Here is a 232,537-nt window from a genome sequence, read left to right on the forward strand (position 1 = left end):
CATGAAGCCTCTCTCCCTGTTGTGAGCTGACAACATGCAGGGATCAGGCAAAGCGACCTGGTCCTTGTTCCAGGAGAGCACGACCCAGAATGTCAGACTGAGAACCAACCAGAGCAGCTTGCTCCAAGGACCCGCCCCGAGACACTTACTCGCTGTGCCCACCAACACAGACGGAAGACGCCCTGCAACCCCGAGCTCTCACTGCTTCTGCCCCTACAGTCCTGCAGTCGTGCAGCCCCAGGGGGCCCCTCCTCTAGTCCCAGCCTGCCAAGAGCACTCACGTCACCAGCGATAAGAGTTCAAGTCCTTAGAACGGCTGCCAAGGCTCTACATGGTCTGCGCCCACCTCTGCCTCCCTCCTCTCTCCACTCCCGCCACGCTGGCCTCCCGCTCGTCCTCCATGCCTGACTCACTCCTGCCCCAGGGCCTTTGCACTGGCTGTCCCGCACCCTGGAGCCCTCTCCCCTCCACCCAGAGCCCCAAGGCTCCGTCCGCACCGCCCTGGCTTTGTTCAGACGCCCCTTGGGGAGGCCTCCATGCCCACCATGTTTAAAGCAGTGACATTATCCCGAGCACTCTCCCTTCCCACCTTAGTCTGTCTCTGCACTGTTACTGCCTCTAGAACATTTCCTATTTCTTTACCATCTGTGTCCCCCACTAGAGAGCGCGCTCCAGGAGGGTGGGAACGTTCATCTGCTGAGCCCACTGCCTACAATACCACAGGCGCACGTGGCCGTGGCAATAAATGTGGAATGAATGAATACCTGAATGGATGAATGGATGAACTTAGAGGGAGAAAGCCCCAAGCGCAGGCCCGGAGGGCCTTCATCCCACTTCCCACCTGTCTGCCAGCAGCCTCCATCCACAGCCCCAGAAACCCCCCCTGAGCCCCAGGCCCGTGCCCATGAGTGGCCTCTGCCCCCGAATGCAGCTCCGGGGCCAGGCCACCAGGAGCCCGATCTCGTGGTGCAGGGCCACGTTTCTGGAAGAATCAGAATTTCCCCACCTCGCCCACCTCGCCCGGCCCTCTGTCTGGCTGTCCTTCCAGGTGAGGTAGGTGACCCCGACTCCACCCAGCTGAACGGCCTCCACCCGAGACCATCCTCCCGTCGGTGGCCAGGAGGGTTTTACAAGAAAGCATTACATTTTATTTTTCAGCTAAACGGCTACATCAGTGGGAGCACGACTTTCCCGGCTGGGGAGGAGTCCTGAGGTTGATCAGATGCAGCTTTTCTCTGAGAAGCTCAAGAACCTCCCGGGGCCAGGCCACGGGGGAGCCTCGGGCACGTGGCCCTCCATGTGGGGACAGGGCACCTTCCGGTCTCGGCTGGAAAGGAAGTTTCATGAAGGAGGAGGAACAGCCGGAGGTCTGCGTCCTGTCCCCTCGCCAGCCCCCGGAGGCAGGCCGGGCCCTCTGCGCCCCGTCTGCGAGCCAGGTCGCCGGCTGACCTCCCCTCGCCGGATGCCTGATGGGAGGACCCCTCTGAACAGCAAGCTTGCTTGGGGCTCCCTGTGGCCAGGCCGACGCCCCCCGTCCAGTCCTGCGCCCTCTTCCTTCAGGGGGAAACTGTGCTCCTAACTCTCAGCACCTGCCTCCCGAAGGGCTTACCCGGGGCCGTCACAGAGACCGTGGGCAGGAGCTGTTTCTGACCCGTTCTACACGGGGGCCGAGGCTCAGAGCGATTACACGACAAGCGAGAAGCCGGGGTGCAAAGCCCACGCCCTCCTCACCACCTCTGCCACACGGCCCCCCTGTCAGGCTGCCTACAGGGGACCGTGCAGCAAGGCTCCTGAGGCCTGGAATGGACGGTGACGATGGTCCGATGCTCGCTGGCCCCACCACGGCCAGACCAGCCCTGAGGATGGGGCCTACCCACCCCCAGGGCCCAGCCTGACCACACCCTCTCACCAGTGGCTCAACAGGGGACGGAGGTCAAGCCTCCACTGCCTGTGGGTTCCTACCTGTGGGACCCCCAATGGTGGGACCCGAGCCAGTCAGCCACTCTTGGTGGGAAGTGTGACAAAGAACTTGTGGCAGGTTTAGACAACACTCACTCAGAAATTGCATAACTTTGGGCTCTAGGAACATATTGATCAAGACAGAAACCCTCCTCACACTGACTTAAATGATAAAGGGAATTTTTAGTTCAGTAACTAAGACAACACAGGGCATTGGCTTCAGGCATGGCTTGATCTAGGGGCTGGACTGATTCAGCGGTGCGCTTGAGCTTGTTGAGGGCTCCTGGGTGTGCGCTCCTGCCCCATTTGTCCTGTGACGGTGGGGAGAAGATCCTGTGCAGTGAAAGACTGTCACGCCCAAAGAGGAGGCTGGCCCTTGACTGGCTCCTGGGGAATGACCTCCAGGCCCGCAGAAGTCCTGCTGGTCAGTGTCTGTGTATCTGGGACCTCGTGCCACACAGAGTCGACGCTGCACCGTGGTTTACTGGGGTCATGGCCGCACGGCATCAGCTTGACCTCTGGGGGCTGGAGACCGAGGCCAGCCATGGGGATGGTCAGCCATGTCTACCTGACTGAGCTCCAGTTAAACCCTGGAGCCCAGGGCTTGGGGGAGCCCCCGGTTGGCAACACTCCACACGTTGTCACGTCACTGCTGGGAGAGCTCAGCACTGCCCAGATGACCCCCTGGGAGGGAACAACTGGAGTCGAGGCTGGTATCTGCTGGACTTCCACCCCACACACCACTTCCCAATGCTGATTTTAGTCTGTGCCCTTTTGTTGCAATAAATTGTAACCATGAGGATACCGGCTTCACCGAGCAGTATGAGTCCTTCTAGCGAATCACTCACTAAAATCACGATTTCCTGGAAGGAGTCTGGCTTCAGGCACAGCTGGATCCAGAAGCATGAATGAACTATCAGGGCATGGTTTCTCCCCATGCACTGCCTCCCATCTGCCCTGTGCCCCATCTGAGACCCTCACACTGAAAAGGCATATTTGTCACTCGGTCAACAGCTGCTCCCTTTGCTCATTGCCGGTGGCCAGAGCCTTGGGGGCGGGCACAGACACCCCAGTCCTCCCACACCTGCCATCCCGAGACGCTCGTCTGGGTCCTGTGGGGCAGAGACAGGCTTCGCAGGACTAGAGAGGGCACAATCCAGGGCTAAGCATGCCAAGTGGGCTTGGGGGGCTGCTCCGGGGGCATCAGTGGGCGTCCTGGAGGTGGGGCACGGCCGCGGTGCCACCTGGGCAGCCGGGACAGAGGGATCCGCCCTCGATGGGGTTAGTGCAGCAAGCCCCTGTCCGTTTATCCATCAGAGACGGGACATAAATTCCAGAGGTCGTGCTGCCTGTGTGGGCGGCCTCGGCAGATTCCCGGCTTCGTGAGTGACGCTGTGGGCACGCTGAGCCATCAGGGCAACGTCTTCCCGGAGACGAACGAGACGACCCGCTTGGGGACCAGCTTCCGTGGGTGGTTCTGCACAGCACCCCCTTTTCATTAGTGAGTGGCTGGCATTTAAACTCGGGCAAGTGTCCAAGTGTGTGTGGAGGGAGATGAGCTGCAGGGGCAGGTGTGACTGCAGCGCAGGCGGCGAGGGCACCAGGCTCCTAACGATGCCCCCCCATGTGGGCCCTTCCTGCAGGGGGCTGGGGTCTTCCTACAACCCCTGCCCCTCTCCACCCAAGCAGCAGATGTCCCCTGCCACCCGCTGGGGCACCCCGCCATCTCCACGGGCAGCCCGAGCCCATTAACACCCCTTGCCCCGCCCAAGTTAATTAAGAAAGTTTCCAGGAAAAGGAAATTTAAAGGCATTTAAGTGCTTCCCATCTGCCAGGAGGTGAATCTGCCAGCACAGCACCATTAGGAGGCCCCTCGCTGGGTGCTGGGCGGGTGACTCCTGGAGCCAGGCCACAGCGGAGCCGGCTGGTGACAGAGAGGGAGGAGGGAACGGGGGGGGGGGGGGAGAGGGAGGAGGGGACAGGGGGACAGAGAGGGAGGAGGGGATGGGGGACAGAGAGAGGGGAGGGGACGGGGGAGAGGGAGGAGGGGACACGGGGACAGAGAGGGAGGAGGGGAGGGGGGAGAGGAAGGAGGGGACACGGGGACAGAGAGGGAGGAGGGGACGGGGGGAGAGGGAGGAGGGGACACGGGGACAGAGAGGGAGGAGGGGAGGGGGGAGAGGAAGGAGGGGACACGGGGACAGAGAGGGAGGAGGGGACGGGGGGAGAGGGAGGAGGGGACACGGGGACAGAGAGGGAGGAAGGGTCGGGGGACAGAGAGAGGGGAGGGGACGGGGGAGAGGGAGGAGGGGACACGGGGACAGAGAGGGAGGAGGGGAGGGGGGGAGAGGAAGGAGGGGATGGGGGACAGAGAGGGAGGAGGGGATGGGGGACAGAGAGGGAGGAGGGGACGGGGGAGAGGGAGCAGGGGACACGGGGACAGAGAGGGAGGAGGGGAGGGGGGGAGAGGAAGGAGGGGATGGGGGACAGAGAGGGAGGAGGGGACGGGGGACAGAGAGGGAGGAGGGGACGGGGGGAGAGGGAGGAGGGGACACGGGGACAGAGAGGGAGGAGGGGACGGGGGAGAGGGAGCAGGGGACACGGGGACAGAGAGGGAGGAGGGGACGGGGGAGAGGGAGGAGGGGACGGGGGACAGAGAGGGAGGAGGGGATGGGGGACAGAGAGAGGGGAGGGGACGGGGGAGAGGGAGCAGGGGACACGGGGACAGAGAGGGAGGAGGGGAGGGGGGGAGAGGAAGGAGGGGACGGGGGACAGAGAGGGAGGAGGGGACGGGGGACAGAGAGGGAGGAGGGGACGGGGGGAGAGGGAGGAGGGGACACGGGGACAGAGAGGGAGGAGGGGACGGGGGACAGAGAGGGAGGAGGGAGAACATGCAGAGAAACAGAGACTCAGAGAGAGAGACAGAGACAGAGAAACAGAGAAAAGAGAGAAACAGAGAGAACAGAGCTGCGGGAGGGACAGAGCAGGCCGAGCTGGCAGCCGCTCAGAGGTCCCCGGGCGTCACACTTCGACCAGAAGAGACGAGGAGCTGCGCTGAGTCCAGAAGGATCAAGAGCAAATTCAGAGACAGCTCCAGCTCTTCTTTGAAAAATTACCAGCCACCCCCACTGCCCACGGGTGAGGGGATCGGGGGAGGGAGATGGGGAGCCCTGGCGGGGCCGCTCACAGGTGGGGCCGGACCCCCGCGCAGGGAGAAGGGGCCAGGCGGCTGGGGGACAGAAGCTGGCCCATTTCCAGCCCCAAGGGCAGTCACACCACCACGGGCAGAGGGCCAGGCCGTCGTGGACTTGTAAATGAAGCCCGAATGGACTGGGGGCAGGGAGACTGCTCCACTGCACAGCGATCCTTCCTCCGGTGCACTCGCTACATCCAATAAAAAACCAGCCCAGGAAGTGGCGGGGGTGTGGGGTGGCCCGGAGGACCCCACTCCCGGTTCCTGACCCGAGGCGCCGGCCGAGCCCGCCCTCCTGCCCCACGGACCCCCGACACCTCTAGGCCTCCTGCGTGCAGGGCCACCTGGCCTCCTCCCGCAGTCCCTCCACCTGGCTCCCCCGGGACAAGGCAGCCGGGGACCAGGAGCGAGTGACAGAGGGATAGCACCCAAGACAGAAGCCACGGCCCCGACACACCTCACTCCCCCGTAGGCTGCTGGGGACACAGCCCAACCCTGGAGCCAGGCGGGAGGGGGACCCGGGCGTGAGCGCAGGAGGCAGGGAGGTGACGAGGCGGGAACTGTGACCAGCAAGAGGAACACGTCGTCCTAACTGTTGGTAACAAGGGGCGGGCTTGCTCAGCCGGCTACCGTCCCCGTATCCACGGCTGTCGAGTCTCGGGGCACCCCAAGTCGAGGAGACAGAACAGCTGTATTCTTACGCTCATCGATTCTGTGGGCCAGGACCAGACGGGACAGCAGGGGTGCTGCCTCTGCTCCACAAAACAGGAGCTTCTGCTGGGAAGAGCCTCGATGTCTGGACGTAGAATCATCTAGATGCTCAGACACTGGGGCACCCGCCCAGGGCCCCCCTCCCAGTTCCCAGGAGCCGGCAGAGCCCCAGGAGGTGGCCCCTCCACCCCCGTCATCACGGCCACGTCAGGCCGGGAGCTCTGCGGATCTGGAGATGAGAGCCGCCCCATGGCGGACCCCTTATCTCTTAACTACCTGCCGTGCTTACCTGCCGCGGAGTTTTCATTCTCTTCTGGAGCTGAACAGAATGACAAGGGATCAGCCAACACTCCCGCCGCCTCCTCAGCCGCCAGCCAGTGCCGGTCTCCCCCAGCAGCCCAGCCAGCAATGTCCATCTGGGCCGCCGTGACCTGTGTTTGCGGTGGCCACCCGATCTCCCAGCATCAGACCCGACACCATGAGGCCCAGGCCTGCCCAGTGGGGGTCCCTGTCCCCAGGCGGTGCGACAGGAGCAGGGCAGACACTGGGCAGAGGTGACCCCGCAGAGCCCTCCTCAGCTGGGTCTTGGCCCTGGGATTGCGGGGTCTCTGGATGCCCACGTGGACGATGCCCAGACTCGAGGAGAGGGGGAAGGGGAAGGGCTGAGACAAGGAGAGGCCGAGGGACCCATCACCTGGGCCCACGAGCTTGCCACCAGCCCCAGCCCCAACTGTCCAGAGCCCGACCCCGGAACCTGAGCACATGTCACTTCACAGGGCAAAAGGGGCTTTGCAGACATGATTAAGGTTCTTGAGAGGGGGCCTGTCCTGAATGATCCGGGGGGCACAGTGTCATCACAGGGTCCTTGTAAGAGGAGGACAGAGACTCAGAGTCAGAGGAGACGTGATGGCAGCAGCAGAAGTTAAGATGGATGAGGAAGTCTTTTTCTTTTTTTTTATTGTGAAATTTTTGTTGTACATTATTATCAGTCACCATATAAGTGCATCCCTCCACCCCTTGTGCCCACCCTCCACCCCCCTAGCCCCTGGTAACCACCAAACAGTTCTATCTGTGCGTGTGTTGGTTTATCCTCCACATGAGTGAAATCATGCCCTGTTTGTCTTTCTCTTTCTGGCTTATTTCACTTAACGTAATACCCTCCAGGTCCATCCATGTTGTTGCAAATGGGACGATTTTGTCTTTCTTTATGGCTGAGTAGTATTCCATTGTATATATATACCACATCTTCTTGATCCAATCATCAGTCGAGGGACACTTGGGTTGCTTCCACTTCTTGGCTATAGTGAATAATGCTGCAATGAACATAGGGGTGCATAAGCCTCTTTGGATTGTTGATTTCAGGTTCGTTGGGTAGATTCCCAATAGTGGGATAGCTGGATCATAGGGTATTTCTATTTTTGATTTTTTGAGGACTCTCCATACTGTTTTCCATAGAGGCTGCACCAGTTTGCACTCCCACCAGCTGTGTATGAGGGTTCCTGTTTCTCCACATCCTCTCCAGCAGTTGTTGCTTTTTGTCTTGGTGATTATAGCCATTCTAATGGGTGTAAGGTGATATCTTAGTGTGGTTTTGATTTGCATTTCCCTGATGACTAGTGATGTTGAACATCTTTTCATGTGCCTATTGGCCATCTGTATATCTTCTTTGGAGAAGTGTCTGTTCATTTTCTCTGCCCATTTTTTGATTGGGTTGTTTGTTTTTTTGTTATTCAGTTGTGTGAGTTCTTTATATATTATGGAGATTAATCCCATGTCAGATATACAGTTTGCAAATATTTTTTCCCAGCTGGTGGGTTCCCTATTCATTTTGATCCTGGTTTCATTTGCCTTGTAGAAGCTCTTTAATCTGATGAAGTCCCACTTGTTTATTTTTTTCTTTTTTTCCCTTATCTGAGTAGACATGGGATTCAAGAAGATCTCTTTATGGCTGATGGTGAGTAGTGTACTACCTATATTTTCCTCCAGGAGTTTTATAGTTTCAGGTCTCACCTTCAGATCTTGGATCCATTTTGAGTTAATTTTTGCATATGGTGAAAGAAGGTGGTCTACTTTCATTCTTTTGCATGTGGCTGTCCAGTTTTCCCAGCACCATTTATTGAAGAGACTTTCCTTTCTCCACTGTATGTTCTTAGCCCCTTTGTCAAAGATTAGCTGCCCACAGATATGAGGTTTTATTTCTGGACTTTCACTTCTTTTCCATTGATCTGTCTGTCTGTTTTTGTACCAGTACCATGCTGTTTTAATTACTATCACGTTGTAGTATCTTTTGAAGTCAGGGATTGTGATACCTCCAGCCTTGTTCTTCTTTTTCAGGATTGCTTAAGCTATACGGGGTCTTTTGTTGCCCCATATGAATGTTAGTATTTGTTCTATTTCTGTGAAGAATGTCCTTGGGATTCTGATTGGGATTGCATTGAATCTGTAGATTGCTTTAGGTAGTATGGACATTTTAACTATGTTTATTCTTCCAACCCAAGTGCATGGAATATTTTTCCATTTCTTTATGTCATCATTGATTTCACTCAGTAATGTCTTATAGTTTTCATTGTATGGGTCTTTCACTTCCTTGGTTAAATTTACTCCTAGATATTGTATTCTTTTTGTTGCAATTGTCAATGGGATTTTCTTCTTGAGTTCTCTTTCTGTTAGTTCATTGTTTGTATATAGAAATGCAACTGATTTCTGTAAGTTGATTTTGTACCCTGCCACTTGGCTGTAGTTGTTGATTATTTCTAGTAGTTTTCCGATGGATTCTTTAGGCTTTTCTATATATAAGATCATGTCATCTGCAAACAGCGAGAGTTTCACTTCTTCGTTGCCTATTTGGATTCCTTTTATTCCTTTTTCTTGTCTAATTGCTCTGGTCAGAACCTCCAGTACTGTGTTGAATAAGAGTGGCTAGAGTGGGCACCCTTGTCTTGTCCCTGTTTTCAGAGGGATGGCTTTCAGTTTTCCCCCGTTGAGTATGAGGTTGGCTGTGGGTTTGTCATATATGGCCTTTATTAAGTTAAGGTACTTTCCTTCTATACCCATTTTGTTGAGAGCTTTTATCATAAATGGATGTTGGATCTTGTCAAATGCCTTCTCTGCCTCTATTGAGATGATCGTATGGTTTTTATTCCTCGTTTTGTTAATGTGGCGTATCACATTGATTGATTTGCAGATGTTGAACCATCCCTGTGTCCCTGGTATAAATCCCACTTGATCATGGTGTATGATCTATTTAATGTATTGCTGTATTCTGTTTGCCAATCTTTTGTTGAGGATTTTTGCATCTATGTTCATCAGGGATATTGGTCTGTAGTTTTCCTTCTTAGTATTGTCTTTGCCTGGCTTTGGTATCAGGGTGATGTTGGCCTCGTAGAACGTGTTGGGAAGTGTTCCATCTTCCTCTATTTTTTGGAATAGTTTGAGAAGGATAGGTATTAAGTCCTCTTTGAATGTTTGGTAAAATTCTCCAGAGAAGCCATCTGGTCCTGGACTTTTATTTTTGGGGAGGTTTTTGATTACTGTTTTGATCTCCTTACTTGTGATTGGTCTATTCAGGTTCTCTATTTCTTCTTCGTTCAGTTTTGGGAGGTTGTATGAGTCTAGGAATTTATCCATTTCTTCCAGATTGTCCAATTTGTTGGAATATAGTTTTTCATAGGATGAGGAAGTCTTGTATCATCCCTCCCAGGAGCACCTGCTCATGAGTAGATCTCGGTCCTTCTCTCTGATGACACCAACCGCAGGCTGGGAGGACACTGGGGGTAGCAGTACTCTGGGGCCCACAAGTCCCGCCTGCAGGGGTGCCTGGAGGGGTGCTGTGGCCTCAGGGAGAAAGCCTCACTGCAGCCCCACTGCCCACCCCACTGCAACCTCAGTGGCTACCACCCCCCCCCCACCCCGCAATCCCAAGTCACAGCTGACATCACTTCTGCCTAAAATGAAGGTCCCGCTTGTTCTCCTCTCGGCCAACAAGCTCAGAGCAGAGCAGCCAGGGGTGAGGCAGCCTGGCCAGTCTCACCCCACCCGCTGAAGTCGGGGCCCCTTCCGGATCACTGGCCCCTCTGGGGAGGCCCACAGCTCCCCGCCACCAGAGCTGCTATCCCCAAACGCAGCCCCCACTCTCCTCCCCTGCAGGGCCCCAGGCACACCTGTCACCTTGCAGAGGCTCCCCACCCCCCGGAGCTCTGGGAGCACACAGCCTGGGCGGCCTGGGCAGCCCGCAGAGGAGCAGGAGGGGCCCGGCACCCCACAGACCCCAGGACCCCGTGGAGAGGCCTGGCCCTGCCCACGACCTGTGCTGCCTGGGAAGCTGATTGAGCAGGAGCTGTGTGAAAGTCTAGCTAACCCACAGCCCGAGAACACTTTTCTGATGTCCGGAGCCTGGGAAGTCAGAGGAAACGTAACTCAACCGCACGTCTCCAGGGGCTCAAGTTGACAAGTCCAGGCAGATGTGAGGCTGCCCTGAAGGCAGCCGGCGGGGCCAGCCGGGCACAGAGAGAGGCCAGGCCCAGCCTCTCTGCTCGCCCCATGTGGCTACCTCCAGGTCACCCCTGACGGGCCCCACCAACCCCGGCCAGACCAGGCAGGGCTCTTCGCCCACCACAGCTCCCCTCCCCACCCCCGGGCTCAGCGCTGGTTACAGTCCAGCAAACGCTGGCTGAGGTCAGGGTCTGCTCGACATGTTTGCACTGTAGTGGGGAAATAGTGTCCCCAAAAGTCACATCCACCCAGAAACTGTGAGTGCAACCTCATTGGAAATAGGGCCTCTGCAGATGTAAGCAGTTAAGACGAGGTCACCCTGGAGGAGGTGGGCCCCAAATCCAATGACAGTGTCTTACAAGCAGAGACACAGACCACACGCAGGGAGGAGGCCACATAAAGAGGGACACGGAGGCTGGAGGGCTGCGACCACAAGCAAGGCTTGCCGGCCACCACCAGAGGCTTCAGGAGGCAGGAAGGACCCTCCCCCCGAGCCTCCGGAGGGAGCGTGGCCCCCGGACACCTGGGTTTCAAACTCTGGCCTCCAGAAGGCGAGAGAATAGATTCCTGTTGTTTTAAGCTTCCCAGTTGGTGATGCTTTGTTACAGCGGCCCCAGGATACTAACTCGCCTGCATTTCCTCATTTCCTCCTCGTTAACACCCTGGGAGGAGATGCGCCCACTTTACAGATGGGGCCACTGAGGCACAGCAAGGCCAGGCCGCCTGCCCATAGCAGTAGAGCCTTTCCCTCCGCCCACAGCCCTTCTCGCTGCATCTCCAGGAGGAAGAGACCCTTCCTCTCCCGCCGCCTGGGGCAGGGGAGTGCGGCAGTTCACAAAAAAAGCTGCAAAATTCGCTGAGATTCTTCCAACTCAGGGATGAGGCCCCTGTCCCCTCCCCTTGAATCTGGGAGCACAGCTAGTGACCGCGGGTGACTTCTGAAGCTGGGTTGTCAAAGGCCACCCAGCTCCCGCCTGTCCACGAGCATCCAGCTGCTCTCAGAGCTCTGGGCCACCGCGTGGGGGAGGCCCAGGCCTCACGGGGAGGCCTCTGTGGCTGAGCCCAGGCTCTCCATCACTCCTGACCTGGAACCAACCGTGGGGTCCATACACCTCCACATGACCCCGGCCTTGCCATCGAATCACCACCAACCTGCAACTGCCCCCGCTGGGGCCCTAGATGTTGCAGAGCTAAATGAGCCATCCCCGTTCCCGCTGGAGCCCCGTCTGAGTTCCCGACCCCCAGGACTCAGGAACATAATAAATGCTGTCTTATGCCACCAAGTTTGGGGTGGGTTGTTACAGAGTAATAGTAACGGAAACAGGAGGGGTGGAGTCCTGCCTAAGCAGCGAATCTACGGTCCCAGAGATCCCTCAGGTCTGCACCTGCTCAGGGCAGGCTCGGCGGGCTGGGACCTGGCACAGCACAGCACGCTGCTGTGCGCCGAGGTGCAGAACGCAGCTGGGGATTATGCGGGGAAGCAGGAGCACTGAGCTGCTCCCTAAGAGACAAACCAGACAGAGAGCGGCCCTGCGGTGGAGGTGGAGAAGGGAGCCGTGCCGAGGCTGCAGGGAAACCCTGCGGGCGGCGTGTTCCCAGGGGGAGCCAGTCTCCCCACAGGCCTGTGCTGGGCGTCCCAACCCCCGCAAGCCCTCCAGCCCGTGGTCGAGGAAGTGAGACGCAGATCGGCCACAGGACGCGGCAGTCTATTCCCAAAGGAAGAGGAGACAGGCCTCCAAGCAACACTGCACACCAGTGTCCACTGCGTTGCGACCCACTGGGCCAGAAGGCGGAACCAGCCCAAAGGCCCCAAGCTGACCTGGGAGTGGACCTGATGTGGCCTGTCCACACGACGGGATATTACTCAGCCACGGAAGGACGAAGCACTGACGTGTGCCGTGGCGTGGGTGAACCCTGAGAACATCACGCTCAGTGAGAGAAGCCCGACACGAAAGGCCACACAGTGTGTCCCCGAGGACGGGGTCGGGACATCTGCTTGCACTGCCTGCTCTGCATCCAGCCCCCTTCTTGTGTAAGAAATCTGAATTTCCAGAGGGAACCGCTCACCTCTCTGCATTCACACAACTGGGGGGATCGAGGCCTCGGCCCAGCCACGCGGGACCTCCCTCCCCTCCCCCACCGTGCTGGAGGTGTCACAGCGGACAACTGGCAGGACGGGGCCCTGCCTTCAGCATCCCAGACACTGTCACGTTCTCCTGATAGCAAACACCCCGTCACATGTCTAATATTTCATCTACTTTCCAAGAATCCGCTGCATCCAATACTACTAGAAATTAATAACAGCCTCTTGGAAATACAAACAAATGTTCTCCACGAGTCAAAAAAAAAGGAGATCAATACTGCAATGACAGACACTCGACGTCCCTACTTGGGGGACAGGCGGGGCGGCAGACGCTCCAGTCGGCAAGAAGAGAACACGAGGGGCACGTGCAGTATCCCAGCGGTTCCCGGCAGAGGGAGGCAGGGCCGCACGAGACGCACGATGTGAATCTGGGGTGTTTAATTACAAGGACTGTTGGGGGCAGACAGGCACCAGCCTGGTGATCATGGTCGTGTCTGGGGTTGAGATCGTGGGGACCACTGGAGGACAAATCTATGAAAAGGTGAAATCATAACTCTCATACAGACATGAAATGAACACTTGTCAAAGAGTCGATTTAACCCATTAATTTATGAAGGGACCAGCAGGAACTTCAAATGGTTCCTAGGAGAACTCCAGTGGGGGCCGGCCCGGTGGCTTAGCGGTTAAGTGCTCGCGCTCCACTACTGGCAGCCCGGGTTCGGATCCCGGGCGCGCACCGACGCACCGCTTCTCCGGCCATGCTGAGGCCGCGTCCCACATACAGCAACTAGAAGGATGTGCAGCTATGACATACAACTACCTACTGGGGCTTTGGAGAAAAAAAGGAGGAGGACTGGCAACAAATGTTAGCTCAGAGCCGGTCTTCCTCAGCAAAAAGAGGAGGATTAGCACGGATGTTAGCTCAGGGCTGATCTTCCTCACAAAAAAAAAAAAGTAGAACCCCAGTGAACTCCCCAAATGGATGCAAAGCTGGCTCCTTCCACCTGCGGGGGGGACATCAACTGTCCATTTGCAGAGCTCTGGGGCATCCACAGCTTGAAGTCAGAGAAGACCCAGAGACACAGGCTGCCCTGAGGGCCGCCAGACAGAGAGTTGGAGAGCCACAGCCCACAGCCAGGTCTGACCCTCCAGCTTCCACCTCCACGGGCAGAGGCGAGCAGTCGCACCAGGGCCACGTAGCCAACAACAGCCTCTCTGGCCCTTGGCGGAGGCCTTGTCAACGGCCCAGGCTGGATGGCACCGTGTTATGAGAGGTTCGGGGATTCAATCGGAGACGTGAAAGAAACTTTCCATTCCAAACAAATGGACTGAAGGTATATTTTATTATATAGAGGATAGTAAAGGCGATAGTCCGCAAACAGATCCGAATAGGTCAAATAATAAGAGGGAAAAAACACCAGCTCGACTGGAAAGGGAAAACATCCACATCGGCTGAGATAGCAGCAGATCCGAATAGGTCATATAATAAGAGAGAAAAACATCAGACCGATCGGAAAGGGAAACACCAGATCGACTGAAGGGAAATGACACAAATCAACCGGAAAGAGAAACACCAGGTTGACCGAAAAGAGAACACATCAGATCAATTACTTCACAATAAATCAGTTACTCACAACCTTTACGCCCCACTGCCGGGAGAGGCCTGTCGAGCGACGCGGCTGGGCAAGGATCACACGTCCTGGGCAAGGTGTCCCTTCCACAGGTGGAACTCTCACCAGGTCTCAGTTTCCAGCAGTTTATATACCATCAGTAATTTTCAGAGCAAGCAGTTACAGATTTTGCAGAGCAAGCATTTAGTGTTCCCGTGCACAAATGGTTATCAGTGGCGTACGTGCACTGAGCCCCACCCCCAGCTGTCGTCCCAGCCCAGTAGTTGTGTACGTGTATTGTTTACCCTGCTTATCATCCCAGCCCGGCCCAGATGGCCAGTCTGCCCCAGGCTGCGGCGCCCAAAGGGCCTTGAAATTTTTACACATTGCAACTATCTCCATGGGAGAAGGACCAATTCCCACCACGCAGAAAGCAGCTTTTATATTTTTTTTTGTGCTGATGGCTGTAGGTCAATGGAGCGGCCAAACATGGCTGTACTCATGTCAAGACACACCGTTTCCCAGAGAAGCTCCTGGAATCTTTTTGATCATTTCGAAGTCTCACATGTTTTCCCTGCAGGCCTTTCCCATCCCATCCGTGAATTTCTGTGATGCCTGAAGTTTTAGCATGAGTGTGAATTAATCGTGTAGTGAAAAGATATCCCGACGTATCTTGGCACATCTGTGTTGACAATCTTCATGTTTTGATACACTGGGAACCTCAAACAAGGGCGGTGGTCCAGGCCTCTCCTGACCTCTGTCGGGCCCACCTCAAGAGCTCAGTCCCTCCCGCTCTGTCCCCGGGACAGCCCAGCGCCCTCTGGCCAGCAGCCCCTCCCAGACCTCAGATGAGCTCCACCGACATTGCAGCCGCAGATCCTGCCAAGTGAAGCGGAGACCAGCTGTTCTCACCAAGCTCTGCCCAAATGGCAGATTCACGAGCAAAATCACTGCTGTGGTAGCTCCACACCAAGTTTCTGAGTAACTTCCATGCGGCCACAGCACCTGTGACAGCCCACTTTGTGGATGAGACAACAGAGGGCTGGAGGGGCCACGCGACTTTCCCAGACTCAGGGCGGAAGCCCCAAGCTGTTGGTCACCGAGGCCACCACCTTCACCAGCCAGCTGTGAAATTGGGTGGGTGGGGCCCGGGGACGCTCGCTTAAGTCAATGGACGACCGCCGGACTGGACGAATGGGTGGGCGGCCTGTGCTCACAGCCCAGCGGGAAGGTGCGTCCTCGTGGGGGCACTTGCCAAGCTCAACACGCTGACTGAGAGTTCGGGAAATATGCCTTCTGACATCGAATTTTCTGCAGCTAATTTGCTAAACGCCAATTAAATGCTTGAGCATTCCTTATCACTGGAATGTATTCTCCACATCTCCTCATTCTTCATTACTTATGTAACCATGACTTAATTGCCCGGCAGCCCCATTCATCTTCTAGAAGGAGACATGGCATGAGAGACTCACAGACACACAGAAAGACAGACAGAGAGAGAGAGGGAGACAGAGACAGAGAGGGAGAGAGACAGAGAGAGAGGGAGAGAGTCTCCCTAGAGAGGATCTGCCCTGAGGGCACCAGGAGGCCTCCCGGAGAGCTGCTCCTGGCACACAGTAGGAGAGCAATAAATACTGGCCTTAATGATGATTGAACAGATCACTTAAGTTTTTCTAAAACTCTGGACCTGAGGACACTGGATCCTGCACCATGAGGAGAAGGCAGTCAGGGGGAGACGCTGGCGGGCACAGGAACGGTCCCCGTGTCCCTGGTTCACTGAGTGTCGCTAACCTAGCAGAGAGGCAGCTGGACGTGTGGTGGGCTTGGCGCTCAGAGCACTTCCTCCCGTGGCCGGAGATGCCACGTTCCAGGGTTTCTGCATCGGGATGTGATTCTATTTTAAGCTCACGTCTGGACACGGCAGAAGTGGGGTCTCTGTCGGTCAGGGTCCCTTCCCCGGGTTGGGTGGTGTCGGGAAAGGGGGTGTACACATCAGGGTTAAGCCGGGAAGAGAGAAGTGGTATCTGACGTGGGGGCTGCTACACGGTGACAAGGAACCAAACAGGAGGGGAGGCCGCCCAGAGACTGGCAACAGCAGGAAGCCACCACCCACCCAAGTAGAGGGATGGAGGGAGGGATGGAGGGAGGGAGGGACCAGGCTGCCCGAGGGAGCTGCCCCGACAGTGAGGCTGCCTGGGAGGAGCCTGGAGTCAGTGTCAGGCAGTCAGCTCCGGGGACACGCCCACAGCACACGGGAAGGACGCACCTTGGCCCCCCGTCCCTACGCACTCTCTGTCCTCGCTGGCACCCACCGTCCTGTCCCAAGACCTGGAGGAGGCCACCAGTCCTCTCTTACCTGTCGCCCCCGGGGGGCCAGGCACAGTTCTGGATGCTCACCCAAGGCCCCTCGGTCAACACTTTCCACTCCAGAGGCGCCTCTCCCCTGCCCTGCCTGACGCCCTGAGAGCCCCAATTGTGAAGGGTCTCCCCCTCTGAATGCCTGGCAGGGGGCAGGCGCAGGGACCCCTTTCCCAGGACCTCCAATGTCAGGCACGCCCACTCCCCCGAGACCACTCCCCACCTCTGACCCAGGTGCAAGCCCGGGGTCCCCGAGACCCCCTTCGGGTTGGGCCAGCCCCGGGGAGGACCCCGAGAGCTCCCTGAGAGCGGCTGTCCTCAGGTCGCAGTTTACTACAGGGAAGAGCCCAGGTTAACGTCAGCTAACAGAGGGACACAGGGAGGCCCAGGAGACCCGCAAACACGAGCCTCCAGTGTCCTCCCTGTGGGCACTGCCTCAGCGTCCTGTCTTTATCGGGGCTGCAGGTCCTGCGCGGCCACCCCCAGCGTCCAGCCCTCCAGAGGTGGAGCAGGTGCCACAGTCCAGAGCTCCACCGTGACCCACAGTGTGGACTCCAAGTGGCCCCAGCCCCGCAGGCAGCACTCCCATTAGACAGGACTCCCAGGGCCAAGGGCCCTACCCGGGCGCCGGACAAAGGCCAGCCCTGGATTTGATGAGGTTAACTCTCCCTCAGACCCCGGACAACCTGGGTGGGCACAGCAGGCAAGCAGCCCAGGGTGAGCAGACCTCCTTCCTAGAGTCACAGCCCAGGCACCCGGCCCAAGGGCCCCGCCTCTGTTTGTCCGCTCAGGCATCTGATTCCTGCCCGAAGACTGGGGCTGAGCCAGCTCTGAGAAGCCGCCTGTCCTCGGGGAGTACGACAGAGACCCCACCAGCAGGGCTCCCAGCTGGCCTGTCAGGGCTTGTGTGTCTCAGCTGCTGTCTTCCTGTGGGCTTAATTATGAAGCAAGAGGGGTCAAGATACACATCAACCAGGGGCAATGGAAAGTTCTGGAACTAGATACAGGCAGTGGTTGCACATCGTGAATGCACCAAATGCCATTGAATTATGTGTTTTAAAACGCTTAATTTTATTTTATGTGGGTTTCACCTCAACTTTATAAATTTAGCATAATTATATCCCAAATATTGCATTGTGCATACTGACACTAAAAACGTATTCATTGTGTATCTGGAATTTAAAAAAATTGTTTTAGAAAACTAACACAGGGGGCCGGCCTGGTGGTGCAGCGGTTAACTGCGCACGCTCCGCTTCAGCAGCCCAGCTTTCGCAGATTCGGATCCTGGGCGCAGACCCACGCACCATTTGTCAAGCCATGCTGTGGCGGGGGTCCCATATAAAATAGAGGAAAATGGGCACGGATGTTAGCCCAGGGCCAGTCTTCCTCAACAAAAAGAGGAGGATTGGCAACAGATGTTAGCTCAGGGCTAATCTTCCTTACAAAAACAAAAAAACTAACTCAAGCTAAGAAGTGACAGCGTCCCCAGTGCTACAAAGAAACTCATCCTGACTCTACGAAGTGGAGGGAGGGCTGGGCAGGCCTGGGGAGTGAGGTGCACCTGCTGGGTTTCCTGGAGTGAAGGTGGCCTGTCGGTTTATGGCCGCGGAGAAGGCGAGCGAGGTCCCCCTAGGAGAGCAGGGCAAGGGCCAGAGAGCCCACAACACAGCGCGCTCGGTCTGCCCACCAGACTCCACTCTGAGGAGACGGAACAATCCTTCCTGAGAGCCAGGCTGCCCCATCCCGCAGATCCTGGTGACAAGAACGCCGGTGCTCAGAAAGAACAAACAGTTCACACATTAAAAGAGAAAGACAGACAGGCACTGAAGCTGGGCCGCGTGGATCAGGTTGGGGAGGGGGCTTACAGGGAAGGGAGACCCAAGGGAGTTTCCACAGCTCCCCACATGCCAGGCTCTCACTTGAGTTTTTGTAATATGCTCATGTTGCTTTTGTAACTTAAAAACAATAAATGAATAAAACCAGAGCTGGGCTTTAATTAGGGAGAAGGCAGCTGGTTTATGTGAAAGGAAATTACTGTTTCGCTCCCTCCTCAGGGAGCTGTAAAGGGCGAGGCTGCAGGCAGGGGGAACCCGGAATCCGTCCCCCGGGCTCCCTGCAACTCTGACCTCCGGGCCCGGCCTGGCTCCCTCGTCGCTAAACGTTCAGTCAATGTTACACGAGTCCCAGGACATTCTACTGACCTCGGGATGACCCCCAGCACCGTGGGAGCCCACCGCACCTTTGAGGCCAGACCCCAGAGGCCACTTCCATGGAGGTTTGATGAAGGAGACTGACACACACAGAAGCCCAACAGGTGCCGCCCACTGTTCTGGGTGCCGGTCACCCATGAACAAGGCGCACACGTTGCCGCCCTCACAGAGCTGACAATGTCCTGACGGAGACGGTGGTGCCCGGACCATGTCAGATCACTTAGGTCCACCACGACATTGGGAGGAAACGTCACAGGGGGAGACCGGCTGGGACCCTGCTCCTGAGAAGGAAGGTGACATCCGAGACCAATCCGAGGGAAAAGGAACCCCCATGGGAAGGTCTGGGCGCAGACCGCTCCAGGCAGAGGGAGCAGCAGGTGCTAAGGCCTGGGGTCAGAGGCTGTGAGCAGTGAGTGGAGAAGAGGGGGCGGGGAGGCAGCATATCAGCCACGCGGCAGAGACATTTACAGCTCCCTGGGGTCACCGAGTGCAGACCCTCCCTCCAGAGACCATGACAACCCGGCCTAGGAGCCTTTAGAAATGCAGAACCCCAGGCCCCACCTGGACCCGCTGTACCAGAATCCGCATTTTCACTGAGATCCGGGTGGTTCCAGAGCCCCGGGCAGTGGGAACTCTACCCTCCCCTCGGCTCCTCCTCCTCCCTGTCCTGCTCTAACTCCCCCCCACCGCATCCACTCAGCCAACCTCATGGTCCCCAGGAGGGGTGACCAGGGCCAGAGGTCAGAAAATGTAACCTGCCTGAGGTCAAACGTGGCTGCGTGCAGCCGCCCGGCCACAGGGGCGCCAGGAATAGGAACACTGCGTGGAGAACACGAGATGCTGAACTCGGAAAAACCCAAAGAAAACCATTTAGGTGTTTTGTAACTTATAACCTTAGAGATTATCAAACACGTGACATTCCTCGAGAAGCGTGAGGCCTCAGCCCCATCCCGCGCTGCCCCCTGGCGGCCCCACACTGAAGCTCAGGCAGGGCCCTGGTGGCTTCTGGGAGCTGCCTGAGCCCAGGACACCGACCCTCCTTCTGCCAGGGTTCCTGGGACCCAGGCCACTGTGCTCCACAACCATGCACAAACAAAGCCCTCTGCACCAGGGGAGTCCTGGGCCTGGGGCCACAGTGATCACCAGGCGGGTAACAAGCCTCCCTTGGGGGCGGGTGGCGACAGTCCAGACAACTGAAGGGCAGCAGGGCCACGAAAACGAAGCGGGTACCACGTGGCATGCATGGGGTGCTGGTACAAATGGGGTGCTCAGGGGAGGCCTCCCCAAGGCCTCACTCAGCCTGGGGTCTGAATAGTGGGGGCAACTGAGGGGAAAGCTGTGGCTGGCCGACTGAGCAGTGTGAAGGCCCCGGGGCAGGAACCAGTGTGGTGGGAAGAGCGAGGGCAGGCCCGCTGGTGTCCCCGACTCACACAGGGTTGGGTGTGTGTGAAGGAAGACTGTGCCTTCAGCCCCACCGCCTGCCCCCTGAGGCCACGCTGGGCACAGTGGGGCCCTGGCTGGTGGAGCAGCTCCCCGGAGATCAAAGAGCTGGTCTAGTCCCCAGTGACTCCCAGGGCACCTGCAGCTGCTGTGAGCTCAGGCCCGGCTCCCCTGGGGTGGGGGTGCCGGAAGGAGAGGGTGTCCCGGGAACACGACAGGGACGCCTGGTGGGGGGTGCCAGGCACAGTTCTCTCCCTCCCCCCACCCCTGCCCCGCGTTTGACAGTCCCTGCCACACCCACGTGAGCCAGCACCCCTCATCTGACCAATCCTCCGACAAATGGGTTCTCAAAAGGAAAGCTGGGGTCGCTGCCGCAGATGGAGAACCAGATCCGCCTGGTAGAAGGGGGGCCTTATGGAAACAGCCCTACTGGAAGCAAAACCAGGCCGTGGGCCTGGAGCTGTGGGCGCCCACTGCGCTGGGGGACAGGAGGGAAGCACTGGCCCCCAATCGTAACTGCCTCCCATGGGGCCACTCACTCCCAGGACTCACGTCGCTCAAGACCCACCCATATGCCTAGGACCGCGAGTGGTTCTGGGGAACAAAGTGTCCTCCGCAGGGCCTGGCTGGGGTGGCTTGTGCCCCTCTGTGCTTCCTGCCACAACCAACCCAGGCAAAGAGCCTCTCCAGTCACTCCAGGTCACAGAGGCTAACTGCAGCGGGGAAGGTCCAGGGCTGCACCAGCAGGGCTGTGGCCCAGCCCACCCCCAGCACTCTAGGGATGCAAGGACCCAGGGGACTTCTAGGGGGGCCAGCAGAAGGCGTTGCCCAGCACACCTGTGGCCCTCCCCCCACACGAGCCCCCACTGCGGCTACAGAGAAGGAAGGGGCCCCTGGGCAGCACCTTCCCGGGAGCCAGGTGCACGGTGGCACGGTGGGCTGCAGGTGGACGAGAGGGCACCCTCTGACCGTGGCCAGCACTGCTGACCCCAGCCCTGTCAGCACTGCCCCCAGAGAGAAGCCAAGCGAGGGATCAGCGTCCCTCTCAGGCCCCTGCCCACCCGCAGCCCACCTGAGTCGCTCTCCTACAAAACCATTTATTGGGGGGAAAGAGGCACCCAGGGTCAGCTGAGCGTGAAGTGCTGGGCGCAGAGGTCGTCCCGCCGGCCCAGCAGGCCCTGGGCCGGGATGAACTCCAGCGGCACCGCCTCGGGCCCCTTCCTCTTCAGGTCCCGCTCGAACACCTGCAGGGGTAGGACGGATGGACGGATGCTCTCTCGCACGAGTCCCCCCGCGCCAGCCCCACAGCCCCCACAGCCTCACCTCGAAGGCAGTGAGCTCCAGGAGCGGTGCGATGCTGGCCTCGGGCACGGACAGCGCCTGGTTGATGACGCTGGCAGCCTTGGACACCTCAGGGTGGTAATGCCGCTGGAGGGCCTAGAGGGCACGTGGACGTCACCACCCCCTCTGGGCCCAACCCCCACAGGCGAAGTCCCACCCTCGTGAAGGACAGAGCTGCCACTCGAGACTCAGGCATGGGCTCCCCCCGATGACCAGAGTGAGCAGGTGAGACGGGGTTCCCTGGGGATTCGGCAGAGCTTCTGGGAGAGGCAGGGGGCAGAAAGAGCTTTGGCTCGTCAGAGAAACGGGCACACAGGTGCAGCTGGGCGGGTGGGCAGGAGCGCCCAGGCAAGGCGGCTCAAGGGGGCAGGCATCGCCCCTCACCTGCAGCTCCCACAGGGAGCTCTCCAGAGCTCGGCTCTTGGCTGGGTCCTCCTCCCCAGGGTCATAGGGGTCAGCGTCCAACTCTAGAAACGAGACCCAGACCCTGGTCTGCCACCTACCGCAGTGCACCGGCCTCTGCAGCCAGGCCTCCCCAGGGGCCCCAGCTGGCCACTCACCAGGGCCCCCTGGGCGGTGCACCAGCACGCGGCAGGCCGGGTGTCTGCGCAGCAGGTTGCAGATGAAGGGCAGGACCATGAGCAGGGCCTCGGGGGGCGCCGTCAGGGCCAGGCGGGACAGGCGCTTGGCAAAGGCAGCCACGAGGTAGGCAGGCAGATGGCTGAGCAGGGTGGCGGCCGTGAGCCCCCACTGCCCTGCACAGCAGTCCCCAGCCCTCTCCTGACCCAAGGCTGTAGCACACGGGGCCAGGCCGGGCTCAGCTCCGGGTGGGGCACAGGTGGCTCTGACGCTCCGAGGTCAAGCCAGACGCACCCCCCTCCCCCCTCCCCGGATACTCACGAGGACGACAAGAAGAGATCAGCCAGGTGGAAGAAGCGGGCCCGGTACTTGACGTGGAAAACTGATGGGTCCAGGAGGCCGTAGAGCTTCTGATAGAAGTCAGGGTACTCCCTAGGGGTGTGGGGACACGCACGAATGTAGAAGCACAGACGAGAGAACAGGTCAGGAACCCAAGGAACCACAGACAACAGGGGCTCTGCTCCACCTCCCGGGGAGACCCAGCAGGCTCTCTAAAGCCACTTGACTCCTGGGCAGAGCAGGGACCCCAGCCTTGGGTGGGGAAGGGACGGGAAGGACAGACAGGATGGACTGAAATGTCTGCACACCCCCACGTTGGCACTCACAGGTTGTGCTTATGAATCAGGATAAAAAGTCCGTTCAAGGCCAAGAGGCTGATGGCCCCCCCTGCAAACAAACACACAGTCGTGGACCCCAACCCACCGCACCCACCTGGGATGAATCCAGCAAAGCTAGAGGCCACGTGCTGGGCAGGGCTGGCAGAGCCAACTGTCCACAGGCCTGCCCACCTCAGTCTAGCCACGAGAGAGAAAGAAGCCTCCGGCACACCTGTCACTGGCTGGTTGGGCCCCCTGGTCATGGCCCTGCCGGCTGCGCGAGTGTAGGGCCCCACCCGCCGGGCACTTCCGACTCACCGATGTCGTAGGCACGGGTGAGGAAGTCGATCATGAGGCTGGGCTGGGCCAGATGCGGCAGGATGGAGTCGTGCATGATCACCAGCACCTTCTTGCAGAGGCTGAGGGGCAGCTGGGAGGGGCGGGGCGGGTCAGGTTGCAGCCGACACCCACCCCCACAACCACACGGGGCCCTGTCCCAGGCCTACCTCGTGTTTGAGGAAACCGAGCCACATCAGCTGGAAGGCTCTCCTGTGCTCCTGTGGGGAGGGGGATGGAGGCTGCACACGCTGCCCCAACCCCCACTCTAGCCACCACCCCGAGATGGGGAACACCACGTGTCCCCACCCCCCTGTTCCAGACACTGCCCCACCCCCCTCCTGCCATGTGTGGGTAGAAATAGCCGGAACCTGAGGCATCCCGGCCAGCTCCTCTGCATCTCTCGCAGCCACAGAAGAGTAGGCAGGCGCTGCATTCACAGCCACCTGGGCACTGACACTGAGCACCGACCCCTCCTGAGGGGTCCGGGCGGGCCACCTCTGACCTCTGGGAACAGGGTGCCTGCTGGCCTCCTCCTCCCCTTGGGGCCTCACGAGTGGCCCTGGTGGGTATCTAAACTGGGAAGAAAGCAGCTGCCCCACTCCTCGTGTCCCACACAGGCTGCCTACGTCCGGGGGGTTGATGGCACCCCAGAATCGGCCTGTTCCCAGGGAGGCCCCCGCCCTCCAGAGCATCTCACCTTCAGATGAACGACCTTCCACTTGTCCGACAGCTCTGCAAGGAAGGTGAGAGGTCATTTGACACACAGGACGGGAGCAGGGGCTCGTCAGGGTGCCAGTGTGTGAGGCTCAGGCGCCCCTGCTGGCCCACCTGCCCCAAGTGCTCACCCGTGTGCCCCACGTAGAAGTTGGAAATGTCACTCTCCTGGCGGGGCAGGCTCACGGCAGACAGCAGCGTGAAGGCATTGTTCCAGAAAACAAGGGGCACCTGCCGGAGGTGCGGTGTGAACACCTAGACGCCGCACACCCACCGTCCACTGCCCACACCCAGAGATGGGACCCAGCCAGCTCACCTCAGGGTGCCCAGTGGCGACCTGGGCCACGGTGTCTGAGGCCGCCTGCATCGTGTGGTAGCGGATGTCGTCGTGTTCCAGATACTCCTGGAACTGGGAGAGGAGCAGCGAGCGGTCCTCCTCGGGTGAAAGCAGGCCTTCCACCACCAACTGGGTGCAAGACCGGGAGGTGAGCCTCTCCCACCCCTCAGGATGGGGCAGCCCAGGGATGGGACTCACCGAGCAGAGTCCAGGCGGGCTGCCAGGGTCCCTGCTGAACCCCACAACCAGTGGACTGCCCCAGGAGACCCCTGAGGCGGTAGCCTCCCTGCCTCCCACAGGGGAGGAAGCACCACGTACAACAGCCACCTGTGCCAGAGACCCATTCCAGCTCTAGCAGCTAAGGCCTGTGGGGAGCCCAGCACCCCCTCACCTTGAAGAGCTGGCGGGGGAACAGATAGTTCCCTTCCCACTTGGGCTTCTCCAGGGGGTGTGCTCCTTCCAGCTGCACAAACTTCATGAGCGTTCCGAGAGCCAGCTCCTGGGAAGAGCGGGTGGTGAAGTGGCTGCGGTGACCCCAACCACACGTCATCTCCGCTGCAGAAAGCCCACAGAGCTGCCCCCGGCATTCAGGCCTAAATGCCCATGAGACGTCACCCCTGTAAGACTCAGGAAACACGACAACACCACCCACCAAAATCCTAATCAAGAAAAAGAAGAAAAAAGCTTCCCTGCCCAGACAGGTAAACGGGGGAAGACTCGTGCCTGCAGCCACAGCCCCCGGTTGCTGCCGTGTGCGGAGAGTCTGGGGGCTGGGGGTGCGGAGGACGCACAAGGACGGGCAAGGCCAGCGACCCCAAGACTCACCTTGACCTGAAAGGAAGGGTGGGCCAGGAGCTCCCCCAGGCGGTTGCAGCAGCTGTGGTAACGGTGCCTCATCCACACCTTGTACTTCCGCGTGGCCCCCTGAGACCCTGCAGGAGGGGCAGGGTGGTCAGCCCACAGGGATGCCCACACACACCAGGCTGGGCCCAGCCCCACCCTCCCGCTGTCCGCTCCTCTACCCAACCAGGGAAGTGAGTGCAGACAGACCACCGAGACCCATTCCCCCAACCAGGGAGAGCCACTCCTACAAGGGCCGGGTCCCCACCTCCTCATTTTACCCCAAGATCTGGACGCCCAAGAACCACAACATGTAGCCCCAACTTTACACAGGATCACAACTCATGTTAAACAGCATCAAATCCCACAAACGGCACAAAACACACACAAAGAATCACGCCTTGCTCAACCTTCTCTAAGCTTAGTTATAAAGTCACCAACCTTCACCACCCACCCACCCCCAGCAGAATCACCCGCTCCCACTTCCCGCGGGCTTGGGGTGTCCTCTCACCAACCTGGACGCTCTGTGATGATGGGGTTTGGGGGGCTCACCTCATGCTGGCAAGGTTCCCTCCAACCTCGTGACAGGAGGCCCAGGGCCCTCCGGACGCTCACCTGCCATGACCGTCTCCTCAGGGGGCAGCTGGCCCACAAACAGCTCTCCCCGCTCCAGCAAGGCCCCGAAGAGGCGGCTGCACGCGCGCACGGCTTCCTGGATCTCCTCCTGGTCCTCGGACTGCGGGGAGAGGCCGGTCGCAGGGTGCCCCGCCGGGAACCGTGGCCCCTGCCCCTGTCCCCGCCGGACTCCAGCCCCACCGCACCTCACCCGTGACCCTGGCGTGACCCCGACCCCGCCTCTGCCAACCCTCCCGCTGGACCCTCCAATCAGGGAGGCCTGCGAGACTGGGCAAGGCCCCAGGCAGAGTCCGAAGCCGCTCTGCGACTGTCTGCCCGCACCCGAGCCGGAGGGGGGCCCCGGTCTGGCCTCCGGCCCCGGGACCGCGGCCGCGACCCCGCCGCCCCCGCGGTCCCACCTGCAGCACGGCCAGGATGTCGAACACGGCGTTGGCCTCGCCGCGGCTCGCCAGCACCGCCTCCAGCAGGCGGCCCAGCGCCCGGCGCGCGCCCGCGGGGCCGGGGTCCCGCGCCATGCCGCCGCCCCACGCGGAAGACACGGGGCCGCCGCGCCGCCGCCCGGCGCGCCTCTGACGTCACCGCCCGGCGCCTCCGCGTCATCGCGCCGCGCGGGGCCGGGGCGGCGTGCGGCCGGCATGGCGCTCTTCCACGTCGCGCGGTACGCGGGCCCCGAGGCGGCCGGGGCGGAGGCCGGGGCGGACGGCCGGGCGCGCGCGCTGCTGGAGCGGCTGCAGTGCCGGGCCCGGGAGCGGCAGCGGCAGCAGGAGCCCGCGGAGGCCGCGCAGCCCGCGGGGGCGGCGGGGAAGCGGCGGCGGCGACCGCGCAGACCGCGGAGGCGCGAGGGCGGCGGGGCGCCGGGGAGCAAGCGGCGGAGAGCGGACGGCGCGGCCGCGAGCGCAGGTGGGCCCGGCGGGGCGGGCGCGGCGCGGCCCTGGAGCCGGGTCCGCGTGGGGCTGACGCGCCGCCCGCCCCGCTTCTGCCGCGCAGGGAGCGGCGAGGAGGCGCCGGGGGACAGCGGCGAGGGCGCCGAGGCCGCGGGGCCGCCGGAGGACCAGGACGGACGGCCCCCCGCGGAGGCCTCTGGGCCCCCGGCCCACGCCCTGCTGCTCGGGGGCTTCGAGAGGAGCAGGGCGCCCAAGGTGAGCGGCGCGGGGGCGGGAGGCTGCAGGGGCGCGGGCCGCTGTGGCTAATGCACGCCTGTGTGTGGGGTCGCTCGGAGGGTGGTGCCTGCGCCTGGCGGCCGTCAGTGTTCCTTGAGTAACTTCACAGGTTAACGCGCGGCACGTCGGCTGTTTATTCTGCCGTGTTTATTTTGATGGTTTGAATTCTGCACCAACTCAGTATGTTTAGTTTTAGTTGTAAAAGTATTATTTTTTTATTGTCTAAATCAACATTATCAAGTTGGTTTCTGTGCTGCTGTCAAAGAGGTCTTTGTAAACAGCTTTGGTCGTTTGGGGTACACCCTTGAACTTCTGCTGTGCTCTCACGAACCTAGGGAACAAAACAGAAGATTCCACTAGGTTGCTGGACTGGCCAGGTCTCTGTTTTAGTGAGGGAGGTTTTCAGTAAACAAGTCGGTGAACCAAGAGTTCTTGGAGGACGACGATTACCGTGAGGAAGAGAGGTTTGGCAGGGTGCGCAGGGGCACCGTCATATCAGGGCACGTGTGGAGGTCCACTTCGAATTGTGATCAGAAGACAGGAATCAGTCTGGTTAAGATGGGGGTGGGAGGTTTGTGCCACGCAGAGGGCAGGGTTGGGGCAAAGGCCCTCGGGCAACAATGAGCTTACTGTGTAAGAACAGAGGTATGTATAGCTAGGGGACGTCCAGTGATAGGAAAGGAGGTCAGGGGCAGGTGAGTGCCAGTTCACAGGGGGCCTTGCCTTGCGACTCAGAGGCTGGATGTTGTTGTGGGTGAGAGGGGACACCCCCAGGGAGCGTTTTCCGGAGACTGGCACCTTCTGGTGTCTCTTAATTACTGTAAAGTCTGCGTGGAAAGTGGGTAGTGAGGGATCAAGGAAGAGCTGGGAGACTAGTTAGATGGTTCGTTGGGGCCTCTTTCCTGCAGCCCCTCAGCCCTAGTGTCTTGAGTCCTTGGTTTCTGCAGCCTTGCTCCCCCAGCCAGGCAGGCTTAGCGAGTATTCACCTGGCCTCTTTCTCACCCTTTGTGATAGGTCCAGCCTTTCCTGCCAGCGTGGCTGGCTGAGCCAAGTTGTGTTGGAAAGAACGTCACCAAAGACCTGGTGCCTATCGAGGATATTCCTGAGGTCCACCCTGACCTGCAGAAGAAGTTGCGGGCACATGGCATCTCATCCTACTTTCCAGGTGCCCCAGCCCTGGGACAGGGGACTTCCTCATAGAGCATCGTCACTCAGAGTCACACAAGGCCATAGCTTAGCAGCTGCCAGGGCCAACAGCCCCTGCATGCCCCCACCATCAAGTGTGGTCTTGGTCTCGGCATCTTCGGCCACCGGAGCCTGACACTCCTTGAGGCTCTGATGCCGCCCTGGAGTGAGAGCAGCGCCGCCCAGAGATCACAGATGGGGGAAGGCTGCTTCTAGCCGTGAAACCTGTGTTTGTTCTGGGTGTCCCTGCACAAACACGACTTGCCTTTTGCTCTCCCTTGTCCAGTCCAGGCGGCAGTGATCCCTGCTCTCCTGGAGAGCGCGGCCAATGGGTTTCTGGTGGGCAGAGCTGGCTACCGACCCAGCGATCTTTGTGTTTCTGCCCCGACGGGCAGTGGGAAGACCCTGGCCTTCGTCATCCCCGTGGTGCAGGTGAGTGTAAGGACCCTCCCACCCTCCAAGTGGTCCTGACCAGCAGGGAGCTGGCCCTGCTGACGCAGCTGGCTATCTCTCCCTCTGCAGGCCCTGCTGCATCGAGCCGTGTGCCAGGTCCGAGCCCTGGTTGTGTTGCCCACCAAGGAGCTGGCCCAGCAGGTAGGTGGACCCCACACCTGGAAGTCAGACTCTGAGTCCCTGTCACTGTGGTGTGGGGCCTCAAGCCAGTGCAGTGACGGCTGCTCCTCCTCCAGGTCAGCAAGGTGTTCAACATCTACACAGATGCCACTTCTCTGCGGGTCGCCCTGGTCACCGGGCAGAAGTCACTAGCCAAGGAGCAGGAAAGCCTTGTCCAGAAGACGTAGGTCCTGCTGGGCCGTGGGCTTAGCTTGTGCAGCAGGAGCAGGCGGCAGCTGCATTGTAGCCACCTGGTCCCCGGGGGAGCAGAGCGCGCTGCCATCGCAGGTTCCCCACGCTGGGGGGCTCAGTGTGGGGGCCCCCGCTAGGCAGCTCTCTGCTCCACAGAGTGGACGGCTTCCGCTGCATGGCTGACATCGTGGTGGCCACCCCTGGCCGCTTGGTGGACCACATCGACCAGACCCCAGGATTCAGCCTCCAGCACCTCCGCTTCCTGGTAGGTTGCCAGCCCTGAGGGAGGCGCAGTCCTGAGCTGAGGCTGACCTCAGCCACCAGATCCCTGGCCTCCCGTCTCCCGCAGGTCATCGATGAAGCTGACAGGATGATAGACAGCATGCACCAGTCCTGGCTGCCACGGGTGGTGGCAGCAGCCTTCCCGAGCGAGGGCGCCAAGGACCCCTTTGCTCTGGTCCAGAGAAGGCAGCCCCAGACCGTGACTGCTGCCAGGTACCCGGCACCAAGCTTGCTCTGCCCTCAGGGCTCCCTTCCTTGGTCTCTCCAGTCTCTGAGACCCACTCCTCCTGGTCTGGTCTGGTCTGATCTGGGGCGCCCAGCCTTGAGGAAAACCCTCCCGGGACTTAGGTAGGGCAGGCTGGTCGGGCCTCAACTGCTCTCCCAGCACCCACTCCTCTTTCAGTACCTGCTGGCCCCAGATGCCGCTACAGAAGCTCCTTTTCTCGGCCACTCTGACCCAGAACCCAGAGAAGCTGCAGCGGCTCGGCCTCCACCAACCCCGGCTCTTCTCCACGGGGCTGGCACAGGGGGGTTCCAGAGATGCTGACACGGAGGTGGACGGGGACTCGGGTGGGAAGTATACCTTCCCTGCAGGGCTCACGGTAAGCGGGGCACACGGGTACAGGGAGGGGGCACGCCCCGGTGCTCAAGGGCCCGCCAACCCCGTGCCATCCCCACAGCACCACTACGTGCCCTGCAGCCTCCGCTCCAAGCCAATGGCCGTCCTGCACCTCCTCCTGGAGACGAGCTTCTCAAGAGTCCTCTGCTTCACCAACTCCCGAGAGAACTCCCACAGGTGAGGCCGGGCAGGCCGGGGCGGGGCAGGGGGCATTGAGGCAGAGGCAGTGGCGGTCCTGGCCCCGGCCCACTTGGCTCTGGCGTCTCCCCCCAGGCTCTTCCTGCTAGTCCAGGCTTTCGGTGGGGTGACCGTGGCTGAGTTCTCTTCCCGCTATGGGCCTGGCCAGAGGAAGACGATCTTGAAGCAGTTCGAGCAGGGGAAGATACAGCTGTGAGTCCTTGGAGAGTGGGCCTGGTCTCACTCTGGGGAGCAGTGGCGTTCACTCCTCATGTCAGCTTGGGCCCCCTGAAGGGTGCCTTCTACGGGAAATTCGCCTCCTGACTCCGTGGCGGTGTCCCCAGCAGGGCTGGAGGAGGGGGGTGGTCCCGGCTCCTGGCCTTGGGCAGGCCCACAGCCCCTCGTGTCCCACCAGCCTCATCAGCACAGACGCCACGGCCCGTGGCATCGATGTGCAGGGCGTGCAGCTGGTGGTCAACTATGACGCCCCCCAATACCTGCGGACCTACGTGCACCGGTGAGGGCCGGTCTGGGGATGCGTGTGCAGGGCTGCTCCACAGTTTGGGTGGTGGGTGGCCTGGAGAGAACCCACTGTCCGTCAGACCCCGGAAGGGTTGGGGGCCACCACTCTGGAGACAGCTGTGCTTGGTTTCAGGGTTGGGAGAACAGCGCGTGCCGGAAAAACTGGACAGGCCTTCACGCTGCTCCTCAAAGTGCAGGTCAGTCCGTGTGGGTCTTGGCGGGAGGCCGGGGAGGCAGGGGCCTCTGCTCTTGGCACTACCTGGGGAGGACGGGGCCCCCTTCCCAATCATGTGCTTCTCTCCAGGAGAGGAGATTCCTCCGGATGCTGGCTGAAGGCGGGGTGCCTGAACTGGAGCGGCACGACATCCCTGGAGAGCTCCTGCAGCCACTGGTCCCTCAGTACGAGGAGGCCTTGTCCCAGCTGGAGAGGGCCATCAAGGTAAGGGGCCATGGTGATCTCGTGTCTCTAGGGAGGACGTGAGGTTGCTCACATAGTTAGAACACGTGGGAAAGGGACATGAGGCCCTGGGTTTGCCCTCGAGCTTCCTGGCGGGAAGAGACCTGGGTTCCAGTGATGGAGGCGCATGGCCCTGGGAGGGGTGCTGGGACTAGAACTGTGCTTTCTGAGCGAGCACCCAGTGTCTCTTCCTGTTAGGGAGCGAGGGGCCGGGCCAGCAGACTAGTGGGGGTGTGGGAATGGAACAGTGCTGAGTCCCCTCTCCTCCTCCCACAGGAAGAGCGAAAGCAGAAGGCGGCCTAGCCAGGGGCCGAGGACAGATGAGACCAAGCCTGGGGCAGCGCAGGCCCTTTCCACCCTGGCAGGTGTCTGTTTTCTGTTGGAGTCGGCTACCTTTTTTCTAGAAAAATCCTGAGCGCTGGATGCTAACTTGTGAGGAAAAGACGGATTCCTCGAGTTTTCCTGGGGACAGACCCTGGAAAGGGCATTTGTCCCCAAGCATGCTGCCCGCTTCTGCCAGGCCCCTGGACACGAGGCCCTTTCAGTCACCACACCAGGCCTGGCCTTGGGGACACTTGGACCCAGGCCTGAGACTGTCAAGGATGCACAAGATCAGCCTCTGAGCAGGGTGGTCTTTCTGAAAACAGGACTGTAGTAAACCGCCCAGAATTCACGGGATGGCATCTGTTGTGTTTTTGGCTGAGTGTCGGGGGTTAGGCTTGAGCTAACTTTGGAAATTTAGCTCTTCTAACATGATGCTGAGCGTGTTTACCGTCCTGCGTTGGAAAGGTCCCCCTGGGTCCCTTCGGGGGGGGGGGTGCAGTGGCTGTGCCGGGCCTGGGGGCTGCTGAGCAACATCTGTGAACCCTTCCTGGCCGCTTCACAGCAGACCCGGGAAGGAGAGTGTGACCTGGGAGGTGTCTCCATCGGCACAGGTGTCACCAGAGGCAGAGGACACAGCCGTGTGGTCAGCAACGCTTTACTTTACAATTAGTCACCAACCGGGTATAAAAATAAACTAGGCACAAGATAGTCTTTGTCACGAACGTAACAGAAAACAAGCTTCAGAGCAGACTGCTGTTTACAAGAAGGCTTTGTTTTCAAAATTTATATGCTAACGTTACAACAAACTCTAAAAAAATAGGGATGAACTGTGGTTCTTTATTTTTGTCTGAAAGTATGTTATTCACTTCAGCAAAATCATCTGAAACAAACCCTTGCATTCTGTGATTGCTGCCGCCCGAGTAGACGCTTGGAGCAAGTACCCGTCTCAAGGGCGAGGGACATGTTCACAGACAGCACAGACACCTGAGGGCTGGGAACCAATAGGCTCGGTGCAAAATGAGCACCTGGCACGTGCCAGAAACGTGAGGCCCAGGACCTGAAGGGGCGCGAGAGGGACGGTGCAGGGACGGGACGGACCGCGCCTTCTGACGAGAGGCATCTCTCCATCACACGGCCTCCAGGCTGGGCCTGGCATCCAGCTGTGGGACCTTCCTACCTGTGAAACGGAGCAGCGACAGTCAGGCAGCAGCGCCCTTGCCCTGGTCCAGCCCGGGGTGTCCTGCTCTCACATCTGGACAACTTGCGCTTCTACAGGACTCGCCGTGCTCGCTGTTGGGCCACCGCCCGCTCCCTCAGCTGGGTTTGCTGGGGGCCTTGAACCTGACGGGGGGCCCCTGTCTGGACTTTGGGCTGCTGACGGGGGGTCTTGCTGGCGGCCGGAGCCTGCTCTGGGCTCAGCGTCTGTGGGGAGGCGGTGGTCACGACCTGCAGTTGCACTGCTCTCTGCTGGGCCGCCACTGTCACGGGAGGCACCTGAGCTTGCGTCAACTGTGGTCTGAGCCTATACGTTGGAGGGAATGTGACAGGTATACGGTTCTGTAAAAGGAGGACTTCACATTGCTGTCACCTTGGGGACAGATTAGCCCCCCAAGGGGCTGAAACCTGTCTCAGTGAGTGGGGAGAGTGCAGTTGGTGCCAAAATAGGAGCCCCTCTGAGGCCCTTGACAGTGAGCTCTGACATGAGAATCACCACCCCCACGCACCCTGCGCTCTGAACAGGACTTGTACCCACGCGGGGTTCGTAATGTCATGCAGGGATCAGTTGGTAAATACTGATTCAGGGAGTTAGGTAGACCTTCCATTCTGCAACGTTGTCACACATCAAGGACCCTCTAAAAGCCACTGTCCCCTCAGGAGAGGGAGCAGCGGAAAGCAAACAGCATCTTACAACATTGTGGGGGCAGCTTTGAGCTTGCAGACCTCCGGGGACCCCCAGATCGCACTTGGAGAACCACTGGTCTAAAGCAAAACACCATGTGGCTAAGAATCGTTTCCCTCTGGCCTCTATGTTCTGTCAAAGGCCCACTGACAAGAATCAAAACCGTGCAGGAAATAAAAGATATTTAGTGATTTAAAAAGGAGACCTTCATAGAGGCTCAGGAGATCATATGATTAGAAAACACACAAACCAGCTTTGAAGTCACATGAGCTGATCTCCTGAAAATGCAGGTGCTTACATAATTAAAAGGAAATAACACCCACTCGACTTAACGGGGTTTAACTGGCGGCTCCTCTTTCCTGCGATCACTGTCATCACCTCAGTGGCTGGAGTGCCCTGCGTCGGGGCGGCGCCCTCGTCCTGGGCATAGAGCTGGTGGGTGCAAGGGGAGAGCACAGCACAGCGTGCGCCTGGCGTGCGTGCGGGATCCGCTCACGCCCGTTCACAGGCAGCTCAGCCACCCGGGCGCTGCACTTGCTACAGCCCAGAGAGCCAGGCCCTGGTGTTCCCAGTGCTCGGCCTGGACCCAAGAGGCTGATTCACATCAATACATACTTGCTGGGCACCTGGATTCCAGGCAGGTGGTGTTTTTGCCCTGAAAGACCTTATAAATCAGTGAGAGAACAAAACACGTGTACAAAACCTGATCTTACAGGGCACCTGTAAGTGCCATAGGATGCAACAGGCAGAATCCCCGAGGACTCCAGGGAGGGCGAGAGCACACCAGGCGCCTTTCCACGGTGGGGAGGGCAGGAGAGGTGGCAGCGTCAAGATGCCGAATTCTGCGCTGCCCCCACTGAGGGCTGGTCCACGTCCAGCCTGGAGAGCGGCTGTGCCAGCTTCTGTCTCCCGGACACTGGTTCCGAGGGCCCTGAGCACACCCTGCAGGCCAGGCTGCACGTGGGTGCTCCAGCCTCAGTCCTGCTGCCACCCCACGGGCCAGACGAGCCCATCTGCCAGCTGGTTCCACCTGAGGCCCCCCCAGTGCACCCTAATTCCTGACTCACAAGCCTGGGAGGTGGGGTGGCATTGTAAGCACTATGTTTTGGGGTTGTAGCTGACCCGGCAATAGGTAACTGGGGCAGAACATTCCAGCTACAGGAATCAGCACCAGGCTTAGAGGCCGGGGCAGGTGCCAGCATGAAGGGACAGACTGAGAGCGGGGAGTCGAAGGGCGGCCTGACCGTCCAGGACCCGACCGCTGCACGAGAAGGCCTCTGAGCAGAGCGGTGGGATCAGAAACATGCAGGCGCTGCTGGGGGGTGAGCCGGAGGGTGAGCCCAAGGGTGACTCGGAGGGCGGCGGGCTGACCTGGGAGCAGGAAGAAGACGCTGCTGGGGGGAGCAGTGGGGACCAGGGCTCCATGGACGGGAGGGCCACCGTTCACAGTGAACAGGCCCTGCAGCCTCAGGGCAAGGAGACGGGGAAATGGGTTCCCTCTCACAAAAGCAGGGAAACGAGGGCGAGGCGCTTGTTTTGGGCTTGAGTTGGGCAGCCAGGCGAGGAAGAGAGGGTGGGGGGCAGTGAGGTGGGACCATGCTCAATCGTGGTCAGTGCCTGTGGCGCTCACGTGTCCGTCAGGCCACCTAGAGGTCAGCACGTCTCTCGTGTGTATTCTGGTCTGAAAGGAATCTCCGTGCTTGCAACCTGGCCGTCTCCTGCCTGAACGTCCTGACACCTGTGAGGACACAGGAACCACCCCGCTGCCCCCATGCCGCCGGCCCACATCCTGTCTGCCTCCGCGCCCAGAGCCACCACCACCTGCGTCCCTCGCTGCACCACCACCTGCGTGAAGCCTGCTGCCCCTCCAGCACCCATTCTTGCCTCCGATCTCTTCCCATTTGTGGCCAAAATGATCTTTTCAGAACACGATCTTGTCACCTCCTCCTCCTGCTGGCACCCAGTGAACAGCTTCCCGCTGCACGGCTGGTGCCCTGCCCACCCAGTCTGTCCGCCTTGCACTCCCCACAGCCCAGCCACAGCTTCGCTCACGTCCTCGATGGTCAGCGCCCTCCTTTGTGCTACTCTGTTGGACGCCTGCTCCTCTCCATCCACCCCTGGGGGCAGCCAGGGGACTCACCACTCTCCAGAGCTTGGCTCCCACCAGCCTCCCCAGGTCACAGCTAATGTGCCCCCACCTGCCCGAGGCCCATATTCGACCTTTCTCTCTCTGAGGAGGGGTGGAGAGAGAAGCGTCAGAAAGCACAAGTCGTGAACCTGCCCGTCCCTGGAGACCAGACCTGGGAGGTGGTGTGACAGTGCCGTCCTTACAGCCCTGCACAGAGGGCCTCCCGCTGCGGGCCGAAGGGCCCCTCACAGAACAGCACGCGGGGTTCAGAAACGGCTCACTAGCGGGGTGGGGGCTCCGGGCCCTGCTGCGCCCACGGGGACATCACGACCCCCAGGAGGTGGCGAGGCCCTGGGCCTCGGGCTGGGAGCTGGGCTGACGGGCAGCGGGGTGCTCCAGGCGCACCCTAGGAAGCCTGCTCCATCCTCAGCTCCTTCCTCAGGCCCTAACTGTGAGCGTGCGGGCGCTGAGTCAACAGAGGAGCGGCTCCCACACCTGTGAGCCCCAGAGGCCGCAAGCGCCTGCAGCTCTTGCCCACGTCCCCCGCATATCCCGGCGTGTCAGCTCCCACAGGCGGCACTGGCAGAGCCGTGGGATGAGGGAGCCTCTCCCAAGGCAGATTTCCAAACCTCAGAGTAGTCTCCAGTCCACAGAACAGAACGTGAAAACGAAATGTGAGTATTAAAAACAAACCACACACCTCTCATATCCAAACATGGATAAAATGTCAGAAAAGAGTTATTCCAAAATATTTCCAGGGGCTCTCTCTCCTGCTGGAGGACTAATGGTGACTTTTTTTCTTTATGTTTAACTCTCTTTTCTAAATATTCTATGATGAACAGTAACTTTGTCTTAAAAAAAATGTAATGTTAAAAGTGACCATTAAGAACTAAAGACTTTTAGAAACCATTAAAACATCAATTAAAAAAAACAAAAAATTAAAATAAATAAATTTTGAAAATGAAAAAAAAAAAAAAGAACTAAAGACTTGCCCTGTGCACAGATTTCATGACACCCCTTGGGCGTCTATCTTGACACAGCGGGGTGGCTATCACAGGTATTTCTATTACAAACATGTGACCCGAGCACCTCAAATAAAGGACGCTGGGGTCCTAGAGAGCTGCCAGTCTTGAGTGCTAGGCTCCATCAGATGAGCACACATGGCAGAAAATTCCATGTAAGAATCTACATTTGGGCTATTTTTCAGGATCCTATACCCAGCAAATACACCGGGTTAATTTTCTGCCTGTCATCTCTCACCACTGATTCTGCCCAGCCCAGATCAATCTGTCTAATACAAGACTTCATGTCACTGCGGCCCAGGTGGAGGAACACGGATGGATTTAGCTTTCCACCTTAAAAAACTAAAACAACAGACAAAACACATGAAACAATGGTTTTTAGTCCCTGGATAACAGGCAGCACAGGAAGTGATCCCTGAGAGAGGGCAAGCTGGGGGTGGGGAGCCCCACACACACCCAGCTGACCACCTGGGGAGGTTTCGAGGCCTCAGGGCAGGGGAGGAAACCCAACAGTCTCCAAACTGGGGAGACGGAGTTGGGGGTGCAGGGAGGCCAAGGCAGCTTCAGCGTGAAGGGCAGAGTTCTGGAGAGCAGAGAGCTCCATGGGGGCAAGAGGAGGGTTCCCCTCACATCTTTGCCTGGAAATGAATAGCACATGCACAGGATGAAACCACCTGGCCTCAAGGGAAGAAGAGCCAGGACAGAGCGGGTAGAACAAGTCTCAGATCTCACCAGGGCTGGGAACTAATTCTCATTCTCTAAGCCAGAGTGGAGAAACCTCATGAGATATGGGTATCAGGGACACTGGCTCATCAGGGGGACTCTCATTAGCCCCAGACCAGACTGCTCTGACCCTGCCAAACAGAGCTTAAGCCAGGCCTCAAAAGGAACAGGCTCCCAGGTGACTTGACTGCGTCCTAGAACAAAGCTTGAAAATACCAAGGAAGGAATACCTTGAATCCAGCACCCAACAAGGTAAAGCCCACAATGCCTGGCATCCACTCAAAAGCTACCAGGTATGCAAAGAGGCAGGAAATACAGTGAACAGCAATGGACCCACAAATAACAGAGGTGATAGAACCAGTAGACAGGACATGAACAGCCATTATATGTTCAAGAAGGCAGAGGGATGCTGAGCTAGGAGGCAGGGGAGATCTAAGGAGATTGAAAACAAGCGTCGCAGGTAAAAAACATCCAGGATGGAAATAACAGCTGACTTGACACTACAGAATAAAATAGTGAGCTGGAAGGCAAAGCAATAGAAACTATCCCAAATGAAACAGAGAGAGAAGAGACTGGGAGAATGAGCGGAATATCAGTGGGCTGTGAATGGAATCCCAGAAGGAAAGGAGAGAAGGGGGAACTGAAAAAGGTGTGAAGACATCATGGCTGACATTTCTCCAGACATGAGGAACACCATTCACCCACAGACCCACGGGGCTCAGCAAACCCCAACAGAGAAACAGGAAGAAGAGGATGCCAAGGCCCAATGTAGATAAATATGTTTGGAGTAGTAATAAGGAGAGAACCTTTAAAGCAGCTTTAAAAATTAGATACACAGACTAAAGGTAAGGACGACAAGAGACTTGTGACCTGAAACAATGCAGGCAAGAAGACAATGGAACAACATCATCAAAGTTTGGGAAGAAAAAATCAAGTCAGAATTCTATATCCAGTGAAAATATTTTTCCAAAACAAAAGTGAAACAGGCTTTTCAGAGAGATAAAAGCTGAAAAAAAATCATCACCAGCAGACCAGCACTTAGCTTGTTGGGTGCTGGATTCAAGGTATTCCTTCCTTGGTATTTTCAAGCTTTGTTCTAGGACGCCGTCAAGTCACCTGGGAGCCCTAAGAATGTTAGAGAAAGTTCTTCAGGCAGAAGGAAAATGACACCAGGTAGAAATCTGGATTTACACAAGTATAGAGCACATGGGAAATGGTAAATTTATGAGTAAATATACGATGATATCTCGAATACAGGATTCTCATGCTCTAAAACCCCTGGGGCTTACCACTGTCTACAGAATGAAGCTGATTCCTCAGCATGGGCACCAAGCCAACACTCATCCCCATGTTACCCCCCAAACACACCTCACGACCTCTGCTGCTGCACCTCCAACCCCCCATCTGGCACCCCTGGAACAGAGGGCATGGAGTCCAGTTTCACCCTCACGCCCTCCAGGGAAACGTCCTGGCACTCTCCCTGCAGAGATCCCTGAAGGCCCTGTGGGTCCCGCCTCGCCACCACCTTGGCCCAAGCACAGGCCGCCCTGCGTCGTCAGTCATTCCTGATGTGAATAGGCACCATCCATACAGCCAGATGACGCACATCTCCCTTCTTCTCAAGGACAACAACCACGTCTGACACTTACTCCTTCTTCCCCCATCCCTCATGCCAACCCAGTGAGCACACTGCCTTCATGTAACTATTCGACGAATAAAACATAAAAAAGAAATGCCATCCAGAAAGAGTCACCAAAAAGGAAATGAATTATATGTCAAAAAGGAAAAAAAAAAATAAAGAAATCAAACTTAAAGAAAAAATGATAAAAGCAGAGTTTCACGAAGAGAGAAAATAAAAACTAGGTCATATTAAATGGGAAATTTTAATAATTAAAATTTTTTTCCACTATAAGCATTATGAATAACTCATCTGAGACGACTTTTAAAAAGTACATGTTAATACCTTATAGATGCTTTTGGTTTTCTTTTTAGGATTAGCATCAAACATTAACTATGAAATAGGAAAAAAGTTTTTATTACAAAAAAGAACTAGACTTTATCTGCATCTTACTCAGCAAAAGAAAAGCTGTGTCTCCAGGGTTATAAAAGTCTTGAGTGTGATTTGGAAGTAAACGAAGCTATTGCAGCTTCCATACAGCCACGACCACTCTGCGAGCTCCGTCACCAGTCACATTTCATGTGACAGAACCAAACCATAAATGTGATCCTGCGTCCAGACACTGCTCCTTAAAAACAAAAGCCAAAGTACATTATCTAAGAATTCAACCAACGAACCAAACAACAGGAAACGTGGAGAGTCTAGGAGTGGAAAAAGATCTAAGTCCAAACTTGCAAACAGTTTAGAAAAGCAACTAACTAACTCTCAGGGGCTGCGTTCATTTCCACAAGCTGCCGCATGACAGTGACGCTGCAGGGCGCCTGCAATCACGTGACAGCTCCCTAGACCCGGAGCTGGCCAAGCAGGGGCACCTTACTCTTCTCTCGCCAAGATCGCAGAGACAAACTCAGTTGGCCGTTGGGACTCTCTCTCTGGAACAGGAGACGTGACGTGGGAAACGGTAGCTCACATTTTACAACGTTTCGTTCTGTATGCAATTTCTGTTCTGTATGCCAGGTTCTCTCAATATTTCTCTTTTCAAAATGTATTATGGAAAACAATATATTGCATGTTTATATCTGAGCAAACTGTTTTCTGCAACAATTTTATTTGATGTAAAATGTGCATTATGCGTGAGAGAGGAGACAGAGTCTGGCGCTCACTGGGATTTTATAACGAGCTCACCTCTGCTTCCTCTCTCGGGACAAAAACGCTCTGGTCCCCGTGTGGCACCGCTGAGGACAGTGGCAGACCCGGCTGCAGGAGCCGCTGCTGCCGCTCACAAGATCCCGGTTGGGTGTGTGGGCAGGGGACACGGCAGCCAGAGTTAAAGGAAGCCCCAGTAACTGTTTCACAGCCTAGGAAGAAAAAACTTTTATTCACACTTGAGATTTCACACTTGAGATTTCAAATCTAACTACGCAGCATGGCAAGACTGGAAAATCTACCCGCATAAGAACCACGGCGTGCTTGCCCTGCGGCTGACCCCTTGATGCCGTGGGAGCAGTGACGGCGGGCGCTCTCCCACAGCAGCGCCCAGTCCTCACCACCAGCCACGTGGGGTGCCCTGCAACAGACTCGCCCGCCGACTTGACAGAAGTGGGCAAAGCCTGGGCAAACCGCACCTCCTGCTTCAACAGAATGTTCTTCTGCTCCTTCCCTTCTCGTCGAATCGTCAACATGCCCGGTGTCGCCGGGTCCAACAGCGACCGAGGAGGAACGACGGCCTCCCCGTGACGCTGCTGCTTCCCGCCTGCAGCTGAGACAGGACTGTCGTCTCAGTGAGGCAGGAAGACGACGAGAGGAATCTTCAGAGACAAGCAGAAGGAAAGCAGGGTGTGGAGGACGGCCACGGGCTGGGAGGTGGGAGAGGCAACCGGGTGGGCGTGCCGAGGGCGGTCGCCCCACCCTGTGCAGCCCCTCCAGGTCTGGGGGGGAGGAGAGGATGCCGCAGGATGTGGTGAGGGTGAGGGATTCTGTCTCACTGTGGAGCACCCTGCACTGGTCCTTGGTTCCCATAAACACTCAACACAGGGAAGCCATGCTCTTTTTAAAAATTACTGCATTACCAGTTGGTGGCTGCACATCACCTCAAAATCCTAAAGACAGGCATATCCAAGAAGATAACGACAGAGAATAATCACCACTGCCTTCCATGAGTATCAAATAGCCCCAGGTTTCAGTCATATTAATTGGGACCAAAGTGCTAACGGATAAACGCAGACACACAGCGTCAGCTAGGCCAACACCCCAGGGAAAAGGCTACGAGAGCGAGTCCATGCGGGTCCTGGTCTCCTGTGGGTCCGCGCCAGAAGCTCACAGCTGAAAACGCACGGCCCCACCGCACCTTCCAGAGCTGCTGACCCGCACTGGGGGCCTGTGCTAAGCATGGCTCACAGGCCAATCGGTCACCCTGTGGTCACAGCCAGGAGAGGGATCATATTTGTCAGAAAATTAATTCCATTTTTAGAGACAAGACTGAAAGAAAGGGATCAGCAATGCTGCCTGCATCCCGAAAAAGAGAAGTAAACGAGGGGTGGGAAAATGTCTAGATGTAGGAAGGGCTTGGCCAGCTCTGGTCGAGTAAGGTCATCCCCAGAGAGGTCTGGCCGGTGTCGCCTGTGCCCCTTCCTCACGTGCACAGGAGGCAGCCTGGACTCGGGATGGCCATGGCCTCGTATAGCAGACACAAGACTGAGTCCCTGTGGACATCGTCGTCATCCTGGGGGCATGGGGGGGGGGTCCAGAGCTGCAACGTTGAAACATATTACACGTGACACTGGTTATCGTGGAAACACAAGTGCAAACTTCTCCATACCCGTCAGAATGGCTAAAATTAAAGACACCACCACGTGCAGACAAGCGCTGAGCAATGGGACCCTCGCCTGGGGGGTGAGCACAGGCAGTGGCAGCCTCCCAGAAGCTGCCAGGCAAGTCCTCAGAAGTGAAACCTGTATCTCCATGCCACCAGCCTCTCCACTCCCAGGTTTGCACCTGAGAGATAAAAACATGGGTTCACACCAAGACGTAGACACACACGCTCACAGCAGCTTCAGTCACGCCGGCAAAGAAGTGGAAACCACCCGTCTCCATCAGTGCTGAGTGCAGAGGCGCCCGGCCCAGTGCCTGTGTGGGATCCCTCACGTGCAAACCAGTCTCTAGGGACAGAGGTGGACGGGGCACGTAGGGCCACAAAGAGGCAGAGGCACCTTAAGACACGTCTGCAGTGATGGTGGGGGCTTCTGTCAAACCTCATCGCAGCACCTCAGATCAGGCGCTGGAAGGCGCCCGACCCACCCACATCTGCCGGCGGAGCACAAGGCTGAGCCCAACAGCCAGTCAACAAACGCTGAAAAAGGGCGAAGGGAGAGAACTGAGTTTACACAAAAGATGTTGCTAACTCACCGGCATCACTTCAGTCTGTCCGTCTGCACCTTCACAAACATATTCCTGTGGGAGAGTCAAACACAGCTCCTTCCACAGGTGTCTCGAGCACACGCGCTCACTGCTGTGGCTTCAGCTCTGTCCACGCAGCTGTTCCCCCAGCAGGTCCGCCAGAACCCAAGCCACCACCCTCGGCCGGGCATGCAGTGGGCCTGAGACACTGCCTCACAAACAACACACCTGAGCGGTTCATCTGCAGTTCTGGGACTTTCCTAAGGAGACCCCATAGCATTTTCTAGGCCTTATAACAGATATGAATAAGAATCATTTTCCTTAGGTTCATAAAGTGTGTAACTGGATTCCCCTTCATAATGCTTTGCAATAAAAGATTATTTTCTTCAAGTGGTGCTTTCTTGAGTTGTTGTTACAAAGTAGTCACTCAAGACAGCAGTAAAAACTGGAGTAGAAATTCAATTTCCTGCCAGTCCCTTGGGGGCTCATGCCCCCGACTTGGACCGAGCCATGCTGCCTGCTCTGGGCTCTCACAGCTTCTCCCACCTCGGGCTTGGGGGACCACCGAGCCCCTGGCTACTGCAGATCACCTGTTCGAGGACATGTGAGCGCCAGACTTCAGCCCCTCACACTGCCACTTGGTCCCGGGTCCCACCTGCTGGTCGCAGTCTCCCCCTGTAGGTGACCAAGTCCTCCTCCTCTGGCCGCAGGGCACTCGCCTGCCCTTCCCTCCAGGCCTGCGCGTGATGGAGTTCCCACACGACCTTCACGGTGTCCGTTTCCCCCTTTCAAGTACAAACACATAGAAGATTTCTAAGCATCCATCCATTACAAGTTTTAATTAATGAACTCGGAAGTAACTGTTCATCCAATCAGCTAAAACTCATAGAATTTAGAGCCCAGGAGGGGCCTTTGCAAGGGTCTTCTCGGTGCCCTCGCTTTAGAGTTGACAGCTTCACGGCAGAGGGGAAGGCACCTGCCCCATCCGTTGTTGGGAGTGGCAGGACAAGACTGAGTCCTGCTCTCCTAACGGCTACTCTGCTGCCCATCCATAACTTCCTCCAGGTCAACGGCAAGCTACTCAAGATAGGACCACAAAGTAGTGAGATGGACAAACTGTATGTTGTCACTACTTCTTCCTAAAACCCAGACATGTGAAACAGGGAGTGTATTCCTGACACAGCTGAGAACCTACTAAAAACCCCCAACAATGTTCATCCTGTTATCTCAGGTCCAGTAGGCCTGGCGAGATGAATTCAGGCCAGATGAATTCAGTTTTGTAATACAGAGTTTAGAAAAAGCAAGCTCCTGGTTTCAGAGATTTCAGGATTTGTGAATCATAGATAATAGATGGCAGATCTGATCATGGACTAGACAAGACAGAATTGCAGGCAAAAATCAGTGAGAGAGACACAGAGAGCACTTTATCATAACAGAGAGTACAATTCTTAATGTAGATCTAAGCTTCACGCACCAAATCACAAGGAAGGAAAATTCTGCTTTGGCCAACTTCATAACCCACTTCCTGATCCAAAGGGGAGCGCGAGAGTTTGTGTGTCCCGGGAGTTGGGACATGGAGGGGAATCCCACAGAGACAGAGATGCGGAAACGTCAGGTCCGTAGTGTCTTGCCTGCAAGCTCACTGCCCAGGCGCCCAGCTGTCCTTCCTCAGATCTGCTGTCCAACCAGTGCTGCGACTTGAGGAGATGTCTAGTGTATTCCTTTGTTCACTTCTGTCCTCAGTATCGACCTCTGTTTGCAAAGAACCCTAACTGACGCAGTTTAGAAAAAGAGATGTAAAGCAGGTAAGGAGGGGGAGAGGAGGAGGGACCGGAGCAGGCAGGGCGGTGAAAACAGCTTCCTCCGGGGAGCACGCGTGAGTCTACAAGCTGGATTTCTGAAGACTGAATAAAACCTTCCAGGTGGAGAGACAGACTGAAGGGAAACCACTTGCACCAGGAGACGGAGAGGCCCCCGCCGGGGAGGAAAGCTTTCTCCCGGCACGGACGTCGCCCACCCGGGGAAGCTGGGCACCTCGTCAATACATCCCCTCTCCAGAGGAATCCTTCATCCGTTACTGAGTCAGGACAGAGGACGCCCGGTGTGCCGTCTGCCTCCCACCCTCGCCTGCAGGTCACGACAGGGTCATCGCGTCTGTTTGCAAGAAGGAAAAGCCAGATGACGACGTCAGAGCCCCACGTTTCACAGGGTGCAGTGACGGCAGACTTGGTGACGACATCGGATGTTTCCAGATTCAAGTCCCGAGTGCACTGCAAGGGCACCGCCCCACTCCCGCCTGGGTCCCCGGCCCAACGACACAACAAGAAACCTCCCACAGGCAAGCCTGCACGTTTCAATTAAACTGCCCACATTTCATCAGATCAGAACTGAACATTCAGCAGGTAATGCACCTTTTTCCTTCCGTGTGGCATACCTGTGTGGTTTGATTTTTACTGGGTTAGGTCTTGACTGGGGAAGGGGTGAGCTGTAGATTCCTTCACTTAGCACCTTCTCTACCTTCCGTCTGGGCAGCACCTGTGCTTCACGATGTGTCATTTTATTTCCTACCCCAATCAGACCAAACACTGACGTGTCGGGATCCTGGTTTTAAAAGAATTCAATATGTCACACATTCCAGCTTTCCCAGAATGTCCTCCCATAACCCAGAGGCTACACCCCACACAGCACCAACCCACGGCACCAGGACTCAGTGCTTCGACTCCCCGGCAGCAGGAAAAGATAGCGCAAGTCCAAACAAGATGCCCCGTGCACTCCCGCCTCTTCCTCCTGACAGCTTCAGAGAGCAAGACTTCTGGAGTCAGGCCCCACCCGGGAAGCCCACTGAAAACCTGAGAACCCCCTGGAATCTATTGCAACCAAATAGGGTTCAGTGACAGAGTGACGGCTTGAGCCGGACACTGAGGCTCCTGAGGAGAGTCGCTCATTCAACATGACAGACGGAGGCCGAGCAGGAGGTTGGTAACCAGATATGTAACCAAAGATGAAAACACACATGTCAGGAGGGAAGGAAGGAAGCACAGCCAGACAAAAGGAAGGGAGGAAGCAGGAAAAGAGGAAGAAAAAGAACGGATACAGCGGGCAGGCAGGCGGCAGGGATGGCAGGAGAGCCGCATCAGAGAACCGAGTGCGACAGGGGAAGCTGTTCCTTTCATCCCACTCTGTCTTTAAAAGAAGACCCTCACCCCCTTTTAAAAATATACCCTTAATAGGGGCCGGCCTGGTGGCGTAACAGTTAAGTTTGTGCACTCCGCTTCAGTGGCCCGGGTTCACAGGTTCGGATCCCAGGCACAGACCTACGCACCACTTATCAAGCTATGCTGTGGCGTCATCCCATATAAATGGAGGAAGATGGGCACAGATGTTAGCCCAGGGCCAATCTTCCTCAGCAAAATGAGGAGGATTGGCCACAGATGTTAGCTCAGGGCTAATCTTCTTCATGAAAAAAAAAAAAATATATATATATATATATATATACCCTTAATATTGGGAAGATGCTCAGATGACAAGAGCAATCAGACACTGCTTTAAACAGCGTGAGGTTCATGTTATTCCTCAGCTATCACTTAATATCTAATTGCTGAGAAAAAAGAACAATTCAATCATTCTCCTGAACTCTACCAGGTTTTGCGGCTCCCCCTTCTCTCACCTTCCACAGTTCAGGCTCCAGGGCCTGAAGTATCCAGGAAGCTGTTCTAAATTCCAAGGCCTCCGACACGCAGGAAGAGCCTGACAGTCTGGGGCTGATGAGATCAGCATGGTGACAAATTCTCTGCAGTTTCACCACAACGTGAAGGACACTGACCAACTTCCTGAGTTCTGTAGGGATTATGAGAAAAACATACAATAGTTTTAGGCTCATTTGAAAACTTTAAAAGATTTTCATTCTCTATGTCATTTGTTTAGCAAATGACCGGGTTACAGTGACACATGAGCACAGGCACCAACATCACTCCTTCCCCCAAACTCCACGAAAACTGCAGCAGAGGGTTTTAAACACATAATCCTGCAAAGGCAGGGAAAGGAGTGTGGAAGGTGTAACAGGATTTTGGCAGCTGCAGAGCAGAGAGATATGTGGTCCTGGATGCGGCAGTCCCCAAACAGCCAAATGCTAAAACGGTGGTGAGGAAGCAAGCGCTGCCTGACCCTCCCCGCTGACTCCACAGATGGGTCGGGAACCGACAGGAGGAGGGGAGAATGGGCATGCCGAGATAAGAGACCTCGCTGGAGCCGGTGGAGGAGCACTTGTTCCCCAAACCCCCACGTCCCTGCACTGAGGGGCTTTCCACCACCCTGGCAGAACTCTGGAGGGGCTGTGGGGCGATATTCTGTGATTACAGGGCACTCAGTGAGCTATGCGTAACAAATGCTGAGAACTCCCAATCTCTTTCCTGACTTGTGCGGAATGTGGGCACCCCAACCTTCTCTAGGAAAATGAATGGGCTCCTCTTCGGAGAACCTCACAGGCCCAAGAGAAAAGCCTTACAATTCTGCCATCAGGGGTCTTCCCACAAATATCCCAGCCAAGTCACCTTTTTTTGAGCTCACAGTTGATAAGTCCTGCCCAGATTCACAGAATTTCAAATTGGTGTTTTAGTCCTTCATTTTAAACATGAGCAGACAATCGAAGACTATCAGATATCTGAGAAAAACCTCTAAAATAAAAGATAGAGACCATAACAAACAAACAAAAACAATTTAAGGGAAAAAAGAGACTATGCCAGGAGAAAAAAAAATTTTTAACTCTCATTAATGTCCTCAGGGAGAAGAAAGAAAATACATCCAGGAAACAAATGCAGAATACCATTTAAAAAAAAAAATCTAGAAATTTTATTTAAAAGTCATGATGGAAGAGTTCAAAAATAAAATTGAAGAAGTCTCCCAAAGGTAAATCAAAATAATAAACAGATGAAGAATCAAAGAGAGAAGCTAGGAACATAAGAGAACTAACCCCAGAGATTATGCAACATCTGAATGACTGGAGTTGCAGAGAGAGAGAGGAGGGTGGGGAGGAGGGGGACGGGGAGCGGGAGAACTAAGGGAAGAAAACCATCAAAGAAAGTAATTCAACACAATTTGCCAGAACTGAATACCTTTCTAGATTGCAGTAGTCCACTGAGTGCCCAGTCCAAGAGCTGCAAACAGACATGAACCAAGATACATCACTGCAATACTTCAAACACCAGGGAAACGAGAAAATTCTACAAGCTTCCAAAGAAAAACAACAGGTCACAGACGTGAGATCAGAAATAGAATTCTACAGACTTTTCAATAGCGACTACGGAAGCTAGAAGACAATGGAGCAAAGCCTTAAAATTCAAAAGGAAAATGATTTCCAAACTAGAATTCTATAGCCAGGCAGACTATGCATCTAGCATGAGGCTAGAATAAAGACTTCTTAAAGATGCATAGTCAAAAAATTTACTTCTCCTGTCCTCTTTCTCAAGAAGCTGCTGTTATTAAGAAAATAAACAAAAACAACAACAAAGGAAGACATGGGACTCAGAAAAGCAGATCTAACACAGAGAGAAGCAAAAGGAGTCCCCAGGACAATGGTCAAAGGAGATTCCAGGATAAGAGCTTTCCACCAGACACAGAGGACAGCCAGTCCTCCCTAGAGCCAAGTGCGAGCTGTGGTCATCACGGTGCCTCCTTCCAGGAAGCTGTCTTTCTCACCTGAGGGCAGAGTGTCCACGCGGACTGGCCCAGGCTACTCCCTGTATGTGGCTCCCCAGCCGTATGCTGAGGAGTCGAAGATCTGTAAGAGCTCCCAACTCTTCCTTGTGTCCTACCGCTTGGATCACCTGCAGGCTTCATTTCTCCCCTTGGAAGGGCTCTGCTGTGACCTGCACCTGAGAGCTTGAGGGAGTCTCAGAAGCAGAAAGCACAGAGTAGCTCGCTTCCCCTGACTGTTTTCCTCTCAGAGGCTCTAAATACGGGAGCCCAATGTCTCTCAGGACTTCTTGGATATGCCCAGTGGCTTCCCCAGAAAGAGGTCCCATAACTTCTCAGGGAAACTGAGGCCAGGCCATGACTTGGACTCTATTCAACTCTCCTCTCCCAGGAGCCTTTATCTAGCACCAGCAATACTTCCCTTTCTGTACACAGCGAGGTCAGTGCTTACTACTCATTGTTATATTAATCATTTTTACATTCATTTATATATAATAACTGTTGATGGAATATTAAGATATTAGATAATGGGAAAAGATAAATAAAACATACTCTTGGCTCAATGAACTCACAAATAATTATTAGATAATGATATATGTGCATTGATAGAGTTAAGCTTATAACGCCTAAAATTAATACTCTATAAAAGAGATTTTGAATTAGATAGCTAATCTAGAACTATTTTATGTTCTTTCATTTTTTTAAATAACCTACTTACCAAATGATAAAAATCACTTATATTTCATCTTTAAAAAGGCAGTCTGCAAATGCAATCTAAATAAATACTATTTAAGGGTCATGAATACGAATGAATATACTAGAACTGAGAAAGAAAGGGGTCACATTCCACTGTTTCAGTGTACTATTCTCAAGCCCTACTGTGGTTGCAGGATAACATCTTCAAATAAGGCCTTCTGACGATTAGAAGGATGGCATTTTAACGTATGTTCATGTTTCTTAGCTGCTTTTCAACATCTCGTTTGGATCTCCATAAAATAAATGCTTGTATCATCTAAAGGCAGCATAAGGTTCATTATAATCAATCTGGCACCTGTTATTTTTCAGGTACTATGATAATAAAGATTTGTTGATTTCTTCTTTCTTTCTTTTTTTTACTAAATGTGATCTAAGAAAAAGCGTGAGTCCTTCCATCAATCACGACATACCAGGGGTTACAAACACTGAGTGACTTCTGCAGAAAATACAGATATTGTTATCATCTCCTAATGTCACTTCACTGTAGTCTTCACAACTTTCCCCGGATAACCTCTTGTTTCTACGTCCATGGTCACTTATTGGCTACAGAGGAACCAACGTTCTCCTGAGGAGGAATCTCCTCGTGGACCCCTCCTCCTAGTCTACGCTGAGGCTTGTTACGAGCTGTTTCCTACACCAGAAAAACCACCCAACCAGTGTCTACACACGAGCTCTCTTTGTCTTCTTGAAGCCACATGTCTTGCCATCAAATTTTCCCTGAAGGAAATGAGGTAAAGATCTGCAACTATGAGAATTGAAGTTTTCTTCACACAAACGTGCTGCCTGGGTGGGGTAAACCTGTAGGTTTCTCAGATATGCGGACACTGCAGGCCCTTGTGCCCCACCAGTGGACCACAGTCCCAGCGAGGGAGGTAAAAACAAAGAGGGAGAGACCTTCTTTTCTCCTCTACTTTACTCATCTACAACTAGATATTTAGTAACAGGGAAGAAGGCAGAGAAGTACTAGTGAACTTTCGGGAAATCAGCATATATCTCCAAGCGCACAGTGTGTGCAACCTGGCGACCTTGGGTAGCCTGAAGTCTTAGCGAGACCTCCGGGAACAGTGACGCAGGCGGTCCACAATGACGCACTCTGTGCAGTCGTATCACGGGTCTGTGGCAGGAATCCTGGTTCCCCTCGTTGGCTGCTTTCATGGGGAGGTCCAAACAGGGCCTCGAAATACCCAGGATTAGAAAGTGCACCATGGTTCACAGCCTCACGAGCCTGTTGTGCAAAAGACTGTCCGTCAGGAGCAAACGGTGCTAACTGTGAAAGAGAAGAAGTGTATGGCTCAGTTTCTCCTTATCACACATGACAGTTCTCAACAAACCCACACTACTCTGTCCCGGTAGATTGTGTGTGGCAAAGGCTAATGATCCACACTGGGTTTGCATTTGCAGGAACTACTATAACACTGAACAATGGCGTGTTCTAATACTATTTGATTGTTCTTAGGAAACACTCGCAACTTCTTGCACTCAGGTACTCTGTACAAGGATTTCCTCTGATCAACCTTCAGTACTAATATTGCAGACAAACACTAAATGCTCAGAAAGAAAGATTTCCTAAAACGATGTCTGCTAAAACAATTTCAAAGCATCTCTCTAAAAACACACATTTCTTCCCCTTAGCATCAATGTCTTTAACCATAAATTCACCAAAGTAGAAATATTTTTATCATGCAGCCTACTGGATTTTTTTTAACATTGAGTCTTTCAATAATTTCCTTAGGGTTTAACCAAATCTGTTAGTCACTCAAAGGATATTTTTATTTTATGTACTTTCTTACTTGTACCTTCTTTAACTCCAAATATATGGAAAATTTCCTCCTATTAAACATTTTCACAAATTTGTTTCTTCAATTAAATTTAAAATCTTTTATTTATAAAGCATATCAAATCTTGTGACAACAAACACTGCTAGGTTACAGTCTGCATGATGCCAGCACATCTGACCTTCCGGCCCTGGCTCACATTTTAGACAATAACGACATGACCAGTTCTAATGTAACCTCATCCCCCGGAAAGTTCCTTGGCTTTGAACCAGGACTGGTCCAAAATCCACTTTGTGTTACTGACTCCATGTTCATGAGTGCTCTCTCTGGGCAGGTGCTCCCAGGAAGCGCCTAAACTAACCTCTTTTAATAATTTCATACATTCTTCAGATGAGTTTAACTTCTTTTAACTACCAAATGACATTTAATGAATAATTGTCTGGCACATCCTGAAGGATGAACTGAGAATTAAATACAAATTATGGGCCCAATTTTCTTTCAAAAAGGTGATATTCACTGCACTAGAGTAATCTTCTAATGCATTCTTTATTTTTGCTTGAGGTTACAAATTCTTAAAATAGATGTGAGCCAATTTTTAGACAATTAATTATGACAGAAAGCTCTCAAGAAACACCAAAGACCTAATGGAACAATGAAGAATGCTCGTAGTATATGACCCTACATACTCAGCTGCCGAGTTTACAATCCGCCTGGTAGATTTTACACACACACACTCACAAATGTGTACATGACAATGACCCTCCACCTTAGTTTTCCTATGGTTTTTGTTGCTGCTACTGAGCAGTGACAACAGTATAGGGAGGTCTCAAGTGTCGGGGGAACAGACTGTGTGCTGTGGACCTTTGGAGAAGCAAGAGCGCCTCTGAGTGCTTTTCTGTCCTGTTCTTATTTGCCGCATCTGGTCCGCGACCAGGCAGTTCCACCAGACTCCAGTGAAGGCGTGGCGGCCTCTAAAGAACAGTGTGTAGGTGGTGACGCAGACATTGAAGCTGCCGCGTTCCATCCATTCCTTTCAAACAGAAACAACCCTGTACTCAACTGTCAGTGACGAGATCAATCACTCCTGTGCTCATCGATTCTACACGTTTGCTGATATTCAATACGTGCCATGCACAGTCCCCAGTTCTAGGGCAGCTCAGGGGACAAGGCAGCGGGGTCCCCACCTGTTCCCTGCAGGAAGGAAAGACAGTCGCAGTGAATTACAGGAAGCCTGGGACTTGTCGGGGAGGAAACAGGTGGCTGGGGCTCGCTGTGGCTGCGGGTTCAGGACAGATGGAGATGGAGGGGAGGTACACGAGAAAGCCCTGCGGGGACGAAAAGAAACAGTGATGGCAAGAGAGCGGGGACGAGCTAGAAGGAAGGAGGGCCCCTGGCAGTGCAGAGCAAGGAAGAGCTTTGAGTGGGGGCCCGATCTGCACCTCTAGGTGCGAGGACAACACAAGCAGGGCCATGGCCTCCTGGAGCTCCTGGTCTGATGTGCGAGCAGCGGGTACGTACGTGACCACAGAGCCTGACACACACTGCACAGAAAAGCTGGAGCAGCTAGGAAGCACGCTGGGGACCCCACTTAGACTGGGGTTGGGAAGCCTCTCTGAGGAAGGGATTTTTAAGCTAAGACCGAAGTATGGAGTCAGCCAGGCGAGAAGCTGGGGCCAGAGGTCTTGCCGCTCAAGAAAACACTTGAAAGGCCCCAGAGCAGGAAATCATGTGCTCCTTCCAGGTGCCAGAGAGGGCGGTGTGGCTGGGGTGACAGGGCCGGATGGGCAGGGCTTTGGGAATCAGGAGGAGCTTTTTATTGTCCCCACTGGAGCAGTGGTGACCCTTCTGGCCATCAGCCCAGAAGGGACTCACAGTGGCAGGAAGAGGACGGAGGTCCATGAGGAAGATTCCGGGGCATCCCAGGTGAGGGGCTGGGAGCTGCACTGAGGAGCGACAGGCAGACCACGAGCCGTCTCGCACGCTCAGGAGGTAGAGTCAGCTGGGCTTGGGGACCGACTCAGCTGGCTCAGAGGGTGACGGAAGGAGACGGGGTCAAAGGGGACTCCCTCAAAGGTTTCTGGCTTGAGAAATTGGGTGGACGCTGGCCTGGCCATTACTGAGAATGAGCTATGCTGCGTCTGAGGAGCCTTCAGTATGGAGGAGGCGGTGGATGAACACACCAAGGAGCAAACAGGAAGGAAGAGGCCTGAGACACGCCTGGGGGCCCTGAGAGGCCTGGAGGAGACGAGAGATAGGACAGGTGTCAGCCAGCCACGGAACCGGCTTCCTCCAGGAGCCCCGAGCAGGTCTGCAGGACTGTCCCGAGTGCCCCCGTGCCCTCCCTACCTCCTCCGCCCTGCTCGGGGGCCTCAGGGACACACCAGGCCTCCTGCTGGCTCTGGGGGGCAGCCAGTGGACACAGGCAGGGGGCTGGTCCCCAGCCCCCACTGCAGGGGCGCATGCAGGCCCTCCCCAGCCTGGCATGCCGCACCCCCCTGGGCTTCCGCGCACCCTGCACCCTGTGGGGAGCCCTCTACCCGTTTCTCCAGCGCGTGTGCAGGTGAGTGTCCTTCGTGACAACAGAAGCACACCCCACACCCTGCCCAGCTCTCCTTGGTCCCCGAGATGACCCGTGTTGGCCTGTCCACACCCACCGAGTAAATGCTGGGAAAGTCATGGGACCACTTCTTTCCTGAACACACATTCAGGCCACGTCCCCTTTGCTGCCGGCACAAATCAGTGCTGTAACTACCGCCTCTGTGCCCTGGCACTCTTCTGTGACCGTACTTATAAAGGATGCTCCTAGCGGTGGATGTGCTGGGGCCGGGGGCTCGTGCACCTGAACTCTGGCAGGCGTTTCCACACCACCCTCAGAATGGCAGTCCGCCCGCCCCAGCCGTGTCCGAGAGGCCAGCTCCACACCTTTACCAGCTCGGAGTTGCGCTGGGTTCTGACCTGCGTTCCTCACGCAGCAGCCACACCTTTTCTTGGATGCATTCTTTCTCTGTGCAATGCTTGCTTGTATCTTTCACCCATTTCCCTTTGGGTTACTCAGTATTTTCTTACTGATTTGTAAGAACTTTTCATACATTTAGAAAACTAAAGCTGTTGTTTTATACGTTGCAATATTTTTTCCATCTTGCCATTTGTAAAATAAGAAACTTGAGCGCACTTAAACAAGATAGGAAAGAGTCGGTGGGAAGAGAAGTGCTGATCAGGAAAGAAAGGTTCCTGAGAAGACTGGGTGAGACAGGCGCCCAGAAAGAGGGCGCGATCTCAGATGCTCAGGGGCCCCTCTTGCACCAAAGCCTTGAGCTCGCCGTGGCTCCGGCCTAGCGCAGGGATGTCACATTATGCCAGGCTGGTATTGAGAAAGAGTAAAGTAAGAGCTTATTTTTAAGACGAATAACATAAATCATGCAGAAAAATATACCTGCAGGAAAGATTTCAATCTTTATATACCAAAAAAATTTTAAGTACATTCTTAGGTTCTGTGGGAAACACCTAATGAGGACATTGATTCAACTCATCAATACTATCCTATTTTTTCTAAAATTACGCTTTCCCGGCTCTTTACATCACTATTGTTCTATTTGTACATGTCCACAGAAGGATAGCTAGACTGACCATACTCGAAATAAACAGGATTTCCAAGAACAGGAAACAAATCCAAGAAAATCTGTCAGGCGCACTCACAGTAACATCACTGCGAGTTACACACGGCACATTTTATATAAAACAGTGCATCTTACGAAGCTCTGCGGTCCTTACTCTCTGTATCGATGCCATCCACGCCCACGGGTCTCCCTGTTCCGGGGTCTCTTGGGAAGAAGACCCCACAATCTCCTGGGAAACTCTCCAACACTTACTTCTTAAGAACATTTGCTTTTCCCGTTGTTAATCTAAACACTTGGTGCTTCAACTAGACCCACTTTTCTCCATCTGTCCTTCCCTCTGCGAGGGAGCAGACAGCAGGTCACAACAGCAGCAGAAAGCAGGAGAAGGAGGGAAATGATAACTACCAACCCCCCAAAACACGGACGGAAAGAAACACGGAAGGAATGTCTCAGAAATATGAGTGAGGACACAATACCTGTCTCTTCCCTCTCAGCTCCCTTCAGCGACCAAAATACAAAAGAATTTTCAAAGCAGGACACCAGCCTTTTAATTCAAGTTCCCACTTCATTGTGTCACAACTTCTGACCACGGTGAGGGGGCACCCCAATCGCCTGCAGCAAAGAGAGAAAGGTGACCGAGGAAGCGTACCCTCAGGAAGTTAATCTGGAAAACACCACCGTAAAATGAAAACTGTCAGCACTGATGTGGTCACTGGTATAGGTGACACTACCTTATTGTAGAGGACATGCCCATATTTGAAAGTGAATGTTCGGATATCAACAAATGTAAATAACATGCCTTATTTATATTGTAGGTACACAATCCCTTACCCAAAATTCTTAGGGTCACATAAGGTTTGGAATTCTGACTATTTCAGATTTTAGTAAGGTAACAAAATAAGCATTTTAAAAATATTCATAAGAGCCCCAGTGGAGCCTGGAAGCACCTCCAGCCAACACCCAAACACACACTGAGCAGGATGAGAGAACCAGCTGGCCTCGGCCAGATTTTGCTGTAGGAGACCATGCCACACCAGGGAAAACAGTCCTGCTTTTACGAGCTTTGGGGATTTTTGAATTGCAGATACGCTGTGAACCTATATGACGCCCTTACACTGATCAGACCACAGCCTCCACACTTCACTGTCACTGGTTGGCACAAATTCTAGGAAGTACAAACCAAGGGCAAGGCCACACATTTTGTTTTGATTTTAAGTAATCCTAAGAAAATCTATTTTTAAAATCGACTCTTTCTGGGTAGTTTCAGAGATCACAGCTGGATGGGCCAGCCCCGTGGCTTAGCGGTTAAGTGCGTGCGCTCCGCTGCTGGCAGCCCGGGATCCCGGGCGCGCACCGACATACCGCTTGTCAGGTCACGCTGAGGCCGCGTCCCACGTACAGCAACTAGAAGGATGTGCAACTATGACATGCAACTATCTACTGGGGCTTTGGGGGGAAAAATAAATAAATAAAATTATTTAAAAAAAAGAAAAGATCGGGGCTGGCCCGGTGGCACAAGCGGTTAAGTGCACACGTTCCGCTGTGGTGGCCCGGGGTTCGCCGGTTCGGATCCCGGGTGTGCACCGACGCACCGCTTGTTAAGCCATGCTGTGGCGGCGTCCCATATAAAGTGGAGGAAGATAGGCATGGATGTTAGCCCAGGGCCAGTCTTCCTCAGCAAAAAAAAAAAAAAGAGGAGGGTTGGCATTGGATGTTAGCGCAGGGCTGGTCCTCCTCACAAAAAAAAAAAAAAAAAAAAGAAAAGATCACAGCTGGATCTGCCCTCTCTGGAGGGCAAACCAGAAGACTAAGTGATTGGAGTTGTCCCACAAAGGATAATATCGCTGTGAAACCTCTGTCACTAAAAGCAAAGACTATAATTCTAACATCACAATTAAAACACTTACCACATCACTCCTGTTTTCAAGCTGAGCACTCACTTCAAACACCCTCGAATCTTTTCCTACAAAGGTATAGTCCATAATGTTTACAAGGTTTCAATCTCACAAAGCCGCACCCCAGGCGTATAACAGTTCTTTACACTCAGCACAATGACGGACTCTAACAACTCACCTTGAAAGTGGGTTGCCACTGACAACATAAAAACCACAGAATAGTTTTCTGAATAAGTACACAATATTTCAATTAACTTAATTGGGTACCTCTTTTTGAATATTTTATTCAAACTTAATGCCTTTTTTTGTTTCTCTTGAAATTCAATTTGCATTTTAACGTCTACTACCTAAAAGAAGAAAACTATGAATTAAAACATAAAATCATTAGTTTCCAAGTTAAAATGTGAGAGCAAATTTTAGAGGAAAAGAGTGTTTACCTGTCCAACATTAGACCAGAAATATTCTATTTCTCTGGCAATTGAGGCAGAGATTCACCTCAACTTGTTCTGCTCCTCCTTCTGGGCTCTCTCTTCAGGGTACCGAGCTACAGTCCTGCCTGTCTGAAATCATCACCACATGAGCAATGAGGCTCTCTAAACACACACGGTAATATGAAAACTTCTCCTTTTTTACTAGATACGCATATTTAGTTAGGCAGAATTCCAGAGAGTCTGTTCCTTCCATTTTTAGTATTCATTTCTTCTACTGCTCATCGATAATTCTAATGATAATCAATATTAAAAAGTGAAGTGGATATTCTCCTAGAAAAAAAAATATCCCTTTATTATCAGCTGAAGACCCTTATGTTAATGACCAGTAAAGTGGGGAAGAAATACGAACCGCCATTATCACAGAGCCTTCTATTCAACAATCATTCAAAGATAACCCTTCTTGGGGCCAGCCCCATGGCTTAGCGGTTAAGTGCGCGAACTCCGGGGTTCAGATCCCGGGCGCGCACGGACGCACCGCTTCTCCGGCCATGCTGAGGCCGCGTCCCACATACAGCAACTAGAAGGATGTGCAACTATGACATACAACCATCTACTGGGGCTTTGGGGAAAAAAAAAGGAGGAGGATTGGCAATAGATGTTAGCTCAGAGCCGGTCTTCCTCCGCAAAAAGAGGAGGATTAGCGTGGATGTTAGCTCAGGGCTGATCTTCCTCACAAAAAAAAAAAAAAAAGGATAATCCTTCTCAAGTTAGACCAGTGAAATGCAGGTTGGTATGAAAGAGTCCCAGTAGAAAAGCTCGATGAGATACCAGGCTGTAATAGAAGACACGCTGGGGAAGGCTGCTCCGGCTTGTGAAGGCCCAAGAGTCTCCTCCTCACTCGGTTGTGGGTCTCACCCGCTCCTCAGCCTCACCAGACACACCCAGGTGGAGGGGTCTCAAGCCTCTCCCCAGCTCCGCCCACTTCCCAAGTCGACCTGCATTTACGACGACCTCCTGGACATGCACTACCTACTAGCAATGCACCCATTGCTCTGTCAGCCTTTCAAGCTACAAACACATAGCACTGAACCCCTCTTACTCAACCTGCCCCAACAAAATCCTTCCAAAGGCTCACCCTTCAACCCTGCTGCCTTACCCCCACGCTGTCTCTGAGGAGTGCTCCGCTCCTGCAGTTCTGCCGTCACTCAACCCAGTCACCAGGCCTTCTAGGAAGTCCCCTCTCTTAATGCTCCAGTCCTGCTGCACCTCAGCCCAGCTCCTCATGACACTCTCGCCCTGGACTGTCATCTCCTGGACTGTCTCTGCTCAAGTGCTCCCTGGGAAATACCAAACAGTCTGCATTCCTGTCCCTCCGTCCCAGGCCCTCCACGTCCTGACCCAGTCTGCCTGTCTAGCCTCACCTACACATGCTCCGTGACCCTGCCAAAACGAGTCCTTTCCATTCCTCAAGCATACTCGGGGCCTTTGGGGAACTAGTCTTCATTTATACCATACAGAATGTTCTACTGCTTCTTCTCCTAGAAGTTCTTTAAACTCCTGGTCAAAAGTCATCCTTGTAGCCCTCCCAGGCAGAAGTGATCTCTCCTCCTCTGGCCTCTCACACACTCTATTCCTACCACTTCCGTGGCTTCTGTTTGTGTCCAGTGTGCACCCTGGTCATCTGTGTATTTCTAGACACCTTGTCTTCCCTGAGACACCCTGAGCAACCTGAGAGGCGAGGACTGGAGCTCATCCATGCTGGCTGCTCCTTACACACCTCTAGGCAAAGCGCCTCACACCAAGCAGGCACCTAATAGATGTTATTGAGTAAATAAAAAGGTACAAAAACTATAGAGTCAGGTAAAGTCTTAGAGTTAGTAATGAAAAATCAAACATTAAATAACCTATAGTTAATGTAGAAATCTTCTATTACCTAATGTAATGAATTCTTCAGTTCTCTTAAATATTACGATTTCCACAAAGTTTACTATTCAAACTTACCTTCTTGGCAACAGCCACCTTCCACCTCCTCTCCTGGGCAAAGTCCGTGGCCATCCACTGCACCTCCTCCAGCAGGTAGTCCCAGTGCGACCTGGGCGCGGGGCCTCCTGCAGTTTCGGCAGCCGCCTCACTGACCACAGGCCTTCTTTCCTTAAATCTGCTATTCGCTGATGGATCTGGTTCTCCTGCAAGACAGGAGCAGGACCAACTGCGTAAAATGGAGTCACAGATCAGATTAGAGTCCTATCCTTGCATTGCTCATTTAGACTAAGAAACTGAACAGACACAGGCGAGCGGTCTTGCACTTCCCCAAAGCCATCACCGTGGAGATTCCTCCTTGCGGCTCTGCTGTATCTGTCAGCGCTAATTGCACAGAACCTGGATCTATGGTGTTCAGTGTACCCCCAGTGTGTCTTGCCGCACTGATATTCCACCTTCATGAGGATTTAAAACGTAAATGAGGAAGTTACTATTGTCCCTTTCTTACAGAGAAGAAAACAGCATCACAGAGAAAAGCTATAACTTAGGCAATATCTCATGGCTAGTTAGTAAAAAGTTTTAAAAAATATTTGGCTATTCTGAGTCCTAACCCAGCACATGTTCTGTCAAAACCTGTTATCTCTAGTGAGGCCGGCCCAGTGGCGCAGCAGTTAAATGTGCGCACTCCGCTTCAGCGGCCCGGGGTTCACAGGTTCGGATCCCGGGCGCGCACCGACGCACTGCTTGTCAAGCCATGCTGTGGCGGTGTCCCATATAAAGTAGAGGAAGATGGGCACGGATGTTAGCCCAGGGCCAGTCTTCCTCACACACACAAAAACCCTGTTATCTAGCATTGATAACTAAACACAATTATTGTTAACCTATCTTGACTTCAGAATAGAATCCATTTCCAATTCTTTCCATTTCCAACTATTCTTAGAATTACAGTAAAATAAAATATACTCTAATATTCAACACAAAACAGGGCCAAGATGGAATTAGCCCATTATAGCCTATCTTTCCCACCAATTACAACTAAAAACTTTAGTTAAACTACAAAAAGCAAATACTCTGAAAAGTAAACAAAAGCAAGAGGATTGTGGAGAAGATTTAAAACTTAGAGAAGTAAACTACATGGAGGTGAGTTTCCAGGTTTTCTTTCCTATTTTCTCTCATGGCTTTGCCCCAAGGGTGGACCCTAGATGAGAAGCTGGGCAGCGGCCATGGTACACGCAGCTAAAACGGGAACCCTGACTTAGAGCTGGTCAGTCAGAAGTGCTGGGGCCAACCTGGGACTTGCAATTAGTGTATGAAGTGCTGGGGGCAGTCTTGTGGGACTGAGCCCTTAACCTGTGGGATCTGACGCTGACTCCAGGCAGATAGTGTTGGAATTGAACTGAATTGTAGGACACCCAGCTGGTGTCGGAGAATTGGTCAGTGTGGGAAAACTCCACATATTTGGTGGCTAGAAGTGAAGTGTGAGAGCAAAGGAAAACAGCGAGTTTTATCCTAAACATTACCCATAATAATAAAAGGGTCAACTCATGAGAAGACATAACAATCCTGAACATGTATGTACTTAACAACAGAGCTACAATATACATCAAGCAAAACCAAGAGAACTGAAAGGAGAAACAGGCAAGTCTGTGATTGCAGCTGGAGATGTCCACATTCCTCTCACCATTCAACAGAAGAGGTAGATACAAAATCAGAGAACATCCAGACCCTACAGCATAATCAACCACTAGACCTACTTGGTATTTATAGAACACTCCACCCAACAACAGCAGAATACACATCCTTTTAAAGGACACATGGAATATTCACTAAGACAGACTATACTTCAAGCCATAAAATAAACTTAAGCAAATTTTTAAAGATTGAAATCATACAAAGTATGTTTTTATCATAATAAAAGATGTCCAGAAAACCTCAAATATTGGGATTTTATTTAATATTTAAATATTAAATAAAACATTTAAAGCACATAAAACTTTTGACAATAATTAACATATTACACATATTTAATCTCTATACCAAAAATGATAAAAGATCACATCTAAAATATCATTACAGGGCCGGCCCCGTGGCTTAGTGGTTAAGTGCGTGCGCTCCGCTGCTGGCGGCCTGGGTTCGGATCCCAGGTGCGCATCGACGCGCCACTTCTCCGGCCATGCTGAGGCCACGTCCCACATACAGCAACTAGAGGGATGTGCAGCTATGACATCAACTATCTACTGGGGCTTTGGGGGGAAAAATAAATAAACAAATAAAATCTTTAAAAAAATAAATAAATAAAATAAAATAAAATATCATTACAGGGACCAGCCCGGTGGCACAAGCGGTTAAGTGCACGCGCTCTGCTGTGGAGGCCCAGGTTCGCAGGTTCAGATCCCGGGCACGCATCGACACACTGCTTGTCCAGCCCTGCTGTGGCGGTGTCCCATATAAAGTAGAGGAAGATGGGCATGCTTGTTAGCTCAAGGCCAATCTCCCTCAGAAAAAAAGAGGAGGATTGGCATCAGATGTTAGCTCAGGGCTGATCTTCCTCACAAAAGAAAATAAATAAATAAAATAAAATATCATTACAAATGTATGACAAGGTTATACTTCAACGCCTTTAAGAAATACACAAAGCCTCTTAGAATGTAAAATCTCAGATTATTCTGCCAAATATATTTTTTCTTAGATTGAAATGTTAATAAAGGAAACTTCTATTCACAGTATCCCACCAAGCTAATAAATATAAAGTTATATCACACATATGTAACAGTAGTATGGTAATATTTCTTCAGAAGTATTATAAAATCTTTTCTTTTAGATTTGTTTAGATTATTATAAAAGTTATGTGCAGGTATTTCAAACTTTTAAAAATATATAAAAGGGCACATAAATTTATCCAGATAGTCCAATAAGATTTAAACTTTGTTTAGCATAGAATTCCTTAAAAACATACAAACACACATTTACATAACCAGCTCCCTTAGCTGCCAAAGGAAAATAAGGCTATTATACACACCTATAAAACCAGATGGTAGGTGATATTTAGGGTCACACCCTGACTGGGGTGATTGTTAGGTCATGCCCTGACTGGGTTGATGTTTAGGGTCACACTTTGACTGGAGTGATATTTAGGTTCAGATCCTGACTGGAGTGATACTTAGGTTCAAGTCCTAACTATGGTGATATTGAGGGTTTCACCCTGTCTGGAGTGCTTTTTTAGGTCATACCATGAATGGGGTGATATTTAGGGTCACATCCTGACTAGGGTGATTTTTAGGGTCACATTTATTTTGTGTGTGAGGAAGATTAGCCCTGAGCTAACATCTGTTGCCAATCCTCCTCTTTTTGCTGAGGAAGATTGGCCCTAGGCTAACATCTGTAACCATCTTCCTCTATTTTATATGGGACAGCACTTCAGCATGGCTTGATAAGTGGTGCGTTGGTCCACGCCCAGGATCCAAACCTGCGAACCCCAGGCCACCAAAGTGGAGCATGCGAACTCAACCACTAAACCACTACGCCAGACCCTAGGGTCACATTTTGACTGGAGTGATACTTAAGTTCAGATCCTGACTAGAGTGAAATATAGGGTTACATTCTGATTGGAGTGATATTTAGAGTCACACCACGAATAAGGTGATTTTTAGGGTCAGATCCTGACTGAGGTGATATTTAGGTTGAAACCCTGAGGGGAGTGATATTCAGGTTCACACCCTAACTTGAGTGATACTTACGGTCACACCCTGAATGGGGGGATTTTTAGGTTCACATCCTAACTGTGGTAATATTTAGGGTCACACCCTGCCTGAAGCGATTTTTAGGGTTGACAGCCTGACCAATGCGATGTTTAGGGTCTGATTCTGACTGAGGTGATTTTTAGGTTTATATCTGAACTTGGTGATACTTTGGGTCACTCTCTGCCTGGGGTGGTATTTAGGTTAGAGTGGTTCACACCCTAACTGGGGTGAAATTTAGGGTCACACCCTCACTGGGGTGATATTTAGGTTCACATTCTGATTGCAGAGATATTTAACTTCACACCTGCCTTAGATGATTTTTAGGTTCACACCTTGACTGAGGTGATAGTTAGCGTCATATCCTGACAAGGCAATATTGAGGTTTGGATACTGATGGGAGTGATATTGAGGTTCACACCCTAACTGGGGTGATATTTAGAGTCCCTCCTCTACTGGACTGATATTTAGATTCACATTCTGACTGGGGTGACATTTAGGTTTACACCTAGACTGAAATGATTTTTAGGTTCACACCTTTTTTGTGTGTGTGAGGAAGATCAGCCCTGAACTAACATCCATGCCCATCCGCCTCTTTTTGCTGAGGAAGACCGGCCCTGGGCTAACATTCGTGCCCATCTTCCTCTATTTTACATGGGATGCTGCCACAACATGGCCTGACAAGCAGTGCGTCAGTGCGCGCCCGGGATTGAACCTGGGCCGCCAGCAGCGGAGCGTGTGCACTTAACCACTATGCCATGGGGCTGGCCCCTAGGTTCACACCTTGACTGAGGTGATATTTAGGGCCAGATCATGACTAGGCGATATTTAGTTTTAGAATCTGCTGGGAGCGATATTTAGGTTCTATCCTAACTGGGGTGATAGTCAAGGTTACAGCGTGACTGTGGTCTTATTTAGACTCACACCCTGACAGGCGTGATTTTTATGGTCACACCCTGACTGGAGTGATTTTTAGGGTCAACATCCTGATTGGGGTGACACTTAGGGTCACCCCTGACCAGGTGATATTTAGAGTCCCACACTGACTGGAGTGATATTTAGATTCACATTCTGACTGGAGTGATATTTAAGTTCACACCCTGCCTAAGGTGATTTTTAGGTTTACATCATGCCTGAGGTGATATCTAGGGTCAGATCCTGACTATGATGATACTTAAGGTAACACCTCGACCAGATTGATATTTAGGTTCTCAGTTAGACTGGAATGATATTTAGGTTAAGATCCTGACTGGAGTGATATTTAAGAGTCACACCTTGAATGAAATGATTTTTAGGGTTAACAGCCAGATTGAGGTGATATTTAGGGTCAGATCCTGACTAGACGATATTGAGGTTTAGATCCAGATGGGAGTGATATTTAGGTTCACACTCTAACTGGGGTAGTATTTAGCATCATACCCTCACTGGAATGATTTTTTGGCCTCATCCACACTAGGGTGATATTTAGAGTCCCCCTGACTGGGGTGATATTAAGGTATACATTCTGACTGAAGTGATACTTATGTTCACATTCTGACTGGAATGATATTTAGCTTCTTACCCTGACTGAGGTGATCTTTAGATTCACACCTTAACGCCATGTGATATTTAGGTACAGATCTTGACTGAGGTGATATTTAGGTTTACATCCTGACTGGGGTTATCTTAAGGGTCACTCCCTGACTGGTGTAATATTTATGGGTACACCCTGACTGGAGTAATATATAAGTCCACACCCTGATTGAAGTTATTTTTAGGTTCACACAGTGACTGAAGTGATATTTAGGGTCAAATATTGACTGGGGTGACATTATATTGAAGTCCTGAATGGAGTGATATTTGGGTTCACACCCCGACTAAAGTGATTTTTAAGGTTAACATCATGACTGGGGTGAAATTAGGGTCACATCCTGACTGGAATGATATTTAGGCTCAGATCTTGACTGTAATGGTATTTATGTTCACACTTTAACTGGAATGCTATTTAGGTTCACATCCTGACTGAGGTGATTTTTAGGTTCATACCCTGACTGAGGTGATATTTAGCATCAGATCCTGACTGAGGTAATTTTAGGTTCAGATCCTGACAAGAGTAATATTTAGGTTCAGATCTTGACTAGAGTGATATTTAGATTAACACCCTAGCAGGGGTATTATTTAGTGTTACCCCCTGACTAGGTGATATTTTGAGTCCCACCTTGACTGGAGTGATAATTAGGTCACACTCTGACTGAGGTGATTTAGAGTCAAACCTTGATTGAGGTAATATTTAGAGTCAGATTCTGACTGAGGCAATATTTAAGGGGAGTGATATTCAGGTTCACACTCTAATTGGGGTGATATTAGAGTCACATCCTGACTGAAGTGCTATTTACAGTTAACAGCCTGACTGAGGTGATATTTAGGGTCAGATCTTCACTGAGGTGACTTTTAGGTTTACACTTTAACTGAGGTGATATTTAGGGTCACTCCCTGCCTGGGGTGATATTTAGGTTTAGCATGGTTCACACCCTAACTGGGGTGCAATATAGGGTCACATTCTCACTGGGGTGATACTTAGGTTCACATTCTGACTGAAGTGAGATTTAGGTTCAACCCCAACTAAGGTGATTTTTAGGTTTACACCTTCACTGAGGTGATACTAATTGTCACATTCTGACTGGGGTGATATTTAAGGAAACACTTTGACTGGATTTAAACTTAGGATCACTTCTTGACTGGAATGATAATTAGGTTCAGATCCTGACTGGAAGACATTTAGGTTCACACCCAGACTGAGGTTATTTTTAGATTCACACATTGACTGAGGTGATATTTAGGTTTAGATACTGACTGAGGGTATATTTAGGGTCACATCTTGACTGGAATGATATTTAGGTTCAGATCCTGACTGGAATGGTATTTAGGTTCATATACTGACTCAGGCAATTTTTACGTTCACATCTTAAGGGAGGTGATATTTAGGGTCAGATGCTGACTGAGGTGATATTTAGGGTCACACCCTGGCTGGGGTGATATTTAGAGTCACATACTTACTGGGGTGTTTTCTAGGGTCACATTGGGCCTGCAGTGATTTTTAGGGTTAACATCTTGACAGGGGTGATTGATATCACATCCTGAGTAGGGTGATATTTAGGGTCAAAACCTGATTGGCATGACATTTAGCTTCACTTCTTGACCAGAATGATATTTAAGTTTAGCTTCTGACTGGGGTGACATTTAGGTTCACATTCTGAGTGAAGACATATTTAGGTTCAGAACCTAACTGGGTTTATATTTAGGGTCATATCCTGACTGAGATGATATTTAGGGTCACATCCAGACTGGGATTATATTTAGGGTCACACTCTGACTGGAGGGATATTTAGGTTCACATCTTGAGTGAAATGATAATTAGGTTCAGATCCTGACCAGAGTGATATTTAGGTTCACACCCTGACTGAGGTTATTTTAGGTTCACACATTGACTGAGGCGATATTTAGGGCCACATCCTGACTGAAGTGATATTTAGGTTTAGATCCTGAATGAGGTTATATTTAGGGTTAGAGATAATTTGGGTGACATTTAGGGTCATGCCCTGACTGAGGTGATACTTAAGGTCACACTTTCACTAGAATCATATTTAGATTGACATCTTGACTGGAATGATATTTAGGTTCAGATCCTGACTCAGGAGATTTTTAGATTCACACCTTGACTAAGGTGATATTTAGGGTCAGATCCTGACTGAGGTAATATTTAGGTTAAGAATCAGATGGGAGTGCTATTTAGGTTCACATCCTAACTGTGGTAATATTTAGGGTCAAACCATGAATGAAGCGATTTTTAGGGTTAATAGCCTGACTGAGGCAATATTTAGGGTCTGATTCTGACTGAGGTGATTTTTAGGTTTACACTTTAACTTAGGTGATATTTAGGGTCACTCCCTGCCTGGATGATATTTAGGTTTAGAGTGGTTCACACTCTTAACTGGAGTGAAATTTAGGGACACTCCCTGACTGGGTTCATATTAGGGTCAGACCCTGACTAGGTGATACTTCGAGGTCTACCTTGACTGGGGTGATATTTAGGTTCACATTGTAATTGAAGTGTAATTTAGGTACACATTGTGACTGGAGTGATATCTGGGTTCACACCCTGACTGGGGTGATATTTAGGGTCACACCCTGACTGGGGTGATATTTAGTTCAGTTCCTGACTGGAGTGATATTAGGTTCATCCCTTGACTGAAGTGATTTTTAGGGTTAACATCCTGCCTGAGGAGCTATTTAGGGAAAGATCCTGACTGGAGTGATATTTAGGTTCACACCTTGACTGAAATAATATTTAGGTTCACATCTTGACTGAAATGATATTTAGGTTCACATCTTGACTGAAATGATATTTAGGTTCACATCTTGACTGAAATGATATTTAGGTTTAGATCCTGAGTGGAAAATTTAGGTGCACACACTGACTGAGGTGATATTTAGGTTTACATCTAACAGAGGTGATATTTAGGGTCAGATCATGACTGAGGTTATATTTAGGTTTAGATTCTCACTGGGGTGAAACTTACATTCACACCTTGACTGGAGTGATTTTTATGGTCACATCCAGACTATGGTGATATTTTGGGTCTTACTCTGACTGAGGAGATTTTTAGCGTCACACCTTGACTGTAGTGATTTTTAGGGTCACATACTGATTGGGGTGATATTTAGGGTCACACCTTGACTGCAATGATATTTAGGGTTATCCTGACCGGGATGGTATTTAAGTTCAGGTCCTGACTGGAATGTTATTTAAGTTCACATGCTAACCAGAGTGATATTTAGGTTCACATCCAGACTGAGGTGATTTTTAGGTTCATACCTTGACTGAGGTAATATTTAGGGTCAGATCCTGACTGAGGTAATATTTAGGTTAAGATCCTGACTGGGGTGATAATTAGATTCACACTCTACCTAGGGTGATATTTAAGGTCATCCCCTGACTTGGTGATATTCAGCATCCCACCTTAACTGGAGTGATATTTAAGTACACATTATGACGGGAGTGATATTTAGGGTCTCACACTAACTGAAGTGACTTTTAGGGTTAACAGCCTGACTGAAGTGATATTTAGTGCCAGATCCTGACTGAGGTGATTTTCAGGTTTACACGTTAACTGAAGATGTTTAGGGTCACTCCCTGCAGGGGGTTATATTTAGATTTAGGGTGGTTCACATCCTAACTGGAGTGAATTTTAGGGTCACTCACTGACTGGGGTGATTAGGATCACACCCTGACTAGGTGATATTTAGAGTTCCACCTTGACTGGAGTGATATTTAGGTTCCACCCTGACTGGGGTGATATTTAGGGTCACACCCTGACTGCAGTGATATAGGTTCACATTCTTTTATTTTTTTATTTTTTATTTATTTATTTTTTTGTGAGGAAGATCAGTCCTAAACCAACATCTGATGCCAATCCTCCTCTTTTTGTGCACATCTTCCTCCACTTTATATGGGACGCCGCCACAGCATGGCTTGACAAGTGGTGTGTTGGTGCGTGCCTGGGATCTGATCCTGCGAACCCTGGGCTGCCAAAGCAGAGCGCTCGCACTTAACCGCTACGCCACTGGGCCGGCCCCCAGGTTCACATTCTGACTGAGGTGATATTTAGGGTCATTCCTGACTGGAGTGATATTTAGGTTCACATATTGACTAGAGTGACATTTAGGTTCTTACCGTGACTGAGGTGCTTTTTAGGTTCACACCTGGACTGAAATGATATTTAGGTTTATATCTTGACTGAGGTGATATTTAAGATCACACCCCGACTAGGGTGATTCTTAGGTTTAAATCCTGGCTTTTCCTCCAACTATCCATTTGTCCTTGGATAAATCACTTAAAACTCTGTATTAAGTTTTCAATTTGTTCAGTAAGGGGATCATAAAGACAATCTTAATTTTTAACATTATTTTAAAATTTCCAATATTCTAACCACCTAATTTTTATTTTCTCATTAAATCCACTAGGTGATTCCACTCTGTCTTTGAACTTGTAATACTGCTGCAGGGCCCTATATTTCCATGCAACATCCGGGGTTACCCATTCATTTTACATAATGTTGTGTTTGTGCCTGCTGTGTTTTTATATAATTTCCCTTAAGGACTAAATTAATCTTTATCTCTCTCCCAATCATCTAGCATGCTCCCCATCTAAAGTGTACTGAATAAGTACTCCAATTTTGTGATCAAGCTTTTTCTAACCAGCCAGATGTAACTCTACAATTAGTATTTATTCTAAGGGTAGGGTCATACTGAAGAAATAAATCTCAAAAGTAAAACTAATACCATCTTTTCTGGCCAATCACCAAAAAATCATCCCGAGCCCCTGAAGCCTGTGTGTCCCCCTCCCTATCTCACCCCTGCTCCCAGGCTTAAATATGACAACATGTGCAGCGGGGCCTGGCACTGAGCAGAAATAAAGACTGACAAGAAAAGGAGCAGGAAGGGGAGGAAAGGCAGGCTAACAGAACAAGGGAGGGTCAGAAAGGTCGGGAAGAGGGAGAGATGTGGACCACTCAGGTAGGATGCTCAAGGGTGCCCTGCAATACTTCCCACGCTGTTCACACCTTTAGATCCCTCCCTGCTCTTGACTCTGAGTGGGATGGCTAGTGTAAAAGAAGCACCAGACACACAGATAGGACTAATTTTCAAAAGATCTCTTCAATTACACTCTGCCATATTGAAAAATATATGCAGACTCTTCAATTTCCAAATTTCTCTAAGCAGCTTAATAACAAACTACTGGTCCCACTGAGAACTAAACTCTCTTACCAGCTCTATCTGCTCTGCACTTTTGTCCTCGGAGCTGTCCGGTGGCTGGACCTCTGCACTGTGGGCTGTGTTCTGAGCTCTGGGGACTGAGGTCACAGCTGGGCCCGACATCTCTGGATGCTACAGGAGACGTCGATTTGTTGCTTGCTGGGAGGGTGCCATCTGTCTGCACAGGACAGATGGACAGGGGCACTGAGGGTGGAGGAGACCAAGCAGGTAGCACGCTGGCTGGAAGGCGCTGAGCAGCCTGGCCAGTATCCAGCGATAGCGGTGTCAGTGCCACAGTCTGTCCAGGAAACAGCCAGTTATTCACCAGGTCGCACACTCTACAGCTCAAGAGCTCATTACATTTTCTACTCCACTAGAACTTTCAGCAAAACGTTGCTCTATGGCCCTAACCATTTAATTTTAAGTACCTAAGAGGTAAAAAACATTTAACAATAAAAACTACTCCTTCAAATTTACTGGGAATGCACATATGCACAAATCCTTAGACAGCACAACCAGGGTCACCCTGGCCTGATTGCACGTGGGGTCTGGTGAGCACTGGCGTGTGCCAGGCTGTAGGGAGAGCTCCACTGAATACCTGGGGTGCTGCCTGCCTGTGGGCCAGGACACGGGGTGCTGGCTGCAGAATGCTGGGGCAGCAAGAGCTGGCCTGGCAGCAGGGGCACAAGCGGCGAAGCTGGTAGCTGGGTCTTTTCTGGACCCTGGGGCTGTGCCTGCAGCTCTGGCAGGGGCTGCTGTGGCAGCTGCAGAGACATGGCAGCGGGGAGGCCAGCCCGGGGCAGCCTGCCGGGGAGCTGCAGAGGAGGAGTGTGCAAGTGGCCTTCTGCACTGGAGATCCTGTGGAGGGGTCGTACTGCTGCTGGCTTTGTTTCTGTCCTGTGAGCGAGCAGCCTGAGGGGTGGGAGGCATTTGTCCTGTAAGTGTGAGAAACCAAACCCAGACTCTCAATATTTCAAAGCATGATGGAAACTGACCTGGAGACACTGATGGACTTCACTGCTCCCCAAAACTGAATTACTTTCCCAAATGTCCACGGTCAGATGAATGGATGGACAAAATATGGCATACACAAACAATGGAATATTATTCAGCCTTAAACAGGAAGGAAATTCTGACACATGCTAGAACATGAAGGGACCTTGAGAACATTATGCTGAGTGAAATAAGCCAGTCACAAAAAGACGAACGCTGTGCGATTTCACACACATGAAGTTCCCAGAGGAGTCAAAGTCATAGAGACAGAAAGTAGAAGGGTGAGAGCCAGAGGTTGGGGGAGGGGGATGGGAGTTAGTGCTTAATGGGGACAGAGTTTCAGTTTGGGAAGATGAAAAGTTCTGGACATGGACGTTGGGGATGGTCGCACAATGAGAATGTACTTTAATGCCACCAAGCTGTACACTTAAAAATGGTAAAAAAACAAAAAACAAAAAAACTTCAAACTGTTCTAAGACAAGATCACATTTAAAAAAAAAAAATCATTTTTACAGCAGTTGTGCCTGTTGTAAAAGTTCTCAAAGCAGCCAATTTAAAAGATTTTATTTTACCTTATGCAAGCAAAAAAAAAAAAAAAAAAAAAAAGTAATTTCTAGAATCCAGTGGTGACTAACCTCTGCCTATGGCCATGAACCTAGCCCCTGTCACCACCCGTTGGGGTCGGCCCCAAAGCTGCCCCCACTCCCCAGCCACCTCCCTCCCTCCCGTCAGTCCTTCACCCTCCACAGGGCGGTCTTCCTCACGCTCAGTGACTCACTCGGACTGTTCTCAGATCCACAGCAGCCTTGGCTCAGCGCTTCTTTTCTCTGCCACCATGCTGTCCTTCTTCAGTCCCCCTTCACGTGCTACTCAAACCAGACAAGCAAACCTGCCTACACCTCGCCTTCTCTTCCCCGCTGTGCCTTTGCCTATAGGATCCCCAGTCCTGGAGGGTGCCCCCTTTGCCTCCCATCGCCCAAACCCCACTCTTCCAAGGCCCAGCTCAATCACCGCTTCCTCCAAGAAGCTTTCCCTGTTCCTCTTCACCAGAACTCATCTCTCCTCTGTCTCCGTTGCAGGGACGGACAAACTGCAGCCCGCGGGCCAAATCCACTCTGCCGTCTGTTTTGATAAATAGTTTCATTGGGACACAGCCTATCCATTCACTTGTCCACTGTCTGTGGCCACACGGCCTGCAAAGCCTGAAAGACCACAGATGGCTCTAGAATTAAAAGTAAAATTTGAAAGTCCCTTTGACTGCACGCAGGTGCATTGAGTGTCCAGCACATTTAAGGATAATCTCTAAGCCTGCACAAACACCATTAGCTTGCACACATGGCTGAGTAAACAAAACAGGCACAATCTGCCAAAAAACAATTTACACGTGGCAGAGCCTGCAATGGCCCCCAAATGCTAGCTGGATCCCCAGTCCCACCCCGGCACTCCAGGACCAGCACCCGCCAGCTGCCTCGACACAGATACCTTGTGCTGCCGGCACCAGCTGCTGGAGACGGCCTCCTGAAGTCGCCCCCGCATGCTGGAGGCCCAGCCCGGGGCGGCACACCTCCAGTCAAGGTCTCTTAGGAGAATCTGCGACATCACACTCCAGTCACAGCACAAGACGCTGAGCCAGCCTCTGTCTCAGAGTCCCTGCTGCACTACGCCTGCTTCTATCAGAAGTGCAGGCTACTGCGATGCTGCGGAATTACAGCTCAAGCGAGCAGCACACATCCGTCTACATGACGATCACCACAGGGGTAACCTCAATCACGCCAGACTTTTCGCGGATTGGATAAACTGCATCTTTTGAGATTATCCATCTCACTTTGCTCTGATTCCAAACCTGCTGTGGAATAATTCGCTCCCCAGGTATCTTGACATTCAAGTGGGTGACCTGGTCTTTCACGTGTTTGGTTCGTGAGTGTATTGATAAACCCAGAGCTGAGGGCCAGGTCCCAGGGCCCCTGGTCCGCCCCAGGTCCTGCCACTCCCTGTGTGCTGGGACGGCCTCCTATTCGAGAAGACGTCTTCACCACATCTCCCACTGCAACGCACTAACTGGCCAAACTGATAACAGCATGTTGAATTAGTTCGTTCTGAGTAAGAACAAACGAGTTCTGATTATCAGTGAAATAAGGCACAATCACTTTCCCGAGCCCATAGAACCCATTTATGACATACTTGTGGATTTTCCATTAAAAGGATAAAAAGTTGTGAAATAAAAGGCCAAAGGTATCAGGCAAGTGTCGTTTGTTTGTTTGTTGAACGCTGGTTAATTGCTACATACCTGCTAGTGTCAGTGTTTGCTGTCTCTTAAATGTTTCCATTTCCATGGTATTCATACTCCCAGGGACTGGAGTCCTCATGTGTATATGCTATCAGAAGACAAACATTTCAGAAGGTAAATGTACACTGACTTACATCACTTTGATTTTCAAAGAAGTACCTCCTCACTATCTCTCCAGTCTCTATAGCAAAGAACAAGATTTCACAGCTTAGAGCTACCAGCTGACGATTATAAATTCCAAAATACTCCATATTAGCCTTTGAACTTGACAGAAAAGAAAAAAAACTACTATCATTTGTTTCATACTTTTCTGTTTAACATCTACTAAACATAGTACAATAGAATTAGGCTTCAGAAGCAGGATCTGGGTAAGAAATGTAGTTATCACACTAACAAAAAGTCTAAGTTAGAATTAAAACATCAAAGATGTTAGTGTTAAAACTATCTAAGGCTTAAAAAAACAGTTGTATAAACTAGAGTAAAAAGTTATAATGTCAATAACTTTTTTGGAAAAAAATTAAACTCTAGTCCATAACATACCTTAACAAAAAACTTAAAAAAAAGTGGGGGTGGATCTGATGGCAAAGGCAAGCACTTCTTCATATGCAAACGAAATCTAAGTAATTAGGGAATAATACAAAAGGAAAATTCAGAAGTCTAAACATTTACTGAGCAGAGAGATCTGGGTTTCATAAAGTCTACCAAACATGAAAATATGTTTTGTAAGACCAACTCTTAACGGAAATAAGGACAAAATCATACAGACCACCACCAGGGGGGTATGGCACAGGCAAATCTGAAATGGACTAAAGGTATTTACTGCATTTTTATATTTTTATACTTGGGATAAGGCACAATAACCCTTTCCTCTTTGAAGAGCACACACTCAGTCTTTGCCTCGTCTGAGGGCAGGCTGCCTGCTGTATGCTGCCATAATCACTTCTGGCACACATCCTGAATCCTTATACAGAGATTTCTTCACCATCAACTGCATCAAAGTGACCTAGGGTGCTTTCATAAATATACGGACGACTACTTCTGAGACATGAAACCTATATGTATTGATCCTCGGGCATTATTCTTATATAAAACAACATTTTTTTTCCATATCCTAATATGTGAGATCCTTTCTCAAGCAGAATGTTCAGTTTCAGAGAGCTATCTAGAAGGGAGATTCATGATGAAAACCAGCATGCAGGACCATTTCAAAGATATATCAGAATGCTGCAGCCAGCTGAGTTTCAGAAATACTGAAAAAGCTGGAAAAGATACTTTAAAAAAAGAAAACTTTGCCTATAAAATTAGATAATCGCATTTCTTTGACTCAAAGTGTTAAAAAAATTTTGTTTTTATGTGAGTCCAAAGAGAATCTTAGGGTGTCAATGTATCTTTTAGCTACTTTGCTGCGTAAGGCAAGCTGGATAGGCCAAATTCCCCCTGACAAAGAACAGAAGGACAGGTCACAGCCCAAGGCCACAGCCCACAGGTGACCAGGCAGGTATCCCAGCCCATCAAGGCTTTGCTCTGCTCACATGTGGCCTCTTCAGAAAGCTCAATGCTTGGTGTACAATTCCTACCACTGGCTTCCTCCAGGAGAGGGCTCTGATGTGGGTCAACAGCGAGACAGAGGACCCTAGAAAGAGGAATTCTGAATAGAAGGAGCAAGGAGTTATAAAGAAATAGACAACCGCCCAGCCTCAGGATTTGGGCCAAGCCCTAGCTAACGACAGAGAGCGTGCCTCCTCAGCGTATTCCAGCAGACAGCATGAGGAGAGGGACCAAGTGGCCGGACTGGCCGTCCCGAGCCCAAACCCCAGCGGCACTCCAGCACCACCCAGCCGGCCAGCTGCATCTCCGGGGGCCCACATATCCGCCTCTCCCTAACAATCCACCAGACTGCAGATTAAAATAATGTTTGCACAACATCACCTATACAATATTCTTGCCAAAAATGTTTAAACTGAATCTAATATTGAGGAAACTCAGAAAAACCCAAGTTGTGGCAACTCTAAGAGCAACTGCCCTGGGCCCTTCAAAAACATCAGTGTCGTGAGAGAGAAGGAAGGAACAAATGCTGTTCTAGATGAAGGTAGGCGAGGCAGACATGGCAGCTAAAAGCACCGCAGGGCCCTCGTCTGAATCCTGGGTTGAAAACAACCCAGGTACAGAGGATATTCTGAGACAGGGGGGAAGTTTTAAATATTACTGCATCAAAGTTAATGGGTATGATATAGTATTATGGCCATGCAGGCAAACATCCTTGTTAGGAGATACATGACAAGTATTCAGAAATGAAACATCTGATCTAAAACTTGAACATGATTTGGAGAAAAAATGTGATGATAGACTGATAGACAGACAGATAAATTAGATATATTAGATAGAGACAGATAGACAGACACAGACAGAGATCACATAAATGTGAGAAATGTGAGTCTGGGTGAAGGGCTATTAGTATTCACTGCACTATTCTTTCTACATTTTCTGTAAGTTTGAATAACAATTTGGGGAAAACTCATAATGCTCTAGTATATGAAATGAAAACAGTTATAGAAAGTTTGACTTCACAATAATACAATATCAATTTAAAGTTGAAATAAAAATTTTAAAAGTGATTTTTGTAAAAATTCTGTATGTAAATAAATCAAATTGTTTCACACAAGCCCATAATATTTTAGCCACATTCCATAAAGACGCCATCACAAACGTGAGTTATAGTTCACACTCCCGGCCAACTGAAGCACCTAATGAGTATCCCACACATTTTGGCACGTTGCTGAAAGCAGTTTCACGCTTTATTATGCAATGTCCTGTACTCCTTCCAATATTTTCTAAACTATGTTCCAAGAAGACTCAAGGGCAGAAACTTGGAATGTTATTTCTTTTGTATCTGCTACAACGTAGATCACTAATGAGTTGGTGACAAAATATTTGTTAAGGTGAAAACCAAGGCTTCCTAAATGCTTCCATAGATAATGATCAATTTACAAAAATTAAAGAATTCACATTCCTCACGGCCAGTGGGTTTGAGACGCACACTGAACTCAATTTCAGTTGTTAAGAACACAGATGTGAGAAGGGAACTGAGCAGGCTTTGGTCTGTGTGTGGGTCCCAGTGCCCCCCAGGGCACAAATGGAGAGCGCCTTTCCACTCAGACAGCCCCACCTCTGCTCACAAGAGCCCCCTGTCCTTCTTCCACTTTCTCCAGGAGGACCCTTCCTCTGGGATTCTGCATGTGCTGCCAATGTCACATCTGTCACTCTGAAGTAAAGCTGTGTTGTAAATACTCCCTCCCTCACTAGTCAATTCTGTACCATCAACGGTGCCAGCTGATTGAACATTAAAACTGTGAGTGTCTTCAGCTATATGCACATATATATTCAGTGCATATTTTTCTATAAAAGTATACAGCACACCATTAGGATGGTTGCTATTATAATTTAAAAAACAGAAAATAAAGTGTTGGTGAGGAAGTAAAGAAACTGGAGCCCTTGTGCACTGCTGGTGGGAATGTAAAATGGTGCAGCCGCTATGGAAGACAGTATGGCAGTTACTCAAAAAATTAAACAACAAATCACCATGTGATCCAGCAATTCCACTTCTGGGGATAAACCCAAAAGAACTGAAAGCCGGGTCTCGAGATGTTTGCACACCCATGTCCACTGCAGCAGTATTCACAACAGCTAAATGTGGAAGCAACTCAAGCGTCCACTGACTGCTGAACAGACAAGGGAATACTACTCCATGCCTTAAAAAAGAAGGAAATTCTGACACATGCTACATCGTGAATCATTCTGCAAGTGAAATAAGCCAGTCACAAAAGGACAAACACTGTATGATCCCACTTACATGAGGACCTAGAGGAGTCAAATTCATAGGGACAGAAAGTAGAAGGGCAGGTGCCAGGGGCTGGGGGAGGGGGGATCGGGACTTGTTGTCTAATGGGGACAGAGTTTCAATTTGGAAAGTTCTGGAAACGGATGCTGGTGATGACTGCACAACAATGTGAACGTACCTAATGTCACTGAACTGTATGCTTACAAACGGCTAAAATGGTACATTTTATGTTCTGTGCAGTTTTTTCTCAGTTTACAGAAACAAAGTAACTGAGTTGTGGTTTCCAGGTACTTCCTTGTATTCTGAAACCTAGACTCATTGTTCTTTGCTACTCATCCCCTAAAACATGTCCAAAGAACAAAATAAACTCACTCCAGCAAGGAAATAATTTAGAAAATTTACTTCTTTTTTAAAAAGCACACAAAAAAAGAAAGGGGGAATGAGAGGCGAGCCCTGGCGGCCTAGTGGTTAAGTTAGGCGTGCTCCACTTTAGCCACCAGGGCTCGGTTCTCGGGCATGGACCTACACCACTCGTGTGTCAGCAGCCGCGCTGTGGTGGTGGTTAACAAACAAAAAGAGGAAGATTGGCAACAGATGTTAGCTTAGGGTGACTCTTCCTCAGGAAAAAAAAAAGGGGGGGGGATGAGGAGAAAAATCTGTCACAAAGAGGCCACAAGCATACAAAAAGTATAAAAAAGCAAATGTATCAGAAAAACAAATAAAACTGAAAAACATTCCAGCTGAAAAGTTAACAGATGTAAGCCAATGAACCAGAGACGAACACTTCTTAATTTCAATAGTAGGAAAAAAATAATAACATAATTCATGTATTAAAACTTTGAGACTTCATAAAGTCCTCTCAATATGTATTTTTAACTACAAAGGATGAGCTCTTAGAAAATATCTGCATTCTTCCAGAGAACACCAAACCCCCAAATCCGAGTGAGGAAAATCTGGGATGAGGCTACATTTGAGAACCTTGAAAAGCACCTGAAATGGTTGCTGCTGGGATGAAAAAGCAGCAGAAACATTTGGAGGAAGCTGGGTTGCTATAGCAACAGGAGTACCAGTCTGCCCATCCTTTCCTGTCACAACCTTTACCTGAGAGGAAATACTTGAAGACAAAGGAGGAAAAAGGGAAAATCATTTTTAAACTTTTCAAAGTTGACCAATACCTGCATTTCACACTCAGATGGTGAGTCTGCACCTGTTGGGACAGCGGTGAGGTAACCTGGATGTATGATGGAGATCCATGCTCAAACCGCCTCTGCTGGGCACTGAACTGAAAACCTGGAGAAGTGGGGCCGGGGAGCGGCAGAGGGGCGAGCGTGATCTGTGGGCTTCCTCCCACCACTGGTCCAACATTCTGAAGGGCGATGCTCACGTTCTGCCCAGCCACGGGACTCCTATTCACGAGCTGCTGAACTTGGTAACCGGGTGACTGGGGTGCAGACGGGCTCGCCGACGGCGCGAAGGGTGTGGCGGGGGACCGGGGTGGATTTGGATGGGCCTGCTGCTCCTCTCCTTCGCTGCCGGCGAAGGCCCTGGACCTCTGCAGCTGGTGCTGGACATTCTGAGGCCCGCTGCCATGGTGCATTATCACTTCTTTATGAAATAATTCCTAAAAAAATGCAGAAAAGATAAGATTCAGTGAGGCAAATTTTATTTCTAGTCATCTTTCTGAGTGCCCTACATGGGCATTTAGAAAGTCTGGCACCGTGTCAAAAGGCGTACCCTAATGACTTGCTTTAGAAGTAGGCAAGCCAGCTGCCGTGGTTAATAACAATTAGGCACAAAATGATTACTTCAGGGGGGCAAAACCTTTACAGGGGAGCAATTTCAGATTAAAATAACTGCTCAGCAAGACATGTTCAGTAACACTTTTCTACATCAAATTTTTCCTGAACTAAAGAAGGGGCTTAATTCAATTCTACTGGCTAGTGGCTTCTGAGCTGATTGACGGTAATGAGGACAGGGCAAGGAGGAGCAAGAGGAGACTAAAGACACTGGCTAACATTTACTGAGGCCAGTCCTCTGTGCTCCAGGCACGGCGCTCAAGGTTTTCCATCCCTCACCTCGCTGGCTGTTCATGAGAAAGCCATGAGGCCAATTCACATTCTACACAGAAGGAACTGAGGCCATGAGAGGGGAAGACCCCACTGAGCTATGAGGCAGTAGCCGTCTTCAGCCCCAGGCTCTCCAGCTCCAAGGCCGTGTGCCCACCATTGAGCCTAGCACCTGGATAAGTCCTAGCCAGACACAGCCTTGCCCTGAATCTGGATTTGGGTAGTGTTGACCCAACTCAGTGCTGGAGCACCAGGTCCCTGGATTTGAGCCTGTGTGAAGACTGAACACTCTGTTGACAGTTTTTAGCATCTACCCTGGAAACTAAGGGTGGAAACTAAATCCTAGAGGGACTCAGTGATTAGCACTTAGGGGCTAGCTGTCTGGTGGAAAACAGTGAGTGGAACTAGACAGGTTCTGAAGTAGTCACTCCAGAGACAGACCAGACACCTGGTGCACAGTGGGCCTGAAGCTCCTGCTGTGCCGACTTTCACCACCATGACTTCGAACTAAAGCCCAGGACACAGAAGATTCCCTACTGCCAAATATTTTTTAATAAAGTACATGTATTATAGACAAATGCATTTTATAAGACAGCTCAGATATCATTTTTCTCCATCACAATACATCATATAAATTCAGGGGAAACATTTAAAAGTTGCAATAACACCACCAACTACTGCAGCTGCCTTTGCCAAAGCTTGATGCTCAGAGATGTTCATGACAGTGTTTCATACGAAAATTGCATGTAAATTCAACACCAAATAGAAGGGAACAGTGGGTCAGTCCTGAGATGACATAGTTTACAGTCAAGGAAATTACTACAAAGAGTGTTTAAGTAAAATGTTTGTATTAGATTTCAAATGGAAAAATTCAAGACACAAAATTATGTAGTTTTTAAAGATTTAATAAAAAGACTCAAAATGTGTCAATAGATGGTTGTTGCTGGGTTAGGTGGATTATAATGATTTTTCTCCCTTTTTACACTTTTGCACTTTCTAAATGTTCTATAATTGGTATGTGGGTTTTTTTATATTCAGGAAAGAAAAAGTGTCTTTTTAAAAATTGCTTTTCCTTAGTAAGTAAGGCCAGGTAGGGAAATTTTGCACCTCTCTGAACTTGGTAAAACAATAATTTCTTAAAAGATGCAGAGAACCTGCCAGTGGGGCGTGATGGAATAAGACCGATATGTCCTCGCTACGGACTGCTGTGCAGCGATCAAGAGAATCAACTGTTGATCTGTCTCCCGTCTTGAACAGATGCTGGAGACACATCGCTAAGTGAAGAGAAAGGAAAGAGGAGAGAAGGAGTAAAGAAGACTAAGGAGGACAGACAGAAAGGAATTCTTACCTTTTCTACATTGTTCGAATTCTTATGAGGATGTATTTTGTAGTATTTAAAACTAACTTAAAAACATGGCTCATTCCAAGGTACAAGAAACATGACTTTGGCAAATCACAGTTTTCCGAAGTATCTTGAGATTCAAGGTCAGAAACTGGAACTTGCATTTCTCGCGCCGGTTTCCGTGAGGCGCGTCCACGCTGGGCAGTTCCTCCCACAGCCGCCGCAGGGGTCCGCGCGGGGCTGCTGCCGGGACCCCTGACCACGTGCCCTTCTGGGGGCAAAGCCGGCTCACCCCGACCACGGCCACAGCCGCCACACGCGCCGGCGGGTCAGCACCGCGGACAGCGGCCTCCCGGGGCGGGGTTCCCGGGGCGGGGGGGTCACAGAAATGGGCGTCACCGGGACGGGGTCACGGGAGAGAGGGGCGACTCCATCGTGGGCGGGGGTCACCGAGGCAGGGGTCACGGGGGGCGACTCCACCGTGAGGGGGGGCGGGGCGGCAGCGGGGGCCGAGGGGAAGGCTGCCCCGCCCCTCACGCCCGTCCCCTCCCGGCGCGGACACGCGGGCGTCACTCAGGCCGGCTCTGGCCCTTCGCACGCGGCGGCGGCCCAGGGGGCAGCCCGACCCACCGACCCAGACAAAACCGGCCGGCCCCAGTGCGCAGGCGCAGCGCAGACGCTCGGAGCTGGCGGGCGGGGCGGGACGGAGGACCCGGAGGAAGGGGGCGGGGCCTACACGCGGCCCTCCGTCGGCGCCTGCGCACTCCTCCGCCTCCCTTCCGCGGTCACCCGTGTGTACGCCTTCATTCCTCCAAGCGTGCTTGCGTCCAAGCTGAAGTCCGTTTTTCCGTCCGCCCGCCCACCCATCCATCGACCACTTACTGCCTGTTGCATTGACCAACCACATCTAGTACTTGCGCTCCTAGAACCTAGTGTCCCCGCGGAGAGGCGTGTATTAGTAAATACACGCCCCGATGGAAGGAAGGGCAGAGCAGCTGGTGCAGTGAGGTGCTGGTGGAGTGCCTATCTCAGACCGCGGGGAGGAGTCGGCGGATAGACGCTCGACAGGCTGAAAGCGAGGACCTGAGGATCCACAAGGATGGTTCTTTCTCTGGCCTGTGACCAGGGAAATGGGCTAGTGTGTCCTGGTTTCACTCTTGCTGCCTTTAATCACATCTCCACTGCAGACAGGGAGAGCTTTCAAAATTGTAAATCAAGTTGTCTTCCCAGCTTCAACCTTGCCCATATACTTAGAATGAAATCCTGATGGGTGTCATGACCTTGGCCGTTTCTTCTCAAGTATTTTATCCTCGAGCTGGCTGCTGGAATGGAACCTCCTTTTCTATTTTGCTCACAGCTATAGCTCCAGGGCCTAGACAAACTGCCACATAGTACACACTCAATAAACATCAGTTGAATAAACCAATAATTTATCCAGTCAAGTGGGACCTTTGGAAGATTAGTTTACTTTGAGGTGTGCAGCTGAGGGCAGAGCAGGGAAGAACTGCTGCCCAGAACCTATGGCAGAAGGGTTCCCTTCTCTCCCAAGGGCCCCTGAATCACAGTCCCCAGTCTGGAAAGTGGAGAGGGCACTGACACGGGATCTGAACACCTGATAGAGGTTAGAGTCAGTGAGAGATCTAAGTGAGACCTCTAAAGCTGGCATAGTCAGGTGGCCTGCTGGCAAGCCTACAGGGCGTGTTTTATGTTAATCTGAATTTAGATGCCCTATGTATTGGAGGTGGTGGCAAAGGACTCATGGGTTCAGAAGTGCTATCCACTGTGGCCAGACAGCAGAATCACTTCACCTGAGTGACCCCAGCCCCCACTAGAATGCACACAGAAAGACAGCCTGGTGGCCAGGTAAGCGTGCTTTAGCCCTGCTGCCACGTGTACAGCTGGCAAAGACGTGATCATAGAGTTTGTGATGGAATGACAGCTCTGAAAACAGCCTTCTCCACTGAGAATAATCACAATGAAATAATCAGTGAGTGCAGGCACCAGAGGCTGAGTGCTTTCTGAATGTCACAACCGCCTCGGGAAAGGGGTTACATATGAGGAAACCGAGGCACTGAGGGGTGAAGTCACTAGCCCCCATCACATGGCTAGGCGGGCACCTGAGTCCAGACCCACAGGGCCATGGAGCATTGGGATCTCAAGCACCCCATCCTCCCGGCACCCGGCAGGCACTTGGCAAAGGGTGCTAAGTAAGGTTCTCCACAACTCCCACCCAGCCAGGTCTCCACATGCAGGTGACACACACAAGGGCATGAGCACCTGGCTCTGGGTGGGGAGGGTGTGAAATGGGAGCCCAAAGCTGCAGGCTCATGTAGCCCCTCTGCCCCCATTTCTGCAGTGGAAAAGAAGATACCAAAACTAACCACGGATTTCTTGGGGCACTTCTTAACTTTGTATAAACTGTGCATTTTTTAGAAAAACTAGGTATTTTTTTTTGTAAATCATAAACTTTTTTTTTTTTTACAAAAGGAAGAAAAGTCTAAAAGCGAAAGAGAAGATAAAGAAAAGCAACTCCTGCAGGCTGCCTGGTTGGAAGTGTTGAGTAGAGCATCTGAGAGCACGAGGGTCCATGTCCTCTGGGAAACTGGGTGCAATGCACAGCAGGTCATGGGGGGACAGGACAGCAGCAGTGTCTTCCCTCCATGTGTGGCTTTGGAATGCAGTGGCCAGGTGGACTCTCTGCAGAGATGAATGGTGATTTTCGCTGACAACCTCACACACACTCCATTCCTTCTAGTTCCTTCTACAGCGTGGGGGTGTGAGTGAAAAGAAAACCTCTGCCTCTGACACTGCTTGTTTCCCTTTTGTTTTGTTTAGTTTTTTCTTCAGACAAATGAAATAAACACAACTAGCATCTTATTTTAACTTGAATACCAGTTTTCTATGAAAGAGAAAACAAAAAAGCATATAAAAAGGTTATTTTATTATACTTTTTGTTTGGTGGGTATCAGTGCCCTTTAAAACCCTAGTATTCAAGTACAAATGATTATGTTTACAAAGTATTTACAATTTCAGTCTTCTTCCTTTATATTTTAAAACACAACAGCTATCTGGTTACAACAGTTAAAAAAATCATAAAGACTGCAAAAAAGAAAGCCTCTGCCTCATTAGGCAACAAATCTGAATGAGTGCTGGATCCAACCTCCTGCTTCCCAAGCGATGCTTTAACAACAGCCTGGCCTTAGTCAGAACCGACGTCTCTGATTTAAAGAACAAGTGCTTTCCACGGTGCCCAGTTCGAGTCTGACAGTGCTCTGGCTACTATCTTAATTTATGTTCTGAAGACTTCTCTCAATCACTACATACTGTCTTGATAAGACCCCGGGTTCACAAGGTCACGCAGGATTCTGCTAACAATGATGATCTGAGGCCTAGATGACTTCCTACACTCACTTTAATTCTTAAACATGGAAAGTTTAACCTTTAAAACAGAAGGCCAAGGAAACACTACACCTGGAGGATTTTTACTTAAATTACTCTATTAAAGACTGTAGGTCAGTGGTGACATCTAGATGTTACTAAGTCAAGTGATAACGAGTAAAATTCTTTTCTGTTCCATATTGTGCATTAGGGACTTGCTGAAGAAAGCACACTTCGGAGACGAGAGACTCGATCACTCACAAAGTAAGATAGGGCAGGAGTTCCACACTGCAAATATTCAGAACCCCAGTTCTGTTCTCTTAAGAAGCTTTTGAGAGATGTTTCTAAATTCTCTTCTAGTGTCCAGATTAATAAGAACTTCTATCCAGGCAGCTATGTCTAGAACAGTCTAAAGTACGTGCACTCAACATGTTATCATCATCTAAAGAGACTGCTAACACCCTATGAAGAACAAGAGGAAATAGAACAGGGTGTACAAATTAAAACAGGCTGAAAAAAGAGGATTCCTATATATGTTAGTTCTGCACATTCAAGGATAAACAAGAGCAGGAACTTTCCTCAGCAACCAGACTTGAAGCATGCACAGAGAGCCTCCCTGCATGCCGTATTCTCTCCTGACAGCATATGCCAAACCAGAATGAACTAGTTACAAGAAAATAGATTATAGTACTGTTTTGATATGTTCAATTAACTAAAATGTTAAATCTCTCCCATTTTTTCAACACTTAAATTTTACTTTTTTCGAAATTTCTCACCAAGAGCTCAAAAATCAGCTGCCCAGTTGGCTTCACTAAGTATCGCCATATTATTGTCCACATAACTTGATGGGAAACAAAATACTACAAGACAAAATACTTCATGTCATTTGAAGCGATACAGTGGGGAGGGAACAGGTTAAATAAAACTAAGAATGAAAATGAAAAACCTCTCAGTACAGTGTAACTGATTTTTAGTACACACAGACCTAATTCAGCCTGATTTCCTGAACCAAGTAATGTAAAAGAGGCACAGTGCCAGAGTGGAGAGGGTGCCATGGGACATGCACCTTCTGCTTGGGTGGAAACTTCCAGGTAAGCAGACATCATCAGCCAATCAAACCACCGCAACTGCTTCTATTACCTTGCTAGAGTAAGAAAATAAAAACAATAGCAAACACGCCGCCTCATCTTTGCCCCTCAACTATGCCCCCTCCCCCAAACAGCATGGACAGTTCTCTGCTTCACCAAGAACCACAAGCAAGTGCATCTGCTCATGTATGAGACCCTGGCTCAGAAATCCAATGTAACAAGTCTATGATGAAGAGTTGACTATGCCCATTTCTGTGGGTAATGCTTGTAGGTTTCATAAATAAACCACACTGTATGAGGAGGTTTCTCACCTCTGCAGGTCATACCTGGGCTGAACATGAAAGCAAAGCGCTCTAAGCTGAACATGACAAGCGCCCGCTCTAAGCACTCCAGTTGCCATGTCACCACGCACTCAGCAGTGACTACTGCAACGTAACACCTGAGCAGTGCTCTGGGCCCCAAGTCAGTTCGACACAGGAGCCTCACAAAATTCACTGGAGCTGCTTCCATTCACTAAGTCCAAACATAAGCTTGATCCAAAAGCTGGGAAAATATCATGGATATGCTGGGATGGGAAGCAGTCCCAAAGGCTGGGTTTACACACACGCTGTGGGGAGGGTCTGGGAGAAGCCACACTGGCTGCTCTTTGGAATGAAAATTCAATCACAGGTTGTTTCCCTTCACCACAAGCCGGGAACATGTCAAGAATGTGCTTCGATGGGTGTCAGTACTAAATATTTCCTTTAAAAGTTCAAACAAGTCACATTTCAGAAGGGAAGGAAGAAACCACACTGGCCTTCTCTGATCTGAAATGATCTACCTTAGCCAGTCTCCTTCCTCTCTAAGGACTGTGGTCATTTCCAGTTAGGTATAAAGAGCCAAGCAGAGGCAGGTGCTGTCAAAGACCACATTTAGGCTTCATAAAGTTTGTTTTCTGACTCACTGCACATTCCAAATGGCTACTGTGACGTGCAGAACACTGGACACTTAACAGGGAAATTCTAAATGGCTTAAGACCCAGCACTACTGCCCTGGAGGATAAACCAAAAGGTAAAATGATTTACAAAAAATTGCCACTGTTACTTTTTCAATTAGTCACATAATACAGAAAAGGGATGTTTAATGAGGATTGCTGCTCCCGCAGGGTAGGACACATTGTAATAAAATTACACGACTTTGTTTCAATTAGAGCTTTCCAGGTACTACATTTCACATGACATTGTCCCAAGGTTCAATAAATAAAATCTACTCGATTTTGGCTAGATGGTGGAATGCAAGGGTGGCCCACCCTGAGGCCGCCCTGCTTTCCTGACTAGGGGCACGGAGGTTTGGTGGGTGTCTTTAACCTGACGGCAGGGACTCTCATTTGTAATTTGGGCTGCTGGTTTGGGCTATCAGAGTTGGCTGGCACCTGTCCCGGGTTGGGAACACCAGGGGTCTGCAGCTGGGCCGCTGCTGTCGTTACAACTTGCTGCTGCATGAGTTTCTGCTGGACCACCTGCGCTGTCGCAGTCACTGCCGGGATCATCTGGACCTGCTGCCCGGCTGCTGTCGCTTGGGTGAGGGTCACAGTCTGTGGGGAAGCCTGAACCGAAGACAGTTAGAAAATACGCATGGCCTAGAAAATGCATATCAAGTTATATGACAAATTAAACATTCTTCAGGGTCAGGAGGGGGGTTTTAGAAACTTAATTAGCAGGAATGCTTTTGTGAAATGTGAAAACTACCTGACATATCAAAATATGACCTCTGGTTTCTAATAAAACAAAAGTAGAAAACTAAACTAGTTTTGATTTTAGGATAAAACTGGATGACTCTGGGAAAAAGGCCAGGGTTGACGACCAGGGATGGGGGGTGGTGGTGATGGTGTTCAGCTTTTAATGCTATTTGGTTTCTTGAAATCTACATGCCAGTGTGATTTTGAACAAAATAAAATGTTTTTAAAGCACTCTTTGTTTCTTCGTTAGGAAGATTAGCCCTGAGTGAACATCGGTTGCCAATCCTCCTCTTTTTGCTGAAGAAGATTGGCCCTGGGCTAACATCTGTGCCCATCCTCCTTTACTTTATATGTGGGACACCTGCCACAGCATGGCTTGATAAGTGGTACATAGGTCTGCACCCCAAATCCGAACCTGCGAACCTCGGGCCGCCGAACCAGAGTGTGCAAACTTAACCACTACACCACCAGTCCAGCCCCTAAAGCACTCTTTTATATGGCCACATTTTGTAGCAGTAAATAAAACGGTAAGAGCCTAACGGTTCCTCTGTTAGGAAGGTAAGTCATACTTATCCCCAGAAGGTCACTACAACCAGATTCTATTTTCTTTCTGCGTTTCCCTAAAACTACTGTGTGGTGGCTTCAGCTTGTAGGACACACCTAAGGTTATGCTAAAGGAATGATCCTAGAAATAGGCTCCTTCAGTACAGTTGACACTGAGTTTGAACACGTCTGTTCAGTTTTTTTCCTGCTAGTCTAAGGATATCAAAAGTTTTCCCCAAAGCTAATTTTTTCCTGTATTATGAAAATCAAAAGTAATTCTCTAAGAACTAAAATTCTACTTCCTCAGGATGAAACCAAAAGCTCTCTTAGCCTGGGAAATGTGAAGTTCACTGAAAAGCCCACGTGGGAACTTCCCAGACAGCTGCATGTCTCCAGATCCTACCTGCTGCGAAGCAGAGGCGACCTGCTGGATACTGGCCACGGGTGTTTGCTGCTGGACAACTTGAGGGAGTTTTGCAACCTTTGACAAAACAAAAAAAGCCAAATGTAGAATTTAAAAGAATGTGCACACAAGAAGAGATTTGTGTCCCTTTCTTTCCTTCTTAGTTCTTAATGCCAAAAAAACCCAAAAAAACAGTGGCCGACGACACAAAAGAGCAATTCTCAAAGTGTGCTCACCTGGACCCCTGAGAGAATCAGTTATTTCACCTTCACGCTAAATAATGACTGCCTTCTTAATCTGCAATCACGTGTAATTTTTTGATCTCATATTTCAGACAAATTTTTTCTTTTACTAAAAACTGCTCCAAGTTTATACGGGAGAATTAAATCGAGGATGGAATGAAATATTTTAGCATTTCATCAGTTCTCAAGAGATCCCTTCTTCAATTCTCGGTGGCATTCCAGGAAGGCACCCCCATTGTCAAGTGATTCAGACCAACACCAAGGTTCAGCCCTAGCCCAGAGATGTACGAAAATTTTAAAGTGGCTATTTTGTCATTTTTCTACATTTTTCTTAATCATGATTGAGATCTCCCTCGTTATAAAACAAAACTTTCCACCCTGTGGTCACTTTCTGTAATTATTTCATCACATTTATATCTTGCTGTCTCAATGTAATAAAACAGTTCGGGCCACGTGTGTCTACTCAGGGTTGTTGGGACGCTGGCTCAAAGAAGCAGATGGGCTTCCCAGTGGGCAGCTGCTGGAGGTCGTGATGCCCCTTACTTGGGCCTCTAACTTATAGAACAGGGATGAAAATAAGTCTTGCCCAAGATAATTCTGGAGAAAATGTGAAATTATATGATGTTTTGTAAATGACAGAGCTCCAAGTCCTCATTATGAAAACTAAAATTAGTTGGAAGGCATTTACTAGTTTATTGTAACTTTAAAAAACTGTAAACAGGATTCCCTAAGATAAAAAGAGCCCTTGATCAAGCCCTCTGCAGTACTGATGGGAAACAAAGACTCAGCCAGCCACCAAGTCTTGAGCACAGTGGGGCAGGACTTAGATTGGCACACTACTGAAAATACCGAGACAACATGGAAAAAACTAAGATGACACCATAAATGCATTGATGAACTTGCAGAAAATAAGGAACTCCTTGGGGTCAGCCCCGTGGTGTAGTGGTTAAGTTTGGCACATTCCGCTTTGGCGGCCCGGGTTCCCAGGTTTGGATCCCAGGCACAGACCTATACCATCGTCAGCCACGCTGTGGCAGTGACCCACATATGAAATAGAGGAAGAATGGCATAGATGTTAGCTCAGGGCTAATCTTCCTCAAGCAAAAAAAGAGGAAGACTGGCAATAGATGTTAGCTCAGGGCTAATCTTCCTTACCAAAAAAAAAAAAAAAAAAAAAAACAGAAAGAAAAGAAAGTAAGGAACTCCTAGCCCCAAAACCTAAGCCAAGGCAGGAACCTCGAGCAATGAGCAGAGGCACCACACAGCTTTCACCTCGAGAGCACATGGTAGACGGGGAGGCCTCACACTGGCTAGGTCTGCGTGTCTCCCAGGATGTGGCAGACAAGAGACCAAATCCAAATCCACTCTCAGCGAGGAGCTAACAGCAGGACCATATGCCGCCCCCCACAGCTGCAATCATGTCTCCCAAAGGGGTTGTGAGGAAGTCACCAGCCTTAGGCCTCGCTACTGGGGGAGGGGGAGACACAGGTTTAGAGACCAAACTGACATTACCTGAGAGACAGTGAACCCTCAGGCCACAAGCTGACGTGGTTCTGAGGGTTCCCACAAAAGCAGAAGCAAGAATCCACCTCCAACCCAGACCTCAAAGCATTCCCACAAACAAAAATGGGCTCACGAGAAAACAATTACTATCAAGACAAAGAAACACAGCTCCTGAAGCCAGAAGAGCAGAAACAAGTAAAATCAGATGCACCATGACTTCAAGTGGAGGAATTCTCAGACACACACAAAACTGTGTTCACCCGTGCAGCCTGAAAACGTGTAGGACCTAGAAACTACAAACAAAGACCAAGCAGATTTCAGATAAAAACAAACATAACTTGTAAGAATAAAAAATATATAACAGCCAAAACGAAAATTCCATGGACAAGGTGAACACCAGATTAGACCTAACCAAGGGAAAATGAGCGAGGTAGAGAAAGGTCAGAGGATTGTACTCAGAGTGCAGCACAGACATACAAAGGACTGGAGGTACCTGGAAGGCAGGAAAGGGGCAGAGGCGACGTCTAAAGAAACATCAGCTGATCATTTCCTAAATTGACGAGCGAGATCAATGTCGATTCCAGAAGATCAACAAATCCAAAGCTAGAGCATCATAGTGATTACAAAACACCAAAGACAGAGAAAAGATCTCAAAAGAAAACGGAGGGAAAAAAGATAGAAGACCGTCAAAGCAGCGACATGCTAGACAGACACCTGACTTTTCATTAATAACAAAAAAACCAGGAACCAGGGAATACTGTTAATGTACTGAGAAAATAAATGTCAATCTAGAATTCCATACCAAGCAACAATATCCTTCAGGAACAAGAGTGAAATACAGGCATGTTCAAACACTACACAAAATGCCAAAGGATGCACTTCAAGCAGAAGAATAGTAATTTTACATGAAAAGTCAAAATAAAAAAGGACAGAGTGGAAATGCATGATGACAGCAGCTTTCAAGTTGAGAGGTCAGTGGGGCTACGGGGGACAGACCAGTGCTCAAGAGCAGAGCAGAGACAGGCCTCTGCCCTGTGCTTTGAAAAGGTGAATGTGTCTGTGGAGATTTTAGGGTAACCACGTAAAGAACAAAAAGAGAATCTATAATATATATAATATATTTTCAAACTAGTAGAGAATAAAAAACAGATGACAAAAAATAAATAAACAATATAAAACCAGGCAAGAAAAGATGGAAAGAGAAAATGGAACAACCAGGACAAACCCAAATGAAATGAAACCAAACCCCACCCACATCAGTCCTCATCGTAAAGGCGAGTGAACACGGTTCAGGTAAATGACCGAAACCCAGACACCAGATAACGACAGTAACAGCAGCAGCAGCAGCATTGGCCCAACTATTTCCGGGAAGTAAGTGCAAAGCAGACAGAGAATGTGGAAGGTAAAGGGGGGAAGATACACCAGAGATTCTAACACAAGACGGAGGAGTTCTCAGTACGAGGCAAAACAGGCTTCAAGACCAAAAAATAGTACCAAAGATAATGAGGGACACTTTAAGATAATAAACTTTTACATTTATATGTAGCTAATAATAAAGTATCAAATATAAAAAGCAAAAATAGAAAAAAATAGGGGCCAGCCTTGGTGGCATAGTGGTTAAGTTGACGCACTCCGCTTCAGCGGCCCGGGGTTCCCAGGTTCAGATCCCAGGTGTGCACCGACACACCACTTGTCAAGCCATGCTGTGGCGGGTGGCGTCCCACATAAAGTAGAGGAAGATGGGCATGGATGTTAGCCCAGGGTCAATCTTGGTCAGCAAAAAAAAGAGGAGGATTGGCAACAGATGTTAGCTCAGGGCTAACCTGCCTCACAAAATAAACAGAAAAATATAAGGATAAACAGATAAATCCATAACCAGAATGGGAGATTTTAACATACCTCTCCCAGTAATTGATAGAACAAACAAATTGGTGAGGAAAGAGAAGACTGAAACCACACAAATAATAAACTTGACTTAGCAATAACAAAATGACCCAACGACTGTACCCAACACCGCCATAAAGCAAGTTTCAGCAAATTTCACTGCAGAATCTGATGGACTGGATCTGGAGTATGAGACAGAGAAATGAGAAATGACCATGGGTTTGGCCCAGGTAAGGCTGAAGGTCAGGGAAGACAGAACTGCTGTTCCTGAGCTGGAGAAGGAGGAGCTCAGGTGTGCACGGGTGAGGTCAGAGGGACCTGTGAGACCACACACCTCGGGGGACTGCAGTTCAGGTGTGCAAAGGTAAGGTCTGAAGTACCTGTGTGGTCACACATCTCCAAGGAACTGTTCAAAGGCAGCTAGGATTAAGAACCCAGAATGGGGAGGGTGATCAGCTGTAGACATGAATGTGGAGTCATCGGCACTGGGACGGACTCAAAGCCTCAAGACTGGGGGAGATCACCAGGGAGGGCATGCAGACACAACAAAAAGGAACACACACTCCTGGCAAACTAGACAAAGAAGGGCACTTTCTTACACTAACGAAGGGTGATTTGAAAATCAAACCCTGCAGAACCATGAACAGTGACGTGGTTGAGCTTTTGTCTGCACACCTCGATCACGCTGCCCCGTGGGCCTTGCCAGCACAACAAGGCAAGAAGGAGGGCAACAAAGGAGGAAGAAGACATGGCCGCCATGGCTTGCAGTGATGCAACCGAGACAAAGGAAATGCAGAAGAACCTGTAGATGGGCTGTCCTAGGAGCAAGAATTGGTCAAGGCTGCCAGGTTCAAAAGTCAAGGTTCAAAGTGCATGAAACACAGACAGAAAATGGAGGCTTAGAAACATAAGATTACAGAAGCATCAAAAAATACTAATTATTTAACAATAAATCCAACACAGTGATAAGATTTTTATGGAAAAAAAATCAGAAAACTTAATTAAAAGGCATTAAAGAAGAGTTAAACAACAAAGATGCATCACACATTGGTGATTCTCAAGTCAAGACGGCGGAGATGTCACCTCTCCCTCAATCAGATCTACAGAGTCAATGCAATTCTAACGAAAATGCTGACAGTTTTGATTGTGGTGTGTAAACTGAATAAGCTGACTCAAAATTAATAGAGAAGCGCAAAGAGCCACAGCAGGATGTTCCAGCTAGGCGCAGTGAAAGGATCTGCCTTCCAAACGCCAAGTCTCATTATGCAGCCAAAGAGATGAAGATAGAGCAGTGTGGGCACAGAGACCACGCACTGAAGAAAAGCCCCACACAGAACTATGCATGACACACAGAGGTCTCACTGTGGATGAGAGGGAAAGAACACACTCCCTAATAAGTGGTGCTGAAGATAACAGGGTATTCACATGGAAAAATTAAACTGAACTCCTATTTTTATATCATCTGGAAAAACCAATTCCAGGAAGGTTAAAGACCTAAATGTGAACAAAAAATTATGAAGTTTTTAGGAGACAATACAGGAAAATAACATCACGACCTTTGAGAAGGATTTCTTAAGCAAGACACAAAAAGCACTATTCAGAACCTTAAAGACTTAAAGATAAATTCCAATACATTAAAACTAAGAACTTCTGTTTGTCCAAAGACACCATAAAGTGAGAAGACAGTGTGACACACAGAACTCAAGGCTAATATCCAGAAAGTTAAACAACGTTGGGAGACACTTGAACAGGCACTTCAGAAAAGAGACCCGATGGTCAACAGATCCGTGTAAGTCGCCAGCGGCCGAGGTCAAGGAGAGTACGAGTGTTGCTGGGGCTGCTGCGGCAGCTCAATGATGTGTGCACACCGCAGCCCTGCACACCTGTCCCAGGCAGCCACTCTCAGCACTTACACACCTCAACCAGATTTCAAAATACAGTGTATTCTAGCTCATCTAAGATCCATGCTGAGTTTTAATGCACAAGAATTAGGTATAAACAAACTCTTGAGCTGGAACCCTCAGCCAACTAGAGTATATATTGTTCAGTATTTCTTTGGAAATGTTTCATTAATGTACTTGTCTTACAGAAATTCTGGACTTTAGTTAAAAAAAAAAAAAAGGAAGGACCGGCCCTGTGGCTTAGTGATTAAGTGCGCGTGCTACGCTGCTGGTGGCCCGGGTTCGGATCCAGGGCGCGCACCGACCCACCGCTTGTCGGGCCATGCTGGGGCGGCGTCGCACATACAGCAACTAGCACGATGTGCAACTATAACATACAACTATCTACCGGAGATTTGGGAAGAAAAAGGGCAAAAAAAAGGAGGAGGATTGGCATGGATGTTAGCTCAGGGCTGATCTTCCTTACAAAGAAAAAAAAAAAGCACACACCTTTAAAGAAAAAAAAAAAACACTTCTCTGGGCAGCCACAGCCAGAAGCAAAGCCAGCAGCAGCCCACGCAGCCACCAGCAGCAAAGTGACAGTGTGTGTCAATTCGGGAGGCAGGAGAATGACTCCTGGAGGAGTCTCACAAACATAAAGGACACCACCACAGCATGACCTCAGCTGGGCCCCCGAGCCACTCAGAGGCGATCACACAGGTGGCGGTACCAGCAAGGAACATGAGGGATCAGCCACCTTGAGAGGCAGCAGAGGGCCCATGATGCTCTCTTAACAGGGCTCTGGCTCCGTGGGCACCCACCCGTTTTTATTCTCTGAACCCTGTGCGTTCAATTACTCCCTCTCCTCTGCACCCATGTTTTGCAATCCAACCCTAGCACTCACTCATGCTCACCTGGATCTGGGTCTGCACCTGCTGAGTCCCCGCGAGTTTCTGAGCCTGGGAGATGGGCGTGGTAAGAAACTGGGTTTTAAGGGCTGGCTGGGTGGCATAGGTGACCTTCTGTGGTTGGCCCTGAGCAGCAATCTGCTGTGCAGTGATCTGAGGAGAGAGAGAACGCCCAGGGTTAGGGCCAGGTATGGCTCTGCGGCCCCTTCTCATAGCCTGGGCCTTCTCTGTGGGCCCCGAGTGGCCAGACACCGCAACATGACCACTCCATGTCCCCGGCACAGCCTGCCCTCTGCCCTGTTCCTGCAGCTGCCCCTTCCAAAGAGCCTGGCCCACATATCACCTGCCTCCTCTCCCGGGAAGTCCCCTCATAGCTCAGTCTGGGGTTCATCTTTACATCCTCCATAGTACCTGGTGCAATGCCTGCTCATCGTGTGAGTGAGTGAACTTGACCACAACAGAGAAAACATACTCGTACAATTTCTCAAATATAATTTTAAGAATTTGGAAGATACCCAAAAATATTTAGCACAAGGGGTAACAAACCTGCATGCACAATCTTTGCATATTTAATCTAATTTCTAGTTTTCTCTGTCAGGGGAATTTAAACACCATTCAGAAGGCCGGGCATATATGTGGTCTATATATTTGGTTTACAAAGCCATGGCTACATAAAAATATTTTTTTGTATCTCAGAAGTTTTCTTTCAAATTATACTAAGCAGACCAGCACTTGAGCTAAAGCGCTTCTATTTCTATGTTTCAGTTGTAAACTAAGCCTCTGCCAATTACCCCGGCCCCCCGCCGGTGTCTTCGTCCTTCTGTAGCCAGTGTCCCCCCTTGCCCATGCCCTGGTCCTGTCCAGCCGAGCCCAGAGGACTAGTGGAAAGGCCTGGGGGGTGACTCTGAGTGGTGTTTCCTTTCAGAAACTGTCCACCCCAGGGAGAAGGCAATCCCCAGAGGTAGGTGCGAGGACTGTCTTTAGTCAGGAGACACACCCTTCCTCCAGGCCCCGCTCCACTTGGTAAGACAGGGACATGACCAGTGTGATGGGCTGGTGCAGCCAGGAGAGCTCTTTCCTGAAGGCCAGATCTACACTTCTCCATCGATGTCCCAAACACCTGCGTCCTTGTGTGCCCTGACCATCTCCCTCATCAGTGCTGCCCCTTCCCAGCGTCCTGCCCTCTTGGCGCCCATCATCCCACCCAAAGCTGCCAAAGACAGCTCTCCTTCCAGTTTTCTGTTCTGCTGTCCCCACAAAGCACAACGGTGTCAGGATCGGCACTATCTCAGCCCCACCAGACCCCTAGCTGGGCTCCTTCCTGCAAGAGGGGCAGCGACACTCAAGGAAGAGCTGTCTGTCCAATGCCTGGCGAGCATGGGACCCTGGGGCCCGACCGTCAGCTCTGTGACTCCAGGCGAGTCTCTTCATTTCCTTGAGCCTCAGTTTCCTCAAAGGAAAACGAGCTCTGCCCTAAGAATTGGCATCAGGTACCCACAGAGCTCTCAGCACACAGGGAGAGGGCAATGTGCGCCAGCTTGCTCCGCAGCCACAGCTGTCCCACCATCAGAATGTTTGTTCCAGCTCCAGTTCAGAAAATAGCACAGACGCAACCCGCAGGGCAAGCCCCAAACGTCACCACCTGTACATTGGGCTCTATGCTGCCAGTATGTGGGCAAAGAGGAAGCCCCAGAAGATGGGACGCCTCACACACTGCTCCTGTCCGTCAGCACACGCCCCAACATGGGCTTACTGAGCACTCAGCTTTGGGACCCGAATCAGCTCAGAGCCGCCTCCCAAACTTCTCCAAGTCAGCGAGATGCTGACGGTACTCCTTCACATCAAGCCCCTCTCCCCTTGCCCTCCCCTCCCTCCACTCTCTGAGCACACACGTGCAAGGACACGTCCCTGCCTGACTCCTCGCCTGATTACAAGCTTGGCGGTGGCCCTGGCCTGGCTCCATCTGTTCTGTATACTAGGAGCCCAGGTGGGTCATACGGGACAAGCTACATCTGCTTCCCTGAATCCTCTGGCCCCTTCCCAGCCATGTAATTCCACAGCCTGCATCCTTCACAGTCCCCCACAGGCCCTTGGTGCATCGGGCTCCCCACCAAGGAACCACCCCTTCCCCTCCAGGGCCTCAGAGCAGCTCCAACCCCAAGGCCACCCTCTGCACAGGCCCAGCGCATGACCATGGGGTCCCCTGTGCGTGGGTGCCAGGCAGCGAGGCAGGGCCCATTCAGGACCCTCTTGTCCTCTGTCTACCCACGCCTGGCAGGAGGACCCGACTCCTGCCATAAAGCATAAAGATGGGACAACACGAGAATTCTGCAGAAATCCAGTACCTTCTGCTGAACGGCCGCTGGGCCTGGGGCGGCCTGCGGCTGGATGGCTTTCTGCTGCTGCACAGCTTGCTGTTTGAGCTTCAGCAGCTGCTGGACATGCACGGGCTGGGCCACGACAGTCTGTCCTGCAAACACCAATCAAGTCATTTAGTCACAAGCACTAAGTAGGGAAGAGGGTCTCAGGGCTCACATTAAGCTCAGAGTGACTGATTCCTGTACAGAAAACTATACACTGAAACTATGTGGAGACGACTACAGCCATCCCTTACATACATTTAAAATGTTCTGGGTTCACAATGACATTCAGATAAAAGGATGGGAACTTCAGAATGTTAATGGTTAAATCAAGGGCCAAAACTGGTATTTGGGAAGCTCTGAGAGACACTTCTGCTAAAATACACCGCGACACACCGGAGATGGGTGTCCAGCAAAGGAGCCAGCAGGGCTGGCAGCCACTTCTGCTAGAAAAAGACTCCCTAGCCCTGCTCAAGGCTCTAACTAGAGCAGCAGTGGGGGGTGAGGGTGGCACACAACAGGCACCTGTGGCTTTCTGTGGCTGCCCAATGGCCACACTGATCCCGGCAACGTTCATGGGCAGGGTCGTGACGCCTGGTGAGGAGACCACGGCTGCGGGCACGGACACCACTGGAGGCTTCGCCAAGGCCACCTGAGCCGGCTGGGTCGCCTGGGCCTGCATCTGCCCTTGTGCCTGCAGCTGCGATGTGGGAACCCGGGTCTAAACAGCGGAAACAATGTGGAAGTACAGAGAAATTCAGCACACTGTGTGTCTTTGCAAACATGCCCCGCCCCCACACACACACGAGTTCAAGTGGTGAGAAATTTACAAGGATTGACAAAGGTGGAAGGTAGCAGTGAACTAAAGGAAAACCACTCACTGGAGGTGACCCAGGCTTCTTAACCCGCCATCACCAAACGCAGGGAACCGGGTTTAGCAGAACCTACAGCTAATCCGTCACGCTGACGTTCAGATGCTGATCCCACACCCAGTGCTCATCTCTGCTTCTCCCTCCGTCCTGTACCTCAGGGTAACCCAATCATGCCAGGTGTCCTCTTCCTTTGGCCACAACTAAACTCAGCCCCCTGCCCCTCTCCCCGAGATGACTGCCAACCTCACTTTCTCCTGCAGACGCCACCTCCTGCTACTTAGTCATCGCACTGCTACCAAGCAGGTTTTTTCTTAAGTTACATTTTTAAAAAGGAAAATGGAAATAGATCTATTTTTGTATGTTCAATAATTCAGACTACCGGTGAAAATATGACAAACTAAAAATCACCCATAACCCTGAAAGCACCCACATATGAATGTGAAAACGGGCCTTCAGCCCACAGACCTCGTTCTGATCTGTGTGGCTCCCTGCAAAGGTATGTAAAATGAGATGAATTACAGCTACTGTGTAATCTGTTTCTCTTCCTTTCACAACAATCACTTTTCAAAGCTGCTTCCTACCCCACTGTGTGGATGCTCTACAACCTACTTCGTAAACTTCTTAGTCGTGGAGATTTACGTTTCCTCTAACGTTCCTGAAACAAACAAGTTTGCACATTCATCACTTTGTACTTGTTCTGTTACTTCTTCAGGGTATAGCAGAAACAGGATTGTTGGGTAAACTGGTGTGCACATTTTTTAGTTCAGTTACTAGAATCCCCTCTTGGGGCAGCTGGTTCCCGTCAGACAAAACCCTCATGCAGAATACGCCTTCCCCACGCCCTGACCATCACACGGGATTACCACCCTTCTCATTTGAATTTGCATTTTTTGTGAACACAGGTGAAACCAAACTTGCTTCTGCAGCTTTTATCTACTTCTATCCCCTCTTGCAGACTTAAGGTGGGAGTGAAGTGCATGCGAAGCAGAGCCTGAGCACCCAGACCCCCAATCCCTGCCTGAGTTGTAGGTGACTAGCTGAGTTGTAGTTACTTAAGCTGTGTGCCTCAGTTTCTGCACCTGCAAAATGCAATTAACATTAAAACCCCCACTCCTGCCTCGGTGACGGTCCACGAGCACCGATCAGGTGACAGGCATAGAGCCTAGGGCAGTGCCTGGCCAGGAGCAGGACCCCTGAAATTAGCCGTCATCAGGGCCAGAGTGGGGGCTCCCTGAGCTGGGCGCTGGCTTGCCTGATGTGACAGTGTCTGGCCCACAGGACATTTGATCAACGCTTGTTGAATGTTAACTGATCTTCCCAGACACTGTTTTCATCCTATTATTCCCTTCTTCAGAAACCTCCGAAGTCTCTCCATGCCTACAAAGCACTGTAATACCAGAGCCTGGTTTTTGGGTTCCTGTGGCTCCTTCACCACACCCCCTACTCCAACCACATGAACCTCATCCCTGAATCTCCACCCTAGCAGCACTGGACATCTTCGGCGTTCCATGTCTCACCCTCCTGTCATTCCCAACATAAATCCTGCCCTCCTTCCATGGTCTAGCTCGCTCCCCACTTCCCCTAACTACTAACTGAAGGGTTAAGCTTTGTAACCGTTCAGTTCTGGGAAGTATGATTATTTAAATAATGTTTCCCATGTGTTGTATTTCATCCTCTCCAAGGAAAACTTAACTTCTTGGGGGAAAGATCATGTCTTCTACTTTACTTGTAAGCCCGCCACAATACCTAACATGGTTCTGAGCAAGCAGTAACAGTTCAATTAGAACGTGAAAAGATTTGCTTTGGAAAAACAAATGTTATCAACCGGAACTTACAAGCCGGGCCACCTGGAGGTTGGCCACGGTGGTGCCCGTGAGCAGGGCTCCGGGCCGCGGGGCTGTGACCGTGGTGAGCTGGGGGCTCTGCTGCTGTGCGGGTGGCTGGGGCTGCACCTGCACCTGTGTCGTCGGCTGCGGGGGCCCCGGCGGGGCCTGTGGTGTGGGGGCCTGCTGGGGCAGCTGCAGTTTCTGCTTCTGCATTTTGATCAGGTGCTCCTAAAACCCAGAGAAAGCATCTTCTCATCAACATTAACTGTATTCCACTTTTTATGCATCTTGGTTTTAAGTTACCATTATATTCTCCATTGAATACTGAAGGAAACAGATGCTAACGTGCACTATGTAAACCATCCTCCAGGGCTTTCCCAACATTTCTTAAATGTTCCTTTATTAAAAATTAGCATATCACTGATGAAAACTGCAAACAGTGATGCTGACAGGTCAGTAAATTCATAGCAAAATTTCTAGGTTCTTACTGCTTACCAACAAGTCAATTTAAATCTGCAGTACAGAGCCAGCACTAATGGCCTAGTGGTCCAAGTTCTGTGTGCTCCGCTCCAGCGGCTCGGGTTCAGTTCCCGGGCACAGTACCACACCACCCAGCTGTCAGTAGCCATGCTGTGTGGTGGCTCACACAGAAGAACCAGAAGAGCTTACGACTATACACAACTGTGTACTGGGGCTTTGGGAGGAACAAAAGAAAAGAAAAAAAAAAAAAGGAGGAAGATTAGCAACAGATGTTAGCTTAGGGTGAATCTCCCCCTCCCAAAAAAAAAGAAATCTGCATGCAGTACCATCAAAACTTTTTTTTGGTGAGGAAAATTAGTCCTGAGCTAACATCTGTGCTAATCCTCCTCTTTTTGCTGAGGAAGATTGGCCCTGGGCTAACATCCGTGCCCATCTTCCTCTACTTTATACGTGAGATGCCTGCCACAGCATGGCTTGACGAGCAGCGTGTAAGTCCGTGCCCGGGATCCAAACCTGCAAACTCTGGGCCACCAAAGCAGAGTGCCTAAACTTAACCATTATGCCACTGAGCCAGCCCCCATCAAAATTTTCAAAAGTCTTAAAATCTTGGTCCCTCTTGAAATTTTAAAATTTATTACAAGATTTAATTGAAGATATAATTGAAATTAAAATTTATTATAAGTGCATCAACTCTCAATTTTTACTCTGTCTCCAAGTGAAGATTTAATCATAAATAAATCTCAAGTCTTTAAAAGAAATCAAGATAGTTCTAAAAATAGTTTAAGAAATAAACGTATTTTTTTTTTTTCTTTTTTGTGAGGAGATCAGCCCTGTGCTAACATCTGCCAGTCCTCCTCTTTTTTTGCTGAGGAAGACTGGCCCTGGGCTAACATCCGTGCCCATCTTCCTCCACTTTATATGGGACGCCGCCACAGCATGGCTTGCCAAGCCGTGCGTCATTGCGCACCCAGGATCTGAACTGGTGAACCCCAGGCCGCCGCAGCGGAGCGCGCGCACTTAACCGCTTGCGCCACTGGGCCGCCCCCAAATGTATTTTTTTTTAGAAAATTTATACTGAGTAGTTCATGACCATCAGATGATCTCTTTCAACATGCTAAAATGAAAATGACTTTGAAATTGATTTAGGAGAGGGGAGAGTGGAGAGTAAAGGAACTAGGTCATGAGGGGTAGGTGGGGCTTGGGGCAGCTGAAAGGGGGTGAGGAGGGGCATGTGAAGGCCCTGCATCCTAGAGAGGGAAGAGCAGGAAGGTGAGAAAGGAAGGCAACCCTGGTGGGGCGACCAGCTATGACAACTCACCTCTGAGGGGCTCAGGAACTCTCTAATTTAGCACTGTTCTCTAATTTCATGCTGTCCAACAGACCTTTCTGCAGTAATGGATATGTTCTAAATCTGGGCTGTCCAATATGGTAGCCACCTCCACTACGGCCACTGAGCCCTTGAAATGTGGCTGGTGCGACTGAGGAACCGAATGCTTTATTTGGTTGCATTTTGTTTCTCTGGCATGAGTTCGGTGCTTCAAGGATGAAGCCTCGGCTCGGTGCCAGTACATCCTCCAACACGCCCTCTTGTCCCCTCTGTAACCAAGAAGGGGCAGGGCCAAGGTCAGGTACTTATTGTGGGAGGCCCGACAGCTAGCTGCAATTCTAAGATACTGTCTTGTTTATATTACTATGTTTTCCTGGTTATTTTCTATGCCAAGAATGAATACTTCTCCATTTATGGCAGGAATACGGTATTTCCTTTTAAAATGAATGCATTACATACGTAACAGTACAAGTAGTGCACAGATTGCCAAAAAGCAGAAGCATCAGTACTCAAATGACCGACTTTGGAAAGCAACACTGCAATGAACTGTTCCTGAAGAGACCACGTCTTCACACCTGGTCCCCAGAGTTGCCGAGGAATGCTTTTCAGCAGCATTTTCTCTGGTTGGGCATGGGGCCAAGTGGCCTTCTGGTCCTCTCTGGAGCTGAACTGCTGCATGCAGCACAGGAAAACAAGTGGGAAGATACGTCTGGAAATGGGAATTGAGGCCCCCAGAGCACTGCAAACAAGCGTTGACAGTACTACTGTACAAAAAGTTGTTTTTAAAGACAACACAAACACACTTCCCACATAAAGACAACGGTATATTTGTGCAAAATACACTGTGAATTACATGATGCAACAAGGCCTTGTCCCACAGATAGTATAAGCTTACAGTTTTCTGGAAGATGCTTACCGGTGTCAACTTGCCCACAGCTTTGATTTGTGCAGGCGACTGGGCCTGGCCCTGAATCTGCGGAACCTGCACCTGAGAGGTTTGCTGCTGCTGCTGCTGCTGCTGCTGCTGCTGCTGCTGCTGCTGCTGCTGCTGTTGCTGTTGCTGCTGCTGCTGCCTGAGAAGCTGGAAATGTGCAGGCGTGATAGTTTTCCCAGGAAGCTGAACCCCTGTGGCTGGAAGAAGTTGTTTCATTAGACCACACTCACACGGCCCTCCTCTCCTCCCACAACAAACGGGAGCTCAAGTCCCAACCAGCTTTAACAGTGGGATGGGTCACACAGGAATCCAACCTGCCTTTACCTTGGGACACCTGTGTCACCAAAGAGCGGGTCGGGGTCTGCACTGGGGTCAGACTGGTAGTGACCACAGCCGAGGCTGTCACAGAGGTCACCGCTCGAACACCCTGAGTTGGAGCCAGGGACACCAAGTCAGATGTGGCCGTAGCTGGGGAGCCAACTGCTCGAGGCTGAGTGTGGACCACCTGGGCAGGAGCAGAGCCTCCAGAGGTCTGGAAAAGGCAAACAGAGGAAACTATCAGGTTACTTTGACTACTGGCCAAGGGTTTTACAATCATCAGATGAAGAGAGAAGAGCACCAAACTTTAAACCCAAAGAAGTGAAGCACATTCTAGATCGCGGTCATTTGACAAACTGAAAGTGCTGAGAGAATAAGTTTCACCTGTAAATTCAAAGCATGTGCCTTGAGCTACAGAGATCATCAGCTAACCAGACACAGCAAGAACACGGTTTCAGATGACAACATTCCCATTCCCATCCCCATCGTAAAAAGGCCCAGTCCCGCTGTCCTCACTCAAAAGACCTTTTGGGGGCTGGCACAGTGGTGTAGTGGTTAAGTTTGCACACTCCACTTCAGGGGCCCGGGGTTTGCAGGTCCGGATCCCAGGCAAAGACCTGTGCACCACTCATCAAGCCATGCTGTGGAGGCATACCACACACAAAATAGAGGAAGATGGGCACAGACAATAGCTCAGGGCTGATCTTCCTCAGCAAAAAGTGGAAAGGATTGGCAACGGATATTAGCTAAGGGCCAATCTTCCTCACCAAAACAAACAAAGAAAAAACCTTTTGGTCCCAAGAAACATGAGATTCTTGACTATCCTCTAGATACCTGTGATTATCCCCAAAATATACAGGCCAAGGTCCTAATTCTCCACCATTATCGCCAATCAGGTAAGGATGTTACAGCCCCCGACCTTCTCCCATATGCTTAGGGTCTTGTAGCATCTCAACTTCACCTTGCCCAAAACTTGGAGCAGCCTCCCTGCCTCTTGCATCCTACACTCTAGTCTGTGGGTGAGAGCAGCTGCTTGAGTGGCCACACTCCAACCCGCAGAGTCACAGCTGCCTAGTCCCACAATAAATTGATGGACAAATCCTACCAATTCTACCTCTGAAACTGCCCTTAAACGTGTCCCTTGCCCCTGCTGCCCCTTGGTGCAGACAGTCATTATGTTTCCCTGGACTGTTGTTTGCTTCTGATCGTTTTCATCTCATTACCTGTATATTTAGATCTAAGTCCAGAATCTTATTCTGTGCTTTCTATCAACCCATCTATTCCATGCTTCTCTCTTTTTTTGTGTGTGAGGAAGATCAGCCCTGAGCTAACATCCATGCCAATCCTCCTCTTTTTGCTGAGGAAGACTGGCCCTGAGCTAACATCCGTGCCCATCTTCCTCCACTCTGTGTGGGACACTGCCACAGCATGGCCCAACAAGCGGCGCATCAGTGCGTGCCGGGATCCGAATCTGGGTCACCAGCAGCAGAGTGCACGCACTTAACCGCTGTGCTACGGGGCCAGCTCCTCCATGCTTCTCTTAATCTTCCTTGTTTCTTTCAGATTATTTTTCCTCATCCCATTTTCCCTCCCAAAATTTGGAAGTCATACTCTATTTTTATTCTTTAGGTGACTCATCTTAAAATTACATCATGAGGGGCTGGCCCCATGGCATAGCAGTTAAGTGTACGCGCTCCGCTGCTGGCAGCCCGGGTTCAGATCCCAGGTGTGCAGTGACGCACCGTTTCTCAGGCCACGCTGTGGCGGCGTCCCACATAAAGCGGAGGAAAATGGGCACAGATGTTAGCTCAGGGCCAGTCTTCCTCAGGAAAAAGAGGAGGATTGGCATGGATGTTAGCTCAGGGCTGATCTTCCTCACACACACACAAAAAAATTACATCATGCGTACTTACCAAAGTTTAATCAATAATTTCCCACTTTTTCTGAACAACAGAGATTCTAGAACACTCCAACACCTTTAGCCCTTTCCCTACTCATATGTCATTGTTATTGTGTACGTCATGTCTATCTTTGTTGATCCCACAACAAGCTACCGCTGTTTGCAAGGTCAATGTTCTCCTCAATTAGCCCACATGCTCACTTCCTTTGCTCTTCTTTCTCAGACCTTCCTTCTGCCTAAAGTACCTCACTTAGTAAAGGTCCATCAGTAATTTCCTCAGTGTTTGTTTGAAAACGTTTTTATTTTACCCTTGTCTTCAAGGTATTTTCACAAGATACAAAATCCTGGGGCTGGTAGTTATGTTTGTCTTTAGAGTAAAGCTGTCATCCCACCTGCGCCTGGCTCCATTTCCACCATTGAGAAGTAAGCTTGTTGGATCTCTGAAGCCAACCCGCCTTTGTTCTGGCTGCTTTTAAGACCATTTTGTCATCGTCATCATGTAGGTGTGGATTCCTTTTCATGATCCTGTTGGGACTAGTTGGGATTTTTGTATATATGGATTAGTGTCATTAATCAGTTCTGGAAAACTCTCTCATCTTCAAATACTGTCTCTGCCCAAATTTCTCCGTCTGGATTAACCACGTGCTACATCCTCTCACTCTATCTTCCATGGCTCTTAAGTCTCTTCCATACGTCCATCTGTTGTCACCCCATGCTGCGTTTAGGATAACTTCTTCTGATTTATCTTCCAGTTCACTAATTCTCTCTTCAACTGTGTGTAAACTGATATTAAGCCCAATTATCAGGTTTTCTCCCCCAATTTTGGTAACCATATTTTTCATCTCTAATGTACTCTATATTGTTTTTAAATATAGTTTCTTGGTTTTAACAGACATTCTCAAGCTTCTCTTTATTTCTTTAAAATAGAAAGTACAATTGTTTTATAATCTATGCCTGATAATCCTGCTGTCTCAAGTCTTTAAGGGTCTGCCCATTGTCTGTTGTTTTCACTGGTTTTCTCTCATGGTGCCTTCTCTCCTTGTGTGCTGGATTGTTTTCTATCATATGCTGCTCATTATACTTGAACATCATTTGTGGAGATTCTAAGAAGTCCAGGCTGAAGGATCTTCTTCTAGAGAATCTGCATTTGCTTCTGGTCACCTACCCAGGAACACGCCCATCCAGGTCTACTTCACTTGATTTGAGGGTGTTTGAGGGCCCTTTTGAGACCATATGAACTCGAGCTACAAACTGACAGAGAGCTGACTTGTGGCTACAACTTCACAGAAAGAGTCCCCACCCCTGGCTCAGCCTGACGGTGGAGGCAGATGAACTTTACTTCTGGGTCACCCCTGCCTTAAGGGCTTAGTTGTCTGAGGTCCGAGCTCAGGGTGTCAATGCCTCCTTTTACACTCTCCACCGAGGAGAGCCAAGCCTTGGACTTGAACTGGAGTCCCCTTGTCCAACAAGATGAAATGTACTCCAAAGTAGACACAGCTCCAGTGCACCCTGTTTCTCTCTCTGGGTTTCTTCTTCCCTTAGATTTTGGCCTAATAATTACTTATTCTTTCCTCAGTTCTTTGAAGCTTTTAAGGAGATTTTTGAAAGTTTTATCCAATAATTTTAGTTCTTTTCATTAACAGAATGGTGTAAACAAAACAACTCACTTTATTACCAGAAACAGAAGTCCTTTTCTGGACTACCAAAATAGTTTTCTCTCTAGCCTTTTCTGCTCTAATCCACTCTACACATACATATCACATGAATTTTCCTAGAACACACCTCTGCTCAAAGACATTCAAGGTCTTCCCATTGTCTGGTGAATGAAATCCATACTCTTTAACTCAATATCCAAACCTCAAGACAAGCCAGCCTCCACATCACACAATGCCAAGCACTACAGCCACTCAAGAGCCCCTAACAGCTTGGGGGAACCACCACTTCTCTGCTAATACGTTTTGTGCTCCAACCAAACAGAATTCCCTCCTGCTCCCTGTACACAACATCCAGTTTCCCACCACTGAACCTTTGCTCATACTATCTGCCCCATCTTCCAAAGAGCCATTTTTGTGGATGACCTCTTCCTACCCATGGAAGCTCAAGGCTGCCTTCTCCAGAAAGCCTGTACCTCTTTCACGTTCCAGCTACAGCACTAGAGGAGCCCTGTGGAAGCATGCCATGTGTGTGACTACTATTTCTACCCCCACATCACCAGGAAGAGTATCTCATCCATAAAAGCTGCTCAACAAAATACGTTGTGGATAAATTACTTTATCTTTTAAAAATATCACACATAGACATGGGTCTTTTTCAAAATAAAACATCAGATGCAATGATTTGGGCTTCCTATCCTCAGAGAAGTAGTAGTACTGGTCACACAGAATCTTCCTAATGCCACAAGCCTAACTAATAACTTCTGTTGTTTATTGAAATGGCCGAGTCTAAAGCAGTTTATTGCACAGCAGAAAGAAAAATAAATGAAATAATCCTGTCACATACTAGAAAAACTACTTTTATATATACTCTCTTGCTCAGAGAGCATTTTAATTTTTTAAGCCAGATTTATTGAGGTATAACTCACATACAGTAAAATTCACCCCTTTCAAGTATACCGCTCTGTGAATTTTTATAAATGCATATGGCTGAGTAGCCACCACCACATCCAGATACAGAACATATTCTGTTTTCTGTATCCACAGTTTTGCCTTTTCCATGTTATTTAAATGGAATCATACAGCACATGAAGCCTTTTGAAACTCCAATCACCTAGCAAAATGTATTTGAGGGGCTGGCCCAGTAGTGCAGTGGTTAAGTGCGCGTGCTCCACTTTGGCAGCCCGGGGTTCACAGGTTCAGATCCCAGGTGTGCACTGACGCACTGCTGATCAAGCCATGCTGTGGCAGCATCCCATATAAAATAGAGGAAGATGGGCACAGATGTTAGCTCAGGGCCAATCTTCCTCAGCAAAAAAAGAGGAGAACTGGCATTGGATGTTAGCTCAGGGCTGATCTTCCTCACCAAAAAAATTAAAAAATAAAATAAAATTTTAAAAAATGTATTTGAGATCCATCTACACTGCTGCATGTATCAGCAGTTCACTCCTGTGTTTCCCCGGGTGGCACCAGGTGGTACAGACGTACCAGTTTACCCTTCCATTCACCGGCTGAAGGCCATTCAGGCTGTTCCCTTTTTTAGCAATTCTGAATAAAGCCACTATAGGCATTCATGTTCAGGCTTTTGTGTAGACGTATGTTTTGATCTCTCTTGAAAGAAAACTTAGGAGTGGAATTACTAGGTTGTATGGAAAGAATATGTTTAATTTCATAAGAAATAACCAAACTGTTTTCCAAAGGCACTCTAAGATTTTGCATTCCCATCAGCAACGAGATTCCAGTTGCTCTGCATCCTCACCAGCATAGGATACTGTCAGGTTTCCATTTGTTTTTAAAGCCCTTCTCATAGGCATACAAATAGTATCTCATTGTGGTTTTAATTTGCATTTCCCTAACACTGAACACCTTTTCACATTTATTTACTATCCATTTATATTCTCTGGTAAATGCTCAAATCTTTTGTCCATTTTTTAATTAATTAATTTATTTTTTTATAATTTTATTTATTTATTTTTTTCTCCCCAAAGCCCCAGTAGACAGTTGTATGTCATAGCTGCACATCCTTCTAGTTGCTGTATGTGGGACGCGGCCTCAGCGTGGCCGGACAAGCGGTGCGTCGGTGCACGCCCGGGATCCGAACCCAGGCCGCCAGCAGCAGAGCACACGCACTTAACTGCTAAGCCACGGGGCCGGCCCCTGTCCATTTTTTTAAAGTTGTTTGTTTTCCTATGACAGATGGAACAATCTTTATATGATCTGAGTACCAGTCCTTTATCAGATACGTTCTACAAATGTTTTTTTTTTTTTCGTTTTTTTTTTGGTGAGGAAGATCAGCTCTGAGCTAACATCTGTGCCAATCCTCCTCTTTTTGCTGAGGAAGACTGCACTTGGGCTAACATCCGTGCCCACCTTTCTCCACTTTATATGGGATGCCGCCACAGCATGGCCTGACAGGGTGCATCAGTGCACAGCCGGGATCTGAACCTGGGGCTCCAGCAGCGCAGCATGCGCACTTAACCGCTATGCCACAGCGCCAGCCCCCTGCAAATATTTTACATGCTTTCCTTTTCATTTTCTTAATATTTTTCAAAGAGCAGAAGTTCTTGATTTTGATGAAGTCTAATTTATTAATTTTTCTTTCATAATTCACAGGCTTTGGTATCCTAAGAAATCTTTTCCTAAACCAAGGTAGCAAAGATGTTCTCGTATGTTTTCTTTTAGAAGTTTTATAGTTTTGGGTTTTACATTTAGGTCTACGATCTGTTTTGTATGACTTTATACAGTGTAAGCTATGGGTCACAGTCATTGGTGTGCACATGGCCACCCAATTCTTTCCAGCACCGTGTGTTGAAAAGACCATCCTTTCTCCATTGAAGTCCCCCAGCACTCTTAATGACAATCCACTGATGACGTCTGTGTGGGTCTATTTCTGGACTCTCCATCCTACTCCACGGGTCTATGCGTCTATTCTTTGCCAAGACCACACCGTCTAGATTACCACAGCAACATCTTTGTAGAAAAGGTGCTTTTCCACACCCAAGAAGGACATCGTTCTACTTGCCAAAGCACTGCTAACTCTGAAGCAGCTTTTTCTCATTCTGGGCATCTGTTGCTTTTGGGTCTGTGACCAAACTGGAAAGCAGAATATAAATTTAAACTCCTCAATCTCAGTTGTTTATTTGTTTTTTATGGTGAAACACCAAAGACAAGCAGATGGCTTGACGTGGGGTGTGTTTTGATGAGCACCCCAGTCTCCTTCTGGTTAGTGCCCCATCTCCTTTTGGTTAGGCACTCAGGGGGCCTTGTGGCTCTGAGGTTTTCCCTCTGCTTAGGTGTGGCCCCCACCTGTTTCCCACATCTGGCTCACAACACCCCAGAAACACACCGCCTGCCTCCCGTGCCCTGTTTGGCCCTTCCACACGCCAGCAACGCACGTGACAGCACATCCCGCCCCTGTGAGATGCTGCGCCTCCTCCCCCAGGGCAATCCCCCCAAGAGCAGCCATCTCTGTGTCCCCATGTCCCCCCACACAGGCAAATCTGTCACCACTGCACGTGGGGTACCCCGTCAGCGGAGTCAGTGACGAGCCTTCACACCCAGCTTCCTCTTCTCTGAAATTGCTGGGGGTTTCAACACACATTTCCTCAGAAAACCCCGAAGTGGAAGCCAACCCTTGAACACCTGACTGTTCACATTGTTTTATGAAATTCAAACTAAATCAGCACTTGTTGTACCAATAGAATATTTTTTTATAAAGCAAACAACTACTGCAAAGTCCTAGGGTCACGCTTGTCACCAAAAGCGCCCAGGAGCAGGGACAACTCACAGTCAAGGCTCCAGGCGCTGCGGGTGAAGCAAGGCGCTTGTTAATCGACTGGAAGGTGGCAGCGGGGACGCCCGCGATGGTGTTCACTATCACATTCCCACTCACTGTGCCTGCAGAGGGAGAGGTCTGTGAGGCAAGAGGAGGATGGGAAGAAATGACTTTTTATCGCAGCATCTCTGACTTCTTACCCGTTGGCATGCTTGTCCCTGTAACGGACGTTTTAATGGCTCCTGCCTGCTGAAGAAAGAAAAGAATTTCAGGTCAAGATCTCCCCTGGGTAAACCCTCCAATGGCTTCCATTTCATTAGAATCAAATCCAAACTCCTGAGCACGGTTACACACCACACGGGCCAACTCCAGCCCCTCCCTCCCCACCTCCTCCCACACAGCTGTGTCCATCCCTCAGTCACCGGGCTCTGGCCATGCTGACCCTTCTGATCCCACATGTGCCAAGCTCACGGCCTATGCACTTGCTGACTTCCTCTTTTCTGACTGACTCCTGTCACTCCAGGTGCAGCCCAGGAGCCAGCTCCCCAGAAAGTCTCCTCCCGACCACCCAACACTGTCCTCCCTGGGGTCTGGCATGGCTGGGCTGCCTGCCCCAGTGGGACGTGGCTCCACGGGAGCGGGGGGCAGCCCTCACACCAGGTAGGTGCTTAGTGAGTACGTTTTCTGAATGGATGAAGAATAAAGCTGCTCAGGCGCAGAAACCCCACCGCAGCAAATATAATTAGAAGCAAAGGGAGGAAGTGATTCTGCATAACAGGGCTACTCCCATGCCCAGCTGACGTGCAAAGCAGCAGCGCCGGCCCATCCAGTCCCTGGCGTTCTCCCCATGTGGGATCTCAGTGTCTGTGTCCCACAGTCACACATAACGGAAGAACACACCAGGGCATGAGGCGACGGCGCAGGGGGCGTGAGATCGCAGTCTGCCTTTCTTTCCTTTTTGTGCCACTTTTCTCTAATGGGTACTGAAGATTTATGCGCGTGTGTGAGCCCGTGTGCACGTGCTCTGAGGGACAGCAGGGTGGGGTCAGGGGAAGGTTAGTTTGCAGACGAGCACCGACAGCGCCTGCTCCGCAAGTTTGTGGAGAGCAAGTAGGCGACTTCTTCACAGTCACGGTTCACAGAACCCTGTCTAATTCCAGACTTCCCAGCACCTCCCCCATCCTGCTGAGCTACGCCAGCCCACAAGAGCCCTGGAGGATGAAGTTGGCAGAGCACAGGGAACACACGCGCCCCCTCTAGACCAGGACCCCCCAGACACGCTCCCTCTAGACACAAACTCCCTCTAGGGAAAGGCTGGGCCTTCACTGCGCCCTCCGAGAGGCAGGTTTGCAGGCTGGAATGTGCAGAACTTCAACAAGGGTTCGTTTGAACAGACAGTTCCTCGCCAAATGTGAGTCGTCACAGGCGCCCGTGCCAGGGAGGGGCGTCTTCTCACCAGCACGGCGGCACTGCCCACCGTCGTGATCACAGGCGGCACCTTGGCTGGGGGCTGCGCGGGCTGTGCCTGGGGCTGCACCGGGGCCTGGGGCGGGACGGCTGGTGGCCCCGTGGGCTGCTGGCTGCCCGCCGCCTGGGGCTGGGGCAGAGGTGGAGGCGGTTGCTGGGGCGGCGGCGGCTGCGGCTGTGGCTGCGGCGGTGGTGGCGGTGGTGGGGGCTGCGCCACCTGCGGCTGCTGAGCCTTCTGCTGATCCGCCAGAGCCTAGAGGGTGGGGAAGGAAAGGAGCCGTGGGGAGGAGCCACGGCCTGCAGCCCCTCACCTGTCTGTCAACCATTCCTGGCTCCGCCCTCCCACTGGAGCAACAGGCCCGGCCCAGGCTCCCACACCTTTTTCTCTTTGGCAATTCGCTCTGCACGGAGAGATGCAACCTGAATAGGAGGCAGTGGTTTATCGTAGTTGATTCCACTGGAAGACAAAAGAAAAAATTAAAAATAAACCAGCAAGTCCTAAAGTAGACAAATATACTAGGAATCCCAAGTTCTCATTTCCCAAGCTGCCAGGTGCCAGGAGGCAGCTCCAGCCAAGCCCCAAAGCGGATCAGCCTGGGAAGGGAGAAAGGCTGCCATGGCCACCCAAGACCACGTCTCCCATTCCCTTCCAACACAGAGTCTTCCAGAAGGCAGGCCTGGGCCTGGTCCACTGCAGCAGCGCTCAGTACAGTGTCCGGGACATCAGGTGCCCTGAAATGTGTGTGGGCAAGAAAGCTATTCAGCACTTGATGTTGAAACACCGCCCGTGCACTCAGCCCACCAAACTGCCCACCTGCTCAAAGCCGGGCCTCCCTTCCCTCCCCAGCTGAGCATCAGCCCTCCTCCAAGGAGCCTTCAGCAGCAGTCAGTCGGTCACCTGCCCCTCCCCCACCCCATGACCCCAGGCCCCACGCCAGCCTACTAGATGCCTCTGTGTCCCTGAGAACTGATGTTCCAGGACCCAGGCAACACAAACACTCCCAGCCTTCCATGGCGTTGGGTCCCCAAGCACAGAGCCTGGCCAGCAAACCCCCACAGGGTGGGTCCCCCACAGCCCAGGTCCCCACAGGTCTCTCCGCCATTTCATGGAACTCCTGCTCCCAGAGGCTCCCACGTCCTCCCCATCATTGTCACCTACAGACTTCTTGATTCCTCCGGTCACAGAGAGGCTGGCTTTGCTTAAAACCTTACGCACTTCCTCCCAACATCAGGACCCCCACCACACGCCCAGACCACGTGCCGCACCATCTGGCGGCCCTGGACGTCGACCCTCCCATGTCACGCTCCTCCCAGCTTGCTAAATCAGTACCTTCTTGCCTGTTCTCTGACCTCACCCACGTCAGTCCACTCAGCCCTCCACGTGAGCACTGCCCACCTCCCTGCCGCCCTCGAGGTAACATCAGGGCCTTCTCTCACCCCCTTGTCTCTCCACCACACATAGTGGTGAGGCACAACCACAGCAGACTCCTCCCACCAGCCCGCTCCAGGCCAGGCCCAAGTGCCTCCACTGCTGGAGGGAAAAATCCATTCTGCACACCCTAAGGCACCACAACCCAGCCACCCTGGAGACTCCTGCTCCACAAGGAGTTCCCTCCTGCCCCCTCCCTCAGCACACAGCCTCCAATGCCCTCCACCTTTGGCTGTCATGTCAAGACTCTCCTGTAGCACACCTGGACTACAGAAAGCTGAGCCCCGACCCAGGCTGCAGACCAGCCTCTGCTGTCCATCCTGGGCTCTCCTCTCACCCCCATCCTCCTACCTCCTTTTCCTGTCCACCAGCATTTAAACAGGATCCATGTCTCCGACCTGAACCAAACGCACAAAAACAAAACTGAGCCACAGAGATGCCCCTCCAGATCTTCACTCACTTTGCAGCCTCTCTCCAATTTAATCCAATTGGGCTTCACACCAAACACGCTTCCACTGAGACCCTCAGTCACCTCCGCACTGATGCTCCTGATATCCCCTATGGCAGCGGCACATCCGAAATGGAGGCCAAGGCCTCTCTGCTTGCCTGCTCCCCTCACCTTGGTGGTGCCACCCCTGGACCTCCCTCCTCCCCATGCTGCAGACCTGTCTTCTAATTCCCCTCCCTCAGCTCCACGAACTTCTCACCCACGGCTACCACACTGACAGCCCCTACAGATGCCTGATGTCGATCTGTCCCCTCACTCGGAGAGGAACAATCCCCCCTAGTCTTCTCCACCCCAGCCAAGCCAGCCCAGCCAAGCCCCTTCGCTGAAGGCCTCAGCAAGCCTGGAACCCACCTGACATCAGCTCTGCCAGGCTAAGTTCTATTCACCTCTAGGATGAATCCTCATCCTCTGTGAGGATTACTCAGTTTTTGTCTCTTGCATAAGATAAAAAGAAGGGCAGGACTGTGCCTAGCTTGTTCACCGCTGAGCCCCCAGCAGAGTGCAAGGCATGCAGGTCATCAATAAACACCAGCTGAATGAAATAATTCATTAATTTAATCAACAAACGCCATACTGAACGTCTGCTCTGTGCCTCTAGGCTCTAGAATTCCTATATCCACAGAGCTCAGACAGATGCGAAACAAGTCAAGTAAAAATGCAAAGATGATGCCCACCACGAAGAAAAACAGAGAGGGGCCAGGGTGCAATTTCAACAAGGTCAAGAGGTGGCGTGTGCGAGAGGGCGTGGAGGAGGGGCACAAGCCGCAAGACGCCTGGGGAGACCTGCCCACGGTGACCAGCAAGGCCAAGCTGTGAGGCGAGGGCTGCAGGCACGCCCAAAGAGCATCCTGTGGAGGGAGGCCAGGCACACGGGGCAGCAGGCAGCGCAGGCCTGGGCCGCCTCCCGCTGACAAGGACGCCCGGGGTTGTGTGGAGAGCAGAGCACAGAGACCACGAGACAGCAGGGCATCAGGTGGTGCCTGCAAAACCTCACTTGGGTGACAACGAAGGCTTGAACAGAGGGGGAACTGGGTTTCATGAACATATATATTCCCAATGTTTTATTACAAAGGGTCAAACATACAGAAAGCTGCAGGGACCTTGCAGCAAATGCAGTGTCCCCAGCACTCGAATCCACAATTCCCTCTGACTCTACTTGCTTTCTCACACCTACTCACCTCTACCTATCCACTGATTCAGTTCTTTTCCTTTGCAGAAATTCAAAGCAAGTACACTCACCCCAAACTGGGTATATTTTTAAGGTGGAGCCAACAACATTTGCCAGATGAGAGGTGGGGCATGACGAAGAAAGGAGGAAGCCCCTCCGCCTCTCCGCAGCACCCAGCACGTCTGTCAGCATGTCCCCCACCAGACCTCAGGCAGGGAGGCACTCTCGCTATGTAAACGAAGAACACGTGAACACTCAGTGGATGTGAGCCCGTGCTGGGCCGGCCCCACACAGGAGGCCGCGCTCCAGGCTCGGCTGCTCAGGCCACTTCACCATCCCCAGCTGATGCCTGATCACACCCCATTTGCACAATAATTCACTAAACTTACTGGGTTAAGAGAACACTAAAATGAAATCATTTCAAATAGTGAAACCCATGTCACAAATACAGAAATACCTTTCTGCCAACACGGAGGCATGCTTGGGGTTTTTCTGAAAGGGATTCATGCCAAGCCTGCAGCACAGAAAAGGAGACAGCAATTACTAAACATAAGAAAACATACTGAAGAAAGAAAAGTAACGACCAATGATAAAAATCAAGCTTCCCACCACTGACTCGGTCACAACTAACGGAACTAAGGGATCGGGAAGCATACAGAGGTTTGATGGGGGGGCTCCTCTTCCCAGCAGTCATCTTCATGAGGTCGAAGTGGCTGGTGTACAGCTGGGTGTGCGTGGCATTTTCATCCTGGGCGTACATCTGCCCTGTGCGCAGAGGGCGGTTGTTCTTACTCTGAAACAAGATTGACCACAGCTCATCAGACGGTGACCCCGGAAACAGGCTTCACTGATTCGGAGGCCTAACGTTAACCACCCCATGATTAAACAAAGTTCCTTTTTCCCACCCCTTCTTCTGAGACTCCACACAGACGTAACAGCAGGGACACCAGCACCCATCGTCCACCAACTAACACTATTCCTCAACCTGTGCTAGGCCTTTCTGCACGTTACCTCGTGCGAGCCTCGAAATTACCCAGAGAGTGAGAACTCCCCACCTTCAGCTGGGGACAGAGAACACTCAGGCAAAGTGCCCAAGGTCACACAGCAAGTGAGGCAGAGCCAGCACACCTTCATCGGTGATCCAACCCCCATGTGAACCAAGAGGCAGCTGCCCTCCCTGCAGGCCTCTGCCCACAGACGACGGTGCAGGGGACAGACGTGTGATGACATCTGTGTCTGTCCTTGGGGGCTGGGGGCTTTAGCATTATTTGTGCCTGGTAATCAATCTCTCCTTCATACAACCTACGGCTAAACCAAGCACCTGCTTGCTCCCAAGACATCATAGCATCCCGCAGAACTTCAGAGAAACCCTGTGTGCCATGGAGAAAATTCCAGTCCTGTGACACAGCATGTGCAAGGCCAGAAGGCTAACTAGTGACAAGTGAAGGCCAGGCCACAGAGCTCCTCAGTCTTCGCCCAGGACTCTCCTCTGTATCTCTAAGCTCTGATCATTCCCATAACTGGGAGTCAAATCCAGTGTGCAGGATAGAAACCAAGACTCCTAGACGAACAGAGTAAGAGGCACACGTGTGGGAGGGGGTGTGCGTGTACATGCACACACGTGTGTTGTCTGTGCTTTAATTCAGCACAGAATGCTTTAATTCAGTGGCCGGCCCAGTGGCATAAGTGGTTAAGTTTGTGCGTCCCACTTGGGCAGCCCGGGATTCGTGGGTTTGGATCCCGGGCATGGACCAACACCACCTCCCATCAAGCCAGGCTGTGGCGGCATCCCACATACAAAACAGGAAGACTGACACAGATGTTAGCTTAGGGACAATCTTCCTCAAGCAAAAAGAGGAACATTGGCAACAGATGTTAGCTCAGGATGAATCTTGCTTACCAAACAAACAAAAAAAGCCTTAATTCAAAGTGTGCAATGTGCGAGGAAAATGAGAACTAGAAAACCAACATGTGAGGCTACGCTGTGCCACTTCCTGCATGCTGGACTGTAAACGCAAGCGTTCCCATGTCATAATCAGTTAATTAGGAAAACAGGGAGAAAGAGAGAGTGAGAACAAGATCAGGTATGTGACACCCAATACCAGACAGTGACAATGTCAAGGCAGGCAGACTATTTGCACGTAAAGGAACTCCTGTTTCGGTCTTGTCTGAGTGAGAACTGCTCCACTTGATGCTGGGGAGCCAGCAGGCCACGAGGGGCAGTGAGGGGGCCGTGAGGGGGTGGAAAGGGGCCTCACGTGTCTCCCGTTTACAGGCACCTCTGACCACTGCCACCATCACAGGCTTCAATGGGGTGTGAGAAGGCTGGAGCCTCAGGACATCCCCACGGGGTGGTGGCCCTCTAATGCAAAGAAGCAAATCCTCTCCTCATAGGAGTGAGAGGCACTTAAGAACATTCTGGATTTCACATTTCTGTTGATTACTAAAATACAGGTTAATTCTGAATCTCATCATATGCTCCCCTGTACAGGTGCTTAAATAAGGTTTTCCAATTTATTCAGAACAGCACCCTCATACCTTATAAATATTTCTTGCCTTTTTCTTTAGCTTTATACGTGAGCTATAACAGAAGATAAAATTTTAGCTTTACATTTTTTCATATGAAGGTTATGGCGATTGTTAGAAATGCTTCCAAAATATAACAGACTCAACACAAGACTTGGGCAAGTCTTGCTGGTGAAGGCACACAAAACGGGGTTCTAAAGAAAGCTTGCTCCTTTTTGTTTTTAAACAAAAAAGCAAATAAATGCCTTATTCTGAGACAACTGTTTTTAGAAAAATGAAAACTGAGATGCTTCAAAGAGTGGTCATAAAAGTAACTTTCCCAAATTAGAAGCACAACAGCAAATTCCATCAAAGCAGGGGAGGGGTGCCTCTGCACTGGCCCCGTCCCGTCATGTGCAGCAGATGTGACAGGACATCTACCACTGGAAGCAACGGTCACCAACGGGCGAGGACACTCGCAAATGCTGGCATGACGCAGCACGCAGACACTTTCTGTACGGAGGCCTGGGACCTACTCCTGGGGAGAGGAAGGCAAGCAACAAGAAGGGGGAGCTGATGAGGAGAGTGGAGGAAGACCCGGGAAGAGACAAATCTGGCTCCAGAGGGACGAGAAAAGGCCCTTGAATGGAGACCTGCTTATCGACAGTGCTGACTCTTCAGGGTCGGGCCACCCAACACAGCTGGCTTCTTGATGACAGATACCAATCATTCGGCTGCTCTGTAGTCAGTGAACATCTGCAGTGCTCAGAGTTGGCTGGGACCAGTGTCTACTGTCCGTCAAACCACTGCCACAGCCGAGTTGCCCAGTGAAAGCACAGTGCACACAGTGGAGGAGGTGCTAACAGACTTGACTTCAAATAAGCTAACACAATTAGCATGAAGCAAATGCTCTTTTCTCCTATTCACCCAACTCTTTCTTAAAAAAAAGAAAGGAAGGAAGAAAGGAAATGAAAATAGGACCACACCCTTGGATGGTGCCCAGAGCCGCCAAAGAGCACACAGGACTTTCCAATTGACAAAGGAGCACGGACGCCCCATATCAGCTGAAATCTCAGGCACTGGGACTACTGCCTGCACTAACGGTGACCATGCCAGCCGCACCCCGAGTCTCGTGCCAGGCACAGTGCAGGTCCTTCACCTCACTGAACCCTCAACAACCCTGTGAGCTGATCTTCCCCTGGACCCACGAGGACTTCCACCAGCACTGCACGCCATGGAAGGAGGCAGTCTGCTCTCACCTTCCCTTCCTCTCTCGGAATGAGCACGTTCTCATAGCGGTTCCGGCACTGTTTGGAAGAGCGGTAGATCCGACTGCAGGAGTTGACGACGTCGCTGACGAGGTCCCAGTTAGGTGTGTGAGCCGGGGACACAATCGTGAGGTTCAGAGGCAGCTCGAGTAGCTGCTTCACGGCCTAGAAGACCAAGTTTCAGGTACAACAGGTCAGTAAGCTGTGCATTCATAGGCTTTCTCACTTTCCAAAGTGATCATGATGTGGACACGTAAGAGGGGAGGAGGGGGTGACCCCACTGAATCAGTGCTCACACCAGCAGGACACAGCACGTGCTCACCTGCAGCAGCGCCCAGTCTTCACTGATGAGCCACTCGGGGTTGTCTGGACCCGACTCAGCTGTTGGTTTGGCAAAAGTTGGCAAAGGCTTGGCAAACTGTGTTTGCTGCTTCAAAAGAATATTCTTCTTCTGCTCCTTCCCTTCTCGTCGAATCTTCAACATGCCCGGTGTTGCTCGGTCAAACAGCGACCGAGGAGGAACGACCGCCTCCCCGTGACGCTGCTTCTTCTTCCTGCCTGCAGCTGAGCAGAGAGGCTGTCTTCAGCAAGACAGTCAGCAAGAGAGCTCCGCCTTAGCAAGCGAAGGAAAGGGAACCAGAGGGGCAACTTCGGAGGCTGTCACCAAGGAGCCCTGGTAAGCATTTGGTAAAGACAAACCCACTCTCTGGCTCTTACTACTAATTAGGGCTGTAAACACAAAGGTTCCTCACTGCTCACAAAAACAAAGCAACAGAACACGTGAGCGTGGCCATGGGACAGGGTGCACACCTGAGGGGTCTGTCTTGTGTCGCCTACGCTCCTTCCTCACGTACACGGGAGGCAGCTTAGACTCTGGGATGGGCGTGGTTTCGTACATGAGACACATGACCGAGTCGATGTAGATGTCGTTGTCATCCTGCGGGGGCGTGGGCGGGGTCCAGAGCTGCGGGGAGAAGGGAGAGCCTGTGAGCTGAGGGACTCACAGAAGGCAGCTAACCCAACAGAGGGAGACAGGCACTCACCGGCATGACTTCCGTCTGCCCGTCGGCACCTTCACAGACATATTCCTGTGGGAAAAGGAAAGTTTTTCAATTTGACACAGTTTTAGTTTCATGCTGTAAGCCATCAATTATTTACCTTCATACTTACTAAGTCTTCAAAATAAGTATGATGGACATCACTCTTTATAAGACTTATAATGCATTTTAATCACAGCTGGCAACACCATTCAGGAAAAAGCCAATATGTAACCGAAAATCTCTAACCAAGTGTCAATTACCATAAAATGGTCCTTTTAGAACTTGAGTTGACATCAGGAGTACAAATGACTAGGGTTTCTTCTCCCAGAAAGGCCCCAGACTCTGGCCGCTGGACGCGAGCCACACGTACCGCGCTGTAGGCATCCTCCCGCGTATAGGTGAGAAGCTGCTCCTGCTCCTGCTCCCGCAGCGCCCTGGCCTCCCTCTCCCGTAGGGCCCTCACGTTCTGGGCCTCCCAGGCCCTCACAGCAGTGAGCACAGCATCCTGACGGGAGGATCACAGGACAGGGGCTCTCAAACTCATCACAGCAGTTCCCAACACCGTCCTCACACTCTGGAAACTCCTACTTGTTTCTGTCCCCTCCTGCCTCCCCCTCACGCCCTGATGGTCAAACTCAGATGAAGAAATCTCTGTTCTCTGTCACAAGGAGTCCCCCTCCTATCTACGGTTACGCAGTTTCCAGACCCCTCTTTTGTTCCCCACATATAACTCTCTATCGAGCACCAAGCTGCTTCAAAAAATAAAAATTTCCTACACAAGGTTTTCCAAGACTTTTCATTTTCAATTAGCTCCTATATTGGTGGGTTTTGGTTTTTCTGTTAATCCTAAGCAAGTCACATTTACTTCAAATTTAACACTGAAGCATTTGACATTCTCACACGTTCAGATGATCAAAAGTTCATTCTCTTACCTCACTATTTCTCTCTTTTTCTTGATCAATAGAAGTATGGAATAATTCCAGGTAATTCAAAGCATATTTTTCAATTGGTGTGAGCTGTTTCAAAAATATATTTTTTGAATACAGTTACAAGCAAGTTAATAAGGGTTAAGTTCCTTACACAACCCCCCACCCATATCTGAATCAGAAAAGTGATTGTTCTTGGCCAAAGTGAGCAAGAAATACTTCATAAAAGGGTCAGATGTTTACAATATTTAGGTGGAAAGAAAAAAATTCAGTTGAAGCACAAAAGAGAAAATGCCCCACCTGTTCCATGAAGTCAGCAAACTCTTCCAGCTGCGACGGCTCTTCGCTCCGCCGTGAGCCGTCGGAGTCTGGTGACCCAGGCACTGCTTCCTCCACGGGTTTCTGCGCATCCTCATCCAGATACTCAATACTCTTGAGGGCCTAAAGATTTTACATATTTAGATTATTCTGATATATTATTAAGTTTCAAATTAAGGGTTTTTTAAAAAAAGCCACGCTACATAAAGCTAACTAGATGTCTACATCGTACACTGAGCCTCCCTAAGATAAAGTGTTCATTCCTCGAGATTCCCTCAGACGCTGAGGGGCTATAGAAAAAGAAGATAAGAAACTCACTCCACGTTGGACAGGCAAGACCCAGGGAAGAGCCGCAGGCAAGTACACTGACACGCAGAGCAAAGCTCCCAGACTCGGAGAACAGAGCAAGACAGTCTTGTCTCCAGTCAATCTCACATCCGATACCCACCACTCGGCCACAGTTCTGACTAACAACAACAATTCTTTGTGGTGCATGAGACACAGGCCACCGTCCATGGCATTAACAGGGGATGAATCACCCAACATCATGGCAGCCAAAACCAAGCCCACAGAAGATGTGATGCAGATGATAGCCATGTGAGAGAGTCAGTGTCACCACAGTCCAAGAAATGCAAATTAAAGAAGACACCACTGTACCTATACCAACAGCCAGGAGCGCACACCTGACAGGTGCTGGCGGATGTGGAGACACACTCTCACACTGGGGAAGATAATACCGTTTTTCGTTAGTGGATATCAATTAAGAACTGGTACAACCTCTTTTTAGGGCAATGTGGCAAAATCCACAAAGTTTAAAATATCTTCCTAACCCACACTATATACAGAGATGATTTTCAGACTGATTACACATCTAAATATGAAGAATCAAACACTGAAACATCTAGAAGAAAATAAAGGTTAACGTATGACAACCTCAGGGTGAGAACTTCTCTTAAGCAGAACACAAAAGCACCAACCATAAAACAGATGGTCTCCTGGGTGGCACTGGGACCAAGAACCTCTGCTCAGCAAAAGACAGCATTAAACAAAGCAAACCACAGAATGGGACAAAATATTTCACATGTATCCAACAAAGACCTTGCATCCAGAATATATAAAGAACACCAACAAGCCATTAAGAAAAAGAAACCCAATTAAAAAAAAAATAGGAAAAAGACATGAGCAGGCACTTCATAAAAAAAGTATTCACACCATCCATGAACATATGAATAGGTGACCAAATTCATCAGCCAAGAGCAAAATGCAAATTAAACCCCAGAGATACTACCACATTTCTAGCAGGACACCAGTAAGAATGTCGCTCCACATCTCGGTGATGATGCGCAGCGAATGCCAACGCTCCTGTGCTGCTGACAGGAGGGTAGATTGGTACAGTCACTTCAGAAAACTGTCTTGGAGCATCTGCTAAAGTCAAACATGCTCACCTGATGACCTAGGGACTCCACTCCAAAGCATACACTTAGCAGAAACGCACACGTGTTGTCTACCAAAAGACGTGCAGACACGTTCACAGAAGCATGACTCAAACAGGATCCTGTCACATCCACAACAGCAGATCGGATAAAGAAATCACGACAATCCACACAGCAGAACGTCATATAGCAATGAGAACAAGCTATCACCACACAGAACGAGAAGCCAGATCCAAAGGAACAGATTCCATTCACATGAAGTTCAGAAACAGCCAACACTGCTGTCAGTCAGAAGAGTGGTGACCACTGGGAGCCGGTGGTGGAGCAGGGCAGGTGGTTTCTGCAGTGCTGGCAATATTCTCCTCCTTTACCTGGGGGCTGGTTACGGAGGAGCGTCCACTTGTGGAAATCTATCAAGCTGAAGCTTTATGATGTATATACTTTTATGTCTGTTCTCATACTTCAACAAAACTTTTACCTAAAAGCATTTTCTTGCACAAACCCTCTGACGAGCATCGTCACTGCAGGAAACTCCTACAGCTACGCCAGCATCCTGCCAGCCAAAAGGAGAGGATGCCTGGTGCAGAACAGCTCCTAACAGCAGCACTGCTGGTGCCCCCGCCACCCATCCGGAGGGGCTGCTGAGCAGAGGAGGAGCTGCCCTCTGACTCTCACACCCACGTACATCAACAAAGCATATCCACTCACCTTCAAAAGATCCCTCAGCGTCCCTGCTCCCCCTGTCTATGCCACCGCTGCACACCCGTGTTACTGCTATTGGCCTCTGAACTGGCCCCCACAATGTAGTCTCAACACAGAGCCAGAGGATCGTTTTAAAGAACACGTCCATGGTCAGGCCTCACCTCCCTCACCCCCTAGACCCCTCGGCCACACTGACCCCATGCTGTCCAGACACGGAGGCAGGCCTGGAACGTGCTGTCCCTCTGCCCACAGTGCTCCTCCCTGGACATCACCCTCCCTCCCCAGAGTCTGCTTCTCAGCACTTCACACCAACTCAGCGAGGACAGTACATATGTGACTCACTTGTTGCTTTGTTATCCCTTCCCTTACTATAATATAAGCTTCATGAAGGGCGAGGTGTCTCTGTTTTTTTCCAATGCTATATCCCTCCCGCCTAGAACAGTGCCTGACACACCGTAAGACATTCAACCAATACATTTCAAAAGAATCTCTCTGCTGAAATACTATGCTGCTTTGAAGACAACAAAGTAGATATCTATGTGCCAACGTGCAAACATCTCCAGGATATATTAAGAAAAACAGCAAGGGTGTATAACACGCTCACAGTTCTCACACACACGCATGTGCACACATGTTCATGCCTCACATGTTTCTTCCAGGATACGTGTACGATTTTAACCATGGTTAAATGGTTATCTCTGGGAGAAAATCTATCTTCACTACTATCCTTCTGGGTTGTTGGAGTTTCTTTTTTAACCTCCTGCAATTATCAACTATTTTTAAAAGAACAGGGTAGATCTATTCTCCCTGATACAGAAAAAGCTGTAAGATATTTCTGTGCGAGGGACAATATACACAGGAAACCCCTGGAAGGAATGTGAGACACCACAGACAGAGGCTGTCTCTGAGCAGGGAAGCGAGGCTCTGATGCAGAAGACTTACATTTCATTATAAATTCCTTAAAGTTTTACCATATGCACTTATTACTTCTCAACAACCAGTTGACTTTTTTAAAAATGGAAGAGGAGATGGCAAGTCCTCCTCACCAAGGGCCCCAGCCACTTGAGAAGGAGGGGAGGGCCTGGGAAGGGGAAGCCAGTGCAGCCTCACACTGTGGGCAAGGATGTGGGAAAAGGACCAGGACACAGTGTCCCTCTGAGTAAGAGCCTGGACACCAGTGCCCAGGAAGGAGGGTAAAGGAGGAGACAACCTCCCCACTAGATGGGCCAAGGGGAAGACGGTAGTCCTGAGGCAAGGAAGACAGGCTGACACCTGCAGCAGAGGGCCCCTCCAAGAGGCAGGACTGGAAGTGAGGTGGCCCCAACAGCGAGTTTGTGATGTGTCTACACAGCAGCACCACCCAAAAGCAGTATTATGTGAGCCATGTGTGCAATCTAAAATCTCTACTACCTGTGTTAAAAGGTAAAAACCAATTTATTTAACCTGATATATCCAAAATATTATCATTTCAACACCTAACCAATATAAAAAGGTATTAACAAGGGAGTCTACGTTCTCTTATCGGACGTGTTTTTTACACACACACACGGGGCTCCCATTCAGAGTGTGGCTCTTCTCTAGCAACGCTCTGAGACAGAGGAGGAGCTGAGGCCGCTGACCAGGGGGTGGGTGGGGCCGGAGGGGACAAAACAGAACGTCATGGACAGGACAGGCGAGTGGCAGCTCAGGACTGACGACCCTCAAGCTACGGCTGGGGGCGGTCAGGCGTGGCTCCAGAAGAGCGGATGAAGACACCACGGCTGCTGACCTGGGCAGCAGGGACCTGGAGCCCACACGACTCAAGAGCAGAAGAGGTCAGGACTCAAAGCAGGCTCAGCTCCTCATCAAACAACTCTTCAGGGCAGGCTGGACGTGTTCTTACCTCTATGAAAGGTCTGGCAATCTTGGGTGCAATGGTTTCTGTGATGGAAGGTTCCTGAGAAAGGACAACAAACTCCTCAGCTTTTACTGGAAAGCCAGCATCATCCATGGGAGAATAGACCTCAAACAGCTCCTGGATAGTCCGCTGAACACAAAAATGCATATTACTCGCCAGCAACAAAGAAACGGTTTCATTCCCCTGAGCTCGAGACCTCGGTACCAGGGAAACCGTCAGACAACTCCTCATCGACTGCATGGAACCCACACAATTGCCCTCCCTGTGCGGTAACCCTCCCGAGGACTCACAAATGAAGGATACCTGTGTTAAGAACGCCATGGAGTAATCATTTCCCTGAGCAGCTACTTCCCGGATCAAATCTTTGGTTCCATTTTTCAACAATTTCTCTTCAATGGAATTGCCACTCACAAGCCTACAAACAAAACAGAGAGACATACACACAAATGACAGCTAAGGCACCTGGAAGAAGACCCGGGGCAGAGACGGCCTGTGAAGAGCACCCCTCGCTGCTCAGGTGGGTGCAGTATGGCTTTCAAAGCACTTGTCGTATGCAATGCTCTGCTGGGTATGTTCCTTCCTTCATGTGGCAGCCAAAGGCCTCCGTGGTCCACTGTCCCCGCTCCCATCTCCGCCCAGCTGTGCCCCCACTTCCCACACAGCACGAAGGCAGGCCCCAGAAGCCCTGCACACTGTCCCATACCCCCATGCCCCGTGTCCTCCTGCCTGTCACCCTCACTCTCCCCATCCCACAGCCTCCACCTAGAAACATCCTACTTGGGCCTCCCGGACTCATCTTGAGTAGCTGTCTTCTTCAGTGCTGACAACCTGGCACACAGACTTCCACAACACGCCCTGCACCTTCACATGATCACACTGATGATGTGGGGCAAGAGCTGCCTCATTACACACTTATCTGCACTTTGCTTCTCACTGAACAGTGTCCTTCAGAAATCCCCGAAATGAACTCATGTTTCTAGTGGCTGCTCGATACTCAGGGTATGGCTGTACCCTAAAGATGGCGTTCACTGGTGCCTGCTTCATGCCACATGAACAAGCTGCAGTAACCACTCTTACACCACAGGATCAACCCTCTTGAGGGTAATGCTGGGGGCAAAGGGCACATGCAATTTTCATATCAATGGACCTTGCTTTCAAAACAGTGAAACGACCCTCAGTTCCCAGTAAAATGAGGAGGTTCCCTTACTGGGCACTGCCAGCAGACATGCCCCTTTACAGTCCCACTTGTCGGGGCATTCGAGCAGAAAGGCCACTGCACATTCAACTTACATTTCTTTCTACCTTTGGGCATCTTGTCACATGTTTTTGTTCACCTAGAACTGCCTGTTCTGTTCTTAGGTTCCCTCTCCACCCTTCTTAAAAAAAGGGGTCATTTACCTTTCTTCTCAACTTATAAGAGCGATTTAACCCTCTGATAAGAGAATTGCAAACAATTTTCCCAATTTATTATTTGCCTATTAACTTTGCTTATGGAAATCTTTTTGCAATACAGTCATGTGTCACTTAACGACAGGGATATGTCCTGAGAAATGCGTTGTTAGGCAATTTCATCGTTGTGCAAGCATCATAGAGTGTACTTACACAAACCTAGACACAACAGCCTACTTCACATCTACGTTGTGTGGCGCTAATCTCATGGGACCACCGTCATATACGCGGTCCACCATTGAGCGAAATGTCGTTATGCAGCGTGTGACTGTACTTAACTTTTTATTTTACTATACTCAAATATGTCTTATCCTTCCTTCCTTCCAAGTTTTCTGTTTGATTAAAGCGATCCCTTCAAGCTCTAGGCTACAGGTATTATCTCTTAAATACCACTTTAAGATTGTTGCTTTATTTTTACATTTATTTCCTTAATTCACAGGGACTGTATTCTAGTCATAAAGCAGGAAACAGTGCTCCAACCCCATTCCCTTCCTCGAAGACACACAATGTGTCAGCAACACTTATTAAATAAACTATGTTTCAATTAAACTGAAATCCTGCCTTGGTGACATTCCCACCCAGGCTGGGCTGTTTTCCCCCTGCACTGTCCATCTGCTCCGATTCCAGCAGCACTGAGATAAGGCCACGTGTCTGTCCTCGGACACCCCAGCACCACTCTCTCCCTGCAACCCTTGTCATCATTTTTGCTGGCCATCATATCTTTCACCCAAATACACTTTAAAAACCATTTTAGCCAACTGTGTGTATAGGTGCACGTGCACACATACACTAACACCAATAATCAGGGCTTCCATTGAAATTAACTTAAATTTTAATAACGCTTTGGGGAAACTTTACAGTTTTATGAACCAGGTCTTCCGGTCCAAGGACACACCATATCCTCCCCCACGTGACAGCTTATCTAACACCCTTTCACACAATTTTATACTTTTCTTATATATCCTGCATCTTTACTGCTAAGATTATTCCTGAGTGTTTACAGATTTTGTGGCTACTGAGAATAAAATATTTTACCATTTCTAGCTAGTAACTGCTAAAGGGCCAACAATAAGGAAGAAATTACACAATGAAACATTATTTGTTCAATACAAATGACGTACCAAATTTATATTTATTAGCATGGAAATACACTCATAATATATTGTTACAAGAAAAAGGATTACAAAATAAGACTGATGACATGAGCTATCTAAAAACAATTTTTAAATGTCTGGAAGGACACACACCAAAATGTGAATGACTGCCATCCCTATGGGAGACTTATTCTTCTCTACGTGATTTTCTTCTTTTTTTTCCAATGAACAAGTAATACATTTATAATCAGAAAAATAATAATATAAAGCTCTTTAAATACATTAGGAGTACTATGTCACACAAGCTGGGGATTCAGTCCCGTACGAGCTGCCACCTGTGAGACTTCACGCTGACATCTCACAGAAGTGGCGGGGCACATGACAGGGGCACATCAAGTGCTCAATGCACACTGGGCACAAAATAAACAAGCAAAAAAATGCAGACCTACTACTATTACACCATTATGTAAATACTTCTAGAAATTTAGAAACACAGAGTAGAGCCTTCTCCATTTCCCTCAATTACACGTTTGACCAGTTCTAAGATTTCAATTCTTTCAACAGCCAATTTACTAACAGATAATTCATATTTGAATATTTAACAATAGTTGAAACAACCTAAAATATACATCATCCTTGAAGGTTCAGGTACTCCAGAAGAGAGACAACAATCACACGCTGAAAAGACAGCAGGGCGCGTCTAAGCAACCTAACTCAGTCACACCTCAGGCAAACTAAATTACGCCTCCAGCAAATGTTACACATAAAGAAAGGATGAATCAGACAGCAGGAATACAAGTCTGCCTAAAGGAAAAATAAACAAAACTTAGTGGAAACTTCCAAAGCGAACTGCAACTGCAGTGTGTTATCCCAGATCCACACGGCACTTCTGACCCAGGGAGTCTGGCACCGACACCTGCACAGAGCTCCTCGCACGCAGGCCCACCCCAGACTCAGCCCACTCCTCACCTGTATATGTGCACGTCCTTGCGCCTCCCAATCCTGTCACACCACTCCTGGGCCTTGGCGTCCATCACAGGGTTCAGGTCATTGTCATAGAACACCACCGCGTCTGCCTCTACCAGGCTCACGCCAGTGGCACGGCTATGAGTGGAGAGAATGGCACAGAAAATCCGCCTGTCTCTGTTGAAACTCCTCATCAGTTCCTAGGATGAAATAAAACCCTCCAGTTAGTATTCTTAGTAAATGCTGGGAAACCTGTGACGCTTTCTGATATTTATCACAAATTATTCCATAACAAAACTACTTGGTTTGTGTTTCCTTTGACGTGCGGCCCCTGTTCAAATTACACCAGATTTTGGCATTTTATTCTGGCTGTTTTGTGCATCTGCGTCATCTCTCACTTAAGGATCACAAACATCTCTACACTGTTTAAATAACGTGAGTCATCACTTACAAAAAAGGAAAACGTCAGACTCCATCTGACATGTACTGTCAGCTCAATCTGTAGGCCCCACAAGAACACAGAGTCTTACTGGGGAGGGATATGTGCTTTTTCATGTGCCCTCAGGCAATGCCAGGGCACTTTACAGCAAAAAGCCCCTGGAGTAAGGCTGAGGGAGCAGGAAACCACCCAGGAAGAGAGGCTCCTCCATCTCACTCAAGGCCATGAGCTGAAAGGGGCTCATTTGAACACTTCTCTCTGCAAGGATCTCAGTGCCAAAAAAAGACCATAACAGTCGACCAACCCTTCTCCTTCAAGAAAATCTCTATACACTTTGTTACATTGCTACCAAGAAAGCCTGTTGCAGGGCTTCTCGTGTGTGTGCAGGTGTGTGAGAAGCCCTGAGTGTGCTTCTGGTGTAACAGGAAGGGGGTAATACAAGAGGGTAAAAAAGTAGCTTGCTTTTGGAACTTGGGAACGTTTTGCAATGCTACTCAAAGCTGTTCTGAAACACCGTTGATGATGGCTGCTTAGTCCATGCCCTGGACTGCTCGGGACAGTGTGTGTTCACCATGCTGCCAGGCCTACAGCACACGGACAACTTACCTACTCATTCTTCTACTACTGGACAGTCACTTCGCTCCTGACTGAGGGTTATTATGCACATTTCTACAGTGAACAATTGTATATAAATCTTTAAGAGGTGTGGTGGTGGTGCTGAAGGAGAGAGTCCCAGACACAGAATTACCAGAGGCAAGTCAAAATAGATCCATTTTTAAGATTCACAACCAATACTGTCAACTTGTCTTCTAGAAAGTGATATTAATTTGTGCTCCCACCAGCCGTGTAAGAGAATGCATGTCTCATTGTGCCTGAGGGAATCAAGATACCCTTAGAGGATCTGACAGGTAAAAAATGGGCATATTATTTTAACTGAAATTTCTTTACTGCAAATTCATCTGGATGGTTTTTGTATTTTCACCCCATGCTACCTCCTGAGGCACACCAATCTTGTCCTGACATGACCATACGGCACCAATTCGGATTCTGAGACATCTAACCAACCGTGTGTTTCCCAAATAAAGTGACTTATGAAATCATATCAAAGGATGGAGCTAAAAACCTACTAAAGTCCAAAGACATTCAAAAGCTCTTTCCTTTGTTCAGAAGGGTTACGATAGCACTGAATTTACACAGCTCTGAGAAACCAGGTTAGAAACTTGTGATGAAAGTTCACACAACTGAACTGTAAACAACAAAGTAAACAATTTCTTTCTTACCTGCCTCTGTTCACTGTTGGCATTTTCATCAATTCTTATATAGGTGAGATAATGGAAGTTCAAGAACATTTCTAAAATGTCTAACATAAGAACCATCTGGGATAAAATCAGCACTCGACGTCCCTCAGATTTCAATTTCTGCAGTAAAATAGCTAAGGCTTCCAGCTTTCCTATGAAATGAGTAACATTAAGAGTATCTCATAATCCAAAGCAAGTGAATCGGACATGGTAAACATTGCAAATGGGATCTCCTCTCATACCTGAGTCAAACTGGACCAATCTCAGCTCTGGAAACTGCAGTGAGCGCAGAGCTGTCATCTGCTGCAGCTGCTGGGCGTAGGGAGCCGTGTGCTCTTTCAGGCAGTGCCTGAAGATCCGCATCCTGTGGCTGTACAGGGAAGGTGGCCTCGCCACCCACAAGGAGGGGGGCGCGGCCACCACTGGAGGGATCACACACACCACCCTGAGAAGCAGAAAGCATGCTCGTCACACAGAATCTCTACCAGACAGCACCTCTGTCTCAGGCAGTTAAGGCTCCAGAAGGAAGAGGACAGAACCTTCTGATAGTGGGAGTCACCAGAGAAACCAGCGTGCCTAATTCTAGTCACCACAGAGGTGACATGGCTGCTGGCCCACACTATCCCATCACAGCAACCATGGGAGCAGGTCTCAACCAGTCCTGGCCAATGAGGACCGCCCAGATCAAAAGAACCAGTGTAGCGCATCCGCCATACCGCAACAACGGGTGCAGAGACAGCCCATTCCATATGAAGGGCATTTCTTCTGACGGGAATTTCTGGGACACAGGCGTTCCATCTCCCAGATGGTCTGGGGGAGAATGGGAACCCTAGAGCTGCTATAGCCACTGTGCCACCAAGAGGGGAGCCAGACCCGGGATGAAGAGGCCCTGCAGAGAGCAGCACAATGACAACTCAGATGAGTCATTACAGCCAACCTGACACCCATCTCCCAACCTCCAGTTGCCACCTGCACAGAGAAGCCCTTACTCTGGATGTCAGCTGAAGTTGGGTTTCCATGACTTGCTACCAACTGCATGCAGCAAAATGCTGATCAACAAAATCAAATAACTAAATAAATGGAGAGAGAGTCCCTGTTTATGGATAAGAAGACTCAATATTGTCAAGACGTCAGTTCTTCCCAACTTGATCAGAGATTCAACACAATCCCAATCAAAATCCCAGAAAGTTATTTTGCAGATATCGACAAAATGAATCTAAAGTTTATATGGAAGAAGCAAAAGATCCAGAATAGCTAACACAAAATTGAAGGAAAAGAACAAAGCTGAAGGACTGGTGCTATCTGACTTCAAGACTTAATATAAAGCTACAGTAATCAAGACAGTGTAGCACTGCCACATAATTCAATGGAACCGAATAAAGAACCTAGAAATAGACCTACATAAATATAATCAGCTGATCTTTGACAAAGGAGCAAAGGCAACAATACGATAGAGAAAGATAGTTTTTAAACAAACGGTGCTGGAACAACTAGACATCCACATGGATAAAAATAAATCTAAGAGTGACATCAGCATCATGGTGGAGTAAGTTGTTTCCTTTCTTTCTCTCCTCTAAGCTACAATCAGTCAGACAGCCATTACCCAATGGAAGATTCCCCGCACAGCCCAACAAGACACATAAGACATCCAAGCACCTACATAGCTGAAGCTGGGAGGACTGGACCCCTAGGAGGCAGTGGAACTAGGGGAGTAGCCCACCCCACCCCCCAGCAGCAGTGATCCAGAGCACAAATCGCCATGCTGGCCTGAATGCCTGCAAGAAAATAGGTGCACCTTGCTCAAGCGGTCCTGGAGGGGGCAGAGAAAGCAGGCTGGTTTGCTCCCTACCCATGTCCCAGTAGACTTAGCCTGTGTGCCCAAAAGTGGTGCTGGCAGGGCCAGAGAAGATGGGCTGGCATGGTACCTGCCTGTCTCCCAGAAGACATAGCCTGCTCGCCAGTGGGCAGGCCTGGCAGGAGCGGAGAGGGCGGATCAGATTGCTCCCTGCCTGTCTACCAGCAGATCCAGCACGCGTGTCTCCTCCCCATTCCCCGGCAGTGGCCAGGTCTTTCCAGCACTCAGAATAGTATACAAACCTCGGATTTTCTTGGCTGGGGTGAGATGCTCTGACCTGAATTTTCAAAACACACCAGCTAGCACCAGAGACCAGTGGCTGCACAGTGTGCAACAACAAAAACCTCTCCCTGCTTAGCCCCTACTCCCCACTAGTGGTAGCAGGTGGAACCTGTGACCAGAGGCTTCAGGAACCACAGCAGAACCAGTGACCCAGCCCCCAGTGGCGGCATCCCTGATACCAGCTCCATTAGCAGCAGGGGCTGCATACAAGTCCTCAGGACCCTGGGCCCCCAGCAACGACAGCAACACCCATGAACCCAGCACCCCTGGCAGTGGTGCAACTAGCACCCTCATCCAAGCCCGTGCAGAGCCCGCAGAGAGCCAGTGGAGGAACACAAGACCCAGATAACCCCAGAAGCAGAAAAAGTGCTCGCAGCCTGGTGACCCTGGTGGCAACACTTGAGACTAAAGCAAAGGAAGGCACAAGCGGCATGAGGGGGGCACTGACGACACCCTGGCAGAGGCAGAGGAAAGTGGAAAGTGTAGGCTCTCAAATATAACCAAAAGAAGCTCACAACCAAAGTAACCAAAGCTGTACCCAAATAAGAAAGGTGGTTACTACTACAAATGTGCAGCACAGGATCAAGTCATCAAATACCATGAAGAGCTACAGTACCACAGCAGAACAGAATTACAAAATTACAACTGTAATTACAAAATTACAACTCTCCAAAAACCAAACTTGAAATCACAGAAGAGTACAACCTGACTGACACAAAATTCAAAATCGCTGTCATAAAGAAACTCAACAAGTTACAAGAAAACTCAGAAAGAAGTTCAGTGAGCTCAGGAATAAAATAAATGAACAGGAGTACTTCACCAAAGAGACTGAAACTCCAAAAAAAAAAAAACAAAAAAAACCAAACAGAAGTTCTGAGGTTAAAAACACAATAAATGAGATGGAAACTAATGCAGAAAGCATTACAAACAGAGCAGACCATATGGAGGGAAAAATTAATGAGCTTACGGATAGAAACCTAGAAATGAGTCAGGTGGAGGAGAAGAGGGAACTTAGATTTAAGAAAAAAGAAGAAATTCTTCAAGAAACATCCAACTCAATTAGACAAAGTAACATAAGCATTACAGGTATCCCATAAGGAGAAGGGAGAGAAAAAGGTGTGGAGAGCTAATTCAAAGAAATAAGAGCTGAGAACTTCCCAAACCTGAGGAAAGAACTGGACGTGCAAGTACAAGAAGCTAAGAAAACTCCTAATTGCATCAATGCAAAAAGACCTTCCCCAAGGCATATAGTGTTAAAACTGTCGAGGGGCCAGCCCAGTGGCACAGCGGTTAAGTTCACGCGCTCTGCTTTGGCAGCCCGAGGTTTGCAGATTCAGATCCCGGGCGCAGACCTACACACTGCTCATCAAGCCACGCTGTGGTGGCATCCTATATACAAAACAGAGGAAGATGGGCACAGATGTTAGCTCAGGGCTGATCTTCCTCAGCAAAAAAGAAAGAAAGAAAGAAAAAAGACACAGAATGGCAGGATGGATTAAAAAACAATACCCAACAATATGCTGCCTTCAGGAAACACATCTCACCTCTAAAGGCAAACACAGGCTCAGTGTGAAGGGATAGAAGATGATACTCCAAGCAAATGGCAAGCAAAAGAAAGCAGATGTAGCTATACTTACATCAGACAAAACAGACTTCAAAGTAAAAAAAGATAACAAGAGACAAAGATGGGCATCATATGATGATAAAAGGGACATTCCAATAGGAAGACATAATACTTATTAACACATATGCACCTAACACAAGAACATCAAAGTATATAAAACAACTATTAATAGACCTAAAGAAATTGACAACAATACAATAATAGTACGGGAACTTAACATCTCACTTACGTCAATGGATAGATCATCCAGACAGAAAGTTAACAAAGAACTAGTGGACTTAAATGAAACACTAGACCAGATGAACTTAACAGCTATATACAGAACATTCCACCCAAAAACAGTAGAATACATATTTTTCTCAAGTACACATGGAACATTCTCAAAGATAGACCATACGTTGGGAAACCAAGCAAGCCTCAATAAATTTAAGAAAATTGAAATCATATCAAGCATATTTTCCAACCACAATGCTATGAAACTAGAAATCAACTACAAGAAAAAAGCTCAGATAGTCACAAATATGTAGAAACTAAACAACATGCTACTGAACAACTACTGGATTAATGAAGAAATCAAAGGAGAAATCAAAAAAATACCTAGAGACAAATGAAAATGAAAATACAACATACCAAAACATGAGATGCAGCAAAAGCAGTACTAAGAGGGAAATTTATAGCAATACAGGCCTACCTCAACAAACAAGATAAATTTTAAATAAACAAGCTTACCCTACACCTAAAAGAACTAGAAAAAGAAGAACAAAGCCCAAAGTCAGCAGAAGGAAGGAAATAATAAAAATCAGAGCAGAAATAAATGAAATAGAGACTAAAAAAAACAAAAGAAAGGATCAATGAAACTAAGAGCTGGTTCTTTGAGAAGATAAACAAAATTGACAAACCCGTAGACAGACTCAAAGAAAAAAAGAGAAGGCTCAAATAAATAAAATCAGAAATGAAAGAGCAGAAATTACAACGGACACCACAGAAATACAAAAGCTTATAAGAGATTATTATGAAAAACTATATGCCAACAAATTTGTTAACCTAGCAGAAATGGATAAATTCTTAGAATCATACAACCTCTCAGAACCAAATCAAGAAGAAATAGAGGGGCTGGCCCCACGGCTTAGCGCACACCAATGCACCATTTGTCCGGCCATGCTGAGGTGGCGTCCCACACACAGCAAGTAGGAGCATGTGCAACTATGACATACAACTATCTACTGGGGCTTTGAGGAGAAAAAGGGAAAAAAAGGAGGAGGATTGGCAATAGATGTTAGCTCAGGGCCGGTATTCCTCAGCAAAAACAGGAGGACTGGCATGGATGTTAGCTCAGGGCTGATCTTCCTCACACACAAAAAAGAAGAAATAAAGAATCTGAATAGACCAATCACAAGTAAAGAAACTGAAACAGTAATCAAAAACCTCCCAAAAAACAAAAGTCCAGGAGCAGATGGCTTCTCTGGTGAATTCTACCAAACATTCAAAGAAGATTTAATACCTATCCCTCTCAAACTATTCCAAAATACTGAAGAGTACAGAATGCTTCCCAACTCATTCTATGAGGCCAACATTACCCTGATACCAAACCAGACAAGGACAACACAAAAAAAGGAAAATTACAGGGCGATATCGCTGATGAAAACAGATGCAAAAATCCTCAACAAAATATTAGCAAATCAAATACAATAATACATTAAAAGGATAAACACCACAATCAAGTGGGATTTATTCCAGGGATGCAGATATGGTTCAAAATCCACAAATCAATCAATGCAATATATCACATTAACGAAATAAAAAATAAAAATCACGTGATAATCTCAATAAATGCAAAGAAAGCATGTGACAAGATCCAACATCCATTTATGATGGAAACCCTCAAAAAAATGAGTCAAGGAAAATACCTCAACATAATAAAGGCCATATATGACAAACCCACAGCCAACATCATACTCAACAGTGAAAAACTGAAAGCTATTCCTCTGAGAGCAGGAACAAGACAAGGATGCCCACTCTCACCACTCTTATGCAACAAAGTACTGAAAATTTTGGCCAGAGTAATTAGGCAGTAAAAAGAAATAAAAGGGATCAAAATAGAAAGAACTAAAATTGCCACTATTTGCAGATGACATGATTCTATATGTAGAAAACCCTAAGAATCCACCAAAAAACTATTAGCAGTAACCAATGAATACAGTCAAGTTGCAGGGTACAAAATCGACTTACAAAAATCAGTTGCATTTCTATACACTAACAACAAACTGGATGGAAAGAGAAATCAAGAATATAATCTCATTTATAACTGCAACAAAAAGAATAAAATACCTAGGAATAAATTCGACCAAGGAGGTGAAAGACCTATGAAAACTGTAAGACATTATTGAAAGAAATCAAAGAAGACAAAGAAATGGAAAGATATGCCATGCTCATGGACTGGAAGAATAAACACAGTTAAAATGTCCACACTACCTAAAACAATCTACAGATTCAATGCAATCCCAAGCAGAATCCCACTGACGTTCTTCATAGAAATAGAACAAAGAATCCTAAAATTTATATGGAACAAAAAAAGACACCAAATAGCCAAAGCAATCTTGAGAAAAAAGAATAAACCTGGAGGTATCACACTCCCTGACTTCAAAACATACTACAAAGCTATAGTAATCAAAACAACATGGTACTGGCACAAAAAAAGACACACAGGTCAATGGAACAGAATTGCAAGCCCAGAAATAAAACCACACATCTACCGACAGCTAATCTTTGACAAAGGAGCCAAGAATGTACAATGGAGAAAAGAAAGTCCCTTCAATAAATGGTGTTGGGAAAACTGGACAGCCACATGCAAAAGTATAAAAGTAGGACATTATCTTACACCATACCCAAAAATTAACTCAAAATGGATTAAAGACTTGAAGGTCAAATGTGAAAACATAAAACTTCTAGAAGAAAATACTGGCAGCGCACTCTTTGACATAGGTTTTAGCAGTATCTTTCTGAGTAACATGTCTACTCAGGCAAGGGAAACAAAAGAAAAAATAAACAAAAGGGACTACATCAGACTAAAAAGCTTCTGCAAGGCAAAGGACACCATCAACAAAACAAAAAGACAACTCACCAACTGGGAGAAAATATCTGCAAATCACATATTTGACAAGGGGTTAATTTCCAAACTATATAAAGAATTCATACAAGTCAACGACAAAAAAAAAACCCGATCAAAAAATGGGCAGAGGATATGAACAGACATTTTCCCGAAGAAGATATAGAGATGACCAACAGGCACATGAAAAGATGATCAACATCACTAATTATTCAGGAAATGGAAATCAAAACTAAAATGAGATATCACCTCACACCCATCAGAATGGCTATAATTTACAAGACAAGAAATAAGTGTTGGAGAGGATGTGGAGAAAAGGGAACCCTCAGACACTGCTGGTGGGAATGCAAACTGGTGCAGCCACTATTGAAAACAGTATGGACAATTCTCAAAAAATTAAAAATAGAAAAACCATATGATCCAGGTATTCCACTACTGGGTATTTATCCAAAGAACTTGAAATCAACAATTCAAAGAGATTTATGCATCCCTATGCTCACTGCAGCATTATTCACAATAACCAAGATGTGGACGCAACCCAAGTGCCCATCAACGAATGAACGGATAAAGATGTGGTGTATATATAAACAATGGAATACCACTCAGGCATAAACAAAGACAAAACCACGCCACTGGCAACAACATGGATGGACCCTGAGGGTATTATGCTGAGTGAAATAAGTCAGACAGAGAAAGACAAATACCGTACGATTTCACTCATATGTGGAAGATAAACAAACACATAGAAAAGAACATATTAGTGGTTACCACAGAAGGGGGTGGGGGGAGGGCGAAAGGGGTACAGGGACACATATGTATGGTGACAGATAAAAACTGGACTGTTTGGGGCCAGCCAATATGATCCAAAAAAAATAATTAAAAAAAAAATGAATCTAGACACAGACTTTACATGCTTCACAAAAATTAACTTAAAATGGATCACAGACCTAAATGTAAAATGTGAAACTCTAAAACGTCTAGAAGATAACAGGAGAAAATCTTAGGCATGGTGATGACTTTTTAAATACAACAGCGAAGGCATGATCCATGAAAGAATTAATCAGCTAGACTTCATTAGAATTAAAAACTTCTGCTCTGTGAAGGACGCTGTCAAGAGAAGACGACGACAAGCCACTGACTGGGAGAAAATATTTGCAAAAGACACATCTGATAAAGGACTGTTATCCAGAATATACAAAGAACTCTTGAAACTCAACAATAACAAAATAACCTAATTTAAAAAATGGGCAAAAGACCATAACAGTCACTTCACCAAAGAAGTTATACAGACGGCAAATAAGCATAGGGAAAGATGCTCCACGTTACATGCCAGTGGGGAATTATAAATTAGAGCAACAACAAGACACCACTAGACACCTATTAGAACGGTCAAAATCTAGAACACAGACAACAACAAATGCCACAAGGATGTGGAACAGCAGGAACTCTTCATCCATTGCTGGTGGGAATACAAAATGGTACAGCCACTTCAGAAGACAGTTTGGCAGTTTCTTACAAAACTCAACATACTCTTATCACACAATCCAACAATCATGCTCCTTGGTATTTACCCAAAAGAACTGAAAAGTTATGTCCACACAAAAACATGCACACAGATGTTTACTGCAGCTCTATTCATAATTGCCAACACTTAGAAGCAACCAAGATGTCCTTCAGTAGGTGAATGGATAAAAAACTGTGGCACATCCTGACAATGGAATATTATTCAGCACTAAAAGGAAATGAGCTATCAAGCCACGAAAAGACATAGAGGAATCTTAAATGCACATTGCTAAGTGAAAGAAGCCAATCTGAAAAGACTACATACCATAAGACATTCTGGAAAAGGCACAACTATGGAGACAGTAAAAAGATGAGTGATTGCCAGGGGTTAGGGAGGAAGGAGAAATGAATAGGTGGACTATAGCAGATTTTTAGGGCAGTGAAACTACTCTGTAAGACACCATAACAATGGACACACGTCATACCTTTGTCCAAATCCAAAGAACGTACAACACCAAGAGTGACCCTTAATGTAAACTATGGACTCTGGGTGATTACTATGTGCCAATGTAGGTTCGTCAATTATAACGAATGTACAACTCTAATGTAAGATGTTGACAACAGGGGAAACCGCATGTGTGGGGGCAGGGGATAGATGGGAAATCTCTGTACCTTCCTCTCAATTTTGTTGTGATCCTAAAACTGCTCTAAAAAATAAAGTTTGTTTATTTATTTTTTTGCTGACGAAGATTCGCCCTGAGGTAACATCTGCTGCCAATCTTCCTCTTTTTGCATGTGAGCCGCCATCACAGCATGGCCACTGACAGCTGAGTTGTGTAGGTCCATGTGCGGGAACTGAACCCAGGCCTCTGAAGCGGACCAAGCCAAACTTAACTACTAAACCACCGGGGCTGGCCCTAAAGTTTATTTTTTAAAAAGTTATCTATCATGTTAGAGAAAGAAGGATGAAAGAAAGACAAATCAGCATCTACAAGAAAGAAGAGTGCATGAGTGCAGGCAGTTACTAACCTAACTACATGGAGACAGGAGGAAAGAGTCCAGAGTTAGAGGCTGACTCGCTCACATGTGGAGAACCACTTCCAGTTTTATTTTTCTCCATTATTTCTGTTTCTGATCTGAGAGACCTACAGTAGATACATCCTGAAAGCTGAGCCAGGGCACAGGAGCAGTGCTGGGTTTCCTACTGTAAATACAAGTAACCATGGGAACTGCTGCCGAACAACACAAAACAGAGAAGGGAGAGAAAACACGTTCTCAGGCTGAATCTAGAAACTAGGTCAAAGCAGTGAATGAAATCGCAAACAGGACTGATACAGTACATAAGGCAAAGAGGAAGCAAAGACATGGCTTGGCAGAAGAGGGATCGGTGCAGCCACTGTGCCCCAACAGCATCTGGAGTTTTATTTTCTCTCTTAAGAGCCTGTTTTCTTAGTTTAACTCTTAAATATACATTTCTCATCACGCAATTTTAAGTCATTCATGTGGTTTTTAATAAACTATTATTTTAAAAAAACAAAATGGAGAAAATCGTCAAGAACATGTTCCCCACACCCAGAATTAGCTGTGGCTCTTCACATAGGCCAGCCAACGTTCATCCCAAGGCCGTCCCCAGGACAGGCCCAATGCCTCCGCAGAAAGAAATCAACCTGCAGGCGTCGACAAGCTTCATGGAAAGACCATCTGACAGCAAAGCTGAAGACCCCCAAAGTGATTTCAAAACAGACTTCCAAGCGACAACTCAGGGAGAAACTTATGGGAATAAGGTGAACATCCAGAAAACAACACCGAAAGTTGCTGAGGTGCAACATAGTGAGTAAAAAACCTTTAAAACACATCTATACATACAGGCCACCCTACCTGTCGATAACATCCTGGAGGGATTCTTGACGTTGAGTCAGTGTCAGAATCAGGTCCCTCTGACTTTTGGAAGGTGACGTGAAACAGCTCGCTGGCCCAGCCCCCTTCCTGTGACTGCTATCGAAAGAGCCGTGCCATGGTATCTGCTCTCTGTTGGCCAGGGAACAGATCCCCAACAAATCTCTGCCATATACGGGAGCACGGGAGCAGCGCCGTTCATTGACAAAATAAATCTGGTCCAGCCGCTCTTTCAAAAGTCTGGTCTTCTCCTCCTTTATCAAAAGCAAGGAAGTAAATGGTTAGTGCAAAACAACAGGCCCAGTTACTGGTCTCCCCCGGCCCTGTGGGATCCCTCATCTACGGCGACTGCTACACAGAGCACACCTAGACCCAGAGGTCCTGGTTCTACAGGAAACAGCAACAGCAAGGAGGCAAAGAAAACGGACACTCTTCTCCTCACCAAAGTGAAAGCATTTCTCGAAACACTATGAGCATTTCTAATGCCTGGAAGACAGGTATGAGAATATAAAAAAATGTGAAAGGGGATTTTTGCAATTATAAAGCCCAGTTTCATTTCCTTTATTTGGAAATGTATTTTTAAAATCAAAATTCTATAATTCAGAGAGACAATGTATTTTTGAAGGCATGTAAATTGATGATGCCTCACAGAAGCTGTTAAATATCACAACCATCCCTGGTAACAAGCAGCTTCTGAAAACTAGCTTCCACGCGTGGAGGTGTTGCCCATCGGCACCACGTGGCATTCGGGTGTACTGCACCGTACCTGGGTTGGTACTCCGATGGGAGAGGCTGGCTTGGAGGCCATTCCAGGTTCTCCTGCAGCCAGGGGATTGACTGCCACTCGACCAGGCACACCCACTACAAATGCAAAAATGAAGAGCTGGAAACCAAGGCTACTGGCACACTCTTCAGACCTTCATCCTCCACCAGCACGCTCTCTAAAATGCTCTCATCATCTTTCACTAGCACATTTCTGGAATGTGTAAGTTATTCAGAACTGCCAGCAAAGCATTCTTGCTCTCTGGTGATGACTGAGCGTCATGGGTCTGTCTCTCCTGTGGTGAGTGCCCCATGTGCTCAGAGGAGTCCACCACACACCTCAGACCCTGGTCACTTTCACTGCAATCACAGCAGTGCAGCAGCCACATGGGCCCCAGCACTCCACTGCCCTCGGTGCTTCACCATCAACTCCACCTGCCTGCGGGCAGGGAGTCAGCACTGCCCTCTAGACCAGGACAGAGCGACCCCAGGATCCCACACGGCCTGCTCCCACCAGCACGGCCATGCTGCTTATCCTGACAGACACTTGCACACAGGGGACTGCTGAAAGAGGTATTCGAGGACTGAAAAGGGCCCTGGGGTCAGAAAGCCACTTTAGGTGAGCAAAGGGAAGGGTCGAGGTGATTAGAACCTAGTGGATGGGGCTGGTGCCAGGCACAGGAGCTTGAGGCCCACAAAACAGGATTTATTAAGCTCTGGGGAGGGTGCCAGCAGCTGGTTCTGGGAGGGTAGGAGAAAACCTGGAAAACAGAACCGACTGCAAGTGGAACCATATGTCACGGCTGGGATGCAGAACTGCAGCCGGGGCAACACCAACAGCCCTGCAGCCTCCTCCAGCACCCCACTGGCACAGCCCAATGGGAAGGGGTACACAGGCCCTGCCCCAGCTTTACTGCAGACCATCCAGGGACTGGGGCTCAGTGGTGACAAGGGATTCAGGTCGGGAGTGGTCCCTGCTGCTTCCATACGTCAACTCAACCCAAGCACCTCCCAAGTCTGCAGGCTCCTCAGCAGGCACCCTAGGCAGAAGGGGTGCGCCCAGAAGAGCAGGACCCTGGCGGGAAGCAGGCTGTAGGATGAGCAAGGGGTAGCACAGGCTGGGCCAGACAGAGAAGGCTCCAAACTCTGCTCCACTACCTGTCCCAGGGGAGATTCTCGCACGTTCCCTAAGTGTATTTGACATTAACAAGCAAAATTTCTCATGATTCCAAGTCTCTTGTTAGAGCAAAAAAACCCCAAAATCTAAGGTAAAGTGGAGGCTGGTTATATTCAACCAATATCATTGAGAGCAAAAGAGAAAGAAACACCACGCTGACACTAGCCCATCTGTGGAAATCAGAGACGGCCACAAACGGGACTTACAGGTTCTGAGGCACACAGTCGGACATCACAAACGCCCTGCAGTTACCTTAGAAGCACAGAAAATCAAAAAGAAGCTTCAAAGCCAAGTCTTCTTCCTGTTCAGAGCACTCACCTGATGGGGTCAGGGGTGCAGGGCCTGGGCCACTGGTTGGGGGTTTGCTTCCCAGGGCGTTGAGGGCTCCTGCCTGGGACACGGTCTGCATCACCACGGGGCCTGGAGGTCGCAGGTAGGACTGCCCAGGCGCAGACACGATCTGAAGAACACTGCCTGCAATCACACGTGTGCGCCTTTTACCTACAGGCTACACTCACTTCCAAATGTACAGAAACAAACACAGCAATAAACCAAAAATCCAAAATCAAATTTACTCTGAGGCAATGCAAAGTTCAGTTACTTGGAGAAAAATGAAAATACTTCATTCACAGTGAATGAAAACTCTAAGGAACAAAGTCATTTTGCTTAATATCAAGAAAAAGCTCATCTCTTCCTTGCCATTCCTATTGTGGGTGACACGATGGGCACCTGGCTAAGGGTCTGTCGTGTGTGCTTGAGGCCCTGAGCTCCCAAGCTGGTCACAGGTGGAAGGTCCTAGCTTCCAGATCACGCATTGGTGCTTGCCAACCAATTGGATGCTGGATGAAGAAATACCTAAAGACTTGTTTTTTAGCCCAAACTCTGCAGCTCTGTCACTGTTTAAGGAGCTTGTCATTTTCAACCTTTTGTGTGATGAAGTCTTTCCAACATCTTTTCCTCTAGAGGAAAGCTCACATGTGCTGTAACACAACTAGAGCCCACCAGTAACAGACAGCCTCGCCTCTTGGTCAAAAAACGGAAGCAATGTGGAATTAAACCAATCAAATGGTTTCTCTGCTGCAGGCTTCTTGGGTGCCTCTGCTCTGCTAAGCTGTTTGTGACTCCAGCGTTGGCGTGGAGCATCGCAGACCTGGCTGACAACAGAGCCTTTCACCCCTGACAAGAGCCATGAACAACATATCCTGAGAAGGCTGCTCAGGCAGGGCACCAGCCAAGGCTGCTATGGACACCACCTCTGAATCCTAATCTACAGCCGAGAGGAACTGAGATGACTCAAGTGCTGCCATGTCGTCACTAGGGATTCATATTAACGTGCCACTCACATTGCATCCCCCCATTTTCTTCAAAAAGCAATTACTACTTGAACACATCGCTCTCAGCCACAGGCCGGGGGGGCTTTGGTCTGGGAGTTAAAATTGTAAAACCTGTATATAAAAGAACATAACTTCTACAGAAACTGCTAGTCCTTTGGCATCTTCAGGACAATTCATCTCACACTAAAATTAGAAAGTAGCAAATCTTTGTATTCTGATTTTAAAAATAAGAAACTTGTTTCCAAAAGGCAGATTCTATTAAAAAATGAGTATCACCTATTTCGTATGTATCGCATACAGGCAACCACAGGGGTGACGTGTGTTATCCCATTAGTCCTCCAGACGCCCCACCAGGTAAGGCTCACTGAGGCCATTTCCCAGTGAAGCAGCGGAGCTCACAGGGGCTGCCCAACAGGCCCAAGTCACAGCTGCAGGGGAGGAGGCGGGCTCGGATGGCTCCACCTGCAAAGTGTCCGCAGTTCAGTTCTTCACCTGTCACAATGAGTTAGCCACCTTTTACCTTGTAGCTGCAGGGGCTGGCCAGCGGTGAGCTGTCGGAGCTGGCTGTGTGACAAGGTGAATTTGTTTCCTTGGAACTGCAGCGTCACAGGGGTCTCAGGCTGGGCGACTCGACTTGGCGGTCCTGCGAGTGAAGCCAGCTGGGCTATTTTGACTACCTCCCCACCTGCAGAAACGCAGAAAAACCAATTAAAACTTCGGAGGAAAGTTTGCGATTGTTATACTGACGATCATTTGTCACACACAGAACGACCGTCTATAGTAAACCCAAGTGTCATAGAAACATTTATTACGTATTGCTTTCTAACGTTTTCAGAAAATAATTATTTTAACAGAAAAATCAATTAAAATTAACATTGAATTTTAATGTTTAACTTATTTAATCCTAACTGGTAGAGATTTTAGATATCAGATATTAATATAACTATAGAAACTATTAAAGAACATTTTACTTTTCTTTCCAACCAATAAAAAAGTAGCAAACATCAAAAATCGCAGAAATCAGGGGCTGGCCTGGTGGCATAGTGGTTAAGTTCGGCACGCTCTGCTTGGGCAGCCCAGCGTTCGCGGGTTCAGAACTTGGGCATGGACCTATACCACTCATCAAGCCATGCTGTGGCAGCGACCCGCACACAAAATAGAGGAGGACTGGCAGAGATGTTAGCTCAGAGCCAATCTTCCTCACCAAGTAAAAAAAAAAAATAGCAGAAATCTGTTTGTAATATACTTTGAAACTCTCATATCAAACTCTTGAGAGAATTTTCAAGATGTGAAAAAAGTAAACGTCCAATTTAGCTCACAGAGGTAAACAAGATTTTCTCACTACAGATATAAAATAATAGATAACTAGCTTCAATTAAACCCATGACCTTTTCAAAACTTGGAAATGTATTTAAGTACATAAATATATCACACAAATGTAGCTTTCAGGTATAAAGTTTCACACTAATTTGAACTAGGTCGTAGGATTCCATCTATGTTTACTGTGAAGAAACGGGAAACTTAACATTGCTTAAAACATTTTTTTTAAAACATAACTCAGATGGAGTCATACACACCTAACCCAAAAAGGCACTACCTTCCAGCTATAACTGACCAACGGGCTTCAAGGTTTAAACCCAATAGTCGATATTCGAGTCTCAATGTTCCTCCCAAGAAAACCCACGCCAGAATTATTAGTGATAACAGAACAGTTAGCAAAAGACCAGAAAAACACCCAAAAATATCTTGCCCACAGAAACCATGAATAAGGAAGGGAAAATGCAGAGATTTGTGCATGGAAGTTTGAATGTCCCATCAGCCCTCAGTGAAGGCGTCAGAGTGAAGGGCGGCCTGGCTGACTTTATGCCCCCCAAGCACAGCTCCTGGGGCACAGCCCACATAGTTCCTACCCTAGGCAAAAAGAACTGGAACATATACAAGTGCTTCCTCCCTTGCGCAATTCACTAGGATAATTACTCTCTATTTGCTGGTAATGGAAGAGAGAGGCTTGTCGTGAGAGAAAACTAGCCTGAATTCAGTGTCTCCTCGTGACACTACCTCTCTCTCTCACCATTCCAGAAAGGCCTCCACACAACTGCTACCCCAACAAATACAGTGCTTGAGGCGGCGTCTGAGAAATGATGTAGCCCCTAATAGTTTCAGTACGGATACTTTCTACAGCAGAATGAACAGGGGTACATGTAAGATTTAGAAATATGTTAACTTCACTGGTCTCAATAAAAAGCTCTATTAAAAAAATTTAGTAAGATTGCAATGTTTTGTCACTGATTTATTACAAAATGTCTTGGTCGAGCAATAATTCATTCCAGGTTTAAATTTGGTGATAAGCGAGAGACTAAAAGAAGTCATGGTTTTTAGAAACCAAACACTAGTTCACATGGCTGGCAAGGAAGTTACTGGCTTCTGTTTTATTCCTATTTGCTCCCTGAGGTGACCCTGGTGACTGACGGAAGGAAATCTTGGCTGACACTAGGAGAAGTGCAACGATCAGCACAGTGAGGCAGGGCACGCGCAGGAAGAAAGCAGAGTGGCGTGCAGGCATCAGGAGAAAGGACAGAGAGAGGACAATGCCCCGGACACTGGCCCTGGAGAGGAGCCCTCCCTCTGCAGATTTAGGGCCAGAAACAACAGCGTGGCGAAAGGCAGCACTAGGCATGGGTTTAGGGGAGACAAAGGGAGTGGAGAGCAAGGCCCCTCACACACCACTGCTCTGAACAGAGCTGCCTTGTGGTAAAGAGGGGGCAGACCCGGGAGAGGCGAGGCCACTTACTCGGCAGGCGCGCCTGGGCCTGCGAGGTGAGCACCAACCCCTGAGGCAGCGCGCTCTGCCCCGCCGGGTGCGAGGGGGCCTGGGGCTGGGGCTGGGGCGGGCCTGGGGCGGAGGCCTGGGCAGTGGTCTGGGCCCGCAGTTTCGCAGGATGGGCTGGGCTAGGTGCTGTGCTGAAGGTCGAGGCGGGCTGGTGTCTCGGAGCACCGGTGGAAGCCTGAGAGGTCTGAAACGGGGCTGCTGCCGCTGCAATCAATAAGGTTTGTTTGTGCAAAGCTGTTAGAGGTTCTCAATAATTTTAAAGAAATAAAACAAACATTATTTCATACCATGTCTCAAATGAGAAGCCCTCTCTAAAGAAAGGGAGGGGGGTGTCTCTAGAGTGAGAGAAATATAATTTTTTATCTGTTGTTAATTCATTTCACTTTGAGTTCATCAGCAGGCTACCCAGTACATTTCTGGAGTAAATGGAATGTTACAAGTCAGCCCATTCAAACATGAGTGTCAATTAGAAACCACCTCCTAACCACTCAGAGCACAGGCCCCGCCTGCACCCCAAGCTGTACAAAGATCTCTTGCAGCAAAGCAGTACTGTCTGGACATTTATGTAGATCTTAAAGAACCAAGTGGACTGACATCAAGGACCCTGTGGATTAGGGGTAGAGCACTATCTTCATTACTTTTGCTGCCATGCAACCCTATCCTCCTTCACAGTAATGATCAGGTTATGTCGAAGTGGTGGCGCAAAACACAAGAGCAGACTTCCTCACAAGTTTCATAAACGACTTTGACGTGCATTTCCCTACACGAAAGAGAACATTTCTGCCAAAGGTACATCTTCATCGTCACATCAACAATGGCTCGACTAAGAGTAGAATGTCTTGTATAGGGAAAACATCCAGTTTAAAGAAATAGAAGAGCCCAACACTCACGGGCGAACTACACATGGTCTCTTCAGCAGAGCCAGAGCAGACAGTCCCACTCCTGCTCCTGCTCAGAGGAATGGTCACACGTCCAGAGGGGCAAGGAAAAGTGCGAGGAACTTCTTCCACAGAAACCCTTCATGACACCGAGAACACCCCACCACAGGAGGCATACCTTTTGCATCCGGATTTGCAGAGAACGTGGCGATCGGTGGCCGTCCTCGAACGTGGCCCTGTGGAGTGGCAGTGGCTGCGGCAGAGGTCGCTGTCCGGGGCGGGTGTGTGCTGGGGAAAGCCACAGTGCGACCCTCGGGCTTCTGGCCATACTGCACAGGCTGAAATAACCTAGACGCCATTTGTGCAGACAAAGACACGAGCACGGCTGAGACTCGGGGTGCGGGTGCCTTGATGGGGCCCAGGGGGTGCGGGACCACTCAAGAGCAGTGAGGGGGTCCCATTCCCAGGGCAGTTTAAAGAGGGGTGGGGGAGTTTCTAACCACTGTGCAGAAGCTCACCATGTGTTCTGGGGAGGGGCTGACAACACTTAGGACACAAGAGTGGTACGTCTACTCTGATGCCTGGGTGATATGGGGGGAATATGATTTTAATTTTTAAGTTCCCATCAATGTGGATTAGAAACAATGCATCTAACACATAAGTCCAGGACACCACTGTTCAGATCGAGAGTAAAATGGGTGAGAAGTCAGCTTGCACGGTGAGGTCACAGGCAGCACAGGTAACAACAGCTGGTAAACCTGCAGAAGGGGAGCCACACCCGGCTGCCATTTCGGATTTTATCACAGTGCAACATGCTCTTTATATTCATTTTACTTGGAAAACTGTAATGGCAGGAATTCTATATTTTCAAAACCCCTGGGCAACGCAACAGGTGGAGATAGCCAGCAGAAATCCACTAAGTAAAGCCATCCAGCCCCAGGAGGAACGCAGCTTTGCTGCCCCATCTGTGTATTTAACTGAGGGCTGCAGGCCCCGAGCACAGGCTAGGCAGATGAGGCGAAAGTGGTCGGTTGCAAGTCCCCCAGAGAAGTCATACACAGAAGAGGCAACAAGAATGGGCTGCCACTTTGCAGAATTGGCCCTTTTCTCTCTAAAACATCTATTTTCTTTCTCATTTTTAACCTGACCATAGGATTTTACATATTTCCAACTTGCTGGATTGAGCTTGTCTTGAATCATATGTTTTAATTTCATCATCTAACATGTTCTGCCCCCTACCCACCGCTAGCTTCATGGCACCCGCAAAATCATCGTTTCAGATGTCCTTTAGATGTCCCTCAGGCTGCGGTCAGGGTGGATGGAGCCCTCTGTCTGTCCTCAGGGCCCCAACACCACCCCACAGCACACGCTCTACCCTCGCTACTCGGGCGTCTGCCCGTGACAGCTGCCATCACACCACGCACCGGGTTTGATCCAGCCTGACCTCCCCCTCCTTGATCCCTTCCCCTTTCGGATCCCTCTCGAATCCCAACATTCCTTAAAGATGATAAAAGGGCCCTTCTTCATTGGGTGAGTGGCCATATCACCCTGGCCAGGAGGTGCAGAGTGCCCACACCTGCCGTTTATAATGAGCTACTCTCACAGAAACCAAGGACATCTGGGCGATCTCCAGGAGAAACACATACTAAATGAGATGCCTGGCCTTTCTCTTCACAAGCCGTGGCCCAGGTTCTCATGTGAAACTGAAACCCAATGGTCCCAGGTCTCCCCGAGGGGCTGTGTGGCCAGGGCTCCTTGCAGTGAGGGGAAACGTCAGCCGGACCCCACGGTCCAGGGGTGGAATCATGACCAGCCAGGACCCAGCCCGAGCTCACGGTGAGCAGGAAGCAATGCGCCACACCACACACCTGCTGGGCTTCAGTCTGACGGCTGCAGGTCTGTTTGACGGGGGCGGTGCAGTGAACAGCTCCTCAATGAGTTTCCGAGTCACCTTTTTCTTACAAAGCAATTCCGCCTCATGGCGAGTCATTTTATTTTCTAAGCCAATTAGGTCAAATATAGAAAGATCGGTTTCCTGAGTAGAAAAAGAAAACAAATTTGCTATATGAGGCAGTAGAAAAAGCACCTGACTAAGAAGCAAAGTATATTCCAACACGGGGAGACCAGGCCCTGTGTGGCAATCTCCCAAGAGGTATCCCTGAAGACCTCACCTGTACCCCACTCTGGGGCTTGGGCAGGCTGCTGGACCTCCGTGTACCTTGGTTTCCCCATCTTTAAGATGGGAATGATGGCACTTGGTGGTCTCAAGTGGAAGTGGGAATGGAGACGGCAGCACTTAAAGGCAGACTAGACTCAGCAGTGGAGAGAGGGAAGAGTCTGGAAAACCCTGGTCTGGAAGCATGGAGATGCTAAACCTTGTTGAGAAGGGGGGTTAGGGGGAATGACCCAAGTGCACTAGTGCGAGTGGAGGTGGACGTGTGACACGTTGCTTGGTCAAGCGCCCTGGGGACGCCCATTCCTCAGGTAGGACACGCTGCCTGAGTCCCCAGCTGGGACAAACTCCCCCACGTGCCCAGCACACTACACCTGCGCTTCTCATGGACTTTAATGACACAAGTGTAACCTCACTCCCACTAGGATGACAAGAATCAGAGGATGGACAGCAGGTGCTGGTGAGGATGTGGAGAAAGTGAAACCTCCCACACCCTCACACACACTGAGGGGGATGTAAAACGGTGTCACCGCTGTGGAAACTGTGTGGCAGTTCATCCAAAGGTTAAACGTGGAGTCAACGTATCATCCTGCAAAGCCAGGCCTAGACACATACCCAGGAGAAATGAAACCTACATCCACACAAAACATGTACATGAGTGTCCACAGCAGCATTACTCACAATGGCCAAAAAGTGGAAACAACCCAAACATCCATCAACTGATAAATGGATAAACAAAATGTAGTCTAGCCATATAATGGAATATTATTGAGTCTTAAAAAGGAAAAAAATTCTGACACCTGCTATAACACGGATGAACTGTGAAAATATCATGATCAGTGAAGTAGGTCAGACATGAAAGACCACATACTGTATGATTCCATTTATGAGAAATGCCGGAGTAGGCGCATCCAGAGACAGGAGCAGATGAGTGGCTGCCTGGGGCTGGCAGGAGGGAGGGAATGGAATTGACAGCTAACGTACGTGGATTTTCTCTTTGGGGTAAGGAAATGTTCTAGCATTAGTGGTGATGGCTGCACAACTCTGAATATACTAAAACCAAAAAACTACACTTTAGAAGGGTGAGTTTTATGGTAATGAATTATCTCAATAAAGCTGTTTTTAAAATGAAAGCACAACATGTGGGCCCAGCCTGGTGGCGTAGTGGTTAAGTTCACGTGCTACGCTTCGGCAGCCCAGGGTTCACAGGTTTGGATCCTGGGCACGGACCTACACACCGCTTATCAAGCCATGCTGTGGCAGGCATCCCACATTAAAAAAAGGAGAGGAAGACGGGAATGGATGTTAGCCCAGGGCCAATATTCTTCACCAAAAAAAAAAAAAGAAAAAGAAAATGAAAGCACAACATAAAAACTACTATCTGTGAAACATCTCCTATCTAATACCTTGAAGTAATCTGTCTCTGATTCATCTTTATTTTCCATGGCTCGATTTTTTTTAACTCCATGAAAAACACATTCCTATATTAACAGTGGTGATCACAGTGGTAGGAATAATACTAACCATGCTAACTCACTCACACAGCATTTACAAACTGCCCACCATCCAGGTCTTTCTCAGACCATTACACACATTAACTGGCTTACTCCTCACAACCTCCCTATGTGGTAAGGAAGCCAAGACAGGATGGCCGCCCAGGGCCACCTTGCTGGCAAGGCAGAGCCAGGACCTGCCCTGTCCTCGCCCAGCACATGCACAGCCTATCCAAGTCACAAAGCGGGTTCCCATTTCTTGACACTGGCGAGACCCCAGGTCCCGGCGTTCTGAGCTGGCGCCTGCCCAGGAGAGACTGCAGCGGGAGCAGAGCGGCTGGGTGGGGGCTGCAGAGGGAAACCAGGCATGAGTCCACCTGCTGCCCAGTGGGGCCTGGGTAAGCTCTGTGGCTCCTCGAGTGGACACCGGAGCTGGTGGGTCAAACTTACAGAAAGGGAATGACAACCCCAGAGGGCATGGCCCCCAACCTCCAGCCCCTGACAAGATGCAACAAGTTCAGCATACTTGCGTTCCATATCACCCAAACTAACCCAATGTCTTTTCTTCTAAAAATTTTAGTTCTGTAAAAATAATTTTCATTACCAAAAAATCTAAACATAGAAAGGTATACAAGTATATTTTTTTGGTTAAAAAATAAACTTCCACCACCTAGGATAAGCTATATTTTAATAAATGTCTTTCCACACACATAAAAATGTCACTGATTGATAGACAGGGAGAGAGGGAGGGAGACTCCCAAGGAGCAGGGATTTCGGCTATCTTGTTCACTGCTGTTCCTGTGACTAGGAAAATGCCAGCAGGCATTAGATAAATATTTGCTAAACAAATGAGTGAAAACAATAAAAAATAACATGTACTGAGCTCTTGGGTGGCAGGTACAACATTTTAAGCTTCTTCCCATGGACTGTCTGTGTAACACACAGAGCAATGGGAAGTGCACAATTATCCCAGTTCCACAGAAGGGGGACACAGCCCAAAGCCCCCCAGTTAGTGCGTGAGGGGCACGTGGTGACCTTCAGGACAAGGGTTTGTTGAAACTGACCTCTCAGCAGTGGTGTATTGATAATGTGCTGGGAACAGACTTCGAGCAGAGACGCACCTTCCTGAATCCTCTCCTTACCTTCCAAGAGTCTCTGTCGAGTGCCTTCAGGATGAGGGAGGCCGAGCGGTACTGCAGCGGCCCTGCCGTGTAGGAGGACTCCGGGAGCCGGGGCTCCACCAGCCCAGGGTGGTTGCAGATCCGCTGCAGCCGCAGGAGGATGCTCAGCACGTCCACAAAGTGCCCGCTCTTCAGTGCTTCCTGGGTTCTGCTCTCGGGAAGAGACACGAGCATTAACATCGGTGTGTGTATATGCCAGCTGGGAATCCTCGCCGTCTACTTTGCTAACTCCAGAAACACACAACTGGCAAGTTCTCCCCAGATCTGGTTAATAAATTAGTTACATCAAAACACCCAAGTCTGAATTCCCCTCGAGGTGGTTATGATCCTCGGACTCACTCACGGCCCCTGTGAAACAGGAGAGGAAGCCCGAGAGCCGGGAGGGAGGGCCAGATGTGGGCGCAGCAATCCTTGCCTCCCCTTCCAGTGGAAAAATGACATTTTAAAACAGCAGCAATGATGCATTTCAGCCCAACCGTGACAAGTACCGTGAAGAAGTGGCGGGCATCTGCGCAGCCCAGGAGGACACCTGACTCAGGAAGGGAAGGCACTCGAAGTGTAGAGTGCAAGCCCACCAGACACAGCGAGTCCACCAGTCCCCTTTTGGAGGGATGCCAACTCTGACACCCACCAGACAGAGGGAGGCCACACGTCCCCTCTCACGGGGGACACTGACCCTGACGTCCATCAGACAGAGCGAGTCCACCAAGCCCTCTCGGGGGGGGATGCCAATCTTGATGCCCATCAGACAGAGCGAGTCCACCAAGCCCTCTCGGGGCGGATGCCAACCCTAACGTCCACCAGACAGAGCGAGTCCACCAAGCCCTCTCAGGGGGACACTGACCTTGACGTCCATCAGAGCGAGTCCACTAGTCCCCGCTTGGGGGCGGGAGGGGACACGCTGACCCTAACACCCATCAGACAGCGTAAGTCTACCAAGCCCTCTGGGGGGGACGCCGACCCTGACACCCATCATACAGAGCTAGTCCACCAATTCCTCTTGTGGGGGAAGCCGACCCTAACACCCTCAGACAGAGCGAGTCCACCAATCCCTCTCGGGGGGGACACCGGGCCCTGAGCCTGCAGCTCAAAGAAGCAGGCAGATACACAAATGTAACCACTGCACAACAGGCCAAAACAGCACAGGGGCGCTGCTGCGTGGGGTGCTCTGGAAAGTTCAAGTGGAGATCTCTGGGATGAGAGGGGCTGCCCTGAAGGGCAGTGGGAAGAGAACACAGCGAACCAAACAGGTGAGGCAGGACGGAGCTGGGGAGGCCGGGTGGAGAGGCTGGGCCGGCGGGTCTGCAGGGACTCAGGAGCAGAGGCGGTAGACCGGAGAGAAGATTGGAGAGGTATGAGGAGGTGACAGAGAACGGCCAGGTTTCTAACTAAGCAGCTGAAAGCCTAGACGAGAACCAGGCTTGGGGGAGCCATCCTGGAGCACGTCTGCACACGCTAAGTCTGCAGTGCTCAAGGGACAGATAAGCTGCCACAGGAGGACGTGGTCAACTTGGACACCTGCAGAAAAGAGCAGAGCTGAGCAGGGAGCACCACAGCAGGCTGAGTGTCCTGCAAGTCACCAGTCTTGCAGTTTAGCATAGGCAGTTCTCGGTGTGATGAAACGCGCCGTAGTGGAGACAGAGCAGGGGTGGAGATAAAGGAGTGGAGACAGGCATACCGACAGCTCTACCAGTTTGGCTCTGGAGAGCAGAAGCGGAGATGAAAAGGGGAGGGTTCAAAGATGAGCGATATCTGTGCCCCAAGAGGGCTGGTACAAATGGCACACTTCAGAAAGAAAGGCTGAAAACAGGAGAAAGACCAAGAACACTGGAAATGGAGGTTCCTGAAGGGTGGGACTCAGAGCCCACTGCAGGGACTGGTCACAGAAATCAGGAGGAGGTGGCGCAAACACAGGCAGGTCTGCAGGGCTCTCTGGCAAGGAGGGAGGAGCCAAGGTCTGCTGAGAAGTGGGTGACCATGAGGTAGTAGGAAGATGTGACACAGTCACCTCACAGAGGAAGAGACGGCGCTGACCAGGAACAATGCTCAGAGCCCACTCAAAGGCCTCGAGACCATTATAGCAACGGGCAATGAGGCATGCCTGGCAGCGCCCTAGAAAGTCAGTTATCAGGAGCTACTGTGGGGTCGGGCACAGGCATGCTCAACACCTCGCACTGACTTGAAAGTGGCGGGTAGCAAAAGGGACATGCACGTAAGAAGAGAGAGTCTCTTCCTGCCGCTCCATCAGGAGCAAATACCACAGAACAGCCTAGGATCTACTATCACCAGTGGCTCCCAGATCCAGGAGCCTCTCCCACAGGCAGACGGACAGCGTCCCACACTCGGCAAGTGGGACTGACGTCCTCATCCTCAAGTGTAAACCACCCACGTCCCCTGACACACCACCAAAGAGCGATGGACCAGATGTCCTGAGAACACTGTCTCTTCTCAGTACTGGGCAGGTGCCCTTGACTCTACACGAGCCCCTTACATACTGGCGCGAGACCTGCCTCTACATAAGCCGCGATTCTCTCCACCGAAACTTACGCTTCATAAACTTGTTAGCATCTACTGAAAGATCCGACTGACACCCAAGCTTTAATAATATTGCAGTTTTCCTGTTCATGCATGCAGTTTCCCCAATGTTCAGGAAGGGTGTTTTGTCACTGGGAATGTTGTCAAGGGATGGAGTTTTTGACCAAAACAATCAACTGACTATAGCATCATCAATGCAGTTTGTCAAGGACTAAGAAATCATACAAGTGACTCTTAATGCATACTTACATTCTCTCCTAAAATCTTCGAAAAATAACCTACAAAGTAAGCATGAAATAACAGCCAAACCATTTCTTGAAGACTTAATATGTGCAGACACTATTCTGACAATTTTATATACAAAATGACATAATCATCACAACCCCACAATAACTACCCTCATTTCATATGAGGAGACGAAGAATAAAGAGTTTGTGCACAGCAACCCAGCCAGCCAGTGAAGGGGCTGGCCTTCACATTCATTTCCCTCCAGAACCCTGGTCCCTCCCAAACTGTCTGTGTCCAGGCCTCACACCACCACCCTCCAGAACCTCGGTCCCTCCCACTGTCTTGTGCCCCACGATGACTTGTATCTGCCGCCTCAGGCCAACTCACTAGGTCACCACAATCCTTCCCACAAGTAGCGGGAACACGTGAGCCAAGGTGAGCCAGGTGAGCAGTCTGTCCGTCACCTGACACAGAAATCTGGGAGCTTGCTCTGGAACACTGAGACTCCTTTTAGGCCACTGAAGTTGAGTTTGTGGTGAAACTGGTGAGCGCTACATGTGATTTTTCTTGACTGCCCATGAGGAGACAGAGTGCGTATAATTACTGAGTAGAAATATATTTAAAACTTCAAAACTTTAATTCCATACGTTTAATATTTTTTTAATCTAAACTCAGAAAAATGGAAAGCATGATGGAAAGAGCCAAACAGGTCATGTGTGAGGATCAAGGGAACCCCACACTTTTAGGGTACACATGTAGGTGCAGGTACCAAGCAGCAGCGTGTCCCTGGACAGACAGAAATTGTAGTGTCGGCAGCCGCCTGGTGTGGCACATTCACTCTAGGACATTGTGCCCCTACGTACACAGCACATGGCCTTCCTGCCGGCCCCAGCTTGCCTGAAGTCCTAGGTCCGATGTGTCGTTGTGAAAAGACAAGCTGGTCAATCAGAACGTGTCTCCTGTATCAATCTAAACTAAAACACTGCGAAACTAGTCCAGTGAATGAAGTGAGGGGGAATGGGACGTCATGCTCCCCCTGGGCTAGCCATGCAGGAACAGAACCTCTGAGAAGACAAGCGGAGAGGGTCCAGAGACACGACAGGTCCAGGGATGAGATGGCCCAGAACAAGCTTGAGAGAAGCAGAAACCTCCACAAGACCATGGAGCCCACAAGCCCGGCAAGAGTGCAGCACCCAGCTCCAGACATCTGTCCCCAGAAGGTACCTCTGCCCCTTAAGCCAGGGAGGGTGAGCAAAGGACATGCGAGATCCTGCCCTTACCCAGGCTGCAGAATGACGTCCTCATACAAGGCTTTCTGTCGATTAGAAAGGCGGCACTTCAAAACGTGCTCGTATTTCTTTGTCAGTTGCTTTTCTACATCTCTTTTAGTTCTCCTCAAAATAAATGGCTGTGTCACCTGAAAAAAAAGAAAATGATGCATTGTTTCCTTTCCAAAAACGGTGTCATTACACATTTACAGCCAGTCATATGTACTTCTTAACGACTTAACTGAAATCATAAGCCACACATACCCGATGTAATCGTATGACCACTTTATGGTAGTAGTCCTGGTTTTCCTCATTCGGGGCTTTCAGAGGGAAGTGCAGGTAGGGTCTGGAAATGCCTGGAATGAGGAAGTGCACCATGGTCCACAGCTCCAGGAAGGTGTTGTGCAGAGGTGCATCGATCAGAAGCAGACGCTGCTGACTGTACACAAAATGAGAGACAATATCTGAAATTCCACATACATAAAGCTAGGTGCAGAATCGCTTTCTCGGAAGATGTTTAAGAAAAGGGACAACAGGGCCGGCCCCGCGGCTTAGCGGTTAAGTGCGCGCACTCTGCTACTGGCGGCCCGGGTTCGGATCCCGGGCGCGCACCGACGCACCACTTGACCGGCCATGCTGAGGCCGCGTCCCAGATACAGCAACTAGAAGGATGTGCAACTACGACATACAACTATCTACTGGGGCTATGGGGAAGGAAAAAAAAAAAAAACGAGGAGGATTGGCAATAGATGTTAGCTCAGAGCCGGTCTTCCTCAGCAAAAAGAGGAGGATTAGCATGGATGTTAGCTCAGGGCTGATCTTCCTCAGCAAAAAGAGGAGGATTAGCATGGATGTTAGCTCAGGGTTGATCTTCCTCACACACACACACAAAAAAAAAAAAAAAAAAGAAAAGGGACAACAACGCTTTTATGAAGCTAAGGTAAACGTACACAAGCCTTCAAGAAATGGACTTAATTAAATGAACGCTTAGGGTCTCTTCAGCCTGAGGTGCTATGACAAAGGTGAAGGGGAACTCTCTGTGGCTGAAAGGCAATTCTTTGTGAGTCTGTAATTATCTAAATTACTTCAAAAGAATCTTTATGGCAACAGCAACACAGAACACTCAATGGTGAAAGGCTAGCACACAATGCTTGGGTGGTAGGTCAGACCTCTGCAGGGTGAACACGGCTTCCCAGTGCCTCTCGGTCATGCCCTTCACGCGCTGCATCTCATCAATAACCAAGCACTTCCACCGCACCCGCGTGAAGGAGGCGTAGCCCTTAAAGAACTGCTTGTAGGATGTGATGCAGATGTTGAAGCTGTTGGGCTCGGTCCATTCCTGCAGCATATAAAATAAGGCCTCAACTGTCTTCTCATTTCTTCTTCTTTTGGAATAAATAATCTGGGGAATACTTTTGAGAGTTTTTGCCACTGAATTAGCCTGTTCCCATCCATAATCACTTTATTCATTTTTCTTAGTAACTTGCCTATTGCTGCACAGAAAATGGCTGAGTTTATATTTTTATGATCTTTTCCTCTAGGAGTCTAAAGCACTTGTGTAGGCACACGAAGAAGCTGCCTTGGAGGCATTAACAATTGTCTTTGGAAATAAGATTATCAGAGTATCCTGAAGTGAGACTAGCTTTTATAGTACATAATCTGAGCAAGAGAAAAATGTATTCAAAAGATGACGGTAAATGTGAAGATCTATGTTGCCAAGTGACTGCATTATAAGCTTTTTAAAAACAAATTAATCAGAGTTTGCAAAAAGAAAGTATGTCTCAAGGTCCTCACCTCTCTAATAAATACTACTCAATACAATAGAGTCCAGGGGCCAGCCCCATGGCTTAGCAGTTAAGTGCGCACGCTCTGCTGCTGGTGGCCGGGGTTCGGATCCCGGGCACGCACCGACGCACCTCTTGTCCGGCCATGCTGAGGCGGCATCCCACATACAGCAACTAAGAAGGATGTGCAACTATGACATACAACTACCTACTGGGGCTTTGGGGAGAAAAAGAGAAAAAAGGAGGAGGATTGGCAATAGATGTTAGCTCAGGGCTGATCTTCCTCACAAAAAAAAAAAAAATAGAGTCTAATGTTGAGACAGAATTTTATATTCGATGAAAACTTGTGATTTGTAATGTACTTTTACTTAGAATCTAGTACTAGAGACTACTGGGTGGAAAAAAGAAAAAGAGTCCAGATTTGTTCTTGAAGCTTATCTGTATGTTACAAATATTCTTAATAAACATTTCCCCGGGAATTATTTTACGGATTTATAGTTCAGAACTCAGGACTCATCACAACTTCTCGTTTACGCTTGTGATAGTCAACGGGCCTACAGTTAAAAAGAACTGCAGCCTCTCCAGAGACCACTTAGTTCTGGAAGGAAATTCCCTCACTCTCTGGGAAGTGAAAACGAGCCCTCCGTGGAACGCGGCCATGTGCACCTGAAGCCCTCCTTGCAGGCAGTGACCAGCTTATCAAGTGTAGTCTGCTTTCAAGGGGCTCCAAATCTAGGAACATCTCAAAGGTCTGGAAACTCACAAATAAGTGATTTACAATAATTACACTAACAAGCATGTCTTAACATTCTGAAATTCATCTTCTGTAGAAATTAAGATGGTTTTCTTTTTAGTTTTATTTCATGTTTAAAATAAAATACCTGTCTCTTTGCTTTGAGTTCTCTATGGTTGCCAACATATAAGAGGGTTTTGAGCCCAGGACACCATCGCTTCAATTCGAGCTCCCACTTGAGTATGTTACAGCTTCTCACAATGACAAGATGAGGGCCCCAATTGCCTATGAAGGAAAGAAGATACAGAATTTCCCTCTTTAACTAAAACCATCCGTCAAGTCCAGGCACCCAGCACTGTCTTGATCAGAGAAGCTTAATGGATATGTACGGGAATTCCCAGTGCGTGACACTAAAGCAGGCATCCAGGTGAGATGCACAGGCGTCCTGTCCACCTTGCAACCATGAGAATCGGGCAAGGCTCCTCCCCGGCTCCCACATCCTGCTTCCTCAGGACTCGAGACCTGACACACAGGAGGCACTCAGCAACGAGTTGCTGAATGAGTAATTACCAAACAAAATAAACATTTACTCAAAAACATGATGAATCCCCCCGTGAGCATGGGGAAGAACTCTCATCTATAACAAATGATGCTCTGAAAGCGAAGACAGCCCGCAGACGGAGTGTTCAGACTCGGCGCCCTGAGGCCTTCTCGAGCCCACCCCGCAGTCGGCACTCCCGCAGCACAGGCAGGCTTATGGCTCTTATGGCTCGTGCTCATTGCAGGTTCCAACCTCCAGCCCCAAAACACCCAAACCATCCCCAAGTTATATGGCTGTAACTTCATTCTTCTGAAAAATAGGGTTTTTCAAATTACTAGAGTAATACACACCCAACAAATTTCAACCTCTCTGCTAAAATGAGATATAAACCAAGTTAAAACACAGAAGTGGCAGACTTGGAAAAAACACCTACAGCACATACATCTCTGGCCATTACTGCTCATATGCAAAGCATTACTACCAATTCTTAACAAGAACCACCCAAGCAGAAAACGAACAAGGATGTGAACAGAAATTTCACAAGGCAAAAAAACAAGTAGACAATAAACTCTTTAAAAGGCACAACCTCAAGAGCAGGGAAATGCAAATCAACCCCAGATGCCATTTTCCCCCAATGAAAAACAAGACTAAAAAAAAAAACCTGCCATTTAACACATTGTTCCATTTTTGGAGAGAACAAAGCGTCTATATATATGTTTGTAAATATGTCTATCTATATCTGGGCAGGACACACACTAGACTGCCCTGAGAGGTCACCACTGGGGACAGAAGCAAGTGGACAAGGCGAGATTGTTATTTTTTTACTTAAAAAAAAAAAAACAAACAGAGGCGGCCGGCCTGGTGGCATAGTGGTTAAGTTCGTGCGCTTTGCTTCGGCGGCCTGGGGTTCACAGGTTCGGATCCCGGGCAGGGACCTACGCACCGCTTATCAAGCCATGCTGTGACAGTGTCCCACATAAAGTAGAGGAAGATGAGCACGGATGTTAGCCCAGGGCCAGTCTTCCTCAGCAAAAAAAAGACGAGGATTGGCAACAAATGTTAGCTCAGGGCTAATTTTCCTCAAAAAAAGACAGAGTGGTGAGTTTGTGAGCAATCTTAATTTTGTGTGAATTTCTCAGAACTCCCTACAAGTCTCCTTCAGTGAGCCCCACGACTCTTGCAGAACTGGTGAACTCTGGTTTTCTGGTCACACGGTGATGAGGAACCCAAGGACACTGGACTGGGCCGCATGGGGTGGGGCACAGACAGGGGAGTCATGTCCAAGGTGGGACACACTCAGTTTGAAGTGCCCGTGGTCCACCCAACTGGAGAAGCAGCATGAGCAGCACACTGTCCTTCAAAGTGAATCGGGACCTGCCCACTGCTCTTTCCTGGTGCCAGCCACTCACCCTCCACCCTCCCCTACAGAGGGAGCTTCCTAACGGCCGGCCTTCTACGTGTCTTCCCAGTACAAATTGTTTAGGCAACTCCTCAGACACCTGCACTAATGCAGATCCACACTGAGGAGCAGCCAGGCCCACATGCTGCCTGCAAGGCCCCCACCACAGCCAGCCTTGCCGACCTTCCTGGCCTTGAGCACTCCCACTGCCGCACCAGCCTCGGCGCTGTTCCATGGACACGCCAGCTGCCCCTTCAGCCTCTGCATCCACGGCCCCGTCTCCCTGGGTCCCCTGCTCCAGAGGGCCACAGCTTTCTCAGGCATCTGCTCACCTGCTATGCATGAGGCCTTCCTTGCTCCCCCCACCCCCACACCTTGTCCTGCTAAGACTTCCCTTGAGGCATCTTATTCCAGACCCACTGTCTGCGCCCAGTGAGGGCCTCCTGTGGGTAGGGGCTTGGTTCTATTCAGAGCTGCACCCTCAGTGCTGAGAACAGTGCCTGGAACAGGGTAGGCGCTAGCTAAGTACCTATGGAATGAATGATTCATCCATTTGTTCAAGTAATGAAATAAAATCCCCTATTTTTGGAAGGGTAGGCTGCTTCTAATTTTTCACTATTATAATATAGCAATGAATAGCTTTTTCACTTAATAGTAAGGGAAGGTGGTTTTTCCATCTTGAAATAACTGTATATATTAAAATCTATTTTAAAGTGATGCATTTAAAACCCTGTGATGCTGGGTCAAAAAACAGAAACAAACTAATCCAAGAAAATAAGGACCCAGAAGTCGATCCGTTTGTGTTTAAAAACTGATTATGAGGGTTGGCCCAGTGGCGTAGTGGTTAAGTTTGCGCATTCTGCCCCAGCAGCCCAGGGTTCGTGGGTTCGGATCCCAGGCACAGACCTACCCACCACTCATCAAGCCATGCTGTGGCGGTGTCCCACATATAAAATAGAGGAGGATTGGCACAGATGTTAGCTCAGGGACCATCTTCCGCACACACACACACAAAAAAACCTAATTATGAGATCAAGCTTTTCTTTTTTTTTTTTTTTTGAGGAAGATTGGCCCTACACTAACATCTGTTGCCCATCTTCCTCTTTTTTTTTTTCTTTTTTCTCCCCGAACCCCCAGTACACAGTTGTGTCATAGTTGTAAAGTTGTAGCTCTTCTATGTGAGAAGCCACCTCAGCATGGCTTGATGATAAGTGAGTAGGTCCAACGCCAGGATCCGAACCAGCCAACTCCAGGCCCCTGAAGTGGAACATATGAACTTAACCACTACGCCGCCACCGGGCCAGCCGCTGATTAAGCTTTTTAAACAAAGGGCAAAGAAGAATGATTTACTAAAGATGCCAAGGTAACAGTGTAACAATTTGGAGGGAGAGGAGGAAGAAACTAGCCCTCAGCTGAAGGAATAATCACCACCCATCTTCATACCTCCATCTCACAGGTCTACTGAATTTCCTGTTTCCATCCAACCTACACCAGAGTGCTAACACCCTCCTAATTTAAACAGTCCCCTCCTTCCTTCCAAAACCCCAACATCAGAGAAAGACAACGTGTTCATTTTTCTCTGTGGCTACTGGGGAGCCTACTTAAGTCTGGATTGGAACGTAAGGTTCAACAACTCATCCCAAGGTGCTTTTCGGACATTTTCTTTGCAAAAGGAAGACTATAAGACCTTGTCCTCTGTTAGAGACACAAGGTGCACATTCTTCTACAGCCCCTGCAGGTGCAGAGTTGGGGGTGAGGTGGGCACCTGAACCACAGGCCGAGCAGACGCAGCGAGTAGGGGCTGATCCCTGAACATCCCGACATGGAAGCCTGGACCAATGATGTTCAAGTTGAAAGAGTCAAGGGGTGAGGAAGCATTTGGGGTGGAGGGCACAGCCTGCCGAAGAGGCAGCGGGCACTCTGTCTCTCTGCTGCTGTTCAGCTGCCGAGCCCTCACATGGCACTAGGCAGCTCCCTAAGGAACCCAAGCAGCAGAGCAGAAGCACCACTGGGCGGCAGGATCCAGCAGGAGAGACAGGAGGGGCAGGCGTCATAGCAGCACAAGGAAGACAGGAGTGGGCCATGGCAGCACACTACCGATTATGCCACAAAGGACGCATACCAACCAGCCCGTGGCCAGCACTTGGTGAGAGCCCAGGCACTGGCTCGTGCCAATGCAGAAGAAACACAGAGGCTATGCCATCTGCTCAGCTGTCCACACACTGATTGGCAGTGGAACACCGAAAGTCACAAAGCCTGGTCACCGCCGGGGGGATCTCATATTAGATTAGATTCTGAGTTACTCAATCTAGTAACGGTGCACAAATTTTATGTCTGTTCATGCAACGAGTACTTCTAAGCCCTGTTCTCTCAAGTCCTGGACCAGAGCACAGAGCAAAGGAGCAAAGAAGTACGGCCACTCCCCACCCTCATGCCAGATGCACTGCCTACCATTCAGTCTTAGTGAATACATACTATTCAAAAAACAACAAGCTCTTACCTTCATTACAAGCTAGGTGGGCAAAAAAAGCAATGATCTGCACTGTTTTACCAAGCCCAGCTTCGTCTGCCAATATGCCATTGAGATTCTTCCGGTAGAGTTTGGCTAGCCAGTCCAGGCCGATTTTCTGGTAATCTCTGAGCACACCATACAACAGAGATGGGGCGTTCAACTTCACCTGCAGTAACAGACAGGCCAAATAAGCACTTCTTCTCAAAGTGCTTATTAGAACTTTTTCTCCAAAGTGAAGTCAAATCAGTCATACAATAAGCCTACTGGAAAGCCACAAAAAAATGATCTAGAGATAATAGGAAAAGAAAGATCAATAATTGCTTTTTCTGACAACTTCTTCAGTTAGGGATAAAGAGATTATTTGGAGGTAGGAAGCCTCTCTGCCTCACAAAGACACTGTCCCACAAAGAAGTGCAGCGCCTCGGGGGCCAGCCTGGTGGCAGAGCGGTTAAGTGCACACACTCTGCTTCAGGCCGGGGTTCAAGGCTTCAGATCCCAGGCACGCACCGACGCACCACTTGTCAAGCCATGCTGTGGCAGCATCCCATATAGAGGAAGATGAGCATGGATGTTAGCCCAGGGCCAATCTTCCTCAGCAAAAAGAGGAAGACTGGCAACAGATGTTAGCTCAGGGCTAATCTTCCTCACCAAAAAAAAAAAAAATAGAAGAAAACATCACAGTAATTGGACTGGCATCCCGTAACATACACCCTAAGGATAAAAGGAATTGTGGGGTGGGGGGGGGAACAGCGACAAAAAAAAAGTGTAGCGACTCACCGCGGTACTGATCCGAGCACTGCCCTTGGGCAGGACAGCTTCGGCCACAGCAGTCACCTCCACGATGTCCTTTGTGTGTGGTTTCCCGATATTCATTCTCTCTGCAGCTTTAAACTGGTCCATGATGAACAGCGAGTCTATGAGAACCACATCCTTCCGGCTCTCCCGGTCACCCGGGCAGTCCTCCATGTCTGTGAATGAAGCAAAAACGGTATTTGCGGGATCTGCAGCTGCTGAGATAGTTTTATGAGCTTGCTTAACATTAAAAAAAAAAGGAAACAAGTTGACAGAATCCAAATACTTCAAATACAGAAATAAGCAGTAATTTTTTTGTTTTTAGTCCTCTTTATATACCTAACAATGCTATCCAGACAAATGAGTACAAACTCTTATGAAAGTGTCAAATGTAGGACCACTCCGGACAGCTCTCAGGTGACACTGGACAACATCTCTGCAGCGATTAGGAGTTGGTATTACCAAGAGATCTATGGGCATCTAAAGGTTTAGTGACCGCCCTCCACCAACAAGAAAGGAAGAATTAGAAGCATCTCCAAGTTCAGGAGACGCTGCAGCGTGGTGTCCTGAAAGCCCCTGGCCTGCCCCAGAACTCCTTCCCAGCCCCTCCCTCACCTCCCTGCTCACAGGCATCTCTGTCTAATAATCAGAACAAGCAGCATGAAAACAAGAAAAAGTAGAAACTTTTTTCGGTGTAGTTTGTGTATCTCTTTGGAATGTCTAATGAAAATAAACTCCTTAAAACTGTTTTTCTTTCATTAGACTAAAAGAAAATGAAGATAATTTTTAAATTCTGTTGTAAGCATCCTTCCTCTGTCAGTATCTTGGCTTTTGTTTTTACAGCTGAATTCTTTAAAGATGCTAAAACAGACCTTCTTCTTCGCTCGTCTCCTCACTGTCAGGTTTAGGTTGGGGCCACTGGAAATTCGGCAGAAAGGCACCTTCGTACAACTTCATCAAATCAATTAAGGGCAATTCCGCTGGAAAGAATTGCAGGAAGAAAGGTGGTTATTTTACACCACTGATGTCAGGTGGGAAGAAAACACGCCAGGAGGGCCGCAGGAAGGGCAAGGCCCTTTCACACATATTCCTTTTCCTGGCTTTACATAATTCCTTAGGAAAAGCATATTATTTTCTAAAAGTACATTTATTTTTTTCAAAATCTAATGACTGCACATTACTGATACAAGGTCTAAAATATTTTCTTTGTAAAGATGAGAATCTTTGAAATGAAAGGAAGAAACTCAATTTTTATTCATAAAAGAAGAAATATTTCTGAAATAATCTAATAAATGTACAGTTAGACCTACAGAATAATACATACTACTACTGATGAAAAACAATTGGTGGATATGATACATAAAAATGTAAAACTTCAAATAAAATCAAACAAAATAAAACAGAAAAAATGTTCAAAGAGTGTGATGAAAGATTTATACTTTTTGTATATGGAGCTCACCCTAACTGATTAAAAAACCCACCCCACTAAAGCCTCAGTCACAATGGGCAAAGGATATGGAGCTGTGTCACACACAAAACACTATAAAGGCTCATAACGTATTTTTTAACTGAGCATCTCTAGACATCAGTTAGCGCACCATTTGTCCTCTATCAAATTAGCAACCATCCTAAACATCAGCGTGTTGGAAGAGTAGAATGAATGAGATACTCTCAAACACAGAAGGTAATGGGATCAACTGGCTTCATTTTTCAGGAAACCAGGATGGAAAGCTAAAGAGCTTTAAAATTTCACACCCTCTGACCTCAGTACTTCCCACTTCCATGAGCCTGTCCAGAGGAGCAATCAGAAACTCAGACTCAGATTTACGTTCAAACACAGCTCCGCACGGTGTCAGCTGTAATCTAGGGAAAGCACTGTAACTGAGCTGCATACTTGTGATGATGTGAACTTTTCTGCATGTGTATTATACGTCAATAAAGTTTGTGGCCAAAATAACAAATGCCACACTGAAGTAGCCCAAAAGAACAATATCAAAGGCACTGTTCATCTAAGACTAATAAGAATCCAGTGATTTCATCTGCTCCTGATTTAAAATACCCATCATACTGGCTTGATGGGCAGATACGTGATGAAGCCAAGTGAAATCAACTGTATGATCTAGGTGGCGGGTATGTGGGTGTTCCTGACGAGGTCCTTTCAAATTTTCTGTATGTCCGAATGTTTTCACAACAAAATGCTGGAGTATATACATATACATCATATAACGGCTATCTAACTAGAAAAAATCAGAAGAAACAACTGAAAAATGACTACAATAATAAGATAATTCAGTAAGGTGTCCTGGAACAAACTTAATACACAGAAATCAATAGGCTTCACATATATAAACCACTTAGAAGAGATACTGGGAGAAAAGACTCCATTCAGACAGAAATTAAATACTTAGAATTAAACTTTTTAAAATGCACAACATCTACATGAAGAGAATGCTAAAAGGCTCCTGAGAGCCTTTAGAGGCAAAAGAGGAGACCTCAATGAGAACAAGCATGCTCTGTGAATGGATAAAGACTCAGCATCACAGACATCACCTCCTGGTGGTCACAGCCTGGTCAGTCCCCTCCCACGCTGGCCAGGGCTAGCCTAGGTGACTGCTAGATGATGTGAAATGACAGGGAGTGGTTTGCAAGACTCAGCTGTAAGAGCCTGGGGAGCTCTGGGGAGACCGGCCACCATGCCACAATGCCACGTGGATGCTCAAACAGCACCACAGAGAAGTCCCTGTGCAAGGAACTGGGCTTGCCTACCCACAGCCTGCCAGCAAGCAAGGCAAGCCCACGTGGAATGGAAGCCAAGCCTTCTGACGACAGCATCTTCAACAGACCCGAGCCAGAACCACCCAGCCAGGCGGCTTCCAATTCCCGGCCGACAGAAAGAGGGAGACGCACTACAGCACTAAGTCGATACAAACCCTAACAAGTCAAGGATGCACACTGCGGTCAGAAAGCTACCACAACAACAATTCCAAAAACAAGTGTAACTAAAAGGCTAAGAGAAGAAGTGAATGGACACTGGATTTGAACCAAGCAATTAGGACTAACCAACACAACATACTGCCTCTCTGGGTGAAAATGTTGCCTCTCAAATCAAGAACAAGCCCAAGGCGTCCACCATCCGCACCTCTAATTCTACGCTTTACTGCAAGTAATAGAAGTACCAGGATTACAAAAGAAAAACTCATTCTTCAGACATGAAGAGACTGTATACACAGAATTGATCAAGAGAACAGCAAAGCTGCTGGATATAAGATCAATAAATAAAAATCAACTGCATTTCTACATACTAGCAATAAATTTTAAACACGATTTTAAAAAACATACCGCTTACTTCAACTTCAAGAAATACAATGTACCTAGAAATAAATCTAATAAAAAATATGCCATCATAACATTTTACTGAAAGCTGTTTAAGAAGACCTAAGTAAATGGAGGTGTATTTTGATCACAGATTTGAAAAGCTCAACTTCACAAAGGTACAATTCTCACTGAACACCCATTAACTCAACTAAATTCGAATCAAAATTCCCAACTGCTTTTCTGTGAAATTAGATGAGCTGATTCTGAGGTGTATCTGCAATAGGCCCAAAGTAGTCAAGACTCTTCTAAAAAAGAACTAGGTAGAAGGACTTATCTAACCAGATCTCAAGAATTATTATAAAGCCAGAGTAATTAAGAGAGTGTGGTATTGATATAAACTGACCAATAAAACAATAAAGGGCCTGGAGAGAGCCATGCATATCCGGAAACTTCACTGACTTGTGTCTGAGCTAGCATTGAATATCAGTGAGGAAAGACAGGCTTTTCACATGTCACTGGGACAATGACTTATCCTTTGGGGAAAAAAAGAAAGTGCATTTATTTCACACTACAGATAAGAGCAATTCTTGATGGACTAAAGACATCGACATGAGAATAAAAATAAAAATTTTTAGATGATACAGAAGACATCCTTATGACCTTGAGGTAAAAAGGATTTTTTTAATGCGATTGATAAATTCAACTACACTAAAATTAAGAACACCTCTTCATCAAAAGGTATCATAAAGAGGGGCCAGCCCAGTGGCGTAGTGGTTAAGTCTGCGCGCTCTGCTTCGGCGGCCCGGGATTCGCAGGTTCGTATCCCGGGTGTGGACCTACGCACCACTCATCGAGGCACGCTGTAACAGTGTCCCATTTAAAGTAGAGGAAGATGGGCACAGATGTTAACCCAGGGCCAATCTTCCTCAGCGAAAAAAAAGGTACCATAAATAGAATGAAGACACACCATGAGCTAGAAAAACGTTACTGCACCACATATGATGGACAAAGGATCATGTCCAGGATAAAAAAAGAACACTATGAGTCAACAAGGAAAAGAAAACCCAAAACCAAAACAGCAAAGACAGAAGAGGAAACCCATGAAAAGATGCTGCACCTCATCAGTTATCAGAGAAACACATCCACAACCACAAAGGGACGCCACTTCCCAGCCACCAGACTGGCAAAGATGTTCTAGACGGAGAACATCAGGGGCTCCCGAGACGTGGAACTTGGTACGACACTCTAACCAGAATTTGGCCTGAGTAAAGCTGACCACGTGTGTGCACGCCCTCCAACCACACCCATATGCACGGGGAAACACCAGCAATCACGGCAGCCTTGTTTGTCAGGGCAAAAACAGGGAAACAACCCACATGCCCACCAACAGCACAATCAATCATCTGTGACCGTTCACCCATGCAACACTGTTCAGCGGTGAGAATTAATGAATTCACAGCAAGACACAACCATGCGGACAAAACACGGGAGCAGAAGAGCTGAGTGAACAAAGGAAGTGGCTGAACCCACAGCATGATTCCGTGTATATGAAGTTCCCTCGGTGCAAGCGAAGCGCTATTTTCACTACTATACATAGGTGACAGGAAAACAATAGAACCGAGGGAACGATAAAGGCAAGATCCAGCATGGAGGGCCGGCCCGGTGGCTTAGCAGTTAAGTGTACGCGCTCCGCTGCTGGCGGCCCGGGTTCGGATCCCGGGCGTGCACCGACGCACCGCTTCTCCGGCCATGCTGAGGCCGCGTCCCACATACAGCAACTGGAGGGATGTGCAGCTATGACATACAACTATCTGCTGGGGCTTTGGGGGGAAAAATAAATAAATAAAATCTTTAAAAAAAAAAAAAAAAAAAAAAAGATCCAGCATGGGAGTCACCTCCCAGAGCAAAGAGGCGGTGGGAATGGGCACACGGGCACTCAAGCGCTCTCTCTCACGCTGGACAGTGTGGCAGGTTACACTGGCACTGAATGGATCTTACACGTCTTTCACAGGTTCTTTTGTACGTATCCTATATTGAACAAAGCATTTCCGCAGGACACTCGGAGCCTACCTTCTTTGGCTAAATTAGACAGTTCTGTGCGGTGATCCACAACCCCTTCATTTGCTTCTTCCTCTTCAATTGTCTCCTCCTCATCTTCCACTGAAATGGTTATCATCAAACGTCAGTGAGGTAGACTTTACTTCCTACTCTTTTCAATTATTCATGAAACACTACAAGGCTTCCAAATTGTTTCACACAGCTATTAAAGAAGTTAAAACTAAGCCTTTTAATTTATCAGATTAAATGTGGAAATGACAGTTTATTAAGTGAGCAGGAACCTGGGGACCACACTCTCTCTTCCCTCTCAGGGTGTGAAGTACAGCCTAGTTTTCCCTACACAACAGACCTACTCAGGCCAAAACATGGAGTGAGGTGAAACCTCTAGTCCACCTGCTGAGCCCTGCTGCAGAAAACCCACAAGCACGCTGTCTGGCGTCACTGAGTCTGTCACTGCCTATCTCCAAGAGGCCCGGCTGCCGCGCAGCTTACCGTTCCCTCAGCCCGGCTCCCGTCCTGCGCAGCTATCATCTCACACCAGCTTCAGGCCTGCACCCGGTGCCACCCTCCCAACAGAAACCGGGCTCTTGGCAGAGAAGAGAGTCCACCAGCACCAGCAGCAGAACTCCGCCTGTCGATGGGCCACCTCTCCAACTGAGCATAAGCCCTGGCTGCCTGGGGCCTTGCCAGGAAAACTGCACCTTCTCTCACGCCAGCCTCAGCCCCTCTCAGCTGGCTCCTTCCCATCACCACTTACTGCCTCTCCTCCCTTACAAACAAACGCGTGCACACACACAGTCCTACACTCTCTCTCCTCCACAGTCCGACTCCTCATTTCTTCACTGCAAACCCCCCACTGCCCAACAAGGCACCCGGTCCCCAACGACACAAGTCACTGGGCCACCAGGGTCTCTGGTCTAGGCTGTACTAGACACGCTGGCAGCATTGAGTGAACACTCCACTTGTGACTTCAGAGGGCCCTGCAAACAGCAAAAAGACACCAGGAGGACAGACCTTCGTCATCAGTTAAAGATGTGCTAGCTTTTCTTTTTCTTCCAGATATTCCCGAATCCTGAAACACAGAATAAAAATCACAAACATGAGATCTTAAAACCCAGAATGGAAAACCAAAGCAGAAATGTCTGTTTAACATGCACCTAGGAGGACAGCAGTGAGCCTGTGACAAGCATGCTGGCCTTCGTCTGCCTCCAGTCACGGGAGAGGCTCTGGGTAGTGTTCACAGGCTGTGTAAATCCACAGTCACTGCTGGATTTACACTGAAGATTCAGCTGCATCGTCCCCAATCGCCAAATTAATACCCCACGTGAGCCTAAAGCTATCAAGAACCAGCTTTTTCCCCAAAGAAGACTGATTTTAAAATGAAAGGGAATAATAATTATTCATAATCTGCAAGTTTCTCCAGATAAAAACAAGTAACTCCATTTTATCAGACATTATATTTTTTTTACATTGCTTCCACTCTCTTACACAGTGCAGTAACAGTCCTGAACTTACCAGAAAATTTTCCGGTAATGTATCAAGTCCCCTAGGTCTCGACTCTTTTCCTGAAGAGACAGGTAACATGATTTGTGTTTTCACTAAAGCTGTGGAGAAGGTGACATTCTTCACAAGTGTCAAGGGCACCGCTGCCTGTCTAGGCCACACCCTGCTAACCTCTCCTCTATGTGAGGAAAAGACAGTAAAAGCGAATTCCACCTGCTTCCTTCTGGTAACCAAGGGCAGCAGCACAGCACCAGCCCGCGCCTCTATACCCACAAAGAGCACTGGTGGCTCTCAGCTTTCAGTGCTGATGCCTCCGCAGGAACCCAGAAGTCTCTGTTCTGGAGAGGGACAGAGGAGCTAAACAACAGATTCTTTTTTATGATTTGTATGGTTTTATAGTTCCATGACTTTCAGCAGTGCCCACCTCTCCACCTTAGTTTCCTCATCAGTAAGATGAGAGGCATTATGCTGCCCCCAGCAAAGGCCACCTCCATTGGTGCCTGGCCCACATCAAGGTGTCCAATGAGGAGGCGGCCACTGCAGAGGCAGTGCACCAGAAAGATACAGAGGGATCCCATGGGGAGCACATGCCTAGGGAGTTCACCTGACTGGCTGTAGGGGACAGGCTCAGAACCTCAATTCTGAGAGTGCCCCAAAGTTAATCAACTTGGGGTGCTGACTCACACTAGCAAATCTCAGAAGAACTGAAATCTACAGCTAAGACAGCTACACGAAGAGAAACGTAACCATCAGGCAGACCAGATGTTCACAAATGGCTGAGGAGCAAATGACCTCCCTGGGAAGCCACCATGTCACAAGGTCCCCGGCAAGCAGGGAATTGGAACAAAGTACAAGCCAAAAAAGGTTCAGGCTTTTTTTAAAAAGACCATACCTCTTCTGGAAACTTTCTGTAAATTTAAAGCCTTTTTCCTTTTTTCTTCCAACTCTACTTGTAGTTTTATTTCTACAACCTAAATACAAAAAGTTAAACAAGCATGTTATTAAGGATGTAAATCATAGAAGTTCTATACATGAAAACATTAAAACTCACACATATAGTCTAAAAAGCACAGTTGTCCCAACCTTATTTCAAATTACTTCAAAAAGAAATTCTCAGTTTGGTACTTTTTCATTTATTTGGTATCTCACTGCATTCTGCCCAAATTCTATCAGGCGGTAAGATGAGGATTTTTTAAAAAAGGAATCGAGACAGAGCAGCCATTCTGGAAATAAGCTGCCTTTAGTGACTTGCACTAACACTAAAAAGAACTATTTGAAGAGCCCCTCATGAAGGCTCACCAACATCACAGCACGTGGGTTACAGTTGACATGCGTTTCCACACGCAGAGAAACACATGCAGAGGAAGAACCAACTCTTCTAACGAGCCAACGGTCCAGAAGCAGCCTTTCTAAGTGACTCTGCAGGCGCCACCTGCCTTGCGGTTCTCCATCACTTACTCAGTCAGGCGCTGTTCAGAAGGCAGCCTCACAGCCCCGCCACAGCCTACGTTTCCAGGACCCTACTAAAATCTGAGAGTTTACCTGTTCAATATTTGACCAGAAATATTCTATTTCTCTAGCGGTTGAGGCAGCTATGCGTCTCAGTCGGCTCTGCTCTTCTTTCCTTCCCTTCTCCTCACGAAGCTTCTTTTCCTCATGATGGCGTGCCACGGTCCGGACGAGCTAGTAAACAAAAGTTCGAGAGCTTTATGTTGTGCTCTACATCATGCTATAAGAAAAAACATCCATAAAGTTTCTTAAAAATCTTCTCAGCCCGTAACGATGTATAATTCGCAGAGAGATGCACCCTCATCTGCTCTCAGGGCACGCCAGAGAAATGCTACTACAAGCAAAAACCAGTGCCGACATTCTGCTGGACTTTTCCAGAAAGTTTTATCTTACTAAATACACATATTTTTCTCCAAAATGGAACACCATAGCGTGCTACACTCTTCTTCCCCCATTTAATATATGATTAACATCTTTCTATGAACAAACATAGATCAACATCATTTTTAATGGGTATGATCTCCACTGCATGACTGCAGCAAGATTTACTTAATCCTAGGTATGAAAAATGTTAGGTTGGGATAATTCACTTTTAAGACTTTTGCATTAAACTGCCAAACTGCTTTCCAGTACTTATACTCTTTACATCCCCACCAGTAGTACCTCAAAAAGGTGCTGAGAAGTAACTTAAAAATGAACACATTCTGAGCCCTGAGCACAGCACAGCCGCCAGCCCCCTGATTCTGGGCCAAGAAACATGCTGCAAGCCACGGGGACACTGCTGACATGGCCTCCCTCCCACACTCGTGGTTGACGCACACCCCTCGCACAAAGCTACCTGTTCAGCCTCTTGCCTGTCTGTCCCGGGGGAGGAGGGACAACGTGAGGAGGGCAGCACTCGGCCACAGCTCAGCTGCCCCTCAGCCCTGCTCCTCAGCATGCGTCCTATGCCCCTCGTCCCCCACCCACCACCCTGCCCAGCCCATGTTCACATGCTCAGGACCATCCTCCTTTGTGAAAAAGGAAGTGCTTAAGGAGCAATCTGGGTTTCTTCTGAAATTTCCATGAACCTGACTTAACACTCAGACCCCACTGTTCTCCCAAGGTCTCGGCTTTCCTCTGCCAAACCTACGTCGGGAAACTGATGGGCAGAATTCAGGGGAGGGAGGTGACAGGCAGGGCACACAGGCTCAATCCCCGTCCTGAGAGTGCAGGAAATATGAAGACAGTGTCTAGGTGCTGAGGAGTAGAGACGGTGATGCAGTGATGCATCACTGGAGAAGCAGCAGGCCCGGGGCTACTTACATGGACAGAAAGACAGCTGCTTCACACTCTGAGACCTAAGAGTTCTAGAAACCTGTCACTTTGCAGGTTCCTAGTATTGGCAAGAGCACCTCCCAGGGGTTCTCCCCAGGACTGGGTGCCTGCTTTGGGAACAATGAGAAGGACATAAATTCTCAGCACCAGCCCGGATCTGGGGGGCTGCAGGCATCCTCATTCCAACTGCCAGGCGAGACTGGCAAGAAAAGGCACCTAAATCCCACGCCACAACTGCCGCAGGGGAAGACATGTTTTTTCCCAACAGTGCACGCTGGAGCTCTGAAGACATCTCCTCAGAAGTGAATTACACAGCACAGTTACTTTCTAGACAATAGCAAAATATTCTTTTTTTTTTTTTAAAGATTTTATTTATTTATTTTTTCCCCCCAAAGCGCCAGTAGATAGTTGTATGTCATAGCTGCACATCCTTCTAGTTGCTGTATGTGGGACACGGCCTCAGCATGGCCGGAGAAGCAGTGCATCAATGCGTGCCTGGGTTCCGAACCCGGGCCGCCAGCAGCGGAGAGCCCGCACTTAACCGCTAAGCCACGGGGCCGGCCCACAAAATATTCTTCATATCCGTTATGAGTCAAAAACCTTAGAGAGTTGGTCTGGGAGACCTACTGTTTAGAGCACTTTAAATTCCCATCACCACCAAATGAGCACTGAGAACCGCGCTTGCCTGTATTCCACACCTACCTTCTTGGCAGCAGCCACCTTCCACCTCCTCTCCTGGGCAAAGTCCGTGGCCATCCACTGCACCTCCTCCAGCAGGTAGTCCCAGTGCGATCTTGGGCGCGGGGCCTCCTGCAGTTTCGGCAGCCGCCTCACTGACCACAGGCCTTCTTTCCTTAAATCTGCTATTCGCTGATGGATCTGGTTTTCCTGCAAGGAGTGTAGGGGGTGAGGCAGTGTCCAGCATGTAATTATTAAGTTTGTTCCACTAATTCAGACCTCGAATTCATGAAACCCTTTGTGTGAAAGTCTCAGCAAGAGAGGGAAGACTTGAACACAAAGGTCGAAAGTGGTTCTATAAGAGGTCAGAGGAACGGGCATGCGACCTCCCAGAAGCCTTAGAAGAAGCTGAGGCCACAGTCCTGCCCCGTCTCAGAAACACGGAACAGAACTCAGAGACCACGCACACACAAAGGAAACAATACAGGCCTGGAATTTGTTTCAAAATCATCTGGAAGGGGGAGGAACAGATCAAATAAGACTGGCCACGTACTGATCACTGTGTTAGAACTGGGTAATGGGAACGCTGGGTTTATGATATCCTACCTATTTGGACATGTTTCTTTTAATTCCCCTAATGAAGATGAACAAAATAACTGCTCAGTCACCCAACAAACAGTAAGCACTAACTTAAGTGCTAGACCGTGACCCACATCAGCCTGGGCAGCGCCGGTGGGCTCAGCTCTGAGCCCCAGCGCTGACACTGAGCTCCTCAGCCTGCACCACACTCTCGCCCCCCTGCCCTCTCCTAGAGCCTGCAGGGAAAGCAGCCCAAGACCGCTGACTTCACCTCCACACGGGTTTACTTCCACCAAGACAAGTCAAACTACTTGGTTTTAATCTTGGTTTCTACAGGTCACAAACCATGTTCAATTGTCCTTACTATCAGCTATTCCGTTTTAAACTACTGCTTCCTTAGAAACCAAAATCAAATGCATTCCACAAACTGGGATACATTTTACCATCTTCTTGAGCACTTAAAAAAAAATTTTAAGTGCACTTACCAGTGCTATTTGTTCTGCCAGCTTATCCTGAGAACCATCTTGAGGTGGGGCAGCATTTTGAGCTGGGCTCTGCGGTTTGGGGGGGGCCGACACAGCTGCCCCCGGGGACCGGGAGGTGACTGGAGACAGTGACTTGTTGGCTGCTGAGGAGGGTCTATTCACTGGAGAGGCCCGCGCAGGTGAGGGTCCCGAGCCCAAGCTGCTTGTGGGAGCGATGGATGCAGAAGACGAGGTAGGCGGGGGCCGCTGACAGGACTGGGCGGGGTCCACAGGTGGTCTCACAGGCACCGCCGTCTAGCAGGTATAAAACAGGTGAGCAGGTGAAGACAAGACTTCAGCTCAGCTCCCAGCACCCAAATGCCAGAGACAGCATCGCTGAGGAGGGGAATGCACCAATGCCTCCCCCTCCACAGCAATGCACACAAACAAATGAATCACATCCTCCAACCACAATAACACCAAGACCAAACCTTGTCTGCATAAAATAATAAATCTTCTTACTCCACAAAACCACATAGAGCTCATTATAAACTGTTTTCACATTTTGTCTTATCTCATGTAAGCTTTTTCTTTTCTTTTGCTTTTTCCAGCTTTTTCTCCCGTTTTTTTTATTTATTTTTTTTTGGTGATGAAGATTGGCCCTGAGCTAACATCTGTTGCCAATCTTCCTCTTTTTTTGCTGGAGGAAGATTAGCCCTGAGCTAACATCTGTGCCAATCTTCTTCTATTTTTATGTGGGTCACCCGCCACAGAACGGCTGACGAGTGGTGTAGGTCCACTCCCAGGATCCGAACTCACGAAGTGAGCCACCGAAGTGGAGCACACTGAACTTAACCACTACGTCACAGGGCCGGCCCCTCTCCTATTTTTTTTTAGTAACAGAAAACTAAAGGAACCCCTCCCACCTTGACTCAAGATGAAGTTAAATTCACATAGGATTCTGTTGGGGAGGAAGTGGGGGAGCAGAGACCAGGGAAGGCAAGGCATTGCTACAAAGTGAGAGGGCTGAGGACAGACGGAAGCAAAATGCAGCACGTTTCTAACCTGGAATATGGAGAAGACACCAAGTAATACACTCTCTCTATATCCAAGGACGTGCCTTTTATGGCGTGCGGTTTCTGTCTTCACACCCAGTAATTTCCTCCTACCTCAGGGTCGGCAAACTATCACCAGCTGTATACTTTTGGAAAGAAAATTCTACTGGCCACGCCACTCATCTGCACGCTCTGGGGCTGCCTTCACCCTTCAACAGCAGAGCTGAGTGACTGCAAAAGAAACCACAGGGCCTACAAAGCCTAAAATATCTCTATGCTCCTCTCTTTGTAGCCCTTTACAGAAAAAGTTTGCCAACCCCTACCCAATCTAGAAGGAACAGGTTTCTATGGCTTTTGTAAGGAGCTTTTTACAAATCATGTTCCACAGCTGATCCTTCCAACAAGGGGAGGTATAGGAATCCAAGAAAAACCTCAGTGCTGCTTGAAGTCAGCACAGGCTCCATGAAAGTAAGTGTTCAAAACAGAAGCACTTGTCTCCACCAACATCTAAAGCCAGCAATGGCCTAGAAAGGCTCAGCTGCCCTGGCAAGACATCTCCTTCTCAAGGTGAGTGTAGCCAGGGCTTCAACGTGGACCTGCAGGAAAAGCTCCCCAACCAACCCAGGTGCAAATCACAGCTCCTCCAGTCACTGGCTGTGCGATCTTGCCAGGTGATGCAGCCTCTCTGGCCTCAGTCTTTTCGTGGGTAAAATGGGGATAATAAAGATTCTACCTCACAGGGTTGGCTAGGTAGAGGGAATAAAATAATGTGGATAAAGTGCTCATTATAGCACCTGACACCAGGTAGGTGGTGAATAAAAGGTAGCTCTGACTCTTACTACTCCATTATTATAGAAGACCAAACTTTGCCACGAATGTCAATTAACCAGAAAGAACTGAACTCAAAGCCCACCTAGGAAATCCTCTTGTTAATGAGGGACGGCGAGAGAAAACGGAGGTTTTTCTTAAGCGGGCTCGATCACATGCTGCTGAGACAATTCTCTGAAAACGCTCCCTACTGTCCCCTTGGGTGCTCTAGACAGCTCATGCTGGCACTTCGAGGACTCACTACTCTTTAGGCACAACAGTTTACGGTCTACATTCCAAAAAAGGCATCTGGGTCAAATTAATTAGTGGAGGAGGAGGGGCATTATCAATACCTGAAACGTACATCAAGCCTAGTCAGCAATGTTCGCCCAGGTTTGTAGAGGGCAGACAGAATATCCAGGAAGGGGAAAGAAAGGTGCCTGGGAGGGAGTCTGGTGGATGGTTAGGAGCCGGGGCAAGCCAGACTGGACGGCTCATCACAGCTACGGCCCTGGAAGTCCGGCATCCCCAAGCCTTCGCTCCTGCCCTGGTTAAATGGGCTCCTGCCACCCACCTCTGAGGTTCTCAGCACATCAAGCGGGACAAAGGACACAAGGCCCTTCGCGTGGCTCCCTGTACTGAGAGGACCAATAAGAATCCCGTTGTTTCCTGATATTTTAATAATGATAACTACGATTACAGAGCCAAATAAAATCAGGTTGCAACTGGTGAATTAACTAACTGTTCTAAAGTGTGACAGTAAACTGCTAAGAGAAAGCGTGCAGATTACAGCACAGCACAGCACAGCACCCTGGCAAACGCAGGCCTTATCTTTTCTTCCTTTCTAACCGACAGAACGAGGCCCAGAGTACCTGGGGCTGGGATGAAAGCTGAGGGGCCTGCACCTGCACCTTCCCAGGCGTCGGGGCGTGGAGGGCTGGCTGCGCAGGCTGCGGAGGAGGCGCGGGAAGCTGGCTGGGCAGGGGCGCAGGGACAGGGGCATTTGCCTGCTGAGTCCTCACTGGGATTTGGAGCTGTGCCTGAGGCTCTACCACCTGCGGCTGCTGTGAAAACTGCAGCGCTGACGGGAGAGGCGCAGTGGGGAGGCCGGCCAGGGGCAGCCTGCCGGGGAGCTGCGGCGGCGGAGTGTGCAAGCTGGCGGCATTCTGCACCGGAGGCCCCGTGGAGGGGTCGTACTGCTGCTGGCTTTGCTTCTGTCCCACGAGCTGAGCGGCCTGAGGGGCAGGAGGCATTCCTCCTGCAAGACAGGAAACACCCCACCAGCACTGACTTCAGAGTTCAGAAGCATCCTACCAAGTGAGTCAGATTTCACATCCTAATGCTTGTCACAGACCCATCACCGAGAACCATCACACACTCAAATGGGAAACTGAACTGGCAGGAAATTCGTGTTATATTAGATCTAAGGTTATAAATGAGTGCACAGAAAAGGAAAGAAAGGCGCTTGACCTTTGCAAGTTAGCATCAAAGCAGAACAGGCATCAAACAACCACAGGGTGTCCCTACCACAGCGGCAATTAGGAAAAACAAGAGTGAAAATTGGAGACAAGCTTGAGGACAACAAGACGTGTGGCTCCATTAAAGTGACAAGAACTGGTCTCCAAGGGTTTCTTTACACCATCTTAATTGGGACTCAGAGGAACATCCCAATTTCAGAAACCACTTCAAATATGCTGCCTCGACTACACACAGTTTAGTCTGAGGTTGGTTTTAAGACCTCTCTGTACTCCCTCTTTCTGAGCTAAAAGATCTAGTTCTGGCGCTGGGTCTTACCTTGAACTGTCGGCATTAACTGCTGAAGAGGAACTCCTGTATTCACCCCTGGGTGCTGGAAAACTACCCCTTGGTGACCCACTTCAAGTCGAGGTCTCTTAGACTGCTCTAGAATAATTTTCAGAAAAGGTGCAGTTTGATGTAAAAATAAAACCACAAAAGTAGTAGAAAAAACATGGGTAAGTGTTTTTATAATCTTTGCACAGGGAGGCCTTTCTATGCATGAACCAAAATCCAGAAGCCATAAAAGATAAGTTTGATAAATATAATTTCTTTTCATTAAAAATTTGCAAATATAAGAAAAAGCATCATAAAAAAGCAAAGGACAAGCGACATCCTAAGAGACAATATTTGCAACACACATGAACAGGCAAAAGGTTGATTTATTCAAAATTCAGAAAGCTCTTACAAATTAACATGAAAAGTATCAACAACCAGACAGACAAAATGAGCAAAGAATATAAAAGGCTAGCAGAGGGACAGACTAATGGTTAATAAACATAAAAAGACACTGTGCAACCTTATCAAAATTAAAGAAATCCACATCAAAACAAAAAATTTAATTTTTCACCCATCAGATCAACAAAGATTAAAAGATTAATCACACTTAACAAAACGGCCAAAATGTGAGAGAACCAGAAACCATTGATAGGAGTGAAAACTGGCCCTATCCTTTTGAAGGGCAATTTAGCATCACCAATACTTAACTACACATACACTTTGATCTAGCAATTTCATTTCTAGGAGTTTTTCCTTGACACATTTTCCTGATACATTGACAAATATGTAGAAAAAAATATGACACTAGATGTTCAATCCTGTGTTGATTATAAGAGAAAAAAGGTGCTACTAACAAATGAACTCTAACAAAGGTCTGATGAATAAAGAAGGAACCACCATACAATGGAATACTATACAGCCATCAAAAAGAATGAGGCCCATGACTGGGAAAGATGGCCTATATTGAAGACATACCAGTGTATATACAATCACGTCTGAATTTTTCAAAGTGATAAATATGTAACAATGCTTGTGTGTGGACACAATCATGTCTGTGAAAATGCACAAACGTTAATAGCAGCTATCTCTGTGTCTAGGGAATGGGCAGATAATACCCAACCAGAGGCAGACTTAAGTTACACCCTTCTGAACTGTTTGAATCTTTTATATAAAATGTGTATTAAGTTTATAATTTGAAGAAAAAATTCAGTTTGGAAAAAAATGAATGACAACTTGAAAAAGCAGATGGTTTTACCTTTAATCACATCATGGGGAGTAAAGAGCCTACAAATGCACATAGAAAATCAAAATGGAATACACCCATTCAACTGACAAATTTCTCACTTCAGTACACATACACATTCACCTATTTTGTTTAGCTGATAGTCACCAAAAGAAAAATTAATTTTCAAAGTAAAAAGAAACTAACCAAAAGTAAGTTCTTCAGCATTCACGCTTCAGAAACACGTGGCCACTACGCTGTGACTCCCACGTTAAGAGCTACCTGGTTCCTGAGGCCACCACTGCAGCCTGTGCTCCAGGACATACCTGCTGGGGGTCCGGCCTGCTGCCTCTTAAAGGGGTCCGTTTCTACTGCACTTCCAGTCCCTGCCACCAGGGTCCCTCCGAGGGCCTGCTGCTGCAAAAGAAAAATGCAATTTTGATACTTGAACTGCATGACAAGAATGAAATATACTAAACCTATCGTAACCGTCCCAACACTGACCTCATTCCTTTAAAATAAATGTTATGTACCCAATGTATGTAAATATACATATATAATGTATATTTATATACAATAAATAAAGTTCTAACTTACCTCTGGAGGAAAAAAAAAGGATTTGGAGAAGATATATTATTCTGGGTTTAAATGGAATTTCAGATCAGTGCAAATCCTTCAGAAACGTACTGGCTTTGCACACAGAATGACAGCAAAACGGCTGATGCCAGCGAACATCAGTCATAGCTCTAAGACTGCAGCTTAGCCTCCCTGGTCAGTCATACTGCCTGTCATCACTGATCCCCTCCCCCAAAAAAGCTGAATAATAAAAGGAAAGGTTGAAATTATCTTCCTACTAGAAAATGACACTAAAACCCAATTAGTAACAATCTAATTAACTTGGATCTTCAAAATGGTATTTTTGCAGTTAGCACCCTACTAGATATATAGAACTGTGTGAAATAGCCGAGTCTGGGCACCCTTCACTCTTACATCTCTGAGCCATCCTTGCAATAACACTAAATGCTAAGGATGATGTTTAACAGCTGCTAGCTACTCTGGGGATTCCATTATATCTACTCTACTTAGCAAGGCTTTTTAAAGGCAAAAGTTACAGATGCCTAACAGGTAACTGCCCCATGAGGGGGCTGTAGATGCCTGAAGCCCTAGGAATGGACACTAACCCACCAGTACCAGCCATGCTGAAGGTTACTGCCTCACATGGGGAAAGGCTTCAGAGTGATTAAAAGGGAAAATAAGCACGGTGGTTTACATTTAATGAAGATGGGGGAGGAAGAGGAGAGGGAGGGAGGGAGGGAGGGACAGACAAAGAGAGAGGGGGAGGGAGGGAGGGAGGAAGAATGATTTGAAAACCAGACAATATGTGAACAGTGGTTATCTCTGGGTACAGGATCACAGGTAATTTATAATTTGTGTGTGTGCACTTTTCTAAACTTTCCAAATGTTCTACAATGAACATGTATTACTTACATAAGCAAAAAGGTTTTTTTAATAAAAGAAACTGATAAAGGGTTCTGCCTCCAGTAACTTCCAAGTACCTCCTATGAGACCAAACATACTCCAGATAAACATCAAGTCTAGACAAAATATAAAAATATGAAAAGGTAGGCAGATACAGAATGGGACTGGACACCTGCAAGCAGGGAAGGGACCTAGGACAGGTTTCAGGCTTTATGGCATTTGGCATGAGGGCCGGCTCATCTGTGCTAGATGGACCGACTCAGACCAGAGACAGAGCCTCACCGGCTTGAAGCCTCACTCACTAGGACAGAGAACGGGAGGCCACAGCAGAAGGAAGCTAGGGGGAATCGCCACAGGAGACCGCTGGAGACAGGGAGGCCCCCAGTCCCCTCCCTCATCTCTGGCTGCCTCCTAAACCACACATACACAAAGAATCCAAGCTCAGGGCAACATAACCACAAGCAGATTTCAGGTGCCGCCTGTAAGTCGGGAGACAGAGTTGACAATTTCAATTCAATCACATTAACCAACTGTGAAACTTAATACTCAACTCAATACTCCCAGAACATAACAGAACCCAGAGTCTACACCTTCTATTCATGACGTCCAAAATCCAATTCAAAATTACTCCAAAACACAAACAAGAAAACATGAGCCACACTCAAAAAATAATCCATGGATACCAACCCCAAGACAACCCACATACTGGAATTAGCAGCAAGGATTTTACAGCGGCTTTAACAAGTATGCCCAAGGACATGACGAAAATACGTTGTAATGAAGCAGGAAACTCGACAGGAAAAAAGAAACTATTAAACAAAGAGAACTAAACGGAGATACCAGAGCTGAAAAATAAACACCTGAAATAACTTCAGTGAATAGGGTGGACAGCAGAGGGCGTGCAGAGGTCAGGGAGGTGGAAACAGATTCTTGAAAGAAGCACAAGAGGAAGACTGGACTTCCAGACTCAGCGCAACGGTCCGGTCATCAGGGCAGCACAGCGCTGCCCAAGGACGACGGACAGACAGATAAGAAGACCTGAACAGGGCCGGCCCCGTGGCTTAGTGGTTAAGTGCGCGCGCTCCGCTGCTGGCGGCCCGGGTTCGGATCCTGGGCGCGCACCGAAGCACCGCTTCTCTGGCCATGCTGAGGCCACGTCCCACGTACAGCAACTAGGAGGATGTGCAGCTATGACGTACAACTATCTACTGGGGCTTTGGGGAAAAAAATAAATAAATAAAATTAAAAAAAAAAAAAAAAAAAGAAGAAGAAGACCTGAACAGAGAGCCCAGAGGGAGTGACACCGACACAATCACGCCATTTCCTAAAGGCTCCACAGCAACCCAAAGGGAAGGAAAAGTCTTTTCAACAAAGTGACACCAGAAGACTAGATATCTATTTGAAAAAACTGGTTAATTGGACTTCATTAAAATAAAAAACTTCTGCTCACCAAAAGACACTGACAGGGAAGGCCAACCTCTCTTTCCCAATTTCCTGACTGCCGCTGACTCTTGGTTTCAGAATGATTTAAAGTTTTATCTTACAGCGTCTTCATGAGTATTTTATTGGGAAAGACACTGCTGTCTTTAAAAGACAAACCTGATTTTATTAACAATCATTTCTTAGAACTCTCAAAAAAAAATTCTCACAGAGAAAATGGGTATTCTTCAATGAGACTTGAATGCTGGGTACCCATTTTACCGGAGACAACATCAAAACAGACTTTATCCACAGAAGACAATGTAATTTACAGGGAGTCTAGAAACTACACCAAGTAAAGAACAGCTGAAGGAACGAGGGGTGTAGCTCACGGAAAAGACAACTCAGAACATGTGCGACCTGAAAGGGGAACAGACTTACGTTACCCTGGAGGAAGATATTAAGACCAGTAGCTGCAATTGGTGGTTACTAGGGGGTAATTCCTGCCCCATTTAAACAAACAAATAAACTGTAAACTAACTAGAACTGTGGTGTTCGTAAGGCTGGGTGCTCAGTCAATCAAAGGACAAAACAGGGTCAGGGAATGAGACGACGACCTTTCTGAGTACCCTAAAAGGACTTACTCGTAAGTGGAAAGCACTTTGAACTAGATGACCTAAGGCCTCTCAATTCAAAATTCTAAAAGCAGTCTCCCTACGCTGAGACTTGGGTGAGGGTAACAGAGAGGGAAGCACAAGCAGGAAGACCATTCAAGCTTTCTTTTGAAAAGTGTATCTATCACAACAGCTGAGCCACCACTTACACCTATAAACTTTTAATTCTATACATAAAAATATGAACACATATGTAAGAATAAAATATAATAGCTGGGGTAGGGTAACAGAACTATAATTACTCATTTTCTCTAACATAATCACTGAAAAATAATCATCAGTTAGGATGTTTTTTTAAGATCTAATAAAATAGTATTATTTTCTATACAATAATAGCACTCTAGAATACCACCTCAAAACGTTTTGGAAGAAGACAGAAAGTAATACATGTACACACACACTGAGAACTCTGGATTTCTAGAGTTTAATTAGCAACAGATTAGTTTATTATAAAAATGCTATAATTGACTGCAAATAACAAAATTCATACTAAGAATATGTCTTAAACTCTTTTTAGAATGCTTAACAGTGCTGGCAACACAATAATAAAACTGGGACCACTTACATATTTCTAGTATGTATGTTTTTAGCTAAAAACAAAGTGACAATATATGGTGAGCACCATAAAGATAATCAGACTTTCTTGATTCACTAATGCCACTCTTAAGAATTTTTTCTAAATAGAATAGATATAACCTAAAATTAGAGAAGTGGTTTAATGAATTACAGTTCCTCAAAATGATGGAATACTAGGAGCTGTTAAGATGAGAATTAATAAAAGTGAAGAAAACATAGTTTGTTAAATAACAAAAAAAGCATTAATACACTGTGTCAATTGGTATATATGTAAGATAATATAAAAAAATTTTGTGTTAGGATGATGGAATTATGAATAATTATTCATTTCCTCTAAGAGAAAAATCACTGAAAGATACTCTTGACTTAGAATGGTTCTTTTTATAAATAGATGTGTGTATGTGCATGTGTGTATGCATATGTACATACATATTATTTTATATACAACACCTCTGCAGTCCATAATACTACCTCAAAATCTTTTGGAAGTAGAAATTAATACATATGTAATACAGAGAATTCTGAATTTATTTCTAGAGTTTCATTAGTCAATATAGATTAGTCAATATAAAAATTCTACAACTGGTTGTAAATAAAACATACTGAGATTTTCTTTTCAAAAGAAAACAAAGGATATGTTTTTCATTTCAACTCTTTTCTGATAGACTCTCCATTTTCCTGTTTCCTTAGACATCCACTAGTATTTACCTCAAAGATCTATAATTTAAAATGGAGACTCCTTGGTTTTCTTCTTAGTCTCCTAAATATTTTTTATTATGAAATAATCAAATATACAAAAGAAATTATAAAACATATGTATGTGACTTAAAATGCACAGTAAGATTAATCATAGAATTTAAACAGTGGGATACGGGTATTCAGTGAACACTCCTCAACTTTTCTCTCTGTTTGAAATTTTTCATAATAAAACATTCAGAAGTAAAGTGGAAAAACTTATAGATACAGTTTAAAAGAGTAACAATAAAGCAATCATCCATGTACTCGTCACAAGGCTTAAGAAATAAACTGCCACTCATGCCTTAAAGACCCCGTGTGCTGTGACGGCAGCCCCGCCCCCCTCCACCAAGGCACTTGTTACCTGAACTGTGTGGGAACATTTCCTCGCAGCATCATCACCTACAGACTTATCTCCACGCAATATTTTGTTTGGCTTTCCTTACTAGTGAACTTGAAGTGAAAGAACGCTGCACCGTGTTCTCCTGCAAGCCGTTCTGTTCCACACGATGCTGCTCAGACCCGTCCACACCAACGCGTGTAGTGACTACAGTTCGCTCCTTTTCACTCCTGACCACTCTCACCAGCATTCCTCTGTATGAATGTGCACAACTCACTGATCTGTTCTACTGCCCGGGGACATCTTGTTTCCTTCCAGTTTGGGGCTATTACAAACAATGTCGCTAGGAACATTATCGCACGTGTTTTCTGGGGCACGAACACAAGAGTACCTTTATAGCACACTGTTGGGTCAAAGGGTCTGCCCATGCTCACCTTTTCCAGACCATGCAAAATGTTTCCAAATGTTTCCACGCTACACTCCCATCAAAGGTGAATGAGAATCCCACTGAACTATATCTGTCCAGTTTAATTTCTGGCCATCTGGAGTGACAGTGAATCAGAGCGATTTAACGTGCATCACTGTGGAGACCGCGCATCTTTTTCATAAGTTTACAGGCGCTCCTTGCCTTCCCTTGTCCCACTGTCCTTATTAAAACATTTATCAATGTGGTCTATAAATGCATTAATGTACTACATTCGGGGCCGGCCAGGTGGGTTAGCGGTTAAGTGCTCGTGCTCCGCTTCGGCAGTCGGGGGTTCACGGGTCTGGATCCCGGGCACGTACCGATGCACCACTTGTCAAGCCATGCTGTGGCAGCATGCCATATAAAGTGGACGAAGATGGGCATGGATGTTAGCCCAGGGCCAATCTTCCTCAGCAAAAAGAGGAGGATTGCCAACAGATGTTAGTTCAGGGCTGATCTTCCTCACAAAAATAATAATAATAATAATAATAATAATAATAATAATAATAATAATAATAATAATAATAATGTATTACATTCCTCTAATCATTAAAAGGAAAGATGCCCCACTAGTAAATTTTATGACAATCTCCAATTACGAAATCTCATCTTGAATTGTATCAAACTTACCAGAGAAAGCACCTAAATACTGAGTTCAAATTATTATCTCCCACCAAAAGGAATCAGGCTCCTTGGAGAAATGACTGATTCCTAGGCTGGATCAAGGCATATGCAAGACGAACCTTAAACATTTTGTGCCAGAAAGTAAGGCAGTGCTCAGAGAGTGACAGGGATATGTCAAAAGTATACTAGAGCCAGCGTGAAGGGACTCTGATCAAATTACAGATAATTTGAGCATCAAAATAATAAGTAAAAGAAGAGTGGGGGGGCCAGGCAGCAGATGACTGGCAGGGCACAGGAGACTTGATGGAAGTGGACATCTTGACAGGCGTGTAGGTTACACGGGCACTTGTCAAACTCAACAAACCATAACACTTAAGATCTGTGCATTCCCTGCTTATAAATTATACCTCAATATGATATAAATTCATCATTTTTGCAGATCAAAGAAGAAAAATCACATGATCATGTGAACAGACGCAGAAACAGCATTTGACAAAGTTCAACATCCGTTCATGATAAATACTAGGAATAAAGGAATTTCCTTAACCTGATAAAGGACATCTACAAAATCTACAGCTAACATCACACCTAATGGTGAAAGATTAAATGCTTTCCCCCTAAGATCAAGAAGAAAGTAAGAATGGTCTCACCACTCCTATCCAGCATCATAATGGAAGTCCTTGCCAGTACAATAAGGCAAGAAAAAGAAATAAAACACATACAGATAAGAAAAGAAAAAAAAGATCTTGCTTTCTTTGCAGACATGATTCTCTATGTAGAATACTCCATGGAACCTACAAAAAAAGCTCCTAAAACTAGTGAGTTTAACAAGGTTGCAGAATGTAGGTTCAAATAATCCACTGTACTCCTATCTACTTGCAATGAACAATTAGAAATTTTTTTTGAATTTAAGTATCATTTACAATACCACAAGAAAAACTGGAATACTTGGGTATAAATCTAACAAAATATGCACAGAATTGGCATGCTGAAAACTACAAAACACTGATGAAAGAAATCAAAGAAGACCAAAATAAATGGAGAGATAAACCATATTCCTCGACTGGAAGACTCAATATCTTCAAGATATTACTTCTCCCCAAACTGGTCAACAAATTCAATGCAATCCTAATCAAAATCCCAGCAGGATGTTTTGTAGATAGGGATAAGCTGACTCTAAAATTTATATGAAAAGAGAAAGGAACCAGAATGACCAAAGCAACTTTGAAAAAGAACAAACCTGAAGAACTCACACTATCTGATTTTAAGACATACTACAAAGCAACAGTAGTCAAGACAGTGTGCCATTAACAAAAAGACTGACACACAGATCAATGGAAGAGAAGAGAATCTAAAAATAGACCCACACAGATAGGATCAATTGACTTTTGGCAAAGATTCAAAGTCAATTCAACGAACACAGCATAGTCTTTTTAAGAAACGGTGCTGGAACAACCGGATATGGATATGCAAAGAAATGAACCTCAGGGCCAGCCCAGTGTCACAAGCGGTTAAGAGTGCCCGCTCCAATTCGGCGGCCTGGGGTTTGCAGGTTCAGATCCCAGGCGCGCACCAACACACCATTTGTCAAGCCATGCTGTGGCGGCGTCCCATATAAAGCAGAGGAAGATGGGCATGGATGTTAGCCCAGGGCCAATCTTCTTCAGCAAAAAGAGGATAACAGGCAACGGATGTTAGCTCAGGGCTGATCTTCCTCACAAAAAGAAAAAGAAAAAGAAATGATCCTCTACTTATGCTTCCCACAATATGTAAAACTTTACTCAAAATGGATCACAGACCTAAATGTAAAACATAAAACTATACAACTTCTAGAAGAAAACATAGGAGAAAATTTTTGTGACCTTGGGTTAAGCAGAGTTCTTAGATATGATGTCAAAAGCACAATCCATAAAAGAAAAAAAATGGATAAAATAGAATGCATCAAAATTTAAAACTTTTGCTCTGTGAAAACAGTATAAAAGAAGAAAAAGATATGGGGCCAGCCCCGTGGCGTAGCAGTGAAGTGCGCGCGCTCCGCTGCTGGCGGCCCGGGTTCAGATCCCAGGCGGGCACCGATGCACTGCTTGTCAGGCCGTGCTGTGGCGGCGTCCCACGTGAAGTGGAGGAAGATGGGCATGGATGTTAGCTCAGGGCTGATCTTCCTCACAAAAATAAAAAAAAGAAAAAAGAAAAAGATAAGCTACAGAATAGGAGAAAAATATTTGGAAATTTACATCTGACAAAAAAATTTATATCCAGATTATGCAAAGAATTCTCAAATGCAACAATAAAAAAACAAACAACTTGGGCCGGCCCCGTGGCTTGGCGGTTAAGTGCGCGAGCTCCACTGCTGGCAGCCCGGGTTCGGATCCCGGGTGCGCACTGACGCACCACCTCTCTGGCCATGCTGAGGCCGTGTCCCACATACAGCAACTAGAAGGATGTGCAGCTGTGACACACAACTATCTACTGGGGCTGTGGGGGGGGGACGACAAACAACTTGATGAAAAAAATGATGAAAGAAATGAACAGAGGGGCGGGCCCGGTGGCTCAAGCGGTTAACTGTGCATGCTCCGCTTCGGGGGCCCAAGGTTCATGGGTTCAGATCCCTGGCACGCACAGATGCACCACTTGTCATGCCATGCTGTGGCAGCATCCCATATAAAGTAGAGGAAGTTGGGCACAGATGTTAACTCAAGGCCAATCTTCCTCGGCAAAAAAAATAGGAGGATCAGCATCACATGTTAGCTCAGGGCTGATCTTCCTCACAAAAAAATAAAATATAAAATAAAATAAAATATAAAATTAAAATAAAATAAAATGAACAGATACTTCACTAAAGAAGATATACAAATGGCAAATGAACACATGAAAAGATGTTCATCATCATTAGTCTTTAGACATATACAAACTAAAACCACTACACACATACTAGAATGACTACAAAAGAAAATGACAATAAGTACTGGGGAGGATGCAGAACAACAGGAATTCTCATTCATTGCTGCTGGGAATGCAAAATGGTACAGCCACTGTGAAAATGTTTGGCAGTTTCTTATAGAGTTGAACATACACCTACTATACAACCAGCGATCTGTCTCGTAGGAGTTTACCAAATGAAATGAAGGCCTATGTTCACACACAAAAAAACTGTATACGAACATTCACAGCAGCTGTATTCAGAAGAGCCAAAACGGAAACACTCCAATGTCCTTCAAAGGACAAGTGGGTAAACAAACTGGGGAACATTCATACAATGGAATACCACTCAGCAAAAAAAGAAACTATTAGTAAACGCAGCAACTTGGATGAATCTCAAATGCATTATGCTACACGAAAGAAGCCGGAGTGAAAAGGCAACACACTGTATGACTCCATTTATACGTCATTCTGGAAAAGGCAAACTCATAGAGATGGAGAACAAAGGTCAAGGGAGGGGTGCGGTTTGACCACAGAGAGGCACCATGAGGGGACATCTGGGAGATGACAGAACTCCGCTGGTTCTTGACTGTGGTGGTGGTTACACAACTCTATGTGTTTACCAAAACTCACAGAACTATAGACCAAAAAGACTGCATTTTATTGAATTAAGTAACTTTAAATGAACAAATACTTTTAGTGACATATAACCCACTGATTAAAATAAGAAGCCATATATGGATATATAAATGGAAGAAAAAAGAAAGTTCGTCTTTACAGTAGAATGCCAACTAATAAATGGAGAAGGAGTAATGGAGTTAGAAAATCCATTTTGCAATCTCTAAGGTAATAACTGATTCTGGCAAGACTCATCAATAGACGCTAGAATTAGTGGTTGAAAGTTGAATCAGACATAGGATATTTAACAGTCTCCAAATCAGTTATCATTTACCACAGGAAAAATAATAACCTTCCACTGGAAAAGCCTGGTGGACACCATCTTCACCCAGAAGTCAAAGTGAACATCACCAGTTACGAAACAGACACCATGGCCTCCTGATGTGACACACTGAGCTGGACACAGCATCCCTTCTGTGGTATTCCTCTCAAAAATACACGACCCAAGTCAGACACATGAAACATCAGACAATCCCATATCAATCAACATTCTACAAAATAACTGACCTGTACTCCTCAAAAATGTGAAGGTCATGCAAGACTGAGGAGCTGGCCCAGATTAAAGAAGACCAAAGAGGCATGACAACTAAACACAATGGGCTTAGTTTCCCCCAGGCTGGGGAAAATAACTGTAAAGGACATCATCAGGACAAAAGATGAAATCTGCATGTGAGCTGTGGCTTAGTCATAGCATTGTATTCCTGTGAAATGTCCTGATTTGATCGCTGTCCTGTGGTTAGGTCAGACAACATCTTACCTAACACATGCTGAAGGATTTAGGGATAAAAGTGCATGATGTGTGACGTTTGTAACTTACTCTCAAATACTTCAGAGAGAAAAGTGTGTGTGTGCATATACGAAAGAGAGAGAATGAAAATAATGCAAATGGGGCAAAAAGTTAACAACTGATGAATCTGGGTAAAGGATATAAGGGGAGCTCTTTGTACTATTATTGCAACTTTTTATATGTTTGAAATTATATCAAAATTAAAAATAAAAATTTTAAAAACACATCACCACAAAGATGGAAGTGCTTTCATAACCCAGCACAATCTATTCCAAAACTACTAGAATCTGACCTATACTTATAGGTTCTTGGCATTGGTAACGTAACACTGGATGACTTAATTTTCAAAAAATTAAAAATAATCAATTTGCCTTCAATTAACATCCATTTAGAAGTCTAAGGTCCTAATGATTGCTGAAGTGCGTTGCACTTCAGTATTTCTCCTAGCTACAGAAAATATCAAGTTATCATCTGCTTAAATCTTTTTTTTGTTGTTCTGTTTTGCACTGTTCTCAAAAATACAGATAGAAGACACAAGAAAGAACCAACATTTAAAACAGCACACAAGGAATCCTAAGCATACATTCAACAGGACTATAAGTATTAGATGACATGCATGCTGAAGCTACTACTGCCGCGTTATAGGTCAATACAAAAAAAAAAAATAATGCATTAAGATCTGTGTTGTCATTTACTCATGCAATTTAATTTTATATACAGGAAGAATTTTTTTTTTTAAATAAGGAATGGGCTCTGGAAAAAAATGCTGAAGAGCAAATAGTAAATTGAAGGTTAAAATATCTGGATGAAGGAAAGTTTGGGATGAGACTACATTTTAGAACCATCGAAAAGTACCTGAAATGGTTGCTGCTGGGATGAAAAAGCAGCAGAAACATTTGGAGGAAGCTGGGTTGCTATAGCAACAGGAGTACCAGTCTGCCCATCCTTTCCTGTCACAACCTTTACCTGAGAGGAAATATTTTGAGAAAAAAAGGCAACTTAATTTTTAAGACTGCTCAAAATTTTGTTAGAATTTTATTGCTGATAGCTCACTGATGTTTGGTGTTTAAAAATGGAATGTTTTGCACCAAATCCTGTAAAAGGACACCAAACTGATTTATGACATTTATAACATAACAACCTAACTCAACTGCAAATCTTGCAGGAACTCCAATCTAAGTCACAAGCGCAATATCCTTAGATTCTACAACTTCAAATTTTAAAAACGGGAATGGCAGAGAGTCTTCAAGTACCTAAGCCCTAACAACCTCATAGGCAGTTTGCACAACAGCCTCTCCATTGCCCACTATGGGTGGGTCGGAATGACAAAGGTCTATTTCAGTGAGAAGTTATAAAAAGGGATTTCTTTTTCTTCATAAGCACAGATAAGGGGGAGTGAGTCTACAGACACCACTGGTGTACAAACGTAAAGAGAATTAATTTCACTATTTCATGGCAACAGAGGTGAAATCCTCAAAATAATCATATAAACCTTTTGGAAAATAAAAATGGTCCAACCTGGAAAGGGTGTTAAAGGAAACACACAATGGCCAAGCCACACAGATACGTCCATAAATATCAATGAGGACGGCTGAGCAAAGAGACCAGCTTTTGTTTACCAAAGGCTGATTTTTTTGCAGGAGAAGAGCTGACAAAGATTTAAAGTATTTTAACTATATCATAAAACAAAATAAGCTCCACCAACACAGTGTACACTACACAACACGAAGGCACAAAATACAGTGCATTACAGTACACCTCGCTATCACCCTGTTTTGATTAACTTCTTTTTTAGGAAGTAAAAAAAACATCTTAGGAATCACTATGGTACTGAGAAATCCCAATTGGGGGATTTATTAAGCACCCATTCCAGGCACCCAACAATTTCACTTTCTAAAAAACATTCTATTTTAAATATCATTCAGTAAGTACCTGCAAAAGTGTGAGTTTAAAATATGATCTAAAATCTAAGACTACATCTAAAAATTGAAAAAATTCTCATAGTTTTTCGCCATAATGACTGTATTTTAATCACGTAGATACCACATAAATATATCTAGTGATTTATAATTATGGACTGGTATACTATAAAAAGCAAATGACTCAAACCCATGTTCACAGTGTTTTTAAGGGGTGGACCTATGTAAGTAAAATGTGAAACCTGGAAAATCAGCTGAAAAGTGTTCACGTCTTCGGCCGATACTCACACTCCCAGCAGACTCCAGGGGAAAGGCTGGGTCATGCCAGGTTAGTTCTCCAAACCTGCAAAGAATCTTTGTTCTAAATGAAAGCACTTGGTTCCGAATCAGCACTACTCAGCAGCATCCTGCACCTTCCTCCCAACAACTAGAGCAGCTCTTCCCTTCCACGAAGGAAAGAGCAAAATCTACCCTCAATTTTACTCCTGGATCCAATACTTATGAAACCACATCTTAGAAACACTCATGCTCATAGGTTATTTTTTATTTACAGTTGTCTAGACTCAAATCTGAGTAGCACAGTCCTCCAATTATTAAACTGCTATTTCTCACCTCATCATTGATAACCTCAGACTTTTCTTCCTCCTCCTCCTCCTCCTCCTCTTCTTCCTCAAGGTCCAAATCATTCTGCCTAAGATAAGCTTGTAACGGGGCATAATGTTTCTTCTTGAAAGCTAAGAAATCCATCATGTTCCCTTGAAGGTGTTGCAAGAAAAACAGTTCGATCAAATACTCCTTGAAGGCCTCCTTCAGCGCCTCCATCTCTCTGTAGTGGTAGTCCAGGCACTGCTTCCTCATCTCAGCCAGCTCCTGGGAGGCCGGGGGGATCTCCTCCAACTTCTTGGGAGCCTTTCTCACCCCCGCACTCCCCGCAGATGTGAGAGGAAGGCTGGAGAGGCCCAGGGGCACTGTGGTCCTGGAAGGGCTGGTGGGGGGAGGTGGGGACGTCATCCCAAATGCTGCAGTACCCCCAACCCCGACTCCGACCCCGGGAAGCAGAGGTCTGGTCAGCGGCGGTCCCTGCAGCACCTGCTGCTGCTGGATCAGCTGCCCCTGGATGATGCTGCTGATCTGGGGTGGCAAGCTGGCCGTGGTGATGTGGCTGGGGCTGGCCAGGGGCTGCAGGCTGGCCCCGCCCGAGGCTGCAGGGCTCTGGGGTCCCAGGTGGTGGACGGTCCCCCCGGACTGTGCGTGGGGCTGCGAGAGTCTCCGTTCTCTGACTGTGATGGGAGTCCCTGTGTGCTGCAGCTGAACCTGGGCTGCTGGAGCCATCTGGGCAAGGCCCGGGCCCTCCTGAAACACAAAGTGCCCGCCACTGGACGGGCTCAAGCTAATCTGCCTCACCAGCACGCTGGCGTCCACAAAGCCTCCAGTGGGACTGCTGCTGCAAAGGCCCAGGCCAGGGCCAGGGGCGCCCGCCCGCACACTCTGCAGGCCTGGCCCCGGCCCAGGGCTGGGCTGGGTGGGGCTCTGAGTCTGCACCTGTTGGGACAGCGGTGAGGTAACCTGGATGTATGATGGAGATCCATGCTCAAACCGCCTCTGCTGGGCACTGAACTGAAAACCTGGAGAAGTGGGGCTGGGGAGCGGCAGAGGGGCGAGCGTGATCTGTGGGCTTCCTCCCACCACTGGTCCAACATTCTGAAGGGCGATGCTCACGTTCTGCCCAGCCACGGGACTCCTATTCACGAGCTGCTGAACTTGGTAACCGGGTGACTGGGGTGCAGACGGGCTCGCCGACGGCGCGAAGGGTGTGGCGGGGGACCGGGGTGGATTTGGATGGGCCTGCTGCTCCTCTCCTTCGCTGCCGGCGAAGGCCCTGGACCTCTGCAGCTGGTGCTGGACATTCTGAGGCCCGCTGCCATGGTGCATTATCGCCCCCCTTTTTATCCAGCTTAAAGTTCTCCTGAAAAATCAAAGTTAAAATCAAGTTACTTAGACGCAAAGATAACCGTCTGATCACCACTTACTACGAGTACCACTCAGTGGCACTGGGAGATACTCGGAAGGTCTGTTCCCACTGACATCTGATGCAAATGACAGTCTCTTTAGTTCAGTTCAAGCCACACACGAGGCAGCAATGGAGATGATCTCCTTCAACACAGATGAGGCCCGGGTCCTCTGGTCACGCTGCACCTGGAGCCGGCACACAGCCTGGCAGGAGTGGGTAGGTGATCCCAGCTAGCTACCCAGGAAGGTAACCAGCAACACTTGCTTCAGGCCCAGCAGGACCAGAACTCTGCTGACACTCGTGACCAGTACATTTCTTCCCAGAAGCCTTCCCCTGGCCTAGCGACCCTCGTCTATGACTCCACATGCGGTGGGGCTGTCTGCCTGTCTCTCCCAGTGGAGGGACGCCACCCTGCTCATGGCCGCCCGGCGCCCAGGAGGCCATCAGTGACCACTACTGGACACAGGCGTGCAGGCAGGGCTGTCTGCTACAATCACTCCATCACCAGAACAGCACATCCGCTCCCTCGCTAGCCAGCAGTTCTCATGAACTTCTGGGCTGCATCAACTGCACACATCCCATGTTACTCGAACACAACACATGGAGCCCCATTGTGTGTCAGACCCTACACTCCTGGGGGAGAGGGCCCAGGCCTAGGAGCCCTCAGGAGGCACGCGGCCTGTCACAGGAGTAAGGACAAAATGCGAAGGCGCCTCACACCTCAGCATTCTCTACAAGAACATGTAGAGATTTCAAAAAGAAAATCTCACAGGGAGAGAAGGGGAACGGCCGGGTCTCGGGCCCTCGCTCTGGGAAGAGTCCTCATCATAGGTCCACAAACTCTCTGGGAGCTGGAACCACAGCTTTCAAAGGGGCTCACGGTCCAAAATCCGCTTAATGCAAAGGACTAGAGAAAGTGGTGGAACAGTGGCAGGAACCCACTGAGGGAGGTCAGCTTTCAGGACAGGAGAAAGGAGAGCACGGAGTGGGAAGAGGCTAATTCTGAGGAGAGACAGGGAGAACACTCCCAAGTCAGACCCAGCTAGAGCCTCAGCATCTGCAGGGACACACACCCCACAGGGAAGAGGATGACACCCACAGCTCTGCTGCCGTCTACTCCCCACTGTGGTTGGGCCACGGGCACCGAAATATCCTTCCACCTTGAAAACTCTCAAGTCTTAACTGACACACCTAGTTCCCTATTTCTTGGTGTTCCTTCCACCCCTCCCCCCAAGACACACAGGAGTGCCCTTTCATCTTCAGGGCATCACTGATTATCTCACTTAGAAAATGGATATGGGATGAAAAACATCATAAACCAGAAGTTACAAAACTTATAAAGTAGAAATACATGTACATACGAATGCCACCACAGTCCCAGACAACTGGTTAAAATACACGTATATATGAATGCTCTCACAGTCCCAGGGCCCTGATTAAAACAACATATAGGGGCCAGCCCCGTGGCATAGCAGTTAAGTGCATGCGCTCCACTGCTGGCGGCCCGGGGTTCGGATCCCGGGCACGCACCAATGCACCGCTTGTCAGGCCATGCTGTGGCGGGGTCCCATATAAAGTGGAGGAAGATGGGCACGGATGTTAGCTCAGGGCCAGTCTTCCTCAGCAAAAAAGAGGAGGATTGGACTGATGTGGATGTTAGCTCAGGGCTGATCTCCCTCACAAAAAAACAAACAAACAAAAACACATATATGAATTCTCTCACAGTCCCAGGCCCCTGGTTACAATATACGTATATGAACTCTGTCACAGTCTCGGGCTCCTCATTAAAATACACCTATAGATGAACACTCTCAAAGTCCCAGACCCCTGGTTAAAAAACACGCATAAGAATTCACTCACAGTCTTAGGCCCCTGGTCACAATACACACATATATGAATGCTCTCACATCCCTGGCCCCTGGGTACAATGCTTGTATATATGAACTCAAAATCCACATAATTATGGTGCACAGGTAAATGCTGCGGAAACATAAACATCAGTGCATATTTAAACTAGCAGAGAAGGCACTTTCTGCTCTGATGGCTATCTCTGAAGACAGACTCCAAAGATCAGGAGCAAGCTGCAGCAAACACACACAACCGAAAAATAAGGGCCACATCGAGGAACGGCCTTCGTTACCAACCCATGAGCCCACTCCCGCCCTCACCCCCAAGGAGAGAGCCCAGCAGAGTGGGTGGGGACTGTGGGGCACAGTGTGGGAGGGGGACTCTTAGGCATGCTTGTTGCTTTCAAAATGAGTTTTGTTCCTAATCTTTTTAAAAAGGCATTATGAGGGAGATTAGTGTGGAACTGGCACAAAAATAGAATAAACAAACACATTAGGGTATATTTAGGATTACTTCGTTAGCATACATTCGCAGTATATCAAAAGCGATGAATAAGAGAAAACAAAGGGCAGAAAAAAACTCTCTCACATATATAATAACTCACAAAACCAGAGGGAAAGTCAGAATTAGGGAACAAGGGCCGGCGTGGTGGTGTAGTGGTTAAGTTCAGTGTGCTCAGCTTCAGTGGCCAAGGTTTGCAGGTTCGGATCCCAGGCGTGGACCTACACACTGCTCATCAAGCCATGCTGTGGCAGCAACCCACACACAAAAATAGAGGAAAGACTGGCACAGATGTTAGCTCAGGGCCAATCTTCCTCAAGCAAAGAGAGGAAGACTGACAACAGAGGTTAGCTCAGGGCCAATCTTCCTCACCAAAAAAATAATAATAATAAAATAAAATAGAAATGACACTTTTATTAAATAAAAATTACAGAACAAAAAAATGTTACAACTACTGATGGACACATTGAGAAAATTCTATCTAAATTCTAACCACAAATCATTCACCAAAATAAACGAAACACTTTTATAAGCTAACATTCCAAGTTTAATACTAAATGTAAAAAAATCAAAACAGAAAAACTTAAAGAATACAGAAGTGAACACTTACTAAAGCTCTGAAGGGAATTCAATTTCCTAAACATAAAAACAGTAAAGCTGCATCTGAAAAGACAGATGGATTTAAAGACATGCAATTTAAAAATGTTTAAAACTCCAAAGAGGGCCGGTCCCGTGACTTAGAGGTTAAGTGTGCGCGCTCCGCTACTGGCGGCCCGGGTTCGGATCCCGGGTGCACTTCTCTGGCCATGCTGAGGCCGCGTCCCACATACAGCAACTAGCAAGATGTGCAACTATGACATACAACTATCTACTGGGGCTTTGGGGAAAAAAGGAGGAGGGCTGGCAATAGATGTTAGCTCAGAGCCGGTCTTCCTCAGCAAAAAGAGGAGGATTAGCATGGATGTTAGCTCAGGGCTGATCTTCCTCACAAAAAAATTAAATAAATAAATAAATAAATAAATAAATAAATAAATAAATAAATAAATAAAACTCCAAAGTAAATCATCAAAATCAAAAACCACATTTCTTGGGAAGAAAATTTGAAGTAATTACAACAAATGGCTCTGACCAGTACCATAAAAAGCACTCCTACAGGGGCTGGCCCGGTGGCAAAGTGGTTAAGTTTGCATGCTCCGCTTTGGTGGCCTTAGGTTCACAGGTTCAGATCCTGGGTGCAGACCTACACACCGTTCATCAAGCCATGCTGTGGTGGCATCCCACATACAAAATAGAGAAAAACTGGCACAGATGTTAGCTCAGGGCCAGTCTTGCTCACCAAAAGAAAAAGCACTCCTATAAATTAATAAAACACTGAAATCCCAATAGAAAAATGAATTAAGGACAAGAAGAGACAGTTCACAAAAGAAGAAAAACATCTACAGAAGCAGCTTAGAGGAAAACGTCCAACCTCACTACTAATAAAAGCAACAGACTGGAATAACTTCCAGATCCACTCGGCCAAGGCTCTAAATGACACACTGGTGCCCTGCCGCCCCTGCTAAGGGGTGTGGGAGCAGACAGGAGACGGAGCAGCCATCTCGAAGGGTTCAGAGCCCAGAACGTGCCTAACAGGGTGGGCGACAGACAGTGGTGGGAAAGCAGAAGGGACCCAGCTGCCCTCATTACCTTTGACCTACTAATCCCACCTCTGGAATCTCTCTTAAGGAAATTCACTACCTATTCTTTTAAAAATTGTGCATAAAAAACACTCATTGCAGAAGACAGTAAAGGTAAAAAGAAGTGTAACCAGAAATACCCGATGTCCCAGTTCTAGATGGAGACTGTGATAAAAATGGAAAAACTTCCAGATATATTAAGTGAAAAAAGCAGAATACGGTACAGTATAACCAACAGAACCACTGTTCTGTTAAAAATACAAATTAAAAAACTATCCACTGAAACATACGGAAATATGAATACTGACCTTTACGTGGCGAAGGAATAAAACAGCTGGAACAGCCACACAATGGAGCCGCCTCAGCAACAGAAGGACTGTGCTCCTGACACCCCCACACCAGGATGAGTTGCAAGATGCCAAAGAGCAGAGCCAGACTCAAGGGCCACGTACTGTGGGTCACTGACATGACATGACATTCTGGAACAGGTCAAACCACAGGGACAGAGATTAAACAGAACCTGACAGGCTGAAGGTGGGAGGAGCTGACTCGAGAGGCAGAACTGAATCCAGGGGAGTGGAAACACTTCTATATTTGAGTTGTGATGATGGTTACAAGACTGAGTGTGTTCGTCCAAATTCACAGAACTGTACACTAAAGTGTGAACTTTGCTACGTGTAAATTACACCTCAACTTTTTTAAAATGTGGTTCCTGACTTCAGTGAGCTAAGAGTTAAGTTAGAGAAGCAAACTCAATCAATTATAATGTTAAAAAACTGCTTATTAAAGCAGCGTTCCCCAAAAATGTGGGACAGGTATCCGATGGAGAGCAAAGCTACCACCAACGGCAAAACAACTTTTTTTACTTTTAACCACTATGTTTCTTCTTTTTGTTTTTTAATAATTTTATTTATTTTCCCCCAAAGCCCCAGTAGATAGTTGTATGTCATAGTTGCACATCCTTCTAGTTGCTGTATGTGGGACACGGCCTCAGCATGGCCAGAGAAGCAGTGCGTCGGTGCGCGCCCAGATCCGAACCGGGGCCGCCAGCAGCGGAGCGCACGCACTTAACCGCTAAGCCACGGGGCCAGCCCTTAACCACTATGTTTCTAATTTTAATGTCCATCAGAAAAAGCTGGAGCAAACCCGTGAAGCTCACGCTTCGAGGAGCACGCTGCTCAGGAGGAGGCTGAGGTCAGTGGCGCTGGATTACAGCACTGATGCAGCCTGGCAAGGAGAAGATCACCAGGTGCCATGCTCACCAGTGCCAGTGGCAGGGATGGTGCCAACCACAGGCTCAGTGTCTGTGCCTGCTACTGCTCTCCCAGGGTGATGCTGACATCATAAAGAGGCACATCTGGATGCCGGGAAAACGCCACTCTAAGAAATACCTATCTGGGCCCTATTCTCAGTGTAGGGCAGGGGTCCCCAGGCCAGAATCTGAGAGAGTGAGGGGTAGAGGTTCAGGAGACTGGGTACTCATAGCCCCTACTCTCAGCCCACCCGCTGGGCCTGGAGCTGCTGCCGCTGCCCTGCCCTCCCTGCCCAGAGTCCAGGCAGCTACGGATTGGGAATCCTTTTCTTCCCCTTCAGCAAGTAGAGAGCTCAAGTCATGAGCTTTGCCCGCCTGGCAAACCCATCTCCCTCTCTGCCTCCACATTTCCCCAAACAGAACCAGCCCTCTGGCCAGTCTCCCCGGCTTTGGGTAGTTCTGCTACGTAAATAGCTCCCAGGCTGGACTGAGAGCAAGGTGAAGGGGAGGGGAAGAGGAGCTGGGACATAGCAAGCACAAACTCAGGACAAAAGGAACAGACAGATCATGATGGGTGTGGAGGGCAGACGGAGAGCTACAAGTAGTGTCTGGGAATATTTTCATGTGGGAATTCCAGAAAGCAACTTGGCAGTAGGTATCAGGAGTCTTACAGCACATTCACATCTTCTGACCCAGTAATCCAACTTCTAGATCGACCTAAGAACAAAATCAGAGCTGTGTCCCGATATACAAGGATGTCCATTGAAATATTATTTATAGCAAAAAGGTGGCAAGTCTAACAATAAAGATCAATAAACTTTGATACATCTATGCAACAAAATGTTAATACTGAATATGTGACAGTGTACACTTTGGTTTTTTCCTGCTACCTTTCTATGCTTTCCAAATTTATCCTTAATTGGCATGTGTCTCAGTCATTGGTGCTGTTCACCAAACACTCCTGATTCTCCTCCCAGTCACAACACAGGTGGGCACTTCTCTGCCCTGGGTTGGTGTGCTCACATGACTTGCTCTGGCAATGACGAGGCCATGCTGTTGGCAACACTGACTCCTTCGCACCTTGGCAGTATATGGAAGCACGGAGATGAGCACAACAGAGCAAGTTAACTGCAGGGAGCATGTGGCATGCACTATGTCCTCTTGTTGGATGCCACTGGCACCTGGGGTGTTCCTGTTAACTGCGAGAATCGGGTTTATCGTGGCTGATCCAGCACAGATGTAAGAAAACAAGATATCATAGCCAGAAGAAACGCCAACCCTCTACTCTGGCCCATCCCACAAACCTGGGCAGTTCTCGTCCTTAAGAAAGAAGACCCCTGCTTCCATATCTGTCCTTGCCTCTCTGCCACCTCCAGCAGTTGTTCACCCAGAGAGCCTTACAGGGTTCTGTGGGGTCCACAAATCTGTGCCTCACCAAGATCTGCACCCAAGAGAACAACGCCTCCCACAGACAGACTCCTGTATTAAAGAGTTTCTGACTGCTATGGAAATTTTAAAAATAAAAAGTCATTTTACAAGGGATTAATCTCCATAATATATAAAGAACTCACACAACTGAATGACAAAAAAACAAACAACCCAGTCAAAAAACGGGCAGAGGAACAGACACTTCTCCAAAGAAGATGTACAGATGGCCAATAGGCACATGAAAAGATGATCAACATCATTAATCGTCAGGGAAATGCAAATCAAAACCACACTAAGATGTCACCTCACGCCCAATCACCAAGACAAAAAACAACAAATGTTGGAGGGCCGGCCCGTGGCTTAGCGGTTAAGTAAGCACTCCGATACTGGCGGCCTGGGTTCGGATCCCAGGCACGCACCGACGCACCGCTTCCCCGGCCATGCTGAGGCCGCGTCCCACATACAGCAACTAGAAGCATGTGCAACTATGACATACAACTATCTACTGGGGCTTTGGGGGAAAAAAAGGAGGAGGATTGGCAATAGATGTTAGCTCAGAGCTGGTCTTCCTCAGCAAAAAGAGGAGGATTAGCATGGATGTTAGCTCAGGGCTGATCTTCCTCACCAAAAAAAAAAAAAAAGAGAGAGAGAGAGACTTGGTGAGAATTAAAAAAAAAAAATGTTGGAGAGGATGTGGAGAAACAGGAACCCTCATACACAGCTGGTGGGAATGCAAACTGGTGCAGCCTCTATGCAAAACGGTATGGAGATTCCTCAAAAAATTAAAAATAGAAATACCCTATGATCCAGCTATCCCACTACTGGGAATCTATCCAACGAACCTGAAATCAACAATCCAAAGAGGCTTATGCACCCCTATGTCCATTGCAGCATTATTCACCATAGCCAAGAAGTGGAAGCAACCCAAGTGTCCCTCGACTGATGATTGGATCAAGAAGATGTGGTATATATATACAATGGAATACTACTCAGCCATAAAAAAAAACAAAATCGCCCCATTTGCAACAACATGGATGGACCTGGAGGGTATTATGTTAAGTGAAATAAGCCAGAAAGAGAAAGACAAACACCACATGATCTCACTCATATGTGCAATATAAACCAACACATGGACAGAGAAAACTGTATTGTGGTTACCAGGGGCAATGGGGTAGGGGGTGGGCACAAGGGGTGAAGCGAGACATGTATATGGTGATGGACAAACAAAAATGTACAACCAAAAATTTCAGTGTTATAAACTATTAAAACATGAATAAAAAATAAATAAATAAATGTCATTTTAAAGCATTACTAAATTCCTAATAGCTTTCTGTGATTCCAGAGAATTAAAATCCAAACTTGCTTAAATCAATTCATTTAGTAAAGTAAAAGATCCACCCCAAGTGCTGCCCACCCCCACAAAAATTACTCCAGGGTTGAGGGGGATCAAACCATAAAAATATTTTAAAACATGAGAATATCTTTATCATCTTGGGGTGGAGAAGAGTTTCCTAAACACGACATGAAACCTAGAAACAATATTTATTTAAAAAATAATAATAATAGACAGATGTTACTAAAAAACACATTACAATAAAAAAGTCAAAGAGGCTGATAAAAATTTTTGAAGCATAACAGACAAAAGGTTACTCATCCCTAATATATCAAGAAGTCTCACAAATCAAAAAGATCCAAACAACCCAAGAAGAAAAGAGGATATTAACAGCAATTCCGCAAGAAATACAAATGATGATAACACCAAAAATGCTCAACCCTGTTGATAAAGAAATACGAAATAAAGTAAGACAACTGTTTGTTGTTTGGCAGTCAGCAAAGATCAAAAAGACTGATGCTGTTCAGGCTCAGTAAGGCTTCTGGGGAGGAGGAACCCTATTTACACATGAGGTAAGGAGAGCCAGCTATTGCTCTGAAGGATGATCTGGCATTACGCATCACAATTTTAATGTGTATTGATCAAGGAACTCTACTTCTAGGGATCATTCACAAAAGTGCACAACTGTCCAAGGATGTCCCTTATAATATTATTTATAATATCAAAAATTATCAACAATGTAAATGCCCACCTACAGAGGATTTTGACAAAATCTGGTATAGCCACCCCTAAGAGGGAGCCACTAAAAAAGAATGGGGAAATCTGTACGTACTGAAATTATATATCTTGAGTAAAGCTGAACGTGTGTATTGGAACGTTTTTAAAAATTCAATATGACTACATGTATATAGGGGTTTATGTATTTCTATGTGTCTCTGTATGTACACATTAGAAGACACATCTCTGGCCAACCACAGCTGCGTGTAGTGTAAGGGAGCACCATCAGACTGTGCTCACAGATGAACTACCAGCAACTAGAACAGAGCCTGGCACTTCAGAGACACTCAGTAGGTACCTGGGTGAGTAAACAAGTGAGTGGGAGAAAAGCAGAGGAGGAGTAAATTACTAGAGTATCAGCGTGCTAGAGACCAAGACTGAAGAAACAGAGAGAGCCAGGGCTCAGGGGGCCAATTACACTCCACTGGAGAGTTCTTGCATCACCCTGAAGGGAGAGGCTGGCGATCGTGGGTGCCCGGGATAAATCCAGACCAAAGACTGTTTGTACCATTCTGTACAATGTGGTCTGCTGTCTGGATTTATTTCAGTCAATATTTTTAAATCATGAGATTTCACACAAAATCTCAAGTTGTCAGCTTCATTCATTAGAAAATCCAAGTACCGGCCACTTGGGCCACTGGGCCACATCCCACCAGGCAACAGCCAGCTGGAGCTGAGCAGAGGCTCCAAGCCACCCAGTTCACTACTACCATGGTGCCCCCGCCAAAGCCAAGGGCCAGGTGCTGTTCAGCACCCAGGGAGCACGGCTGTGACAGTAGAGAAGTGTTTCTCCACATCCACGTCACTGTTAAGAGTGCACTTCAGGGGCCAGCCCCATGGCGTAGCGGTTAAGTGCACACGCTCCGCTGCTGGCGGCCCGGGTTCGGATCCTGGGCGCAGACCGACTCACTGCTTCTCCGGCCATGCTGAGGCCGTGTCCCACATACAGCAACTAGAAGGACGTGCAGCTATGACATACAACTATCTACTGGGGCTTTGGGGGAAAATAAATAAATAAAATTATGTCCAATAAAAGAGTCTAGAAGCAATGACACTCCACAAATATCTGCTTACTTTTGCAAAAAAGGAAGTCAGGAAGAATAAGCCGGACATGAACGAGGCTGGCAATGTACAGGGAGTGGTGTGAATAGAGTGGCAGGGCAGAGAAGAAAATGATACTTCTGAGTAACCACCTCGTGTCATCTTGACTTCTGGAATCATGTTCAAGTGTTACATATTCAAAAAACAAAATTGAATCAACAGGATGAAGAACTCCCTAAAACTGAATACAAATAGAAACAAATGAATCTAACTCTGGTAAGGACAGCATGGTCCCCAATGGAATAGGGAAGGAAGGGTTCACCGAACAACCCTGTGGTGCTAGATAACAAATGGGAATACCAACGCAGGATTTTTTCCCTTAAAACACACCTCCTAATTCTGCCTAGTGAAATGGCCTGAAAGCAACAACATCCTAGGAGAACCAAGGAAACCTAGGGGCAGCGAGGCTGAGGCAAGATGACAAGCAGGCAGCTCCACAGAACAAGCAGCAACACAGACAGCCTGGCCCCAGGCAGTGATGGAAGACACAGAAAAGAAGGGTAAGAAACATTTAAGACAGCATTCTCCGCCATTTTAACCTTCTCCATCTTTGAACAAATAAAACCACGCCCTCGTTTAGCATTATTTGAATTTCAAACTAAAGTTAATGACAGGACTAAAAACAAATCAAGAGAGTAAGATTAAGTGAAGCTACTCCTTTCCACCTGGACTCTATACAAACAGAGATGCTGATATACATTCACTCACACTCGTGAAAACCAGTGAAAGGTGAGATGGGCAGGCCTGAGAAACAGCCAGGGCGGGGTTAAGATGGACTAGGATGAAGAGCGATGCTCAGGGCACCCGGTGAGCTGTGTCTCCTGCAGTCCACACAGAGCAGGCCTGTGCGCGGCTGAAATGTGCTCAGTGTTGGCAGATGGAGTCCGAGGCCCACGAGATCCAGGCCACCACCCCATGTGGTGGTTTTGTAAGAAAGCAGCTCAAGGAGAGCCAGGGCTGGGACGGAGAGTGAACCCCACCAGCACGGCGGTGGCAGCTACACCACAAGGACCTTCACTCCAAACACTCCATGTCTAGCCACAGGAAACCTCTCTCTTTTCCCAAAAAAGCACTACCATCCTCCAGAACCTTCCCCTAAAGAGAATGCTCCCGCCCTCTAAGCACACACTAGGACTCTGGGACCTCAGGGAACACAAAGACCCCGTTCCAGTCACAGACCCTGGAGGCCGAGCTGGGCAACCACAAACTCTCTGACAGAAGAAAAGGTTAATTCCCATGCAAGATAAGCACTGAGACAAAGAAAGCTGAGCGAGGAGGGGACAGAGAGAGAGCACCAACAGAATTCACTGCCAGGAAACAGAAAACAGATAGACCCTGCAGATGGTCCATTATAAGACATCACGCTGCCAGTGTGGGACATCCCATAGGGCCTCCCATAGGGCCACTTGGCACAAAGAGGATGCAAGGTCCAGTGGATGAATCCTTCCTTGAATGGCCTCAAGCCTTCCCACCTCCAGCTTGACTCCCTCCCTTTCATCTCTACCTACCAAACCGAAGCCTACATCAAACCTCACCCCCAGGGGGCAGGCCCGGTGGCGTAGCACTTAAATTCGCACATTCGGCTTAGGCATCCCTAGGCAGCCCAGGATTCTCCAGTTCCGATCCTGGGCACGGACCTACTCACCGCTCATCAAGCCATGCTGAGGTGGTATCCCACACAGAAGAGCTACAACTCTACAAGTATGATACACAACTACGTACTGGGGCTTTGGGGAGGAAAAAAAAAGAGAGAGAGGAAAATTGGCAACAGATGTTAGCACAGGGCCAATTTTCCTTAAGAAAAACACAAAAAAACCTCACCTCCTGCATGAGTCTATCCCCCCTCTAACTCACAGCATGTGAAGTCCACCCTCAGCATCCACTATGATTGTATGCCCAGATCCCTACCAAATCCACCTGCTTTACAAAAGAATCACTGTGTTAATTTATTCACTCAACAAATATTTATCAAGTGCTTACTCCATTAGACGCTTTTTTTTTGTGAGGAAGGAAGATCAGCCCTGAGCTAACATCCACGCTAATCCTCCTCTTTTTTTTTTTTTTTTTGCTGAGGAAGAGCAGCTATGAGCTAACACCTATTGCCAATCCTCCTCCTTTTTTTCCCGCAAAGTCCCAGTGGATCGTTGTATGTCATAGTTGCACATCCTTCTAGTTGCTGTATGTGGGACACGGCCTCAGCATGGCCCGAGAAGCGGTGCGTCAGTGCACACCCGGGATCCGAACCCGGGCCGCCAGTGGCGGAGCGTGCACACTTAACCCCTAAGCCACGGGGCCGGCCCTCCATTAGACGCTATTTGAAGCACTGGGGGTGCAAGAGTGAACAAAGCATAGTTGCAATAACAGGCAATAACAAAGCAGTGAGGGCCAGACCATAAGTGCAAGGGTAAAGCTCCGGCGGGGTAAGGGATGCAGCTGGTGAGCAAGGTGGGCAAGGTGCCCATTACGCAGGAGCCTCTCCGAAGGGGGACTTCTGACGAGAGAGCTCACTGAGTGAGAGTCAGACCCATGAGTACCTAGGGACCTGATGTTCCAGGCGGAGCCAACACATGCCCAGGCCTTGAGCATGTGGCTGGAGCCAGGGGACAAGGAGTGGGGTGCAGGGACAGAAGGTCACAGGGGCAGCAGGGACCTGGTCACAAGGAGCTTCATAAACTGCCTTTACGCACTCAGGCTTTTTTCCTGAGGGAGATGAGAAACCATGGAGGGCTTTGAGTAAAGAAGTGCACGACCTGATTTCTGTTTTAAAAACATCACCCAGCTGCTGTGTTGAGAGTCAACTGCAGAGCAGCTCGAGTGAGCAGGGAGCGCAGGCAGGAGGTCGTTGGAATAACCCAGATGAGAGACAACATGGGGGACTTGAACGACAGCTGTAGCCCAGGAGGCAGTGAGGAGCAGTGGGGTTTGAGATGAATTTTGAAAGTGGTGACAGATCAGATTTAGAATGTGGAAGAAATGCAGAGATCACACAAGGATTCTGATCTGAGCAACCAGAAGAATGGAGCTGCCTCCGACTGAGATGCAACAGTACGAAGCAGGTTTCACACAAGTAAAAGTGGTGGTTTGGAGTGGGAAGATCCAGCCAGGACATACGCGTTCAGGACATGCTGACATGTGACTGACAGTCATGACACAGGATGAGATCACCTGGGTGTACAGACCAGAGACGACGTCTGAGGACTGGCCTGAAGTATTACATTTAGAGGTAAGGGAGATGAGAAGGAACCAGCAGGGAGACTAGGGGTAGCAGCCAGCAAGGTAAAAGGAGAACAGAGTGGCGTCTCAGTGGCATAGTGAGACAGTATTTGAAGGAAGCCATGGGCACTCCGGTCAAAGGCTGCCCAGAGGGGGCCTTGGCAATGTGGCTCCACCAGTACCCCAAGAAGAGCTGTTTCAGAGGAGAGGTGGGACCAAAAACCTAACTGAGGTTGTTTCAACAGAAATGGGAAGGGAGGGAAATGGTGACAGAGAGTACACGATTCTTTGCAATTCTGGTATAAAAGGAAGCTAAGACCTAGAAACGACAGCTAGAAGGTTTGTATGTTGATGAGGATACTTTGGAGAGAAGATAAACTTAAGGCAAGAAAAGAATATTAAGGGGCCAGCCTCGTGGCTTAGCAGTTAACAGCGCGCGCTCCGCTACTGGCGGCCCACATTCGGATCCCGGGCGCGCACCGACGCACCGCTTCTCTGGCCATGCTGAGGCCGCGTTCCACATACAGCAACTAGAAGGATGTGCAACTATGACACACAACTATCTACTGGGGCTTTGGGGGAAAAAAAGGAGGAGGATTTGCAATAGATGTTAGCTCAGAGCCAGTCTTCCTCAGCAAAAAAAAAAAAAAAAAAGAGGAGGATTAGCATAGATGTTAGCTCAGGGCTGATCGTCCTCACAAAAGAAAAAAAAGAATATTAAACGGCCTTGAGTAAGCAAGAAAGGGTGGATCCAATACAAGAGATTAAATAAACTAATGGTCCACAAATACTACAGCACTAACAGCAATTACTGCACAGGTTTAATGGCACATGATCATGCTAACTACGTTTTTAAAAGCACATAGGGCCGGCCCGGTGGCTTGGCGGTTAAGTGCGCGCGCTCCGCTGCTGGTAGCCCGGGTTCGGATCCCAGGCGCGCACCGACGCACCGCTTCTCCGGCCATGCTGAGGCCGTGACCCACATACACCAACTAGAGGAATGTGCAGCTATGACATACGGCTATCTACTGGGGCTTTGGGAGAAAAATAAATAAATAAGTAAATAAAATTATAAAAAAAAAAAAAGAGATTTAAAAAAATAAATAAATAAATAAAAGCACATAAAATTACATTATACAATCTCAACTATAAAAAAAAAACAAAACAGGGGCCAGCCCAGTGGCGCAGCGGTTAAGTGCACGCTCCTCTTCGGTGGCCCGGGGGTCGCAGGTTCTGGTCCCGGCACCCACCGACACACCGCTTGTCAGGCCATGCTGTGGCGGTGTCCCATATAAAGTGGAGGAAGATGGGCAGAGATGTTAGCCCAGAACCAATCTTCCTCAGCAAAAAAGAGGAGGATTGTCATCTGATGTTAGCTCAGGGGTGCTCTTCCTCACACACACACACAAATTACATAAATAGGACAAAGGGCCATAAAGAAAATGTTAACTGTGCTTATCTTTGGGTGGTAGAATGATTTAAAATTTTAAAACACTTTTACGTTTTTCCCAAGCATTCAGAAAGCATATCTGTCTTACTGGTTCCACTAAAAAGTTAGAATACCACTGTACTGCACATAGCATGTAAAAAATTCATCAGAGAATGAAACCCAGCTCTAACGCAGGGATAAGCACTACTGGCACTGCGCTACGCTCTTTTTCTCTGACAGACAAGGTGACATCGGAGCAGAGACCTGAGGGCTGCAGATCCCTGGGAAAAGTGTTCTCGGCCGAGGGGGCGGAGGGAACAGCCAGTGCAAAGGCCCGGAGACCTTCGGGGGAGGACCAGCGGGCCCGGGAGCGATGGATAAACATTCCGAGCGCCCCGCAGGGCTGTGGCCCAGAGCCGGGTCTGGATTCGCCCCGGTGTCCCTTACGGACTGGTTTGACAATTCGCGGTCCCTCGGCACCCGCTCCCCCTGCGAGGGCGGGAGGGTCTCGCGCGCACAGCCAATGCAGGGGGAGGCCCACCCTGTCCAAAGGGTCGGGCACCAAAACCCGAGAACCAAACCAAAACACGGCGCCGGGCCCCCGCCGACCTCAGCCGCGCGACGCCCCGCGGGCCGGCCGACTGGGGTCTGCAGAGCCCCGGCGGCGAGCTGTGTCCCCGTCGTCACACCAGGCTTCGCGCGGCGCCCCCCACCCCGTCCACGCACCCGGGCGCTCCAGGGAGGGCCGGGGAGCCGGCCGCACGCCCCCGCCCCGCCCCCGCCCCCGCCCCGCCACAGAGCCCGCCTCCCCGCCGCCCCACAGCGCACACGGCGGCCGCGGCCTGCGCTCGCGCGACGCCCGGGGCCGGCGGGGGCGGCGGGCCCCTCAGCGCGGCCCCTCGGGGGCCCCCGCGCCCGCGCCCCCACCTACCCGGGGCCTGGCCAGCGCTCCGGCCGCGTCGGGCTGGGGACCGGGGACTGGCGTCCGGGGCGAGACGGCGCCGCTCCGCTCGGCGCATCCGGGGCCGCGGGGGGAGGAAGCGGCGGCGCGCCCGCTACGGCGCGCCGGAAGGGACGCGCCCGCGCCCGCGCCCGCAGCTGCGCGTCGGCGGCTGGCGTGACGTCGGCGTGACGTCGGCGGGGCGGGAGGCGTCGAGACGGCCGGGAGGGCTAGAGAGGCCAGGCGAGGGCGCGATGGGCCGACGGCGAACCGGGGCGGTGCGCGAGGGGGCTGCGGGGGCGCGGCGCGGCCGTGAGCTCGCTCCTCCGGTGGGAGCGCCCAGTGGGCGCCGGCTGTATGCCGGGGAGGAGACCGCGAGTGGCCACCAGCGGAAGGCGGGGTCGACTGCCCGCCGGGCTGGGAAGAGGCCGGCGCGGCGATCGCGGGCGCCCGGCCGGGAGGGTCCGGGAAGGAGGGAGGCGGGGCTGTGAGCGGGGTCCGCGGTCGGGAACCGGGGTGAGGCCCCCTGCTGCGGGTTGGGAAGTGAGCAAAAAGCGAGGTGGAGCAAAGGAGGCCATCTCTCTCAGAAATTACTTGGCTTTTCAACAAATGGGGCCTGGGAACCTGAGGGTCCGCCTGGAAAACTGACGTTGGACCCCGCCTCTCATCATATGCAAAAGTGACCTCAAACTGGATCAAAGACCTACGTGTAAATGCTAGAATTACAGAATTCTAAGAGTAAAACATGCATGTAAATCTGGATTCCGCGGTGGTTTCTTAGATATGACACCAAAAGCACAAGTAACAAAAGAAAAAATAGATACACTGGACAGCATCAGAATTAAAAGCGTTTGTGCTTCAAATGACACTATTAAGAGAAGACAGACCAGGTGCTGGCCCCATGGCTTAGCGGTTAAGTGCGCGCGCTGGACTACTGGCGACCGGGTTGGGATCTGGGGAGCACACCAGCGCGCTGCTTGTCCAGCCATGCTGAGGCCGCATCCCACATACAGCAACTAGAAGGATGTGCAGCTATGACATACAACTATCTACTGGGGCTTTGGGGAGACAAAGGGGGAAAAAGGGAGGAGGATTGGCAATAGATGTTACCTTAGGGCCAGTCTTCCTGAGCAAAAAGAGGAGGATTGGCATGGATGTTAGCTCACGGCTGAGCTTCCTCACAAAAAAAAAAAAAAGAGAGAGAAGACATCCCACAGAATGGAGAAAATATTTGCCAATCATATACCTTATAAGGGACTTGTATCCAGAATAAAGAACTTACAACTCAACAAGTAAAAGAAATAATTTTAGGGGCCGGCCCATGGCATAGTGATTAAGTGCGCACAACTCCGATGCTGGCAGCCCAGGGTTCAGATCCCGGGCGTGCACTGATGCACCGCTTGTCAGGCCATGCTGTGGCCACATCCCATATAGTGGAGGAAGATGGGCACGGATGTTAGCCCAGGGCCAGCATGAGGAAGACCGGCCCTGGGCTAACATCTATTGCCAATCCTCCTCCTTTTTTTTTCCCCCAAAGCCCCAGTAGATAGTTGTATGTCATAGTTGCACATCCTTCTAGTTGCTGTACGTGGGACGCGGCCTCAGCATGGCCGGAGAAGCAGTGCGTCGGTCGCGCCTGGGATCCGAACCCGGGCTGCCAGTAGCGCAGCGCACACACTTAACCGCTAAGCCACGGGGCCGGCCCAAGAAATAATTTTTAAATGGACAAAGGACTTGACCAGACATGCAACCAAAGATGATGTATAAATAAGCATCTAAGATGTTCAGCGTCATTAGGGATCAATGAAACACAAGCTACAACTACAATGAGATACCACTTCATCTGTTGGGATGGCTAGAATCAAAAAGTCAGATAATAACAAGTGTTGGTGAGGATGTGGAGAAATCTGAACCCTCATACACTGCTGGCAGGAATTTAAAATGATGCAGCCACTTTGAAAAACATTTTGGCAGTTCCTCAAAAAGTTAAACGTAGAGTTAATATATGACCTAGGAATTCGACTCCTAGGTACATACCCAAGAGAATTAAAACACATATTCACACAAATATTCCTAGCATTATTCATAACAACCAAAAAATGGAAACTGATGAATGGATATCCATCAACTGATGAGTGGATAAACAAAATGTGGTCTATCCATATAATGGAATATTATTCAGCCAAAAAAGGGGGAGTTGAAATATTAACACATGCTACAACATGGATGAACCTTGAAAACATTATGCTAAGTGAAAGAAGCCAGACACAAAAGGCCCATATCTTATGATTCCATTTATATAAAATGTACAGAATAGACAAATCCATAGAGACGGAAAATAGATTAGCAGTTGCCAAGGGTTGTGGGGTGGGGATAGGGAGTGACTGCAACTGGATGTGGGGTTTCCTTTTGGGGTTGATGAAAATGTTGTGAAATTAGGTAGTGCTGATGGTTACACAACTTTGTGGAACTTACTAAAAACCACTGAATTGTGCACTTTGAAAGGATGAGTTTTACAGTATGTGAATTATATCTCAAGAAAAAATTCGATCTTTTTTTTAAAAAAAGAAATGCAGGCTAAAATGATCAACTCCTCGGCAAAATACAGGTGCAAATGCTCTCTGTCATATTAAACACACTGAAAATTTTAAAAAGAAGAAAACTTGGCTATAAAAGGGAGATTAGAGGGGCAGTTGGAAGGGGATAAACTTAGTTGGATAAAGGGGGAATGATTTCACGTTTGTGTAAGTGCTGATAAGGGGGCTCTTTCAACCTTCATTCCACCTTCCTACTTGGCAAAGTTGGAAAGTGAAAACCTGCGTCTGCCTCGCAGTCAGAGTCCCAGCTGCGACAGGCCTCCTGCTTGCTGCGCGTGCACCAGACTGGAGACGGCCACCTCCTTCCTGCTGCTCCTGGTTATGCTTGCTGCCGGCAAGCAGGGCTGACAGACGCAAGTCTCTCCCGCCAGAGAAGTTCAGCGTTGGGTGCCCATCGTCTCGGAGCCAAGGACAGTGGTGGCTTCTTAACCTGAACCCCTCACCCCGGGCCACAGCTCTGGGCTGCTCGTCACACAGCTCCAGGTGGGGGGCCGTTGGTGGTGGCTCTGGGTCCTCCCATCTGCCCCCCACTCCATAGGCAGCATCAGAAACAGGAGGTGCCTTGGTGGGTCAGTTCTGTATTGTTCTGGGAGTCATTCTAGGACGCCCAATCCAAAATCAGGTCATTCAGCCCCTCCAACAGGTTGCAAGCCCCAAATTTCCTGCAGACAATGTCTGCCTGACTAAACACGCAGAGTGGTTTCTGCCTGCAGAGCCAGACTGTGATAGTTTCCCTCTCAGACCCTCTCTAACTGCAGTTGCCACACACAGACCAGAACTGCCTGAAGGATCTTCCCACGTTTTCCTGGATGGCTGATTCCCCGGGCACATCTCCCATGCTGGCTGATGTTGGGATGGAGCAGGGCAGCTGGGGAGGCTGGGACGGCGGCGGCGGCCGCTGAGCTCCTCCCTTGTCCAGGGGAGCCAGCGCCGGGCAGGGAAAGGAGGTGCTGACTCAGGCTCTGCTTGCCCTCCTGCATCCTCGGGAGACACTGCTTTTCTGTTTAAATCTGCCAGAGTTGGCAACAGAGGCTGACAACTGAGACCCTGTCCACACTAACCCCTGACCCTGTTTCTGTGGCCTTTCACCAGGGAAGGAGTAGGTGACCCAATGAAAGGCCGGCCCCAAGATCAGGTTTGCTCCCCTGTCGTTCTGGAAAGTGAAAGACAGGCACTGTCATATTGGCAGGAATCCAGTTCTGAACCACCTCTATGGAGGGCCCGGGCTATCAAAATTAGGGAGCCATTAGAAACCCATCAGGCGGCCAGACCCGTGGCGTAGTGGTTAAGAGCACACGCCCCGCTGCTGGCGGCCCGGGTTCGGATCCCGGGCGCGCACAGATGCACCACTTGTCAGGCCATGCTGGGGCGGCATCCCATATAAAGTGGAGGAAGATGGGCACGGATGTTAGCCCAGACCCAGTCTTCCTCAGCAAAAAGAGGAGGATTGGCAGATGTTAGCTCAGGGCTGAGCTTCCTCAGAAAAAAAAAGAAAAAAAACCCATCAGACCACTGATTCTGCGTCTGGGAATACTCACACGTGAACAAGGATGTACAGGGATGGTCATTGTTCGTAAAATCATAAGACTGGACAAATGTCCACCAGCAGGCTGAACAGTGTGCACCATCTATGTGGAGCCACCAGCGAGAACAGTGCAGACCTCTGTGATCACAAAGACATGCTAAGTTGAGAAAGGCAAGAGTCAGTGTGTAGTGTAAGTCCCCATCCGTGTGAAGGGAAGGGCCAGACATGCCCACATATGCACAAGCTCTCTAGAAGCTGCAAGAAACTACTAAAAGTAGAGCCTCTGGAGAGAGACTCGGGGAATTAGGGAGGGATGGCAACTTCTCTTTTTGGTACTCTGATTATTTTTCCAAGTACATATATATTATTATTTAAAATATCACATACCCATGGATCCTCCAAGGTGCTTTAAGTGGGTCACCCATTAATTACTTGGAGCAATCGGGAGTTGTCTGGTACAGTGGCTTGATTTGACCCTCGAACCAAGACCATGTAGCCTCTCACGGGGAGAACCCCACGGTCCCAGCACTCGTTAGGCCACTTTCTGCCCTGGGAAGTAACTAAAACAGTCCTGTCTGTCACAGGTAAAACTAACATGCTTAAAACCAACCTCCAGTATGTCTCCTCCAAGCCCATCCTGTTCCCGAGCGCCCAGCTGCTCAATTCCTCAAACCCAAAGCCCAAGTCAGCCTTAACCCCTCCCTCCTGTCCCCACCCCAGTGCACCGGGCAGCTGTGAGCCATATTGTTTCTCTGAAGCAAATACAGCACTCCTCACTCCACCTCTCCACCACCACACCCCGCCCCCACATCACCACTAGTCTCCTATACCATCTACCCACCCCCCCCAGCCGCCCTCCACACGGGAATGGTGGTCCCTCGAGAATATCTCCCAGGCGCCATCGTGCAGACATATGCACACATGCACATATCACAGGTGCATACACATGGGCACACACACCACACATATGAACACACATCACGTGCACACATGTACCCATGCACACCCATACATGCATCACACATGCATACACATGGGCGCACACACATCACATGAATACACATGTACCCATGCACACACAGCACATTTCACGTGCACACACCACACATGCATCACACGTGCACACACACTGCACATCATATGCCTGCACACCACACACACCACCTACCCACATGAAATCCTCCCGTGCCCCCTGCAGCGGACTTGCTGACAGTCTGCCCACCACCAGATTCCCCTCTTCCTTGTTAACAGGTCACTTTCGTCCCATGCAGCACTGCATGTCCTTCATAAAAAGCATTTCCTAGCCTCCCTTGCAGCTGGATGTGACCACGAGACATGCCTCCGGCCAATGAGGGGAAGAAGTCCGTGGTGGGTCCTACAGGAGAGGTCGCTAAGAGACATATTCAATGACACGCCCCTTCTTCTGCCCTCACTCCTCCCACCTAGAACACGGACACTGCTGGGGTGGACGCGACCAGGATGATGGCCGCATCCTGAAGAGGGCCAGGTGGACAGAGAGCAGGAACCTCCGTTCTCTGGCATCAGAGACCACTGCGCCCGGCCTGACTGCCACTCTATTGTCTGTGCCACTTGTTGGGCTTCCACTACACACAGCCAAGCCCCATCCTGACAGCTTAACAGCAAGTTCGGATAAGAGCCTCTCGCTGCACCTGCTCTCGCCTCAGCCCGCCAGAGCCACATGGAGCCTGTCTGCCCAGGGGACTCCCGCACACTCCCAGCTCCCAGTGGAGGCAGAGCCGGGTCTGTTCCTAACACAGCACACAGTGCTCCTTTCATCTCTCTCAATGAAAGAAACATGGAAAAGACCAAAAAAAAGGTAAAAGAAGGAGTGACTAAGCAAAGTTCGTACTTATTTAATAAGAAAATTGCTTCTTTAAAAAAATAGTGTCTTCAGGTCCGGTGGGTGGCACAGCGGTTAAGTGCTTGCGCTGCGCTTCAGCGGCCCAGGGTTCGCAGGTTCAGATCCTGGGCGCCCACCGACGCACCGCTTGTCAAGCCATGCTGTGGTGGCATCCCATATAAAGTAGAGGAAGATGGGCACGGATGTTAGCCCAGGGCCAATCTTCCTCAGCAAAAAAGAGGAGGATTGGCCACAGATGTTAGCTCAGGGCTAGTCTTCCTCACACACACACACACACAAAAAGTCTCTTTACATGCTGAAGTGTATGTAGTCTACACACAAGCTGAAAAGAGATTTGCGGCAGGTTCTCCCTGGATGAAAACGCAGTGATGCAGGTCTCCAGATCCTGAGGTTGTGAGGCCAGAGCTAGGCTCTCCTGTCTCAGCGAGGAATGCAGCCCTATCGCAGACCAACTCCAAGACGCTCTGGTGGGCGGCCCGTGCCTCAGTCGCTGTCTCCGTCCCCTTCACTGCCTTCCAGGGGGCTGGGGACCTGCAAACGAGAGCAGACAGGAAAGCGGCTGTGTGGGCCACCGCCCGGGGTGGGCACGTCCTGTGAAGAGGGCTGCTAGAGCTGCCCACGGCGGGCTCAGCATCAGGAGCCCGTCTGCCAAGCCTGCCTTGTCGGGAATGAAGTGTTTGTTCTCAGCCTCCTTCTCTTAACTGGTTCCAGAACCTGACTCAAGCAGGGAAAGCCAGGAGCTGGGGACAAGAAGGGGTTCTTTATTGGGCTCCTTCAAATCCCCAGAGGCTGCAATGACCTCGGGGACATAAAATTGGGCTACTCCAAAACTGGCCAGGTGCAGGCCCCTTGGCAGAGTGTAAAGACAGCAGACGGTCAGAAGCTTCTATACGTGGGAATCAGGCGGAGGGCAAAGTCTGAACCCGAGGTCAGATCTGCACATGTGCTCCATTTGGCATCATAGTGCTTGGGAAAATTAATAACCATCACATTTAAAGGATGAAGATTTCACATAAGATTCTGGAATGCCAGTTTCTCTTGAAAACAGTTAAGTTCTAACAACACTGAGGCCCCCTTCCCGTGCAGCCACCACTAGCTAGCGCTGAGCTGTAATAGCCCCCTTCAGATGGAACAAGAGCTCGCCTGTTGCCATAGTCTCCAACAATCCGTATCGCCTCCCTGACAATGCCATTTATCGTCTGACCTGCACTCCTGCTTTCCCTACACCCAGCCCACTTCACTTGCTCTCCTGACCTGTATGCACGTAAGTTTACCAGCCCAGGTGTGGAGGAAGGACAACGTTTTAATCTAGATAATGGGAAGAAATCTCCCAGAGCTCCTGGTGGGAATTTCACCCTTTGAAAACCTGCTGGGCCGCCACGAGGAACATGGGCTCTGAGGACCTCAGTCACCCAGGGCACAGAAGAATTGAGAGCTACAGTAAAACTCCAACTTGAGATGCTTTTAGCTCCAGCGCCTCACATCAGGGCTGTTCTCCTTCTAAGATACAGTCAGTAGTTAGCTAACTGGCGAGTTAACTTCGAGCCGGGTCCCTGAGAGGTAAATGAAGCAAGCCGGCCCCAGTGCTCATGGAGCAGAGCCGGCAGAGCAGAGGACTCCGGGAGGGCTGGGCGGAAGTACAGCCTTACTCAGACGGCCTTCCCCTTCCAGACGGGGGGGCGCTGTGGGGCCTGGAGAGGAAGACCGCCCAGAGCGGGCAAAGAGAACGCCCGGCAGCTGAGCATCCCGGGCGCCTCTCAAGTGACTCCACGTCTGGAGCGGGTTTAACGACAGACGTGTGCTAACCAAACAGCAGCGTCTACCCGAGGAAGTCCTACTGTCACCTCCATCTCACAAACGGCAAGACAGGCCACTGAGCATGTCCCTCAGCCAGGGTCACTACGCACTGAGTGGGGAGCGAGCACAAGGCAGCGTTTTGGGTCACTGGCCACTCGGTCCTAAACCCTGGCCCTGCTCCTCCCACTGCTGTGCAACCTTGGGGGAATGACGCACCTCTCTGTGCCTCAGCTTGCTCATCTATACGAGGGGCACAAAGACACCAGTGCACGGTGGGTTAGAAGCTTAGCCACAGAGAGCGACAGATGTGGACAAGCACTTGGCTGAGCTTGTGGAAGGGCCCGCACCAGCCCCGTGGCCCCAGCCCCACCTCGGCGCCTGGGCCGGCTGCCGCGTGGGCAGTGGCGCTGAAGTCGTGCACGGGCAGGGTGCTCAGCCACTGCGCCATGGACCTCTCGTGCCGCTCAGTGCTGACGATGGTGGGGTAGATGTGCTGCTCCTTGAAGGCCGCGACCTCCGCCTCCTCGCGTGCCCAGTCCAGCGGCTCGTGCAGTCCGTCGTTGCCGAAGCGCTGGTTGTACCTCTCAAAGTGCACCCGCTCCAAGACGAGGCCAAGCCCCGGCGCCTTGGGCACGTCCACCTTCGCCTCCCCCCAGCTGCGCTCCAGCGCGCTCTCGGGGGCATAGCCTTTGACGATGGCCACCACCAGGCCGACCATCTTCCTGATCTGGTGCGTCATGAAGCTCTGCCCCTTCACCTTGATCAGCGCGAACTCCATGCCCTCCCGCACGAAGGGCTCCTCGCAGCACACGTGCAGGACGTAGCGCTGGGCGCTGGGCTCCCGGGGCCCCTTCTGCGAGGTGAAGTTGTGGAAGTTGTGGGTGCCCTTGTAGCAGGCGAGGAGCCTGTTCACCCTCTGCAGCGTCTCTGCGCTCAGCCGGTAGGTCTCGTCCTGCACGTCGCGGTCCTTGTGGGCGAAGGCAAACGTGGGCAGCATGTAGAAGTAGGTCCTGGCGTCACATTTGTTCTTGGAGTTGAAGCCGCCCGTGACTCTCTTCAGTCCTTGGGGGAGAAAAAGTAAATGAGGAGGAAGGCATCTAAGGCACCAAGTGTGCTGACCAGGTCTGGGCACCGGCACCTCTACTCCCGAACGTGGACGGGTCCTAAAGAGACCCGGCTTCCGTGCACTAAATCCTAAGCCTGCGGACGCGCCATCTCAGAGCTAAACAAATCAACACAACAAACACTTCAGTGTGTGTTAAAGCCCAGGGCTGGCCTAGGTGCAGGGAGATCCTGCTCTTGCCCTTGCCCTGCGCTAACTCGGAGCTGCTCCCGCTCTGCATGCAGACTAAACTACGCTGTGGACCAGGAGTGTGACCATGACCCAGAACCCACTCGCTACAAGTTATTCTGCAGGTGAGGCCACAGAGGCAGCACCGTGTTCAATAGCAAAAAAAAAATGGAAACTTAAAAAGTCCAGCAATAGGAAAATGATCAAATATACTCTAGAATATTTGTAGAATGAGAGGAGGCAGCCCCTGAAGATCAGAAGCAAGTCCCCAGGAACTGAGGCTCGGTCTCCTCCCAGAGACCCAGCACCTTGAGGGCTCTCAGCACCCACAGATGCTCAATAAATATTTGACTATGAAGTGAAAAAATAAAAACAGCAAAATGAAGAACTACATGCAGGGGGATTCCATTTGTGGGAAGAATGGAAACACATGTATGTCTGTATTTGTATGGAAACTTTCTGGAAGAGTAGCAAGAACCATTAGCGAGGACAGTTTCCAGGAGCCAGGGACGAGGAAGCACTCTCCTTGTCCCTGGACACGCTTGGTGACGCAAGTGTCCTCAGGAAGGGAGCTGCAGTCATAACCCAAGAGTGTCGGGCCACTGGGTTACAAGGATTCAACCTCACAAGGAGATTGACTTAAAACCCAACTCTGGTCTCCTATCCACAAGGGTCGATGTGGACTCCACAGCCCGACGAGCAGCGGGGTGCCTCCAGGCGGGGCGCCTGTCCAGCCCTGGGGCTGCTGGTTCAAGGCAGCTGCGACCTTGGGAGCATCTGCACAGTGGTGCCTGTTTTGTGTCCACCATTGTGTTGGACTTTCGGGTAACTTTAGTTTTGTTTTTTTCTCTCTGCGTTAAAAATTCAATTTCAGGGCCAGCTCCGTAGCTTAGCGGTTAAGTGCGCACGCTCCACTACTGGTGGCCCAGGTTCAGATCTGGGCACGCACCGATGCACCGCTTGTCCGGCCATGCTGAGGCCGCGTCCCACAGACAGCAACTAGAAGGATGTGCAACTATGTCATACAAATATCTACTGGGGCTTTGGGGAGAAAAAGGGGAAAAAAAAATTCAATTTCATCAACACTGAGCATCGCGAGTACGCTTTGGGCACATCGTTTTAGTTGTGCAGGACGTAATTGCCAGGAGAGGCGGGAAAGTGCTGTCAGACAAGCACAATCCTGGGCCATTAATGAGGGAAAGTGCCCTGTTATATAACAAGTAGTGCTAACTATGAAATAGTTGTGTACGGGGTATGGTATTGTTTTAGCAAACTGGGGAATAATCTGTGGAACACGTTAAAATATTTCCTGTGGAAATGAATGGTAAAAGGTATCAAATGGAACTTTAAGAGAATTTACTCCAGGAGGAGTTTTTCAGGAGGGAATTTTCCTCACAAGGCAGAGAAAGACCACAGTATGATAAAAATAAAACTATATTATATGAAAAATAAGTTCAATAGTGGGCAAAGTAATCAACAAGGGTTACTGACGGTGCGTTAAGAATCCTGTTTACGTGGGGCCAGCCTGGTGGCATAGTGGTTAAGTTCAAGTGCTCCACTTTGGCGGCCTGGGGTTCACAGGTTCGAATCCCAGGTGCGGACCGACATATCGCTCATCAAGCCATGCTGTGGAGGCGTCCCGCATACAAAGTAAAGGCAGACGGGCAGAGATGTTAGCTCAAGGCCAATCTTCCTCAGCAAAAAGAAGAAGACTGGCAACAGGTATTAGCTTAGGTCCAATCTTCCTCACCAAAAAAAAAAAAAAAAAAAGAATCCTGTTTACAGAAACTTATATATAATGTACACCTGAAATTACACAGTTATAAAGCAATAAGACCTCAATAAAATGAAAAAAAAAAAAAAAAGAAAACAAACAAACAAAAGAATCCTGTTTATAACTTGTACCAAATGTTCATAGCAACTTGATTTGTAATAGCCCAAAACTGGAGACACCCCAAATGTCCCTCAGCAGGTAATGGACAAACAATTATGGCAAATCCATACAATGGGACACCATGCGGCAATATAAAGGAACACACTGCATAAACACAACGGGAAGGAATCGTTAACTAGGCTCTATGAAAGAACCCAGACAAAAGAGTACATATGCTATGATTCCATTTATACAGAGCTTTAAAAATACAAACTAATCTATAGTGACAGTAAGCAGATCAGCGGTTGCCTGGCGAGGGCAGGGGCGGGTCCCCATCTTCCGGGGTGACGGAGAGTCTCAGTGTCTTAACTGGGATGGTTTCAGAGGTGTACACACATATCAAAGCTTCTTCATTGTATGCTGAAATATGTGGTTTACTATATGTCAGTTATAATAACTGACATACAATAAGTGCATTTTAAATGCATGAAAGTGCATTTTATTTATTTTTTTATTTTTATTTTTTTGTGAGGAAGATCAGCCCTGAGCTAACATCTGCCAATCCTCCTCTTTTTTGCCGAGGAAGACTGGCCCTGGGCTAACATCTGCACCCATCTTCCTCTACTTTATATGGGACACCACCACAGCACGGCTTGACAAGCGGTGCGTCGGTGCACACCCAGGATCTGAACCCCAGGCTGCCGCAGCGGAGCGCACACTCTTAACCGCTATGCCACCAGGCTGGCCCCAAAAGCGCATTTTAAAAAGCACTTAAAAATTTTTTTTAATTGGCTGCTTAAAGAAAAAATAACAACAACATAGTATGGGGTTTATAACATATATAGACATAAAATAGACATCCGCAACAGCACAAAGGCCAAGCAGGGAGAGATGCAACTATGCCGTTGTAGTTTTTAGACTATACACAAAGTGGTATGGCTTCATTTGAAACAGACTGTGGTAAGTTAGAGACAGATGCTTTAACCCAGGACTGGCAAACTAGGACCAAAACAATGAATATTTTTGTACAGCCTGTGAGCGAAGACGGAAAGGGTGGTTTAAAAAAAATACATGCAGGGGCAAGCCTGGTGGTGTAGCAGTTAAGTGCATGTGCTCCGCTGCGGCAGCCTGGGGTTTGGATTCCAGGCACGCACTGACGCACCGCTTGTCAAGCTATGCTGTGGCAGCGTCCCATATAAAATGGAGGAAGATTGGCACAGATGTTAGCCCAGGGCCAGTCTTCTTCAGCAAAAAGAGGAGGATTGGCAACAGATGTTAGCTCAAGGCTGATCTTCCTCACACACACACACAAAAATAATAAATAAATAAACTTAAAAAATAATAATAATAAATAAATAAAATACATGCAACAGAAACCATAATCTGTGTGGCCACAAAGTCTAAAATATTTTGCTGCCTGGCCTTCAACAGAAAAAGTTTGCCAATCCTTGCTTTAAACCCCAAAGCAATCATTAAAAACCCACAGCGAGTTATAGCTAACAAGGCAACCAAGGTGATACTTAAACGGAATTATAAAAACTATCAATTAACCCAAAAGAAAGCAGAAAAAGAAGAAAAAGGAAACAAATGCCAGATGGAACAAAGAGAGACAGATGGCAAGATCTACAGCAGCCATCCCAATACCACACTAAACATAAATGGCATATAAACGCCACTTAAAAGGCAGAGAGTCAGACTGGATTAAAAAAAAAACAAGACCTAAAAATCCCATTTATCAAGCCTGTTCTAAAAGGGAATAATCGCCTGTTTTAACTTTACCAAATCTGGACTTTTACATCTCCAGTGTTAGGTTAACACAGGCTTGTACAGCACCAAGGCACCGCAATCAGGGGACGTGCAAAGTCTGTCAATCCAGCTGCATCCCTTTCTGAAGGAGGTGGGAATACTGAACTCTTTGAGCAGATGACTCATAATCACTCCTTCCAACAATTAAGCAACAAGTCTGTTGTCTTAACTCTGCACCAGAGAAATTTGGCGACAGAAGAAATTTCGTGTCTCTGCGAGACCAGCCACCACCCTTGTGCAGCCCCTGCACAGCAAGGCTTACCCAATATCCGAATGTGAGACGGAAGGTGGCTGTTGATCTTTTCTAAAATGTCGTCAATCAGCCACACCTTCAGGGACACCACCTGGCCAGCTGCGGACACACCCTGCAAAGGAAGCAGAACGGGCAGGAGAGGCCAGCTGGGCCTTGCTCTTTAAGCACAACACTCTGCAAGGTGATCTTTTAAACAGAAGAACCCCATGAACATCTTTTCATGGAGGAATTCTGCTCTTAGAAACACATCTGGGGCTGGTACCGTGGTGTAGCGGTTAAGTGCATGTGCTCTGCTGCTGGTGGCCCGGGTTCAGATCCTGGGCGCACACCCAGTTGCACCGCTTGTCAGGCCATGCTGTGGCGGCGTCCCACATAAAGTGGAGGAAGATGGGCATGGATGTTAGCCCAGGGCCAGTCTTCCTCAGCAAAACAAGGAGGATTGGCAGATGTTAGCTCAGGGCTGATCTCCCTCACACACACACAAAAAATGCCTCTGAAGGGAATAACCAGGTAGAAGCACAAGGCTCTATATACCAAGGGAGAGAGTGCAGCCTAACTTACAGAATATTACAAACGACTTCAAAGCCCCACAAAACTTAAACCAAGGAACAAACATATGACGTTATGCAGAGAGGAAACAAAGCCCCACCTCAGATGTGACTCTCAGCAACTTGGGAAAAAAGAAAATGCAACTGAGACGAGAGAACTGCGAGGCAAAGCAAGGAAGAGATCACCATCTAAGTCACAACAGAGTTATCCTGTGGGGCAGCGGGGTCATGACTCAGACAGGGATGGGGTGCTGATTACACAGGTAAAAACGATCAGGCTCTACAGTGAAAATGAGTGCACTTTACCATTTGTATATTATATGTTTTTTTCTAAAAGCAAGTTTCATAAAAGTCAAGACGGTAGTAACTTGCAGGGAGAGGGAAGAGGTGTGATTCAGAAGTGGACGAGGAGGGCCCCTGGGATGGGGCAGGGTCCTGTGTTGACCTCAGCCGGGACTACCCAGGTGTCCACCTTAGAATCACGTTTTACGGGCGGGCCCCGTGGCTTGGCGGTTAAGTGCGTGTGCTCTGATGCTGGCGGCCCAGGTTCGGATCCCGGGCGCGCACTGACGCACTGCTTCTCCAGCCACGCTGAGGCCGCGTCCCACATACAGCAACTAGAAGAATGTGCAACTATGACATACAGCTATCTACTGGGGCTTTGGGGGAAAAATAAATAAATAAATAAAATTACATATAAAAAAAAATGTTTTACTTTACATGGATGTTATGAGAACCTTTCTGTGTACCATCGTCACATTTTCTAGAAAGATTTAAAAAATATATGCAAAGAAAACAGACCATAGTGCAGCACATGTAATATTCCTGCCACAAAAACTCTATCTGAATCAAGTCATGAGAACAATCAGATAAGTCCAGATTGCAGACAGTCTTCAAAACGACTGGCCTGAACTGTCAAAACATCACATCAGGAAAGACAGAAAGGAGGCAAGGAGACTCAAGGAAACTCAAAAGACATGACAACTGAACACAACCAACGCCCCTGTGTTAGGTGCTGGATCAATAACAAAAACCAAAGCACGTTAGGAAATGGGATCATGTCAACACTGAACTACCCAACGGTGATAGTTACACTGAGGGCTCAGAGATGCCCCCGTCCTTAGGAGACTAATCCTGATGTGTTTCAGGGTGAAAGGTGATGGTGCCTACAACTTACTCTCAAAGGGTTCTGTTTTTTTATTTGTGTGTGAGGAAGATCAGCCCTGAGCTAACATCCATGCCAATCCTCCTCTTTTTGCTGAGGAAGACCGGCTCTGAGCTAACATCCGTGCCCATCTTCCTCCACTTTATGTGGGAGGCTGCCACAGCATGGCTTGACAAGTGGTGCACGCCCGGGATCTGAACCCAGGCTGCCAACAGCAGAGCATGCGCACTTAACCGCTACGCCACAGGGCTGGCCCCCAAGGGGTTCTGTTTAAAGAGAAAAAAAGGAGGTAGACAAATAGAAAACAAATATGGCAAAACTTCATCACTGCTGAATCTAGGGGAAGATTCTTTGGGCATACACCGCGTTGTTGCCGAGACTTCTGAAGGTTTGAAATTCTTCCAAATAAAAAATTGGGGGGGCCGGCCCTGTGGCGTAGCGGTTAAGTTTGCGCACTCCGCTTCAGCAGCCCAGGGTTCGCTGGTTCAGATCCCGGGCGGGGACCCCCTCACTGCTCATCAGGCCATGCAGAGGTGGCATCCCACGTAGAGGAACTACAACTATGATACACAACTATGTACTGGGGCCTTGGGGAGAAAAAAGAAAAAGAGGAAGATTGGCAACAGATGTTAGCTCAGGGCCAATCTTCCTCAAAAAAAAAAAAATTAGAGAGAGAAAAAAAAAAAGACAAAAACTAAACTGGTGAGATGTTATACAAGCCAAATTCACCATACTCCAGACCCACACTCTCTAATACCGAGGCATTTGGGGGCTACTGAGTGCATGAAACAGGCTGTTCTGAATTGAGGTGCTGTTAGTGGGAAATACACAATGGATTTCAAAGACTTAGTACAAAAAAGGAATGGAAATATGTCTCATTGCTAATCTTTTTGCATTCATGATGTTGAAATAAGAATATTCTGGACACGCTGGTGGGGATGGGGTGATAGCTAAAGGATACGGGGATCTTTTAGGGATGATGAAAATGTTCCAAGATTGACTGTGTGATGGCCGCACAACTCTGCAAACACACTAGAAACCATCGAATTGCACACATCAAATGGGCAGATTGTATGGAGTGAATTATATCTCAATAAATTTAGCTTAGATTTTTTATCTTTAGATTTTTTTAATCTAAAGCAAAAACTAACAAAATGTTATCATTTGTTCGTCCAAGGGGCTGGATGCCTGGTGTTGGGATGTTAGTGTCAGAGGTTTTCACTTCTTTAGGTTTCCCAAATTGTAAGAAAGAAAACACATTAGAATAAAACCATCTCTCTAATAATAGTGGAAATTAAAATAAATGCTAGCACATTTTGAAATGCTCTCTTTATTAGCTCAGGGAAATGTCTACTTTTCTTCTGCCTTGAAAACAATCAGAGAGCTGTAAATGGAAGAATTAAAGAGGAAATGAAAACCATGAAGAACCACAGGACCCCTTCCTTGAGCCATCAGTTACGTTATCACGTCACCTACGAGAAAGGAACGTGTGGGTCTCGTTTTCCTTCTTACCTGTCTGTGCAATGGCTCCAGTTCTGGGGTTCTGGCCCAGGCCTTCGGATCCCAGGGGACCCGTGTACCTTTGAAACTAGATGTTATTCCGATTCCCAGGACCCTGACCTGCAAAAGGCTACGTCTGTGACAGATTCCCACTGACCTAGGAGGCTGCAGAGGTGCATTCTGAGCCAAGGTTTCTGAGGGGCAGGGTGAAAGGTGTGGCGTGCATTGTGTTTTATACCTACTAGATGGGGCCGGCCCTGTGGCTTAGCGGTTAAGTGCGTGCGCTCTGCTGCTGGGGGCCCGGGTTCAGATCCCGGGCGTGCACCAACGCACTGCTTCTCCGGCCATGCTGAGGCCGCGTCCCACATACAGCAACTAGAAGGATGTGCAGCTATGACATACAACTATCTACTGGGGCTTTGGGGGAAAATAAATAAATAAATAATCATACCTACTAGAGAAGAGCTTTACGTTCTCTGTGCCCTGTTGTCCTACTTGCTGGCACCCAGGCCCTGCCTCGGCGACACCCCTCCATTCTCCTGTGGGGAGCCCCTACCCATACCAGTCCTACACTCAGAAACGTGACGTGGCGGGACCACCCAGCACAGCTGCCATGCCGGCGAGTGACTGCACCTGGGACAGATGCACAAGCCAATCAGACAGAGGGACTTGATCTTGTGACTGAGTGGACAGGGCTGGCCCACAGGCACCCCTGGCTCCTGAGTTCACAAGATGCGGCTCATGTGATAGAGATGTGCGGTGAGTGTGGAATACACGCTGGATTTCAGGGACTTGGCACACAGACCCAAAGAATGGAAAATATATCCCATTGATTGTTTTTTATATTGATTACACGTTAAGACGAGACTATCCTGGATATACTGAGTTAAACAAAATCGATTATTAAAACCAATTTTCTCTTTCCTTTTGACTGTAGCTACTAGAAAATGTAACATCACAAGTGTGGCTTCACTTTGCAGCCACACGATCCGATCTGCACTGGGAGCCTGAGATGGACGGATCTAAGGCCGGAGATGTCATGACCACCATGCCACCTGCAGGGGCGACAGAGGAGAAGGCACAGACTGCGAGTACACAGAGTCTTGCCAGCGGCGAGCACCTCACGTCCTGCAACACCTGGGCTGGAAATGCTCCTGGGCGTCACAGTAACACAAGGCAACAACTTTCTTTGCATTTAGACTAGCTTGATTTGTGCATCTGTCATTCGTAACCAAGAGTCTTGACAGATAAAGACGCTAGGATGGAAAGTGGGACGAGGGCAGTCAAAGACAAAACACAGACCAGCAGGCCCAGATGCCACTTGTGCCTGCAGAGACAGGCACCTACCTTGTCTGTCCGGGCGCACCGCTGGAAGGACATTTTCCTCATGTCTTCACCATGATTTTCAGGAATACAGCCTGACCGGACCAGGGCGGACACCAAGTCATCCTCGATGGTCTTGAATTGCGAGGACCCAACATTCCTCTGAGGAAGAGAGAAGAAAACAAATTGTTTTTCAGTCACTACCCACACATCAGGGGCCCTGGGTGCAGGCTGCTCCAGGTAGGGGGCCTGTGGAGTGTGCCCACACCTGTGGCCGTAGGGACACACTGCGGCTCTTCCTCCACCCATGCCAAGTAGGAAAGCTACCTGGGGGTACCCACAGTCTCTAGAAACTCCCCACCCTGGGCAGCCAGGTGAAACAACCAACAATAGGCATCACCTGAAACACCGTTTCCTCCCTCCTGGTCAGATCTGAGACCAGTACTCCTCCTGCTGGACACCCATCTGTCTGCAGCACCCAGCTGCAGAGGGACACCCCCCTCATCACTGCAGGAAGGGGGGCCCCTTGGCTCAAAGGGGGAAACCCAACCCAGGATACCGCCAGCAGGGGCTGGGTTTGGCATCCCTGGCATTTCCCAAACCCTTCAGTCCATGTGACCAGCCTGTACAACCTCCCGTGATTACTGAATACCAGGGAAAGACACCCACTGCTTCTAGAACCTCCCTAATGCTATCCATCTCAGCTTGCCCTAACCATAACCCAGTGCCTGCAGGACCCTATGACATCAGTGAGATCAGCATCCTGACTATTCTCAGAGGAAACCTTTCCAACACAAGTGACACAAGGGCCTGCGAGCACTTCGCCAAGACCCAACACAGCAGTGAAGTTCTTCCCAAAGTCTACCTTACAGTTCCCACCGCAATTTAGGTACAATCCCTTTACTCAGCATCAAGTAATAAATGCTCCTCAAATGATGCGAATGGATATCAACAAACAGGGATAGGGCCAAGGCAGTGAGGAAGGTGGCTGAGTGGTGACATCTACGCTATAGGTGGGAGGTGATGGAAGGTGGGGGGGAAAAAACAGAGATAACAACACTTCCACATATCTCAATTTGTCCTTCTGTCAGCCCTGTGAGCTACTGTCACTCTCCACACCCTTTTCCCTATTGGGGAAACTGAGGCAAAAAGAAGATGATGGACATTTTCTCAAAGTTCTCAAGACAGCACCTAAGGCAAAAACCCATGTAATCAAAATCACCCTCAAAAAAGCATTTCAGTCATCCACAAGGAACAGCAGAGGTGGTCTCTGTTCCTACTAAGGCTGGGGGCTAAGCTACACTGAAGGAACGTTTTCTGACCCATAGTCACAGTCTCCCAGTGGTCACGAGATTAGTTTCATGGGTGTGACCTATACTACTTGTGTAAAAATAAAATAGGATGCGAAGCATCTTATTACTACTATTATTCACGTAAAAGTTACCATAACTCTTGGTAAGGTTACGTATTGTTTTCTCTTTCTTTCTTTTTTCATGAGGAAGATTAGCCCTGAGCTAACATCCGTGCCCATCTCCCTGTACTTTATACGTGGGATGCCTGCCACAGCATGGCTTGCTAAGCAGTGCGTAGGTCCGCACCCAAGATCCGAACCTGCGAACCCCGGGCCGCTGAAGCAGAGCACGCAAACTTAACCGCTACGCCACCGGGTCGGCCCCAACAGTGAATTTCTTACTGTGAGTCAAGCTTAAAGAAGTTTAAAGAACAAAGAACCAAAGTTTAAGAGCTACAGAGTTGACTACGAGGAACAAGAAGAAAATCTACGTGCATTTGCAGGCCATCTAGATCCTCTGGCTTTCAGAGCAGAATCAAACTGATGGGCTGGGTAGAGAATTCTGCAGCGTGATTGCTTGTCCACACTCTGTCACCTTAACGTACCTGACAAACACTAACAGCCGATTCTGAGCTTCCTCGGCGCTATCCACGGTTCTCAGCACACAGCACCAGTGAGCCTGCTGAGTCTTCATGCCCCAGAGTCGCTGCTGTGACCGCCCCACCCCACAGACGAGGGAAGGCGGCAGTGAGAGTTTCAATCACTTGCTCAAGGCCACAACGCTGGTCAGTGGCAGAGCTAGCCCCTGCACCAGCTCTGACCAGACCTGGCCCCTGCACCACCTCCCACCAGAGCTGGCCCCTGCACCACCGCCGACCAGAGCTGGCCCCTTCACCACCTCGGGAGACGCGGGAAAGCCCCAGCACAGCATCTCAGGTGGATGGATTCCAATCTACATCCTGCTTGATGGGACCCACACGATAACTGTGAAAAGTGGGGGAGAAGAACAAGCCCCATTTCCTGTGGTTTCCTGTTATGGCCTGACTGGATCATTGTCACTCTGATGTCCCTACCCAAAGCTACACAGCGGTCACGAGAGGAGTCAGAGCTGGGCTGGCCGGCGGCGCCCTCACCTGCATGCCATGGTAGCCCTTCCCCGAGTAGGCCATGAGCAACACAATCTTCCGCTTGGGCAGCTTCCTGCGCTGCTCCCCGAACTCGGCGCCGCTGCTCTTGAGCTTTTTCGCCTGCTGCTCCGTTTCCTCCCAGGTCCTGGCCCCGCCCTGCCAGCCACTCCGGGCCTTCCTGTCCTGCTCCTGCCCGGCCCCCACGGGGGCGGGGGCCTTCACGTTCCCAGCCATGGGGGGCGACCTGAAAAGACAGGGCGGGTGTGAGCACAAGAAGCCCGGCAGTTCGAATCCCAGCGCGGCGCTCACTGCAGACTCGCCCCACAGCGGCCGGGCCTGGGTTTCCCCGAGAAACCGGGCGGTGACAGCACTTGGCGTGCAGTCCGGCTCAGGGGCGTCACGAGCCGCCCGGGGCGCGACAAGTGCGTGGTCATTACCAGAGAAGGCGCGGTCCCAGGCGCGGGGTCCACGGTCCGCAGGCTCTCCTCAGGGCCCTGGCCGCCGCCCGCAGGCTGCGGACCCCCATGCACGGCCAGCAGTGGCGGGGGGCACGCGCCCGACGCCGACCTCCTCCGGGAGCCCCGACGCCCCAGCCCCACTCCTCCTGACCTCCGACCTCCCCCGGCACCCCCGACCCGTCCCTCTTGATCTCCGGCCTCCCCCGGAACCCTCCCACGCTCCAGCCCCGCCCGCGGCTAACCTCCGACGACCCCTACCCCTAGGCTGACCTCTGACCTCCCCGTCCCTCCTGCTCCCCCCTCGACCTCAGCCCCACCCGACCAGCTTCCCCTCGACAGACGGGGAGACCCCAACGGCCCCGCCAGGACTAGAGGGGCGCGTCCCCACCCGACCCCACTCACGGCGCCGGGGACTGAGCGGCAGCCGGACCACGTGGGCGAAGGCGGAAGTGGAGCGCGCGGCGGATGGCGGCCCGGCGCGGACAAAAGTCTTCCGGGCGGGACTGGGCGGGGCTTCCCTGCTGCAGGCCGCGGCTGCGCGACTCAGAGGGACGACTGTCCTGGCAGCTAAGACTCGCGTGGCTGTGTTCCGTGTTTCCTGTGTTAACTCACTCAATCCTCTCCCCGCCCTAAGGAGCAGGCACCATAGGGCCCCCACTACCGAAGCAGAACCTGAGTTGCAGAGAGGTGGAGCCCTCCGCAAGGGCTCGACCAAGTCGCAGAGCACCACCCTGGTCTTTGGAAGGCACGCTTGGCTTGGCAGTGTGCAGACCAGCGCCTTCCCAGACTTTTTATCTCACAAGTCAGTAATAATAAAGCATGTGTTGTGTGCCAGGTGCTGTTCTAGTCGCTTGACACATTGTAGCTTGTTAAATCCTCATGAGACTTTGAGTAAGGTTCTATTGTCTGCATTTTACAGATGAGGCAGCTGAGGCCCAGAGAGGAGCCCAAAAGCCCGGGAGAGTGAGCGTCGTGCTGGGTGCTCACGGGCTTGTGTCGGAGCTCGCAGGAGTGAGGACTCTCCGGGAACCAGTGGAGGACACAGATGAGAAAACCGTCAGCGCTCAAGGGCTTGGGAGGGCGTCTCAACGTCGTCACAGCTGGGCGGATTGAGCGACAGCGCCCAGGAGGAAGACAGTGCAGCCAGAGGCTCGAGGGACTCACAGGGACATCCCTGGAGAGGCACCATTCGGTGGTAGCTGTTTACTGAGACCTCCTCCGTTCCATCCCTTCCAGAGGCTGGGAGAGACCAGGGAGCATGATGGAGACGACCCCGCCCTGGGGAAGCTTACGTTCAGCAGGGTAGTCCAGGGAGGACAGAACCCGTCAGTAAACAGAGTAACAGGTGCCAGGTGGGAATGAATCACAAGTACTGACGCCCGCCACAGCGCAAGTGACCCCTGAGAACATCATGCTCAGAGAGAAAGCCAGATGCAAAGGCCAACAGCGTGTCATTCATGTGTGTGAACTATCCAGAGGCCAGAGACACACAGGGCATTAGCACTGTGAACCAGCACTCTCTCCTGCACCAAACTCCACTCGGGCTCCTCTCAGCCGTATTAAGAAAGAGCTCACGCAGGTGAGGGGACAGCTCCCCTGTGCTCAACAAGCCCCCAGGACAGCCCTCCCCTCTGAGGAAGGGGCAGAGCCACCTGTGGGTTCCAAGGGGGGAGGAGAGGTCAAGGTCACATGGGACCTGGGAGCTCAGGCGGCTGAGCAGCATTAGGAAGCATTGGGTCACCTCCACAGAGCACCCCACCTCCACACAGAGCGCCCCACCTCCACACAGCGCCCCACCTCCACAGAGCACCCCCCACCCTTCTTCCCATATAGAGCGCCCCACCTCCACAGAGCGCCCCACCTCCACGCAGAGCACCCCACCTTCACACAGAGCACCCCACCTCCACACAGAGCACCCCACCTCCACAGAGCGCCCCACCCTTCTTCCCATATAGATTCCCGGTGCTGGGAATGCTCCTTCCTTGCCCTCAGCCTCTGCAGCTCAGGAGGTGTGAGCCCCTCCCCAGCCCATGGAGGCCCCAGGTTGAGCCAATCCACAAGTGCACGACCTGGACAACTGTGATGGGTCAAGATGGGCCGAGGGACTAAACCAGCCGGTGAGAGCCGGTGACACTTGACCCTGAGACTTGGAGCTGTGCTACCGGGAAAGCAGAATCAGTCTCTCTCCCTGGCCCATATGGACCAGAAGTTCTCGGTGCCAGAACAGAAACCCAGGCCAGGGGGAGGTCAGTCTCAGCACCGACCTAGCCCCCTGCTGTGCCAAGTCCAGCCCCTGACTGGGAGAGCCCCAGGCCAGGCCACCAGGCGGGGAGGATGGAGGCATGTGTCCTGCCCGGGCCCTGCCCCAAGGTCCTGTTAGGAGTGGGGCGGGCAGGAAGGTGAGCACCCTGGCTGGTCAGAACTCCACTGTCAGGTGAGAGAGAGGATGAGAGGAAAACAGAGAGGTGACCACCATACCTGCTCCCTCCTCAGAGCCCACCTGCTACAGCGGACGAGCTTGCATCTCTGTTCTGTGGAGGGTAAACTGAGGCCTGTGGGGCTGGCACAGGTGCCCAGGGGGCTGCGATTGGTGGGGGCAGGCAGCCACGCGCGGCCTCCTGGCTGAGGGACCTGTGGGCCTGGGTACACTGTGAATGTGCTGGGAATGTGCAGGACACATGAGGTCCTTGGACAGGAAGGTGGGAGCCAGCCCCTCCCTCGTGGCCACTGCACTCCCAGGCCCAGACCACCCCTTACCATCAGGCACCTGCACACGGACCTTTACACAACTTTAGTCATAATCGCTACAACTTGGAAGCACCAAGCTGCCCTTCGGTAGGGGAACGGATAAATAAAACTGTGGTCCATCCAGACAATGCAATGTTATTCAGCACCAGAAAGAAATGAGCGGGTGCAGCCACGAAGAGACACGGAGGAATCTTCAATGCACATTACTAAGAGAAAGAAGCCAGTTTGAGAAGGCTACGTACTGTGTGATTCCAACGCTAGGACGCGGTGGAAAAGTCACAACCGTGGGGACAGTAAAGAGGTCCGTGGTTGCCAGGGGTCGGGGGAGGGGGATGAGCAGGTGGAGCAGAGGCCTTTCAGGGCCGTGAAGCTGCTCTGGACGCTGTCGTGGTGGACACGTGTGTCACACATTTGTCCAAACCCACAGGATGTCCAGCACCAACGGTGAGCCCTATGTTTACCCTCAGGTGAACTGTGGACTCTGGGTGATGATGACATGTCAACACAGACTCTCCAGTTGTAACAAGTGTACCCCAGCAGTGCAGGTGTTCACGATAAGGGAAATGGGGGGCGCAGGGAAGAGGGAGCATACTACATTTTCCTAATCATTTTTCTGCAGACCTAAAACTGCTCTAAAAAGTAAAGTCCATTAATTTAGCAACAACAAAATGCCATGATTGTCCATGCTCTCTGGGTGTTTCTGTCTCTGACATACCAAGAGCCCCACAGAGCGGAAGGTGCCGCATCCCGCAGTGCACGCCTTCCTGTCTGCAGACACTCGAGGAAGCCAGACTGGAGTGGCCCCTCTGGGACCCAGCCTTTGGAGGCATTGCTACTTCCTCCAAGGCTCCCTCTCCACCAACTTTGGTGTAATACTGCGGTGAGCCTTTTTGGTAATAACAAGTTAGTTTTAACTTATAAAAACAAGATATAGCTTAAAAAATGCAAACCCTACAACTCAACAATAAAAAAAGAAACCACTCAATTCAAAAATGGGCAAAGGACTTGAATAGACGTTTCTCCAAAAAAAGATCTAGAAATGGCCAGCAAGCACATGAAAAGATGCTTGAAATCACTCATCACCACGGACATGCAAATCAAAACCACGCCCAATTTCACCTCGTAGC

At 49.0% G+C, this 232,537-nt stretch overlaps 4 protein-coding genes, 2 long non-coding RNA genes and 1 other non-coding gene across 28 annotated transcripts; 1 reads left to right on the forward strand and 6 right to left on the reverse strand.

Annotated features, from left to right (window-relative positions):
* Nucleotides 1-21,138: 21,138 nt before the first annotated feature.
* NOC4L (nucleolar complex associated 4 homolog) lies at nucleotides 21,139-26,040 on the reverse strand. Its single transcript, XM_058531184.1, has 15 exons — nucleotides 25,896-26,040; nucleotides 25,477-25,597; nucleotides 24,847-24,953; nucleotides 24,413-24,520; nucleotides 24,001-24,150; nucleotides 23,816-23,915; nucleotides 23,668-23,702; nucleotides 23,138-23,188; nucleotides 22,950-23,061; nucleotides 22,641-22,701; nucleotides 22,297-22,407; nucleotides 21,957-22,117; nucleotides 21,781-21,863; nucleotides 21,379-21,492; nucleotides 21,139-21,299 (listed from the first exon to the last, which is right to left on the reverse strand). The coding sequence occupies exons 1-15, from the start codon at nucleotides 26,010-26,012 to the stop codon at nucleotides 21,180-21,182; spliced, it is 1,551 nt and encodes a 516-aa protein (XP_058387167.1). The 5' UTR covers nucleotides 26,013-26,040; the 3' UTR covers nucleotides 21,139-21,179.
* An 83-nt stretch (nucleotides 26,041-26,123) lies between these two features.
* DDX51 (DEAD-box helicase 51) lies at nucleotides 26,124-33,106 on the forward strand. 2 transcript variants are annotated; one of them, XM_058531182.1, is made up of 15 exons: nucleotides 26,124-26,397; nucleotides 26,485-26,636; nucleotides 27,672-27,822; nucleotides 28,129-28,274; nucleotides 28,365-28,436; nucleotides 28,532-28,638; nucleotides 28,803-28,911; nucleotides 28,996-29,141; nucleotides 29,332-29,530; nucleotides 29,609-29,724; nucleotides 29,821-29,937; nucleotides 30,140-30,241; nucleotides 30,380-30,443; nucleotides 30,551-30,685; nucleotides 30,980-33,106. In XM_058531182.1, the coding sequence occupies exons 1-15, from the start codon at nucleotides 26,133-26,135 to the stop codon at nucleotides 31,004-31,006; spliced, it is 1,908 nt and encodes a 635-aa protein (XP_058387165.1). In that variant the 5' UTR covers nucleotides 26,124-26,132; the 3' UTR covers nucleotides 31,007-33,106. The 2 variants fall into 2 exon arrangements, with proteins under 2 accessions (XP_058387165.1, XP_058387164.1); XM_058531181.1 differs by having other exon boundaries at nucleotides 26,124-26,636.
* A 5,630-nt stretch (nucleotides 33,107-38,736) lies between these two features.
* On the reverse strand, nucleotides 38,737-58,070 carry LOC131398073 (uncharacterized). Of its 2 annotated transcripts, XR_009216821.1 has the most exons (7): nucleotides 57,981-58,070; nucleotides 55,561-55,616; nucleotides 54,130-54,265; nucleotides 45,482-45,651; nucleotides 44,249-44,415; nucleotides 42,470-42,599; nucleotides 38,737-41,868 (listed from the first exon to the last, which is right to left on the reverse strand). It is a non-coding gene; the product is annotated as an uncharacterized LOC131398073 (long non-coding RNA). The 2 variants fall into 2 exon arrangements; XR_009216822.1 differs by lacking the exons at nucleotides 54,130-54,265; nucleotides 55,561-55,616.
* An 8-nt stretch (nucleotides 58,071-58,078) lies between these two features.
* On the reverse strand, nucleotides 58,079-72,027 carry LOC131398074 (uncharacterized). The gene is made up of 3 exons (XR_009216823.1): nucleotides 71,772-72,027; nucleotides 68,504-68,669; nucleotides 58,079-58,165 (listed from the first exon to the last, which is right to left on the reverse strand). It is a non-coding gene; the product is annotated as an uncharacterized LOC131398074 (long non-coding RNA).
* A 9,914-nt stretch (nucleotides 72,028-81,941) lies between these two features.
* On the reverse strand, nucleotides 81,942-208,319 carry EP400 (E1A binding protein p400). Of its 18 annotated transcripts, XM_058531187.1 has the most exons (55): nucleotides 208,218-208,314; nucleotides 197,062-197,232; nucleotides 191,330-192,683; nucleotides 189,654-189,764; nucleotides 178,428-178,518; nucleotides 176,880-176,987; nucleotides 175,958-176,343; nucleotides 173,245-173,538; nucleotides 172,205-172,390; nucleotides 170,219-170,359; nucleotides 169,569-169,647; nucleotides 168,689-168,777; nucleotides 168,188-168,245; nucleotides 167,186-167,275; nucleotides 162,673-162,780; nucleotides 161,786-161,976; nucleotides 160,997-161,174; nucleotides 156,705-156,841; nucleotides 155,209-155,378; nucleotides 154,304-154,478; nucleotides 154,052-154,188; nucleotides 149,970-150,156; nucleotides 147,030-147,196; nucleotides 145,340-145,509; nucleotides 144,245-144,487; nucleotides 141,974-142,138; nucleotides 140,438-140,593; nucleotides 138,947-139,041; nucleotides 138,163-138,434; nucleotides 128,157-128,359; nucleotides 127,897-128,066; nucleotides 126,181-126,377; nucleotides 122,972-123,083; nucleotides 122,654-122,797; nucleotides 118,619-118,759; nucleotides 118,325-118,408; nucleotides 117,763-117,897; nucleotides 117,396-117,440; nucleotides 117,163-117,316; nucleotides 116,675-116,916; nucleotides 116,344-116,517; nucleotides 113,236-113,372; nucleotides 113,037-113,093; nucleotides 109,853-109,931; nucleotides 109,464-109,727; nucleotides 108,208-108,256; nucleotides 108,020-108,129; nucleotides 100,687-100,894; nucleotides 100,345-100,559; nucleotides 97,631-97,849; nucleotides 95,449-95,644; nucleotides 94,909-95,033; nucleotides 92,570-92,716; nucleotides 86,147-86,224; nucleotides 81,942-85,068 (listed from the first exon to the last, which is right to left on the reverse strand). In XM_058531187.1, exons 3-55 carry the CDS (start codon nucleotides 192,647-192,649, stop codon nucleotides 84,796-84,798), a joined length of 9,462 nt encoding a protein of 3,153 aa, XP_058387170.1. In that variant the 5' UTR covers nucleotides 192,650-192,683; nucleotides 197,062-197,232; nucleotides 208,218-208,314; the 3' UTR covers nucleotides 81,942-84,795. The 18 variants fall into 18 exon arrangements, 17 of the variants coding, with proteins under 17 accessions (XP_058387170.1, XP_058387172.1, XP_058387174.1 ...); XM_058531189.1 differs by lacking the exon at nucleotides 197,062-197,232 and having other exon boundaries at nucleotides 178,428-178,515; nucleotides 208,218-208,319; XM_058531191.1 differs by lacking the exon at nucleotides 197,062-197,232 and having other exon boundaries at nucleotides 108,208-108,253; nucleotides 168,689-168,738; nucleotides 208,218-208,319.
* Nucleotides 126,663-126,794, reverse strand: LOC131398687 (small nucleolar RNA SNORA49). Its single transcript, XR_009216966.1, has one exon. It is a non-coding gene; the product is annotated as a small nucleolar RNA SNORA49 (small nucleolar RNA).
* A 5,887-nt stretch (nucleotides 208,320-214,206) lies between the features above and the next one.
* PUS1 (pseudouridine synthase 1) lies at nucleotides 214,207-229,128 on the reverse strand. 3 transcript variants are annotated; one of them, XM_058531206.1, is made up of 6 exons: nucleotides 229,065-229,128; nucleotides 228,211-228,448; nucleotides 225,811-225,948; nucleotides 221,260-221,362; nucleotides 216,398-217,089; nucleotides 214,207-214,761 (listed from the first exon to the last, which is right to left on the reverse strand). In XM_058531206.1, the coding sequence occupies exons 2-6, from the start codon at nucleotides 228,436-228,438 to the stop codon at nucleotides 214,714-214,716; spliced, it is 1,209 nt and encodes a 402-aa protein (XP_058387189.1). In that variant the 5' UTR covers nucleotides 228,439-228,448; nucleotides 229,065-229,128; the 3' UTR covers nucleotides 214,207-214,713. The 3 variants fall into 3 exon arrangements, with proteins under 3 accessions (XP_058387189.1, XP_058387187.1, XP_058387188.1); XM_058531204.1 differs by lacking the exon at nucleotides 229,065-229,128 and adding an exon at nucleotides 228,642-228,779; XM_058531205.1 differs by lacking the exons at nucleotides 225,811-225,948; nucleotides 228,211-228,448; nucleotides 229,065-229,128 and adding exons at nucleotides 224,476-224,583; nucleotides 224,706-224,846.
* Nucleotides 229,129-232,537: the final 3,409 nt, after the last annotated feature.

This window comes from Diceros bicornis, chromosome 35, assembly GCF_020826845.1.
Source record: "Diceros bicornis minor isolate mBicDic1 chromosome 35, mDicBic1.mat.cur, whole genome shotgun sequence".
NCBI lineage: Eukaryota > Metazoa > Chordata > Mammalia > Perissodactyla > Rhinocerotidae > Diceros > Diceros bicornis.

Coding starts and splice junctions, on each gene's coding strand:
- DDX51 (XM_058531181.1), top strand. CDS start 26,133: ATGGCGCTCTTCCACGTCGCGCGGTACGCGGGCCCCGAGGCGGCCGGG. Junction 28,275..28,364: donor TCGTCATCCCCGTGGTGCAG/GTGAGTGTAAGG, acceptor CTCCCTCTGCAG/GCCCTGCTGCATCGAGCCGT. Junction 29,142..29,331: donor CAGACCGTGACTGCTGCCAG/GTACCCGGCACC, acceptor CTCCTCTTTCAG/TACCTGCTGGCCCCAGATGC.
- PUS1 (XM_058531204.1), bottom strand. CDS start 228,730: ATGGGGGTCCGCAGCCTGCGGGCGGCGGCCAGGGCCCTGAGGAGAGCC. Junction 221,363..225,810: donor GGTGCGCCCGGACAGACAAG/GTAGGTGCCTGT, acceptor CTTCCTTTGCAG/GGTGTGTCCGCAGCTGGCCA. Junction 214,762..216,397: donor CAGCCGGCCCAGGCGCCGAG/GTGGGGCTGGGG, acceptor TCTCGTTTGCAG/GTCCCCAGCCCCCTGGAAGG.
- NOC4L (XM_058531184.1), bottom strand. CDS start 26,012: ATGGCGCGGGACCCCGGCCCCGCGGGCGCGCGCCGGGCGCTGGGCCGC. Junction 23,189..23,667: donor GGAAGGTCGTTCATCTGAAG/GTGAGATGCTCT, acceptor CCCTCCCCACAG/GAGCACAGGAGAGCCTTCCA. Junction 21,300..21,378: donor TGGAGCTCACTGCCTTCGAG/GTGAGGCTGTGG, acceptor CTACCCCTGCAG/GTGTTCGAGCGGGACCTGAA.
- EP400 (XM_058531186.1), bottom strand. CDS start 192,649: ATGCACCATGGCAGCGGGCCTCAGAATGTCCAGCACCAGCTGCAGAGG. Junction 155,379..156,704: donor AACTCAAAGCAAAGAGACAG/GTATTTTATTTT, acceptor TATATGCTGCAG/GAATGGACCGAGCCCAACAG. Junction 128,360..138,162: donor CTCCAGGATGTTATCGACAG/GTAGGGTGGCCT, acceptor TCTGCTTCTCAG/GGTGGTGTGTGTGATCCCTC.